The following is a 251,858-nucleotide window of genomic DNA, read 5'->3' as shown; positions in this document are numbered from 1 at the left end:
AAAAACAAGAAGCTGACCAAAAAAAAGAGACAAACTGATCCAGGATCAGGAAAAAAGAATTCGAGAGCTCAGCAATACGGTCAAACGCAACAATATCGGTATCATAGGAATCCCAGAAGGGGAAGAGAGAGGGGAAGGTGCTGAAGGAGTCCTGGAACAAATTATAGCAGAGAACTTCCCCGACCTGGGGAAGGAAGTAAATGTTGAAATACATGAGGCTCAGAGGACTCCCCTCAGACGTAACTTGAATCGATCTTCTGCACGGCATATCATAGTAAAAATGGCAAAATACAAGGACAGAGAGAATTTTGAAAGCAGCTAGGGAGAAAAGGGCCCTAACATACAAAGGGAAACCTATCAGAGTGGTGACAGACCTATCTACTGAAACTTGGCAGGCCAGAAAGGAATGGCAGCAAATCTTCAATGTGATGAACACTAAAAAAACCCAGCCAAGAATCCTCTATCCAGCAGGCCTGTCATTCAAAATAGAAGAGATAAAAACCTTTCCTTTTAAACAAAAATTGAAAGGATGTGTCACCATNTGTGGGGATGAGCACTGAGTGTTATGTGGAAACTAATTTGACAATAAACTATTTGTAAAAAAAAAAACAAAGAAAATTACATTTATTTTTTAATCATAGAATTTCCAAGGGATCTAGTAACATTACAAATTATACACTGCCATGTTTTGGAGATTTCTAGTTATTTATGCTTGAATACATATGCTATGTAATTGCAGTGAAAAGGCCATTTAGTCAGTACCATCTCATCATCTTCTCTTCCTAAAAATGCATCACTAATACACATAAATGATTTCACAAATGCATGGAGGCAGCAGAGGTGACTGGCTAATCATGAGAAGAAGACCACAGAAAGAGATAAGCAAAGTGGCACAAAATGAGAATCTTTAAAAAATTTGGAACCAAATAACATCAAATCAACAAATATTTATTGAAGCTCTATGTCTTTTCCATTCTAAATTCCCATATTAGTTTGTATTTTTGGCAGTCTGCTAATAGGCAATCTTCTCTCAAAAGTATTGTTAGGCTCTATCATGTCTAAAGTGCTGTCCTCAGACTTTCCTATTACTGACTGGTATCAATCACATAAAGTTATGCAAACCCCTACTCTATAGAGAAGCAAGAGGCAAAATCTTCATGTCTGGCATTTTAATGCAGTCAAACTCAGCCACAATAGCAATAGCTACCATGTCCATTTCTACTATACCAACCAATAAGGAGACCTTAAGTTTCTCTCAGAACCCATATAACACATAATAAATCTTCCATATCTTCACACATTTTTTAACAAAATACTTTCACTCTTATTCTAATTTTTAAAATATGCGTTATAATCAGAATACAAAGATTTAAATACAAAATAGTATCATCTTATGGCAATATCACTTCATTGCATGTAAGAAATTGAGTCCAAATTATAAAATTACAGATAAAAATTCAAGAAGTAGCATAGTGTAGTGGTTATCAGGCAACTTGAGTTCAAATTCTGCATTAAGCACTTACTAGATGTGTGGCTTCACATGTTTTTAAATACTCTATGCTTCATTTTCTTTGTATGTAAAAGGAGAATAATAGCAACTACTTTATAGGATAGTTGTATTATATGGATTCATACATGTAAAGACCAGTAGTTGCTAGCACACAGTAAGCACGATAAACTGTGTTTATTATTGTTACTATAATTATGAAATAATAAAAGAGACTGTCCATGAGCATTTAGGGAAAAAAAGTAATTGTTACCAGCAATCAAAATCTATTCATAATAAATTAACTTTTATTTTATACAACTACCTATTTAAAAGATATATATGCCTTGTTCATTCCTCTTTTTGAAATTTCAGTTTTTACCTGTGGAAAACAAGTTAAGAGAACGACTTTACTTCTATAATTTAAGAGGTTTTTTAAAAGAACCTAGGAAGATAAGGTATTAATTCAACAATTAAAAAGGCTAATGCCTTTAACCCTAAAGCACCTTGTTTCTTGCTTACTTATGACTGTCATACAAGTTATTAAAGCAGTCAGACTGTCAAGAAAATGTCTCCAGGATCTCACAGAGGAAAGACCCCTGTAGGGACTCTAAACTCTGAGTCAAGATTAAGAAAATACCAGCAATATTCCATGTAATAAATGGAAATTGTCATTAAGGAGAAAAAACAAAATGGAAAGTGATAGTATCTAAAAAATACTACCTATTTGCTTCATATGTGAAATCTTGTCTTAACCTTTCCTACAGGCTCTGAATTTATCTATATGCCAACCTTACATACTCAAAGCACTGAGGTTTGAATAAACAAGTCCTTCTGTGTGCTCATGTAGGTGTATATTTTAAAGAAAATTGTTTTTCTCTGATTTATTAATCCTTTCCTTTAGATCCTGAATCCTTAATAAGTAACTTTCTTTGAAAAATAATATAAAAACAAAGAGACAGGCAAACCATAAGAGACTCTTAAATACAGAGAACAACCTGAGGGTTGATTGGGCAGGCGTGTTTAAATGGGTGAAGGGCATTAAGGAGAGCACTTTTCAGGAGGAGCACCGGGTGTGATATGTAAGAGATGAATCAGTTGGTTCTATCCTGAAGCCAAGACTACACTAAGTTGAGAATTTAAAAATAAAATAAAATAAAATAAAATAAGTTTCTTTCTTTGAAACAGCTCTGCTCTCGCCAAATATGCAAGCACTGCCACCTACAGGGAGCTACCTATTTTGAAGCAGTCAAACCACAGATTGCTGTGACATTTGAATGCCTTTCTAAAGTAAAACAAGTAACACACAACTGAGCATTCTGGCTGAAGTTCTGAAACCATCCATCACCCTTATACTCTCTTGAGAAGTAACTGTTCACAAGAAAAACTTCCCTGAAAGTCTTCCATGAAACTTCCCTTCAGCTTTGCTTATAGGTTCCTTAACCTTTCTTCCTTCTCTTGTCAATGGCCTTCATCTTGGTTGCTATCCCCTTTTACAGCATGTTATCTGTAAAACTTATTTTAAATTATAACAAGCTCTATTTTTAAATATTTTAAATATTTTTAAAATTACAAAAAGAATTTAATTTGACACACTTCATCATCAGTTACTCTTTGGTCTTTAGATGATGAACTTCATATGAATTCTTTCTCATGGATTAAAAAAAAAACATTCAATTTTATTCTGTTTCTCTCATCAGTCTCCAGCCACCAAGTATCTATTAGCCTAGCAGGACTGGCAGGAGCCTTAGGTGGCACTGGATCCTAGAATCTTCTAAGCACACTAACAATCTTTCATAAAACAGTAAAATAACTCTAAAAGGCATTCACATTTGGCACCTTCTCTACCTAATCTTATTCTTTAATTTCTTCTCCCAAAACTACTAAAGCCCTATAAAAGTTTTACTATCTCTTCCCTATCTACAGAACCTATTTAAGCAGGCTTATTTGACTGTGGACTCACCAATTCAGCAAAAACAATTAATCACCTAAAAGCAACATGAGATCGTGTCTTATGATATTGCCTTCAACTTTCATTAAAGAAAATTGGAAATCCAACTTATTGGCTATCATTTTCCTGACTCTGCTGATAAAGTACAGGTTTTAAATCCAGTAAATGTTCTTGTGAGTAGAGCTGGCTACATAATTTGTAAAACAAAAGCATGGAGTCTCTTGTTCAAAATATTGGGGGGGGGATTGTTATTGAAGCTATTAAAATATAAAGGTTTTTCCTTTCTTCTATGGTCTCTCTCTTAACTTGTTGTGTTTTCTACTTGCTAATTAATGTCATTCTAAGTTTTAAAAAAATTAAAATTTTAAATTATTAGCCTGACTTTTACCATTCATGTTTGCCTTATGCAATAACAATTTTTAAGTACAAGAGCATTTAATCATATGCAGAATCATAGAAATTACACAATTGATATTTCATGTCATACATTCATATGTAGTTCATTCTTAGCAGAAGAATGGAAACTCTACACAAAACTAACTTAACTGTTTAAATTTTATTTCTTGGTACCAGTACATTCTACCAACACTTTCTACCTTTGGCTTACTATTAAGTATGGAAGGACTGAAAAGAAAAGGAATTGTGGGTTATTCTATCTTTCCTTTTCTTTATGATCTACCATAATTGGCTCACAAAGAGTTAACACAGTTTTCCATGGGCATTTGTGTTCCTAGAATGCCACTGCCTTCCTTCCACATTCAAAGCAAATTCTAGTTCAAGAAAAAGTGTGGCCTCTCAGAGCTGTCAGCACTCCTGCTTGGTCATAGGCATAACACTTAGCCTTGCACTTGTCTGAGTCTCACTGAAAACCCACACATTGTCCATTCACCAGTATTCTGTGTCATGGAGCATGTTAGCTCCATTAAGTGAATGGAGTGGGAAGGTAAGGTGGACACAACATGTTAAAAGTACCACTATGCATGTTCATGTTCCATTGTCCTACTGAATTTCACTTACATAAGACAAGATCAAAGATAAAATTATTAACAATTTCAACACAGTGACAATAAAGCATTAAAGCAAGCATTGGGCTCTTCTGAGCATTGGGCCCTGTCTGACTGCATAGGTCATAAAACTAGACCTACTTATAGGATTTATTAGGACAGAAAAGCTTCATTTATCTTTAATAAGAGGGAGGAACAGAAACTATATTTATTGAGTATTTACTATGTGCTGAGCACTAAGTTAAATCCTTCATATACAGTACCTCATTTAATCATCAAATAACACTTTGGGTATTTTTAATTCCTGTTTTACATAGGGGACATATTGGAGATTTTAGAGGCTAAATGATTTTCTCAACATCTCTTATAGAAAAGGTGGTAGAGAGGTACCTGGGTGCCTGAGGTGGTTGAATATCCAATTTGATTTCAGCTCAGGTCATGATCCCAGAGTCACGGGATCAAGCTCCCCATCAGGCTCCACACTGAGCCTGGAGACTACTTGGGATTCTCTCTTTATCCCCAGCTCTCTCTCTCTCTCACTATAACATAACATAACATAAAAATAAATAAAATAAAATAAAATAAATAAATAAATGGTGTTGGAGTAGAGAGTTTAACACAGTTTTGACTGATTTTAAATCCCATCACATCCCAGTAGCTCCTCAAAAGATTTAGTTCAAATTTTGAAACACAAAATATATTTTTTTAAATATTTATTTATTTTGAGAGGGGAGAGAGGCAGAGAGAGAGGAAAAGAGAAATCCTAAGCAGGCTCCATGCTCCGTAAAGAGTCCAAAATGAGGCTTGATCTCACATATGGCAAGATTCTGACCTGAGCCAAAATCAAGAGTCAGGTGCTTAACCAACTGAGTCACCCAGGTGCCCCCAAAATAATTTTAAATTGTTACTTTCATATTTCATATATATACATATATATCTTAATAAGACCAAGTATGAGTTAATAAAACAGCATGATTCACATACTACTAAAAAAGTATCTCAGGGACCTAGGGTGGTTCAGCCAGTTGAGCAACCAACTCTTGATTTTAGCTCAGGTCATGATCCCAGAGTTGTGGGATTCAGCTCCACACAGTGCTGCTTAAGATTTTCTCTCTCATTCTGCCCCTCTCCCCTGCTCAGTCTTTCTCTCTCTCTCTCTCTCTCTCTCTCGGACTCTCTCTCAAATAAAAAATAAAAGTATCTCATCTAGGCTTCTAGTTTAATATGACAAGCTAAGAACACACATTTACTTCCTCTCCCTCCTGAGCCATTATTAAAATGATAATGGCCTTTTTTTTCTTTAAGATACAAGCTGCCAACTACAAAGAACAGAGTGGAAGCTTTCAGTGAATAAGCAATTTCAAAAATCAAATAAAAATGCACAGAGAAACATGCAGTATGAATCCATTTATAGTGTTCAAAAGTAGCCAAAACTGAATAACTGGTGTTTAGGGATACATACATAGATGATGGAACTATTTTTAAAAGCAAAAGAATGATTAACACAGCCTTTAGTATAGGAGCTATCTCTGGACAGGGAGGGGAACTATGACAAAGAGAACACAGGAGCTTCTGTGGTGCTGCTGTTTCCTTTCCTACCTGGGGTGATAGGAACATGAGTATTCATTTTGTTATATACTTATTATATATAAGCCACAAAAAATACTATTTTGAATGTATGATGTATTTCCCCCAAAGGGTTAACTTCTTTAAAAGATACTCCATTTACAAAGTAACTACAAGACAGTATGTACAGGATGTACCAGAAAACAACAACAAATCAATGACAAAAACTTTTGGAAATTAAAATTGGATGGTCAAATAAAAATTCAATAGAAAAGTTAGACAATAAGTCTAAAGAAATGTCCCAGATTACAATACAAGGAGACTAAAACATGAGAGAAGAGATAACAGTGTCAAAGGATTATTCTAAGACATTTTATATCTGAATAAGAATATTCAGATATAAATATTCAGAAGGAGACATATAAAAGAAAGAAGAGGGGGAAATTACAGAAGTGCTAATAGATAATTTAAAGATGGGTCTAGTCTTCAGACTGAAAGGATTCACTCTGTGGCCAGGACTTAGAAATGTCCTGGCAAAATGTCCTACCTCTGAGGATAAAAAAACAACCCAAAAAGCTGCCAAGGAGGGGAAAAAAAAGACAGTTTATCTACAAGGAAATGAAAATCACAGATACTAACTTTCTCATCAGAACATGGGAGGTAGTAAGGCAATGCGGCAAAGCCTTCAAAATTCCAGGAAAGGGGCACCTGGGTGGCTCAGTCAGTTAGGCATCCAACTTCAGCTCAGGTCATGATCTCATGGTTTGTGGATTTGAGCCCCGAGTCAGTCTGTGCTGACAGCTTGGAGCCTGGAGCCTACTTCAGATTCTGTGTCTCCCTCTCTCTGCCCCTCCCCAACTCATACTCTTGCTCAAAAATAAATATTGAGGGGCGCCTGGGTGGCTTAGTCGGTTAAGCATCCGACTTTCGCTTAGGTCATGATCTCGCGGTTCGTGGGTTCGAGCCCCGCGTCGGGCCCTGTGCTGACTGCCAGCTCAGAGCCTGGAGCCTGTTTCAGTCTGTGACTCCCTCTCTCTCTGACCCTCCCCTGCTCGCGCTGTCTCTCTCTCTCTCTCCTAGAAATAAATAAAACATTTAAAATAAATAAATAAATAAATATTGATTTTTTTTAATTTTCAGGAAAAACTATTTTTTATCCCAGGTTTCAATAACTAACCTAATAATCACTCAAAACTCATTATAAAAGACTTTTGAATATGCAGGAAGTCAGAATTTTACCTTAAGTGTACCCTTTCTTATGAAAAAAAATGTATTTTAAGAGAATAGAAAAGTATTCCNAATAACAATTCCCACCCCAAGAAAGCAGTGAAGGGCAATTCCAGGATGATAGCCACATAGCTGTTTTTGCAAGACCTAGTAAAGACTGGAGCCAGAAGACAGAGGGTGAGAGGGGAATGATTTGGGAAGAAGATGAGAATAAATAGTATAGATACTATGAGTGGAGTCTGTAAAAACTTGAGGATGAAACAGAGATATTTGGTAAAGTGTAAAAAGGAGAATCTATTTGAACAGGAACATTCTCCATTGAGTGGCACGGGGGTAGTAACTGTATCCCACAGACAAGGAAATATAATACGAGTATATCACTTGGCTCTACAATGAACCATTTGCATGTGTGTCCATGTCAGTCTGGATCTTCAGGAAGCAGTGGTCAAGTCAGAGTTAGAAGTGCAAGAGATTTACTAGGTGGAGATGCCTACAAAAGATAAAGGGGAGAGGGAGTAGGAGTAAGCATGAAAAGCTTTCAATGTTCAGTATAAGTCTGTCACCTATAAAACGAAACGAAGAAAGGGGAAGGCTTGAATAGGAAGAGCCTAGACTATGGTACCACTCTAAAAAAATTCTCAAGCAGCCCAACAGGGAGCTAAAAAGCACAGGTTTCCCTCTGCATGAGTTTCATGTTGGGCAGCAATGGCCAGCATCTAGAACCTCCACCATGCTCAACCATTGGCTAGAGTTGCCCAGAGATAGTTAGGGAGAATGCATACTCTGCTTGAACACTTTAACAGCTCTCAAAGGCTCCACAGTTGACTGTATTCCTTGCTGCAGAAGCTCTCTTAAAAAGAGACCTGAGTGACACGTTTTCTCCCATATATACAACACTCTGACTCAGACCTCAAGGGACACCACATCAAGGCTGTATCCAATTACTGCATTAGTTCAAAAGCCAACTGTTTTCAATGATATCCACTCCTTTGTGTCAAGTCCAGATATGTCTAGTCATTTGCTACCCCCTCCAAAAAAAGCAGGGATTGGGGGCGGAGGGGAGAGTCAGCTTACCCAATTACCCAATATACCCAGTCATAGGGGGAGGTATAGGATAACCACAATAAAAGCTATCCAACTGTCAAGTATCTTCAGTGATATGAAATACACTTATTTGGAAAAACCTCATGAAGGTCACTCATATAGATTATTTTCTCATTTACATTTGAATAACACAGTCATGGTGCTGAGTGCCTCTCAGAATCAGCAGTGATAACTGAGACTGATCCCTCCATTATCCTTGGTTTCTTGCCTCTCCCCAAGGGGGCAGTTATATTCTGCGCCAAGCCTTAGGAGAGGATATAAAGCAGGTCCAAGGATCAAAAGGGTTCATGATAATGGATAAACCAGATTGAAAGCGTTATATATAAGTAATTGTGTATCTTTAAGATTATTTAATATGGGGCATATTTTTATGAGATAAAACTTTTATGTGATATGTGTAATTAAATTAAAAATTAATTTTAAGTTTGAAAAAAAATGGTCCTATATTGTAAAAATTCCCAGAGCTCATAAGCGTATCCATTAGCCAATCTAGAAGACATCAATCCTGCTGTCTGCTTGTCCATTATCCTCACAGGCCTTTGATTTTTCCCTCTAGGGGTTTCTTTCTTGTCCATTATCCTCCTTAGATACATCTGAAGCAAGGCTGCACAGCTCTCACAACCTACTTCTAACCAATGTAAGTTTGCAGACTTGAAAGTTGCTTTAGAGGTCAAAAAATCACAAGCTTCAGCAGCAAATAGAATGTGGACTATTTGGCAATAACATTCCCTCAATAACTTACTAGGGTTCTAGTCTTTTCATTTTGAAGGGATAAACACAGCCAAACACAATCAAGGTGGTTTCAAAACCTGAAGAATGACATTTATTTACTATCTCTGTGCTATGCCTACAACACTCTGGTACAACCAGCAGCTACTGGAAACCAGTTGAGACGTGGGTGGCAAGGCAACACCCTTAATCTCACCTCCTCAGCTAGAATGGCTCCCATAGTTCGACAGTGATGCTTGAAAAGGTTTGGGGCCCTCTTATCTTCTGCTAAAAATGACAGTTCCATAACTGCTTGAATCTGAATTACACAATCAGTTGACTTTTTCAGGTGGACAAGGCCCCAAATTACGAAGCCCCTAGTCATCTAAGATTGTCTCAGGCACAAAGTCTCTCAGCAGAGTTATATTCCTTTCCATTTTTACTTGCAGACTAGCTTGCTCTAGCCTGAGTTCTCCTCTCTGTTGTAGGGCCTTTTGAAAGAGGTAAGGAGCAGGCAACAGGCATTGGATTTTTCCCACCATTTTCCCTGGAGAGTTATTGGCTCACTTGGCCCATAATACGCCAGTCCAGGTATCAGAGGTATACTGGCCACCATTTTGCTACACCATTAAAAAAAAAAAAAAAAAAGTCACCCTTTTTACATTCTGCAATGTCAATATCCTTGAAGCCATCAAACAGATGCACCCATTTTTCTGTTATGTGCAGTACTCCATTGCACACACCAAATTTTAAATTAATTAGGAATATAGGTTTAGCTGCATGAAATAGAAACCTGAGTTAATGTACCTTTGAAAAAATAGATCATTTCTCTTTTACAAAACAGCAGGATAGAAGTATGGGGCACATATTTTCTAAGTGTTCAGGAAAAACATATTAACAGTGCAGACTTTTCATAATGAGGGAGGATCCTTTGCCTATCTTAAAATAACATGACTCAGTGCTTATTTTTTAAAAATGGATAATATAAATAACAAAAAGGAGTGAGCCGCTTTTTATGGGAACCCCAGAGTTTTATAGTTCTTAATCTAAATTTAAAATTTTATATTTCTCCCTTATGGCAAAAACTATAAGCCACCGTATGCACAGACTACACTGTGAGTTGGACTGGCAGAGACTTTGAGGTGTATTACAAGAGTCCCAGCTGTTATCACCTTTCTCTTATTATTTTGAAAGGTTTTTTTTCTTAAATACACTTTGGCTATAGTATCAGTAGTAGATTATACTATAATATGGATCATCTCTACTTCTGTATTTATTTATTTACTACTAGACCTCAACCACAGTCTTCTTTTTCCCTTTTTGCCTCTTTGCCTATAGGATGTACCATATGTAGTCATGCACTTTGTATTAACATATTAGAAATCTACAGATCTGTTTTGGACTTTTTATACTGTTGGATCCTTATAATCAAAACTGTTACTGGGGTATTGAATAAATATAGTGTTATTAGGGAAAAATAAGTAAGGGAGGCCACAGACAGTACAACCCCTTCCTTTAAGGACATATCTTTGGAAGTATCACATATCATTTTCCCTTACAACCCCTAGACCAGAACACACTGCATAGCCACAGTTAAGTAAAATGAAAGCTGGGAAATGGATAGCCATGTACCTCACTAAAAATCCCATGTTTTTCCTTCTGGAAAGTGAAGGAAAATCCCTGGGAGAGAGAAGGGAAGTCAGGGATAACCAGTCTCTTCTGGTACTTTTCCCCTGTCTTGTCCCCTATTCAACAGAGAACATCCAGATTAATTCTCCTAAATCAGAATTACCCCCAGAATTTGCTTCATCAAAACTAGTGGATCTCTATTGCTCAGCACATAAAAATCTAGTTTCTCAATGTCCTGACTTTCAAGACTCCTTAATCATATTTTTTTCAAAGCCATGATTAAATCATGTTTTTCATAAAATCTCAAGTGCTCCAGCTTGATCTCTCCATCCTCTGTACTCTCGGTGAGGCAGTTTAGCATTTGATTTTTCTCTAATTTTTAGTATGCATATGTTTTGTCTATTAAGAATGATGTGGTCATTATAAGAAAGTTCCATGACTTATTATCCTGTTTTGTTTCTGCCCCACAACACATATTAAAGTGTAATTAGTATAGAGATTGCTTAATAAACACACAAGAATTATAAGGGCAATAACTTAAATGTACACAAAGAATCTTTATTTTCTTTAATATCACAGTTCAGTAAACATACTATTTGAGTTATATTCTTCTTACAAGTAAATTTCTAAAAGCTCACAGAGACATGTATTTCTTCTCTTTCTTAATATTAAAGTATAAAAGTTAGCAAAAAAAAAAAAATACCAGAGATATAAGTAGGTAAATAAAATTATCTATTCTCTATAAGACTAGACTGGACCTAATAATATTTGAATATATATCTTCAGTGAAAGATATGATTTCAAACATTTAAATGAGAAATCCATGCACAGGGTCATGGAATTGAGTTGTCAGAAAAGTATTAGAATATTTTCTTAAGCAGCTTTATGATCTTTCTTACTTGTATCTAACAGGACTTCTTCAAGCCTGCTCTCTATACTACTTTTACTAAGGCATATACTTAAGCTGATTGCATTCTCTCAGGATTTGCTATAGATAAATTCATGGCTTTCAGAAGTATAGTGACAAATGACACCCACCAATAGTCATAAAAAAAGCATATCGTATTTTTATGTGTTTCATATTTCTAGTTTCTGTTATAAACACTGATAATATAAATTTTCAAGCAAAAAGGGATACTTACACTATATATGTTTTGATGTTTTATAGTCTTCACAATTCATGGGAAGGGAAAATGAAGTATATTTTCTGAACTTTCAAATAAAACTTCCAAAAGATATATTTTCACTTTAAAATGTTAATCATTACATTATATCTACTTCTTCTTATCTACATAACAGAGTTATGATGAAAATAAATGGAGAAATAAATTTGAAAAAAAAATGAGCTCTTGAAAGGAATAGAATTAATAACATTATATAAAGGTGAAGTACTATTTTATTTATAAATTCAAGATTTATTTCGAAATAGAAGTCACTCTACCACTGTATTGTGTATATATATATATATAGAGAGAGAGAGATTTCTCAGGATCATTACTTTTCATATCAGTAAAAATCAGATTATCGATTTCTTTTCTCTGTACAGAGTCCTCAGATCTGAAGCATTTCATGAAATAACCTCTTCTCTATATTGAGAAACAGTATATCTCCCTGAGAGTAAATGGCCATGCACTTATTTCAGAGGGAAATCACAAACATGAAGACTGCTCATGAAAAAACTTGGAAGGGAATGCACCCACAATGGGCAACAGAATTACAAAAATGAACACTACACAAAATATAAAATCAGGAGGCAGCACTGTCCTCATAATTGCTCCATTCCTTTATTTTTGACTTATCAAACTGTTATTACTAACTTAATATTTTCCATATTGGCATTTGACAGTATTAGAAAACCAGAGAAAGAAGACTCCTAGGCAAAATGTGAGTGATTATTAAACCCAGTGATAAGCATACGGGTATTTGTCTTATCACTCATTACTTTTCTGTAGTTTTCTTAAATTGGCATGCTAAACAGCTGCTTTATCCCAAGGTTTCAATCACTTCCATGTCATCAACTAATAGCTCTTACCTGGCCAGAACTAGGACCAGCAAAGGAATTCACTTTATCACTCTTACACCTATTAAAAGTGAATGGTCTGATGTGGTGTCTGATTTTAACAAAATAAGCCAACTAATAAATTTCCAGATAAGGAAAAGCCCTGCCTTCTTTATATCTTGCCTCTGTGCACTTTTTGTGATCTATTTCAAGAATACATCATTCATGTTTAGGGCATGTGGGTGGCTCAGTCAGTTAAGCATGTGTCTCTGGATTTCAGCTCAGGTCATGATCTCATGATAAGTGAGTTCAATCCCCACATTGGGCTCTCTCTCTCTATATATATATATAAAGAATGCATCACATATGTTCATTTGCCCAAGCAGTCTCTAATACTCTCTAGTGATATCATTTACATCCATTCTTCAAAAGGATTTCTTGGGTACTTCTGGATGTGGATTCATAGATTTCTATGTAAGAATAAATCGTTTTCAGAGTGCCTGGGTAGCTTAGTTGGTTAAGCGTCCAACTCTTGGTATCAGCTCAGGTCATAGTGTCACAGTTTGTAAGTTCAAGCCCCACGTTGAGCTCTGCACTGACAGTGAGGAGACTGCTTGGGCTTCTCTCTTCCACTCTTTCTGCGCCCTTCCCCTGCTCACACTATCTCTGTCTCTCTCAAAATAAGTAAATAAACTTAAAAAAAAAGAATATATCTTTGTCATTGATATATATTTCTTCTTGCCTCATAGTAAGACCTTTTCTTTCGATAGTCATATTGAAGAAAAAGGGGGGCAAAATAGAGGTTTTATTCAAATGACTTCAATTGGCCACCCAGGGAGTACCTTACACCTTAAACTGATCATGAAAATCATTGTAAATAGCAATAATTAGTAAACATTTATTGAGCACTATTTTGTTAGCTCTGGGCTAAGCACTTTAGTTGCATCTTTTCATTTAATTCTCATAATAATAATGACACTATGTTTACTATATGTGGAGAGAAAATTTATCTACTATCAGCCAGCATTTGAGTTATTACTGTCTTTTTACAAAATTTAGAAATTTACAGTGGTATCAGCCCTAGTCACTGTGTCTTATTTGAGGTGACTTTTTTGCACATTCAGAACCTCTGCATTTGCATTTCCCCTACGACCCCTCTGCAGTAGCCTCCGCCTCTCTATGAAACTGTTTAGGGCTGTCTACCCACATTTGTTTAGGTTGCATAATCACTTTCCACAGATTTCTGTTGTTTATCTTAGCCATTGTGTTCCTCCAACAGATCCTCTTACTGCCACCATGCACCCTGGGCTGCAGCCATCTACCTTTTATATATAAAGTGGGGGAACACAGACTTCAGTCCCCCAAGGATTTCTTCATGGAGTGTTACTGCTGTTGGGTCCTTGAATCCATTTCCCTCTCTTAATTCCACAGTTTCTCCAAGGTTGATTTGGGAGAGCAAGCCAACCACCCTGTCTCATTCATCTTCAGAAGAACCAGAAACCTTAATGTTGCTTGTTTGTCTATTATTAAAACCTACACTTATGGACGAAGCCACAGTTTTTGTGAAATTCTAAAGTCATGGTCAGTGATTATGTAATTAAACTCAGAGCCAACTGAGGTATCATGATGAGAGGAATATCCCTTACAAGCCTGTGGACAAGGCACAGACAACACAAGCAGTCAGTGTTTCCATATGAGTTTCCCCTGGACAAGATTGCATTTGAAAATAACACGAAAAGAACATACTGTCACCTGTCTTTTCTGCCTATCTCATGCTGCTGGAAAGACATACATCAATGTTCATGAGCCACTCATGAAACTTAGTTTTAGTTTTAAGTCCTGGCCTGTAAACTTTTGTAGAAAAAGCATCACATGATTTTGCTAGAGCTTAGGGGCACCTGGATGACTCAGTTGGTTAAGCATTAAACTCTTGATTTTGGCTCTGGCACTATCTCACGGGTTGTGAGATCAAGCCCCATGCTGGGCTCTGTGCTGCCAGGGTGGAGCCTGCTTGGTATTCTCTCTCTCTCTCTCTCTCTGCCTCTCTCTCTCTCTCCCACTTTCTCTAAAAATAAATAAACTTAAAAAATTTGCTAAGGCTTATTCTGAAAATCTTATATATTAAAAGGGGAAAACTCTCTTCCCCACTGTTTCAGCTATACATTCTTCCTAAGCCTCTGGGGTCCCACTTGAACCAAATACACTGCTAAAGCCAGAGCCTGTATAATTCAAGATTGAGCTGCAACAGCTGTGCATCATAGGCCTGGAATCTATTACTGTTACTGTGGTCAGAATTTAATGTGACACCCTCCATCCCTGCCACTTGTAGCTGTAGTCTTGCTAAGATTTGTACTGCATGCCCCCCATACTTGTGGAACCCAGGTTATTTCCCTAATATTTGCCAAAGATGCAACTTTCACTTTTACTGAACATCTCACTTTTGATTTAGACAAGGACTGAGGCAGTTACTTAAAGTTTGATCCATATTAAAATGACCAGTTATATAAAAATAGGCACTCACCAATGAACAAAGCTTCCATAAGCTGTACCACATCAGGATGATAGCTGCACCTATAAGGAGTGAAAGAAGAGACTTCATAATTAAAGCCATAGACATTAAAAGGATAAATAAATATTATGAGCAATTTCATGCCAATAGATACAAAAACTTACAAGAAACTAGATGAAAACTCTTCTAGAAAAACACAACACACACACACACACACACACACAGAGTCCAAATAACCACAGAAGGTAACTGAATTTGTAATTATTTCCCACAAAGAAAACTTCAGTCCAGAATTACTTCAGTAGTGAATTCTATCAAACATTAAAGAAGAAATAAAATCAGTATTATTCAATCTCTTACAAATAACCTGGAAGGAGGATTATTTCCCAACTGGTTTTATGAGGTTATAATAATCCTGAATCCAAAACTGGACAAGAACATTATGAGGGGAAAAAAAAATGCCTTGTAGTTCAAAATGCTTAAGAACAGGAAACAATCAGCAAAACTAAAAGGCAACCTGCACAATTGGAGAAATATTTGCAAGTGACATATTGATAAACGGTAATATCTAAAATATATAAAGAATTTATAAAATTCAACATAGAAAATTCAAATAATCCAGTAATCCAGTTTAAAAATTGACAGAATAAAATTAACAACACGAGAAACGACAGGTGTTGGGAAAGATGTAAAGAAAGGGAACCCTCTTACACTCTTGGTGGGAATGCAAACTGGTGCAACCACACTAGAAAAACTTTTTGAAGTTTCCTCAAAAAGTTAAAAATAGAACTACTCTACAATCCACCAATTGCATCAGTAGATATTTACCCCTAAAATACAAAAATACTAACTTGAAGGGATACATACACATCAATGTTTATAGCAGCATTATCAACAGTAGCCAAATTATGGAAAGACCCAAAATGTCCACTGACTAATGAATGGGTAAAGAAGATGTGGCACATATATACAATGGAATNAGAGTCTGTATCTCCCTCTCTCTCTGACCCTCCCCTGGTCACGCTGTCCCTCTCTCTCTCTCCTAGAAATAAAAATTTAAAAAAATATTAAAAAAAAAAAAAAAGAATGAAATTTTGCCAGGGGCACCTTGGTGGCTCAGCATGGAACCTGCTTAGGACTTACTTTCTCTCTCTGTCTCTGTCTCTGTCTCTCTCTCTTCACCCCTCCCTTGCTCTCTGTCTCAATATAAATACTTTTTTAAAAAAAAGTAGGGACATCTGCGTGGCTCAGTCAGTTGAGCACCTGACTCTTAGTTTTGGCTCAGGTCACGATCTCATGGTTTCATGGGTTCGAGCCCCATGTCGGCCCTCTATGCTGCTAGTGCAGAGCCTGCTTGAGATTCTCCCTCTCCCTCTCTCTCTGCTCCTTGGCCCATCATGTTCCCTCTCTCTCTGTCTCAAATGAATAAATAAACTTAAAAAAAAAGAATGAAATCTTGCCATTTGCAATGATGTGGATGGAGCTAGAGAGTATTATGCTAAGCAAAATAAGTCAGTCAAAGAAAGACAAATGCAATATAATTTCAGTCATATGTGGAATTTAAGAAACAAAACAAGCAAGCAAAGAGGGATAAAAGAGAAAGGGAGACAATCAAGGAACAGACTCATAACTATTGAGCACAAACGCATGGCTACCAGAGGGGAGACAGGTGGGGGGATGGATTAAATGAGTGATGGGCATTAAGTAGGGCACTTGTGATGAGCACTGGGTGTTTTATGTAGGCGTTGAATCACTAAGTTGTACACCTGAAACTGATATTATACTGTATGTTAACTAACTGGAATTCAAATAAAAAACAGGAAAAAAAGAAGAAAAAAATTTTATGAATATAGACATAGAAATCCCCAACAAAGTAGTAGCAAATTAAAGCCAGCAATATATAAAAAGGATAATAAGATGTAACTAAGAGATGTTTATGCCAGGAATGCAGGATTTAACATGGGTATATCTAATCAATGTAATCCGCTTTGCCATAGTAAAAGAGAAAAGTAGTGAACAATTCTCTTCTAAGATCAGGAACAAAGTGTATGCTTTCACCGCTTCTACTTCACAGTGTATGATGCTTGATAAGGGCTAAAACACAGTTAAAAAAAAAAAAACCCAGAATGTGTGAGAAACAAAGACAAAGACAAAGACAAGAAAAATATAAAACTGTTTATTCAAAGATAATATGATTGTATAGAGATTTCAAATTCCTAAGAGATCTATTTTTAATAAGACTTTATTGTTCAGAGCAGTGTTAGGTTTACAGAAAAACTGAACAGAAATATAAAAAGTTCCCATATGCCCTCTCACACTTTCACACATAGTTTACCCTATTATTAACCTCTTACATTTGTGTGGTCCATTTGTTATAACTTGTTGAACTGATATTGATACACTTCACCCTTTTTGTTGTACAATTCTATGGGTTTTCACAAATACATGATGTTGTGTATCCACCATCCCAATATCATATAAAATAATTTTACACTAAAAATACTCTGTGCTCCACTTATTTATCCTTCCCTCTCACAAACTCCTCCCACTAATTTTTTCTATCTCCATAATTTTGTTTTTTCCAGAATGTCACATACTTGTAATCATAGAATACAGCCTATTCAGATTGACTTCTTTCACTTAGTAATATGCATTTAAGTTTCCTCCACATCTTCTTGTGGCTTTCTTTTTACTGCTAAATAATACTCTATTGTATGGATGTGTCAAAGTTTGTCCATCCAGTAATCTATTGGAAAGTATCTTGGTTGCTTTCAGGTTTTGGTGATTCTGAATAAATCTGCTACAAACATTCACATGCAGGTTTGGGGGTAAACACCTAGAAACGTGATTTCTGTATCACATACTAAGCTTATATTTAGCTTTGTAAAGATATGTCAAACTGTCTTCTAAAGAGGCTGTACCATTTTGTCTTTCTACCAGCAATGAATGAGAATTGAGATTTACTGTTGTTCCACCTCCTTGCTTGTATTTAGTGCTGTCGGTGTTTTGGATTTTATCTAGGAACCTATTTTTAAGAATTAGAACTAACATGTGAAGTTAGCAAGATTGTTGGATTCAACAATCCAACAATAAAGGTCAGTATGTAAAAATAAATTATATTTATATACACTAACAACAAACAATTAGAGAAGAGTTTAAAATATGATTGATAATAGCCTTAAAATGCTTAAGAATAAAGTTAATGAAAAATGTATGAACCCTCTACATGGAAACTAGACATTCCCTGAGAGAATTTAAGGAAGACCCAAATAAATGGAGATATATATGCCATGTTCATAGATTGGAAAACTAACATTATTAAGATATCAATACTTTCCTATATTTATCTATATATCCAATTCAATCCACTTAATGTGGAGCCTGCTTAGGATTCCATCTCTCTCTCCCTCTGCCCCTCTCCCCTGCTCACATTCTCTTCTCTTTTTCTCTTTAAAATTAAAAAAAAAATCATGGACTTGAACTGAAAATATATAACATGAGAATTCTTTAAATAAATATTTTGCCCAAAGATATGCCAGCTATCTAACCAAAAATTTCAAAGTATTTAACTCAGGACCTAAAAGACATTAGAGCTTACCACATATATCAATAATTTTTTAAAAATTTAACCGATTAATGAGTCTCCCCTAACTTAATGCCAGAAGTCTCTGTTTGTAAGATACCAAATAAAGGAACTGACCTTTTTCAAGAATTGAAAAAATGGTTCAGAAAAGTAAAATGTTCTATTTGGACAGAAGATCAAGTGTCAAAGTTAATAAATCTTTTTGAGAAACTGACTTAACACATTAAATTATGAAGCAATCTAGACTATCCCCTAGGACTTCTTATTCTAAACAATATAAATAAGCTTAGAAGTAAATAAACATACAGGAGAACACAGCAGTTCTACATTTAAACTCCATGGGGTATCATTCACATGAAAGACATTTGAGGAGTGACCCTTAGAATTGTATAATGCAGTGTCCCTAAGGGTTCAAGGATAAAACAAAGATTTTTTTCAGACTGTATACTGTTCTGCCTGTCATACTCATCAACACTGTCCTTGTCTGTAGAGGGTAGTCAGTTAAGCACTGTGATTTATGGAAGGTAGAAGGGGAATTCAGAAAGTATGAAATTCTACCTCAAAGTTATTCCTTTGAATTGAGGCTCTTTTAACTTCAAATAACTTTTTATTACTTATATTATTATTAATACCTGTATAAGCACTACTGATTTATTGTAGAAAAACCTGAAACATAAAGGAAAAAATCCATAATTCTATCATTTATAGGGACCTCTTCCAGCCTTCCTTAGATAATACATACCATCACCCACACTAGATCTCTCCCTTAGTAGGTGTGGCCCCTGTAGTCACTGAGATAATGATGTCTAAGAGATGTTATTGTCCTCCTGATGTAACTAGGGCCTCATAAGGCAAGCAATGACATCACTAGTCAACCCCCAAGGTGTCTTTTTTGACCATGGCATATATGTAGATCATGAAATCACTTCTCAAAGGATAATATTTCCCATTTTCTAAAGCCCTCCCTACATAACCCCTGCTTCTATGACTCTATATATGATATTATATGATAGGGATAGAATCTTTATCAGAAGAAATTAAAGGAGTCAGGAAACTTTGTCCCCAGTTTGGACATGCTTGTGTTTGAACATCACCCTCCATCTTCTTGTGAACTCTTAGCATCTAGTGAGGTTTAGCATCTTCACCAAAACACTAAAGCCAACCTTTAGTGAAAACTCAATGCCAAGAGGCGATAGCTGGTATTCTACCGCCATAACCAGGATTAGTACAATGAATATAAACATATATTAAATAAAGACAGCATATTGAGTTAGAGAAGATGAAAAGCTTCTTAAGCATTAAGAAAAGGTGGGTTTTCATCAATGGCCCAGTAATAGAGGGTTTAAACAGGGAGCTTTAAAAATGTCTAAATCTGAAAAACTTAACAACAAAGGGAAAAAGACATCAAAATCTACCCAATCCTAACTGATAATTCTCTTTCAAACTTCCTAAAATATATTTTGTTACAAACACAAGAATAAAGATACAATTATAATTTTTTCCATGTTAATAAATATAATTCTCCAACACAAATGTAGAGTAATGTAATTTATGAATATGTGACAATTCAATTTAGTCAGTCAGTCTCAACTGTGGGACATTTAAAGCTTTCCCAGTTTTTGCTATTATAAACAGAACTACAATAAACATACCTATATGTAAGTCTTTACACATATTTCATTATTTTATAAATTTTTGAGCTAAGAATATGTGGAGGGATGCCTGGGTGACTCAGTCAGTTAGGCATCTGCCTCTTGGTATCAGCTGTAATCATCTCACAGTTCATGAGATTGAGCCCTGCATCAGGCTCCATGCTGAGTGTGGGGTCTGCTTGGGATTCCCTCTCCCTTTTTCTCTTTGCCCCTCCCCTACACTACCTCTCCCTCTCTCTCTTAAAAATAAATAAATAAATAAATAACTTTAAAAAGTATGTGTACAGGCGTTTTATTACACATTGAATATATAATTATATATTCCATATTGACTTCCCAAAAGTTAATATATTCATTCTATCATTGCATTAGAATATTTGCCTTCTCACAACTTTCCCATAATTAGGTATCATAATTCTAAACTGTTAGCTAATTTGATAAGTATGCAGTGGTAGTACCTTATTTTGGTTATAGATTACCAACCCCTGCTCTCAGGGTTCAGAAGTAGCACTTGCAGAAAAGCAACTACTAGGCTAAGAGGATGCATGCAGTGAAGAACAAAGGACTTCAAAATGGGCAGAACTACTACAAGACTATATAGTCAGAGGAGAAGAAACTTGCCAGAGGGCATTTGCCATCTGGTCTGTAAAAATGCCCCAGTCAGGTAGGGAGATAGCTACCAGAAGGTATTGCCAGAGCTGCCACTGAAACAGCTGTTAGGTGAGAGGCAGGGGCTAGTCCATGAAGGCCACTTAAGAGAGACCCATTGGGCTATCTGCACACTGATCTGTTGACTTCCACAATGAATAAAAAGAAATGAGTATTGGAACTTGGAAGGAAGTGCCTTTCTGCCACTACCACCTCGACAAGGTCACTGCAGCACCTTGTATTGACAAAGATTAACATCAAGCCAGCTGGCAAAGGAGAAATATTAACAGGGTTCAGTTCCAGTTTCACAAAGCAAGTTCCAGAATGGTGAATTGGGGCTGAGAGACAATAATTAACAACTGGTATATAGGTATAAAGATTTTCTGAGTGATTCAAAAGCTTAAACAATATAAAGTAACAGAAACTTAGTATGCCCTTTTAATCTAAATATCAATAGTCTTAGCAAGACTATTAGAATCACTTGTAAGTGTCCAATTTACCAACTGTCATAAATTGGCTGAATTATTCCAATTCTTCACCCTTTATCCTCATCTTTTGCCATGTATCTTTGCAGTTCTGCTCCCTAAAAGTCAGAATCCACTTTCTTATCCTTTAAATGTGGGCTGGTCTTGCAACTTGCTTGTGCCAATGAGATGTCAATAGATATGATGCAAACAGAAGCTTGAAAAAAGCATTTTTATGACTCTACCTGCCTCTTGCCCTCTGCCATTGCCATGAAAACATGTCCAGGCTAGCCTACCAGAGGACAATAGACATATGGAATATGGAAGTCAAGTCATCCAATGGAACAAGAATTGACCAACAGCCTGCTAATGCCCCATCATTGTAGCAAGCCTAACCAAGAACAAAAGTTGCCTAGCTGCCCTGTGTAGTCAACCACAGGCACTTGAGCAAGCCCTGCAAAACCCAGCCCAAGCCAGGGAACACCACAGATTTATGAGCTGAATAAATGCTTATTATAAATTACCAGAAAGGGTTGCTTGTTATACAGCATTATAGTGATAATAGATAACTGATACCCAGCCCTTCTCTATGTTAATAGAAGAAAGTAACATGATTTGTGCATCACACAGGGATATGGAAAGTTGGTATTTCACTATGAAAGTTTAGATTGTTCCCTGTTTTCCCACATTAAAAACATCCAACCTCTGCTTTGAAGTAATGAGCAGGTATAAGACAGGATGAAAACTTTTTTTCAGAAACCAGTTTTGAAGTTTCCAGGCATAAGAGTAAAATGCTGTAGGATCTGCTGAGGCATAAAAAAAGAACCTAGCATTTGCAGGCTAGAGGAGTGGTTCCTTTTATCATTAATGCCTTCAGTTTAACACTCCCTAGCACAAGTATACAGACACCCAAACTCATCAAGATCAGTTTAGTCCACCACCATCTTCTCAATCTGTAAGACTACCCTGATATAAATCTCATTTGAAACAGAGAAAAATAAAAACTTTTCTTCAACCCATTCCTAAATGCCATTTCAGGGCTACCACCTTCAATAGGGCACCTCTTTGCCACAGGAACTTAAGATCCTCATGCCATTCCTGGCAGCTTCATGGCCTCCCATACATCATCTCTCTCCCATCCCTGGTTTCTTTCCATCCTAGTATATATCAAATCTATTGTGAGCATCTACAACTCACAATGATGGAGATTACAGTGAGTGATAACTTAGGGGCAACTGTATCTCACCAGGGACAAGACATACTGTCAGACACCAGTAGCAGAATAGGAAGGAAGATGGGTAGATATCTGGAGGATTAGAATACCTCCTTGGCATTCTGAGCAAACATGGGTAAAGGAAGCGTTGGCTCCAAGTACATGAAACCTATTTGGTTACATAGTGCCCTACAGTTGGAAGAAGCCCACACCTAGTTTAATGCTGGGCTGTGACTCTTCCAATGGCCTCTGCAATTTCATTTTGCACTATGCCCTATGAATTATGTAGCTACATGCATCCAGAGGTTAACAGCTAGCTCTGCTCCTCATTAGATGTGTTCTGTCTTATACAAAAGAACAGGTTTCATGTCTGGAGATCATTTTAAGCATAGTCTTCTAGAGACTACTGACCTAATAAGCTATTGAACTTTAATCCTCTAGTTTTAAACCTCAGTTTTTTCTTCTTCTCCATAATCATCCATATACCAGTACATACACGCTTAAAGAGTTCAAAAGAAAATTGGTAAGAGTCTGAAAATTATCTCTGAGAATATTGTTCTGATTCCCCCCCCCCCCAAACAAAATACATTCACCATTAATACTTCAGCACCATGTTAAATGTACCGCTGGGACTGCTGTATAAATCCTTACCTCTCTTGCCTTAGTTTCACATTCTGTTCTGTGACAGGGCAAATGGAGATCTAAAATGTAATTTTTCCCTAGAGGTAACATTTTATGTACTATTTATTAAACCTACATTCTGTGTCAGGTATCTAAAAGAACACGTAAAAATGTCCTCTTTCTAAAATAGCCTTTTCAATTACCTCTCAGTGTCGTACCTTGTAGCTCTTCCAGAGGCCATAAAGCCCAAGGACTGGACTTTCCTAGAAGTGTCATTACTGCTGCTAGGCAACGAGGAACCTGCTCACTGGGTTTTTCCATAGTCTCTCCTTGTTGTACTTTATTTTATTCCTTCTCTTAGAGAACATTCCCCCACAGTCCATTGATACCCTGTCAATATAAGGAAGAAAACCCTAGCCCTTTGACTTTGGTACTGCCTACTTACATATGGATGAGGCTGACTACCTACTGACACACAAACTCCTTGGGGTATCTGAGTGGCTCAGTCAGTTAAGCGTCTGACTTCAGTTCAGGTCATGATCTTGCAGTTTGTGAGTTCAAGCCCGACATCGGGCTCTGTGCGGACAGCTCAGAACATGGAGCCTGCTTCAGATTCTGTGTCTCCCTCTCTCTCTGCCCCTCCCCTGCTTATGCTCCATCTCTCAACAATAAGTAAATGTTAAAAAAAAAAAATTTAATGACACACAAACTCTCGCCCTTCTCAAAATATTCCCACCACTAACCAGATAAAAAGTCTAAAATTCCAGCTTCTAGAATCCTTCTGGTATTGAGAAATTTCACCAGAATGATTCTGTTACAATGCAGTTGATACTTGAAAAAAGCAATATAATCTATATAATATTCAGCAGGAAATAGTTAGATATGAAAATATCTACTCTTCCCTGAGATTCTGTTAGATAGGCAGAAGAGGTCAATAATGTTTGGGGTCCAGCTTCTTGCTGCAAGTTGGAAGATCACATACTTATACACCAAGCAGAAAGTGACTTTCAACCAGGAGGGGCTTAAATAACCTCCCCTAAGGCCCAACTATAGCATAGAATGCAGATCATGGTACAACACAAAAATGCAGCCACCAGTGAGAGAAGGAAGAACCAAGACAAAGAGAACTTGGGCTACAATGAAAACTGAAGGGCCAAGAAAGTCATAAAATCTATTTCTACATTAACAGGGAATTTAGCTGCCTAAAATTTTCAGACCATAAAAGAGACAAAAGAAAAGCCTCTTTTTTTAGCATGAACTTTGAAATTACTGACAAAACCATAGTCTGTGGGCTGACGGAAAATAGTAAAGAATCTAAAAGAAAAAACAAAAACCCAGTGCAAAGCATCACAGAGCAAACTATTACGGAACACACAAAAGATACCAGAATAACAGACAACACAAGGCGTGGACAACAGACCAGACTGTTCCTTGGGCACATGTATCTATGATGAACTGAAACATGTCACAACTGAATGTTTGTGTTTTTAAAATTAATGTACGTCAAAATGAGCTTAAATTAATGTTTAGTACTTGTTCCAGAGACTAAGTGTAAACACTACACAAACTTTGGTAATCTTCATAAAGTTGTTAGTTTATAAATCCCAACAAATCTTCAGATAATAAAACATCAACCTAAAGACAGACCTGTTTACCACTGGAAGTCATTCCAATAAAGAGCAGGAAACAGAAATGCAAATCCCATCTCCAAATACAAAATGAGAAAAGGGCTGCTAAGTTCACCAAAAGGTTAACTTGGAATGTGGGAAACTTTCAAAAACAGACTTCTATGTTTGCAAATCTCAGATAAAATTGAAACATCTTAGTGTTCAAAGTTAGTGGCACGCCCATAGAAGAGGAAGAGAGAAGGGGATAACTGAGGAATCACATATTTAAACAAGCAGTATCATGATGAGGCCAAACGGAAGAAATATACTCTGTAACGTGAGCACATCTGAAGTTACTTGGCTCTGTTCGCTGAAGTGATATAAAGACTAATGAAAGGAATATACACTCAACCCTGTTTTACAAGGAAATTAAGTAGAGCATCCTGGTCTGGGGGATTTCAATTCATTCAAAGATGTGGAAGAATTAAATAAGAGCCAGCACAAGATTAAATGAATATGTTAATAGAAAAAGAGTAAAGGAGCATGAAAAACAAATGACAGATAAAAATATTCATATTAATGTTGCCATGGAATAGAAAAAATGCAAAATGTAACCAAATATAAACCATAAAAATAAAACATTTAGTGGAGTGCCTGGGTGGTTCAGTCAATTAAGCATCCAGCTTTGGCTCAGGTCATGATATCGTGGTTTGTGAGTTCAAGCCCCACGTCGGGCTCTACACTGACACCTCAGAACCTGGAGCCCGCTTTGGATGCTGTGTCTTCCTCTCTCTAACCATCCCCTATTCACACTCTCTCTCTCTCTCTCTCAAAAGTAAATAAACATTAAAAAATTTTTAAATATTTAGTAAAACAAATGCCTCTATAAAGTAGGACTTCAAAACAGAATTACGCAAGGTCAAGGAAGACACAATGAAACAACAGAATTAAAGATAAGTTTGCAAATGTACAAAAGGAATGAGAAAGAAATATAAAGCCATTCCTGAGATTAAAACTACAAAAGTCACTAAGGAAGGAAGGAAAGAAGGGAGGGAGGGAGGGAGGGGGGGAGAGAGAGAGAGAGAGAGAGAGAGAGAAAGAAAGAAAGAAAGAAGAAAGAAAGAAAACCTCAGGTACATGGAGAGCAGGATTTAAAGTGTTATTTTTTAAAAATAAAGTGAAAATGGTTAAAGATCAAAGAGAAAATGATGGCTATGGAAGGCAAAAGAAATCCAGCATACATATAATTTACATTCCTGAGAGAATGGAAATAAAGGGGAAGGAAAAATATTAAAAATGTCATTCAAAAGAACTTTACAAAAATAAAATATGATTCAATGGGGTGCCCGGGTGGCTTAGTTAGTTAAGTGTCCAACTCTTGATTTTGGCTCAGGTCATGAGAATCTTACAGTTCTTGAGATTAATCCCCACGTCAGGCTCCAAGCAAACAGTATGGAGAGGGATTCTCTCTCTCCCTCTCTCTCAAAATAAATAAACTTTTTTTTTAAAGACTCAAATCTATAAACTGAAAAAGCACATCATGTGTCTGGAAAAACTAGCACAGAATGGTCCACATCAAGACATATCTTAGTAAATGTATCAGATTCCATCAAAAGATAGAATCTAATTTGATCCGGGAAAGCTTAATATAGGACAGCTTATTAATTATAAGAGGGTTTGAGGTAATAAGCAATTGGTTAGTAAGAAGTAAAAACAATGAAAGAATACAAGAATAGCAGATATAAGGAGCAGACACTACCACTAGGGCTAAGATAAGCAGGACCCTCCCAACCCTGCACCAGAACTAAAACCAGACCTTCTTGGAAAATACATAACATAACTGCGACTCATTGGATATTGAAGAACTTGTTGAAAATCCACTCTTTTGTAAAACTGTCATTAGGAAGTTTAGATGCCTTAAAACTTACTGCAAAGCTTCTCAAGAGAGTGCCAGGAGAAGCCATTCAAGGAGAGGTGTCTTGCTGGTGGCATTCCACTGAGGAGTCACTGAAAGAATATTAGGGGAAGTTGCTGGCCACTGGGTGCTGCTTACTGACATGTTACAGGAGCCATGTATAGAGGAAGCAGGGGACCATGGGAGCCAGACACTGGAGCTGGGCAATGGAAAAACCATCCACCCTCTTGAAACCAAACACTAGAAAAGCTCCATGTTGGGAAATGCATGTGCTGGAGATGCTGCCCATGCTGCAACAGCCTGGCACTGAAGAAGCTACCCATGCTGAAGGCAATGGGTATCTGAAGAAGCTACTGGTGCTGAAGGAGCTGGCTAGGGAAGCTGTCCATCATGCATGAACCAGGCCAAGAGAAGCCACCCATGCAGCTGAGTGCTAAAGAATCCATTCATCCTTCAGAAGCCTGGCCAGAGAAACACACTTTCTCCTTCTGTTCCCCTCCCTCACCCTGAACAGACAAAATTCAGTATCATGCCATCTGGCAAAAGAGAAATATTTACAGTTCTCCTCAGGGTCCTGGAAACCTGCCAATGGGAATTGTATAGATACTTTAGGATGGGCTGCATTGTTTTCATGTCCAGTTTATCTTTTCCATATATGGAATAAATCACCCATATGAAAAATTATTTCTTCACATATTCTGTGGACTCTTCTTTCTTTAGAGGTAGAAGGAAATGGAAACTATGTAGGATAACAGAGTAGTAAAGGATGTTTTTGTTTAGTTAAATTGATAATAAACTTTCCTTCCTAAGTATCCAACTATCTTCCCAATGGCTAGTTGAGAAATGAAAATGCTTCTATGGCTGATTTCTCTGTATTACTGGCCTCTGGGGTGATATTACTGTAAAATTCCCTTTCACTTACTTGGTTTGTCTCTAAGGGCACTCAGAAAAGTTCACTTCCACTGAAAATAAAAAACCATAATCCAAGGAGAAGGTGCCAGGAGTGCTGGCACCTAGTATATTCAGAACATTCACAGAAGCAAAAATATAACACTAAATTTAAAACCAAAAAATCTTGCAAGAGTCAGTGATTTTATTAATTCTTTAACCAAGGGATTGAGAAGCCAACAAAGTCTGATAATGCTGCTTTTAAACAATACATTTTAAAACATATAGCTGGGCTATAATCCAAGTTTGAACACCGTTTCATATAAATTAATTAGTAGAGTTTACATATTGATAAAAGTCTTACTCAGACAATAGTGTTAAATTTTGGGAGTTTATTACAAGAAGTTTTGAGGAATGATACAGAAAGGTATTTTTTATGGTTGCCCAAAAAGGAACAAAATTAAAAGGTACAGCACCAATTTAAATCTGACAACCAGCTCCTTTCCTAAAACTGGGTTTGGATTTATTTTCAATCTAATGTTTTAAGAAATATTCTCAGCCTTCAGTTTTATCAAAGAGATTCTAATTGCTGTACCACTTAAAATGAAGCATTTGAGCAAATAAATATAAAGTATTATATCACAAAAAGCTTTTTCACTAAGCTTGCTAATTAGAGGTTTACAGTCCCTAGCTTTAGTCAGAACTTCTCAGCCAGCATTAAAATAAATAAATATCTTGCCATAAAGAAATAAGGCTAACAGATCAAAGTACAAACAAAGAACAGAATAAGAAATTGTAGTTTTTATACTGAGATCTTAAGGGGGCTATTATACTGTGCATCCACCTCTTTGACCTCCAGATAGTTAGAGACTTCCAGAGAGACCCCAAAGAGATTTCAGAGTAATTCTGAGTCCTATCATCATGTTTAATACTACTCTTACTCCCAATATCTATTTAGACTGTTGAGACATAGACATAACACATGATTTAACTGATATTTATAAAAATAGCTTGTATTTATTGTTTGTCTGCTTCGTAGCTGTGTTAGGTAGAACCTAGATATGAGCAGCAGAAGGGGCGTCCCAAGGCTGAGTCCCAAGTTCTTGAGAGGGGAATAATATAGTCATGAGCTGGAGGCAAGGATTATGATATATAGGTTACACACTGGAAGCCCATAGGCACAACATCTTGACCTTGTGGCTTCCAAGACCTTGGGGCTGACAGACCAAGAGCTACATGAGCATGCAGCTTTCCTCTTCTACCTTTGCCTCAGGGTAAACCCTACACTCATAATGCATTTGCCTTGTGGTTAAAACTCTCCCCCACTCCAATCAAAATTGCACCAGCATTCTTCTCAAAACTAAAACAAACTATCCTAAAGTTTGTATGGAACCACAAAAGACACCGAATAGCCAAAGTAATATAGAAGAAGAAAACCAAAACAGGAGGCATCACCATTCCAGACTTTAACCTCTACTACAAAGCTGTAGTCATGAAGACAGTATGGTATTGGCACAAAAACAGACACATAGACCAATGGAATAGAATAGAGATCTCCGATTTGGACCCAAAAGTGTACAGCCAACTAATCTTTGACAAATCAGGAGAGTATCCAATGGAAAAGAGACAGCCTCTTTAACAGATGGTGCTGGGAGAACTGGACAGCAACATGCAGAAGAATGAAACTAGATCATTTTCTCACACCGGACACAAAAATAAACTCAAAATGGATAAAGGACCTGAACGTGAGACAGGAAACCATCAAAACCCTAGAGGAGAAAGCAGGAAACAACCTCCTTGACCTCAACCGCACCAATTTCTTACTTGACACATCCTCAAAGGCAAGGAATCAAGAGCAAAAATGAACTATTGGGACCTCATCAAAATTAAAAGCTTCTGCACGGCAAAGGAAACAATCCATAAAACTAATAGGGAACTGATGGAATGGGAAAGATAGTTGCAAATGACATATCAGATAAAGGGCTAGTATCCAAAATCTATAAGGAACTCATCAAACTCCACACCCAAAACAAAAGAAAAAAAAAACAATCCAGTGAAGAAATGGGCAGAAGTTATGAATNGGAAATAATGGGGGAGAGGGAGGGAGGCAAACCATGAGAGACTCTTGAATGCTGAGACCAAACTGAGGACTAATGGGTATAAGGGGGGGGAGGGGAAAGGGCATGATGGGCATGGAGGAGGGCACTTGTGGGGATGAGCACTGGGTGTTATATGGAAACCAACTTGACAATAAAATATTTTTAAAAATACTGTATGTTAACTAACTGGTATTTAAATAAAAACTTTAAAACACTTTTTAAAAAGGAAATAAAAATACATATAACTCTGATTCTAATTCTACATTATTTCTGGTAGAATTTTTTTCCTTAGCTATAAATACATATATAGAACTACATATATACATATATACTACTAGTTCTTGCACCTAGCTCATCTTCTGGAATCTACAACTGAACATGTCCAAAGCTAAGTTTGTTATCTCCTCTAAAACCTACACTGCCACCTCTGTGTCTCAGCCAATGGCACCACCATTTGCTATTATGCCCATGTCAAAAATATGACATCTTCTTACTTTCAACATTTTCCTACTGTTCAAACCAATAAACACTTTATTACCAATATGCATCTTTAATACCATTGTTTTAGTCCTCTCCCCTCCACTTCCCACTCACCTGCCTTATTTCAGTACATTATTTTTGTTATGAAGAATTGCCATTAATGGCTCCCCTAACTCATCTCATTTTTCTACAATTTTTCTGGCCTACTGCTTTCATAGCCTTGTACAAGCCACACAAAGATCATCAGTTTTCTAGCTATATGGCCATAATTAAATTTAACCAGAAGCTGTTTCACACAGACTGATCACCCTTATTCTGAAAGAAGTGATTTAATATGTTCTTTTCTCAACAAAAATTTTGGTATTTTCCAAAAAGCAAAACTGTCCAGTTCTGGTATTATGAAAATTATGTGTGAATTCAGGCACAATTTCCCAAGGCTTCCATAGTGAGAAATCTATAGTAATAAAATGCCCTATGTGTCAAAAGCAAAAGATAATTGCTTTCGTGCTTAAAGAGGTCATGTTTGAAGAATCTACCCAATCTTTATGCCCTCCATAAGAACCTCTCTTTTTCCCATCAAAAGAGGAAAACTATCCAAGCCATGATCATATTATTGACTTTGGGCTGACTACTTTCTTCAGAGAAACTACTGCCATTGTTTGAAAATTCATTTAAGCTAGGCCAATCAGTTTCTCTCCCAGGAGTTTGAATTTGATATTGAAAGATGGTTGTCAGTCTCCATTGGGTACCACTAAGGACTCTGAAAGAGAGAAAAGCTAGGGCAGACACACAAAAAGAGCAGAGATGGCAGAATGTGGCCTCGATGAACCAAAGGAAATCTTTTTCTCCCTCTTTTCAGTTCCTGGATCCAGTCCATGTAGTTTAGAAATACTTCCTGCATTTGGATTTAAGAAACGGCCTGATTCCTTAAAATAAGTTCTTTACTGGGGGTGAATTTCCAATACCAATAAAAGATTATAGAGTAAACCAATGCTAAATTCTTCTAGTTATCCATCCTCAAAAAAATCCCCTTAAAAATAAACTATTTTCCATGAATACTGAGTATTTTCACATCTATTAATGCTTTAACCAAAGAATATATCCCATATCTTGTAAAAATAGATCAAACAGTCTAAAATGTCAAAATTTAAAATGAAAATATCGGCCATTTTGCTTTATAGAAATGCTCCCCACTTCTTCCATCCTCACCTAGAAAATGACACTGTTTGTATGGCATACTGAAATGAATGGAATGCATGAGCTCACAGGCCCAGGCTTCCTAAAGATGGAGAGGATCAATGTCTTACACACATACTTGTCTGTGGTATACCAGTATGCCCCAGTATACCAGTTAGAGATCTCTGAATAAAATATCTTGCATAATTGAAAACCATATCCCTATCTTCAAAGAGCTTAAGATTGTATTCTATGTATAGTACCAAACACTGATGGAATTTAAAAACAGGATAGAGAATCTTCTGGATGAGACTACTGAGGAAGAGCTTATAACCCAGAAATGGTACTAACCTTCGTTGTAATAAGTACTAGTAAGGAGGAGGGGGAAGTTCAGAGCTTTTGAAAAGAATCAAAGTCTAATTAAACAGAATGGAATAATCCAAAAAGCATCAGATGCCACCATAAAGAAAGCAAGGGAATAAAAAGAACAAATACCACTACACGGACAAGAAGAACAGCAGGAGATTCAGCAGCAGATGAGAGATTTAAGAAATATATCACAGATAGAAAGCACAAGGAGAATGATAATTGGCCTATCAGGGAAGGAGAAGCTTCAATCTAAAGTCTCTGCAGAGATGGCTATTGATGAAAGCTGAGTGAATTCATCTGTAGAACTCTTGAGTTGTTAAGGACTTGGAGATAACTTCATACTTCAGATACTGATACTTCTAGAGTATCAGAAGGTAGAAGTAATATGCAGGCTAAATACAGATACTGGTTGAGATCACATAATGGTCCCCTCCACTATCTTGCTTAACTAAGCAAACACTCCATTCCTACTACCACCACACCTCTAACCTAGGCAAGATAGGAAAAATTAATTCTTTGGAAAATATGAACCAGAAAGGCTGTAGGTTTTGGGGAAGTCAAATGGAAGAGAAAGCAGAGGATATGAACACACACACATACACACACATACACACACACACACACACACACACACCAGAGTTGTCTCTCCCGATCCATCTTTCCGAACACTTACAGCCAGATTAGTATTTCCCAAGCACCATATTGGAGGATCTTTCTCTGGAGAAGCCAATCAACCCAAAGAAAAGAACTACAGATACTGACTTTTAAGGATCTCTTCACAAAAAGCCTAAAGCACCACTCAGTCACCCAGCCCTACCTACTCACATACCATTTCTAATCAGTCCCTTACTCTTAAACATAAACAGACAGCAAAAGATCACTAAACATTTAAGAAAAGCCTCCACACTGAGAGAAAGAGATCAAAACACAGAAAGAAAGAAAGCTGTAGAAATCAGATAGAAAATTTAAAGAGAAAAGTGTATTATTAATATTATCAGAAAGATAAAAGAAATCATTCCATCCACAAAAACAAAACCACTGTGGAAAGAAGTGACCCAAAAATAAGAAAGAGCATTTGGAAATTAAAATATCAGAGTTGGAAAAAAATTCAATTAAAAATCTAGAAGATATAGTAAATGAAATCTCCCAAAAAATAAAAATGATTAGAGCTAAAGAGTTGGGAAATAATTGAGAAGAGAGACTTAAAGGATTAATCTATCAGATCTAAAGTCTGAATAATAAAAGTTACAGGAAGATGGAACAGAAACAACTGAAAGGGATAAATTCATCAAAAAATAATTGTATAAAGAATGTACAAGGACTCCAGGAGTTGAATTTACAAAACAAGCAGCTCCAGTGAATACCTAATACAATGAAGGAGAAAAGACCTAGTTATGGCACATCGTGATAACATTTCAGAATACCAGAAGCAAAGGGAATTTAAAATGTGCCAGAGTTGGGATGCCTGGGTGGCTCAGTCAGTCAAGGATCTGACCTGATCTTTGCTTCGCTGAGGCCATGATCTCACATTTAGTGAGACTGAGCCCTGCATTGGCCTCTGGGCTAGCTGCTTGGGATTCTTTCTCTCCTTCTTTGCCTGTCATCCACTCAGGTATGTGCTCTCCATTTCTCCCTCTCCCTCAAAATAAATGAATAAACTTTAAAATCTTCCCAAGTAAAATTCAAGTCATACACAAAAGACCTATATTCAGAATGGCATGAAATTCAGTATTTTCAAAATACTAAGGAAAAATTATTTTAACTCCAGATACAATATCCAGCCAAAGTATCAGTGAAGTGTGAGAGGAAAGTAAGTGAAATTTTGGATATGCAATAAATTTTAAAAGTTTGGAAGCCATGGGAGATGTGCCTCAGAAAAAGACGAAATACAAGAAAAAGAGATGAAGATACAGACAGAATCCAGCAAACAGTAAAGCCAACTCAGGATAGAGTGACTAGGATGACAGGAATTCACCAGGCCAAAGAAACAACTGATCCAGATAGAAAAAGTAAAATGGAAAGATCTCAGAGGAATGTAAAAAATTCATGAAATTGATAGGCTATCTGAAAAACAGAACCCTTAGAAATTAATATTGATAAGCATAAGATAGAGCCCTTAAAAACTGATGGTAGGTATGTTGAAAAGTAATCCAAGAGGGAAAAAAAAGGAAATGGTTATTTTCTATGAAGAAAAAACTTTTATGAGAAATAGTCATAGACTACTACTGGGCTTTGTAGTAAATAATATTTTCATAGTCATAAAAAAGTAAAAACTGAATATTGACATGTCCCGAAATTATTTTATTATTATATCAGAAGAATAGCTGGGCAGGAAAGTAAAGTGTGAGGAAAGAATACTAATTCAGAGAGCCTTACCTTGAGAGAAAATCAACAGATAATGTGGAGGAAAATACTAGAAGAAACACCTGAAAGAAATAAAAATGGTTGCCTCTGGGAAAGGGGACCAATTATTATTTAGAGGGGAGAGTCAGAGGACTGCAGTTTTTCATTATTTTTTAATTTTTCACAAGCATGATTATTTTGAAAAATAAGTGAGGATGAATGAAATAGCCTTAAATTCTATATGTTCAAAGAATATTTGTGCCATTTCCTCTTTTTTTCTTATATGAAGAACTTAAAGGAGGTTTTATTTTTTTTTCCAGGATGGGAATGTATGTTTTATTTTATTTTATTTTTTTTACNGAACATTAGGGTACATGTGCCCCTATGCATCAGCACTCCTGTATACCTCACTGAGATATTTTCATTGCTAATTTATCCATACATACATGAAAATGTTTACATTTGGATAATGACAGGCTTATTAACTGCTCTAAGCTAAATTTCTTGAACTACAAAAGATAAAATAAAATCTCAGGTCAGTGAAAAACATGAAACTGTTAAAGTGAGATTTCTTGGCACAGATTGCTAAGAAAGGAAAATCTGTAAAGACCATGATATATACAGAGAATTAGCATTTTATTTTATAAAACATTGATGTTATCTTTAAGTAATAGTGAGTAAACAATATAATAGTTACTTGAAAATTATTTTTTAAAACTGTGCAATAGTTTTTGGTCATATAACTTTCTTGACTGTTGGGTTTTTTTTTTTCCCAGAGAAAAATCTCATATATTTCATTGAGCTTATTTGTAAGCCAAGCACTCCATCCCTCTCTCCATTGTTCAAACAAATCCCCAATGGCCTCCCTGAGTTAAATTAGCAGAATAATAATATTTCATGGCTCATTAATGCATAGAATCAAGTAACGGATCCCAGCTCAGCAATGTAAAGAGAGAAGCAATGGGGTGTGTCCCATTGTGTTAACTCCACAGTGTGCCTATAGGCCTCAACCAAAAGATATAAATTAAGGATTAAATATAACTGTAAAGCAATTGCATGAAAGAAATTAATTAAAAAGATATATTTTAACAAAAAGAGCTAGTGCAATTTAAATTGTTCTCACTTGTTTGTAGATTAACAATACCTGTTTTTATTTGTAAGCCAAATTTCTGCTGCAACTCAACTGCACTTCATGTTTACAAGTCCTCCTTTGCCTCTCTGAGCAGTAACAATGTTCATATTTGTATTCTATTCATATTTTAATAGTTCAGGAGACTTCATATTTGAGTCATTACACTCAAGTGACTTCTTCAGTTGCATTTTAAGGGTTTTCTAACCAAGAGGAGGTGTGCATATCCCCAGGAGAAGCACAAGACAATCTTCTGGGCATATGTAAAGAAAAATATTGGGATTTCCATATCTTTTTTGTTCACTTTTCAATGTTTATTTACTTATTTTTTTTACAAATAGTTTATTGTCAAGTTGGTTTCCATATAACACCCAGTGCTCATCCCCACAAGTGCCCCTCTCCGTGCCCATCCCCCTCTCCCCCCTCCCACATCCATCAGTCCTCAGTTTTTGTCAGCATTCAAGAGTCTCTCATGGTTTACCTCTCCTCCCCCATATCTATCTATTTTTTCAAAAAATAAAAAATAACGTGAGAGTCTGTATTTAATATACAAATTATCACTGGCATCCTTGCTCAGTAAGTATATCAGAGATCCCACATCTCATACAGTGAGCAAAACATCCTGAAGAAAGTAAATAGTCCAGGCACAGAGGAATAAATTGTGGTGTTCTCATGCACTCATTCTCTTATTTCAGCAGGTTATATCTTACAGCCTTTTACAAGAGAACCAATTAGGATTTGCAGATTATATTGTCAAGGGTTATCTAAACTAATTTTCACAAGAACAAAAAATTAATTTAAAATATTCTGACAAAGACATCACATGTAGAAGATAATGCCAATGATGCAAACATGTAAGTGAACGAGAAAATAGCAGCATGGAAAGTTCTACTCCTGGCATAAGTTCCTTAATGTGTACATTATGAGATAAAAACAAAGATGATCTAATTATATCAAAGAGCTGTTCAAAATTTCAAAATTATCAGAACAACTATTTAAATTATTCTCTTGCATCCACGATCAGTCGAATATGAACATTCTCATGCATATATTCTTCATTGTGAATAACTAGTCAGGATAACATGCAACCCTTAAAATTAACCTGACATTTTAAAACATTGTCTAATTCACTTTTGCCTTATTCTTTTTAACTTTTGTATGCTTCTTGTAGCATATGAAATATTTTACCATTTATATTTCAGTTATTTTTTATTTATTAAAAAGGCAGGTTAGTGGATTAACAGCATGAACATAGAACCAGACTGCCAAATTCTGCTACTTACTACTGACATAAACAACTTATTTAATCTCTCTATGCCTCAGTGCTTGTGTTTTTGTTTTGTTTATTTATTTTGAGAGAGAGAAAGGAGCATAAGCAGGGGAGGGGGAGTGTGAGGGAGGGTGAGAATCCCAAGCAGGCTCCCACACTTTCAGAGCAGATCCCAGTGCAGGATTTGATCTCACAGACCATAAGATCATTACTTGAGATAAAATTAAGACTCAGATGCTTAACTGACTAACCCAAGTGCCCCTGCCTCTGTTTTTTCTTATGTAAAGTGGTAATAATTATAGTACCTATTTCACGGGACTGTTACAAAGAAAAATTAGCTAAAATTTATAGAGTTCTTACAACAGTGCCTTGAACACAGTAAATTCTACATAAGTATAATTAAACTAAATTAAAATATTAAAGAAATTAATGTATATGTATTGGGATATATCCTCAGTTTTTTTACAGACGTGTGTATGCAGTCAACAAAGTTTGAAGCCCACTGTTCTAGAGAAGCCTTGTCACATTTGTTACTTGAGAACTTAAAGTTGTAATAAAGGAAGAACAGAAATAATATGTTTAAAAGAAACAACAAGTTATATATCAGTTACACATGGCTAACAAAATACTGTGATTCCCAAAAGAATCACTCTATCAAGTGTACCTTATACTAATGTTTATATTGATTCATATCCTCTAAGCACCAAAAACTGAACATGGGAGACATGCAGGAGCCTTCCCAGATAATATAAAATCAGCATATATAACAATTTAAACAATTAATGGTTATTGATGGCCAAATATGCACAGTATGTGTGTGACTCCTACCTCAAGAGCCCAGTCATAGCTACGTATACAAATTATTACAATGCAATGAGAAAAACTGTTCATTAATGGAGCATAAAAATGACATTTGGAGCATTACTGGCTCTAACTGGGAAGCTGAGGGATGCCTTTTAGAAGATCTAGGTATCATTGTAGATGATTACCAGGATGATTTTATATTGGACTAAACCATACATATTAACATAGAGCATGAAGTTAACAAGACTGTAAGAATTAATATTGTTGAAGTGTCCATACTATCCAAAACTAGCTACAAATCCAATGTAATACCTGTCAAAATTCCAAAATCATTCATAGAAATAGAAAAACCAACCCTAAGATTTGTATGCAACCACATAAGGCCCCAAATAGCCAAAGCAATCTTGAAAAAGAGAAAGGGAGAAAATAAAGGGAGAAATTCTACTGCAAGGCAGGCTACAGAGTTGAAGTCAATAGCAAGCTATGTGAGGAGTTAGTTCTGCCTGAAAAACTATGGCTAGAACAGTGGGGAATGTAGCAGTAGAGTGGGGACAGAATCTTGTCCAGACAAGACTGAAAGCCGGGGAGAAAGATTCTATCCAATATAAACATAAACAATAAAAAATGAGGGAATAAACAGGGGCATTAGGAGCCAAGCCAGAAGAAATCAAAGCATCTGCGGAGCAAAAGTGTGATTCATCAAGAGAATCTCTGATAAAAGAGTAAAAGAAAGATATAGGAATAGGAGGGCAGTTCTGGACATGATTTACAGGGCTCCAGCCATGCCAAGACTGTCACTCAAAGGCAGAGTAAAACACAGTCCTTCAGTTACCAACTTCAAGCACCAACAGGAAGAAACTGAAGAAGAAAAAAAGAACAGCAAAAGTGCATACAGTAGAGAAGGCCTTTGAGTTGTTAGTGACTTTTGCTTGAGAGACACGTTTATTCTGAAGATCTAAAGGTCCCTTTAGGTCTCATTTATAGCTTCCCTCCAAGATCTCAGTCCCAATATTATCAACAAACCAGACAATTTGCCCAAATACAGGATGTTCTTTCAAATCTCCAGATTTTTCCCTAGGCTTCTTTCTGTGCCTGAAACACCTTCTCCTCCAAGGCCAGGTACCCAAATATGACCACTGAATTTTTAATGTCTATTGATTACACAAGTTTTCTTTTGGTGACACTCAATGTAGTGAGCCCACTGAGGTAGGTATAGCAAAGTAACCAGAAACTAGATAGAAAACTGTCTTCTAAGGAACAATATTCCCAGAAAGGGCTCCTGTGATCCTAATAAAGTGGTTCCCAAAGTTACTGCTAACTTGGGTCCCTCTCAAAAAAACTAAAATTCTCTTAGTAGGAAATTAAGAAAGCAAAGATATTCCCAATTCCTCTTAGTACCAAAAGCCTGAGGAATTTTCCACACATCAGGATGCATATCAAGGACTTGGCATTTAGCACCCTCTGTGCCATTTCCCAAAACCACCAAATTATCATTGCCCTTTTCAGATGGGGCATCCTAATGTTACTTACTTCCCAGGCAAACTGTGGAATGCCACATTCATCATTTCGCATATTTCAGGTTTGATTGTATTGGCTGAATTTGAGTTTCAAACCTTGAAAAACTGATTTTTAGATATTTTACAGTTGTATGAGAAATTTTCTTTTTTTTTTGAGAAATTGTTCTTTTTTAGGACTAGAAAGATGAAGGCATAATTAGTTTGCTTAAACAGTAGAATATCAGTGATTTACTCATACTGAGCTCAGCACTAAGATCATGCTGTTTCTTTAGCATTTTCTGACTGATAAGGTAGGAACCCCATGAGTCTAAAAATTCTATATTAACAACTAAAGGGAATGTAACTGGGCTTTGATGTTGAAGGTCCTAGACCACCTATGGGATTATAATGCCAACTGATCATGGGCCAATTTACTGTTTAATACTAACACAATGCCCAAGTCCATCACACAGCTCATTGGATTTTGTATGACACTGGTCTCTCACTGAAGTGTTGCCATTTTGCAATACTACGATCTATTCTGTAGGGCACTGCAGACCAAGTGCTTTCACATCAGTTCCAGCACTTATATTAACACATTTTAAAGTGGATATTTCCATTCTTATTTTGCCACTCTTGTCATTACTTGAAGCTCAAGGTGTGCCCTAAAAGCTACTTTTAAAATATGCGCCTATCAAATATGCCTCTGCCTGTGTTCTCTGAAACTAGGCCATTTTCGCTGTATCTTTGAATAATATAATAATCTGAGTTAATATTTACTTACTCAGTGGTAGGTACAACACTGAGTGCTTTTACTCAGATTAATCCATCCAATCCCCATGCTATTATTAGACCAGAGTACTTAAGGTTAGAGAAGCTAAATCATTTGCCATAGGTAACAGAGCTGGTGAGTGTCAGAACCAGTATGGTTTGGAGGGGGGTGGTTTCCTCTAATTTCAGAGGGTGGGGGGAGAGGCAGAGGGAGCGAGAGAGAGAGAGAGAGAGAGAGAGAGAAAGAGAGAATCTCAAACTTAGCATGGAGTCTAATGCAGGGCTTGATCCCATGATCATGACCTAAGCCAAAATCAAGAGTTGGGTGCTCAACCTACTGAGCCATCCAGGAACCTCAGAACCAATTTTTAAAAAAATTTTTTAATGTTTTATTTATTTCTGAGAGAGACAGAGACAGACAGTGTGAGCAGGGGAGGGTCAGTGAGAGAGGGAGATACAGAATCTGAAACAGGCTTTAGGCTCTGAGCTAGCTGTCAGCACAGAGCCCAATGTGGGGCTCGAACCCACGAACCGTGAGATCATGACCTGAGCTGAAGTCAGATGCTTAACCGACTGAGCAACCCAGGCGCCCCCAGAACCAATTTTTTAAGTGGAGAGAAAACTGGAGCTCACTCATACCATTTTTAATGTTTGAAAAATGATTATTTTTATTTATATTTGGAAAGACCTATCATTAATTTTGTTTGAATATCTTATCTGGACCCCACAAAAGGACTCCAGAATCACTCTGGAACATGTGAGAGATTTAGACTAGTTACTTTTTAAGGAGCATAGTTTTGAATATATCCCAAAGGATATTATGTGGTCAGTCAGATGCCTAGAAAGATCATTTCTACTCATTTGGCCATATTATTCATTCGTCCTTAGAAGAAGAAAACAAAAAAGATAGAGGTACAACTTTCAACAAGCACTGAAGATATTAACAATGTTAACACACTTAGGACCTGATATTTCCCTTAAACATTCTCTGAGCAAAATTTGATTCCTAGGGTATCAGGAAAGGTTTAGATTTCAGCTCCTCCACTGGACCTTGTGTGTGTGACCTTGGACATGCTACTTACCTTCTGAATCTCAGTTTCCTCCTCTGTAAAATGGAAATACTCTACCTTGCAGGGTAGATTAGATGATTAGAATAATGAAAACTGGATTTCAGATACTCAAAAAATTTTAGACATTTGTCATCATCATTATCATGATTCTCCTTATCAGAACTTCTTCTAATGGTCAGAAAGCTTCTTAAGATCATCTTTTCCCCATACATAACAGTAGGGATTACACTGAAGACAGCTCTGTAAGATCATAGATTCTTTCTTTAAATAATTGGACTCATATTATATTTATTCCTCTACATGATGACGTGTACAGCAAAACATAATTGTCCTCTTCCTGTCTTTTTTCCCCTCTGAAACTGGAATTAGAAACAATTCCCCACATGTTATCATAGATTCTTCTCTCAATAAGAGAAAACTTGGATCCCCATTGATGCATGGAATCCTATTCTTTAGTGTTTTTTAGTTTCCATTAGGTCTCAGCTTTTGTATTTTTGTTCTCATTATTTTTGAGGGTCAACTTTATACAAATGGAAGGGTATCAGGGCTATGGTGAGGGGTCATTCACCTTCCCTGAGACTGGGCTTCATGATAAAGATGTCTCTGCAACCCAGGGGAGACAGTATTCCAAAGTAAGAGAGAAGTTTCTCTGTCTCTCTATGAAAATTCTCTCGGTTGAACAATTAGTTGATAGGACAACATCCTGGGAAGGCACACAATCCCACTACACTGCTACCTCAGAATGATAGTTTATTACATAAACTGTGAACCCTGTTAAAAGATTGCTAGTCACTGGTCAGAGCTGAATAGGAACCCCAGTGCTTGCATAGTACGTACTATCTTAACTAAAACACTGCAGATAACTGTCTGTATGTCAGAGAATTACTTCAGAATTCAGGGAAATGGTTTAAGACCCTAAAGTAATGGACAGCAGATGACAGATTCCCCCACAATGCCCAGATGAGAACTATAGATGATGCTGATGTATACTCATTGTGGAAGTTTGTTGGGGAACTGTGCGTGGAACCATGTTGCTCATTGAGGCTGCATGGGTAAAGATTGGTATATGGTAGGTATGTTGAATATAAAAGACAGGGGTCTGATCATAAAACCTGTGGGACTAGGACCAGAGTAGAAATAATGCAGTGATTTTTAAAAAACTTTTATCCAAGACTATTTTATTGCTAACTCTTTAATAAAATCTAGTAAAGTATTAATATAATAACATTAAGTTAAAGATAAATTTCTGTTGTAACATTACAAAAGAAGCATTAAATGATAAGGAAGATAAAAGATCAAAAAATGTTTACACACTTGACGAAATAAACATATAATGGATAAAGAGTAAAAGTAGACTCTGTATTGTTTTTTAATTGGTTACTAATAAGGTTTAAATGATCAGAAAGCAATAAACATAAAATTTCATAATTCAAATTTTAAAAAGCAATAGCAATAATATCCTACAATTTCATCTTAAATTATGGCTTATAATACCGATTGACATGTTCTAAGATCTACCAATTTGCAAGTATGAAAGTTCAGTTTGAGCAATACATACCTGTTAGAACAGCAAAAAAAAAAAAAAAACAAAACAAAAACGCAAAGGAAAAAAACCACACAAAACAACACAAAAACAGAACACTGACAACACCAAATGCTGTAGAGAATGTTGAGCAACAGGGACTTTGCTTATTCATTATGGGTGGGAATACAGAATTGTATAGCTTCTTTGAAAGTCTGGTGATCTCTTACAAAATTAAACATACGCTTACTATGTAAGCCAGCAATCACAATGCTTGGTATCTACTGAAAAAACAAAACAAAACTGAAAACTGAAAACTTATGTTCACATGAAAACCTGCACATGGATGTTTAAAGAAGCTTTATTTATAATCACCCAAACTTGAAAGCAACCAAGATATCCTTCAATAAGTGAAAGGAAAAATAAATATCATGTACAATAGGTACATCAAGACAATGGAATATTACTCAGTGCTAACAAGAAACGAGCTATCAAGCCATGAAAAGACATGGAGAAACTTAAGTGCATATTACTAAGTGAGAGAAGGCAATCTGGAAAGTTTACACACTGTGTGATTCCAACTATATGACATTCTGGACAAGGCAAACTATGGAGATAGTGAAAAGATCAGTGATTGCCAGAGGTTGGGAAGGGGGGGTGGAATGAATATAGAGCACAGATGATTTTTACCACAATGAAATTAGTCTGTATGATATTATAATGGATAGATACATGGTAGATACATGTTATAATACATGTTACACTTTTTTCAAAACCCATAGAACAAGAACAAAACCCATACATCACCAAGTGTGAATTCTAACATAAACTATGGACTTTGGGTGATTGCAATGAATCAGTATAGGTTCATCATTGTAAGAAATATACTACTGTGGTACAGGATGTTGATAGTGGGGGAGGTTGTGTGTGTGAGGACAGAGAGTAATAGAAACTCTGTACTTTCTGCTCAATTTTTCTGCGAAATTACAACTACTATATTCTTCTTTCATAAAGTCTATTAAATTTTTTTCCAGTTTGTAATATACCTATAAATTCATATATATTTAATTGCATTTTGGATCAGTGCATAATATTGGGTTTGAGATACATAAAGTTGTAAAACAAAAGCTATACCCCTCTATCCCAAGAAAATGAGTTTTAAAAAAAACCACCAAATCTAAAATCTTTAGTGTCTATGTTTTTAGAATAAATGGCATGCCCCTTAAAATTCTAGAAAGGTACTATGAGAGAACTAAAATGCAGTTTCCTTAAACTAAAAGTAATAATTAAACAAGATCACATTTGTCATCTATAAATGTTTCTCCCATGGTAACTTACTCATTGGATTATGGATCTCAGTTCTCTGGGGCAAACAACAAATCCATATGAAAATTCTATATAGAGTTGATGTCTCCATTCCCAGTTTATCTGATAGATATGCATAATCGTCCATGTTCAAATGTTCAGATGGTTCCCTGGTACTTATGGACTAAACGATAGACAAGTTACTTCAGGAAAGATAAGTGTAAATTTAATATTAGAAATTTCCCTCCAATTTTTTTTCACTCTTTATCAGTATACAATCATTATGAGTCATCTTCATGTGTAGGTTTCACAAATACAGCGAGGCACAAAGCAATGTGTTCATCTCTTCTGGAAGCAACAAAGGACATAAAGCTTATTGTCAATATCTCATATCTGATCACATCTTGGAAAATGTAGTTTGTCTCAGATAAATTTTTTAAGATCTAAAATGATGATATATTCTAAAAATCTAATACAATCCATTAATCCTTGGGGGAAAGAACAAGGAAATGGTTCATTCTTAGAAATATACCCTTTAAAAGAGGATTATGGTGAACAATTTATATTTTTAAGATGCTAAAATATTCTAAGAAATCCTGATTTACTCTGTTAAGTCATAGCTCCACAAAATTAAGCAAAATTCATCTTTTAAACAGTCAGGCCAAGAAAAGTAAACTGAAATACAACGTTGTGGTTCCTTTAAAAATGTATGTAAGATCAAAAATATATATTTGTGAAATCAAAATTAGAAGCTTTATTCTTTCCATGAAAAAGGAGAATAGTCAAGGAAGATAATATGTGTGAGAAATCTAAAATAGCGATTATATAATTGTGTTTATTATACTTGGCTGGCCAATTTGTTGGAATGTATCACTCTGAGAGGGAACATTTATAATCTCCTACTGCCATCTTATGTAATGTTTTGTCATTGCACAACAAAAGGAGGAATATACATTAAGGAAAAGCAAGAATACTTTCTGGAAGTTACATATCAACTCACATTTCTCACATAAAAATTAAATACCTATTGTTCCATCCCCTATCTATTTACAATAAGATTTTTTAAGTTTGCTCATTGAGCAATTTCTTTTATTAATAATTCTTTTCTATTAATTTCTTAAACTTCCTATTCTGATTATACTTGTATTTCTTACATACAGTTTATTATAATGTAAAATGCTATGTACATGAGTGATAAATACAAAATCTGGAGAGTAAACTGTATCACAATAAAACAGAAACATAAAGGCACAGTTCTATTCATTTTGTAGTTGTTGCTTTTTTTGTTTTATTGTTTGTTTGTTTGATTTTCATAGTTCTATTCTTTAAAGCAACAGAATTCAACACACTTCTTATGGAAGTTTATCCTGAAATCAGCCAAGTCACAATTTTAAATAGCAGATTTTTAATTTAATGTGCCCATTGTAAATACATGCCAGCATTTAAATCTAAAAACCACACTGTAGGGGAGCCTAGGTAGCTCAGTTGGTTAAACATCTGACTCTTGATTTCTGCTCAGGTCATCTTGAACCTACTTGAATTCTGCTCTGGTCAACATCCCAGTTGTAAGATCAAGCTCTATGCTGAGGGTGGAGCCTGCTTGGGATTCTCTCTCTCCCTCTCCCTGTGCCCCTCTCCTGCTCATGCGCTCTCTCTCTCTCAAAATAAATAAAAAATAAACAAACATTTTTAAACAAAAATAAATAAAATAAAATCACAATGTAAGTCTACAAATTTGCATTTATTTTTCTATAAATTCTCACACAACTCATTTTTAATACATGACACTAATCAATGACTATCCCAAAGACCATAATATACAATGCAGTGTGGAAAGCTATTTGACTATTTAACACCAACATCCCAACTATTAGAGAAATATAACAAATAGGAAAATTAGGAATATGCTCATTCACGAATAACTAAAACAACAACAACATATCAACTACAATGGCTTAAACAAATAAGAAGTCATCTACACAAAGAGTATGTTGCCTTTGATTCTATTTCTCAACAATGTCATCAATTACTAAGGCTCTTTCCAGCATTCCATTCTGCCATCCTTAGGATATTGACCTTTGTCCTCATGCTTGTCACTTCATGGTCACAAAAATGGTTGTTATTATTCCAGACAATAAATCAATGTCAAGACTAGAACAAAATGAAAAAAGAGAAAGCACCAGATAAACACATCCCATATTATTGTTATTAATCTCATGGCCAGGACTATTCCATTTGCCCATTTCTAGCTGCAAAGGAAGCTGGGGAAAAAGTATTTACCTCAGCACAGGTTACTGTGGACAAAATTAGAAAGATTCAGGGAGGAATGGATAGTGAGAAGAAATAAACAATGCCACAAGGAATGAGATTAACATTGATCTATAATTAAGACTTTCTGTCCAAATGGTAGGTTAAGCTGTAGTAGAAAGCCTGTCTCTCTTTCCAAACACATACTAATCCTAGGTAACATGTTAGGGAAGATATACATTAGCTAATAAGCTTGAAGCAAATAATAGAAATGTTCCGGTGTCATACACAAAGAAAACCAATAATAATGGCTGAGAGCTGAAGTCCATATTCCACAGAGATAACTGCAATGCTTATACCCAAACGGCAGAAGCGGAGATGCCAGACCCAGTGTACATGTAAGAGCTGGCACTGACCTGGAAGGAGAGGTCTGGCCAGGAGAATACCTCCCACCAGTGTAAGTACCCACACACATATGGGCAGTGAACCCCAGACCTGGGCCAAACCAGAGTCTTCTGTAAGAAATCAGAGCACCTAGCCTGCATTGCATGCAGGTGTGGAGCCTGAATTCTGACACAACTCACCCAGAATAAAAACTCCAAGGAGTTAATGGAAATGGTCTAAAACAGATTAACCATATACTGGGGACCAGATAATCTCCTCAAAGGGACACCTTAATAACCCACAACACATAGAAGATAATTACTACAAAAAAATGAACTTGCTGGCAAATAAACAAAAGCATAAAGACATGCACGAGTGGCACAATCGTCCCCAGGAACCTACCTATAGTCTTTTCCGAGTCTTGTCAGACTCTTTTCAACTTTAACAAATAATAACCCTAAACATAATCCATATTAAGTCCTTGGGAGTTAGGGAAGGGAAACAAACAACCGAAAAATACTAAAAAAACAAGAAATTTGACTTGCCCCTTTCTTCCCACGACCCTGAAATGACCTTACGTGTCATTCATAGAAAACAAAAGGGCTAAAGGACATAGGGTCATTTACAAGAATAAATCAATATAAAACTAACTGAATTTTAGAGAGTTAAAGGATATAGGACAGAGATCATAAAATTGAAAACTGCAAATATATACTCTCTGGCCCTGTGAATCTCTACAACATTTTCACAAAGATGAATGTAGTAGACCTAATGAGGGAATCAGCTGAAAAAAGAACCTTAAAGGGGATGAATTTTCAGCTGAATTTGGAAAGATCTGTGGTATCACGAAAGAGACACAAATTATCAGAATACTGCTGACTCATCTTTCTATATTCACAGGCTTATGTCCAATCCTAATTATACAAATTTAAATGAGTTTTAGAGAAACTGGAAAAATCCACAGATGTTAACCTTTGTCCAGGAGATGGAACGTCAGTATCAGGAGCAAATATTAAATGGATTTGCTTCATTTCATATAGAAGATACATGAGTGCTCTGTTCAAATTCTTATTTCAGTGTAATTAGGTGTTTTAGGAGAAAACTAAGTTTTTGTTCTCAAGAAGAAGATCAAAATTGGAATGTGAATGATACACAAAAGAAGGAATATGTAACTTTCAAGAAAATAAACTGAAATAAGCTTTCACGTCAGGAATTAACTTTTGTTTCCAGATTTCAATCAAGAAAGAATCAATCATGATGGGATTATGGAAAATTTTCATTTTCTTATTTGTACTTTGCTGAACTGTCTAAGTGTGCATTATCTTTTATAATAAAGGAATATCAAAAATAAAAATTTAAATGTTAAATAACATGGTTCAAATCATCAGTTGCCTGAAAAAGGAGACTGGAGAAGATGTGGAAGTCTCTATAGGTCTTTTATTCAATAAAGAAAAAGCCATTCCACAAATTAGATTTTATTTCAATAAATTTTGATAGACTATTAATAATTCTTAATATGAAATCTATGACCATTAATAGATTCAATCAGTTCCTCAACATCTAAGTGATAATTATTAAGATCTTAACTGCTCAGTCACTTGATAGTTATTTAACTTCTTTACCAACATTATGGATAGTAGAGTGGGAGGTTCCTCCTTCAAAGTAAAAATATACAAAAGAGAAGTCTAACCAAGAAAAAAACACATTGTACTGATCTTTTCAGGGAAAAAATAAAAGAGTAAATGAAAAATAATAACAAATGCTCTAACTACTCACTTTCCAGATCTTTAAATAACTTCCTTTATATAGAGAAATAAATATGACAATGAACATACAGGAATAGATTCTCAACAATGACCACATTCTGCTTCATTATATAGAACTATAAAAATTGATCAATGAAGTTACAAAAGAACATAAATGAAATAATTCTTTCACAAATTGCAATAGGCCACATAAAAACTGGACAAAATCCAATTATAGTAATATATAGCACTTTCTTGCTAAGACAGTGACACACCCAGAAACACATATATGTAACAGATCAATTTTCAGCCTGGTTTCCTAAGATAAAAGTACCTATACAAATCACTGTTAAATCAAACTCAATTACCAAGTCAATTTAAACCAAATTAGGCCTAAAGCCACATAAGGCTCTTCTGATTTCCTAGAGCTAAAAAGATTCTTAACTAAATAACCTGAATCATTCTTCTAATTTTATTTTGCATATTTGGCCTGAGCTTCCTAAAATTATTTCAGAGGACTGAATTTAGATGACCGGGCTGAGGAAATTCTACTTTGATGCCATCCTGTTCAGAGTACTAAGGGGCAGAGAATCAGAATTCAGGGATGGAAAGTTAATAAAATGCTGGGCAGCTAGGCAGTAAATACATCCAGACAATCAGTGCCTCTTAACCTGGCTGCAAATTTGTATCTCCTGGGTAGTCTTTTTTAAAGTGCCAGATTAGGGGTGCCTGGGTGGCTCAGTTGGTTAAGCAGCCGACTTCAACTCAGGTCATGATCTCTCGGTTCATGAGTTCTAGCCCTGAGTCAGGCTCTGTGCTGACTGCTCAGAGCCTGGGGCCTGCTTCAGATTCTATGCCTCCTTCTCTCTCTGCCCTTCCCTTGCTCACTCTCTGTTTCTCAAAAATAAATAAACATTAAAAAAAAAAGTAAAGTACCAGATCAATTAAATCAGATGTTTTAGAAATTGAGCCCATGCGCTTCTTTTAAATACACCAGATGATTCTAATACAGAGAAAGGATTAAAAAGCATAGCAATAGATGATATCGAATAAATAATATTATTCAGGTTTAATGCATTCAAAACAGAGAATTATGTTCCAAACCAAGAATCTGCTCCAAAGGGAATTAAAACACAAATATAATAATTTTTATAACCCCAGAACACAAAGATGATAATTTATGGTAGCCAAGGCACAAGCAATTACCTGAGGGGCTGCTTACTGAAATACTGAAAGAAACTAAAGCAAAAATTCTCCCTGGAGCCTTTTCTCTTCAAGGGGCCATGAGAATAAATAGCTAATAAAATCAAGCGGTGCAGTATGAAGCTGTTGGTACTTCTCTTCTATGCTAATGAGACTCAGCAGGGAAAAAAAAGGGGATGGGAAGGTCCAGAATAAACACATCTGTTGTTATGTGGGTGTTATTACCAACCTCAAAGTAAAAAGCCTTGAAAACAACTATGTAAATCTTCTAAAGCAATCATCCAAATTCAGGTCCTATGAAAACCCCAAGTCCATTTACCAATAAGATTTATTTTTCACCCTGAACAATTTAGAGGAGAACTTTAGTGACATTGAACATTCACAGAAAGTTTTCTCAATTTTTTGATGACCCTTTTTAAAATGACCCAACTGAGACTGCATCAACAGTGAGAAATTGAAATTAACTATTATGGATGAAGATTAAAAAAAGAACGTTCCAGATAAATAAGAAAGTTTAGGATATAATAAACACCTGTATGCTCACTACCTAGCTTAAGGAATAAAACATTAAAAATGCAGTGAAGTCTTCTGTGTTCTTCCTCTCCCATTACCTCTCCCACCCTTACCAGCCCTCTCCAAATGAATGGAACAATCCTAATCTTAAATTTGGTGTTTATTATTTCTATGAATATTCTTATAATTTAATCATATATATTTAAATCTCCAAACAATATACAGTATGGCTTCTTTTATGATACAAATTTATAAAAATAGTGTATTATATGTACCTTCCTCATATATACAAATTTTTTTAAGAGATAGACAGAGTCAAGTGGGGGAGAGGCAGAGAGAGGGAAACAGAATCTGAAGCAGGCTCCCGGCTCTGAGCTGTCAGCACAGAGCCTGATGAGAGGCTCAAACTCATGAACCATGAGATCATGACCTAATCTGAAGTTAGAGTCAGCCAGGCACCCCTGTACACTTGCTTTTATATTCCATATTGTATCACCTATTTCTCCCATATTTATACACATAGATAATTCCTTTTAACAGCTATATAGTAGCTAGATCATACCACAATTTGTCAATTACCAATCTACTAACACATTGAAATACATATTCTCATACATGACTCCTGAATAGCAGCAGAAGTTTCTCCAGTGATTTTCAAACTTTAATGTGCACATAAATCCCTTGAGGATCTTATTAAAATGCAGGTTCTGATTTAACAGGTCTGAGATTGGGTCTAATATCCTGCATTTCTAACAAGTTCCTAGCATATGCTCTAGGCTATACTGTCCAATATGATAGTCACTAGCCACTTGTGGCTGTTTAAATTTAATTAAAATCAAGTAAAATTTAAGATGTAGCTCCTTACTTACACTAACCACATTTCAAGTGTTCAATAAGTTACTGGAGAGCACAGACATTTCCATCATCTCAGAAATTTGAACTATTGGACAGAATTACTCTAGGATCTTGCTACTCAAAGTGTTGTCAGGGGACCAGCAGCATCAGCATCACCTAACAGCTCTTTAGAAATAAAGAATCTTAGGCAGTATCTGATGAACCCCAACCTGCATTTTAGCAATGTCCCCAGATGATCTGTTTTTCAAAGGAGCACTCCTTTAGAATTACTACACCTAGAAGTAGAACTGTGGGTTGGAAAGGCATGTACATCTACAACTTTACTAGATATTGTCAAGTTACTCTCCAACATTGTTTTATCAATTTATAGTCCTCACAGCAATTTGGAAGAAACTCCACTGCATTATTCCATATCCTTACCTATACTGGATATTGTTAGACACATTTTTGTCAATATAATAGTATGAATGTATTTCTATATCATTTTAGTTTGCCATTCCCTGATCAGTATTGAGACTGAGTAACTTTTCATGTTTGTTAACCATTCAGATTTTCTCTTCTGTCATAGCTTGTTCATATTCACTGCCCACTTTTTCCACTTAACTTGCTCTTACTTAGTCTAAATACTACTCTATTGTTTATTTTATGCATAGCATTTATCTTCTTCCAGTCTGTGGCTTCACTTTCACTTCATTTTGGTGTCTCATGATACACGTAAGTTTTTAATTTTACTTCAGTCAGTATCACCAATCTTCTTCATTCACATTTTAGTGGTGGGACAACATTCAAACACTGCAGGATAACTACTTTAAAGCACTGTCTTTCATAAAGTCTTTCCCTTCCCCATTTTAGCTCAGGTAGAAGTAAGGATTTTAACACCCTTGTCTTCTACCAGTGAAATCTCATCTCTAAAAAAGCAGCTTTGGGCTCCTGTGAGCAACCAGATGATTTGATACTTGAATAAAACTGAGGAAACCTCCTGATACCTTTTCCATTAACAGATGTCAGTATTGACCACACTTTGAAATGGAGCTTCTAGATCAACTGGAGCATTTTCTATATGGAGAGAGACTTCATGAATTAAAGCATATTTGATTCACAAGAAGACGTGGTTTATCTATACCATGGAATACTACATGGCAATGAGAAACAATGAAATCTGGCCATGTGTAGCAACATGGATGGACCTTGAGGGTGTTATGCTGAGCGAAATAAGTCAGGCAGAGAAGGACAAATATCATATGTTTGCACGTATAGGAGGATTAGGAGGAACTTGACGGAGGAACAAGGGGGAGAAGAAGGGCAGAAATGGTGGGGGAAAGGGAGAGAGGCAAACCATGAGAGACTCTTGAATGCTGACAAAAACTGAGGACTGATGGATGTGGGGGGAGGGGGGGATGGGCATGGAGGAGGACACTTGTGGGGATGAGCACTGAGTGTTATGTGGAAACTAATTTGACAATAAACTATTAAAAAAAAATAAAGTGTTGGTAAAAATAAAAAAAAATAAAGCATATTTGATCCATAAATGCTTGCTTTATGTATTCTTTTTTTTTTCAGTAATTGAGGTGTAATTGACATACAATATTATATTAGTTTCAGGGGTACAACATAGTTATTCAACATTTGTGTACATTGTGAAAGGGTCACCACAGTAAGTCTAGGTACTATTTGTCACTCTAAAAAGCCAATACAATATTATTGACTATATTCTTCATGTTATACATTATATTTTCATGACTTATTGTCATAGATATTGGATAGATACATAGTAGTGGAATTGCCGGATCATATGGTAGCTCTATTTTTAATTGTTTGAGGAAGCTCCATAGCCTTTTCCAGAGCAGCTGCACCAATTTACATTCCTACCAATAGCATACCACAGTTCCTTTTCTCTACATTCTTGACAACACAATATTTCTTATCTTTTTGATAATAGCCATTCCAACTGATGTGGAATCTCCTCATTGTAGTTTTGACTTGCATTTCCCTGATTAGTGATGTTCACCATCTTTTCATGTGTCTGTTGGCCACCTGTATGTTATCCGAAAAAAATGTCTATTTAGGTCCTCTGCCTATTTTTAATTGGATTATTTAGTGTTTCGGTGTTAAGTTGTATAAGTTCTTCATATATATTGCGTATCAACCTTTTATCAGACAACCATTGGCAAATTATCTTTTCCTATTTGATAGGTTGCCTTTTCGTTTTGTTGATGGCTTCCTTCGCTGTGAAAAATCTTTTTATTTTAATGTAGTCCCAACAGTTTAATTTTGCTTTCGTTTCCCTTGCTAAAGGACCCATATCTAGAAAAACGTTTCTATGGCCAATGTCAAAGAAATTATTCTGTTTTCTTCTAGGGGTTCTACAATTTCATGTCTCACATTTAGGCCTTTAATCCATTTTGAGTTTATTTTTGTATATAGTGTAAGAAAGTGGTCCAGTTTCATTCTTTTGCATGTGGCTGTCTAGTTTTACCCATGCCATTTATTGAAGAGAATAGTGTGTATTTATTGCCTTTATTGTGTATTCTTGCCTCCTTTGTCATAAATTGATTATATATGTGTGGGCTTATTTCTCAGCTCTCTGTTCTTTGATCTATCTACCTGTTCTTATGCCAATACCACTGTTTTGATTACTATATCCAGGTTGTATAGTTGGAAATCAGAAAGCATGCCTCCAGTTTTGTTCTTTTTTCTCAAGATTGCTTTGACTATTTAAAAATTTTTGTGGTCCCATAAAAATCTTAATAGTATTATATCTTTGTTAAAAATGCCATTGGAATTTTGACAGGGACTGCACTCTATCTGTATATATATTTGGGTATTATGGACATGTTAACAATAATAACAATTCTTCCATCTATGAACATGGAATTTCTTTCCATTTATTTGTGTATTCCTCAATTACTTTCATCAATGTCTTTTGGTTTTCAGTGTAAAGTCTTTCACTTCCTTGGTTAAATTTATTCCTAGGCATTCCATTATTCTTGATATAATTACAATTGGATTGTATCTTGATTTCTCTAACAATTCATTATTAGTGTACAGAAACACAACAGATTTTTGTGTATTAGTTTTATGTCCTAAACTTTACTGAATTCTTTTAGTTCTAACAGTTTTTTGGTGGAGTCGTTAGGGTTTTCTATATCCTATTTATTTTCTATACATATGGAACCAGCAAATAGTGATGGCTTTACTTTTTCCTTTCCAATTTGGATGCCTTTTATGTGTGTGTGCCTAATTGCTGTGGCTAAAACTCCCAATAGTATATTGAATAAAAGCGAGGATAATGTACTTCTTTGTCTCGTTTCTGATCCTACGGAAAAATCTTTCAGCTATTCACCACCGGTATATGTTAGCTGTGGATTTGTCATATAGGCCTTTTATTATGTTGAGGTACATTTTTCTGTATATCTACTTTGTTGGAAGTTTTTACCACAAATGGTATGTTGAACTTTGGCAAATGATTTTTCTGCGTCTATTGAAGTGACCATATGATTTTTAACTTTCATTGTATTAATGTGATATATCACCTTGATTGATTTGTGAATGTTGAACCATCCTTCCATTCCTGGTATAAATCCCACTTGATCATGCAATATGATCTTTTTAATGTTTGCTAATATTTTGCTGAGGACTTCTGCATCTATGCTCATCAAAGATATTGACCTGTTTCTTTTCTTTCTTTCTTTTTTTCTTTTTTTCAGTGTCTTTGTCTGGTCTTGGTATTAGGGTAATGCTGACCTTGTAAAATAAGTTTGAAAACTTCCCCACCTCTTCAGTTTTTTTGAAAGAGTTTCAAACAATGAGTATTACATCTTCTTTGGATGTTTGGTCAAATTCCCCAGCAAAGCCATCTGGTCCTGGAGTTTTGTTTGTTGGGAGGTTTTTGATTATTGATGTGATCTCCTTACTAGTAAGTGACCTACTCAGATTTTTTATTTCTCCTTATTCAGTTTTGAAAAATTGTAAGTTTCTAGAAATTTATCCATTTCTTCTATGTGTTCCCTCTAAGATGGAAACCTCAGTTCCCTGTAGCAGTTTGGGATCCCCAAATATCAGCCTTGTGATTTCCCAAGACAGATATTTAGGGGCTCATCTCTCTGATGTAGATCCCAGGGGCTGAGGTGCACATTGTGGGGCACCAAGCCCTCACTCCTCCAGGACAATCACCTAATGAGATCCTTCCCTATTCTGTATCACCATGCCAGGGGTAGAATTTTTCGTGAGGCCATCTCTCTGCCTCTCCTACCCATTTTGAAGTGGTCCTTTTATTCCTTGTTGTGGAGAGTAAGTCATCAGCTAGTTTTCAGATCCTTCTCTGAGAGAAAAGTCTATATACAGCTGTAGACTTAGTGTATCTTCCTATGCTGCCATCTTGGACTAAGACCCACAGGCTCATTTTATCTTTTTTTCCTTGATACATCAAAATGGAAACAATATACTAAGTCAAAAGAAGTTTGCTATATTTTACCCATTGAATAATGCAACCCATAAAGAAAAGAAATAAGTATAAACAGTAAATAATCAGAAGTTACACATTTCAGATTATAATTTGTAAAACTTCTGAAATAATATAGGGAGAAATATATTCACTATAAAGAGATACCTGTTGTTATTTACAAATAATTTTATAAGGAAAAATATCAGACGTTTAGATCAGTATTGAAACATCTTCCTCTATTTTTATATAAAATTTGCTTGCTCCATAAAATCAGCTCCAATAGCAACCAGGGTACTCATTCATTTCATTCTTGCATTCATTTAGTAAAGATATTTATTAACTATGTTAAGTCATAAGCTAGATTTGTAAGGCTATGATGAGGAATCAGAACTGAATTCTGTCTTCCAGAATTTGATGGCTTTCTTAAATATTTATTCAGCACTATATAGTAGACATGGTGCTAAACTTCACATTCATTATCTCATTTTATCTTCTCAAAAAATCAACAATAATTTATGAAATGTTTATTGCGCACTTACTCTGCCAGTGACTATTCAAAACCCTAAGCACTCAGTGGTATAAAGATAGGAAACAGTTCCTGTTCTCACGGAATTTTAAAAAGGAAGACACACCACAAATACTTTTAAAAAATAGACTATTTCATATAAGGTATGTTCTGTAAGGAAAATATTAAAGGGTAATGGGATAAAGAGTGACTCTAAATAAGACACAGAGAAGCTAAGTAAATTATCCAAATCACATAGTTGGAAAGTAGCACTGCTCTGACTTTAATCCCATGCTTTTTCTACCACATCATCTATTTACATTTTGTTTACTTATCTCTACATCTCACTGAGCCCTGGATAGTGTACAGAAAAGAAAGGGAGCAACGAGTTCCTTCCTGATGTTCCTCAGATACACTGATACATATTAGCAGCCCCAGATTCTAGCACCAGCTCTGCTCAAACTCCCTCCTACTCAAACTGATACACTGGCCAAACTCTGAGCTATTCATCCCAGTTCAAAACGCCAAGTGCTGGGAAAGAAACAAGGTAACAAAGTTGTCAAGATCATAAGCATAAGTCATGGAGAGTAGCTTGACACCACAAAGGTATGGGTAACTACTAACAAGAAAAATTATTTAAGAAGAACCATTACAGGCTAAATGTGAAGACTTCATTAACTCAAATTTTCATTGGAATACTAAAAAAGAAAAGCATGAACATTTTACATGGATATTTGATCCTACAGACATTTAACATACTTTGGTGACTGCTTTTCCAAAAAAAATATCATTAACTCAGTAGTTCATATTACATACCATGGCTTCACATAATCTGAGAAATATGTATAATAATTCATTTATATATAAATATATAAAATAATACTATAAAATGGAAAATACAAAAAGTAAACATGTAAGTATCAAAAAAAGGTCTTTTTGAACTATGTCTATCTCTTCATTCAACTCATAGCTTTATTAGAAATTAAAGTAACCTTATTGCCATAAATATTTTGCAATAAATGTATGTATCAAATCATCACATTACATACCTTAAACTTACATAATGTTATATGTCAATTATACATCAACAAAGCTGGGAATAACAAAATTTAAACTGTGTAAATAATACTTTAAATACCTACTATGCTTTGGTAACAGCCTCAGTGTTTTTTTTTGTTTTGTTTTTTTTAATGTTTTTTTTTTTATTTATTTCCAGGAGAGAGAGAGAGAGAGAGACAGCGTGAGCAGGGGAGGGTCAGAGAGAGAGGGAGTCACAGACTGAAACAGGCTCCAGGCTCCGAGCTGGCAGTCAGCACAGAGCCCGACGCGGGGCTCGAACCCAGGAACCGCGACATCATGACCTAAGTGAAAGTCGGACGCTTAACCGACTAAGCCACCCAGGCGCCCCTAAGAGCTACAGTGTTTTAAATTCATCTAGTCTGATTCTTTAATGAGTTTTCAGAGCCAACAGACTGCCTTGACTTATTATTTCTTTCTGAGGTAGTGTTTGTTTTTGAGCTAATTCATCCATTTAAACTTCTTTTTATATTCTCTTCTGCTTTTTATACACAAAGAGATGATAAAGACAACAATGATGCTGATAATGATGATGACAACTTACAAACTGAAATATAGAAACTAGTATTACACAGTATGTTAACTAACTGTAATTTCAATAAAAACCTGGAAGAAAAAAGTATGTGTGGCAGGAAAAAAACTGATATATAAAATATAAGGTAATAAACTGTATTCAAACATCACGTTGTTGGCATAGTGTTGATAACTGTTTATATGAGGTTGGTGTGTCTCCTGAAGGACAAGGCAAATAGGAACTAATATTACTAATATATGAATTTTATCATTTCCAATGTTGTTAAGACTCAGAATAGTCAACATGGGGCAAAGTAATTACAATATTAAAGAGGAGATTTGTTAAGTTAAAAATCTGTATCCTGAATTTGAATTGGAAATATAATGTGACCATGGAATATATTTACCTTTAAAAAAATCCAGCTTTGTCCACTGAAAAGAACAGAAACCTAAATTTAGGTAACAATGAGCAGCCTTTGAACCCAGATTCTTGTCTTGAAATTTCATTTTCCACTATTAAGAATGAGAACTCACTGGAAAAAAGGCTGACCCAAAGTTGGGAGTAGGAAATATATATGATGAGTCTGGGACATTTTGTCATTAGACAGCAAGGGAGCTACCGAACACTAAAAAAAAAAAAATGACCTTAGAAACCAATCAAAAAGAACCATCTACTAGCCAATAATGAAAATATTTAAGCATCAATAAAGATGCTTATTGTAATGTTTAAAGACATCAAATATATTTAAATTTATGTCATCATTTTAAAAACTACTTTGTCACCACTGGAGGAAATATTTATTGATAAAACTACATTACATCTAGCTTTTGTCTCCAAATAACATGGCAGAGAAAGTCAGGGAGGGTAGAAACAAAATAATATTGGCATGAATTGGTAACTGATGAAACTGGGTGATGGTAGGTACTTGGTTATATACTATGATTTTTTTTTAAGTTTATTTATTTATTTTGAGAGAGAGACAGGGAGCATGTGATCAGGGGAGTCACAGAGAGAAAGAAAGAGAGAATCTCAAGCAGGCTATGCACTGTCAGCACAGAGCCTGATGCGGGACCTGAACTCGCAAACTGTGAGACTGTGATCTGAGCTGATGTCAGGAGTCAGATGCCCAACCAACTGAGCCACCCAGGTGCCCCTACACTATGATATGCTATCTATTTTTGTATATGTCTTAAATTTTCCAAAATGAATGTTAAAATTTTTTTAAAAACCTATTTTTAACTTTAAAAGTATTTTCAAACAGTTTCTGAAGAAAAATCTATTCTAATTAATATTGAAAGGGGGAAAAAAAAGCATGAATGATAAGAACCCTGGTTACAATGCTGTTAATCATAAACCAGAGCTAAATATTTGATCATAAATGCAATATACTGATTATTCAAAACAATAAGATAGCAGATGCAGATTAAACTATGCAGAGACACTAAACAGAATTCAAAATAATCAAAACTATATTTTAAAATATTCTTTCTGGGGGCGCCTGGATGGCTCAGTCGGTTGAGAGACAGACTTCAGCTCAGGTCATGATCTCACGGTCTGTGGGTTCAAGCCCCACGTCGGGCTCTGTGCTGACAGCTCAGAGCCTGGAACCTACTTCAGATTCTGTGTCTCCCTCTCTCTCTGCCCCTCTCCCACTTGCTCTCTGTCTCTCTTAAAATAAAATAAAGACATATAAATAAATAATTTTTTTATAAATTAATTAATTAATTTTATTAAATATTCTTTCTAGGAGAGCCTGGGTGGCTCAGTCAGTTAACCATCTGACTTTTGATTTCAGCTAAGGTCATGATCTCCCAGCTCATGAGATCAAGCCTCCTGTCAGGCTCTGCACTGACAGCACAGAGCCTGTTTAGGATTCTCTCTCTTTCTCTCTCACTTCCCCTCCTCCCCCTCCTCAAAAGTAAATAAATAAACATTTAAAATAACCTTTCTAAAATTCAGAACTTGTGAGTCATTTTGTTACCAAATGGCTTAAAGGCAGACTAAATCAAGACTCAACATTCTAGTACAGTGAGTCCAAACAAATTACAAAGGAAATCAAGCCTGTCTTCAGTTATAATCACCCACCTCTTCCACTATCTTCTATCCTTTAAAGATATCCAGGGTCATCTTCCACTTTCCCTTATAAAAATCATCTTTGAGGAAAGAATATGATCACATTCACACCAAACTGCAAATGATGCAAATGATTTACCACTGGACTCCTAAGTGTAATCTTATCCTTAGGCAACTAACCAAGCAGATTTTTCCAACAAATAGATATGAACAAGTGGCCAATTGCCAATAAACCATAAGAACTTAGAACAGTGTGTATCAGTTAAGACATTAGACCAGAAGAGTCACCTGACAAAAGAAATTAGTGAAAAAAAAGAAAAAATCTATTATACTATAAATTTATCTTTCTTATATGATATATATTTCATACATATTATTAAACCAGNAGATCATGACCTAAGGGAAAGTCAGACGCTTAACCGACTAAGCCACCCAGGCACCCCGTAATAGTTTTAGTTTTTGTTTTAATTTGTATTTATTTATTGGGGGGTGGGTAGCACAAGCAGGGGAGGGGCAGAGGAAGAGAGAGAATCCCAAGCAGGCTCCATACTATCAGTGCAGAGCCCAGTGTGGGGCTCAGTCTCATGAATGGTGAAATCAAGGCCTGAGCTGAAATCAAGGCCTGAGCCAAAATCAAGAGTCGGACACTTGACCAACTTAGCCACTCAGGGGCCCACAAAAGAAATTAGTTTAATAAGAATATATTACAGAGGACTTTTGGGAAAATGGTGGGAGAGGAGTAACGCATCAGTGTGAATAACCCAGAAAACTGGCAGAACAAACTGCACAACTAAATGTAGAGAAGAGGTCACATCAAAGAGGGTAGAAAAGCCAGATATGTGGCAAAGACCTAAATTGACCTATGCTGTCTGTCCACAGGCATGGGGAGGGGCAAGAAACAAATGGTCACCCTGGGGAGATTGCACAGAGAAGATGAATCCCTATAGTATTTGGTTTTGAACACCACCAGAAGGGCTGAATTCCATGAGTTCTTACAACCAGCAGAACTTAAAATCTGGAACTTTAAATATAAGCAGGCTCAGCTCTGGGAGAAGTGGGAGGGCAGAAAAAGTTGACTCTCTACCCTTAAAGAGACAGCACAACAAAGAGCCCTCAGATATAATATACAAGCAGTAGTTTGGAAAACATCTGGGGCATATCGAGAGAGTTATTTACTTATTTCAGAGTATCCAGAAGGAACAGGGTTCACTGAGGGACCTCTCCAAAAACAAAGGAGCTGGGAGGTGCCATTTCCCTTCCCCACCCTTCAGTAGGAACACAGGGACACCTATGGGAACTAGGACAGTGCCAGCATTCACTACATAACTTACTGAGACTGTGCCCTGCCCTCTCCGGCCACACTGGTATCAATCCCCACACTTCAGGTCCCCTCCCCTAGAAGACCTACACAAACCTTGCCAACATCATAACTCTCAGCTGTGTGCTTTATAGGTCCTCAGTCCTAGCAACAGGGGCAGCTGGTCACCTCTCTGTGAGAGGTGAGTGTATACCTCATTAAAAGTTTGTGCCTACCTGTGTATGCTTTGTGGCTCAAGCCCATGTTGCCCCAGTGTCAGCAGTGGGAGCATGTCACCCGTGGAAGAGGAATGATGCAAAACTTGTAAGTATCACGTGCCCTGCCCGTGCACAATTTCTGGAGGGGTCCTGGCTTCTCTGGTCTTAACAGTGGAGGTATGTCCCCTCTAGCAAAGAACTAACACCACCTTGTTAAAAGTGCACGCCCTATCCACTACTTACAAGAGCAGAAAATGTAGCTGACTTCCTAACACACAGAAACAAGACACAGAGAGTTGACAAAATGAGGATACAGAGGAATATGTCCCAAATGAAACATAGGACAAAACCACAGCAGAGAGCTAAGTGAAATGGCTATAAGTAATATGCTTGATAGAAAATTTAAAAATAATGACCGTAATATATTCACAAATGACATATTAAAGGGTTAGTATCCAAAATCTATAAAGAACCTACCAAACTCAACACCCAAGAAATAAATAATCCAGTGAAGAAATAGGCAGAAGACATGAATAGACACTTTTCCAAAAATGACATCCAGACAGCTAACAGACACATGAAAAGATGCTCAACATTGCTTGTCATCAGGGAAATACAAATCAAAACCACATTGAGATACCACCTCACACTGGTTAGAGTGGCTAAAATTAACAACTCAGGAAACAACAGATGTTGGTGAGGATGTGGAAAAAGGGGAACCCTCTTGCACTGCTGGTGGGAACGCAAACTGGTGAAGCTACTCTGGAAAATAGTGTGGAGGTTCCTCAAAAAAATAAAAGTAGATTATCCTATGACCCAGCAATAGCACTACTAGGAATGTATCCAAGGGATACAGCAGTGCTATTTCATAGGGGCACATGTACTATATATATGCAGTACTATAACAATAGCCAAATTATGGAAGAAGCCCAAATGTCCATCAACTTATGAGTGGATAAAGTAGATGTGGTATATATAAACAATGCAATACTACTCATACTACTCATAGATGAAAAACAATGAAATCTTGCCATATGCAACAATGTGTTGCATTCCAACAACTCATATGTGGAATTTGAGAAACTCAACAGAAGACCATAGGGAAAGGGAAGGAAAAATAAGTTACAAACAGAGAGGGGAGCAAACCATAAGACACCCTTAAATATAGAGAACTGAGGGCTTACGGGGTTGGGGGATTGGGGAGGCAAGGAAAATGAGTGATAGGCATTGAGGAGAACACTTGTTGGGAAGAGCACTGGGTTGTGTATGTAAGTGAAGAACCATGGAAATCTACTCCTGAAGCCAAAACTACACTGTATACACTGTATGTTAGCTACCTTGACAATAAATTATTTTTTTAATGTAAAAAATAAAGTAATGATCATAATGACCCCCACTGGACTTGAGAAAAGAGGGGAGGATATCATTGAGACCTTAACAAAGAGAGAACATAAAAAAGGATCAATCACAGAGGAAGAACACAATAAATGAAATTAAAAATATATCAGTCTACAGGAAGCAGAAGAATGATCAATGACCTGGAGGGCAGAGTAATGGAAAGTATTTAAGCCAAACAGGGTAGAGGAAAAAAAAAATATGGAAAATGAGAATAGAGGTAGGGAACTCAGTGACTCTATCAAGCAAAATAACATTTGTATTATAGGGATCCCAGAAGAAGAAAGAGAAAAAGAGGTAGGAAATTCATTTGAAGAAATAATAGCTGAAAACTTCCCTAGTCTGAGGAAGGAAACAGATATCCAGACCTGGAGGTGTAGAAATCCGCCCCCCAAATTCAACCCAAGGAAGTCTATATCTCTCTCAAAAATTTTTAAAAAATAAAATAAAATAAATAAAATTGGGACAGAGACCCTAACAGAGCTCAAACATACATGCATATGAAGAGCTGTTCAACATCGTAAGTTATCAGAGACATGCAAAATGAAACACACACCTATTAGAATAGGCAAAATCTGGCCACTGACAACATCAAATCAAATGCTGACAAGGATGTGGAGCAGTAGGAACTCTCATTCACTACTGACAGGAATGCAAAATGGTACAGCCACTTTAGAAGACAGTTTGACAGTTTCTTCTAAAACTGAACATACTCTCAAAATATGATCCAACAATCATGCTTCTTGGTATTTATCCAAGAAAGTTGAAAACTCATGTCCACACTAAAACCTGCGCATGGATATTTATAGAAATTTTATTTGCAAGTGCCAAATTTTGAAAGCAACCAAGTTGTCCTTCAGTAGAAAAATGGAAAAATAAACTGTGGTACATCTCAACAGTCAAATATTATTTAGCACTAAAATGAAATGAGCTATTGAGCCATGAAAAGACATGGGGAAAACTTAAATGCATACGACTAAGTGAAAGAAGCCAGTCTGAAAAGGCAACATAATCTATGATTCCAACTATATGACATTCTCAAAGAGGCAAAGTTGTGAAGAAGACAATAAAAGATTTGTGGCTGCCAGGGGTCAGGGAGAGGAAGGGATGAATATAGAGAGCACAGAGAATTTTTAAGGCAGTGATATTATTCTGTATGATACTACCATGGTGGATACATGCCATTATATATTTGCCCAAGCTTGTAGAGTATACAAAATCAAGAGGGAAGACCTAATGTAACATGTATGGACTTTGGGTAATAATGATATGCCAAAGTAGGTTCATCAGTGATAACAAATGTACCATTCTGGTGGGGGATGTTAATACTGGGGGAAGCTATACGTGTGTAGGGGCAGGGGAGTATATGGGAAATCTCTGTACCTTCCTCTCAATTTTGCTGTGAACACAAAATTAAAAGTTAAGTTTTTTTAAAAAGTATAGGATCATCTTTCACCTTCAGGAAACACCCTTTACAAATACGGCAGTTAATAGCTTGAATTCTGGAGTAGACAGAGTCAACTGGAATCCTGACTCCAATGTCATGTAACTGCACACAATACACTTAGCTCTCTATATCACAGTTTTCAAAGCTAGAAAACTGAGATCATAATGGAGCACCTGGGTGGCTCAGTTGGTTAAACATCTGACTGACTCAGGTCATGATTTCACAGTCTGTGGGTTTGAGCCCCACATCGGGCTCTGTGCTGACAGTTCAGACCCTGGAGCCTGCTTTGGATTCTGTTTCCTTCTCTCTCTGCCCCTCCCCCTGCTCATGCACGCTCTCTCTCTCTCTCTCTCTCAAAAATAAATACACATTAATTTTTTTTTAAATGGCTATGCCTGAGGACTATTTGAAAGGATTAAATGAGATAGTATCCATTCAACATTAGGTACAGCACTAGCCACAAGTGCTCAATGGATGTGGACTGTGATGCAACACCCTCATGTCCCCATCTAGGGAAAATAAAAGGCTCTTCTCAACTTTGTACACATATAAGTATAGAATGGGCTGTGGAATATTACCTCAAACTATTTTAATAAAGTTTTCATTTTTTTATCCTGATGATAATATTTGTATAGCTACCAAGAAAGTTAAGGTAAAAAAAGCTTATATATTCAAATGTTATAAAAGATGATCTGAGTCTCACAGCATCAGTTTTCACACACTCTGGGTCTTAAATAAGTGCTGAATTCATGAATAAATTGATTACTGAAAGAACATTAAATATAAACTTCCTTTTTTTTACTCTGGGAATATATATATATCATATATATACTTTCTGTTTTATACTTTTATACTTTTCTGAAGACACAGATGAACATGCTCTTTTACCAAGTGTTTGATGGAGTGGGAAACCTGTCAATCTAAATTGGAGAGAAAATTTGGAGTAATGGGAATCTTATGGTTTAAAACCTTTTGAAGTGTTAATGGGCTTTTGCTTCAGGAAGGAAAATAAGCACTTGTCAACTTGGGTCAGATCAAGCATTTCAAAAGCAGTGTTTATAGAATGCTTCATAACAAAAAAAAGCAAAAGCCAAAGCAGAACAGAATAGTTCTTACCAAAGCTACCTCCCTACAATGGAAAATAAACAAGATAGGTTAGGCTCTAAGGTAAATTAGAGGCATGCATAAGATACATGAAATGCAACAGAAGTTCTCAACACTGTTTCTTTGCTTTTTAAAATAAGTCTGACCATTGGAAGCACTGTCCCCTTTGATTTTTAAATACTGTGCTCAGAGAGAAGACCGTGCTGTAGAGGTATCAAAATTATGAAAGCTAAACATGCAGAGAATAAAGGGTAAATTAGGAATCTGAGATATAAGTAGGGTGAGTGACTTGACCAAGTCTATAGAGCTTGAGCCAGAAGAGGGAATGGAACAGGCCCAAGAATCCCAGTTTTCTCCCAGACTCCAAAGAATCCTAACACAAACAGGTCAGCTTTTAGACATAACCTCAGGATTAACATGATTTCAGAGACAAGAATTTTTATTTGTTTGGAAAAAGGTTTCCTGCTTGATAGTGCCTAAAATTTCCTCAATGGGAAACAGAGCCTTTAATTAACAGAGAAGACAAGATTAAAAGGCCAGAGTTAACACATTCGTGTGAGTGTTCTCACACACAAATGAAATATGAACTTTCTTGATAGAGATACATGACTAGAAATCAGGAAAAAAAACTACACACTTGAAGGGTACAAGACAGTTTTCTGAAAAAGCAGAAGTTCTTCAAAGGTGACAGTACAGAGGGCTCACATCTGTGACTTCTCAATTTTGTCCTGAACTAAAATCTATATAGGATACTGAATAAAAACTTAAACTTGGGATGCCTGGGTGGTTCAGTCGGTTAAGCGTCTGACTTCAGCTCAGGTCATGATCTCATGGGTTCATGAGTTCGAGCCCCACATCAGGTTCTGTGCTGACAGCTCAGAGCCTGGAGCCTGCTTCGAATTCTGTGACTCCCTCTCTCTCTGTCCCTCCCCTGTTCATGTGCTTGATCTCTCTCTCTCAAAAATAAATAAATATTTTAAAAACTTTTAAAAAAATAAATAATAAAAGCTTAAACTTGAGAATGAGACCTTCTCAAATCCTACATAGATAATATGACTATGGAATGTTACTTAACCTTTCTGAGCCTTGGTTTTCTCATCTTTAACATCTATTTTATATAGTTGTGTAAGGATAGAAAGAGCTAATGTATGGAAAGCATCTGGCACAATGCCTGGCATGTAATCAACAATTAATACATGCTGGTAATTAATATAACATTATATACCTCTTTTAGGAGTAAATATGCTTAAAAGTTTCATTCATCAGTGTTCAGCAAAGAATGCAAATTTCACCAATGTTATTGTAATCCTTTCACATTACATCATAATCTATTTTGATTTCTATAAAAATATGTTCCCCAAAAGTAAAATTGCACTATACTTCTTGGAAACTTGTTTCAGGTAACTATGTGAGGTAATAAATGTGTTAATTGTGGCCAGCATTTCACAATGCATAAATATATTAAATCACCGTATTGTACCCATTTTAGAAAGCATGTTGTACAACCTAAATAAATACAATTTTGTCAATAATTCTTCAATAAAGCTGAAAAAAATACTTTCAAATAGTTTCAATCATTGAATAAAAAAAGAAATTCTGTTTCAAATTGTTAAATCTAATTTTTCTTTTGTTTTCCACCCAAATATACTTCTGTTTAACTTTTATAATTACAAAATAAAAAAGCAGTCAGCACACAAATGAATGCCATTACTATATACTTTGGTTTGAGAGAAAATTCAATATAAGTCCTAATCAATAACTTTTATATGGTTCTGTCTGCCAAGCAAATATATCCATATCTGATATTATATTGGTTGATAAAATAATTCCTGAATGGCAAATTTCCTAGGAAGAGAAGACACAATTGAAATTTTTTTCTACAGTTTAATTTTTTAATGCTTTTTAGCAAAATCAGTTATGGGAAAATTTTGAGTACATGGACCAGCAACATTATATCCTGAGAAACTGTTAGAAAAGCAAATTTTCAAGCCCATCCAGAGCTAATGAATTAGAAATTCAGGAGACAAGGACCAACAATTATGTTTCAATCAGCCCTCTGGGTGATTCTGATGCACACTGAAGTTTGAAAATCATGGTCTAAACTCTAGTCAATATGGTTGCATGCTTTAGATACCCCTGGCTGAAACTTCCTAATCACTGAGAGGCTGCCCCTATGGGTAACAGAGAACCTAAAATACTTGGTTTATGCCATGCGATTACAGGAAGAAGTTCTGTACTCCACAACAAATTACCAACAGCCCATAAAGTGTGGTGGGGAAGGAGATGGCAAAACTCCAAGGCCTATAGCCTCAGGTCACAAAGCTTGAAGCCCTGAATTTTATCCTCTACAGGGAATCCCTAACCAGGATATGCAGCTACAGAGGAAGGAACTCCTTCTCACCTTGCCCCTGCCAGGAAACTGAGCAGTGTTCACCAGCGTGTGCGGTAACAAAAAGGAGGAGGCTTGACTTGGAAGATCCTTTCAATATTTCAACTCCCTTTTAAGAGAAAAAACAAAAATGATCTGAAAGGCCTAGTCCATTTTAATGGACTGAGATTCTGAGCTTTCTAAACTACTGGATTGGAAACTGTGGGTTTTCAAAGTTATTTCAAAGGATTAACAGTTGGTAAATACCCTAGGCACTGTATGAAGACAATAAATAACAAAGCAGCCACCATTTATTCATCACTGGTCCTGTGCCCAAAACTTGCATGCATTCACTCATTCAAGCTTCCCCATACCTTCCATAATATAGAGGTTAATGTTTTTAAGCATTATGAATCTGCCTAAAAGGCAAGATTTTATCCAACATGACCCATGGCTGTAGTGCTTAAGGCCTAAGTTTACTTAACAAAAAAAAAACATTTTTTTTAACTTTCTTACCTAAAACCTTGTTTTCCTGGCTGCTTCACACACACAGAGACAGAGAGAAGAGAGAGAGGAAGAGAAAGAGAGAGATTGTATACCAATTTTAAAAGCAAACAATTCTAAGATATAAAAGCAAGGCTATGATAAATACAATCAGGCATTATATTACTTAACACCCACTTTGGACTTTAAAATATCATAACAACTATAGAATATTTTAATTTTGTTAATGTTTATTTATTTTTGAGAGAGACAGTCAGGCAAAGAATGAACAGGAAGGGGCAGAGAGAGGGAGACACAGAAACCAAAACAGGAAGCAGGCTCAAGGCTCTGAGCTGTCAGCAGAGAGCCTGATGCGGGGCTCGCACTCACAAACTGTGAGATCATTACCTGAACTAAAGTGGAGACTCAACTGTTTGAGCCACCCAGGCATCCCGATAGAATATTAATGTTTTAAGGTCTCAGATCCACTTCTTTTCTTTTTTTTACACTGAAGTATAGTTGACACATATTGTTACATTAGTTTCAGGTGTACAACATAGTGATCCCACAAGTTTAAACACTGTGCTATGCTCACCACATGTGTAACTACAATCTTGTTACCATACAATGCTATTACAATGCCATTAACTATCTTCCCTATGCTTTGTCTTTTTTTTTTTAATTTTTAAAAATGTTTTATTTATTTCTGAGAGAGAGACAGCATGAACAGGGGAGGGTCAGAGAGAGAGGGAGACACAGAATCTGAAGCAGGCTCCAGGCTCTGAGCTGGCTGTCAGCACACAGCCCGATGCGGGGCTCGAACCCATGAACGGTGAGATCATGACCTGAGCTGAAGTCGGATGCTTAACCGACTGAGCCACCCAGGCGCCCCTATGCTATGCCTTTTATACCTATGACTTATTCATTCCATAACTGGAAGCCTATATCATCTACTCCCCTTCATCCATTTTGCCCATCCCCCCACCCTTTCCCCTCTGGCAACCATCAGTTTGTTCTCTGCATTTATGGGTCTGCTTCTGCTGTTTGTTTCATTTTTTAGATTCCACATATAAGTGAAATCATATGATATTGGTCTTTCTCTGTCTGACTTATGTCATTTAGCATAATACCCTCTAGGTCCATCCATGTTGAGGTAGAACATTTAATTTTAATTAATATGATTTCCTGTTAAGTCTTCCAAGACTAAAACATTACAAATTGTTTACATATAAGTCACCTAATGAGTCAATTGCTAAATAAATTGATAGGCATAGCAAGGTAAAGGTTGGAGAACATCTCCTAAAAATGATGTCTTTGCTTTTGAATAGTTAATCTAAAGCTCATCTCTCTTATACCAAAAATAAAAGTTGGGCCAGTCCTTTATTCCTAATTTGTGACTGTGAAGCCAGGCCTTTTACATTAGGAGCAAGATTAGTTTTCAGTTCTCTGCAATGTGGTGGAGAAATGAGAGTGGAAAAATGGGATTGCTGTATCAAATGGTAGTTCCATTTTTAATTTCTTGAGGAAATTCCATAATGGCTATACCAATTTACATTCTCACCAACAGTGCACTCTAATTTTAACATGAAGTTATGTTTATAGGATAAATAAGTACTGGGATTTAATGTACATGACTATAGTTTTTTTTTTAATGCAATTATGTTAAAAATGACTTGTCCTCATTACCAATTTAGCTTTATTAATTTTTCCTTATATGATTTGTATATGCAACTTTTCCCCTGAATTCCCCCTGATTTGCCTCATATATCTATAATCTCCTTTCTGTGATGCAAGAAAAACACAAGGTAATTTATTTTTTTCTTAAAACTCTATCTTTTCTGTGGAGCCCGAGTGGCTCAGTCAGTTGAGCATCTGGCTTCGGCTCAGGTCATGACCTCACAGTTTGTCGGTTTGAGCCTCGCATTGGGCTCTGTGCTGACAGCTAGCTCAGAGCCTGGAGCCTGCTTCAGATTCTGTATCACCTTCTCTCTCTGTGCCCTCCCCTGCTCTCTCTCTCTCTCTCAGAAATTTAAAAAAAAAATTTTTTTAACTCTATCTTTTCTAACCATTAAATATATCTCTGGTTTCTTTAGCAAAGACATTAAATTATCTTTTGGTGCTGGGGATATCAAAGACATTATTTCTTTCTCATGAAATGACATTCTGAATAATCCATTTTCTTTCAAAGTTCCAACAAGTTATTTCTCTCCTGGGAGTGACTGACTGTCATTTTTAAAGTAACCATACTATTCAAACATTGTTTACTATGGTAAATCCAATGTCTTTGAACTAAACTCTGTTTTTCATTTTATGTTGGAAAGTGACTTATTTCTATGCTTTCATTGAAGCAAGGATAGATGTGCATTTCAATATGCAGCAATGGATGTCTAAAGTCTGTATTTTACACAAAGAACTTAAATTTACTCTATAAACTAAGACTAGGAGTAATTAACTTTTCCTTAAGAAAAATAAACTTTTTATTATGATCTTAAGACCTTGGGGCCACTGTATTTCAGACTTTTGCATGCTTCCCTTAGCATATGAACTGAAAATATTCATTTTTTTATAAGAATTATAAATATTTGTAATATAAACTTATTAATATTGAATACATGATTTTATGAACACTGATCATCCCCATTGATGACTCTCAACAAGAACCTTCCAGATACAAAGCACTACAGAAGGTGGAGCTGCAAAGGAGGTTCCAGACTTATACGTCCAGGTAAATAACATAAATAAAGTGTTCATCTCCTGAACGTGGTGATGTGAATGTTTGCCTTGCCATGTTTATTTTCTGAGAACAATAAGAATAATGCTATCCTCCATCTGCAAAGATTTTTTTCTCAAAATCTAAAAGGTGTTTTCTGCTTTGTCCATTTCCGAACTAATATGGTAGACTCTATACAAATGCGGCTATTGAACACTTGGACTTAGGCCATCCTAAACTAAATGTGCTGTCAGTATAAAATATACACTGATTNTAAATAAATAAATAAAAGCAACCATTTTAAGGGTTTTGTTATGAAAAAAATATACACTGATTTCAAAGAGTCATCATTTAAAAAAAGAATGCAAGTAATACTAATACATGTTGAAAATATATTTTGGATACCAGGTTAAGTAATAANCTGATTTCAAAGAGTCATCATTTAAAAAAAGAATGCAAGTAATACTAATACATGTTGAAAATATATTTAGGATATACCAGGTTAAGTAATAAATTAATATTAATTTCACCTAGGTTTTTTAAACACTTTTTAATGTAACCACTAGAATTTAAAAGTATGTCCATGCCTCACATTATATTTCTATCGAACAGCACTGGTCTGGTCTCTCTTTCCTGGATCCTAAATGGTACACATTTATAGGTATAAAACATATGATCTAAGCTAGGGGTATCCCATGTTACAATGATAGAGAATAAAAGTTAGCAGGTCAACAAAAGAATTAAATCCATGATGTCAAAATCAATAACTGAATGGGGCGCCTGAGTGGCTCAGTCGGTTGAGCACATGACTTCGGTTCAGGTCACGATCTCATGGTTCGTGGGTTCAAGCCCCGCATCGGGCTCTGTGCTGACAGCTAGCTCAGAGCCTGGAGCCTGCTTCAGATTCTGTGTCTCCCTCTTTCTCTGACCCTCCCCTGCTCATGTTGTCTGTCTGTCTCTCTCTCTCTCTCAGAAATAAATAAAACATTAAGAAAATTTTTTTAATCTATAACTGGATGTTAACTTTACAAATTGTGGTGACTGTTTTGCATTGCACACCTAATGTTATATGTCAAATACACCGCAATAAAAATAAATCTATAACTAAATGAATTAACCATCTTCATTTGGTTAATGAAATTAACCAAATTTCAAGGAATTTGTAAATTAACAATGGGTATAAGTATAAAAGAGCAGCAAGAAGTCAGTCCTATCAACTCAGACCTTATCAGTCTGTTTACTTGGGGAAATCTCTCATACCTGAATGCTCACATCCTTATACATGTAAAGGATAATGGTAATGATAACTGTCATGTACTAAACACTCAATTTATGTTAGATGCTTTACAAAGATTCCTCCTGTAGTCTTTATATCAATCCTAGAGTTGTATTAATCAGGGCAGGCTAACCGCTGAAACAAACATCCTCCAAATTTCAGTGGCTTATCAAAATACATGTTACTTCTTCCTTATACCTAATGGGCGTGGTAAGAGTGTCAGCTGACTCTGCCCCAAACTTCTTATGTCTCATAGCTCTTATCTCTAACAGGTCTCTATGGTTGTCTCCAGTCAACCAGCAGATGGAGAAAATGAGAGAAGAGTCCACCTGGGGGATTTTTATGGGCCAAACCAGGAAGTTTATTTCTTGGCACTTTATTTCCACAAGCATTCCATTGCCAGAACTCAACCATGGACAGACTAATCTGCAAGAAAGCCTGAAAATACAGAGTTTAACTATGCTCAAGAATAAAAGGAGAACATGGATACTGCGAACATTATCAGTCTTTTCAATAGGTCTTATTTCTATATTCTATACTATACATAGAATAATATTCTACATTATTTAGATATAAATAACAATATAATGTAGAATAGTATCTCTATTTTACAGAATAGGAAACTGAGTCTTAGAAACATTAAAGTAGGGGCACCTGGATGGCTTAGTCAATTAAGTGTCCAACTTCAGCTCAAGTCATAATTTCACAGTTGGTGAGTTTGAATCCCACATCGGGCTCGCTGCTGTCAGCCTGTCAGTGCAGAGCTGGCTTCAGATACTCTGTTCCCCTCTTGCATTCTTGTTTCCAGCTTGCATTCTTCCCTCCACCCTGCCAAAATAAAGAAACATTATAAAGTAAATTCCCCAAGGCCACACCTAGAAAATGACATTCAGCCACAGGTCTGTAGGCCCCCAGACCCATGTTTTTTCTACGTAACACTGCAGAACTCACAGAAATTGCCACCATCTCAGTATACTTATTACAGTAGAAAGATTTAGCAAAGGGTCAGGAGATGTTAGGGGACTGAACTATTTATCTTCCCCTGCCATTACAAAAGAGCAAGTTTGGGAAAATCTACTTAGGCAATCAAACTCTCGCTTTGCATCGCTAAAGAATATGTCTGCATGACTTGAGGAAAATCTTCAACAAACAAAAAACAGAACTGAAGAGGTGGGTATTTCATTGCCAAAATGCCATAGCCAAATACGTAAGTTCCCAGGCTATTCCATAAATGATTATAGTCTAACAGGATTAATATGAGAAGACCAAAGAATACTTATGTCTTGAAGGCTAGAATAATCTACTATTTTATCCAGAATCCAAAAACACCCAGAACATCTTAATAATCTGATTTATTTTGCAGAGCTACTCAATAACAATTCTTGCTTGTATTGGTGAGCCTACACCACACCAAGATTCTAAAGTTTCTTCTGAATTATCAAAGAACCACTTTATCATATTTAATCTTATCACTAAGAATTCTATTACAAAATAACTCATTCGAGGTTGATAATTCATGTAGACTATGTATGTTAACTCAGCCACACTGTTCAAATATTCAGGATTATTTTGTTCTTTGATATTTCTGGACAAACAGAAATCAATTACATTTAGGGGAAGGACAGAACATGAAGTGATTAAGATGAAAGTGGAGCATTTTCTTCATAGGCAAATGACTAGTGAGCTGGCAACATAGTGTAGATAAGATTGTTAGGTATACGGAAAAATCATTAAGCAAATGTGGCTATAAATCAGATAGAAGTCAAGGCACACCAAAAGATTAGTTTGGTAAAAAGTGCTTGAAAAAATCATAAAAATCCTTGAAGCTCATAGACTTAAAATCTAATTTGATATGAAAGACCACCTTAGGCTCTAAATTGCTGATGGAAATAATTACATTTTTTCTAAGCAGCCATGGAATTATGTTTTTGGTTCTGGTGGGAAGGTCTGGAAGCAGACAGGAAAGCTGTTTAGAAGGATAACCACTATGAAAGTGAAAAAGAGTAGATCCAATGATGCTAGTCATTTGCTATTTTTCCCCTCTCTATTTTTTTATTCATTGCATCTCAGGAGCACTTCCATATTTTGTTACTCAGTATTTCTGATCCTACTGAATTTTACAAACATGTTTCTGAGAGAATACAGTTTGTTTTCTTGTTCAGTTTTGTCATTCTTAGAATGTTATTTATCTAACTTAAGCCTCTATGGGATAATCTTTTACTGTTCTCACAATGTATATTTTCTAAGCTTAATGCCACTTAAGCATGTTTTCTACAAGTCTGAAAAAAAATCATATGTCTTAACTCCATCCTCACAGAGACATGACTTGAGTTAAACCTATTCTAACAGGTACTGTCCTTTATTTTAGCTGGGTGAGTGGTATTTTCAGAGAAGCAGTTTTCCTCCACACTCTGTCAGGTGCCATGTAAGTGAATTTTGTTCTATCAGAGCTTCCCTACCTTACTCAGGAATATTCCTCAAAGCCAAAGCTATCTAAGCTCCAAAACTGATATAGGACCATACAAGACAATTGGAAGTCAAGTGCTTAAGTTTTTACCACTATGTGTCAAGCACTGTACTGCCCACCTTAATACATCCCCAAAATTGTCCTGTAAATCCAGTCATCTGATCTGTCAGCCTGAACCCCATTCTCTCTTTGAGAAAGGTTCCTGTGAGAAATTCCAGTGCCCTTAATCCTGGGCACTTTCATTCTCATGGTCAACTGTGGCTCCCACTTCTACTGAACTCTTGATCTCACACATGTCTTGTAGAGGTCTTGCAGATGCTTGCTTCTTTGTTCTAAACAGAGCTGCTTTCCTTGACTTCCCCCAAACCACACAGACAATGCAATGCTCTGACTTGTTACACTACTGAAAAGGTAACAACTAAATGCTGTAAATTAGATATCTATGGTTTTTAAAGTTCTTGGCCACAAAGCCACCAGGGAATTTTATATCCTTCTCCAGAGGATCTAACCTCCTATCTATATTGTATGGCCTTTTCTTCAACTCCACCCTTCCTTGTCTTTCTTCCTGGCATTCTTCCTCCCACATCTTTATTCACTTCTTTATGCAGGACTGCTTAGTTCTCTCTTTGTACTGCAGTCTCCTAGACTACACTTGCAAGGCCTCACTTTCCACACTCACGGAAGTTTATCAAAGCATTTTCCTAAATACAGACAGTTCTGTAAGTAGAACTGTAGTACCGGTGTTTAATAATATTTTCTAACACACACACACACACACACACACACACACACACACGCACACACACACATTTCATTTAACAAATAAAGCAACTAAGCATCAGAAGGGATATTTCACAGCTTACATAGCTTGGTAACGCAAGTCATTTTACCCTAAATAGTTTTGTCTTTTTAAAATACAATGTTACAATAATTCTTTAAAAATATCTAATAAAGTATTATGAGCAAAGAAACAATTTCTGTAAGCAGTCCTCTCATTCATTACAATTTCACCTAATGTACAGTATAAACTCGACCATTTCATCTGCGTAAACTCAAGAAATTAAATAAGATTTTCTCCCTAAGTTATTTATATATCTGCAAAACAATTTTTTTAATTTAATTAATAAATAGAGGTTCCACCTCCTACACTGTTGGTGGGAATGTAAACTGGTGCAGCCCCTCTGGAAAACAGTGTGGAGCTTCCTCAAAAAATTCACAACAGAACTCCCCTATGACCCAGCAGNGCTCAGTTGGTTAAGTGACCAACTTCTGCTCAGGTCATAATCTCACAGCTCATGAGTTCAAGCCCCCCCGCTGGCTCTGTGCTGACAGCTCAGAGCTCAGAGCCTGCTTCAGATTCTGTGTCTCCCTTTCTTTCTGCCCTTCCCTGCTCAGGCTCTGTCTCTCTCTCCTTCAGAAATAAATAAACATTAAAAATTTTTAATTAATAAAATTAATAAAAATATTTTAGAGTAGTTTTAGGCTCATAGCAAAATCAAAGTACAGAGAGTTCCCATATACCCCCATCCGCCCACACACACACCCTCCCCCACTATCTATACTCTGTACCTGTAGTACCTTTGTTACAATTGATCAACCTACACTGACACATCATAATCACTTAAAGTATACAGTTTATGTTAGGGTCCACTCTTGGTTTTGTATGTTCTATGAGTTTTGACAAATGTATAACATGCATCTATCATACAGAATAGTTTCACTGCCTTAGAATTCCTCTGTGCTTCACCTATTCATCTGTTCCTGCCTTCTAACCACTGACAACCACTGATCCTTTAACTGTCTCCATAGTTTTGCCTTCCCCAGAATATGTACAGTTGGTATTATACAGTATGTGTTTTTTTCAGATTGGCTTCTTTCACTTAGTAATGTGCATTTTAGGTTTCTCCATATCTTTTCATGGCTTAATAGCTCATTTCTTCTTTTTTTTAAGATTTTATTTTTAAGTAATCTCTACACCCAGCATGGGGCTCAAACCTGCAACCCCAAGATCAAGAGCCTCACATTCCACTGACTGAGACATCAGGTGCCCTGATAACTCATTTCCTCTTAGCATTGAATAATATTCCATTTTCTGGAGGTACCACAGTTCATGTTTTCTTTCACTTACTGATGAACATCTTGAATGCTTCCAAATTTTGGCAATTAGAAATAAAACTGCTGTAAACATCCATGAACAGGCTTCTGGTGAACGTAAGTTTTCAGCTCTTTTGAGTAAATACCAACGAGTACAACTGCTGGAATATGTTTAGTTTTGGTAAGAAACTGCCCATCTGTCTTCCAAAGTGACTGTACCATTTTGTACTCCCAACCATGACTGAGCGTTCCTGCTGTTCATACCCTCATCAGCATTTGGTGTTATCAGTTTGGGATCTGGGTCATTCTAACAGGTGTACAGTAGTACTTCATTGTTGCTTAATTTGCAATCCTTAAGGACATATGATGTGGAACATCTTTTCATACATTTACTTAATATCTGTATATCTTCCTTGGTGAGGTATCTGTTCAGATAATACTGGTTTTTTAAATAAAACTTTTATAATATCCATCATCTTGCATTGTCACGGACCCTGCTTTTATTCTTTTAAGTTTCTTTATTTTGAAGAGAGAGAGAGCGGGGAGGGGCAGAGAGGGAGAGAGAAAGAATCTCAAGCAGTCTCTGTGCTGTTAGCACGAAGCCCTACACATGGCTCAATCTCACAATCTGATCTGTGAGATGGTAACCTGAGCTGACATCACAGGTCAGATGCTTAACTGACTGAACCACCCAGGTGCCCTGACCCTGCTTTTAAAAATTAAAATAAATTTACTCCAGGTCTCTCATCTTACAAATAAGAAAATTGTGTCAGTAGAAGTGAAAGTTGAATCCATGAAAGTAGCTACAAATTTAGGTACAGACAGAAGTGGGCTGAGGACTGAGCTTGTCAGAGGAAAGAAATCAATGAAACACGAAGTAAAGAGATGGCCAGAGAAAAGGAAGTGGAACAAGAAGAATAGAGTGTTATAGGAGTCAAGGGAGGCTAGAGATGAAGCAAATGTTGTTTGTTCATTTGCTTTGACAAAGAGCATAGCCAGCAGCAACTAGCCTTTATGTGCTGCCAATGATCATTCCTCCTTAGGAGGCAGCATGGCACAGTGGAAAGAACATTAGACTGCCCCTGTTCCATAAACTGGGGCACTTAACTTTAAAAACTTTCTGGTTTGTTCTAGTTTGTTTATCTGTAACATGAGTCTATGTTTCTTCTAGCTTCCAAAGTCCCATGTTTTCTTTCCTATGGTCTTTCCTCTTTTGCTATTTCTATTTTTTGGATATCATCTTTTTTCTCTGATAATTTTGATCATTTATTTAGCAACCATTTCGCTGCGGCCAGTTATATCCCTGTGACTACCATCTAACCAAGGTGTTAAAAGTAATTCGTTAAAAATATCTAATAAAGTATCATGATCAGAGAAACAACTTCTATAAGTAGCCCTCTCTTATTCATTACAATTTCACCTGATGTGCAGTATAAATTGAAATTGACCATTGCACCTGCATAAACTCAAGAAATTTAATTAAGATTTTCTCCCTAAGTTATTTACATATCTGCAATGTCCTACTGCCTTGGATACAACTAGAATTTGGAATTAAATAATTTTTGGAGTTTAAAGCATCTATTGGCAAAGTTATCTCTAATCCATGGTTTTCAAAGGGAATTAATACCAAGAAGAAGCAGTCTCTACCCAAGTGAGAATTTCACAGCTTAAATTTACAAACAAGCTATCAAATATTTTTATTCTCTTGAATAAAAACAGTATAAGTCAGCTAAGATATAATTACAACTAGTAATTGTTACTGTTACTACATTAGTTTCATTTATAAAATATTACTTCTCCCCTCCTTAAGACAGCCACTGTTTTACGTAAACAAAATGTTATGTGGTTATATTATGCAGCCAAACACATGAATACAAAGAATAAGCCAGATATATCAACCAAGGCCAGTGATATGAAATGGATTAAAGAAAAATTGAGTGCAGTGAGAGAACATTTAAACCAAAAGCTTACCTGAAAAATTGAAGCATCCAAGATGTCAGTCAAGTGTGTATACAGGGTCAGATGGTTTCCAGTTCAACAGCAAAATATAGGACAGTCCAGCCTAACAAGATGAAATAGTAGGGAGAAAGTTGCACATTTATTTTCCCTTAGAGAGTAGAGATGTACTAGCGAAAACTTTTTCTGTACTAATTTGTAACTTTTGAGATAAAGATATATTTATTAGACTCTGGAACTCTGTGTAAGATAGGCAGAGGAGACAAGTAAATAAACCTGACTGGCTGAAGTCCTCATGGACACTATTTTGTTCTACCTGTATCATTTAAGGTACCAGAAGATAAACATCTTTAACCTGTAAGGAAACAAAAACACAAACCTGGAAATAATAAGAAAAGATAGGAGACTATTTCCAGTGTCTGGGGTATTTATAAGATAAGGTAGGATATTATCTTCATTTCTGGAAAGCCTGAATCCAATTACTTTTTCTAAAATGAAAGAAAGAAAGAAAAAAACCCTTCACATACTATTAGATACTTCTCTGTCTTTCCTTTATCTAGTCACTCATTGATCTCTTAACACTTTTGTCAACCAGTTCCCATTGAATCAATTTTTTGAAGGTCATTAGTAACCCTCTAAATATTATATTCAATAGATATCTATACCCCCAATTTTTTTACAGATCTGTGTTATATGGAACTACTAATCACCTTTCCCTTTTTGAAAGTTTGATATCCTGTGTTTCACAATATTGTGCTATCTTAATCTTCCTGCTACCTCTTTGAGCCTTTTCTGCCTCCTTTGAACTCTTCATTTATTTCCATATATTTTCCATAGGTAATTAACTACAAAGTATTACAACCAAGTACAATATAATTCAGTATCCTCAGTGTCTTTTTGAATAACCCAAGGACCTTAAGATGCTTTAACCAAATGCAATGGAATGTCACTCCTCTTTTGTTTGTCTAGAGTATTTTTTAGTTTCAATTTTTGTTTAACCACACACACACAAACAAAAAATCATTTTCAATAAATAAATTTCTCAACATGTTACCAATTTCTGTAATTTAGTTTTGTTTCTTCTATGCCATGCTTTCCTTTTGGACTTAGTAATATCACAGAGGCATATTCTATGATCATAGTTTAGTGAGAAATCTATAGGTAGTAAACTCCTTTAAATCTTTATATGTCGTGAGTAGGGGCACCTGAGTGCCTCAGTTGGTTACGCAACCGACTTCAGCTCAGGTCATGATCTCACTGTTCGTGGGTTCAAGCCCTGCATCAAGGCTCTGTGCTGACAGCTCAGAGCCTAGAGCCTGCTTTGGTTTCTGTGTCTCCCTCGCTCTCTGCCCCACCCTCGCCTGTGCTCTGTCTCTCTCTCTCTCAAAAATGAATAAACATTTAAAAAATAATAACAAATAAAATTTTGTGTAAATATAGATTCCCATGTTAAAAACAAAAACAAACAAAGCCCCAAAACACCTCTAACTGGCACAACTTGAATGTAGTGCCTATTCCATATCCAAACAAATTATGTAGAGAGTCATCTTATTCAGAATGGTTGCCAAAAGCTTTGCTTTGACTCTGAGCAAGAACTGGGTAATTATAAGCTGAACAAATAGATAAACTCATCCTCATTTATTCTCCCAGTTATCCTGGCTGAAAACCTCAAAGTCAGCTTTGGTTTATCCTTCTCTCTTGTTTACTATATAGTTCTGTCACCAAGAACAATTTCATTCTTTTTTCAAAACTCCTCTTTACTATTCTATCTTCATTTCCACTGCTTTATTATTTGCCAAAATGATAGATTCAAAAAAAGTTAGTTCACTGAAGTTACATTTACATTTCTTTACTGGTGGAAATAAATATTTTTCATTTTCCCCTTATGTTATGAACTATCAGTATTTCTGCTTCATTGGTTTGTGTTATATAAATTGTGTGTCTCTGTCTTCTCATTCATATGATGAAGTACTAATCCCGTCCCCCCCACCCACCTCCGCAATATGACTATACTTAGAGATAGGGCCTTTACAGAAGAAATTAAGGTTAATTTGAGTTATAAGTGTGGAGCTCTAATCAATAGGACCAATGTTCTTATAAGAAAAGGAAGAAATGCCAGGAATGCTTGTCCACATAAGAAAGGCCATGGAAAGACTCAGTGAGAAGGCTGTCTGCAAACCAAGGAGACACTAAAAGCCTCAGGAGACACTAAAACTGTCAACATCTTCATCTTGGACTTCTAGCCTCCAGAATTGTGACAAAATAAATTTCTGCTAAGCCACCTAGTCTGTGGTATGTTGTTAGAGCAGGCCTAGCTGACTAATACCGTTTGCCTGTGTTCATATTCCATTTTTCTTTTATTTTCTTCCGATGAAAGCTCTCTTAATATTAAGACTATTCACCTTTCATACAAAATAAATGTTACAGATATTTCTTCCAATTTATTTTGTACCCCCTCACTTTTCTGTTTTGTTTTATATACTGAAAATTTTTTTTAGTGTAGTAAAATTTTTCAAGCCTTTCCTTATGATTGCTACATTTGAAATTGTGCTTAGAAAGTTGTTCCATTGTTACAGCATACTTTTGGTCACCTATATTTTTTTCCAATTCTTTTTTGTCTCAACTGAATTTTGTTTTCAATGTATGATGTAAGATACAGATCAATTCTTTTTTCATACAGCTAACCAATTATCCCTGTACCACTTACTCATTTTCCCATTTATTTTAGATCTATTTTTCTCATATCATAAATACTTATATGCAATTAAAACTCCTGTTGCTTTTTATTTATGATATTCACTTGTTCGATAACTCATTTTGGAAATTATATTGTTCCACATTTATCATTAAGGAAAACGAGTTTTTCACCAAATTAAAGGAACATTATTCTGGGTGTCTCAAATGATAAAAATTATAAAAACATTAAGTAGGAAAAGTTTTTAAATTAAGATACTATATCACATAATTGTTTAGTTATAAATAAACATCAAGATAGCTACAAAATTATTTTAACCCAAATGAAAGAGGAAAGGGGGTACCTACCATCTGATTTAGTTGCATTTTTTGATCTAACTAAATGATAAGAAAAGAAAAATGATAGAGAAGAAACTTAATGAGGATTGCCAATTGGCCTTTTCAGGTTCCTTTCAAGAGAATCCTTGTCTTTTTATTTAGTTATTTTTAAAATTTTTTTCCCCCTCACGGGACAGGAGGGGTAATATATCTATGTAAAAATATATTTTACATACTTAGTGGTAAGAATAAAACCTGCCTAATGGGAATCACTGGGCTGAAGCTTGTGTTGTTCTCTCAAAGGGTACAGATAAGATGTAAGTTGCCTAGGCCCAGCAATGCTCATGTTGAACGTGCTCTGACACCGGCTGAGTCTCTCCTGTCCATATTCAAAGCCAGAACCATTCCAGGGATTTTAAAGAAAATTCAAAAGATGAAAATCATTTCAAATCTATCACTATAAGCTATTATTTTCTCTTTGCTTTCCATATGGCGAGCACTTAAAACCGCACTGCAAATGTGAAATGTATTACCAACATGACTTTAGAAACAATGCAACTGAAACTCTCCCCACGATGAAACTAGCAGAAAGCGGTTCACTGCAGCCGAATTCTCTCGCGTACCACGGCGCTGTGCAGCCTCAAAGAGCTGTGCCCAAGACGAACTGCTACAGTCAAACTAGACAGGGCTGGGGACAATCGCAGACCGGCGCCAGAGGAATAGAAAAGCACCCTCACTCTACCCAGCCTGGCCTCTCCGGAGCTTCTTTGGAAGTATGGAAGATAGGGGGACAGACACGGACGGTGGCCATGGAAAGGCGGCGCTCTCTAAGAGGGAGGACGCAGAGAAAACTCACTAAGATTTCTGAAAGCCATATCGTAAACACGTTTAAAAAACAAACAAACAAAAAACTATAATAACGCGCCCGGCCAACACCTTGTAAAGGAGATACTGCAAACTCCTCACAGCTCGCATCAACTCTGGGACCTCCAAGCCCATCCCAGCATCCTTTGCGCCGCGCACTGAAAGCCCTGGCGCGGTTTGGCTCCTTCGGCCGCCGTAGGCTCTAAGTTGCTATGGAAACCCAGCTACCTTCGCTATGTCGTTGCAGCAGGCCCCTCAGTCACGGGTGTTCGTGGAACTGGTTCCCTGGGCTGACCGGGCCCGGGAGAACAATGTGGGCTCGGGGGGTGAGTTGCTGCCCGCACTCCGACGCCCCGTCCACTCAGCACAGGCCCAAACTGTGACCCGCGAAGTGCACGTAAGTGGCACCGCTGAGGTGTCTGCGAGCCCCGACCGGGCGCAGGTGGCGGTGCTAGTGAGCAGCACGAAGGAGGCGAAGGCCGAGGCCAAGAAGAGCGTTTGCCGCCGCCTGGACTACATCACGCAGAGCCTCCAGCAGCAAGGTCTGCAGGTGAGAGTTTTGTTGGGGAGGAACCTCGGGCCGGACCGCAAAAACCGGAGGTAGAGTTCCCGGCCCCGACGGTCCCTGGTGTGAGTTGAGGTGTCGAGGGTCTTGACCTTTATCTCATCGGTATTACGGAGCGACAGGACCTGGCGGAGTAAAACTTTCGGTCCATCTTCTAGATGAAAGTACTTATTGGCCCCAGTGGCTTATGAAATAAAAGAATATAAATCGAGTGGGTTTTTATTTGGCGATATTTGCGGCAGTCATTTTGTATTTTACCTTGACAGGGTTAACTGTTAGACTTGACACATTAGATGAAAGTGCTTGCCTAAGTATACTAGACACTAATAGTTTTTTGTTTTTATTCTGAACCATGCAGTTAGCGAGTGAAAAGCATGCTTCCTCCCAACCATGTAAAGCGTTGCATGGAGTGGTTCTTCAGTATTTTTCACAAACAGTAACTTAAGGAAAGTTGTATACATCATCGTTTAATAAAGACTCAAAAATTTCTGCTAAGTTTTTTAGTTTTAACTTTAAAAATAATTAAGCCAGTATATTGTAGATGCCACATAAATGAAATACCTCTATTTACCAGAGATATCCATGGAACAAATCACTAAGTAAATCTCACCTTAACTGTACTTCTAAGAAAAGAAGAAAAAAATGAACTAGCTTTTTATTTAATCTCAACAACAGCTCTGTTACTCGGGTTTTAATAGCCCCATTTAGATTTAAGGAGGTTACATAATAGCTCTAAACTTTAGCCAGGATGGTGTTTGAACTCTTGTCTTCCCGAAACTAAACTCTTCGTTGCTTCCAACCAGCGCTGGCCCCTGAAAATTGTAATACAAAGAAAATGAAGAAGCCGCAGAATGAGTTAACTATCTCATTTCCTTCATTTCACACAGTAGGACTCAAAAGGCCGGAGTTGGGATTTACCCAAAGTAACACTGAGTTCATAAAAGTGCTTCCAGTCTGTCGTTAGAAATGGCACACCCCCAAAAAGCAAGTCTTTATTTTAAGGAAAAAATATATTTGTATTGCATTTACAGAGTTATTTTAAAAGTCATTTGTAAGAGAACCCCAATGATTTAACAGTTTAGAAGAATTCAAATGCTAATTATAGACAATGTGATTTAAGTGGTTTAATATGTGGAAAAAATTTCCTCATAAAAACTATTGCCAGTGCTGCAGTCCTGTTTGAATAATATAACTAATAATCTTAAGTAAACCAACTTCACATGGCTGTAACTTCTAACATGTAAAGCCATAAATTGCTACATCTAACTTAATAATTACATTAAAGTTCAGTATTCAAGGCAAGACAGAGAATGTCTGTAATCTCCCAGTTATCTCTACTAATGGAAGAAAGCAGTCATGTAGAGAATTTGTTCAGTAGATAATGCAAAAAATCATTTATATTACTTTTCAGGTGGAATTATAATGGGTTTTCACAAAGTTATTCATTTTACACTTTGGAATTTGGGGTTTAAAAACATCACTCCCCTGCTTTAGGGTCTCCTCATATTCCAGATTCCTTTGCTTTATAGATGGGACCTAACTCTCTATTGATTCATCTCATCTATCTCCCCTCCTTGACTAGCTCACTCCCATTTTTTTCCTTTAAGAACTAGCCCTGGGGCGCCTGGGTGGCTCAGTTGGTTAAGCATCCGACTTCGGCTCAGGTCATGATCTCACGGTTCGTGGGTTTGAGCCCTGCGTTGGGCTCTGTGCTGACAGCTCAGAGCCTGGAGCCTGTTTCAGATTCTATGTCTCCCTCTCTCTCTGACCCTCCCCTGCTCGCTCGCTCGCTCGCTCGCTCTCAGAAATAAATAAAACATTTAAAAAATTTTTTTTAAAGAACTAGCCCAAGAGGTACCTGGCTGGCTCAGCCAGTGGAGCATGCAACTCTTGATCTCAGGGTTGTGAATTCAAGCTCATGTTGGGTGTGGAGATTACTTAAAAATAAAATCTTAAAAAAAAAAAAAGAATCAGCCCAAGCTTACCTTCTTCTTGGCATTCCTTTTCTAACATAACACTAGTCTCTGCCATACCACACTCTATTCCCTACTTGTAATAAAACTTACCCTCTGTATTTTAAATTGTTGCTTTACTGGTGTCTCCTTCATATTCTAAACCTCTCTAGCACAGACCATTTTATATCTCTTGCTCTGCATCCAAGGGTTACACTTCATACACATCACATATTGTATACTCAAAAAATGGATTTTGAGGGGCACCTGGGTGGCTCAGTCAGTTAAGTGTCCCACTTCGGCTCAGGTCATGATCTTGCAGTTTGTGAGTTCAAGCCCCGCGTCAGGTTCTGTGCTGACAGTGTGGAGCCTGGAGCCTTCTTTGGATTCTGTGTCTCCCTATCTCTTTATTCCTTCACTCACAGTCTATCTCTCACACTCTGTCACTCTCTCTCAAAAATAAATAAACTTGAAAAAATGGTTTTTGAATGACTAAAAAAATGAAGCACTAAATAAACTATTCATCTATATTACAGATCAACTATGTTATAGATTATTTCATGACCATATATAGTTTCACATGCAAGGCATACCCTCATTGTCAGTGTTGTGGTTTTTTTTTTAATGTTTGTTTATTTTTGAGAGAGACAGACTACAAGCAGGGGAGGGGCAGAGAGAGAGGGAGACACAGAATCTGAAGCAGGCTCCAGCCTCTGAGCTGTCAAGAGTTGGACACAGGGCTTGAGCCCATTGTCCATGAGATCATGACCTGAGCCAAAGTCAGAGACTCAACCAACTGAGCCAGCCAGGCGCCCCGTCAGTGTTGTTTTCATGGAGAAATGTTTTAAAGATCTAAGCAGTATTTATTGAACCATCAAACATTTTTTAAGCATTTCCTATCACTGTTTACTTTTAAATAGCATTTAACATGATAGTAATTATTTTTTTTTCCAGTGTGTATGTTCCCTTCGTAGGCTATAAAGTCCAGTATTTGACTACTCACAATTATTTTTTTTTTATAAATGTGTAATAGATTCATGTTGCTAGGCACCAGAAATGGAAGTGACGGTCAGATCTTGAATAGTGACCGAAAGGAAAGCATTGCAGTCCCACACTGGAATGCAACAAGTGTGTTCAGAGCACTGTGTACAATTCATTATGGCGAGGACACAGGAATACCTGGGGAAAATGGATGAGAATTGCAATAAGACTGAAGAAGAAAGCTGTAGGCAGAACATGGAAGAAGGTCTTGTTTGTTACATTGAGGAGTCTGAATGTTATTGGTGATAAAAAAAAAAACCTGCTTATTACTACTAGACCTTTTACAAATGTCTCATTTGATACTCATTCCCACCATATGAGACTGGCATTTCAGTTGCTCTTTATAGATGAGAACTCTTGGGATCAGAGTGATTACTGGCAGATAGCTTGCTCAAGGTAACACAGCTAGGAAGTGGCAGTGTTTCGACCTCAGTCAAGAATTTTGACCTTAAAACTCTTGCTCTTAACCACTGTAGTATGTTGCTACTTTATTGTCTTGGCAGTAGGTGATTGAGTTTTAAGTAGGGGATGTAGCAGATGCTATTGATACCCCACACTGTATCCCTTGGCACTTCACATTTGTGTGCATACAGGCCCAACTTCCATCTGCCAACACGGAGAATCCTTTGCCAGTTTTTCCTGGCTGCAGCTTTCCCTGGCTCCACCTACAAGTGGGCCAGCCAATAGTGCCAGAGAATTAACAGCCCCTCCCCGAGCTCTAACAGTTTTCAGTTGACAAGTGAGGGAAGTGAGTGGAAAGAGACCTTACCTCTTGGGCAGGATAGTTCTGAGGCATATGTTCTGCCCTGGCTCTCAGAGTTCCTCTGCAGGATTAAGTTCCAGTTGCCCACAGTGGTGACTACTCCACATTGCACACTTTAATGGCTTGCTTTCCTTCTGTTTCACTTCCCATTCCCCTGTGGCTTTTCCAAGGATTATCTTTTTTTTTTTTTTTTTTTGAGGAGAAGGCAAAGAGAGAGGGAGGTAGAGGATATGAAGCAGGCTCCATGCTGACAGCAGAGAGCCCAGTGGGGGCTGGAACTCACAAACTATGAGATCATGATCTGAGGTGAGGTGAGCTGAGCCACCCAGGCGCCCCTCTTGGGATTACCTTAAAAACTAACTGCTTGTACTCACATCCATGTTTCAGAGTCAGTTTCTAGGTACATTCAAATTAAGATAGGGAGTAGTAGCAATAGACTGAGCATATCATATGAGTTGGCTTCAGTTTTTCATTATTAAAAATGGTGACACAGGGGCGGCTGGGTGGCTTAGTCGGTTAAGCGTCCGACTTTCACTTAGGTCATGATCTCGCGGTTCGTGGGTTCGAGCCCCGCGTCGGGCTCTGTGCTGACTGCCAGCTCAGAGCCTGGAGCCTGTTTCAGAGTCTGTGTCTCCCTCTCTCTCTGACCCTCCCCTGCTCACGCTGTCTCTCTCTCTCTCCTAGAAATAAATAAAAATATTTAAAAAAAAATGGTGACACAATGAATATCCTTGTTGCTAGGTATTTATACATGTTTTTAATTATGTTTTTGTACATTAATTTCTGGCTTATGCATATTTTAAGGCTTATGAAAAAATTAGTGTAGGACAATAAGTACAACTTCACTATAAATATATCCTTGGAATAGTGGGCATTATTTTCTTTTTTAACTTTGCCAAGTCAGTAGTCAAAAAATTGTTACTGTCATTTCCTGTGTTTCATTTTGTTTTTTTACATTCAAGGTTAAACTTTTCTCAAGTAAGTTGCCAGTTCATAGTACTTCATCCACTTTTTCTATTCTTAATTAATTTATAGGAACTTTTTAAAAATTAGTTTCAGCTGTACAGTATAATGATTCAGCAATTCTGTACATTTCTCAGTGCTCATCAATGTGATACTCTTAGTCCCCTTTATCGATCTGTGTATATTCCACCCCCCCACTTCTCCTCTGGCAATCACCAGTTTACTCTCTATTGTTAAAAGTCTTTTTTGGTCTCTTTTTTTTCGTATTTGTTCATTTGCTTTGTTTCTTAAATTCCACATATGAGTGATAACTATATGGTACTTATCTTTTTCTGTCTGAGTTACTCTATTTATCATTAAATTCTCTAGACCCATCCATATTGTTGGAAATGACAAGATTTTATTCTTTTTTATGGCTGTGTGTGTGTGTGTGTGTGTGTGTGCGCGCGCACCCATGCATGTCTCACATCTTTATCCATTCATCTATGAATGAACACTTAAATACAGGGGTGCAGGTATCTTTCTCAATTAGTGTTTTTGTCTTCTTTGGGTAAATATCCAGTAGTGGAATTACTGATCATTTAATTCTATTTTTAACTTTTGAGGCACCTCCATACTGTTTTCCACAATGGCTACCCCAGTTTCCATTCCCACCAACAGTGTATGAGGGCTCCTTTTTCTCCCTGTCCTCACCAACATTTGTTATTTCTTGTGTTTTTTATTTTAGCCATTTTGACAGATACAAGGGGTTGTCTATCACATTGTGGTTTCAATTTGTATTTCCCTAATGATGAGCAATGTTGAGCATCTTTTCATGTGGTTGTTGGCTATCTGGAGGTCTTCTTTGGAAAAATGTATGTTCAGGTCTTCTGCTCATTTTTTTATTTGGGTTATTTGTGTGTGTGTGTGTGTGTGTGTGTGTGGTGTGGAGTTGTATAAGTTCTTTATTTTGGATATTAACCCCTTATCAGATATATCATTTGCAATTTATCTTCTCTCATTCAGTAGATTGCCTTTTTGTTTGGTTGATGGTTTCCTTCACTGGGCAAAAGCTTTTTTTTAGTGTAGTCCCAGTAGTTTAATTTTGCTTCTGTTTCCCTTACCAAAGGATACATATATAGAAAAATTATTCTATGACTAATATCAAAGAAATTATTTCCTGTGTTTTCTTCTAGGAACTTTATGGCTTCAGGTCTCACATTTAGGTCTTTAATCCATTTTGAGTTTATTTTTGTGTATGGTATAAGAAAGTGGTCCAGTTTCATCCTTTTGCATGTAGCTATCCAGTTTTCCCAATCCGTTTGTTGAAGAGACTGCCTTTTTCCCATTGTATATTCATACCACTTTGTTGTAGATTAATTAATTGTCATAGGCCATATAAATGTGGGCTTATTTCTGGGCCCTCTATTCTGTTCCATTGATCTATGTGTCTGCTTTTGTGCCAACATCTACTGTTTTGATTATTGTAGCTTTGTAGCATATCTTGAAATCTGGGATTGTGATACCTCTAGCTTTTTCAAGATTATTTTAAGTGAACCTTAAGATTATCAATAACTCTCTCATTATTGCAAAAATTTTCCCAATTTCGTATTTGCCATATAATTTTGTTTACAGTACTGAACATTCAAAATTTTTAAATTTAGCCCAAATCACTAATCTTTTCTGTATGTTTCTTGCCTTTGGTATAATGCTTATTGGGTCCTTTCCAAGCCTAAGGCTATATAACTGTTAACTAATATTTCCTGGAACCTTTAGGGACCATTTATACTACATTAAATATTTGCTGTGTTGGAATTTATTTTGGTGTGAGGAAGAGGGCTTTGTTTTCTCTTAAATGGGTAAGTGGCTGTACTGAAATCATTTTTTAAATATATTTTTTATTTTTGAGAGAGAGAGATAGAGACAGCATGAGCAGGGGAGGATCAGAGAGAGAGGGAGGCACAGAATCTGAAACAGGCTTGAGGCTCTGAGCTAGCTGTCATCACAGAGCCCGATGCGGGGCTCGAACCCATGAACCGCGAGATCATGACCTGAGCCAAAGTCAGACGCTCAACTGACTGAGCCACCCAGGCGCCCCCTGAAATCATTTATTGAAGTCTATCTTTCCCTTACTGCATATGCAAGAACCTCACTCAAATTGCCTTTAAAAATAAAAGGTATTGCTTTATATAACCTTAAATGGGTAATAAAGGTTTTAAGTATGCAATGTCAAGGCTCAAATTTGATACAGTTTTCTTGGAATTTTCCTGAACCTTCTTTCATGATAACAAAATGGCTGCAACATTCCCAAGCCTTACACTGCATACTGTACCATAACAAGAAAGACAGTAGTTCTTATTTCCTGCAATAACATAAAAACAAATATTCCTGTAATTCACTGTAAATGGATGACCTAAATCTGTCTTTGTGGCTGGAGAAATGCCATATACTAATTAGTTTGGATTTGGATTTCTGCCTATTTTTAACCTAATCTTGTAGCAAGTTAGATATGATCATTCTGAATGGTTTAGACCTATCAGGATTTACCTTGAACCACATAGTTGCTGCTCAGAGAGAGTAGGGGCAAAATATGTGACATGAGGATTCCATATTCCTTGTGCCTATTGGTTTAAAATGTTATGGGGCACCTGGGTAACTCAGTCCGTTAGGCCTTTGACTTCAGCTCAGGTCATGAACTTGCAGTCTGTGGGTCTGGGCCCCATGTCCAGCTCTGTGCTGACAGCTCAAAGCCTGGAGCCTGCCTCAGATTGTGTGTCCCCCTTATTCTCTGTCCCTCCCCCACTTAGGCTCTCTCTCAGAACTAAATAATAAAACATTAAAAAGTTTTTTGAAACATTACTAGTATTATATTTGCAATATTCAGACATTCTTGAATTGGTTTCAGAATACTAGTTTTTTGATCCTGGTTATGTTCCTACATTACTACCACATTATTTAAACTATTATATCTTAGTCAAACATTTGTAGGGCAAATTCTCCCCTCATTACTTTCCTAATGAAAAGACTTCTTGTCTGCAAAGGACATGTTAAATGACACCAAGAGGATACAATCAGAAAATCCAGACAGTGTAAAATTCTAGAATCCAAATAAAACTTCTGTTCATATTTTGTATTGTTTATATATTAATTTGAGGAGAATTACTGATTTTAAAGTGTTTTGTCCTGGTCCATTTATTCAATCTTNACTTGTTTTTTTTTTTTTTTTTTTTTTTGTATCTATTGAGAATATTACCTGGCTGCCTTCATAGATTTAAGTTGCTATTCTTATACTGACCATTTTGTCATTTCAAATTTGCCCTTTGCAGAGTGCCTGGGTGGTTATTGGTAGGTGTGATTCTGAATTGTGCCTCAGGTCGAGATCCTGGGGTCATAGGATGGAGCCCTGCTTCGGGCTCTGCGCTGAGCATTATTGGGGTTCTCTCTCACTCCCCCTGCACCTCTCCCATTTGCATGCAGTCATACGTATGCTCTCTCTCTTAAAAAAAAGTAAAATAAAAAATTTAAAAAATAAAATCTGTCCTTTGTATTTAGATATAAAATAGCTTCCAAGTAGCTTAATTGGGAAAACTTAGTGGACTTGGCTGGTATATTTTAATATTTTTTACTTTGTACGCAATATTCCAGGATTTCCCAATCTCAAAACTAGTTTTTAACATCCCGGACTAGATAATTCTTTGTTATGGCAAGCTGTCCTATGCACTGTAGAATATTTAGCTATATTCCTGGCCCCTACCCATTAAGGTGACCAACTTGCCTTGATTTACCTGGGACTGTTCCAGTTTTGCAACTGATAGTCCCATGTCTCAGGAACCTCCTCAATTTCTGGTAAACAAGAGCATTTATTCACCCTGTCTACTTACTACATCACAATAGTGTACTCCCCTATCCCATTTTAGCAATCAAATATGTCTCCAGACATTAGCAAATGTTCCCAGGGAGCAAAACTGCCCTCTGGTTAAAAACCATTATCCTACAGATAAGCAGAAAATCTCATGTTGTGTGTGGGAGCCCACCAGCCAAACATTACAAGGAAAATATTAATGGTGAAACAATTTTAGGTTCATTCAAACTGCTTTACGTACAAATAATTTTTCATATGTATACCACTCAAGTTCATATTTTTTGTACAAGCTAATGTAAAAATTACTACAAATGGAGTGACAATTATGCAGTTTTCAGCAAATATTTGTAGGCTTTGAATTTATGTAACTTTTAGGGAAGGTTTAAGACATCAGGCAAACCAGTTCTTTCTGCATTCTCTGTTATTCTGAGTTTAATAAATTCAGGTTTCTACTTTATGTTTTAGAGTAATTGCATTTGGTAGCCAAATATTTAGTAATCATACTCTTGTACTTTCTGCTTCAGGCAGAAAATGTAACTGTGACAAAGGATTTTAGAAGAGTGGAAAATGCTTATCACATGGAAGCAGAGGTATGTACTTATGAAAAATAATTGGAAACAGCATGACTTTGTGGGGACAATTTGCATTTATTTTTATTCTTGAGCTGAAATGTATAGGAGGAGTGCTTCTCATGATGTATCTATAGATATAGATAGATATAGATATAGATAGATAGATAGATAGATATAGATACCCAGCATGGAGCTTGAACTCACAATCCAGAGATCAAGAGTCACATGCTTTTCCAACTGAGCCAGCCAGGTGCCTCTGTATGAGGTTTTAAAATAAATTTTAATGAGGTATATATAAGAGAAATTGTTTTGAAATGGAATAAAAACAGCTAGAAGGAAATAGTTAATTGCCACTTGAATAAAATTTTAGTAAAGTTATCACCTAGTGAGCAGGAAAACCCTATAGGAAATTTCTTCTCAGTTAAAAAGCAAATTAATAGAGTCCTAAAATAAGGATTGAAACATTCTTTTCTTTCGTAATGCAGTTTTACTGTGTTATAAGTTATCACTTGGGTTTTGGTTTTTTTTTTTTTTATAAAAATCACTTGGAACACCTGGCTAGTTCAGTCAGTAGAATGTGTGACACAGTATCTCGGGGTTGTTAAAGTTTGATCCCACATTGGGTGCAAAGATTATTTAAAAATAAAAATTAATCAACTATGACCCTAACCAACAATGTTGCCATAAAGACTCTGTCAGTATATCCTAAGATAAGTAAAAAATAAATTCTTTATTGCTACAGTATTTCTCTGGTAACTTGCCAGCTAGGAAGACAAGTTTAGTACATCATGATTTGTTCTTAATAATCTCAAATCTACATGCTCGATAGATTGGCCTTTGGATAAAAATAATTTGGCAGTGGTTGAGAAAGGTAGGAATTAGAAGAAAAGCTTAGAGCTGGTGAACTTCACTCAGATGAGTTTTTACCTAATGTCTTATCAAGAAACTCAATACTTAAAAGATTTTACTCTTAAATTCTTGTGTCCTTATTTTTTCTTCCCTGAATGCTTTCTTGGAGAACCATTAAAATGAGAAAGCCCTGTATTCTTTTCTTCAGCAATGGGACTAAAAACAAAATCTGGAGATTTAAAAAAGAAGAAAATAATAGGTTGCAGCAATACCAAAAAAAAAAAAAGAGAGAAAACATATAAAGTACTTGAGGCCTGTGGCAAAGTAACAAAATGAATCATAAGGCCCTATCTTGTTTCTCAGAGAAACCTTTTTTTTTCCTTTCCTATTTCCTTACAAACTATTGCTTATAAGTATTTATTTTGAGAGAGAGGGAGCGTTTGGGGGTGGGAGGGGAGCAGCAGAGAGAGAGAGAATCCCAAGCAGTCTCTGCACTGTTAGCACAGAACCCGACAAGGGGCTAGAACTCACAAATAGTGAGATCATGACCTGAGCCAAAACCAAGAGTCAGATGCTAAACCAACTGAGCCATCCAGGCACCCCACAAACTAATTTTTAAAGTAATCTGCTAGAATCTTGCCCTGAATTGAAAGGTGTCTAGACTACTACATGTAATTTGTTGAGTTTTATAAACTTGCCCTTTTTGGAAATTAGAACTATAAATATTTTTAAAGAGGCATACGGCCTGTTTCTCTATGGTAATTGAGATTAGCAATAATTTAGAAGTCACATTTGCAGAAATTTTTAATAAACTGAGATTTGATTTATCCAAGAGACAAATTCATTAAAAGCAATTAAAAGCTCACCTTTGGGGGTGCTTGGCTGGCTCAGTCATTAAAGCATGAGACTTTAATGACTTGATCTTGGGGTCATGATTGAGTTCCACGTTGGGGATAAGTTTACTTAAAACTGGCCTATTTTGGAATTCAGTGTCTTTTTCAGTACTGAAATTTCTAAACTAATGAGGATTCTTCTTGACCATAGAGATGGGAAGCTTTATGTATCAATCTGTTTTGTAATTTAATATAGGTACTGTGTAAATGTGTGTATGTGTATACATTTGTAATCACATTATTTTACTGCAATGAAACATATAATGAGGATTCTGAATATATGGATTTATCTTTATCTTCAATGTATTAGATACTTAAAATATTTTTATCCTAAATACCTCTCTAAAAATTGTGATGCAGTGTCTCTATTCTTCAGCAAAGTGACTCTACTTCATTAACTTGGATTTCTATCTAGCTACATTTTGATTATATACCACATTGCTGGATTTAAAAGCAGAAGTTCAGGGAATTGGAAGACTTAAAACAGTCCTTGAACAGTTAGAAAAAGAGAAAACAGTTTTTTTCTGCAAAATTTACTTGTTAATCATTTAACACAAATACTCCTAAACTATATTTTGTTCATGGTCTGTTTATCAATATAGATGTACTTAAAAAAGCTACATCTGCTAACTTTTTAAGTCATGGTAATGGTAAGAGGATGAAAGGCAGAGAAAATCTTGTTTGAGCAGCTAGGAGCTGAACTGATCTCAACAGACACATTTTCCTGTTATTTATAGAAATAGAACAAGTAAATACCACATATTAAACCTGATTCTGTGGGATTAGATTTGCCTCAAGTGAATAGGGGTGAAGGGGAATTGAAGAAGGAAGAATTAGTATCTTTTCTGCAACCTGCTTAGGAATTTTCACTGTCCTTCCTTCCAGATAACTTTTTTTTTTAAGCAAAAAAGAATACCATGCATGCATACAAAAGATTCAGCAGGTTTCATAGGAAAGCGGGTATATTTGTAAAAATTATTTTTAAGCTGACAAAGTAGAAATTGGAATAATTTTTAAAAATAAAATTGATTTCAAGGGCACTTGTATAGCAAAGAATTGCTTTTGTTGACACTTGGAACCTCTTATATTCAATCCCTTCAATCTGAATGCAGAGAAACCCTTTGAACTCTCATATTTGGTTACCTTCCAACTTCCAGAATCACTGTAAATCTTGCTGTTTCATTACATGTAATGAAATGTATGTACAGTGCCTCTGTGGCACTTTTATGGATTAAATATAGCAACAAAAGATAGAGGATTTTTTTCCATATTTAAACTATGCAAATGCAGAAAGTATTACATTGTTTGTATTTCTTATTAAAGACAGCCTGTAGGCATTTTGGAGCTGTGATTTTCACCCAGGAAGGAAATATAAATTTGGAAACTACCCAGAGGTTAAAAACTAGCAACCTGGGTATGACTGGGGAAATTGATTTTGACTAACAGAAAAGTTTATTAGCCCATATAGTATTTAAAAATGTGCACGCGCGCGCACACACACACACAGACACACACACACACACACACACACACACACACACACACACACACACACACACACACACACACACACACACACACACACACACACACACACACAGAGTTCTCTTCAAAAGACAGACAAGACTTCTGCTTGTAAGGTAGAATAATATGGACCAGATTAACCTTCCCACCTGAAACAGCCAAAAAATGGAAAAAGTATATGAAACAATGGTTTTCAAAAGAGTGGACATAAGGCAATGAAATACAGTGATCCCTGAGAAAAAGGAAACCAACAAAAGTCCTACAGTTGTCCTAGCTCAGTGTCTTAATGTGTCCAGGCAGCTTCACAGGGAAGGGAACCCAGACAGAGCCTAGCAAACTCCTTGTATTGAGGAACTAGAATTGAAAGTCCAAACAAGACAGCTAGAGTTAAGAGTAGAGGGCTGCACAGAGAGAGGTCTTCGGCGAACCACGGAGGGGCACCCCCGCCACCGCCCCCTGCCAAGTACTCAGCACACATATATGTGAAAATTATCTGAGGCTAGAAAAAGAATCACACCAAGATTTACAGGGAACAGTGTTTGGGGTTCATACAGGGCTGTACAGCACCAGTCAGACTAGAAAATGTTACAAATCATAGGGCATGAGGTGGAGTATATGAAACTATCTTGCCTCATCAGGGGGAAATAATTAGAGTCAGGCTGAACATACTCCAGTCCCACGTAACAGATCTTAAAAGCAAACCCAAAGGGATCAGTTTCCAAGTAAGTTGACAGTTCTAGAACAAATAAAGAATTATTTATGGAGATACAAGAATATCCAATACTTCCCCTAAAGTTAATTCACAAGGATTACCTGGTATGCAAAATAGCATGGAAATAAAGCTCACAATAAGAGGAAAGTCAAACCAACCAACAACCAATACAGATGTTAAAATTAACAGACAAGGTTATTAGTTATTACTATTTCATATGTTCAAAAGGAGAGACACTATTAAAAATTAATAAAATTTAATAATTTAGTTATAAGTATCAAATAGGCTACATAAAATGACCTTGTTTTCTGGCTTTAATTTTTTTACTCATATTTAGAGAAAACTTTTATTTTTATAAGTTTTACTGAAGTAATCTTTATGCACAATATGGGGCCCAAATCTATGACCCCAAGATCAAGAGTCACACGCTGCTCCAAATGAGCCAGCCAGGCACTCCTAGAGAAAATTTTAAAAGAATCCATCAGGCATGAAAATAATTTCAAGTGTTATTTCATTTACAGGTCTGCATTACATTTACTGAATTTGGAAAAATGCAAAATATTTGTAACTTTCTTGTTGAAAAGCTAGATAGCTCTGTCGTCGTCAGCCAACCTCAGTTCTATCATACTCCAGGATCTGTTGAGAATCTTCGGTAAGTTAAGCACATCTTTAACTAAGTTATCAATTAAACAAAACTATTCAGTACTAAAGTTCATTGAATGTCATATTAATAATCTCTGCATTTAATTCCTAAGACGGCAAGCCTGTCTTGTTGCTGTTGAGAATGCATGGCGCAAAGCTCAAGAAGTCTGTAACCTTGTAGGCCAAACTCTAGGAAAACCTTTATTAATCAAAGAAGAAGAAACAAAAGAATGGGAAGGCCAAATAGATGATCTCCAGTCATCCAGACTATCAAGTTCATTAACTGTACAACAAAAAATCAAAAGTGCAACAATACATGCTGCGTCAAAAGTTTTTATAACTTTTGAAGTAAAGGGGAAAGAGAAGAAAAGAAAAAATCTCTGAAATTCCAACTAAAATATATTGTATTTTTTTTATTTTTATACTTTTTATGTTTGTTTTTATCCTGAATATATATATTGTATAGTATATATATAAAGTACTTCTCCCCCAAATCTGTCAGCCCTTGAATCTAGTCAATACCTAAGCTTACTTTCTATTTTTAAAAACTATGAAAAATACTCTGAAAATTATGTGTTCTATGTGCGTACTTTTATACTGACAATATAAGTGATGTGTAACAAATTTTTCTATTTCTACTACAGGAATAAACATTGGCAGTTATTAGCATGATTCTTAACAATAGAAAGTATGAGCAGGAATACATAACTTTTGATAAAAGCAGAGTGAGGTATACTAAGAAAGTATTTTGATGCCAGAAATAAAATATATGGACCAGATCCTCTTCACCAGGCTCCTGTGATTGATTATACCAGCACTCTGTAATTTAAAATTAGTAGACACATATAAAAAAAAGTAAAAAGTAAAATAGAAAGCAATTGAAACTAAGTTTAATAATATTAAACTGTTTAATTTAGTATGTCCAAAATATCATTTCAGCATGTAGTCAATATTTTAAAAATAACTAATGGATCTTTATATAGTATACATTTTATGTTATAACAAACCTTAATTCAGATGCTAAATTTTCATCAGAAATATTGATTTGTATTTATTTCCTAAAATGTAGTTGAAAAAATAGATTCACACACATGTTGTTACAGACATGCTTAAAAGATCTAGTAACTGCATTAAGTAGCAATTTCAAGTAGCAATTTTCAAATTAACATTTTTAAAAATTTAAAATTCAGTTCTTTGTACTAGCCACATTTTATACTTGAAAGTGGTTTATGGCTACTGTGTTGGACAGTGAAGGGTTATACACTGAGATAGTACTGATTGTAAGGCTGTCTCAGATGTATAACAGCAAGTACATGGCATTGCTATTACATTGCACATTATCTACAGGTGATCATAAAGCAAGACTGTTACGTAGCACAGGCTTTCCATTCCCCACCATAGAGTTATATAGGTCCTAGGGTTCTTCCTTTGATATATCTTGCTACTCATATACCAGTATTTCTTTCCTACAGCACACTCAGGAATGTAGTTTACATCCCCACCTACTTTCTTAAATGGTACTAAAACAAATTTATTCATCTCCTGAGCAGTGTGTCCTTGGCAGGAGGGAGTGTGAAAACTAAGAAAAAAGTTTTAGAATCTAACACCCTGTGTTCAAATCCAGACTTTATTACTAGAATATAAGCTCCTTTAGAATGAAGATCTTGTCTTGTTCACAACTGCACTGTCAGACCCAGCATAGTGTCAGGGCCAACACAGAGTAGGCTCTCCAATACCTGCTGTGCAAATTTACCAGTGGTGTAAACTTAGTAAGACATTTTAATCTCTTTCTTTAAGCTTCTCTTTCCTCACCAATGAAATGAGGCTAAAAATCTATGTTGCAGTGTTTCTATAAGGATTAAAGCTGATAAATACAAGACCACAAGAATAATACCTAGCACCATAGCTATCACTCACTAAATGGTTGCTATTATAGCAACTGCATTCTTTGATTACTATCAACCCAATTAAAAGTTTGAATTTAAAGTCATATTAAAAACAAAGTTATCACAAAAACAGTTTAAGATAGGTTTATATTTCCAAAAAACGAAGCTAAATAAATTCAATTGTAGCTTTCATTTATCCAGTTGGATAGGAAAATATTATTGGGGCTGAACATCAAGAAAAAATTGTTTTTATTCAATAAAAATTTAATTATGTTCATAGATTTTTCTTAGCTGTATCTTTATTACACTTTGGTTCCATTATATTTGGTAAAGCTTTTCTACTTAGCATGAAATACCTAAAAACAAATTTAAATTACCAAGTTTTTTTTTAGAATTTACAGGAATTTTTTAAGGTTTTGCTTTAAAAAAAAAAAAGCCTATAAAAAGGGCAGTCCTACAATTCTGTAGAGCAGCTAAGAGAAAAAAAATCCTTCAAAGATCAGACTGCCTTATGTATAACATCCTATGTTCTTAAGACCAATGGCATCAAATTTAGTTGTCAGTTGATGGAGTTGAATTTCTGACACGTGGCATATACTAGAATCTCAATGAATTATTCAGGGGACCTGTGCCACAAAGCCTGCTAGAATAAGCCTACCCCAAACTTAATCCTGACCATTTTGTCTAAACCTCTTTAAAAAAAATCTTTCTAGAAAGCAGCAAATTATAATTGCTGTTTTCTGAAAGAAAAAAAGAATCTTCCAATTAGGATAGCTGAAACAGACCCAGTATATCCCAAGCGCCTCTATAAAATGAACTACTATTAAATACGTTTTCTGAATATTATCAACAAAATTTAGGATTCTATTCAGTTACATGGTAAAGAGTACATTTTTTTGTAGTAGCAATTTACCTTATTTTTAAGTATCAGCGTTCTTACTTGACAGTTAATTTTTAGGTCAATGTAAATAAGACCTGGAAAAGTAGTTTATAATTTAAGATGCTGTACTTCATATCCCATAATTATTGTTATGTCTTCCTCAGGAATGTAGGTCAATGATATCCCAATTCTGTCTGATATGTTGAGGAGAACTTGATAGCGAGAAATTCTTTTCACTGGCCTAAAAATATAAAAACATGAATTAAGAGGTCAAAAATGGGAGTTAATATATCATTATTTACATTACAAAACTGTGTAGGAGACAAATGCTTTACTATTCATTCCTCAAAAAACCCACTATATAAATTAGTTTAAAATAACATTTAATATTTTTATGCATATTGTGTTTACAGTCAAATAGCTTCTACTGATAATCCAATGTGGCCTAAATTACTTTAACATGTTCAGTTTTGTTTAAAAGACTAGAATTCACAGTGGCTAATCCAAGTCAAACACTGTTCTCGGGGTGAGGTAATAGACATTTTTCAAGAGAGATGATTTGTGCTATTTTATTAAAAGAATAATACCCTTTCTTGTTTATCAGGATGGTATTTATGTTTCAGCCACTCTTCTGGAGATCTGGCTTCAACATCCTAACCAACAATTACTCCCAGATAGCCATGGTGATTGTGGATGATCACCAACCTCACCTCAAAATAGTGTCCAGCCTATCTTAGTTTCCACACTAGGGATGAAAATCCCAGATTGCAGGAGAAAGTGCTAGCCTAAATGATCCTGAAACAAGTAAGTGATCCCTAAATTAAAAAAAAAAAATCATCCAACTACCATATTACTTACCATCTGGTGTGGCGGGTGGGTGGTGGAATGTGTGTATATATTTTTTTTAAATATAAAGATTGTATCACTTGTCCTCTGCTTGCCTTCTGCAAACAACTTTGGGCAAAGAGTTAAAAACAGATAAGTAGTGCCAACACTTCATACATACATCAGGTTTACACTGATCACATTAATTATACACTAATTACATAGTCTACACAAGACTATGAATTCCTTAAGAGCCTGGCTATATCTTAAACATTTCTTTTCCTACTATCTGAGTAATAAAAGGCTAAGAAGAAGAAAAGCTGGCTGCCAGATATTTTCTTTTATCCCCTATAGAGGAATAGCGTTTATAGCAGAGTATAATGCTGGTACATATAGGAGTAGAGAAGGAAAATGCAAAGCACTGGTTCCAGAATGTACATTCAAAATGCCCATTTTATCACTAAATGGGTATGCTTTTATTTCTCCAAAGCTTAGCTCTCTCAGAAAGTAAGTCTGTGGCTATGCAATAACATATTTTGTTGTTTAAATTAATCGCTTAAATTATTTCAGAACCTATATTCACTTTAAGCTTATAGATCAGCTCTAAGTGTCCATCTCTGCTCTTTACCTGCCTGCAAAACTGAGTCATTGTCACTTGTGTAATATCACAAATGCCTCACCGATAGGAGGCACTGCTCAGGGAAAGCTGCTTTTGAAATTCTGACTGCAACCACTATAAAACTGCATCTAATAAATTAAGTTAACTTTTAATAAACAGATGCTTAAATCTGTTTCCATTAGCATTAATTTTATTTTCAAAGCTTATTTTATAAAACCATATTTGTATTTGATAGCAATAATGCATTTGTAGCTCATACAAAAAGTTTTTTCTCTTTATTGAATCAGTAACATTTACTGTAGTTCCAATTTAAAAAAATTGGTACGATTCAAATATATCAACTCTAGCCCAAGTAAGTAAATAGCATCAAAAGAAAATTTTTCTTAGTTTATGCTAAATTAATCATGGGAAGTCTAAGATATCATATTCTATATTGGAATGGGGGTAAAGTGTAATTAATGCTGAATGTCAACCAAATAAATACAAAACTATTTTTAATGTGTCAAGTGTTTCACCAGCTCAATACTAAAGCATGGATTTCTTTTTCATCATCATTGTACCTATTTCTAAAATAATAAAGATGCAGTGATTACAAATTGAGGTGTCTCTGCAAAGAAGCCAATATGAATATGCAGCAGAAACCTTTAAAATATGTATTTGCAAACCACAGAGGTCAGCATGTATTTGAGGGATGACTATATTGGTTTCATTCTGTAGGAATGTTGAGATTTCAGAGTATCCCAAAATGTTACTGCTCTTAAACATTGCATTCATTTAAAATACTCAATTGTTTACGACTTCATTTGAATAAGAGAGAAATATCTCATGAATATTAAATTCAACACATTGGAAATGTTTTATGTAAATGTTTAGACATTTCATTAACCAATATTAACTAATGATTTTTCATGTTATTTGGTAATAACTCTGGAAACCTAACACTGCAACAACCACACAACTGAATAACTATGAGAACACCTGCAGCTCTGAGATTTGTACAGATTCCAGCCACTTACCCCACCACAGCAGCCCTGATGGCAGGAATAGTAGAAACCCTAGCAGTATCCACAGAGCCACCCAACTACTGCTTTGCTATGTGTGAACTAGCGTGTTCAGAAAGAGAACACAGGAGTTGGGAGAATAATGAACTTTTTGAAAGCCAGCATGGCATGACAGGAGTAATATCACTTCCAGAGGTAAAAATGGAGGTTGCACTTCCAATGCTTAGTTTTCAGTNAGACACAGAGAGACAGAGTGTGAGTGGGGGAAGGGCAGAGAGAGAGGGAGACACAGGATCAGAAGCAGGCTCCAGGCTCTGAGCTGTCAATACAGAGCCTAACGTGGGGTTTGAACCCACAGACTGCGAATCATAAACTGAGCCTAAGTTGGATGCTTAACTGACTAAGCCACCCAGGCATCCCATATTCACGCTTTTTGAACACCTATAGATAAATGCAATGCACCTATACCTAAGTGTGTATGCAGACGTGAAAGAAAATGTAAATCTAAAGAATTTTTAAAATCATGATCAAGAGTATGGAATGTAGTGTCACTGTAATACTACACTTGCAACATATTTATGATAAAGGGGCAAAAACTGAAAATGCCTGAAATAAATAAAGAGAAATCACTAAAATTTTAAGTATCTGCTTTAAAAAAAAAAATCTGAATACCCTCCTCCCCTTCCTACTCTGTCTCACCAAGTGTTATTTCCCATGAATGTTCCCCGTCTAGTCATAGAAAAAATAAACTGCCCAAAGCTTGTTATAAATCCCCTTAAATGGATCAGCCATATCACAAATAAGGCCAGACATCTTTTAGTTTTTGCCACTGAGAACTCAAATGAATTATGATGCAGATGTTTCATGGCTGATTTGGGAAAAAAGTAGATTATGTGTTCTAAACTGTTTATCAAGTCTTTAAAAATAATGACGGAAACTAAGGAATATTGTTTTACCTACAGCATAGTTACTTTTTCATAATCTATCCCCCTTTCCAGCCAAGCCTAAAATAATCTGGGACAAATGTAATAAATGTCAGGTTACCTAATTCTTAGTTTTTCTAGTTCTTAAATCAGAATCAAATCAGCACAAAAATGTCAAAAATATTTTTGTTTTCAGGGTTTGCAATGGACTTTGGATAATCTTACATTTGTAGTGCCTATTAAAGTATGCTGCTAGACGCCTGTGGTCAGTGACATCCCTTGGCCAATAATTTTTAGACCACTTTTCATTCCCTAGCGGTCGTGATACTTTTAAATTCATGGATTTACACTATTATCTGAAAAGTTACATAAACATTTATCTGTACGTATAGAGCTAGATAGATATATAAATCTTCAAAGTATAAGGAATTACTCCTTTGCCATGTCTCCATTACTACTAAACCTACAGTTTACAGAAAATGAATCTTCTTCTTCTTTAAAAAGGAAGTAATTATCCTTACTCTTAGCTCTCTGCCCTTTAAAATATTTATGCAGAAGTAATATGGATTTAATAAGTATTAATAGACTACTAGAAACTAGGTACATCTTCCAAATGGTCAGAAAAAACCCTTCCTAACTTCCTTTATTTTATACATAATATCTTCATTCAAAATATATCTTGCAAAGGTTATGTGCAAGTCAGGAATCAGATTAGGACTCAAAGGTAAATTGTAAATGCAGATTTATATCACATAAATGTATACTACCTTGTCTTTAGTAACCAATCTTTCATGAGTCATCCATGCTTTCATTCTTTGGTATGACCATCTAAAACCATTCCAAAAATCAGACAGCATTAAAAATAAATAAAATGCTTAAAATAACAAGTGGCATTGTGCATATTAATATATAGCAAATGCTGCTGCTTGTTACATAATGTTCAGCTGTCATCTGAGCAAAGGACTTCTTTTTTTTTTTTCTTCTTCTTCTAGAGAGACAGAGCGAGCGGGGAAAAGGGACAAACAGCCAGAGGGAGTGAGAGAAAATCTTAAGCAACCTCCACACTCAGTGCAGAGCCCAATACATGGCTCAATCCCACAACCCTGGGATCAGGACCTGAGTCAAAATCAAGAGTCAGATGCTCAACTGACTGAGCCACCCAGGCATTCTGAGAGGGGACTTGCCTTTTATCCAGCCACACTGTGTTGATCTGTGCAAAAGTAAGAGAAGATAGATCTCTCTCTTGTAAAACAAGAATATTAAAGTACATAAACACACACATTTCATATCATGACCAGTAAATTTTCTCTTGTTTATGAAATAAGGTGTCAGAACTTCAGGTTATTTTATCTCAAGAATATAATCTTTCAATGAGATAACATTTTTCTGCACTTCTATAATAATTTTATTTTTCCTTACAGCCAATTTCCTTTTTCCACAGAGGCTCTTTTTCTCGTTTTGTACACGTTCATTTTTTTGTTACATGGTTAAAAGGAATATAAATCAGATAAAATTTATTGTTTGGAAAAAAAACTTTTTGGCGCATATTGTTTTTCAGTCACCTCTGGAATACTTTGGAGCGTTTCTCCCTGTGGGGTCAAAATTGGTCTATTCTAATGGTAAAAAGAATTCTAAAGCCTTATATACCAATATTTAGCATTGATATGTGATTTTATAACAATATTTTGCTACAGTCTCTAATGTCCCAAGAACTTATAAAACTACAAACAAAATAATGGAGGCTGAGAGTAAAATCCAGATTTGGGGAAGCCAAGAAACTTACCACATCCTCTACCTTAGCCCTCAATGACATGACACATGATGCCTATCTGAAATAGCAAGAGAAACTTGGGTACTTCTCTCCCGCAACGGATAAGTTGAATATACACCAATAAAGTGCTGAAAGTAAGGCTTTTGAGTATTGCAGAATAAACCTCTCAGGTATATGGAAGGATGAATATTCTCTTTTTCTGAATATGGTTTCTTTTCCAACTATATAGGGAAATGACAGATGAAATAGATAAAGAAAAACTAAGATCACTTTTCCATTATCCTCATAGTCTTGCTTCATTTTCCTGGAGATAAAACTAAAAAGTAAGTATTTTTCAGAAATTACACTTTGTCAACTAAGGTTACTAAGTGACCTTATTTCTCTCCAAAACTGTCTGAATCCCCATTTCCCCATCAGTGCTCAAGCTAGGTTTTTTTTTTTTTCCAAGCTAGGTTTTAAGAGATTTGAAGAAGAGTTCCGCTTTGTTCTTAAAGCCAACTGAAATTTTTAAGTAGTCAAATCACTCAAATATTGTTAAAAAGTATTCTACTAATTGGACAAATGGATTTAGTGTTACAGTTTATTAAGTCACCCTCTCCTGCTTCTCATGTAAAAGGATGGAAGATTTAATTACAAAGCTTCCACTACAAAAGGACAATGCTTCCTGATCTTGGACTAGTTTACTTTTGTTTTCAAATACTTACAGTAGGATGATTATATCAGTGTGTTAGGAGGTTTCTGTTCCTGAACTTTTTCAACATAAATAGTAAAATGTGCACTTTTTTATTTAGAGAGAGAGCACACAGTGCACAAGGAGGGAAGGGGCAGAGAGGGAAGAAGAGAATCCCAAGCAGGCTCTGCACTCTGCACTGAGCCTGACATGGGGCTTGATCTCATGGACCATGAGATCATGACCTGAGCCAAAATCAAGAGTCAGACATTTAACCAACCAAGCCACCCAAGCACCCAACATATGTTGTTTTAAATACTTTATTTGCCAAAAGCCACCAAATTGATTAATCATTATTTTCAGCCCTGAAATCCCAAAATATTATATTAAATAATGTAAAGATCTCCTCTGAGGAATGTTACCAATTTTTTTAAGGATGAAAGAAAATACAAGAATTACAATACAACTTTTTCCCCTGAAGACTGTGAGCAGAATTGCTGACATACCCCCGAGACAAAACACTGTAAGGGGAAAGCTGTCTATAGAAAACAGAGCTACAAAACCCTCAGGACACTATTTGCAACAATATCCACAGTCTTCCAAGATGTTTCTCGATGTAGTATTATCAAACAAAAAGGAGAAAAACTTGGTGGTTCACCTTTAATGTGAAAATTCCTTTAGCAACATTTGCATGTGAAACAATAGATGTTTTTCCCAATTGCTACTGCCAAACTCAGTAAGTCACTAATTTTTCGTTTTTGGCACTTTTACATTTTGGATCGAAAGCTATTATAAGTGTTACCAGGTCATTAGGTTTCTTCCCAGCTATTACTCGATTTAAAATAAATGATAAATAGCATAACTTGGTTCCGCTGATTCAAGCACCCAATTTTCCACAAACCTTGGGTTCACTTAACAGGTGTCTCACATTTGTGAACCCAGATGAAAGCTCACTTCATCTATGTAGCAAAAACAGTTAAAAGAGAAATCTTAAGACTGCAAGAAAAGCTTCCTTCGCCAGGATTAGAAAGTACTTTCTTAAGAGGGGATTAAAATTCCTGAGACCCATTTAATCGATAGTTCCTGTATTAAAACAATAAAAGGTTAGAACTTGGCACAGAACAAAAAATTGAGAGAACCTAATTACATCGGACTTCTCTGCTGAGTTCTCTGGTTACGGAGATGGCCCTCGTTGGCCAGTGTAGCATAGTTGCCTATGTTATCCCTGCGGTGTGTACATCCGCTCAAACAAGTGCTGGTTTGAGATGTGGTGGGGCAGAAAAGCAATGTGCTATAATTTTTTAAACCACCTTCAGCTGACTCTTCACCACCAGTAGCCTGAGAGGTTTCTCTCCTGCCTTTCAGCTTCCTTCCCAGCATCAGGTTTCTTTCTTGACTTACATGCAATCCTGGAGTGGAAGGACCACAGAGGTCAACTCTGGGCACACCTTCTACTTAATTCCAAACCTCTTCTACAGTGTCTTTGATGAGTGGTCTTTGGCATTACAGAATTGGTAGAAAACTATAAAGAGTAACAAACAGCATAAGAAGCCAGTCCTGAGACTACGGAGAAAATATGAAATAAGAGGGGGAGAGTGTATATTGAGGAGGAGGAAAACTACTAATTTACTAAAAACCACTAAAGCAGACAAGTAAGATTGGCCTGAAGGCCAGCACATCCTTCTCTTTCCCTGAATTGTAAAGATTGTAACCTCACTTCTCTCAGCAAACTCACCGCGTGTACATGTATGAAGAGTGTCTGTATGTTTTATAAAGTACATCAAGGATCTCCGTGAATGAAAGCATAATTTAAGAGACTTGTATCTGTAAGCCAAAGTGCTGGCTTTAAGTGCGTGAAAAATGCGCAAGAATTCCACAACTGTGCATCTGAACGTCAGTGGTGAGTCCCACATTTCACTATCCACATTCACCCTTAAACTTAGGGGTGCCTGGGTGGCTCAATCAGTTAGGTACCCTATTCTTGATTTTGACTCCGGTCACGATCTTGCAGCTAGCTCTGTGCTGACAGCAGGGAGCCTGCTGGGATTCTCCCTCTCCCTCCCTCTCTTCCTCTCCCCCACTCAGGCACACACGGACCATCTTCCCTCTCTCTCTGAAAATAAATAAACTTAAAAAAAAAATAACTTACTCCAGTAACAATAAAAAGGTACAGAGGTTGAGATGAAGTCCAGACAGAGGGGGAACGTATGGCTTACTTAAAATATATTAACCAATTACAACTTGTGGAACTTATTTGGGTCCTGATTGAAACAAACTAAAAAAATATTTATAGCAGGAGATATTTGGAAATTTAGTGACTAAATGTTTTTCGTTATTTCTATAGGTTTGCTATTTTCCATAATATGGTTGTTAAAATGGCATCTTTCCATTCAGTATGCTGTATCTGACAGGAATATAGGGAGGGAAGAAAAAGCATGAGAAGACTTGGGTCTTTGTGTCCTTGGGTCACAAAGGACAGACATGCAGAGTGCGAAAGGCAGGCTGAAGCCAGATGACCAAGTCTGGTCATGTGTCCGAGTACAGGCTACGGTGGAGGGAACCTGGAGTCGCTCTTGGATGAAGTGCAGGTCTATGACACGGATGAAGACAAGAGGGGGGGGGGTGTGATCAGGTCACAAGAACAATGAGAAGAGGATACTCGTTTCTCTCTGCATAAGACGTGATAGCTTATCAAGAATGTACTGAAAGTCCGACCACAGTCCTGGGCATTACGGAATATTCCAGAGAGATACACGCCCCAGAACTTTGGCTCTGGAATCAGCATCACTAGAAAATCACCGAGTAGACTATTCACAAAAAAGTAGTAGTGACCTTGGTGTTAACATGCGACAGAAAAAATCTATGTCTGGTAGAGGCCATAGTCAGTGTTGTAAGAACTCTACTGAAGTAGGCCCAAGCCGCTAAATAGGGGTACCTGGGTTAAGCAACGGGCCTCCTGGTTTGGGCTCAAGTCATGCTCTCCCAGCTTCAAGAGTTCGAGCGTCACGTGGCGCTCTGCTCTGGCGACGGGGTGCCTGCTTGGGATTCTCTTTCTCTCTCTCTCCCTCTCTCCCCCCGCAAATAAATTAATCAAAGTAATTAAATACAAGTTTTTTTTTTAAGCCACAAAGTACCTGAAGAAACTGAGCAGTGGGATATTAACAAAGGGAAGAAACCTGACATCAACCGGAAGAGAGAAAGGTGCGGACCACAAAGCACACACCGAGCTTTAAGGGGCCAAGATAAACCCTTGTCCTGCCAGAGGCCGACAAAGGAGCCCTGAAATATGCACGTCGCCTCAAAATACCTGCAATGACGCAACAGAGGCCGAGGGCGCCGCCATCGTCCAGGCTCCCCGACAATCCCGTTCAGGGGTCCCGAACACAAGGCGCCTCGCTGGCCGCGCGCTCAAACCGCACGCAGCCCCGCGGCCGGGTTCCCCAAGGAAACAAGCGGACGCNCCCTCCCCTGCTCACGCTGTCTCTCTCTCTCTCTCTCCTAGAGATGAATAAAACATTTAAAAAAATTTTAAAAAAAAGTTTGTTCAATGTCACATGACCCGGACACAGGGAACTCAGGCTTCCATATTTTTACAAATCACCCTCCAGGTGCTTCCCATATACAGCCCAGGAACCACTGCTCTAGCCTGCTGTGTCCTTTTAGGACAAGGGGCCTTGTGCTTCAACTGTGGACCTAGTGCAGTGACTGGCACATGGTAGGTGTCGTGGAATAAATGGAGGTTTGATCTGATCTTCTTTACCACACTAAAAGGTAGGCCATTCAGGAATCATAACTGCCTTTTTGTTGTGGAAAGACACTCAGAAAGCCAAGTGAGTTGACAGTTCATAAACAGCAGTAACATGGTTGAAGATGAGGGACATCTGACTCTTCCCATGCTCTTCATCATAGTAGCCTTTTCTGGGACAGCCTCCCAAAGGAAGACTTTTTTTTTTAATTCTTCCTAGAAAAACTTGGTAATAAGAGATTCATTTTTTTATAAATTATATTCAAGTTAGTTAACATATAATGTAATAATGGTTTCAGGAATAGAATTTAGTGATTCGTCACTTACATACAATAGCCAATGTTCATCCCAGCAAGTGGCCTCCTTAATGTCCATCACCCTTTTAGCCCATCCCCGCCACCCAACATCCCTCAGCAACCCTCACTTTGTTCTCTGTGTTTAAGAGTCTCTTATGGTTTGTCTCCTTGATTTTTTCTTATTTTTCCTTCCCTTCCCCTTTGTTCATCTGTTTTGTTTCTTAATTTCCACATATAAATGAAATCATATGTGTCTTTCTCTGACCGACTTATTTTGCTTTGCATAATGCATTCTAGTTCCATGTTGCTGCAAATGGCAAGATTTCATTCTTTTTGATCACTGAGTAATATTCCATTATGTATATAAATGTATTATGTATATATAAGATGTATATACCACATCTTCCTTATCCATCAGTTGAAGGAAATTTGGGCTCTTTCCATAATTTGGCTGTTATTCATAGTGCCACCGTAATCACCGGGATGCATGTGCCCCTTAACGTAAGCATTTTTGTATTCTTTGGATAAACAGTTCGTAGTGCAATTGCTGGGTTGTAGAGTAGCTCTATTTTTAATTTTTTGAACAACCTCCATACTGTTCCCCAGGGTGGCTACACTAGTTTGCATTCCCAAAGACAATGCAAAAGTGTTCCCCGTTTCTCCACATCCTCACCAACATCTGCTGTTTCCTGAGTTGCTCATTTCAGTCTGACAGGTAGAGGTGGTATCGCATTATGATTTTGATTTGTATTTCCCTGATGATGAGTGATATTGAGCATCTTTTCATGTGTCTGTTAGCCATTTAGTTGTCTTTGGAAAAGTATCTATTCATGTCTTTTGCCCATTTCTTTGCTGGATTATTTGTTTTTTAGGTGTTCAGTTCGGTAAATTCTTTATAGATTTCGGATACTAACCCTTTATCTGAGATGTCATTTGCAAATACCTCCCATGTTGTCAGTTGCCTTTTAGTTTTATTGATTGTTTCCTTCACAGAAGATTTGTATCTTGATGAACTCCCAGTAGTTCATTTTTGCTTTTGTTTCCCATGCCTGATTCAGAGACATACCTAGTAAGAAGTTGCTGCGGCCAAGATCAAAGAGGTCGTTGCTTGTTTTCTTCTATAAGATTTTGATGGTCTCTTGTCTTTTATTTAGGTCTTTAATTCATTTTGAGCCCTGACTTGATGATCACAGCTTTGTAATACAACTTAAAGTCCAGAATTGTGATTCCTCTACATTAGGTTTTCTTTTTCAACATTACTTTGGCTATTCTGGGTCTTCTATACCACAATGGTTTTGTTGATCTGTTCTACTGTTTTTTGATTTCGATATCATTGATTTCTGCTCTAATCTGTATTATTTCCGTTCCTCTGCTGGTTTGGGGCTTATTTGCTGTTCTTTTTCTAGCTTCTTTAGGTGTTAAGTTAGGTTGTGTATTTGAGACTTTTCTTCCTTCTTTAGGAAGGCCTGGATTACTATATACTTCCTTCTTATGACCATCTTTGCTGCATCCCAGTGTTTCTGGAGTGTTCTGTTTTCATTTTCATTGGCTTCCATGTAATTTTTTATTTCCTCTTTAACTTCTTGGTTGACCTATTCATTTTTTAGGAACATGTCCTTTAATCTCCAAGTATTGGCAGTCTTTCCAAATTTTTTCTTGTGGTTGATTTCAAGTTTCATAGTGTTGTGGTTTGAAAATATGCATGGGATGATATTGATCTTTTTGTACTTGTTGAGAGCTAATTTGTGACCCAGTATGTGATCTATTCTGGAGAATACTCCATGCGCACTGGAGAAGAATGTGTATTCTGCTGCTTTAGAATTAAATGTTCTGAATATATCTGTTAAGTCCTTTGGTCCAGTGTGTCATTCAAAGCCATTGTTTCCTGGCTGATTTTCCACTTAGATGATCTGTACATTGCTGTAAGTGTATTGTTAAAGTCCCCTACTATTATCGTATTATTATCAGTGAATTTCTTTTTGTTTGCGATTAATTGATTTATATCAATTTTGTGTGCTTTCATGTTGGGGGAATAAATATTTACAATTGTTAGATCTTCTTGGTGGATAGACCACTTAATTATGATATAATGGCCTTCTTCATCTCTTGTTACAATCTTTGTTTTAAAATCTAGTTTGTGGGGCGCTTGGGTGGCTTAGTCCGTTAAGCGTCCAACTTCAGCTCAGGTCATGATCTCACGCTTTGTAGGTTTGAGCCCTGCGTGGGGCTCTGTGCTGACAGCTAGCTCAGAGCCTGGAGCCTGTCTTCGGATTCTGTATCTCCCTCTTTCTCTGACCCTCCCCTGCTCACACTGTCTCGATCTCTCTCTCAAAAATAAATTTAAAGAAAAAGAATAAAATCTAGTTTGTGTGATATAAGTATGGCTACTCAGGTTTTCTTTTGATTTCCATTAGCATGACAGATGGTTCTCCATCCCCTTACTTTTGATCTACAAGTGTCTCTAGGTCAAAAATGAGTCTCTACTAGGCAGCATATAGATAGGTCTTGTTTTCTTATCCATTCTGATATCCCATGTCTTTTGATTGGAGCATTTAGTCCATTTACAGAGTAATTATTGAGAGAAATGAATTTAGTGCCATTGTGTTGCCTGTAGAGTTGGTGTTTCTGGTGATGTTTTTTGGTCCTTTCTAGTCATTGTTGCTTTTGGTCCTTTTTTTTTTGTTTTGGTTTGTTTGTTTATTTATTTATTTTGACACTCAAAGAGTCCCTCTCAAATTTTCTTGCAGGGATGGTTTAGTGGTCACCAACTCCTTTAGGTTTTGTTTGTCTGGGAAACTTTTTCTCTCTCCTTCTGTTCTTAATGACAACCTTGCTGGATAAAGAATTCTTGGTTGCTTATTTTTTCAATGATGAGAGATTCATATCTGACCGGATTTGAAGCATCTGTAATGCCAGAGTACACAATAGAGAGGGACAGGATGGATTTGTCAAAACCTGTGTTCTGGAGCTGAAACATAACACAAAGACAGAGTTTGGAGAAAAGACACACAATTGTTTTATTATTTTGTCAGTAAAAGGAGGCTGCAGAAGGCTAATGCCTTCAAAAACTGCAGACCCACCCAGGGGAAAAGGCTGAGTGGGTTTATAGGAAAATACAGGATGGTGGCTGTATCAACAGTGCAGCCAGCTGCGTTCATCGTGTCTTCCAAGGTGACTAGCACTAGCAGGGGCCATCCAAGTCTGGTTACATTGAGGTCAGCAAGATATCCATATCAATGCCAAGTTCCTGGAACAAAGAATTCTACAGAAAAACAATTGAAGGGGAGGGAGAGGCTTCAAGATCGAGAAAGAGAAAAAAGTTTTAGTTAAAAGTCAAGCCTTGCTGAAGCATCAGTGTATCCATCTTAATTTCTATCCATCTTTACGTTTCTGTAGTGGTTTCAGCTTCTGGTGACAAAAAGAAAGAGAAGTAGCAAACTCACTGTGCAGCATTGCTATTTTGATGTATATCCTCAAAAGGAATGTCTTGAGTTAACCGCAGTTATCTCGATATCATTCCAGGCCATCTGAAATATTATTCCAGGTGGTTATGCCAAGCCACTAGATTGAAGGATTTTTAAGTAAAAAAGTAATATCAGAATTGTATTTACTGAACACACGCACATAAGCACACGGACACACTCACTGCCAGCAAGAATGCAGGGGATGTGGGGTGCCTCAGTAGCTCGGTCAGTTAAGTGTCCGACTTTGGGTCAGGTCATGATTTCATGGTCCATGGGTTCAAGCCCCACATCAGGCTCTGTGGGAACCTGGAGCCTGCTTCACATTCTGTCTCTCTTTCTCTTTCTGCTCCTCCCCCACTCATGCTCTGTCTCTCTCTTTCAAAAATAAATAAACTTTAAGAAAAGAATTAAAAAAAAAAAGAGTGCAGAGGATGAGTTGTTGTGGGACAAAAGCAGACACAGGAAATGATGTCCACAGCAGGGTTGTTCAGAATAACAAAAGTCTGGAAAGAATCACTATGTCTAGTGGCAACAAAATGATTAGATTTTGAAAAGTTCACATGGTAAGTATGATATACAGCAATGAAAATGACTGAATTATACCTTGAGTAAAAACAGAAATACATTTTGAAAATATTACAAAATTATGGTCATATAAAGGGACAAAGAATATGCCACCAAAAATGTAGGAAAGAGATATAAGAGGGCCACCTGGCCAGCTCAGTAGGTAGAGCTTACGGCTCTTGATCTCAGGGTTGTGAGTTCAAGCCCCCCACATTGGGCGTGGAGCCTACTAAATAAAAAAGATCTAAAAGGGTGCTTTGGCTCTCTATTTGTTAAAGGGAAGTGTGATAGTCATATTTACACTTACTATATTTGCAACTGATTTCACAAATATTTGAGTGTTTATAACTTACAAGGCATCTATAAGCACAAGAAGAACATGTTGTATAAGCACATAATACATCTGGTATAAAATGGATTGTGAAAGCATGATCGGTGGCACAGATATTACTGAGGAGACGATCTCATTTGTATGTGGAATCTAAAAAAGTGGAACTCATGCAATGAGACAGTAGAGCAGTGGTTTCCAGGGGCTGAGAAGGGCATAGGGGATTGGAAGAGGCTGGTCAAAAGGTATATGCTTTGTTATGAATAAGTTCTGGAGATCTAATTTACACAGCATGGTGATTATAGTTAATAATTTTGTATCGTGTGATCTTTAGTTGTGTCCGCCACAACGGATGTAACCATGTGAAGTGATAGATATATGAATTAACTTGACTGTGGTAATCATTTCACAATGTATATATCAAACCATCACATTACACACCTTAAATATATGCAATTTACATTATACATTATACATTAATTAGTATAGAAAAATGAGTTTAATCTAAAAAGTGATGAGAACAAACTAATTAGCACATATTTAAAATGAAATTCCCCCTTTTTTTCTTTAGCAATATTTCAACCATTTTTGTGAAAGGAGTTAAAAATGGTTATTTCATAGATTTCTTGGAAAAATACCAATAGTAGGTAAAAATAGTAAGTAAAATGGGGAGAGGTAAACAGAAATGAGCCGATGATACACTCATGTCTTTTGACACTTTCTAGCAATGACAAGATGACAGAATGAAGAATCAGTATTTGTAATCATCACCATATTATACTATGCCAAAATACTTGAGTGATATGCACTGTTCCAAAATAAAATTTCATTTGTAATATAGACCATTTTAACCATTCCTCTAAATTAAAAGAAACTTGCTTTAACTAGGGACCAAGATGTTAATACATTTATTAGCTAACTCCTGGATGATTTTAATAACTTGTAAGAGAACACTGGGAAATTTTCTCAAAACTCAGGAAAAAGTGTGTCTCTTGACTTGCTCCTCACCTAACAAGAATTATGAAAAGGTTAACTCGAGGGTAACTTCTTTTAAAGTCTTGACTGAAATGAATCTTAATTTTGAAGATGAGCCATTTTCTAAATTTTGGTAACATAAAATCCAGCACATTACAATTATTTGTACAATACTTTAATGTTTCTAAAATAAAAAGTCTAGCTTTTGCACACCAAGGCTATTGGTAGGCAGGCATAGAAGCTGAGAAAATAAATTGTCAGGCTGCAAAGGTCTATTTATGCAGTTAAAATCTGACATTTCTGTATTATGTCTAGAGTGTATTAGATTGTGTTGCCTAAGTTCCATTTCTGCAAGTGTCCTGGTTGATGGCCTCTATCGTGTAAAAAGTTCATGCAAGGTTGGGGTGCCTGGGTGGCTCAGTCAGTGGCATCCAGCTTCAGCTCAGGTCATGATCTTACAGTTGGTGGGTTTGAGTCCCACATTGGGCTTCCTGCTGTCAGTGTGGAGTCTGCTTCAGATCCTCTGTCTCCCTCTTTTCCTGCTCATCCCCCACATCCTTATGTTCTCTCTCTCTCTCAAAGATAATAAGTAAACATTAAAAAAATTAATGGGGCACCTGGGTGGCTCAGTCGGTTGGGTGTCCAACTTCGGCTTAGGTCATGATCTCACAGTTTATGAGTTTGAGCCCCGTGTTGGGCTCTGTGCTGGCAGCTCAGAGCCTGGAGCCTGTTTCGGATTCTGTCTCTCTCTCTCTCTGCCCCTCCCCCACTTATACTCTGTCTTTGCCTCTCTCGAAAATAAATAAACGCATAAAAAAGTTTTTCTTAAAAGTTTTTCTTAAAAGTTAATTCAAGGCAACACTCCTAAACAGTTTCAAAGCTTGCTGTGAAATACGGCACATGTAGAATCGCTCTCAAGATTTCTAGTGAATCACCCATTGCCCATATATAATGATGGAACAACTCCCTTGTTTGGTGATTATGACATTTGACTTAATAGGTTGAATAAATTTTACTGATACTAATAATATTAACAATTAAGTTATAGTTTTTATATCCTAGGTATTATAGACAGAACTGTTATCATGTTTCACATACGAACTTCTGGCCACATCATATGGGTCATTGGATGCTGGGTTGCATATCATGAATTAAATTATGAACAACTGAGATTAGCAGAAAAACATATTCAAGGACTGTGAGTCTGCATTCCTAACAATGTAATACATCAAGAGGTTAGGAGTGATGGAAATAATGCAGCAAAAATGTTACACTGACCTTATGACTAAAATAAAGCCATAGCTCTTCAGGTGCTTAAGTATGTTGTACTGGCCTTAAGAATGTGCCTTGAAGAATTCCAACTACAGGGAATTTAATAGGCCAGGGGCCCCCACAGCCACACTCTGAGCTCCATCACTGCATTTGTGCCATAGACCCACCTTCCTGGGGCTGCTTCCATCCACTTTGGGCATGCAGGGATGCTAAAGCAGGAGCAAACATACCTGGGAGATGGGGGACTCCTCTGGTGGTCAACTTTGGTTCAGGACTTGTCCTGCTGAACTTCCTTAGACTACAGAGCAAAGATAATTTTTTAAGGTTATTTATTTATTTTGAGAGAGTGAGAGTGCACACATGCACATGCAAGTGAGAGAGGGGCAAAGAGGGAGTAAGAGATAATCCCAAACAAACTCTATGCTGTCAGCACAGAGCCCAATGAGGGACTCAAACTCACAAACTGTGAGATTATGACCTAAGCAGAGATCAAGAGTCTGACAACTTAACCTCATGAGCCACTGAGGCATCCCAATCAAAGATACTTTCATCCAAACCTACTTCCCTCTCCTTCATCTGGGGTCACACTTAAATTGCATCTGATGGGCCTCAGCTTTTCCTAGTTCCCTCCCAATTTTCTTTCAGAGGCATTTCCTTTATTCAAATCCTTACATGTTTAATCTCATCTTGGTGTGTACTTTAAAATTTTTTTTAAATGTTTATGTATTATTGAGAGACAGAGAGAGACAGAGCATGAGCAGGGGCATGGAAGGGACAAAGGGAGAGGGAGACACAGAATCCAAAGCGGGCTCCAGGCTCCGAGCTGTCAGCACAGAGCCTGACACTGGGCTTAACCCCACAAACTGCAAGATCATGACCCGAGCCGAAGTCACACACTTTACCAACTGAGCTACCAGGTGCCCCTTGGTGTGTACTTCTTAGAAGACTTGGACTAACATATGTCCAGAAATACAATGCTGGGGATTCAGTTAACAGTAATGTGATCCATGACAGATTGGTGATTTTTTTAAAATCCAAGATATCAGAAAATGATTATGGGTAGTACAAGCAGGACCTTTCGGTCGTCTGTATACTGGCCTTTTGTAATAAGACCCAATCTTAGAAAAAATTGCCTTTAGAGCCAATATTATAAGTCATAAATACAAATCACTCATTAATCCAGTCAACTCATTTGGGAGTAGAGAGTAAGTTACTTAATCTCGTATGTTTTAGTTTCCCTAATGTAACATGGGAATGATAATTGTACCTAACTCATAAAATTATTCTGTAGTCTAAAAGATCCACTACATGGAGGCACCTGGCTGGTTCGGTTGGTAGAGCCTGCTACTCTTGATATTGGGGTTGTAAATTTGAGCCTCATGTTGGGCGTTGAGATTACTTAAAAATAAAATCTTTAAAAAAAAAGCTGCTATATGTAAAGAATATAGAACAGTGCTTGGCACATAGTGTTAATTAGCGCATTAGTGATCATTATTACTATCAGTATGAATTTGGTATTTGAAAACATGTAGTTTGCAAAAACAGCTAAGATAGAAAATCTACATTTAAGTGAAAAAAAGAAAAGGTATGGTCAGAGTGGTTAGAAAAAAGCTAGAGTTTGTTCATTCAGTGGTATGTCTGAAAAGGGCAAGAACTTCTTTCATTTGCTTCAAGTTTTGCACTGTTTTCATATAGCAAGCTTATTTATTAATTGTAGTTTGATACCTGGTGAAATAATGCCAGTCACTTTATTTTATAAAATGTGGCTACTCTACTATGATAATTTAATTAGCATTAAACTGGTTTCCTAATAGTAATAATAGAAAAATATATTCTAGATCAACCTTTCAAGTGGAAAGGAAGGCTGGCTAAAGTAAATGAGGAAATAGGTCATCATGGGGATTAGCAAAATTTAGTGAATCATGAAAAAACAAAACTGGGACCTGAGAGTCTTTAGGATACAGCTCTAGAAGCAAAGTGGTTATATATGTTTATTATTTCTCTGAGATAAATATGGCCTACACAGGCTTAATAGGATTGTCCTTATATCATGAGAGCAGCAGAAAGCTTGATGACATGATCTGTTTCTGAAGTCTGGATATATTGTTTTAGCTGAGTATATGAAGTCCTTTACAAAGACTTAAATTTTTGGTTAAAGGTCCCACCCAGATCAAGTAAAGTTACATGTTTACTTGTCGATTTTGTCTAGTAGAATTAAAAATCACTTCTGTTTATTGGAAAAGATAACTACAAAGTTATTGTATTGGTCTGTAAAACATTAACCAGGTTTTTAATCTAATCCAGCAATCTTACCTTCCTGTGAATGAGCCATACTTTTTTCTTTGCATGCAATTTTTTGTTAAAAATTGGATATTTAAAATATCATAATATGGTAACTGGAAACTACATTCACCTCCCCCGCCAACCCAGTATTTTTCTAGTACTTGTAGGAGACATTAAAAGCAATCTTTCTGTGGCACATGAGTGTCTCAGTAAGTCAGGCAACCCAGTCTAGCTCAGGACATGATCTCACACTTGGTGAGATTAAGCCCCGAGTTTGGGATTCTCTCTCCTTTTTTCTGTCCCTCCCCCAGTCACATGCATGCCCCTATGTGCACTTGCACTCTCTCAAAATAAGCTTTAAACATTTTTTAAAAAGTTTATTTATTTTTGAGAAAGAGAGAGTGACAGAGAGACAGAATTCAAAGCAGGCTCCTGGCTCTGAGCGGTCAGCCCTGAGCCCAATATGGGGCCTGAACCCATGAACTGTGAGATCATGACCTGAGTTGAAATTGGACACCCGCAAAATAAGTAACATTTCAAAACAATCTTTCTTAAAAAACCACTGGCTCACAAACATCTTAATATGAGTCCTGGTTCATATAATTAAGGTGAATCTTTGGGAAAATTAAGCTGATTCAGTAATTTTGTTTTAAACATTTTTTAATGTTTATTTTTGAGAAAGAGAGATAAGGGGGTGAGTGAGCTGAAGTGTCAGCACAGAATCTGTTATGGGGCTTGAGCCCACAAACCATGAGATTATGCCCTGAGCCGAAATCAGACGCTTAACTGACTGAGCTGCCCAGGTGTCCCAGTAACTTTGGTTTTAAAAGATAAATAATGGCTGCATCTTTTCTATGGAAGTACACTGTATAATACAAGAATACATTTTATTTAAAAAAAAATGAAGATTGGGTTTGCTTTCTCAAGAGACAAGTTAATCTGAAGTCCTTAAATTTATGGTCTACTGACAGATAAGCTAACATTACTTACATAATATTTGGAAGAAAAACATTAAGTGTGTTCAAACAAATTCAATTATGCTTCTGACATATATTATTTATTTTTTAAGATTTTATTTTTACCTAATTTCTATACCCAGCATGGGGCTCGAATTCACAACCCCATGATCAAGAGTTGTATGCTTTACCAACAGCACCAGTCAGGTGCCCTATGACAAATGTTTTAATTAACAGTAATAATGTTTCATATTATGTCAGGTTGAACATAATTTCCAAGATCCTCAGGTAACTTAAAACTTTGAACTAATATTAAATTAGTCAACAGTGCCTGTTGAAATAATGTACTGAGAGCTTTATGTGTTACCGCCCTCCACCCCCCAAAAAAGAGCAATAAGAAATCAGGAGGCTCTACAAAATAGCTTAGAAAAACAAGTTTTCTATTTATTTTAAAAATAAGTTTGTAGTTACTACATTGCAGGGACAGGAATTCTTACACATACATTCTAGTTTGTATAAAAGGATTCAAAGAATTATGCATCAAAACTAACATAGAAAGTGTCCACATAACAGTAAAGAAAGGTCCAATCAGTATGTACAAAAAGAAAGGGCACTGCTATTCTGGTGTGAGACTGCCGTTTATAACATGATACTTCCAGGTTTCTGGAAGGAAAAAAACAAAAACCTCAATAAAGCTAAATAATTTGTCTTTAAACTCTGTTACTTATTACATACAACAGATTTGCTTGTGTTTAACATTGTTTTCTGTACAAAATAAGTATAATTTTAATTTGAAAATGTGTCAGTTTCAACTTTAACCCTCTAGGTCAGTTACTTTTAAAAAATTGAGCTACATTCTACATGTCTAAATATGATGTGACAGGATTTAGCAGTTTTCTAAAAGATCTTTAGTAAGACCTCTCATCTTCTTGCAGTTTTAATATGGTCCAAAAATGTAACTTTGTATTTTGTCTCAATTTATAGTTTATCATTGTGATTAATCAACACAATCTTTTTTTTTCCCAATCAACACACACAATCTTAAAAGTCATGAGTATGTGTGTGCCTCTGCATCCTATCGTGTGTACTATATATCATTTCAAACCTATTCTCTTAGCTCCTTAAATGTAGAAACTCATAGCCACCCACTATTACGTATTTGGTTTGTGCCATATAAAGGTTAATTTCCTGATGATCTTATCTGCATTAAAAAAGTACTTCAACAGAGAGCTATCAAAACTAAAAAGAATATATACTTATAGCTCATAATGTTTTCTAATTGCTTTACTGCAGTGTGTACAAGATTTATCTCTGGAGCATCAAAGTGGTACTTACAGTCTTCTGACTCAGTTTGACCTCTTCTTGGTTAGTGTACATAGTACAAAGCATCATTTGGAGTGCTTAGCTTAGTATAATTAAGAACATAAGTAGTTTCTTAGTAAATGTAATATTTAGTTCAAATCACTTGGAAATTTGGGGAATTTGGGGGAAGTGCAAGGACGAAAGTAAGGAAAAGGTGTATTTTTCTAATTTTAATAGGAAGATAAATTCTTACCTAAATATAACTAAACCACATCACCATCTGTTATGTAAGAAATACTTTCTTACTATGGGGGTAATTCACAGAACGTAGAAGTACTTCCCCTTTTATGACTCTACAACCATGTATTTCCTGCATATAAGAACGCTTATAGCCCTTTAAACACTCAAGTATCTTGATCCTTTCAACCTACTCAAAAATTAACTTCAGGTGGACAGAAACATTCAGAATAAAAATTTGCTCTTAGTTGACATTTGAGATACACAGGTATATTTGCATGTATAAAAATGGAATGCTAGAATTAAACACTCTTAACTAGAGGAACTAATTTATATTATCAAATTTTAAAACATGTAAATGTTGTGAATACAACATAAGCAAAAATATGATTTGAATACATCTAATTAACATACTACACTCCAGATGAGGGACAGTTCTAGATGTTAACACACATGCTGCACGACTGGTCTTTTTGCAGACCAGTCTCTCTTCTGCAATTCATTTCCAAGTGATACTAAATTCAGCCAAACTCTTATTTCAGATGTGACATGATCAAGCCCACAATTATTCTATATAGTTATTCTAATTAAATTTGAGGAAGATAGTTTCAGGATAATGTTAACAGTCTTCAAATTTGTGAAGTTGTGCCAATAATAAAACAATGGAAACAAGATCAACAAATCTTTAGTATATCAATTTATGCAGAAAAGTCTAATGACAGAGTAGACTGCAAAGGATAAAATTTTAAGAAAGTATTTATCTATTGCCCAGAGTTGTTGAGACTGTAATTAGACTGAATGATTTACACTGCTCATTTGCAACATTTTATAATTTTATAAGATTTGATTGGGACTGGAGACTACCAGGGTGGAGGGAAAGATTATTAGGTACTTAAAAATTTATAAATTGATTTATATTTTCCATGTATGCAACAAGTTAGATTTCTGAAACTTTCAATAAACTTGAGGTTTTTATTGCTCACCTAAGACAACTGCCAACATTTCTTTTGGCCTACAAAGAGTACATATACATGGTGTCATTGTCTAAAATAGGATTATTTTTTCAATATTTTTGATATTTGGTCAAACAGAACAAAATATGGCGATGACTTAAATTTCTCAATTCAACTTTTGCAATGTATAGAAGCTAAATTGTAAAAATATAAAATCTAAATATATGATATTACTAATACATTTTTAAGTGTTTTAATTACAAAGAATCTGGATCCAAGTCATTTTTGCTTTACTAAGAAACCAATGTCTAATAATGTCCAAATAAGGCCATAAATATACAGTATCTTTAGAACAGGAATAATAACATTTACTTGTTGCATGTATGATGGTAATTACTCATTTCTTTGCTCAAGAGTTAGAACTACTCCATACATCGTACTAGAGGTATATTCCACTCTAAGACTGTGTATGCTCTTCCTTTTTCTGTACACACCTTTAAACTGTACACTTATTTTTTACAAAAATGGATTTATAGCCTATTTTTTCCCAACACAATGCAGATGACATCAGGAAATTACATGTTTCAAATAGATTGCCTTCAAAAGCAACAAATTACTTTAATGACTTAAATTTCAAACATACACATTATTCTCAATAATGGTGTAACTGACAGACTCATTTTACTATACAACCAAGCCATCCATTTCTGCATTATGAAGAGTTTAACTACTGAATTTTAATTATATAGTTAAATATATTTGTTAGAAAAAAATAAATATACAAAAAACCTGAAAAATTTGAAATTATTTTTCAACTGCAAAATCACAGCAATCCAGTTAAGATCTGGAAAATGGTTTACTTAATTTCACAGGAGGTTTTCTGTACAAATTTAGTTACAAATGATCTAAAAAGCCCAAATGCATCACTTTCCATTTTTTTTCAAGACAATTAAATGACGGCTAACATTTATCCCTACCAGAAATAAGTAAAGAAATAATTATGTAATGTATTTTGCCAAGGTTCAATTAAAGACTTTATTTTTCTACATCAGGGTCATGCTGATACATATTTTCCCATCCTCACTTTTTAAAAATGTAGTATCTGAAAATTTTGGTTACATTTTTGTACCATACCAGTCCTCAGAAAATACTACATTCTTTAAACTTTTTAAAAAATGGACAATAATTTTTAAACAATAGAAATGGTATTTATGTTGGATTTTAAGGTATAAAATAACTACTGTACCATAAACAAATAAATAACTGCTTTCCTTTTCCATAGCAGTACATATAGCAATACATTCTCCTAAGTCATATAGTTATCATTTACAATAGACAACTCAATTTTACTAATGATGCAAAAAATAATAGAATACAAGGCACAATCATTAAATGGAATTTTTCTTTAGGGTGTATATTGACATACCAGCGTGATAAGGATACCATAAAAAGTGCAGAAAAAACACAATGTGCAATGAGACCACTGTATAAAACATGATTGCATAAAAAGTGATTTGGCCTATTTTAACTTTTAATAATTGAAAATAACCAATCTTCCCCTTAAAATTAAACTATAAAGTATGACATTTTAAAATTATTTTTATTCTACCACTATCTAAAAAATCCTGAAAAAAGAATTTATACCTGGGTAATAGTATAGAAGTATGTGTTTGTATATATATTTAATTATACCCATTTATCAATATATACACATACACACACAGACACATTTCTTTGTAAGTCATTTTAGCCTATTAGATATGTCTAAAGTTTAGAAACGACATTAATCCAGATCAACAAGTAAACATCAAATCCCATACCTTTTTCCTGTATTTTCCTTGAATCCTTTAACCACTTAAACATTTTCTCTAAAACATCTCTGTCAAAGGACCCACCAGTGCATTATTTTCTACTATTAAGTACCAAAAAAAGATACATCTCAGCATAACTCTTTTTAATAACGTGCTCTTTAGAATAATATATAGCCTTTCCAATATTGAAAAGTGTATGCTGTCCTGACTGTCAAAAACAGGCTTTCCACTGCACTGATTCTCAGTCTTTGGCACAATAAACAGAGATTGAGTGATTGATATAAGAATCAAGGTCTGAAAAATTAGACAGTCAAATGTTTTCCAATGTGGATATGTTTCCTTTCCATCAGTACATTTTCTCTTGTGTTTGGCAGAAATGGAATACAGCAAAAGCCTCATCTAGATTCTTTGCAGATGAACATTCTATAATTAAAATTAAACTTTTTAGGGTTATCAAATGGTGGGAATTTTTATATGTATCTAGAGGAAACACACTTCTTAATTTACTGCTACTCTGGCAACATCTGTCTTCCTAGGGGCAAGACTTCTGTATCAATAGAAATGTACCTGGCTTGGTCAAAAATAATTCATTTTAACATGAAATGCTCTATCACTAGGAATACTATGTTCCTTAAGAGTGTAGCAGAACTGTCTTTTCCAGAAATAAACTTGGAATTCATTATAGGTCAATTTCTTTTGTTTCAAACAGTGAATGAAATGAATGTTGAAATGCATAACCTATCTAAAGGCAATAAATAGCAAACATTTAAAATATATACGTATATATTTATATATATATATTCATTTNTCAAATCGTAACATTCCCTAATCCACCATAGCAGCAAGGAAGCAGAAGCCTTAGTTCTACGTATTCCTTAACTGTACCTGCTTTATGATTTTGAAGTAAAATATTTTGGTACAAGTTACCAACCAATTAAATTAGCTTTTGCTTTTTCAGTCAACTTTCGGACTCGTCCTCTACTAGAAGTTCCAAAAGTCAAAGAGGTGTCTTCGAACAACAGCTGCCTTTGCTCCTCTTCAGAATCATCCTCATTGTAGAAAGCTGTCCTTCGACCTTGGTTTCTAGTTCTCATGTGGGGTTCAGAGCCTTTAAGTTCCTCAAACTCTTCTTCTTCATCCATAGGATCATCTGTCTTTTTTCGGTTACTTCTCCTTAGCATTTTAACACTTGTAGGAACTATGAGATCTGAATCTAGTTTTTGTGTCTTCATCTTCCTTTTTGGTTTTCTGCCTCCACGACTTTTCTTCTGTAACAAATCCTCCTTTACAGTATTAGTTTCAGAAAGAAAACTGCATGTTGAAGAAGGAACTACTTCATCTCTGATTGAATGCACATTATTTTGCTCTGAATTTTCTGGCTTTGCATACTGTAGTTTTTTGGGCTTTCTACCCCTTTTCTTGTGTATAACTTCACCACTACTGGTATTCACTTCTACCTTAGGCTTCCTCCCAGGTCCTCTCTTCACAAGTTTAGATGGCTGCCCTCCATGGCCATTTACTTGAATGCTTCCTGGTACAAGAGCATTGTTCCTGCAATCTGCTAAAAAGGAACAGTAGTACACTTAACATACAGAATTGCTCTTTCTATTTGACTCTCAAACTAGTCGGTAAGGACACTGCTATACTTATGTAAGAATGCAATTCTAATTTTTGTTTTTACTAAAATGAGAAAAGGAATCAATAAAAGGCTAATAGTTTAATGATACCATTTTCTACTTAAAACTCAGAGAAAGAAAGATCCTTAATGAAGTCATTAATGACCTTACATGAGGGAAATGACACTCAGCAAATAACCTGTTAACATTGTAAATTATGATACAGCTGAGATCAGCCAAGGTTTCTTAGCATCACTACCTTTCCTACATGTTCTAATACATGAACATTGTTTCTATTACACAAAATGACCATATTCACTTGTATGGAGCTTAACAACCACAAAGAACTTTACTGCTTACCTCATTAACAAGTTTTCAGTATTCCTACCTTTAAGCATCTCAATCATGGAAAATGATATTAGTATAAAATCCATGACCTTCTAACTTGGTAATCTGAATAAGTAGTAAACATATTTATCCCCTTCTACTTACCTCTAATCACGTTTTCTACGAGGGATGAAAGAAAAAGAGATAACAAGACCGTAATGATTCTAACTCTTATTTGATCCCTTTTTCGATATGATTATCATACCCTCTCTGATATCAGAGAATAGTTTACAATCTAAATATCTGCTTATGTTCCTCAGAAGAAGAATCTCCTCTCCTAATCCTACTACAAATGAGGTTTCTGAGTACATCTACTAGAATAATTTATATTATTCTACATAAAAACTGCCATGACTTTGACATTCTTCATCTATCCTAAGTGCAACAGTAGAAATAAGTTACTCTTAGTTATGAACTATGTTCTCAGAAATGTTTAAAAAGGATGAAGTAGGGGCCCCTGGGTGGCTCAGTCTGTTACGCATCCAACTTCGGCTCAGGTCATGATATCACAGTTTGTGGGTTCAAGCCCCGCATCAGGCTCTGTGCTGACAGCTAGCTCAGAGCCTGGAGCCTGCTTCAGATTCTGTGTCTCCCTCTCCCTGACCCTACCCTGCTCATGCTCTTCTCTCTCAGAAATAAAACATTTCTGAGATAAATAAATGTTTTAAATAAAACATTTAAAAAACATTTAAAACAAATTAAAAAAAAAAAGGATGAAGTAAACAACTAAACAGCAGTTTTCTTCACAGGCTCTTTGAAACAGTCCTATATCCTTATGTAATTGAATGGCAAACAATTGATGTAGTATCATGAGCAGTACTGACTGCATGTATCAATCAAATCTATTATGTATGCCACCAGTATAATGGTAACAAACTCCATCATTAAGGCCATTATGCTTTATAAAAAAATATAAAATTCTAGAGATCAAATTCTAAATCTATCTAGAGAACATGGTGAACTGCCTTTTTGTGTGAAAAATTAATGCTAATAATACTCCTTTAGAGGAAAGAAAAATATGACAAACATGTATTGCTTTTTCATAACAGTACCTGTCATAGGTTTGAATTATACTTCATATATCTCAAGAATAAAATCAAGAGATCACAAGAGGTCAGAGCCAGAAGCAGAGGAAAAAGGCAAAGCCCTCATTTCTTGACCACAAGAGTACAAATAATTTTCTTCAGTGGTTTTCTGGCATAATGAGGGGAGTGGGAAGAGGGGAGAAGTGTGTGTGTGAATAAAGTAATTATTGTGTAACACACAATTACACTTAACCTGTCTGAGGATTCTGTGTATCTTATATGTTTTACATTAAGATTACTGACAAGGTTCTAAATAACCAGTCCACATACTCACTATAGAAATTCTATAGCTTGGCTTCAAGAACTCCACGAATTACTTGAAATGGTCCAAATTTTGTGTGAATATGCCTATGTGCATTTTCCGGGGAAAGAACTAGAGGTTTCTTCAACTTTGCAAAGCAATACATATACTAAAAAGGTTAAGAAGGAATGTAGCACTCTTTATGTGGGTCTATGTTCAGTAAGGTAGTTATTAACCATGTGGCTACTGAGCACTTGGAACATAGCTATGCAACTGAGGAACTGAATTTTTAATTAATTTAAATGTGAATACTAAAGCACTGTACATTTTGAAATACTGATTACATGCTGAAATAATATTTTTGATAATGGAATAAATTATTAAAATTAGTACCTTCACCTGTTTTTGTTAGATGTAGTAGCTACTAGAAAACTTAAAATTATATACGTGATTTGTGGTGCTTTATATTTTATTTCCCCTGGACAGAATTGCCTCTTGATTCTAATAGTTAATCCAGGTGTCAATGTTTATGTAATAAGTCACAATTAATGACTTATTAGCTAACTGTATTTCTATACTGCACTGGTAACTCATATATTTGTGATATTCAAAACTTTTATCAAATTGGTTACTGGATCCCCTATTTTAATGCTAGAACCAGTTCACTATGTTCATTTGATTTTTGTAGGATTCAAAGTGACAGAATCAAGATCAATATAGTATACAAAAAGCTTTGAATTCAGTTCAGAAAGGAAGCAAATAATAAAAATGTAAAACACTGATATACAAAGTCATTTGCTTCTTTATTCACTTACTGTCCACTATACCATTCTAAGTATAGGTGACTGAAAAAGTAATTAAATCCAAAAGTTCAGATTCCACTGGATATAGACACATGTAAAAAAGAATACTCTAAGTGCCACAAAAAGCAATCAACAGGGTGTTCTGGAAACTGTCAAAGAACCCAAGAAGAGGCTTCCTGGAGTAGATAATATTTCAAAGTGGGAACTGAAAGGTAATAGGAAACCATTAAATTGGAAGGGGAAAAAAGGCATTCCAGAGAAGGAAGAAAAGGACAATGATATTTCGGAGATTTCAAGTGGTATAGGATAGCTCAGACATAAAAATGAAAAGGAAAAGTAAAGAAAGCTGGAATGTTAGGCAGCAGCCAAGTAATGAAGAGTCTTATGTAGGCAAAAACATTAAAATCTGACTCCACAGACGATTTGAAAGCAGGGAAGGATTTCAACTGTGTGTGTGTATGGGCATGCATGTACTTGTGCTAGAGATAAATATCAGAAAGATCATCTTCATGAAATGTGGAAGATATACTGGGTAAGGAACAGGTGAGAACCAAGACGGCAAGACCAGTTAGGAAACTAGAACAGTCCAGGTGAGAAATTATGTAGGCCTGAATTAAGAACATGGAAATCAAAGGAACCGATTTTAGAGAGATTAAGGGGGCAGAAATAACAGAAACTAAGGACTGTGAAGTAGATCTGGAAAAGGCTAGAAGACTCCCTGTACTTAAGCTTACACCGGAGGGGTGGAGGGGTGGTGTGTGTGTGTGTGTGTGTGTGTGTGTGTGTGTACCCCAATGCCATGACATATATAATAGGATGTTTCAGTAGAAAAGTTAAATTTTGAGAGGTTTCTGAGGAGAAACTGAAGAGGATACTGTTTAGGCATACTTTGGAAGTTGTAATACAAAATGCTTCTTCTTGAACTGTTCACTGACAACAAGCCATAATTGTTTTAACATATCATAGGGTGTACCATATCAGTCACTTTCTTCATCACTCAAACATAAAGTCTTTATAATGAAAAACTGCAGATAAAAGAACCTGGAAGCATAACTGTAAAGGGTTAAAAGTTGTATGACAGAACAAAGGTGGGGCTGTGGACAACCCCGATGAGTTAACATATAGTGAAGGGGAGTGTGCTGAATTTTGTGATGTAAGAACAACTTAATTTTTCTAGAAAAGTAAAGACTTTTACATTTGGTTAAGTAAATCCAATTTAATTTAAACTTCTTGAAAATACTCCTTAAGGTTTTGTAATAATGAAGTTAGGAACTAGTTAACTTACATCAGTAAAAGCCTTTGATTCTAGAATTTGTTTTTATTTCTATATACCAAGTTTTTCTTGGCTCTTAGAACTTAATGACATACAGTTTGCTTTGGACACAAAACTGCAAATCAAAAGATGTCTCAGTGAATGTGTCAACTAATACAGAATGTGACTTTTAAATGAGCAACCTAACAAAAAGTTGATATAAATGCTACCTTCAACAAAAAGCATCACTCTTAAGAAAGATCTACTTTATCTTAGAAGATACAAATTATACCTTACCTTGTTCAATGATGGGTGATGACTTTGAAAGAGTGGATGTTTTTGAGAGTACAGAAGATTTCACTTTACGTTTGACTGGCTTTTCCTTTTCTGTGTTTTCTTTTGCAGAATTATTCCTAGTTCCATGACTAATACTGGACTGACCAGGACTTGAAAGAGTATTCATGGTTTTGGAATGCTTTACAGAATTCTCTAGAACTGAAACACATACACACAAGATTAAAAGCCAAGTTATTTAACCTAAAAACAAGCAAGGAGGTTAGGATTACTTTTAACTTGAACTGCTTAAATTAGCCAAAAGGATAAAACCTAGGAGTTGCTTAATGTTTCCTTAGGAAATCTACTTTCAAACAGGAAAAAGGAACACACAAACTCTTTTAACGGTTTCAGGCCTTTGATGATGTCCAGTCACTTCAAGATTATGAAGGCAAGCCTTAGCAAACTGTTAGCAAGTCTGGGTACTAGGATTTTAATCCCCGCAGTGTGGATCAGAGTTGCCATTTTTAAGTATTATTCTATACTGACATTCCTAAACCTCATTTTTCTCCTATTAAAAGCAAAAACAACTAAGCCAAAAAGAGCAGAAACAATCCAGAAAGCAAAACCAACATTTTCTGCTGGAATTTACAAAAATCCAATATATTTCATTTGGCAAAAAAAAAAGCTAAATTTAAAAATCATATATACTCCAATTTAGAAACTGTAACTGATTCTTACTTGTTTTCCCTGGTACTGCAGATGTATTAGCTTTTGAAATTAAAGCCTTTGCTGCTGAAGAAGTAGATGGCTGCTCAGTGGGAACTGGATCTACAACCACTCGATTGCTTCTGGTTCGAACTACAGAATTGGATTCTGTTTTACCATTTATCTGAGTGGCATTATGCCTCGGTGGTATTGATCGTGTAGGTGTAGAGAATGGAGAGGTAGACATATCTGACTTTAGCTGGGGTTTTAAGGTCCTTTTTTTCCTTTCAGGGCTGTAAATAAAGTAATATCATTAGTCATTCCTATGGCTCTATTTGGATAAATAAAATAGTTTTATAATACTGCTGGATTCAATATTTGTAATATTATGAAATATGTTAAAATATGAGATTTGTAGTGGATTTCATATGGTTGTGAGCCTTTGAAAGTGAATATTTAGTGAAGGATTGCCATAAATGCTACAGTTATATGACAGAAAGCATGATGCCACCACTATCCTAAAAATGCTGTTTTACTGTATAGATTTAGCAGTTTGAATTTTAGCACTTACACTAGTATAGCTTTAGTTAAAAGATTAAAAATCCTCCACATCATAGGAACTTGCATGTCAAATATATCATTCTGCAATATAGGGAATAGTAAAGGAAGTATTAAAAAACACCGAGTTCTATCATTTAGAAGACAAAGTTATAGATCAGTTGATGTTTTTTAAAATAAATAATGTACCTTGATGCAGCACTACTGGAAACAGAGCTGCTTCTGTTTCTTTTCTTCCTCCTTTTGGTTATTGTATTTCTTTTATGAAAACGAAGAGCAGATTTATAATCTGATAAAACCGAACTAATGTGTTCTTCAAAGAAAGCAGACAGGCGCAAACTCATGCTGTAAATCTATGATAAGAAAACAAGTGTTTATACATGGAAAGGAAAATGCCTACTCAGTAAATATTAATATATAATTTAAGTATTTTTCTAGCAAAAAGTTTCAACAATTTAAACATTATTTTCCCCCCAATCTCTTTAGATGAAAAGTAAAACTAAATAAAGCCTTTTTATATTTAAACTGTATTTTTAAAATAAATTTTATTTTTTAATTCTTGACAGAGAGAGAGAGAGAGGGAGGGAGGGAGGGAGGGAAAGAATGTGAATGAGAATCTTAAGTAGGCTCCATGTTCAGCACAGAGCCCTTCATAGCACTCAATCCCATGACCCTGGAATCATGATCTGAGCTGAAATCAAGAGTCAGACACTCAACTGATTGAACCACCAGGTGCCCTGACAATTAAACTATTTTTATATTTAGATTAGGGATCTTTCAATGTTTCAGATTCCTTTTTAAAATTTTAATTTTGGGGGGGTTGAGGAGCAGAGAGAGAGACAGAATCTTAGTAAGCAGGCTCCACGCTCAGCACTGAGCCTAATGCAGGGCTCAATCCTACAAACCTGGGATCATGACCTGAGCCAAAATGGAGTTGAACGCTCAATCAAATGAACCACCCAAGGGCCCTAGATTTCAGATTCTTAAATAAGAGCCTTAGTATCAATTCATGGCTCATACAGACATCACATTGAAACTATTCCTGAAGTGTTGAACCTGTTTTCCACTGCTACCTAGAACTACCATCTATACTTGTTCTTTTTTTAAAAATTCTTTAACATTTATTTGAGAGACAGAGAGAGAGAACATGAGTGGGTGAGGAGCAGAGAGAGAGGAAGACACAGAATCTGAAGCAGACTCCAGGCTCTGAGCTGTCAGCATAAAGCCTGATATGGTACTCCAACTCATAAATCAGGAGATCATGAGCTGAAGTCAGACTTTTAACCAACTGAGCCACCCAGGCATCCCTATTCTTTTTCATTTCATTTCCATATATCACCCTTCTGTGATGTCTTGTCTGCCCAAAGAGAGATAAATGGTATTTATAATTTTACTCATTTTTATAAATCATTCACAAAAATGCCTTTCCATTAATGCAAAACTAACTGGAAAAGTCCACATTGTCCTAATATATACTAGGACAATAAGTATGTGATATGTGTTAAGGAAAAGTAACCATTCCTGGACATTAGTGTCATCGCTGTTATTTTACAGAAGGAAAGCAACAGAAAGATGTAAATTCTTTTTTCCACTAGGATACCATTAAGAACAGAAAGTAAATTTTGCTCTATATTTAATTAAAGGAACTTCAGTTACTTAACATATTTTTCTACTAATTTCATTTAAATTAAACATAAATGAAAACAATGTAACTATATACCCTTGATCTTTTGCTTGGTGTATAGGCTTTGGAATTGCTAAAAATAAGTCTGACATCTTTACATAATTCCATTGGTGACTCATAATTCCCAGCCTCTAAAGTTTCTCTAACAGTAGCAAAATCCATTGGAGTGTCAATGATGTCTCTATAGTCCTAAGAGAAGAAAAACAGGTGGTATTATTATTAACATCACTACCAACAAAGCGTTACTACTTACCACAGGGATTCACACACAATTCCTGTAATGAATACTAGTCCCAGAACTATTAATAATCCCATATTTTCCTCATCAAGGCTCTTTTTTCCCTAATAATTTTTAGTTTTTTCATGTCCTCTCCCTTTTATTGCAGTCAACACAGGATTCTTCTCATTCAAGAAGCTATTAAGTTCTGCTACCCTTTATTGAGGAAGAGGTAAAGGGTAGAGCTGTTCTGGAAAAGTAAGATTAAGAGTACTGGAAAAAACCTCAGATCCATAACTAACAAATTTGTTTCATGTAATAAACTCAAAATTTTATACTAGCTATGCACTCTAAAGGCTTTGACTCACTGAAATATAACTGTAACTTTAAAATAAGGAGGTAAAAGATAAAAAAAATAAAATAAGGAGATTAAACCATGGAAATATGCTAATATCCCATTTGTGTGAAAGTCTGAGTTCTAGTAATCTCAACTTTAGTACTACAATTGGGAACTCTGCATTAATCAGGAATGGTGAATGTAAATAGTTGTCACAAAGCCTATGCACTTCATTAGACAAAGGAGAAGTGGAATCACCTAAAGTATCCACCTAGTCAATTGTGTATAAAATAAGGCAATAGATTAGAAGCAATAAAAACAGACAAGTGAAAGCAGAAACAGAAGGGTATAAAATTATTTGAATATGGTATCTTTTAAAAGAGAAAGAGTAATACATCTTTTCCATAGCCTAGAAGTATGTAACTATATTTTTCAAAATACAGCTTGAGTTTGCAGCATCAATTTAAATCTATGATCAAATATGTTTGGTCATATGGCAAATAGCATTATCTTTTACAAATATGGGCAGTTTTATTTCTTCTGTAACAATCTATATGCCTTTTATTTCTTTTTCTTGCCTTATTGCATTGGCTAGAGTTTGCATTACTATGTTGAAAAGCAGTGGTGAGAACAGGCATCTTTGCCTCATTCCCAATCTTAGGGGGAAGGCATTTGGTTTTTCATGATTAAGTATAATTTAGCTGTAGGTCTGTAAACAGATGTTCTTTATCATGTTTTTAGAGTTCCACTTTATTCCTAGTTTTCTTAAGAGTTTTTTCTTTTTAATTATCACTAATGGTGGTGTTTTCTTACATTATGTATTTGTCTATCTGGCATCCATTCATCACAGGGGTAATTATGTTAATTATTTTCATGTCTTTTGTTATTCCTGATGCTCTGGCATTTTGGGATCCTTACATACCTGACTAGAGACTGCCCCTTCCAGGGCTAACCAATTCTTAGAGACAGCAAAAGACTGCACTTAAAACACATCTTTCACATGTAAACCAATTATCTCCTTAGTCTCCTTATCTAATTCACATATACCAAACAAGCCAGTATTTCCTCTGCCCTGAATTGTCATAAGGCCAGGTACCAGACAACTAGAGACCATCCCCATCCCTCAAAGCCCACTGGAATTGTTCAAATTAGCCAGTCCTAAAGTGTTTACCCTGCTCTGCCTTGCCTTTCTCATAAAAACCCCATTAAAGGCTCTGGCTTAAGCATTTCCTTGCTCCTGCCTTCTGCCATCTGAGCAAAACCTGATGTTTCCCTTGTTGCTCTAAGTGGCATTCAGTGACACCATCTCTGGGACTTGTGAGTGTAATAAATTTCCTTTTAAGCCCCACTCTCGCTTCCTCTTATGGGAATGCTGACTCTACCATTTAACCCCATATCCAATATGTACGTTCTTACAACAAATATGTATTGTATTTTGTCAAATACTTTTTCATATGCATTAACTGATATGACTATATGACTTCTTTACTACGATGAATTACATGGACTCTTTTTTGAATACTGAATGAGCCTTACATCCCTGGATTAAAGCCCACTTGGTCATGGTATAAAATCATTTGTACATATCACTGAATTCTATCTGCTGGTATTTTATTAAGAATTTTTGCATTTTCTTCTTTTGTATTTTTTTGGGTCCAGTTTTAATGTCAGGATAATACTGGTTTCACAGAATGAGTGGAGAAGTAGTCTCTTCTCTGTCTTGTGAAAGAAACTATGTAGAATTTGTGTTAATTCTTTAAACTTTGGTAGAATTGTTCAGTGAAGACCTCTGGACCTAAGACATTTATTTCTTTTTTGAAAGCTTTTAATTACAAATTAAATTTCCTTACTAGTTATAGGGCTATTCAAATGATCTACTTTCTATTGGGTGAGTTGTGGTAGTCTGTACTTTGAGAAATGGTTCATTTTATCTAAGATGTCAAATCTGTATGTGTAGAGTTGCCTACAGTGTTCCTTTATTATCTTTTTGGTATCTGCTCAGTCTGTAGTGATATCCTCTACTCATTCCTGATATTAGTAATTTGTGTCTTTTTTCTTAATAGAGATTTGTCACTTTCATAGATCTTTTCAAAGAACCAGATTTTTGGTTTCATGGATATTCTCTATTGCTTTTCTGTTTTTCAGTTGCATTGATATCTTTTTATTATTTCCTTTCTTCTGCTCACTGTGGGTTAATTTTATTTTTATTTTTCTTGGTTCTTGAGGAGAGAGCTTGGATGACTGATTTGAGACTTCTAACCTGATGTACTATTTAGTACTGTACTTTCCTGCATTTTCAAGCTTCATCCCACAATTTTAATATATTGTATTCATTTTCATTTACTAGTTCAGTGTGTTTTATTTCCCAAAAGATTTCTTTGATCTCACAGATTATTCAGAAGTAGATTTATCTGGTCACCAATCAAGGGATTAGAGATTTTTCCTGTTATTTTATTTCTGGTTTGATTACACTCTGGCTGGAAAACACTGTATGCTTTCAGTTACATTTGTCATTTTATTGTTTTGTTTGTTGTTTTTTACTTTTTTCCCCAATCTTCCTTGGTCACTTGAACAGATTCCATTTGATTTATGTACCGTGTTTATGATTGTAACTCTACATATACATTTTTTTAAGCAGCTGCTCTAGTATTTTTAATATCTAAAAAATTATCAAAATATACTGGTGTCATACACAAAATAGAACCCATGAAATGGGAGAAGGTATTTGCAAATGACATACCCAATAAAGGGACAGTACCCAAAATATAAAAAGGACTTATAAAACACTCAAAAAACAATCTGACTTTAAAAATGGGCCAAACACGTAAGCACTTTTCCAAAGAAGACATATAGATGGCCAATGGATACACAAAAAGATATTCATCAATGAGATATCACCTCACACCTGTCGAAATGGCTAAGATGAAAAATACAGGAAAGATAGGTTTTGATGAAGATGTAGAGAACCAGGAACACTCATGCACTGTTGGTAGGAATGCAAACTGGTGCAACTACTCTGGGAAACAGTATGGAGGTTCCTCAAAAAGTTAAAAATAGAACTACTCTACAATCTAGCAATCACACTACTGGGTATTTACCCAAAGAATACAAGAACACTAATTCTAAAAGTTTTTTAATGTTTTATTTATTTCTGAGAGAGAGAGAGAGAGAGAGACAGAGAAAGAGAGAGAGAGCGCACAAGCATGAGCAGGGGAGGGTCAGAGAGAGAGGGAGACATAGAATCTGAAGCAGGCTCCAGGCTCTAAGCTAGCTGTCAGCACAGAGCCCAATGCGGGGGCTCGAACCCATGAACCGTGACACCATGACCTGAGCTGAAGTCAGACACTTAACCGACTGAGCCAACCAGGCGCACCCAAGAACACTAATTCCAAAGGATACATGTACCCTTATGTTTATAGCAGTATTACTGATGAATGGATGAAGAAGATGTGGTCTAAGTATACAGTGGAATATCGTTTATCCATAAAGAAGAATGAAATCTTGCCATTTGAAATGACATGAATGGAGCTAGAGTATAATGTTAAGCAAAATGAGTCAGAAAAAGACAAATACCATTTAATTTCCCTCATATGTGGAATTTCAGAAATAAAACAAGCAACAGGAAAAAAGAGAGTCATAGTAAGAAACAGACTCTTATAGAGAGCTGACGGTTACCAAAAGGGATTAAGGAATGCACTTGTGATAAGCACATGGTGATGTACGGACGTGTTGATTCACTATATTGTACAGCTGAAACTGAATGTTAACTAACTGGAATTAAAACAGTTTTAAAAAGATAGTGAAATAGAAAAGAATAACATATCCAAAGTGAAAACAGCATTTTCAGATTTTCCTGTGTAATAAAACCATATAAATGATCTTTAAAAAAATAAAGACATTCCAAAGACTGAAACCCTGACTCTTAAGATAGTTTTTGGGGAGATGGGGCCGGGGGGCAGCATAGTTAAAGGAGTTATAAAACTGCTTTATGCAATGGTAACGTCATTTGAACAGTGTCCATCCAACCTCTCTCACTCCTTAAGGGTAACTAACCACTTCAACAGTAACTATAATTAGACGGATATTGAATATTATGACATACTGGCTTTACAAACTTTGCAGATTTTATGAAAATGTTAAATATATTTATATAAAACACTTCTTGGTTCGTATCTTTGGTTTCTATTACTCAGTACAGTATATGATAACCATTCAATACATCTCTGCTGAATAAATGAATGGGGTAGAGTATTCATTTAGCACGATAACTTCCATCAAAAATTTTTAATTTTTAAAATCTTGCTTTAATTTTTTGATTAAACTCAAAATGTGAACTAACATTTTCATAGAAACACTGAAATATGAAGACTATGACTGCTGTAAATATTTTGCTACAGTTAACTAACTTATAATTAATTCTGAAGTATAAACAGCAGATAAATCTAGTAGTCTCTTCTCGGTGATAATAATAAAAAACAGTAAATAGTCCTAAGTCTTCATACCTCCCTCCATCAAGGAGTACCATTAAGAGACAAGTGATCAAATTAAAATTTTTTCTTGCTTCTTCTAATTGTCTGCTAATACTTTTGGCTGGTGGAAGGAGAACCTCTAAATTATTTTGAATGCATATACATTCTTATATAGTTATTCCATAAGAACACTGCATGTAGCTCTGGTCACCAGATATAAGAAATAGCAGCTCCTGTCCTCACTTTTGTCAACAAACAGCTGTGTATCTTGGAGAGCTGCTTAATGTGAGCCTCAGTTCAACAATGAGTCAGCTATACCTGTATTCAGAGTTGGATACATAAAGCAACTTATATATATATAAGTTTGTGTATATATATATACACACATACACATGTTTTACTCTCCTTTGTATATACATGTTTATATATATGTTATATACATATATGTTTTACTCTCCTTCTCTGCAGGTATTTGTATTCTGGACTCGTCCCCATTAAGGGAGAGAAAGATATAAGCTTTAATGTTTAGATTCTAGATGCACAAGTATACTACTATGCATAGTCATGAGAATAGGTGTCTTCTATATATTTTCTGTATGGCTGTTTTAACATTTTTCTTTTGTCCTTAGTTTTGATTTTTCACTATTATTCCAGGTAAAGATATTTTTTTTTCCATCTCCATCCAGCTCAGGAGTCATGCTTGTCAAATGTTTATCAAACCTAAAAAACGTCAGCCATTAACTCCTCAAAGATTGCCCCTCTCCCATTCTGAAACTCCTGTAAGTCATGTTTTCAATTTTTTCATCACATCTACTGCATCTCCTAATTTTCTTTCATAGAGTTTTAATTTCAATGATTTAACATTTCATTTTCAGAAATTCTATTTAGTTTAAAAAATTTTTTAATTTATTTATTTTGAGAGAGAGAATGAGAACACCAAGTGGGAGAGGGACAGAGAGAGAGAATGAACCCCAAGCACACTGCGTGCTGTCAATTCAGAGACTGGCACAGAGCTTGAATTTCAACAACTGTGAAATCATGACCTGAGCTGAAATCAATAGTCAGACGCTCAACCAACTGAGCCACCCAGGTGCTCTTAGTTTAAATTTTTAAAAATATCTGTCTCACTGCTTTCCCCCCCACAAATAACATTTTTTTTCCTTATGCTTCTTTTCCCTCCATCTATTAAACCAAAATGACAAAACCAAGTTTAATTGGCAGCATTTTTTCCTTTCTTGGTGGTGCATAAAGTAAGTCATTGGTGTTTTATATCTGATGAAGCATATACAGTATTTCAGAAGTAATCTATTATGTCAAGTTTTGGGGAAAAGGGTACTATTTCCATATGTCATTTCTATCATATTTATGATGAATTGTTCCCTCATAGTTAGTGATTTCTTTTCATCATTGATTCATCTTTGGTTAGGGATTGGTTTTTTTCTCCCTCTGATGAATTTCTACATAAATGGGTACTATAAATTTGGGCTCTAAATCCATGCATAGGGCCAGCTTAAAGACATTTCTCTCCTGACATCAGAACACCACAGATAATTTTTCCTTGTGGAGGGAATTGTACTATTATTTTCACTGAGGGTAAAGTCTTTCAACAGTCCTACTGGGGTCTCAGTTCTAATTTCCTTCCTCAACTTGGATCACATGGCTTTTTCTGTCACGTTATTATTGTGCCTCTAGAATCTAAATATTAAAGCTTACACCTATCTCGTCTTTTCTGGGGAAAAGTCTAGAATACAAATACCTGCAAGCACTAGGTAAACTATGATGTTCTCTAAAATACATGGTTAGGCTTGCAAAAAACAAAGGGAAATCCAGTTTCCAAAAACAAAGAGAATTGAAAGCCAGAGTACTGTAGCATTTGAGTTTTTTTGGGATGTAGGGTTCAAATTAGCCCAGTTTATCACATTGCTGGAATTAAAAATCTTGTACAATCAAAATTCCAGGTTTCCTGATTTTTAAATTACAATAAAAGGCATTTTATGGTATTTATCCACTGATGTAATTTCTCTATTTTCACTCATCACTTCAAATTAGAACACACACATAAAAAACAGATAATGAAGTCAGATGATACTACATCTGGGTCATGATCTCTTATAAAATATTTCATTTATATTTTCATTTGAAATCATGGATGTTACCTGAACTGTACAACCTCTAATAACAGAATAAAAGAATAAAAAAAAAAAATCACTTTAAACTATATTTAAGTTGCTAACTGCATGCAAAAATAAATACTCAGATTAGGTTTGTATATAGTGCTACAAGCGAAAAATTATTTTAATGTGTTCTTGCTTCATCCATAACCCTGTAGGGAAGGTTGGGTATTATAAATCGTGCTTCCTAAATAACTGCCATAATATATTCTTGGAATTAGTGTGAAAAGAAAATAGTAAAAAATAATATTCAGATGAAAAAACTAAATGACTTGCTCAAAGTTGCACAACTGGTTAGTGGGAGGGCCAGAACCGTAATCTAATACTTTAGAGTCTTAGATTGGGGTTCTTTCTGTTTTAAGTACCACACTACTCAACTTAAATGCTCCATTTAACCAAACAGATGAGAACATGTATTTAATAATGAAGAAAGAAACCATAACCGTAAGAAATAACTTAAATAATTAACTGTCATGTGTGAGATATATGGCAAGCTGAGAGGTAAGGAAAATATTTTCAAAAATACTTACGGGATATTCAAGGAGATCTACTGGCTGGCGGAAAGGCTCAGAATCTTCACACTGAAATATGAGATTTAATAATTCTTGACATTGTTTCTTCCATGCTTGAATATCATAAGATTGAGCTCTGTTGCGTAATCTTCTTCTAGGTTGATGGTCCTAAAATGAAAATTTTCAAGTGTATTAATAAAATTTATAAAAGCTTCAAATAAAAAATTAATAGAATAACATTTATATAGTAAAATTGTATTCTTAATGCAAACTCAAATAATTAGGTAATATACAGTAATTCAATTAGAAAATATTATTCACCTAGTTCTGAAAACCATGTATTTTGTAATGGAAACTGATTTAGAACACTGAGTCTATCTTCAGAAATACTAAGAGTTAAAAAATTGCTTTTAATACATTTTAATTCATATAAAGTACTTCTGCTGAAACAAAAAATCTTACCTTTCTTTTTCGGGTAGAAGTTCCTGGCACATCGGCATCTTTCTCTTCTTCCTTTGAAATAAGAGTTTATCAGATTCATTAAATATTCAAGACTTCATTGTATGTTTTAGGGTTAATATAATTTACCATAGTTGTTCATATACCAATTATCACTTTTACACTTTGGAAAACCCGTAACGTATATGCTGGAATACTTTATGGACTCATTAGAAAGTCCTCCACAATATTTTTAATAACTGTAACAAGAAAATGCTGGACCAGTTTTTGGAAACTACAGCATTAGCCAAAAATAATTTTTATTACAGCATTTATCTGAAAACTACTATGTGTAAATTTCTTTATATACATACATAGAAAAAGACCAATATGGTGATCATAATGAAACGTTAAATACCTCAGAATCGGACAAAACTTTCTTCTTCATTGAATTGTACAGTGGAATTAAGTTGTAACAAGTCTGATCCCTAAACAGCAAGGAAATGTTAGTATGTAAGATAAGAGTCATGAGTTGTTTTTTTTTTTAACCCTCAATGTCTGTTACCAAAGTCAGATTTTAAGATAAACCTGAAATGGAAGGCTTTTTTCATTGGTTGACTCCAAAACCCTATACTCACACACCTGCCTGTGCCCCTCCACCCTGTGGAGCTTCCATTCTGGCCTATTTCAATACACCAAACCCAATTTTCTTACCTCCCGCTCTTTGCTCAGTTGCTGCTGTGTTTGGGACGTCCTCCTTCATTCCTCAATACACAACGGAAAGCTAAGATGACTCCTGTCTTCTAATTTCTTCTTCCTTTCATTCTTAAGTATTTATAGTTATTCCCTAAAATTTTGTCCTTTAGTCATCTTTTCGTGATACTACAGCTTTTGCCCTGATTAACTTATACATCTGCAGTTTACTTGTGTAAATGAATTCCAAATTCCTATAATTTGGTCTGACTCTTCTCTTGAGATTCTTATCAGAACTTAGAATTCCACATGTCTAATCCTAATTTTCACTGCCCACTCTTCCTCCTCCTATTTTTAACAGCATTACCACTCTCATAGTAATGCATGATCTTTCACTATTCCTTCCTTTTTCTCCTTATAAATCTAGTCACTGGCCAAGTTCTGCGATTCTACCTTCAAAATCTCTTGGCCTCTGCTTCTTTCTCATCTCCATAAATTAAATCCTCATCACCTCTTAGTTGGTCAGTATAGCAATCAATCTGCTATTTATGCTTTCTGTCTCTTCCCTATCAATTAATATTAGAAATGCATTCAAGGCCTCTATGATCTGGCTCCAACTCATGCTTATAGCATTGTATCCTTATCACTTCTGCTCATGTACTTTCTAATTCACCTGGTTTAAATGGCTTAATTCCCTTAATAACTCTTTACACTTTCCTACCCCTTATGCCACTCCTTGTCCCTAGAATGTCTTTCCTTTCATCTCACTTCTGAGTCTATCAAGATCTACTATGTCCATAACATCCTAGCCTACCTTTCCCCATACATAAAACCCCACTGTCATAAGCTAGAAGTAATCTCCATCTAAACTTTCATATTCTTAGTTTTTTCCTTATAGTTACTTAAAATTTATCTATAAAATTGTATTAAGAGAATAAATATACATTTCTATCTCACATATCTTTTACATCACATCATTATATACCCTACTGCCTGAAATTTGGCCCAATAATGTATAAACAAATTATATACCTCTAAAAAATACAGAGATTTATTTTTCGATACATGTAAATCCTTTAAATACTAATACATTCTTACAAGGCATTTCAAAGTAACAATTTGAAAGAAATATTTTATAGACTATTCTAAATATAAAAATAATTGTTTCATCTAAATTGTTTCACCTAACTGTGAATTTACTGTATCATGCTATTGATTCCTTTTTGGAAAACAGAAATGTACATACATACATAATTATAGACTATAAATATTATTGGAAAAATATTACAAGCCATTATAACTAAGTTATATAAACAATCTTCCAGGAATAACTAATTCTTAATTAGTCTTAGTTTTCCCCAATAACATTAGGGGGAAATAAAAAGGGCATAGTAAAAATAACTCCCAAACCACTTGAAAGGCAACAGATTTCTTTATAGAGTTAAGGTAGAGGGTAGGGCATAACATTTATTTTACTAATTTTCTTTGGTGTTTTCTTATATTGAAATTAGCTATATTCTTTCCCAAAAACAAAACAAAACAAACCCTAACTAATAACCACAAAAAGGGACCCTATATTTACACTGAGTAATGAGAATGAAGTTGGAGATGTTTTTTAAAAAAGTCTCAATAATCCCTTCATGGAAAAATGAAAGCTGTCAGCAACTGAGTATTTAAATTTAAGTTATAAAATACATTCTTTTTTCTTAACCAGAAAAAGTTATCCAATATAAATAACTTCAGTCTGAACTCAAGAGTGGTATGTTATACAAAACCTGAGTCATTCCTCTGACTTCAGTTTAGAAGGCTCAATTCATTCTATGGCTATATAAAATTCATTAAGATAAAAAAATAAAAGAGCTGCTCCCTTTTAAAGAGCTGTAGTTATCATTCTTGGTATGAGATAAATGAATGAGGAAGTAAACCTGACTTTTAAGAAGAATCTTGAGGCTAAATTTAGTAACTTGCTAGACTACTTAAATATTTGTTTACAAACTTGTCTGGGGCATACAATGTTAAGATAAAAAATTCTTAGATGGCAGACACTCCATTAGTATGCAAATTAAACATGCAAACCTCTACAACTATGTCCTTAACTGTTAATTCCAGATAATGATATCTCCCACCTATATTATTATTATTTGGCTTAGAACTATTTTAGGTAAAATATTACATATTCTATATATGCTTAAGACTTACTATTATCTAACAGATGGATTTAGATCCATATTTTTAAATGTTAACTACAGAATACAACTATAACAACTTTTATGACTTCAAAATTAAAAAAAAATTTTTTTTTAATTTCATTTCTGAGAGAGAGACAGCGTGAACAGAGAAGGGTCAAAGAGCGGGAGACACAGAGTCTGAAGCAGGCTCCAGGCTCTGAGCTAGCTGTCAGCACAGAGCCCAACATGGGGCTCAAATCCACAAACCATGAGATCGTGACCTGAGCCGAAGTCGGACGCTTCACCGACCAAGCCATCCAGGTGCCCCTATGATTTCATAATTAACATTAGCCAATAAACTAAATGTTTAGACAGACATTGTATGCTTCCTATTTTGAGTGAAACTAGTTTATAGCACAACATGTAACATCATACAAATTAAAAATAAATGCAATTTATATTTTGACATTTTTAAATCTTAAAATTTTGACATTAATTAATCATAATTAAGTGTAGGAAAACTACTCACTTTATAAAATGTAGAAGAAGATCAGTCACAAACTTAGCAGATTTCACAATAGGGCTTCCAGGCTCATTAAATGTTCGTGTATTATGCTCTATATATCGCACTTCCCACATTAGGGAAGAAACCCGCCTTAAACAAACAAAATACAGAAATCTTAACCTCATTTTATTTAGAAATATTTCCACACGATTTAAAACCAAGACATTCCAACATTTCAACTGCAGTCTCAATTCAATTACAAAACTCACCACTGAAGTTATTTTGAAAAACTATATAATCTCATTTGGGTAGGGGAAAAACAAAAGTAGCAGCATTGGCTGTGTATTTGCATAGAAAATGTCACCCTAGATTAGACATGCAACAGTGCCTTCTTTTCTTTCTGAAAGTAAAGAAAAACCTAAAGATGACTTCTGGAATATCAACCAATATTCCACTTAAAATAACAAAGAAGAAAATGCTCAGAAAATATTGCTGATATTGATGTGTGAACAGAAACACAATTATATGTAATTTTACAAAAATTATATACAACTGTGGATACAGAAAGCTCTGTGCATTTCGTACAGCATCGCAAGACTGATTTTAGTAACAGAAATCACAGGCATATTCAGGATACTCTTATTGAAAACTCTGTGTAAAGTATTAAATTGATGTCCAGCAGGGCAAACTAACAGTAGTAGTTTAACAAGAGACTGAACCAGAAGTATCAGAGAGGAAAATTGTGAACTGCAAGAAATCTTAAGCCGACAAGTAAAGGAAAAACAAAAAACCTGAAGCAGAAAGAGCACATGAAGGCATCATTTTATTAAATAACATTAACTCCGGTCTATAACTCTGGTTCAAAAACAGGCAGTTTTTTCTAATCTATGTAAGGACTGTGTTCCAAGATTTTTTTCTTAAAGTGACTAAGCTAAGCTAATGCCAAAAAAGCCTATATAAGCTATAATGTACCCTGAAAAACACTACATGTTAGCAATTACCATATTGAGCAGTATTTCTATGAGAAAGTACATTCACAACAATAGTGGGAGATGTCAGGAGGTTTTCTTTTTAGCTATAGTCCAACAATTAGTGTACAGGAACAACTCTTTTTGTTTTCCTCCTCTATCTTGTTCCATCTCTGAAACACTAAGTGCAATTCCTAAGGCTTAGCAATTTTAGGTGTCTAGGGACAAGGAAAGGTTATGGTTAAAAATTTCTTCTCCCTTTTCTCTTAAACTTCTAACATGTGATGTTAAAAAAGATTTAAGGAAGTGTACTTTGAAGGTAAGATCACTGGGAGGCACCCATCACTGGTACTTCCTCATCTCTATGCTTTTGACAAATACCAATAGAGAAACAGCAAAAGCACCTAACAAGATCAGAAGAATCTTTAGAACCTAAAATCTTAACATCTTAGTTGGCAATGTTTAAAGACATTTTTCCTTTTTACAATGAGGGGTTACTATTAGCACCCAAAAGGCAGATGTATGGACAGCCCCTCACAATAAAAATTTTTCTAGCTCCCAAATGTCAATAATGCTTTTGTTGAAAACTTTGCTTTAGTGAGTTAAGGAATAATAAATGGTGTTTTCAGTGCAGGTACAGAAAGTACCAAATCAGAACTAAAATTTAAGGAATAAAAAGAACCAAAGGCACATTTTATATTACAAAATACAAAATTTGAATAAATATTCCCCTAAGTTAAAATGAAAAGTAATGTAAAGAACTGCAGTAATATAAAAATGCTCACAAAAGTAAATGTTTTTTTTTTTAAAGCAATGTTCATGCCTAGAGCGGAGCCCAACATGGGGACTTAAGCTGAGATCAAGAGTCAAATGCTTAACTAACTGAGCCACCCAGGGACTCCAAAAAGAAATTTTTTAATGAAGTGATTTAAATTAAAATGTCTTTTGAGCAGAAGTCATGAAAACCGGAAATATGATTTCATTATGTGAAAACTAAAGACTTAAATTCACTTTTCTTAAAAGGTATTCTAGGCAATAAACCTACAATGCCTGTCTCAGATTATAACTCAATGTTCACTGAAACTGCTAACTAGAAGATGCAAATTAACTGAAATTAGACATCTTTTTAAAACGGTATTTCAACCTAAACTACAAGTATGAAAAATATCCTGAATTTTCCTAACTTTGTTTTTCTCAGGTATTTATAAGCAAAATAAGAAAAAAAACCTCCACAACTTTTTAATATTGTTCTATGAAAAATCCATGAACAAACATTTCAATGTGATGCCTGGGGGAAATGAAATACTCTGGCTTGCATTATAAAATACAGTATGAAGACAGTGAGGACCAACTCATTAGCAACTAGAAAAAACTATCTATGAATCATATTCCAAGTCTACAGACCAGGAGCAGTGGCATCCCAGGAACTTAGAAATGCAGAACCTCATGTCCTACTATAACTACTGAACCAGATTCTGCATTTTAACAAAATCCCTAGGTGATATATATGCACATTACAGTTTGAGAAATACCCAAGGATCATTTAGTCTTCTTTTGGTAGTAGCTACAGCAAATGGGTTCTAACCTGTAAAACCTGTTTTCCAGTCTTTGTTTAATTGTACTTAAATCCGTTGGATATGCCACTACAGTGCAATACATGGGATAGGCTTGCAGATCCACAGGGGCCACAAATGCTGAAGCAATATCTAGAATAAAAAAATCAGTTTATAGGTTTATTTTTCATGGTTTAACAAGACTTCACAATTCTGCTTGAATTAAAACAAGTTCTAATTCATATAACCATCAGACTGTCATTGTCTTTTCATAGAAAATGCATACAGTTTAGTTAGTGTAATAGTCTCACTTATTATGTCTACATTTACACTGCAAAATTCTAGAGATATTTGTTATTCAGATTTCTTAGAAGAAAAGAGATGACAGATAATATATAAATCTGATCTATTAAGTACACATATATTTCTATACTTAAAACCTGGCCAGTCCTGAATCTGTAGGTTTTTTACAATCATTCTGTAATACTATAACACATTCCATTCAAATGTAACCTGACCTTCTCAAAACTTATCATCTTAACAACATAATTCTGTGAAATATCAGGCAAGTACAGAGGAAGAAACAGATCCAGAAGTCTGTGACTCAATGTCACTGACCAAATGGCACACAGTAAACTGGCAAAATCTAAAACCTGATAAAGATCACTCTCGACTTTTTGCTCATGCACAAAAGTATAAGACAACTTCTTAAGCTAAAATACTACCTACTAAAATTATTTAACATTATAATTATACACTCTTTAAATGAAGTGTTGCCATATTTAAAAAGACTTCAAATGAAAATATCATCCAACATGTGTCTCCAGAGTATTTTCTTCTTCTTATTTATCAATTTCCCCTCTTTTAAGTTTGATTCCTTACTGAAAGAGGAGGTTGCTACCAACCACCACATCAGTTAAGAGTTGTTTTGGAAGCCCTTAATTCAGGTAACCAAATATTCTGTGGTCATTGTTTTTTCTTTCTTTCTTTCAAATAAGACAAAGAATTTCAGTATTCTCTTATCACCTTTCAAGTATTCCCTTGTGTATATAATCCCAAAGGTAAGGGGAAAACTGGTACAGCTATCCATATAATTATAATTAAGCATTCAGCCCTACTCTCCCAATTCACATCATGTCAGCTTAAGTACGTGGAGGGATTTCAAGTTGGGTTCTGAATGATCCAGATGTTCAGAGGTACCCCTGGCATTTCTGGGGGCCCTCACTCTAAAATTCACCTAGAGTAACAGCCCCCCCCCTTTTTTTTTTTTACTGTTCTAGATATCTGAGTTCTATGTAAGATCTCATTAAAAAAATATTCCACTTAATATTTGAAAATCAGTGACATGACACTGTGGAAAAAATTTTTATTCAAATAATAACACTTTTCCTTTCCTTTTTGCTAGCTTTTTATACACTATGTTATTATTATTATTTACCTAGTGTCATCAACTGGTTTATTCCTGCAACAATTCTTTCACATTCTTCATCCCTGGGATTGGAACCCCATTCTCCATCAAGAGGTTTATAGATCAACGATCTGCATTCAATATCAGTTAAAGGAACACTGGTACCTAGTTCTTCAGGAAATACAGCTGAAATATACGAAAGAAAGCAGATTTAGTGAAAATAGGTCCTTTTTTAAATATTTAGGTTGTTTGCTAACATTTAGGTTATCTTTAGAAAGAGTTGAGGTTGTCAAAAAAACATAAAGTCTAATTTTGTAAAGATCTATTAAGTATACTCCTTATTTGCATTAAAGAAAAGTATGTTTCAAGAGCCAAAAAATTTATGTTTTAAAACACTAGTTTTATAAATAATTCTCTAGATGGGCATAAAATTACTTTCCCAAAATTATACAACTTGCTCTCCTATCGGTTTCAGGCAAAGGACAAGCATATTTCCATAAGATGACAGAAATTAAAAGTTTTCTGAATCATTTTATAATGGAATCTTCATATTTATTTTGATAAAACCTACACAAGGTGAAACTTAACTAAAGTGGTGTTTCTCACAAATACTGCAAAGTCTTAACTTTTTAAAATATAGAAACTGAATTATTAATACTAACAGATGATTCTTATGCTTCTTGCTTTTAAATGATGAAGGTCTGCCTTCACATATCTGGATCTTTAACAGAATCTTTAGGCCGTGATGGGGACCTAAGATTTACAAATATCCCAAGTACTTTTTCCTTTGAACTAGACTTCATCAGAGAACACTGGAAGGAAAATATGCTACTATTTGTATACAAAATTCTTCCTCTTACAAAATGTAATTAAACTCCATAGGTTTATGGTGTATATGTATCAGGACAGAACAAAACCAACAAAAGTCACCCCTTCACCCACAGATAAATTTAGGTAGGAAACAAATACTGTGTTAATGCCACTAATTCAGTATATGTGCTGCCGAAGCAAGCACTTAATGCCACTAATTCATTTCAAGAAATGCCTCAGCATTACAACACTGACTAGCTTCACTTTCTCATATATAGTAGTCCAATGTGACTTCAAACTCAAGCTTACAAAAAGATAAACAAAATCATAAACCATGTAACATCTTTACAAGTTGTGTATTTTATACACAACTCTAACATAGTTTCAAACAGCTCTAATATAGCAAGGAGATGAAAAATGTTATTGGTATTAAATTTTCAAAGTAATAGTTTCTAGAAAGAATTAGTTTTAGATAATTATGAGCATGACTTTTTTTTCTCATTTCTAAGGTTTACCAACTGGGTTTAAATTTCCAAATTATCTTTTCTCTGACTTTCGAGGATACAATAACTAGTGAACAACTCTTTATAAATGATTATTTCTATTGTGTAACAGATCTTTTTCCTTTTTCAAGTCTTTCTTTATTCTTACCTAACAGGAAAAGTGATTTCATTGTGAAAAATTCCCAACCTTTATAAACAATCATTCTTAATATTCTGGAATATACAGCTTTTAAAATCCTTTTATGCAGATACATGTATGTGTGCTTTATTTTTTAAAAAACAGAAACAAAAATGGGTACTGAGATAGAAAGAAAATGCAACCTCCAGGAAGGGAGTCTGCTTACTGCCCAAGTCTAATTCCCAAATCCTAAGGCAATGTGTATGTATCAGGCCATATGCAAGAAGACAGTTAGCATTATTAGTAAACTACCTACTCTTGGAGGCCCTTAAATATGTCAGGCTCTATAATAAGCTCTTTATACACATGATGGCATTTAATTCTCAAAAGAGCCCTATAAGGCATTAGTTTACATAATTTCAAAGGTTGAAGTCTTAAAAATCTGAATCTTCAAAAAATCTGAAGTTTTGAATCTTTTAAGAAGCTTGTCACGGGGTGCCAGGGAGGCTCAGTTGGTTAAGCGTCTGACTTCAGCTCAGGTCATGATCTCGCAGTACGTGGGTTCAAGCCCCGAGTCAGGCTCTGTGCTGACAGTGCAGAGCCTGGAGCCTGCTTCGAATTCTGTCTCCTTCTCTTTCTGTCCCTCCCTTGCTCATGCTTTGTCTTTCTCAAATATAAATATTAAAAGAAAACAAAGATGACCTCAGATAGAAGATGGTGAGACAGGGTATGACTCTATGTCTCACTAAAAAGCCTGAATCTTAACATTATGTTATAGTTTTAAGTGTTCTGTTGGAGTCACAAAAAAATCTTTGCTCCCAAATGCTCACCTTTTAGAAGTGAACAATAATTAGCAAAACATTTCTGTACTTTGCTGTAATTAACTAATTTCAACCTTCACTGTAAGACTATAAATTCCAAGTGGACAAAGATTATGTCTATTATGTTCAATGCTATGCCATCCCTACCTTCAATCCAAAGTCACAGTAGGTGTACAATAAATATAATTACTGAATGTTTTGTTTGATCTTCGTAACAACCCTAAGCAGTAGCAAGTCAGCACATCAGATTCTTTAGTTAAGAAATTAATTTTGTAATACAGGCACAAAAAGCCTCACATACACTTACCATTATTAGGAATAAGCTCCATATCCCAAGGACTCATCTTTTCTGTATCTCCATTGTCCCAGCTTAAAGGAAGGAAAATCCTTATATTAAAAAGTCTAAATATTGTGTTGTAAGTTTTATAAAATCACATTATTTTAAAAAAATGCTTTAAGTGTTTAAAACAAGTGTCTTTGTCATTTTATTAACAGACTGGGGAAAAAATTAAAAGTAACTAAAATTAAACTAAAATACAACAAACACTCCCTTACCAAACGTTATAGCACTGAAACAAACTATCAGGGTACTCAGGCTGAAGAGGTTCCTGGCTTTCAATTGTTCCAAACCACCAGGCATCATCTATGACTGATCTGAAACGGTCACCTGGACAAGAATAAAAGCCATCTCATTACTCTGAAATGTACTGCTATTGTTCTTACTCCTTTTTCCTCCCAAATCTAAACTGCCTCTATAATTTCAGAAAACATATAAAAAGTGACCTACACTCTCCAAAATAAACAAATAATAAATAAAATAGTAATATTGAAGAAAAAAGTTATTTAATAAACACACAGTATGACTTACCAGTTTCCATTACCATTTCTTACATTTTAGTAGGGTCAGGAGAAATTCATTCTTAAGCATTTTTACCATTCTAGAATTTTAAATTCATTGTTAGGACTATGCCCAAACTTTTCATTCAAATAAAAGCATAGTTTAGATAATTTCTACCCAACAAGTATTTAGAGTCTATCTTTAATTTCTTGTTTCCTATAGGCAAGTTCCTCCAGTCTAGAAACAAAAACAAAACATCCAATCTGTTCCCCTTCATGTCAATCACCCTAAAGTTGCAACACTCATACACACACACACACACACACACACACACACACACACACACACACACACTCATTTTCCCTTTCCTATAAAAACAAGGAACAAAAACAACTAATCTTTGTAAAATAGCATTCCTTGTATCTCTTTCCTTACCCAACTGCATTCAGCTACTGTCATGTTACTAAAACTGTTTTCCCAAAAGACCCAATAAATTATCTTCTCAGCTTCCTTCTGTGTCATATGAAAACTGTAAATCACTCTTCCCACTCTTTCTCTTCCTGGGCTTTCACATTACAGAGTGGTTTTCTCCTGGTGAGCACAGGTTAGGGTCTGAAGGACTTACGTTCAAATATCTGTGTGATTCTGAACAAATTAGTTATTTTAGAACTCATCTGAATAAGTTTCATTTTCAAACCCATAAAGAGAAAGTATTTGTTTACATTCTCATTTTTTTTTTTTTACCAAAAAACGATTTAGAAGTTTAGAGACATAGAGGATAAAATTAAAAATTAAAAAAATAAAAAACAAAAAAACAAGATAAAAGAAATTTAAAAAAATTTTAACTTTATTTTTGAGAAAGAGAGACAGAGAGAGAGAGAGAGAGAGAGAGAGAGAGAGAGAGAGAGAGAGTGTGTGTGTGTGTGTGTGTGAGAGAGAGAGAGAGAGAGAGCGAGAGAGAGAGCACGCGCGTGCGAGCAGGAAAGGGACAGAGAGGAGGGTGGTACAGACGCTCTTAAGCAGGCTCCAGGCTGTGAGCTGACAGCGGAGAGCCTGATGTGGAGCTTGAAGTGACAAGCTGTAAGATCATGACTTGAGCTAAAGTTGGATGCTTAACTGACTGAGTGTCTTTTAACTCATTAAAAGACAAAAGAAATTTAATGACAAAAAGGGAAGTTGGAGCCAGGAGTAAGTTAACAGAACACAAGTGCATGCTGTTGAATTATATCTAACTTTGAATGCGTATGATGCGGGACCCAAATGCAGATTCAAGCATTCTAACAGACAATGTTAGGCAGGAAACCGTATCTACTACCAGATCAAGTCTCTATTTGCTTTTCAGATGCATTTAGTGACACTGAGCTTAGTGAGAAGCTACCATGTAATTAATATACAGCATTCTTGGTACCACCACAACCTTACAGTAAACATAAGGATGAGTTTCAAAGAGCCATTTTTTATAATCTTACATATACTGATGACATTATGCTAAAGAAGAGGAAGTGAATAATATATGCCCAACCACAACGAACAATACTACAGAATAACAATGAAATTAAGCAAGGAATAGAGTACACCATTCAGAGTAAACTTTAAACTTTTCTGAAACCACAGGTTGTTATCAGCTCATTTCTGGAATATTCCTGAATTCTGATGGTTAATTTTTATTCTCCAATTTACTGGCAGATGCAGGTCTGGGTGGAGATGCAGGTCAGAATTTAAATTTTATTTAAAAAAATATAATTTAGGGGTGTCTGGGAGGCTCAGTTGGTTGAATGTCTGATTCCTGATTTCAGTTCAGCTCATGATCCCAAGGCCATGGATCAGGCCCCGTATGGAGCCTGCTTAAGATTCTTCTCTCCCTCTGCCCCACTCCCCTACTCATGCTCTCTAAAATAAAAAAAATATATATAAAATAAAATCTACCAGTAACACATGCAAATAATTTAAAAAAACAAGTGTACCAAAGGCTTGTAACTAAAACCAAGAAAAACATCTTTAACTCTTTCTTCTTGACTTTAGATTTCTAAATGAGTACAGAGCTATGGCTTCACTCATTAATTTTAGACATTAAGTACTGACCTCTCCATATACTTATATAAAAAATTATGTGTCTTTTATTTAATCTATTTTGTTTTATCATGACTATATAAGTATTGTTTGCTACAGAGCCAAACTGTATACAATTCCCTTCTTCTCTAATAAGCAGCAGCTTCACTAGTTTTGTGGTTTATTTTCTCTAAATTTACAATAAAGTCCACATTCTCTAAAAGCTTAAATTATAAAACATTCAACTTAATTTCCAACAAAGTCAAACACATTAGATAATTCATCAGTTCCATTTTCTTTTTTTCCTCAAGACTGCTCTTAGAGGACAACATCTTCTGAACTGGTCATTTTATAAACTTGCTAGACAGGTGCTATCCTGAGACTTCTACTGACTATTACTGGGAATTCATTTTGGCTCTTTACTGTTCTGGATTTCTGGTTTCCTGGTGGTGGTGGTGTGTGTGTGTGGGGTTCCATGTCTTTCCCTTCCTTAGTTCATTTCTTTATTTGATAGAACGTATCTTTCAAAGCTTCCAGAAAAATGCTGTAATGGAATTTACATGAATGTAAATTTTTTGAGAATTCCCACGTCTCTAATTTTGGTAACTTGTATTTCTCTAATTTTTATTTTTAGAGCACACATTAAAAAATTTCTAAGTTTACCATGACCAAACAAGACAAATCACCATGCCAATGCCTTCCAATGGCACTGGAAGAGAGATGGATTGGCGTATCAACTGATGTGGTTTTCTCAAACCAAATAAGCCACTCCAAAGAGTGCCCCTGTTTGAAAATTTAAAAAACAAACAAACAACTAATGAATTACACATCCATGTGTACATATATGAATGCATCTTAAATGTCTGGAACCTTTTAAGAATTTTAAAGTTTCACTGAGTCTTGATTACAATATTAAGTTTATTTATTTATTAAATAATTTTTTTAAATGTTTTATTTATTTGAGAGAGAGACACAAGCATGAGCAGGGGAGGGTCAGAGAGAGAGGGAGACACAGAATCTGAAGCAGGCTCCAGGCTCTGAGTTAGCTGTCAGCACAAAGCCCGATGCGGGGCTCAAACCCACGAACCATGAGATCATGACCTGAGCTGAAGTCGGACTCTTCACCGATGGAGCCATCCAGGTGCCCCACAATATTAAGTTTAAAGATCATAACAGATTAAACAAATGAAAGGAAAATGTCAGTTTAGCTTTGGCCCCAGTCCAAATCATTAAACATTTTGAACTGGAAGACCTCTTTTGCTTCAACTTTGAATTCTGTTACATTTTTAAAAGAAAATTTAATTCAACACATAAAATAGCTAAAGAAATAGCTATAAACAATCTAATGAGTTACCAAATCTGAGATACAATGTTTAGAATTTCAGCATGACTTAGATTAAAAGGAGAATTGAGCCCTGAACAACACAGATTTGAACTGTGTAGGTCCATTCACACATGGATTTTTTTTTCCTTATATATACAGTACAGTACTATAAATGCATTTTTTCTTCCTTACAATTTCCTAATAACATTTTTCTATAGCTTACTCTATTTTAAGAATACAGTATATAATACATGTATAAAATATGTATTAATTGTTTATGTCATCAGTAAGGCTTCTGGTCAATAGTAAGCTATTAGTAGTTAACTCTTTGGGTAATTAAAAGTTATACACAGATTTCTGATTATGTAAGTGGTCAAGTACTACTAATCCTTGCATTGCTGAAGGGTCACTGTATTTTAAATACCTGACACCATAACTGACTTTGCTATCAACATTCCCATAAACGGCAAGAAGATTTCTCTGATTATCTTTCTCTAAATTATTAAAAATAGTAAATAACTTATTAGATTAAAAAATAACAAACATGTATGGCTTCTAAATAAATTACCCACCTATATTCCATCGTCTGTATTTTGCGTCATCAAATTGTTGTCTCAAGACTAGGAAATCTATAACATCAGGCATATCATGGTATCTAATTACAAACAGAAACAAGTTGATTAGGTCACATACATAAAAATACCTAAATGTTCAAATTTATCTGAATCTTGATAAACAATCTACAATACTGAGAAACCACTGCCTCTTTCTATAGTTCTTACTTCATGGTAAATGATCCACCAGTCAGTTTACCAGTATCAGGATCAAGAAAAGCAAGTTTAAGGCAGCAAAGGGTAGGCAATCCCACTTCATACTTTATGCCAACTATTTTCATCAGTTCTTGTTCCTGAAAAAGAGATAAAAAATAAGAAACCATCTTCACAAAATAAACACAAAATAAACTGATACATGTAATTAAAACATTTATTCATTTCAAGCTTGATCTTGGTGGTGACTACCCTGTGCATGTAAAAATTTGTTACCTGTGTACTGAAGATCTGTGCATTTTATAGTACACAAATTGTATCTCAATAAAAAATTTTAAAAAAGAGGAGTGGTGCCTGGGTGGCTCAGTAGGTTGAGCTTCAGATTTCGGTTTGGTCATGATGTCACCGTTTGTGGGTTTGAGCCCTACATTGGGCTCACTACAGTCAGGGCAGTCAGATCCTCTGTGCCGCCCCCCACCCCCACTCACACACACCCTCAAAATGAAACATTAAATAAATAAATAACTTAAAAAGAGAAAAACTTCAATGAAATAAAAGTTTTCTAATACAGTTCCAAAGACCTCTACATAATTTTGAACTCTGGCTGATAAATCTAGAAATACTTACTCACAAATATGAAGTTTACCTTAGATGTTAGGTACTAATTTTCTCTGTAATTACACTTTGTACCCAACTTATAAACTACAGGAGTATGTAAATTCAATCTTGTGTCTTTCTGAAAATTAAATATCTTCTACTCTCCAGGACTGCTTCAACTAAAAACGGTATCTTCATGAAACAGTTTCCTACAGTGAAAAGAGTATACAATTTTCTACATAATCTAGAACTGCAACTTTTAAATAATAAACACCATACCCGTAGTTCCATTTTATGCCACGGCTGTTTTTTGGGATTGATACTATAAATCTTATTTTTCCGGGCCATTTCAACATACGCTTCATGTCCTTGCCGGAAATAATAAACCTAAAAAGTAAATAAAGTCACAATTTAAAAACATGAATTTTTCTTTTAACCCAAGATACAAGGTATCAGCTAAAACTGCAAAGAGAGATTTAATGTTCTTTGAACAAAAAGAAATTCTAGTATTTTATTTTTTCCCCTTCTTTTCCTAAAGTGGTCCTAATGTCACATAGTCATAAACAAAGTCTTCTAAATAACATTGCTTTGGTTATACATTAAGAGGATAAAATGAGAAGTTTGTTTGTTTCACTGTTTTAGTTTTGGATTCAAAATAAGTTGACCTATGTTGTATAACAAAGTAAGTTGTAAGGAGTCATGATCAGTTTATTATTCACTTATTTTGGTAGCAAGTGGTATGTACATATGCAGAAAACTTTAAGATGAAAAATGTACTTATATATTTTATTGTTAAGAAGAGAGCAAGGCACATATTTGTTTCTATTTTATGAAGGTCAAATTTGCCACTTGACCTCCATCCTGTAAAACTGGTTTTTGACATAGTAATCTGACACCATCTATTCTTCCCACTACAAAAAAAATTAGAGACTGTTAAGAAATGCTATTAAAAATTTTTTAAATGTTATTAAGTTCATAGTAACATTTGGGGATATCCATTACTCTACATACTTTTATTGTATTCATTAATATCACTACTGGTCCAGTTGTTTGAAATTTCATACGAAGGAATAGTGCTTGCTGACTAATGAGAACTTACCTGCTTAAGCACCAACAATTAAAAAGACAAACATTTTGAAAAAATTATTCTACAAGGACTTACACATTTTCTAGTAACAGTAAATATAATTATCTGGAAATAAAAAATATAACTTAATTAAGCATCATCTTGATGCTCAAAGATCTGTGAGGATCTATCACTGGAAATAATACATATAATTTAACCAAGCATCTTCTTGATGCTCAAGGGTCTGTTAGGATCTATCACTGTGTAAGTTAGAACAATATGGGAATGTTCTGTGCATTTCAAATCTTCTTAAGTAGGGTCTTTGAATTTTTTCAGACTGCTCTTTAGAGTTACTCTTGCATTATTTGTTTTCTTTTCTTTTTTTTTAATGTTTATTTTTGAGAAAGAGAGACAGAGCCTGAACGGGGGAGGGGTGGAATGTTACGGAGAGACAGAACCAAAGCAGGCTCCAGGCTCAAGCTGTCAGCAGAGTCCAATGCGAGGCTCCAACCCATAAACCATGAGATCATGATCTGGGCTGAAGTCAAGATGCTTAACTGACTAAGCCACCCAGGTGCCTTTGTTTTCTTTTTTTCTTTCTTTTTTCTTTTCTTTTCTTTCTTTTTATTTTCTTTTCTTTTTCCTTTCTTTCTTTCTTTCTTTTCTTTCTTTCTTTCCTTTTCTTTCTTTTCTTTCTTTCTTTCAGCCATCATTTTCCACTTTCTACTGCTCCTTAGTGTGGTTTGCTAAAGAAGCTCATATTGTACTTCCTAATTTATTACTGCCTATCTAATGGATATCAGAGGACTCTGCTTCTTAACATTTATGCATAAAATAATAAGACATGAACCCTGGAGTGGGAAATTTTGACCTAAGATCTTATATTCTCATTTCAAATTCCTAAGTGTTATGATGGCCAATCACATTTTCTTAAAAATGAAATATTTCTTATTCTAAGATAATAAATACTTTAAATGATCCAATAAATAAATAATAAACATTGTATTTAAATGAAAACTTATGATATAAAGTTAAATAGAAATAAAATACTAAATTTCATTTTTCCTTTAACATGCTATATATTTAAGCCTTAATCTAAGAAAAAAATATACTTTTAGAAAGAAAAAGAAACTGGCAATAGAATCCTCCTATTAAAAAGAATACTAGATTTTAAAATGTTAATAAAATCCCCATTCTCTTACAATATTTAGTTTTTACTACTGGAATATTTAAAGTGGCAAGTGGCCTCAAAAAAGATTAGAGCTTTCCTAATTATAGTTTTTCTGTACATAGCTTACAAGCACCTAAAAATGAGATACTTCATGAGATTGCTGCCGTTTTCTACAGTTCTGTTTCAAGAGCTATAAAAAAAGTTTAAAGATAAGATTGTTCTTAAAAATTTCAAAGTACCTCATCACCCATCTGTGGCACAAATGGACATCTTCGGGGAAGAGTATCTGTAATCCATGTTGAAGGTAACCATTCTTCTAATGTCAAACCATTTTCCGTTAGTTCTCCTACAGCCAATCTCTAAGAGTTTAGAACATTATAAAGTAATATTATCACAAAAGCATTCATCTCTCAATCTGCTCTTTAAAATAACTATAAAGGTAATTAAATAAAAAGGGGAAGAGATCTTTGAACAAAAATATATATTCAGCATTAAAAAATCTTATTCTGGGAAGATGGCAGCAGTGGCAGTATACTTATTCAATCTCTCCAAATCACCACATAAAAAAAGAACCAGATGAACTAAAACCTACAGACAACATTCAGAACAAAAGGAGGTGAACAACTGGTACAGCCACTCTGGAAAAGATTACGAAAGTTCTTCAAAAGTTAAAAACAGAACTATCCTATGACCTAGCAATTGCACTACTAGGTATTTTATCTAAAGGATACAAATACTGACTGGAAGAGGTCCATGCACCCTGATGTTTACAGCAGCATTACCAACAACAGTGAAACTGTGGGAAGACCCCAAGTGTCCACTGACTGATGAATGGATAAAGAAGATGTGGTGTATATATACAATGGAATATTAGCCACCAAGAAAGTATAAAATCTTGCCATTTGCAGCAACATAGATGGTGCTAGAATGTACTATGCTAAGTGAAATACAAAAAGACAAATAGCATATGATTTCACTCATGTAGAATTTAAGAAACAAAACAGATGAACGTAGGGAAGAGGGGAAATAAAAGAAGAGAGGGAATGCTGGAGGTGGGTGGGTGGGGCATAGGCTAAATGGATAAAAGGTATTAAGGAGGGCATTTGTTGGGATAAAGCACCCTGGGTGTTAAGTGTAAGTGATAAATCACTAAATCACTAAATTCTACTCTTGAAATCATAAACTATATGTTAACTAAGTTAAATAAAACTTGAAAAAGAAAAAAAATTAGAGCCACAGATTTCAGTTTTATACATTGAGGTTTTAAGTTAAAATGTGTGAAAACAGTTTCCTTTGACTTAAAAAAAAAGGTAGGAAAGGTCTGAAATTTGGTAATTCCAGCCTCAATATGGGCTATTAATTACAGCAGACAAATATTTCTCCCTGTAAGGAAAATACCTGTAATGACTGACATAGTGAACGCTTACAAGAAACCAAGTTAAGTTGGCTATTAAATATTAATAATATTTATAACTGTAAGACTTTGGTATGGCACAGCCAAAAATCATTATGATGATATATCTTATTCTCCTGGGAAGCCTAGAATTTTTAAAGTAGAATTCTATCACTTAGTTCCTAAAACCACTTAGGAAATAAAATGCACTGAATATTCCTCAAATTTCCAGTCTCATCATTTGTATTTTTTTTTAAATTTTGGAGATACACATAATTGATACCTTTCCTTCCTATTCATGGAAATTCTTCCAGGTCTACCTCACATCTTACTTCTGGAAGCCTTACGTACTCTAAGAAAAGGTATCCTTATTTGATTTGAGCTATCATCTTTAAAATTAATCTGGCAATTAAACATTAGACAATGTGATATTCTATTTTTATCTTGGGGGGGTTCAAGGAACTTGTTAATCACACATTGTTTTCAGAGTAAGTACTATATCTTATATTTCTTTTTATCCATTGTTATTGCTTTATAAACTGTAAGCCTTCAATAAAAATTTATTGATCTGGTTTCCAGAGTTCCTGACAGTGTTAACAGACTTATATCAGATACATCTGAGATGACTTTACTGCGTCTCTGGAGAACTCTATTAATAAGCATTTTCTTTATCTGCATTACTGGTTTTTGCTTAATTTGAATACAATTAGTCATAGGGAAAATATCTTCATCTGTTTATACTTGGAGTAAATATTACTTAATGATCTCTATTACTTTCTAGCTCTAGGACTCCACATTAGAAGGGAAATATTGTGTTTATTTGGGATAACAAGGAGACTAAAGAATAAGATCAATTCTATCTATTGTTAGATCCATAGGCAGGCTAATACTAAAACATGTGCAAAAACCAAATTAAAGAGAACAGTCTGTAATAGCCTTACTTCATGATATTTAAAGTCTGTCCCACATAAATTTAGTAGCACACAGATCCTGTTGTAATACTTTAAGAAAAATGGTGAAATTAAAATATGCCAAATAATAACAGTGGGTCCAAATGTGGCATTGCATGAAAAAGCCCTAGGTGCTAGTTTACATACAATTGTCAAATCAAAAGGAACCAGGTGAGGTAAACTGCACTCTTGGGACAAAAAAATTATGTTCTCACAGTGACTGAACACTGATCTTGAGATAAGAAAAAAAAAAAAAGTTCATTACTCAGATAGAAAGCTAAATCAGTTTTCTTCAACCAATCTGTGTACCACATAAAATAACGGGTCAGCCTACATTTATCATCACTGGCAACACACAAGAGAAAATATAGCACATATGTGTGATACTCTCTTTGGTACATCATGCCCAGACAAAAGCAAAGTAAGTGATAAGAATAGTAGGCTGTGGAATTCAAATTAATAATTATAAAGCTGAAACAAGCAAGACCTCATATGATGCAGATAAAATAAACACTAAAAACAGAAGTATTCTTAAAATTTTCAAAGCCCTCCTGAGATAGACAGTCCCCCTAGTATTTAAATCTATAATTAACAATTCTAAAAATGAAACAGGTTAAAAAAATCTTCCTTGTTGTTTATTTAACCAAATATACTTTCTATTTATAGTCTTTTGGGGAATAGAAAACATGTCCCTTATATTTCATTTACTTTAGAGCAAAAGTTAAACAGCTCTTATTTTTCTTAAAAGAATTTCATTTCCATAAGAGCTGACAGATCTTATTTCCATAACATTTATCTCTTACTTTCTCTGATTTGTCTCAAATTACCTACACTAAAGATAAGGTGATCAAATCAATACTGCTACTGACCTAAGGAGCATCTAATCATGGTTCATACTCTCTGAAAATTAATGAAAGCTTGTTAACAACAGGAGTATCCTAACTTTAGATTCATATTTGCCTTGTGGTCAACTATAACAAGTTCTGTCATTATTATTCCAGGTCATGTGTGCTCTACTCTTTCTGGTTATTTTCAGCAATAACAGTCAATAAGGATGGTCAAAAAGCATTAAAAGACTAATAAAACTGTATGTTTTAAAATTTTTTTACATACACTAATGAATAAATCCCAAAAGATTACCAAACAAAACCTGATAAGATTAAATGCTCAGTATAGATAATATAATTCTACAAGTAAATACTCACAGGTACTAATCATTTAAAACTTGAGAAAATTAAATGTTTTGACATACTATATTTTACTACTGTATACTTCTGAGTTTTTTCCAACACTACTTGCTGGTACACTTCAACAATATTTGCTAATCAACGGCACTTTTAAAATGTGTGCTTTGTTTTCAGAGAAAACATTAATTTATATTAAAAAAGAAACCTTTTGTTTTCTTTCTTTGGGTTTCTTTTTCTTTGGTGATATTTGTCCATCTTTTTCTTCATTTACTTTCTTCCTTTCCTTTTTAATCTGTTTTTGTTTCTGTTTTTCAGATTCTTCTTCTTCATCTGAACTGCTTTCTGCTTTCTTGGTTTTATGCTTAGGAAGTTTCTTTGGTGGCTGCAGATTAATTCCTGCATCTGCTGTCCAGTCAGAATAATCACTAGAGTAGTCACTAGAAGGCAAAAAGGGATTTAAAAAATAGAAAAAGATACACTGTAAGACTGTTTTATCGGAATAAAGAATGACAGAATAACATACTAAATAAACTAAAAATATTTCCTTAACTTTCAACTCTTGTTCTAAACCGTTTCTTAAAATTCTGTAGGCTTAACTTACTTAAACATCTGAAAAAATTTTTTAAGATAAATAAGGCTTTAGTTTTAATCGAAATAATGAATTTAAGTGCCTTCTATGATTTTAACAAAAATATTAATTTCTGAGGCACTTGGGTGGCTCTGCCATTTGAGCATTCAACTCATGATTTCAGCCTAGGTCATGGTCTCAGTTTGTGAGTTTGAGCCCTATGTTGGCTCCTCGTTGTAGGTGGGGGGCATGCTTGGGATTCTCTCTCTCTCAAATTAAATAAACTTAAAAAATTAATTTCTGGGGCGCCCGGGTGGCTTAGTCGGTTAACCATCCGACTTTCGCTCAGGTCATGATCTCGCAGTTCGTGGGTTCGAGCCCCGCGTCGGGCTCTGTGCTGACTGCCAGCTCAGAGCCTGGAGCCCGTTTCGGAGTCTGTGACTCTCTCTCTCTCTCTCTCTGACCCTCCCCTGCTCACACTGTCTCTCTCTCTTAGAAATAAGTAAAAAAAAAAAAACATTAAAAAAAATTAATTTCTGAGGAGTACTGCATATGTTCAAAATATTGTGGGCCATACAAAAATAAAAAGCAGAGGGTCACTTTCCTCAATCCTAGCAACAGCAGAAAGACAGTTTTGGATACCACAGAGATATCAACGTTGGGGAAGAGCATTCGACTGCTTTTTTGAGAGGAGCAGGGAACTCTTCACCACTGGAATTCTGACGGCAGAATATTGGTACCTTCATGATAGCTGGGTATTAAGTGAGGGTGAGGTGGGGTTTGTCCGAAGTGCTCCAGCCTAGTAGGAAGGTTGTGCTTGCAAATTTTACTCATCATCTACATATACTTTAGATATATCTTATGCTTCAAAGAATGCCATAATTCTGAAAACTACAGGCCTTAGTGTTTTATGTATCACTACTACTCATGTTTGCCGTTTCTTTTCAGTGTACCTTCAAAAGATCCACGTTTACTGAACGGATGTTGGTGCAAAACAAAGAATGCAGTTATGTCATCTTCTAATTTTAGTACATGAGAATGTTACTTGATTTTGTACAAGTTTAAAATAAATGCCTTAAAGAAATCTAAGTTATACTATGTTAAAATCAATAATTAGTTTACTTATATTTAGTGATAATGTATAACCTTACTTCTCTAAGATTAACATGGAAGGGAGAGATTTTTCTGGAGTTTTATTCTACTACCACCACTTTTTACTCCTGTACTCAATATCCCTAATAAGCATCTACCTATATCTCGCCAAGAATAATCATTACAGATAAGAATCAAATAATTAAGGTGCTTTCTAGTATGACTTCATGACTTTATTTTAATTTGAAAATGATTTAAAAGAATATAAAAACTATTTTCAGATTCTATACTGGATGCATGAGAATGCATCTGCAGAGCAAACATCTATCCAAGAATAAGCTGTCCTCAACTTACGAGCATTTATTTATACTAACTCCAGCCCATGGTCACTATAAATGGCACCTACCAAATACTCACAGCTGCTACTCTCCGGAGCACTCAGCACTTACAGAAAATCTGATGCCAACACAGATCAAATACAAACTGCAGAGCCTATGATCTTTACAACTGCCCCTAACTGCTGAAGCCACTATTGCTTTTTCAATACATGAACCTCTATGTTTTCTCATGGTCGAGATACTCTATTTTCTATTGCTGAGCCAAAAGAGAGTGTTTCTTTAATTGCCCTGTTTCAAATATAGAAATCTTCCAGATACAACCACGGGCACGTACATATCATTACTAGGAGTCATTGCTGTAGGAATAGGAAAGCCCTTGATTCTAACACTGATATTAGGAATTCTTATAACCTCCACCTTTTGGTTTCCTTGGCAATTTTAAGAGCTACTGCTGATAGGGATTAAGTATAAGGAGCTAAATATAATCAAAGGCTAAACTTTCTTGGTACTAAGACCTTATAGGGTCAGCATAGATCAGCCCTGTAACAATGTAGATCACCAGTATAAGGAGATAAAGAATCCTCACTTACATGGTCAAATGGGATAGGAATAACAAAAGAGGAAAGTTTATTCTCATTGCTGGAAGAAATAATTATCATTTAACAAAGTATACTATATAAAATAGACAATTCTACAAGATCTCATTAGTTTAATAATTTAATGCTTAAATATTTCTCAAAACAAGTAATGAAAATAATTTGTAGTTATTACATATAATAGGATTCATAAGATGAAAGATCAACTAAGAAGGTAAATTAAAAGCATCATTTTGCAAATCTAATTGCAATAACCACAATTTTTTTTCTGCTAAGATAAAATGTCTCAAAAGGAAAATCGCCTAAATTTTGGCCAACCACAAAAAGACCTCTGAAGAAGAGCCAATTTTATTTTTTTTAAGTTTATTTATTTACGGGGGGGGGGGGGGAACCAGAGAGAAAGGGAGAGAGAGGATCCCAAGCAGGCTCCATGCTCAGTCTGGAGCCTGATGCAGGGCTCGATCTTACAACAGTGAGATCATGACCTGAGGTGATATCAAGTGTCAGACGCTTAACCAACAGAACCACCTCGGTGCCCCCAAAACCAACCCAAACCCAAAGAAATTTTGAAATGTGTTGCTGATAAAAAGAATCTTCAGCTTTCTACTTCTTCAGAAATAGAAATTTGATGATTACCTAGAACTGCCATCACTGTGCCATGCTCTCTCATCCTCTTCAGATGTTCCACCACTGACAGCAACAACTTCACCTTCCTAAGAAATATTTAATATATATTTTATTGTGTAATTTTACAATAACATTCTATGATTATAGAAAATATCAGTCACTAAATTCTCCTGAAATCAGTACATTATCTGTTAACTAACTTGGATTTAACTTAAAAATAATAACTTTTAAAAATGCACGCTAACATGAATGAGGTAGTTCGAAGGAAATATACCTAACAAATATTTGCTTTATGCATCCCTGCTAAACAGTTACGCATGTGTGATTATATAGAACAAACATAATGGGAAATAATATATTTTAAAGCATCTTGAATGTCCAAAAATTTTTTAAATCTCATTTGTTCTATGTTATTACATAACAATAAAAAAAAAGTATCAGTGATATCGGAGAGTACCAATCATACAGTATCAGTGATATCTGAGAGTACCAATCATATCGTACATTTACAACCATTAAAACCATTAGTGAGCTGTGAAACACAGGCCTTATATTTTTATCCAACGAAATTATTAAATGTAGCCAACAAAATAATACCTATTAATAATGGATTCAGAGCAATCTCTCAGGTGATTAACACATTCTGTTTGCTGTTGTTTTTAAGCCTCAATGTATCTTCCAGATTGGATATTAACAAATTCTATAGATTAACAATGGGAATCAACTTTTACTTCCTGGGTCTTTTTAAAAATTAAGGTTTTTCTACAGATGTTTTGAGAAGCTTATACCAGGAGTTTACATTTTATTTATTACTCTATACAAATCGCAGAGGATTAAAAACTACCCACTGTTTCTCTTCAGTAACTATATTCTGTTCAACGTAGGATATTCTGGTGAAGCCATTTTCTTCATAAAAATTGTTTTCCAGGTCACAAAATCTTATACAATTTCTCCCTTGTTCAAATAAAACTTTATGGTCCAATAAAAATAACAGCTCACCTTAATTAAGCTTTTAGCATTATTTCAGAAATTATTCAAAGCATGTTGTATATACTATCCCATTTGACTTAGACAAAACACTGCTGGTGATAGGGAGCAGTTATTTAAGTAAAAGAAATTAGAGTTTAAAAAGGTTAAGAAATGTACCGTAGGCAGCACCATTAATAAGCAACTAAGCTACTCCAAAGCTTAGACTATTCTCCACAAGAATGGTTTAGTATTTACACTTGCTGGGTATATTCACACAATTCTTCAAGATGATAATGGGATGTATTCCTTTATTAATTAAATAAAATAGCATATTTTGGGAGGAAATTTTTCTTTTTGATGTCTTAATAATGAAAACTGTGTCTTATGCAACTATTCCACAAAGTTTTGAGAACTAAGCAAATATGAAAAGATCAAAACCAATAGTAAGTTTAATCTCTGCTCAATATAACAGAAAAAAATAATTTAAACAAATGATCTCATTATTCCCATCTTACTATATATATAACTTCTTTAGAGAGAGAGAAATGTACTTCTATACTCTTAGTAGAAAATTAAGAAGTACTATACAGAAGTACAAAATATTTGAACTAAAAGAAACAGGATTCTTTCTGTTAATTAATATATTGTACCCAAGGTGATACTCTGCTCTCAATGTATTCCTCTAGAAATTTATTCAGTTGCTCTGGATGTATGTTAAAGTATAAGCAAATTAGTTTTGAAGACAAATGAAGAATTTAGTGAACTTTTTCAATTGTAATGGATGTATGCAGAAATGTTTCTAATAAGTTTAATCATATTTAGAATATTTTATAGAAACATATTACTAAAAGAATCATACTAAGTCTTTCAAAAATAAATATTTTATAAAGGCAAATAATTAACTCACATATATTTTCTCTTATGTGAATATCTAAATTGTCATGTATCAAAATTATGTTATTAGTATATTTGGTCTTTTTACTAGATTGGACATTTTGACCTGGCCATACTAGGACCTGAAGCCACTGGAGATTAACTTCTCAATTCCGGTTAGCATACTTTCACAGTTTGAGTTTTACTGCCATGTCTACAGAGTAGAATATACTCAGAGAATTCTTGTATATGTCTAATGTTGCTTCTTAAATGTGTAGTAGTCAACAGGATCATAGTTTTTCACCTTACTGGGGGAGGGGATGATTAGGATGGTGGGGAGGGGAAGGGAAATGTTGTAAATACTTAAGATTAATTTATGATCATAAATTGCCTTTGTTGGGAGAACATAGAATTTAACAGGGACAATGGTATTATAGAAATAATTATACACAAGGAAAATGTGAAAGATTGAGAAAGTCATAAACTGGTACAGAGATAAAAAACTAGCCAAAATTGCCAAGTGTCTATTAATTAGTTATTATAATTACAGACTAGAGCTTTATGGTATTAAAGGTTGGCTTTAGTGTAAAAAGGAACTTGGGTTTAGTTTTTGCTCTACCATTTAATAATTAGGTACATAGGTAATCTAAACATCTCTGAACTTCAGATCCCTTATACATAAAATAGAAATAATTCATTCATATGTATTTGTTTTATGGGTTTGGGATTATGAATATAATCCCATGCCTAAAACATACATAATAAGTCTTTGGTAAATGGAAGCTATCACTATCATTGTAAGACCTAGGAAACATCATTTTTGAGCTACATCTATAAATACATCAATGCATACAAAAAAAGTCATTATAAAAAAAGTAAAACTGGCAACAAATTTATGAATGTGCTGAGATCTTACATCTGAAGAACTAGTGCCATTTTCTAGCTCTTCTGAAGGTCTAGGAGTCTCCTCCAATGCAGATCTTGTACGATAATTGTGTTGATTTGTCTGCTGCCGTTTGGATTCTCCAAGATCCAGGAAATGCTCATGAGCATGATTCTGGAAAAAAGTAATTAAATTTCTTTATTTGAAGTGTGATTAAAGAGCATGCTTTTTCCTTTAAAAGTTATATATTTTTTCATTTAAAAAAATCCATTCATATTTAAGATAATCACATAAGTGGACTACAGTAACAGTTCACATATTTTAATACTAAATCATTAGTAAATATTTAAGTTAAATTACAGGTTTGAGAAATGCTGAAAATTCACCTGCTGATAAGTTAGCTTAGAAAAATTTTTTTCTGATTAAGCGATACAGACTAACAAATTCTCCTATACCCAAACTAAAACTACAGAACAGCTGTAACAAAGAGGACCATGGGCTGTGAGACATATGTCATTAGGCAGGGGCAAACTGGAAAGCATAATGTTTATCACAAACTACCCTGCCACTGTGGACCTAGGACACCAGGTAGCTGGCTATCTTTCTTCAGCTGTAGACTGAATGCAGCAGATGAGAACAGAATTAACAATGATTAAAAAAAAAAAACTGAGAAAATCCAACATGGTGACAAACCCAACAAATCTAAGAATCCACACCTGAAAAAATAAGACTACTTGTAAATATAAAAACTAGAATAAAGATTACTTTAAAAAAAAAGATTGACATCAGATTCATTTATGTAATACATCATAAATGAATATATACCATACAATAAGAAAATCTTAAAAGTGACAGAAAATAACTTTGAAACTAAAACTATTTCCTTTTTTTTTTTTTTTTTTTGCCCCTTCTCATCAAACTTTGTTTTAATGGGTCTCAAAATTCTGTGACAGTTTTCTGGCCAAGTTGTTTCCAATAAAAATACAGATTTAAAAACTAATTTCCTTAAAATTGTCCCCCCCACCCACACACTCCAAATGACCACAAAAGGTTCTTTCAAGAGTTTACAATGCATTACTATCATTAAGCAGTTTCTTAAACTTAAAATGGCCAACTGAGGCAAACAGTTTTGAGATATCTCTTCCACTACTAATTAAGACAGAGTGGCCAGTACTAGGGATAATATTCATTTAACTTTCTGGGCAGAGTTGGTGACCTTGCCAACTCTAGCAGCTTTCTTGTCCACTGGTTTGATTATACCCACAGCAACTGTCTTATGTCACAGAAGGCCAAATGACCCCGAGGAGGACAGTCAGAGAAGCTCTCAACACACATAGGCCTGCCAGGAACTGTATCAACTCTCGCAACATCAACAGATTTCAAAAATTCAGATTTATCTTTTAGCTTCCTCCCAGGACACTGCAATCAATCTTCTCCTTTGGCTCAGCAAACTTGTAAGCAATGGGAGCTGTGTAACAATTCAGCACAGGTGTATAGCGAGCACTGATTTGGCCTGGATGACTCAAGATAATAATCTGCACTGTGAAGCCAGCTGCTTGCACTGGTGGGTTATTTTTGTTGTCAGCAGCTATAGTGCCATGGGCAAGCATTGTTTATAAACACACTCTTGACACTAAAGCCCACATTAGCCCCAGGGAGAGCTTCACTCAAAGCTTCATGGTACACACATTTCAACAAACTTTACTAAAATTGTAATGGTGACTGATGCAAGGGCGACCACCATGCTGGGTCTGAGAATACTAGGGTCCACTAGGCCTGTGGGGACAGCACCAATACCACCCAATTTTATAGACAACATGGAGGGGCAGGCACAAAAGTCTGTCAGCTGGATGAGTTGGTGGAAGGATGTCAAAACTGTCCAGAACTACAAGCAGCATGGTTCCACTGGCACTGTCATCTTTACAGGTGATTTTCCATCCCCTGAACCAATGTACGTTAGCATTTGGTTCTAACAACCGAATTTTCCAACCGAAATTGGAACAAATGCTATGTTGTAGAGGTTACAGCCAATCTTTTTTCTTAAAATTTTTAAGGTTTATTTTTGAGAGAAAAACAGAGCGCGAGCAAGGGAGGGGCAGAGAGAGAGGGAAACACAGAATCTGAGGCGGGGCTAAGCTATGAGCTGCCAGCACAGAGACCGATTTCGGGCTTAAGCTCACAAATGGTGAGCCACCCAGGTACCCGACCCAATTTTCTTAATGCAGGTGCTGGTTTCATAACAATTTCTTCCTATCTTCTATGAGGTGTTCAATGGAATTCATATTATTAACACCGAATGAGAAGTTACGTAACATTAATCAAGTTTATGTTCATTTTCAGGGAATTCTGGGTCTCTCAGGAAACTTTCAGAACATTGTTTTACATGTTTTCAAATCTATCATGTGCTTAGTTGAGGTTTAAAATTTTTCAATTCTCTATCATTTTTATCTTGTTTATCCTGTCTGGCACATAGCCAGAAGTTAATTTTAAGAAAATTCAGATTCATTGTTTTTTCAACTCCTTCCTTCCTCTATTATCTTTTCTTCAGAGACTCATTAAATAATACTTACACCACTATTTCTAATATTACATGCTCTCTTTACATATACCTATATACATATCACATAAATATGTATGTTGCTTTTTACACTTTCGTCATTCTTCCCGTTATTTCATTTTCTGTTGATAAATTCTGGGAGAGTTCTTCAACTTGACTTTCCAGCCAACTAACTCATTTTTCAGTGTCTTATATTCTTCTAGTCAGGTCATCCACTGAGTTCTCTGTTTCAACAATGATGTGTTTCATCACAATATATCTAATAGGATCCTCTCCAAAACTGCTGACGGTTATATGTTTCCAATATCCTCTCCGAACTCTCTGAGAATATGCTATTTCAAATATCTGTTCTGTGCATGCCATTAGTTTCCCTATGTAAGTCATGTAAGTCCATCTGTAGTGTGGTTTTGTTCTCCCCATCATGCTTTGACTTCACAAGCATGTTGGGTGCTAATATTGCACTGAGAAGGAGGAGAGAAAAGAGCAAAAATCTAGGTATTGCATTTTACTCCTAAAACAGATTCTGAATGTGCATAGGTGAAGGAGATGTGTACTTCAAGACCCATCATACTGCAATCTGAGTTCAACCATTCCCTGTTCCTTCATCCACTTCAACTCTCCAGTTCTTTCTCCACAACCACTCATCACTAGAACCCTGCCCTACACTTCAGCCTTACTCTTGTCCAAATGGCTACGAGTAACAGCTATATGAAGTAAAAGACATTTTCACATACAAGGACACAAGATTCACTCTACCTGGATTGTCTCTAAAAGGATTACTGAAGGGTTTTGTAATTCTAGGATATTTAAAAGGGTATAAAAAGGAAAATAGGGGTCAACTAAAATAATAAACTGTGAGTAATGCACGAAGAATGTAATGTACCCTACTTCTTTCATTTAACATTTTCACTTACAATTCAAATTCATTTAAAAATTGCTATTTGTTCCATTTTGTAAAGCTTTCTCCACAATTTTCTATTTCTTTAAGATAAATTCCAAATCAAAGAACATTAACATTTTTAATGCCATAATAAATAATGCAGTGGGAGGGAAAGCTGGTTGTCAACCAACACGTGTTCTCCCTTTTTTTGCACAAAAAAGTTTTTTTTCCTTGTCAGAATTTCACATTACTAAATTCTGGTCAATTGGCTATTTAGCACAATGCTGCAGAGCAACTTCAAGGAGAGTTCCTCAGGAGAGCAGATGTGCTCTCTACACTTTCCTCAGTGACCTGATCCTTCATCTTGCATCTTTAAATGAGAATGCTGATATCTGGAGGCAGGAGTTCAAATTCACACATAAGAATCAGAAAAATGAAAGAGCTTCAGTTCTCAACACCCAGGTCATCATACTTGGGCCAGGACCACCGACTGAGGCTTTTACATCAGAGAAAATATTATTTCTATTTACTTAAGCCAAGTATTTTTTTTTTTTTGGATGAAACTTACTGCTAAAAATCCTGTTGTTATCATCATTATTGCTTTCTATACAGTTTTTTTGTATTAATTTATACTTCCTACCTGCATACTACCTTTTATTATTAGAAGAAAAAAACACTGCAACTCTGAGATGAAAGATGGCCATCTCCTAATTTGTACACCTGCAGGTATGCTTTCAAACCTTTATGTTTATAAAATTTGAAAAACAAAAAACATTTGTTGTACTTGTTTTTTCACTTAATCATAAACATTTCTCCAAGGCAACAGAGTTCTAACTCATTTTGTTAAAAAGCTGTGTAATATTCCATGGATATACAGATATAATGACAGCCTACCTTTCTTCCACCAATGGACACTAAAGTCATTCTAGGTTGCCACCAAAGAAACCATAAATGCCTGAGCACACAGACACATATATATATGTACATACATTTATATCAGTACTTTTCTATTAAAAAAATAAACCCATCTTCTAAATTTTTTTAATGTTTATTTTTGCGAGAAAGAGAGAGAAAGAGAGAGACGGCACAAGTGGGGGAAGAGCAGAGAGAGGGAGACACAGATCTGAAGCAGGCTCTAGGCTCTGAGCTGTCAGTGTAGAGCCTGACGGAGGGCTTGGACTCATGAAACGTGATCATGACCTGAGCCAAAGTCAAACACTTAACCAACTGAGCCACCCAGGTGCTGCCCCAAAAACCCATTCTTAAAGTAACCCAACTACCACTGGATTAAAAGTAAGCATGTTCTTTTAATTTTAATAGATATTTCCATATCCCATCCAAGAAACTGGTAGCAATACAAACTTTCACCATCATTACATGAGTTTATATCACCACATCCTTGGATTCTGAACAAAGGATCCAGAAAAGGGTATGCTTTTTAGCCACCATGAAAACTAACCAACCAACCAACCAACCAACCAACCAAAAAGAGCCCCGGAAAACAAAAGATTACTTCATATACTAACATGAACCTTTGTGGGGACCTACTGATCCCAGAGTATGATACTCCTAAAAAAGGGAAAATATAAAATAGCAAAGGACCACTTGAGTCCTTTAAAATGAAGAGTCACAAAATAAAAATAAAGAAAAGATAGTTCTTGCAAGGGAGACTAATATACAATAGTTTTAAGGAACTCAAATAGAAAGAGAAAGGAGAACAAAGCAGGATCAAGAAACTATTTTTTGTTTAGATCGCTGCTTAGATGTTGACTTGTAAGTAAAAAAAAAAAAAAGCTCCACAGTTTACTTCAATTTCTAATTTTAAGGCTCTGAAGCTTCCAAGTCAAGATGGTTTGAAAAAGAATGGAAGAATAGATCATTGTGATTCTTTGACACTCAAGAAGATAAGTACACATCTTTTTCAGATTAGGGAATGACCAAGTGAAATCTACCAGAGCCAAAAGTTTTTCCAGAGTAGGAAGACAGAGAAACCAACAAGGCAAACTAATAGAAACAATTTCTTTTAATGGAGATAATAAGAACTATTATTTATAGTAGCATAGCTGACTTACCTATAAGAACAGGTACAAAACAGAAAAAAAGCATAGGACAAAACAAAACCAAAAAAACTTTTAGAGTGTGCAATCAATGGCAGAACTGAAAAAAGATCTTGCTTATTAGGTTTGTGATAGAATTTGTTACATTTAATGGGCAAGTAATAATTGGCAGCTGGGGAAAAGGTATGCTTGAAGGCAGTAAAATAAAATTAAAGTGGTAATTGATCATCCAAAGAGGTAATCAGAATTAACTATATGAACTTTATTTCATTAATGAAATATCCTTTTTAAAATGTTAACATTTTTAATTACAAAAGGGCCTTAAAATAGTCATTATACTTATGAAGCAAAATAACATCAAACTAATCATTATTTACCTTTGCAACAGTAGGCATTTTATTTTCTTTTGGAACAGTGAAGTGTTTTCTTTTCTCTTCTGACCTGTAAGTTTTTATTTCTTCTTCTCCCTTTGCAGTTCTCCATTCTTCCTGCCTACTGAAAGAGAATTAAAAGCCACACATTAATCTAGAATTTTTATAACTGATTTCACTCTGAAAGGCATGTTCAGTGTCACAGAAGGAACGTGACCCCTGATGTTTATTTTTCAGGTAGAGGATGTGATAACAATTTCTGAGTTTAAATGCATAGGCTATGAGCTCTGGACATTTGGTATTAAATGACTGGAATACTGGAAAAAGAGAATGTCTACTTGAACTTGATCCTATGCTCCTATTCATGGTCTCTAGCAAATCAAGTACTCCGTTCTGAGAACATGATTATCCTAAGGTAACTGCTTCAAGGGTTAGAAATTGGATTTATTTTTTAAAGTTATGTCAGTGTAGGGCTGAGATGATATCTTGTGCCCATGGATGGTTAGAATCTTAAAAAAAGAGGCGTAAGAGAACCTTGAGACTGATATAACTCCTAATGCCCTAAAAGAACTATGTTCTCTCCAATGAAAAGCAGGTATAGCTTCAGCTATTGAAAAAAATTTCAACTCATTCCAGGCATCAAGCTGAAAGTGAGCAACAGAAAAAAAGTTGAAGAACATTAATTGTGAACTTTAATTTCATGGAACCTAACTTATAAGGGCAAGAGAATTTTAGTTTTTACTTTAATTCCTTACAACTTTAAAGTTTTGACCTGCAGGGCTATTTAATGTTTGAATGTTAATTTTTCCCTGGAGATTTCAGTTGGATGGGAGTTAATGTTCAAACCTGGAATAGATCTATAATGTGGAGATTTTATTACTAGAGTATATTAATGTTGTCATTTTACTTAACTGCAGAATCTCTAATGCAACTGGTCATAATTCTAAGTGGAAAATAAAATGAGTAAATTTAAATCTTGTGAAAATAATGGCCTTGATTTAATTTTTGTTTGATCTTAATTTTTTTTTAGTTTATTCACTTACTTNGGGGGGGGGAGGGTGGGAGAGGGAGAAGGCACGCAAGCACATGCCCAAGTTGGGGAGAGGCAGAGAGAATCCCAGGCAAGGTCTGCACTGTCAGTGCAAAGCCCGACATGGGGCCTGAATCCATGAACCATGAGATCATGACCCGAGACGAAGTCAGATGTTTAACCAACTAAGCCATCCAGGTGCTCCATTATTTATTCTTTTTAAATTAAATTTATTGGAATAACCATAGATTCACATATAGTTTTTAGAAATAATACAGAAACTTCTTGTCTCCTTTTCTTAATAACATTTTCTTTTCTCTAGCTTACTTTATTATAAGAATACCATATATAATACATACAATATACAAAATATGTGTTAGCTAACTGTTATCTGTAAGGTTTCCATTCAATAGGAGGCTATTAGTAGTTAGTTGAGTATCTGGGTAGTCAAAAGTTATATGCAAGTTTTCATTTGTACAGGAGTCAACATCCCAACTCCCATGTTTTTCCAGAGTCAACTGTAGTCAGTATTAGTTGTGTTCATATGAACCACATTCATGAATAATGCATTACTAAATCAAAAGAAATCAAAAGTTACTAGACATAAAGTTCCTTAACAAAATGGACCTTGAAAACAGATTTATATCAAATCAAAATTTATGTATGTATACAAATATAAAAATAATCATTAAACAACCATTTTAGGGGCGCCTGGGTGGCTTAGTCGGTTAAACGTCCGACTTTCGCTTAGGTCATGGTCTCGCGGTTCGTGGGTTCGAGCCCCGCGTCGGGCTCTGTGCTGATTGCCAGCTCAGAGCCTGGAGCCTATTTCAGAGTCTGTGTCTCCCTCTCTCTCTGACCCTTCCCTGCTCATGCTGTCTCTCTCTCTCTCTCTCCTAGAAATAAAATAAAAATATTAAAAAAAAAAAACAACCATTTTAATATATAAAAAATGTTTATATAATGTATTACCAGTAAATACCATGTAATTTCACTATAATTATCTGCATATGGTGTGCACACCAAAATCCATAAAATATTATAACAAACTTCATGAAATAGGTTTTAAAATATAGTTAAACAAGATAAACTAAGATTATTAAATATGCTACTCATCTTAACTCATTCCCCCCCATATCTTTCACATGAATCACTCACATGAATCATTCTAGAAAATGATACAATTGAAACTTAACTTTCCTTCAGAGTCGTAACTAGTTTAAAATACTAACCCCTCAGAAAAATTTAAAATAAATTAGAAACTTGAAAAGATATTTTGAAGGTTATAATTCAAAATGAAGATAAACAACTGCAGTACATAAAACTTCATAACTCCCCTTACCTGGCTACACCGGCTGACAGCTCAGGTACCACAACCCTCCGACTCCAAGCTACCAGATCCCGCTCTGTGGCTATTTCACTTCTTGGTGCATTGCTATGCATCTGCCGTACACCTTCAATTTGTCCACTACGTCTTAGTCCTACATTTGGTGGTGAATGAACCTCTGAGGTAGAACTTACAGAGCCTAATTGAAAAAATTAATATAGTAAGTTCTATTTAGAAACATAAGCTTATAACAGAAAACAAAATCTATACTATCTTCCACATGAAACTTCCTATTAATGAAAACAATTAAATTACCTAATCAGGAATCAAACCACAGGCAAAAGTTTAATGAAAACAAAACATAGTTATTCAGTTAATTAGATAAACTAATGAATCATGACTACTGACTATAAACATGTAAAATCATTAATTTTTAAAATATGCTTTGTACTCTGGAAAAATTATAGAAGAAGCAAAACCAGTTAAACCCAAGAATATATATACAGTTCATAAATCTTTTAACTTTTCTCTTAAAATAATGTTACAATAGGGTGATGAGATATTTGAGAATGTGGAGTGTATTTCATACATTATTGAATAAATTTTTTTTTAAAGTTTTTCCAGGTTCTACATGTTTACTATAGCAAATTTGGAAGAATATATCTATTTAAAGACTCATTATCTACATACAGTTTGAAACCTTATATTATGAACATTTTCTTAGCTATTATGTTTCTAAAAACACGATCATTCTGGCAGCCTAATGTTTCATTTGATGGATGTGCCATATTTTTGTTTAATTGCCTCTTTACTGTTTAAACTATTACAATTTTAAAAATATTTTACTTAAAGCAAACACTGCTTACCTCTACTTAAACGGCTGGTATTACTGACACCTGCTTCACTAGAACGTCTCAGGTCTTGCTCCTGTTGTAGTCTCTGAATCATGCTGTCCAGTGGGCTGATCTCCTGGTTTGCTTGCTGACTTAAAACTTGATTCAGTCCTATTTAATACCACACAAAATGCTGAGGACACTTCAGTCCACTAGTCAAACCATTTTACTAATTGATTTACTAACTAAGCTCACTCTGAGTCCAGAATTAAACATAAATTTTGCTTAAGTAAAAGACCTCAAATGATTAACCTGAAATAATGGCAGTAAAATACACATACATATACACACACACACACCCAGGAACATGCCAACACAAACCTAATTTACGACAAATAACAACGATACAGATAACTTACTGTTTACCACGATTCAGGCACTCATAATCCTCACAATAATTCAGTAAGATACATAATATTAACTCCAGTTACAAATGAGAAAATCAAAATAATTACTCAGAGGCACATATATGGTAAATGGCAAAAGTAGGACTTCATCCTAGACCAGTTTCTTTTTAAAAAGGCAAATCTGATTACCCAACTTTCTCAAAAAAATTTTACTGCTTCATATATTCACCAAATTCCTGAGTGTCTATTACTTGTTTGGAACTATACCAAAGAAGTGAGGATGCAGTGGTGAGTAGGATTCAAGGTTCTTGGCTTTAGGCAGCTAACATCCTAATGGGAAAATTGGAACAATAAATCCATATATAAATGCAGACTGTGAAAAACGTTAAAGATGATAATGAGAAAAAGAAAATGGGAAAGAGAGCTAGGAACTACTTATGGTGAGTCAGAAAGTCAAAGAAGCCCTCTTTGAGAAGGCAGAATTTAAGCTAAGACTTGAAGAAAAAGAATTAGTCATCCAGGTGAAGAACAAGAAAACGAACACTCCAGACAGAAGGGAAGAGTTGGAACAAGCCTCTGAGGTAGGTAGGAACTTGGTGTGTTTTAACCCACCATAATTTTCCAGCATCAACTTTCACCTGTATCCGTCATATGGGACTACTTGACTCTTCTGCTCTCCTAAAAGGATAAACACCTTTATGCTTTGGAGATTTTAACTACAATACTCCCAATTCAAGTATAAACCTGATAAACATTAACTTATCCTTCAAACATCAACCAAAATGGCAACTCTATATTTCTTCTGTGAAATCTTTCCAGACTACCCCTGAAAGAATTAGCTGCTGTCCTCTTTAATTTCCCCAAGCCCAATATAAAAAGGAAGCCCACTAGTTAGTTCCTCAAAAGCATGGATTGCCTTATTTACCTTAATAGCCTAATTTTAAACCTAGCATAATGCTAGGCATATAAGAATGTTCAATCCTGCTGAATAGATAAAAAAAAAAATGTGTTGAGATATATGAAAGAGCTGCCATGAGAAAAGGGAGCAATTAGTATCGGGTGTGTGGGTATATTAAGAGATGATGTGATGAGATCAGGCTTCTAGAGTGGGCTGGGAAGAGAAGACACAAGGACATTCTGAAACAAATTAGTAGTAAGGAAGATCTAAGGAAAGGGAAAATAACATGTATTAATAAGCATATAATGTTATTTCATTTTATCAGAGAAAACTAAAATTCAATGGGATAAAATGAACTTGTACAAGGTCACAGAGCTAGAAAGTGGTAAAAGAAGAGGTAGAAGTTAAAATGCCTGTTGATATTCCCTTTCCTCTTATGTTGCTGGGAAAATATGTCTGAACATCAATGACTAATCTGATATCTCAAGTTACAACTGAAGAAGCATATTTAAAGTATATGGTTCAAATATAAATGTAACAATATAAATATAAACTGCACTGAAGCCAACATATCATAGCAGCCATCTATTTTTACCTAATACTAAGAGATTTCCCAGAATTTTATTGCAGATCTAGATTTACAAAAAAAATATAGTTACAAGAGATGCTAAAGACATTTTCCATCTGTTCTATATTGCACTAGGTTAAGTCTAAAATGGAAAAAATGAAGTTTACCTTGAATTCTGTGACCTAGAATACTTAATTCTATGACTCATGTAGAAGCCATAATTATTGCTATGGGTTCTCTTGTGGTCCTGTACTAATAACTGACATCTAACTTACTGTCAAGATCAGGTACACTCTTTCACTACTGTAAGGGCAGCTTAGTATGGAAGAATGAACTAAGAGTCACAGCTGGATCTGAGTACCAGTGGTTCCATATACTTTAACTTGAACAAGACATATGTTATTAAATTTTCACTTTCTCAACTTTTAGAATAAGGATGATATTTATGAAAATCCTTTAAAAACTGTTAAATGGAAGAAAAAAGTAATAAACATGATAATTAAGTAGCACTGATATTTTAATATTTTTCTGTCCCTGAAATCCCAGCCTAGCTACCTATTTTGAGACCTAGGTAAGATCGGATTCTTGTCAGTTCCCCTCCAAGAGACTGAAGACATTTATCTTAATTTCAGCCCCATGATCAAGACTTCTCTAATAACTGAGACTCCTCTAATCTGAATATTTGCCAAATTCCTCGAATACTACCTGTTCTGAGATTCTCTGAGATCATGCTATGTCCATGTATGAGACATTTTAGTTTCACACATTCCAGACATTCAGGTCTGCTGGACTGTACTACTCTCTACAAGTAGCAGGAGGGACTATTCTTCTAATGCTTCTCCTCACTCTCAATCCTGAGTGGGCATGTCTACTTTCAAGAGTAGCTCTTCCTATCCAAAAGGTTCACCTTCATTTCAATTTCGTGCCAAATTCTTAAAGGAAAAGAAGAGGTGTGGTGTCTGTAATACAGTGAGATTGGTTTTTTGATGCAGCTTTAAGAGACTCAATTCATTATTTCAAAGTTACTCATTATATATTACATCTCAAATGTGTCCTTTACATCTACTTAGAAGTTTTGTCCATTATGCTAACATTCAGAATATTTAAAATATTTTCATAAGCTTTTTTCTAATCTAAAAAATAAGAGATGCATGTATTACAAAACTGGTTTAATCTTCTTTATAGGGTCTATTACTTTCACTTAATTAATTAGTCCTACATTTTTTGTCAAAAGGAAAGGTCTGTAGACCTTGTTTCCATTTCAACTTCCTTTCAATTCTTCAACTAATTTGACTTTCATTCTCCATTACTTCACTAATAAGCTCTCAACACGTTCATCCCTATCTTAAAAATTTTTTAAGTTGATCATTTCTTAAAAGAGTCTTCGATATGAATGGGCTATCTAGTCTTAATCTCTCTCACCTCATACTATTATTCCTTTCAATAACATTTATCACAAGTTTCAACTATTTGTTTATAACTGTGTTTATTAATTTTACTCCATGAGAACAAGGATTGTGTCTATTCAATTCACTACTGAATACCAGTTTAGAGGCATCACAGAGAAGATTCTCAATATATGCTGCTGAATGAATAAATAAATGACCAAGATTATCGCTCTCCAGTGTTCTTTAATTATCTTATAGCATATACTTAAGCGTTATTTAAGGGACTTTAGAGAAATTTTTAATAACCACTTTACTTCTCATTTGTTCAAAACAGTAACAACATTTTACCCAATTAGCAGTTTTATAAGACATCAACAGAAATGGAAAATTTGGCAGTCTATGAAAATGAACATTTACCTGAGGAAGTTACTCCCATTTGAGGGATGAGTTGCTCCTCCCTACAATTTTCACGACCAGGAACTAATCTCTGATATCTTGATGGATGAGGGTTACCATCAACATCAACCAAAAAAGGGGGAGGCATGAGATGAGGTGCTTGCTGAGTCTGTTCATCTAATACAAAGTTGTTAGCATCACGAATAAGGGGCCGATAATCACTATGAAAGAACATCTGATCTGCTATCTGTAAAGAAGCACATAAAAGATGGAAAAATAAAAATTAATCATTTATAAATTTCTGATGGAAAGCAATGTTTTAATGTAAATCAAGGTATTAAGCAACAACATAATATAATATTCTTGAGTTAATGGTAAAGAAGTCTTACTTTATTTTTACATTAAATTTTATGATCAGAAAAACAGCTGCTCTAAATTTTCTCTGGAACAAGGAAAAGACTATATATATAAAACACTAACATAATTAAATTTGTGTAATTTCAAATTAAATGGTAAAATAAAATCTAGGTATAAATCATTCAGGGGTACTATTACTTTCCTAGAGCTACCATGTATTATCTTACTGTTTTAATAAACAGTAATTTTTTATTAGCATTTTGCAGGGGGAATCACTCAATGAATACATTATTTGAATTAAACTCTAATGTAATCGCTTATACAATTTAAGAAAATTCTTAAGTATACTGTACAGGTGACTTGTAATTAACCTAAAAATCAACATGACATGATTTTCCAAGACTTAATAAACATTTCGCTGAAGTTTTACTGAAATTAACACAAAATTTTTAACATGAACTCATGCGTGACACAGCTGTAACTTCAAAATTTTATTGATCTGGTATTTCTTAAACTATGAATTATTCAATTTTTAAGGCATTGATCTTAGACAGACTATTTCATATTTAAAAACATTAGTTATATCAGTAGGCCATACACTTTTGGGAATCCCATGAAAGTCACAGATTTTTACCCCAGGTAAATGCATTTTATCCATATGAATAAAACATTTTACATAAATTCAGAGTCTCTCCATGGACAACCTCTCCCATGCCCAGCTTTAGAATTACAAGCTAGACTGCTCTAGCAGCTTAAGTAAAAAGTTATTCTTTCTGAAATACAAAGATGACTGAATAAAATTTTATTATCTAATGTCTATTACAGAGAAGAGTAATTTAACAACTCTTATGTTCACTGAAACTTAAGTCTCTAGAGTACTTAAAATATAATTTTTCAAGCTTTAGGCTGAAAGCATAAATGATGCTTACCCACCCCTGAAGAAGAAAATACAACCCCTAAGCATCCATGGATTTAAACAAAACAACGAAGAAAAAAAGAAGAAGAAGAAGATATAGAGTCATCATACTCTACCTTGTCATATTTGCTACTGGAGCCAAAACCAAAAATTAGAAGATGTCCATGAGAGTCTGTGCATGCAAAATGCTGACCGTCAGGAGAGCATTTGCAGTCAAATACTGCACCATGTCCTTGGCCTTCAATCTGAAACATATTTAACCAACAGTCAGAAAGTTGCCATTAAAATATAAAGAACTGGTCATTACTGTTACTAAAATTTTATGATAAAAGATATGGAAAAATATACATCCCAATAAAGTGAAGATTAAGGATAACACAGTACAATAACAAATTTTGTGAATGTTCATGAAAAGTGCCAGATTAATAGCCTTGAAAAACAAAGTGTTCTCTTTATGCACACACAGATCAAACACAATTCAGGAAATAAAACATCAATCTCCCCCACCCATAGAATTCTGCTTCATGTCTTTAAGCCACATTTAAAATGCAACTGCACCTTACATCCATCTTATCTGCATTTAATCAAGCCCTTTCAGCAAAGGCTGACAACGTGTAGTAACGGTAGCGAATTTTTGTCAACTCTTGGAAGTAGTAGCCAGAGATTATTGCTCACAAGACACTAAATTTTTTTTTTTTGGTAATAAATTCCCTTGATGGTCTGACTCATCTTTTAAATGGTGAATTTCAAAGGTTAAAGAAAAGGTTTTTTTTACCTGATAATTGTTTTCTGTTTTCCAGTTCCATTAATCCAGAACGAATGGGTTTCTCCCTGCAACCTGTCAATCAAACAGAGGTGGCCAATCACCACTCTGAATTTTTTTTGCTCTCAGTGCTTCTTCAGACTATGTTCCAGTTGAAAACTTCTTTAGCAGTGTTCTGAAAGAGGTAAAAGTTCTACCCTATCTAAAGCACATCTAGGGACTGAATTTCAGAAAACAACTAAAATAGGGAGTTGACTCCCTAACAAATAACAACTAAGGATGATTTTCAACAAATGCGATTGGATTTCTGGATTAGCAGAATCGGAACACACACACATTATCAGGTAAGAAATACCTCCTCTCTGTTCCGGTATCCACTGATCTAGAACTGAATTGTACTAATACTATCCCAATATTCCAGGAAATGCTTAGAAAAGACAGAAGTGGTATTTTTCTCTCTTTAGTGTTAAAAATATGACATTTTCACCAAAAATGGAAGTTAAATTAAAATTCCGAAGAATAGTTAATTTCTCAAGGGAAGTTTGCTCTGTGGTCAAAAGAGAAACTATCACTCTAAAAGAAAGGGCTCTGCCTAAGAAGTATATAATATCACAAATGGACTGATATAAAAAGAAAACTAGTTTTTCTTCAGCTTTTTGAAAAGAAGGAAAGAGAGCACTGGTGTTTATTAATGTGTTTTGGATAGTGATAATAACAGGAAAGAGGAATAATTTTCTTAAAATTAATCATATGAAAGAAGATTGGTAAACTTACCTAATGACTAATACACTTAAAGATTTACGATACAAGCAAGAAAATGGTTGTGAAGAAAGTTGGAGGATAAGACATTAGAGAAAGGGAAATGATTCCAAGTCTAGCTTAAAACTATTCAAAAAGAGAAAGAATAGAATGATTTCTCCAAAGTAACATACAGGCATTAGTAGATACATATCTTAGTTTGTGCCAAAAATGAAAGACTACAAAACAAGAAACGTCAGGATGAAAGTCTTTTCCGATGTTTTCTGAGCAAAAAAAGTTATATGAACTGTTTATAAGTAACCACTTGAAAAAGTTTACCTCTAGATAGAATTCCGTATCAAAAATTCAAGACTTCATTCAAACTGCCTTGGCAATTTGTCAGAGGTTTTATCTCAGTTCATTTCAAATTTAACAAAAAAGGAACTACTTTATAAATCTACTCCATTATAATAAATGCTTCAAAAAATGTAATACTATTGTAAGTCTAAGTTTATAATTCTAAGTACACAGTAGAACAGAGGAAGAGATCTGAAAGAAGTCTGATCAGCAATGACAAAGGATATTTAAAAGATGTTCATAACCATAGTACCCTTCACATGATGTTTAGGCAACCCTGCTCTATACTTTTCTTTCTTCTTTTCTTCCTTCCTTCCTTCCTTCCTTCGTGGAGTGGGCTCCATGGTGACTAATCAACCCTATTTCCATTTAATCTACTAATGTTGCCATATTTGCAATTAGTAGATCTGTAAAAGAATACTTGGGAGATGTGGAACTTATAAAATTCTAAAAAAGCAAAGAAAAATTATATCAGTCCTACTGAGGGTCACTCACTGTCTTTCCTATATAACACATGATGTTTGAATATGTCAGTACAATACCAATTTTCTTGGTATAAGACATCCATATAACTTCCATGTGACTTTTATATGGACAAAATAAAAGTGTATTTCCGGAACATCAGAAAAAAAGTAAAAGCACATTATTTGGCTTACCCATTATTCATTAAAGACACTGAAAGAATCTAGTCATGAATCAATTAGAAAAGGAGTCCATAACATCTTGGTAATTAAAACACCAAATTTATCTTTAGGTAACTGCTCCTCAGCTAATAAACATCACCTAACTATAAAATGCAGACTAGGCTTTCTAGCTGATACAAAGCAGAAAAATATTTTACTTTTCCTATATACTAAATACACTGTAACTGTTTTTTATGCTATGATTAAGCCAACCAAAAAAGAAAGTTAAGTATTTCTCTATGAAAAATGATTTCACCTTCTTAAATCACGCTGAAAGTACTTCTAAGAATTCCCAAAGGAAAAAAAAATTAATAATGAAGGCACTATCTGAATATTCATGTGTAACCAGAAAACAAAGCTTATATTCAAAAACCAAAAGGATGAAAATATCTTCTCTATCCTTATTGAAGTTATATGGGCCTATCATAAAACTAAATGTACTGACCAAGAATAAGTCAACATAAAATTTAATACTGTATATAACTTAAGCTAGTATTCAATGCATGTTGTAGAAAGTTTAAAAACAGAATAAAAATAAAATTTTCAAAGTGAATTTTGGATGAACTACTCCTAATAAAATTAAGCATGCTTAAGAACATTTGGAACATATGTAAATACAGACCACACATTAAATCACAATAAGGAGAGCTGAGAAAATCTAGGAGATGGTATTTACCAGTAAGTGCAAAAATTTCAAAAGAACAGGAGTTAAAATAAAAAATTTACTATGCAATTATAATACAGAAATTATTCTGTTTTATTTTTAAAGCAAGAGATAAAAGGATTAGATGAGTTAAAATAATAATTCCTTTGTAGGGAAATTCTCATTCATATTGACTAAGGAATTCTAAAAATATTTCCAAGAAATGAGTAGTACTAGTTAGAGGTTTACACTGAACTTGAAATAATACAAAAACTTAAGGGCAAAGAGCTCTGATTATAACAGAACTGTCATATTGAATGAAGAATACTAGTATCTTTCTCAAGGCAGAATATTATCCACAACTACCAATATAATTTTTGTTAAGCAGAAAGACGAATAATTAAAGTAGACAGAGAAATGAGGCCTAAGACCTAAGAGACGGCTCTGGTTACTAGCAAATCATGTAATCTCTTTGAAATGATAGAGATAATTTAAATGATCACCAGAGTCCTACCCAGTTCTAAAATTCTAATATCTGATATTCAGGTATTCTTTTTGGAAGAATTAGACAAATCTGGAAATGAGGTATAGTGAAAGCACTACAATACACACTAAAATTACAGAGTCTAAATTACATCAATCGCAGAGAAACTCAACATAATTCAAGGAGGTTAATAATATGGGCTATCTTAAGCAGAGTTGTCCTGTGAAGGAATTATTCCAGCTTTATGACCTGGGCCAGTGGGTTTTTTTTTTTTTTTGTCTCATTCATTTTTAAAACTATACTACTGTTTGGAAGGGAGCATCTTACCTAGAAATACTCCAGAATTTAAAATTCTGAACCTTTAAACACCCTAATGATTTTGTGACACAGACTTATCCCAGGAATAAAATAGCTGGGAAACGGAACTTTTGCTAAGATTTATCCTTAGAAAGTCATTATCTATAAAGAACTTTTAAAATTTTTCTACTGGGGGAGAAATAAACTTAAGAAAGTACACTAAATACTGAAGACAGACACTGTCATTATATGATTAAAATATGCTTTGGCCATTTTAGTCATTATGATAGCTAGAGTGCAAACAAAAAACAGACCTTCAGGGAAGTTACCCACACTCTAATAGTCTGGGTGTCATCATATTACTTTAAAGACCGTGAGCAAATTAATGTTTCCTTTAATACTGAAAATTCTTTAATGTGTAGTGAAACATTATTAAATATGAATTAAAGATAACTGTAGGTAGGGACAAAATAAATAAATTTATATAAAAAAGGAACTGCTAATAACTGGCTTGATAGAACCAGTAGATTCATAAAAGTGATTCTGAAGAATGAGCTCTAATTTTCATCAAAAGAACATTTCTTATCAAAATAAATAATCTTCAAATGTAACAGCATTCTGTTTACCCATATTCTGATTTCACAGAGGGCTGTAATATTATTAATCAGCTTCTTGTAATGTTTTCCTCCTTAGGCCTCTGACATAATATTAACATGCTAGCTTTCTAACACACTCTTTAGGGATTGTGATCTCTTCTCCACTGCTAAATATGACTGTATTTTAAAAGTTTAGCTTTAGGCCCTCTACACTGTTCTATCTCCACGAGGTAAACAGCATTCTACATAGAAGACTTCAACATCTCTTTCCACTCATAGCCCTTCTAAATATTCGATATCCATTGTCAGCCGGCCATTTCCACATAGGTCTCCAACACTACGTTACGTAAAACATATCAAGATGAGCTTTAAAAATATCAGTTTTTCTTCACATCATTCATATTTCCTTTAATATCATTTTTTCAATGCAACCTAGGGCTAATACTCCCAACATATTTATTAAATTTTCTGTCACTCTCCAGCCCTAATCCTTCTACCAGCCACAAAATCCCAAGTCCTATACACATGTAGTTTTCTTTCACAATTTTTCTACTACCTAACTCCTATAAATTTTCATTATGATTTCACTGATAAAAGTAGTTATCCCCCAACCTATTCAACTTCACCCCTGAAATACTACTACTGGCAATCAAACCTTTTCCCTTGTTTCTTAAGTATAATTTATCAAAGTCCCACTATGTTAACTATTTTTTTATGCTTACAAGGTAATATGAGGCCATCAACAATCTACCTCAACGTATACTTTTCAGCTTATCATCCATTTTTCAAAAGCTATTCCAGATAACCATTCTAAATTACACACATCTTAACATATCATTCTTGGTTATTTGTAATATTCCTTTTATTTATAAAATTAAGTATCTTTCTTAATTTCTCAATTTTTATTTTTCAAGACATAATTCCAATTCTTCTAAAAAAAAAAAAACTTTCTGACCATCCACTCTGAAGTGATCCTTACACATCTTTAGATACAGCAATTCTCTTTCCTCAAATGCCACAGACATGCCATATTACCACTGCTGGCTAAAAACAAAAACAATGTCTTATTCTTTGTGGTCCCCATATTTTGTGCATAGCAAAAATGTTTGCTAATCAAAGTGTGTTTCATACGTATGTATACATGCTATGTAACTTTAGATACTTCCTTGTTTAACTATCAAATCTCTAAAACCCTTGTGACAGTAACTCACAGACCAAAACAAAGAATTACATAAAAGTAATTCACTAACTGTAATACAGTATGACAAGCTAGAGAGACAAACTCACATTCATGGCAACAAATTTTAAGATATGTTTTTGATACTGAAGATGAGAAAGAGACAGAATCTAGAGAACTGGAGAAACCTGAAAAAAAGTGACAATAAAGTTTATACTCAGAAGATTGAAGGTAATTCCTTACCCAGGGAGGCTGAAACAAGGACTGGAAGCATCAAAGAATCCTTTTAACATAGAGTGCAGATATATGGCATCTTGTTAGATGATGATAGATAGGTAATGAAAGAGATGGAAGGATGAAAGCAAAAAAGGAAGGAGAAGAGAGAAGGAGAAAAAGAGAGAAAGATTTATCTTGAAATCTTGATTCACAAGAGAACACAATATGAGATTACCTATTTTGAGCTTCTCTTCCTTTCCTAGATACATGCAGCTACAACCATCTAAAACTAAATTAGAGGTCACACTGAGAACATATTGTCAGAAGTATGCATGTGCAAAAATTCTGAGTGGTGGATTGGCAGCCTCTGCTTGTTTGGAACGTTGCAAGGAGAAATACATTGTTCTGGATTAGTGGACACTGGAACATTTTTTAAAAATCTCAAGTAAAAGAAAAGGTTAATTATAAAAATAAGGAAAATTTTAATAAAACAAATAAAAATTGTTATTTAGAATTTACTCATGAAACAACAAAAGTAAAGCAAAACTCAAATTCAGTAAATTGCTTTCTAGAAAGAGACATTGTACTCTTCAATTAAAATCAAAACCAGACAAGAGACAAACTACAGCTTTGAGTAACATGACAGAAACAGAAAGATATGAAAAGAGAGTCATAGACATAGCTAGAATAATACAGAGAAAAGGAAGGGAACAGTAAAGATAAAAGCACCAGAAACATGAGGAAAGCTACGATTGTGGGGTCTACAATCCCACTTCAAACATCTTTTATTTACTATCTAATAATAAAACCAAGCTTCATTTAAGCTTGTAGTTAAAACATAGTTATACTGTGTTAATTTAAGGGGAAAAGGGCTATAAAGCAACTCTGCATTTAGGATGCCCATCTATGGTTATATTAAACTCTCAAATTTGCCTACTTCTTTCAGGAAATGGAAATATTAAAAAATCCTTTAAATTCAGTTCAGTTTCCACACATTTTCAAGTTATTTCTGGGAATAATTTATCTGACTTTTAACATTTAATTGAAATTTCAGAGCCTTTAAACTAGAGTTTAGAACAACTCTCATCAAAACAAAGCTTTATTAGGCTTGCTAAACAATGCCCGAATAGTTTGGAATATTCTTAATATGTACTATCTGCCTTCAACAAAATAATTTTTATCCTGAATATGTATATAAATATATAAGTATATAAAGGGCTGTTCAACTATAACATGAATAATTGACAGGTTTTAAAAGAATGTAGATAAGTAAAGCTTAAGGGCTAAAATTTATATATATTTTTAATTAGAATAAAGTTGTTTTAATCTTTGCTACAATANGGTTTCTACCTTACATACTTCTCCAACAAATGCTATTAAAAGCTTAAGATTATTTTATTTTTAAAGATAAGACAATGGTGGTGGGCAGTGCAAGGAACATGTATTGTCTATTCCACTTCATGCCCTCTTGTATATTCCCTCTTGTCATATACTTCTTGTATGTAACAAAAGCAAACCCAACACCCACCCCCCAACTGCTTTTCCATTCAGATCTTCCATTAAGAGAAAAGCTAGTAGTAAAAATAAGCAAAGTAACTCCATCACTTTTTCTAGACAATACCACTAGCAAGTTTAGAACCTTTTTATTAGATTTTGAAATGAAATAAATTAGAGGACTTTATAGGTAAACAAGTTAAATCTTTATCTCAATTCTTAATCTCAAACCTTGTTTATATATTTAGATGGTCCTATAAAGTGTCAGATTTTTAAAAGTGTAAGTCAAGCCTTGATACAAGGGGAAAACACAGTAATTATTTATCAGAATAAGTATCAGTGCAATATTAATACATCAGGGCTTCACATTTTAAATTTATTAAATGTACATATAATTCTTTATTAAAATGTAATTACTCCGTGCCAAAAATAGGCATTTGCAAAACTCAATTTCTTACCTGTGAAAGGCATTTTTGATGATACAAGTTTAATTTTTGTCATAGGTAAGAAAAGGACAGTAAAATGCTGATTAACACAAAATAATTATTTGTTACATGATTTCAAAACTTCTTACAAAGGTATTATGAATTTCAAGTAGAAAATCCAATTATTATAAAAAAGAAAAACCAGTATTAAAGCAGTATTCCCAAAATATAATTGATAAAAACCTGTATCTTAAAGAATTTATATATACATTTTTTGTTCTTTTAAAGGCAGTTTACATGCTTTATTTTCAGGCTGTGTATCTGTTCAATGGTGAATTTTTCTTCATGTTATAAGGCTTTGATTGTAAACTCACATGAAATATTACTTAGTCCTAATAATACTACTTCTAAACTTCTACCATTTCTAGTCTAAACAGGGAGTATTCCACTAGAATTATTCATCCTTAAATCTTCCAAGGCACTATATAACTACTTCCTCTACTCAAAAATTATTTACTAAGTTGAACATATGATTACTAATAAAATTTAATATTAGGGTTTGAATTTGTACTTCTTCAACTTTTATGGTATTTTAGTACTGAAAAAATGACTGACTTGATACACAGAGCTAAATAGTTATGACTACTACAACCAAAATGCTACATTCATGAGAGTGGGCAATGAACACAAGCTTCTACTTTCCCCTCAAATTGTTTTTATTTCCTTAATAGCAATGCTGGATGCTTTATCTTCCATCTGTCCACAGATAAAACAATCAATGAAATGGACAAAAACAAAGCAAAGAGCAAAAACTAGGGCACTTACAGAACTTATAAATGAAGAGACAGAAAAAAATCATCAAGCTAAATTATAAGATCTCAAAAGATATTTAGAGTTAATACCATTATAAAAATACATTTTCTCTTGGTGACATATCACTAACTAGGTAGAGTTGGAAGTTAGCTGTGCAATGGCCAACCATTAATTAGAGTCAGCATTAAGAACACAGTAACAATGGATTAAAAAACATGGGCTTAAACCCCAAGATCCCCTGTAACAGCTGTGTGACCTAGATAAACCTGGGCAAAGCAATTCATCTCTATACAGTTTCTCCATTCATAAAACCAGTAAAAATAAATATGCCCTTGACTTCATTACAAAGTTTTCGTGAAAACCAAATGAGGGAATATATAGAGTATTTTAAGTCATTAAAAATCATGCAAAAAATTAAAAGGAGTACCCTTATTTTAATTAGAGAAAAGTGTAGTTCATTTTCTAAGTGCAGGCTGTATTTTTAATCCTTTTCAGTCTGTTTTGTCTTTCTCAGTTTGAGTATTCTATGGATACCATCCAATCTATATATTATATAAAGTTGTCTTTCTCAGTTTGAGTATTCTATGGATACCATCCAATCTATATATTATATAAAGTTGTTTCTTCTGCCCTTTAAAGGCTTTTCTATCTCTTATTCTTGGAACAGGAAAAATATCCTTATCTAAAGCTCTGATTAAAACAATTTTTAGGCAGTAATATTAACTAAATCCCTTAGTTAATTTCAATGACTATGCAATGTAATATGTCTGACTTTAATTGCCGGCTACATCACTAATTTGTAATGGTTTAAGAGCAAATCATTTCAGTCTCAACGTATTCCAATTTTTATAACACAAGGTGGAATATTAGTGTGATCAACTTACCTGAACAGAAAAAATTCACCTTTGTAGCTTAAAGGTGAAAGCAGTATTCAAGTACGAGATAAAACATCCCTCCAAACACTCTACTAACCCACCAATGCCTTTTGAAAATATGAAATTACTTAAAAAAGTCACTAAAATATATGTATAGGCCACAAATTGTTTTCTTTAGAAGCTATAAAAACAAATTGAGGAACTAATATTTTTATTTAAACAGAGACGCCTCACAAAGGAGCAAACCAGAAACACAAGGATAGAAAAGAATTCTTTACCAGCATATTTAAGGATTTGCTTTTAAAAAAAATCTCTATACACATATCACTAAGGAAATCCATCTGTCATTAAAAATTGTGCTCCAAATAATTAGCAGTATTTTTAGAAAAATAAGAATTTGACAAATCTTAAGTTTTATTGCATATACACTAAGGCATATGTATAAACACAGCTAGCCGAATTTCTTCACTAACATTTATCTTCTTATTCCTTCCTCTGATTTTACTAATTACTTATTATGTAGAACCTTACTATGATTATCAATGAAGTATAGTAACACCTTCATGAAATTCTTTCACAAACCATGGCATTTCAAAAAAGACACTGTGAGTTTCTTTGTTTGTTTTTGCAAAATAACTGACTACACTCACTATTAATTGTACCTTTTCATGACACATTACAAGAGGCTTCCATAATTGATTTTAAAAAGTCTAAAGATGATGAAATAATAGAAATAAATGTTTCTTTCTTTTGTTGAAAGGTATCCCAGATCTCTCTCTCTCTCTATATATATAGGAAATAGACTTTTTAAAAAAGTGACTGATAAACAGCAATATTTGAGAACTTCATATTTCATACAGTGGTTAGAAAGAAGTGGAAAAACACTTCACAGTAGGCTGTATGTGATATTAAACCATTGGGTTTAATATCAAAACTCAGCAAAATATACTAAAAATTTATATAAAAAGCAAAATTTGGAGGGGAAGGGAGCTTAAACACAATAAATATTTAACATACTACAATTCCATGATAAAAGACAAGAAAGCCTTTAATTTGGCTTTAATTTTAAAATGGGGGTGTATTGGGGAGGTGCCCACTTGACTCACTAGGAAGAGCATGAGACCTTAACATCAGGGTCATCAGTCTGAGCCCCATGTGGGGTGTAGAGATTAACTAAATAAAACTTCATAAAATAAAATGGGTGTACTGGAATAAAAGTCTGCTGCACAAGAGGACTACTGAAGTACAACACAATATATTTATAATTTCTCCACATGGTTTTCCAAAATTTTTCCTTATCTATATTATATTATTTTGTATCTTTGTATTTGTGAGTTTCTCAAAGTATCACTGTTAACACTATTTTAGAAACCAAATTAGTTATCACCACTATAACATGTACTGTTAATATGCACAATTTTCTTTTAAATTTAACATCTAAATATAAGTGTACAATACATAATTCTTTTTTGAAACTTAAAGACAAAATATATCTAAATAAACTCCTAAATGGATTTCCTTTGTGATATGCAGAGTTCCTGCATGAAGTCCCCAAATCTTTAACAACTATAAAATGAAGAGAATGATAATTACCATATTGAAGTAAGATCGAATTTTGACTCCTCTTGCCAGATCCCACACTATCACGTTTCCATCGTGACCAGCAGAAAAGAGAACTCTCGGATCGAATGGATGTGGCTCAAGGACAAATACCTCATCTTCATGACCCTGAAATATTTTTGAAGTTGAAAAGAATTATAAATTTAAGAAATAAAATTCAATCAAACATCAATATGGCAACATTTCTAGAATGTGAATTCTAAGAATTATTAACATAGCAAAAATCTTCGAATTTATCAATGTATCATAATGAAGCTGAGCTAACACCACTGTTCAGGGCTTTGCTATCATTTGGTCAAACCTTAAACTACTACTGATGCAGCCCTATATATTAACGATCTAGATTTCCAAGTCAACCTTGTGTAACTACACTTTAAAATTATTCCTAATCTCCCAAAAACACGTGTTATCCACCTAGCAAGATGTTTTGGCTATCTTTATAAAAGACTTTATTCTTTATTCCTCAAAGAAAATATTCCATTCTATAATCAGCTTCATTATACCAAATAAAAATGAGCTTTTTTCCTCACCATCAGGACATGAATTAGTTGACCGGTGTAAGAATTCCAAACTTTCAGAGTCATGTTATTAACTGCAGTTATAACTGTATTGTCATGTCGATCCCATGCTACCATAGTTACTTTCATTTTTGTGATTTTATCTTCTATTCCTTGAAGGTTTTGGCTGAAAGTGATGGAGGCAGTATTTGTTTACACCAATATTACTATTAAAATACTAGTATGACAAAAACCTAAATATGTCTTCTTATAATCTATATTCATTACATGGATAACTACCATTTGACAGTAATTAAGAATAATCTGAAGCAACAAAGAATGAGGGCAAATACACTGTAGAGTCAGCAAATACCCAGGATTTCAGCACTCCTAAGCCCTTAGTAATAGATGACCTTGAGTATGTTATCAATGCTCTAACTCTACCTGGATCCAAGAATTCTGTGCCACACTGCTCATTCTCCATCTTCTACTGCTGCTATCATGCTCCACTAATTGCTTTCCTCTCCCATCCACCTGAGACCACTACATACAGAGTTATTTATTAAATATTAAAGCCAAAATAACAGTTACAAGGTGTAATATAACTTCTCTTGGCTATCAATTGTCTGTAACAGATAAACACTATAGTATGTTCTACTTTTTAAAGAAAACTAGTATTCCTATAGTACTATCATCATCTTAATAAATCAAACTGAAAAAAGTCATTAAAGCAGACCTTATGGCATTAAATAATTTTGGATATATTTACTTATTTATCTCTGGTATATATATGGCAATAAATAATTTCAGAAATATTTATCTCCAGTAATACCTCTAGCTACTATGAAAGTAATCATTTTAACCTGGATTATGACATATGTTTCTATAGGCTGAGAGTCACACCAACTTTAAATGGTCTACCTATATTATGCAGTATTTCAAATGTGAACTCTTACCCTGCGGGACGAGTAGCCATATCCAACAAAATGCTCTTCCATTCTCTTCGTTTAAATTGCCAAATACGTGCTGTCCCATCACGGCTCCCACTCACAAACCTAAATTAAAGGAAGCCCATACCCCCCGCCAAAAAAACCACATGTACTTTACTAAAATGCATTTTTCCAGAGCGGTTTTTCAAAATACTGAAAGACAGCACTCATCTTTATTTACACAAGATTCTGACACAATAGATTACTCTGTCAAATATTCTCTACAAAATTAACAACTTCTGCAACTTTATGGGCTTTTCAAACTTTATGTACATATTCTAAAGTGTATGGCTAGATTTCAAAAGGACATTCAAAAGTGGTTCAAGGCCACTATTTACTACCTTACAAATAAAGTTAATATTTTTCAATGGAAAAATACTGATTTTCCTCTCAATGTCAAAGAATTTGACTTCTTTTACTCAAGGTAAAAGATACTTAGAAATAGCTTTCTTTCATTTTGAAATAAAAACCTGGGAAAATTTACGAAACATCATTTAAGTTTATCATCAATAGTTTGCCTCAAATATTACATTAGGATACATTTCTAAACTCTTCTCAGATTCCCTACACTTTGATATGTATAGAAAATATATAGAGTGGATAAAAGTCCCTATTATTAAAAGTGACCAAATACACCAACATTAATAGAAATAAAACATAAGACATGGTCACATGCATATGAAGGCTACAGTCACTCTTGAGTGTAACTGCTCAAGATTCTTATATTAGGTAGTTAATATGTATACAGTTATAATTAAAATCTGACTACAAGAAATGTCTGTATTTGATAACTTTAAAATTGGAATTAAATTTACAAAAATAATTATTTTACCTGTTACTAGTGTTGGAAAACTGGATACTGTCAACCTTGTCCTACATATAAACAGATAACAAAGAGAATCCTGAATATAAACTGTTAAACTCATTTAAGTTGTACCTATCTTATTCTTATCAGTACTTACAGTATGGAACTCCAATTCTGATATTTTCTCTGGCTGACCAGATCCAAAAAAATAAACCCGAATAATATGATCTGTGCTTCCTGTGGCCAGAAACATGCCACCTGAGGAATAAGAGCAAACACTTGCAAGTAAAACACAATTTCAAAATCTCTGAAAATAAAATGCAAAAACATTACCATAATATACACTGATGATTAACATTTTACTCTAAAACTATGCATATTTATCCTAAGCATATAAAATTACATCTAAAACTGAACTTAATGAACTTAAAATACATTTAACTAACACAGCTTTAACAAGGATGCATTTTCAATATTTACAGATTTCCACTATAAATCATTTCACTAAGTGATTACATAATTTTATGTTAAAATTTGTCACCCTCCCTAGAAAACATGCCCTTTAACTCCACTGAAGTCTCTCTCCTGCCACATGTCCTAGCTGTTAAAATCTATCAAACTTTTAGGGCCCAATTTCTTCAATAGGCTGTCTTTGCCACCCTGCAATCAAATGAGCCTGCTATCCTCTGAACTCTTATTAAGACTTTGTCCTGTAGCACATACATTCTATTTTGCATTACAGTTATTTATAAATGCAATAACTCAGAATTAATATTCTTACAGTGCAGAACACAGTGCTCTATATAACTCCTTAGAGTACTCTGCAATCATGTATAATGCCCATAATTGTGTTATTACTAAACTAAAAGAAAAACTGTCTTCATGGCAATAGAAGTGGAAATCTAGACATTAGAAATCAAACATGTCTGGATATTAATATGGAAAAACAGATTTATGTCATTAGTGTGCTATCACTTATCTGAGGAACTACTGCAGTTCACAATTATAAGTTGAAAAGAGAAGTTAAAACTTGAAGTAAATGTGAAAGGAACTGCTACTAGGTACATTTAACAGGTATTAAATCTATTAATATTTCATTTCATTTTCTCATCAATTCATTTCAAATCTTCAAATTACAGTTTGTTTAAAGACATAGCCAATCAAAATGCTACTGCATAAACTCAAAACATAATTGAGGTTATCAGCATTGCTATAAGCTACTTTTTATAGAGCAAAGAAGAAGAATTTGGAGCAAAGTAATTAATGTTTACAAACAGCAATCAAATTTATTTTACTTCCCAAATGCCTTGAAAATATAAACTATATTTAAAATACCTTTCTTCCAATGAGATAACTATTCAAAGATCTATTCTTTAATAGAGTCAATTCTGAAACTCTTATTCTCCAGAGCAGAGCATTATGGTCTCAAAGAAAATTCTTAGTCATGTGAGTACATAAAACACTCTAGCAAAGTTCAAATATTTCTAAATTAACTTATGACCATCCCCTGGTACATGTATGTGAATAAGATTTATATCACAACAGTAAATATTTTCCAAAATTTTATGTGTTCCACTAGAAAGTTTCTAATGTACAACTTCAAATGGAAAATTAGGGAGAAAAAAATTCTTACCAGCACTAAAAGAAGAACAGATCATTTGAACTCCAGGCCGAGGGCGCTCTGTAAATTTAGCAGGTCTTGGACTGTAATATAAAAAATAAACAATTAAAAATATCCCTGAAGGGAACAGCAACACCAGAAATGAGCTGTTTCAAAAACTAAATACAGAAAGACAAAATTAAATAAGAAGCAACAGATGGCTCCCTTCCTAAAAACAAGTTGGAAATCATTATGTGTCGTGATCAGCAGATCTTATGGAAACTGCAGATTTTGTAGGAGCCCAGATTATACAACAATCAACATATGAAACACTCTCAAAGCCACTGTCACACAGACATGTAGTTATTAATTACACTTACTTCTAATCAAACAGGCTTCAGTTTTTCATACAGTAGCATGGCAATGCACAAATACATAAAAAAGTAAGTCTTTTGAAAACATAAACACACTAGCAAAATAGGTACTGATTCCTGTGGCATATGTATACTATCAGTTAACTAAACTTTTTCAATATTAGACACTGTTAATTAAACATTTCCCTCTATTTATCTTCTAATGTGACAAAATATGCTTTTTAAGACTCTAAAAAGAAAAACACTTATCCTAGTGAAAATCTGAAGACCGTCTGAATCTTATGTCAACTATAATGTTCATTCAAAATAGTTATCTACAGAAAATTCATCTTCCTTGAAATATATGTACATTCACTGTATAACTTTATATTACAGATTATGCCTTATATTTACACTATTAATATTACATGTTTGTTACAATCAACAGTACTGAAGAAAGAAAAATTATAAATTTTATACCATACCAACTCCAATAAATATATATTTATAATGCTCTAATACAGGGATTTTATTTAAAGCACTATTTAACATACATTTTGATCTAGTTTTTTCAAGATATCAGGGGAGAAAATTCAAAAAAATAAACAGAGCCTTCAATCAAAGTGCACTGCATAACTTCTACAATCCACAGCAATTAAATACAAAGTGGTTTCAGTTCTGTGATTAAATAGGGAGGAAAAAGGATAAAATATTTATGATCTATCAGTTATATATTTAGGAAAAAAGAATCTTTGTCACTGATACAGAACACAAAAGTATTTGTTAAAAATTTTAATTGATAAATTTATAAATAAATATCTTAAAGTGACATTTATAATAACTTTTCCTACTAGTCACAAGCCCTGACATAACTGAGCATGAATAGTTTAGAGAAACAGAAAGTTATTACAACATTGCTAAGACCTAAACAATTATTAAGAGTAGAATTAAAGCAACCATAATTTAAGTAAATTAATCAACTGAAATTATAAAGACAACTAAATGCACTACTTTCATTAATATCTTATGGATTCTAGCTCTCCATTTTTGTTAATTTTTGGCACAATCCTTCATATAAGTGTTACACAACTATTTAGCTGGAATTTACAATCAGAACACACAGTCATATAGATTGCCATTTTAAATGGACTTTAATATTTTTAAAGGGAAAAAACAGATAAACAAGCACAAATAACTTATTTTTTAAATGTCTGTTTGTTTATTTTGGGGGGGGGGAACAGGGAGAGAGGAAAAGAGAGAATCCCAAGCAGGTTCCGTGCTGTCAGCAGTGGGGCTTGAACTGTGAGATCATGACCAGAGCCAAAATCAAGAGTCAGATGCCTAACCAACTAAGCCACCCAGGACTCCCACAAATAATTTATTTTTAAATGCACTTTTGAGGAAATAATTTTAAGATAAGGCTTTGGTATCAGACTCTGTGAGTTCAGTTTCCAGTTCTGCCACATATCAGGTGTTATGACCTTAGGCAAGTTAACATTTCTGTACCTCAGTCTCATCTATAAAATAAGGAGTAAAAACAAAGTATATCTTAAGAGTTACTGAGATAATTAAATAAATTTAACCCACGTAAAGTGTTTAGTACTGCACACTCAATAAGTGTTAGTATTATTAGTATTTTAATTAGTTTAATTCAACCAGTTCTAAATAGTCTATCAATAGGGTGCCTGGGTGGCTCAGTCGGTTGGGCGTCTGAGTTCAGCTTGGGTCATGATCTCGCATTTCACGAGTTCGAGCCCCACCATCAGGCTTGCTGCTGTCAGCACAGACCCTGTTTTGGATCCTCCGTCCCTTTCTCTCTGTCTCTGCCCCACTTGAGATCTCAAAAGTAAATAAACATTAAAAAAAAAAAAACAAAAAAAAGATAATCTTCCCTAAACATCAATTAAAAAAATAATAATAAAATAAATATAGTCTATCAATGAATAACAGCTTTTAGTTTGGCACTGTGCTTGAGAGGTGGTTGACGGTATACTTCCCGTATCGCCTCTATTTTCTCTCCTATCCGTCCTAAAGAAACTAATTGTGCCTTCTTCAGAGGGTTGTCATAAAGATTAATGAGATGACAAATGTAAAGTGCTTATTAGTACAAGCTTGGGAGACTAAGTGCTTACATTTGTAATCATTATTATCATCTATATATTTTAGGATTCCCATTCTCCTAAATTTATATATTTATATCTAAATATGCGTGGACAGCCTTTCTCCTACTCAGAGATCTCCTCAGCCAGCTTCCAAGTCACCCAGCCACTCCTATTTCTCATCTAAAAAGCAGCATCTTTATTAGTAAGAGTTGTTACCATATACATAAACTCTGCATAAAACCAAATTTACCAAGAGGCTTGGGTTTCCAAAGTAGGTTTCATTTACTAGAAGAACTGATTTTCTCAATTAATGCAGATTGGGTTGCTGAAGGCACCTCCTCATCCGATTACACAAGCGTATTACAGCTCAATACAATTTTTGCCTTTGATCAGTAATTAAAACCGTGACAGTAACAATCTACATCCTGCCAAAGTTTTTGGCAGGTTTTAGCCATGAGTAAATATGGAAAAGAAATTAGGTGTCCCCAAGTCTATAATTAGAAAAATTACTCCTTTTTGTCTGACTGTAGGTTAAAAGCTTTTAAGGGACAATTACAAGAATAGAAAAGAATACTACCTTTAATAACTAGAAAAAAATCTGTTATGTCCAAAACTAGGAAAATCATGAAGCAAAGTATAGCATAACAACTCAGTGGAACATAATGCAGCTATTAAAATTATTATAAATACCTATGATAAAATGTTAAGAAAAAACAAAATTATATACATTTCTCTACTTACATCTACATTAAAAATACACATTTATGTGAAAAAAGTTGTTAGGGTAGTTGGTTAATGTGTGAATCTTTGCAAAGGTTCTGATAAAAATATCATTTATGTGGAATAACTCACTTCTCAAGATTCCAGATAAATATTATTGTACTTAGCAATGTAATCCTCAAGAAGCACAACTTGAGTTTAATTTTGTGAAAACATTTTTGTTCCTATGCTAACTTGAAGACTGTTAGTCATATTTTTCTTCTCTTTTATAAAAACAAAACATGAAAAGACAATGGTATCCTAATCTGGTCCATAAGAAGGTAAAAAATACTCAAAAGGAAAACAATTACCTATTGCTACTGTCCATACACATCAGTATTTAAACTTTTATCTAAACATTTATAAAAAATCTTTAATATTCTAAATATTAACAATGCAACTAAACTGAAATCAATTTGCTTTCTCCAAAGAACCGTGTCTTTAATCAGAATCCTTTTTTTCAAGTAAAGTATATCTTATTATGTTATTCTACTTGCCATGGCCTCCTAATGCTTTCCCATAAGCAGCACTCTCCAGGAATGTTAATGAACATGAAGCTTATATAAATGCTACTGTTTTAAAATTATAAAGACATTCTCAAATTACTCAACTTGAGTTGATATTTTTAAACAAAAGTCAGAATTATTGAGATATACCTTCTAATCTGAATAACGTTCTACCATTAGAGCACAGAGATGACCATTTTGACACTGCAGAATCACTGAATATAATTTCCCATTCATAGACTGTCTCTGGGGCAAAATGCAGCACTTCCTCTCCCTACTATACCCACTTGAGAGGTGAAAAGGCACAGACAGCATAGGACCAAAAAGCAGAGAAGTGTTGTTCTAAGTTCTGGCCATGGCAATTCTTAGAAACTGTTTTGCCTCATTGTCCTTAATAAAAAGAGAACACTGTCTCGTCAACTTGTTTTACTAAACCAAGATATTAGAACAAGAGAAAGCACAAGTGCAAAATGCTATTATGGGATGAGGTGAGGATGCATTTATCTACCTTGATACAGTTTAGTAAAAATTTAATCAATCTGTTTTCCTACGTTTCCTGAGATCTTCAATAAAATCTAAAGTTTGTAGATGCAGTGACACAAACAAACTACAATTCTTCTGAAGAACAGCCTTAGGAATTCTTAAGATTAGGTTCTCAACACAGAAGCAGCAACTGAGATGAAAGTATGCCATATACAAAAAGGAGTGGTAATGAAACAGGTATGTTCTGAAGGCAATGGCTAAGGCTAAGGAAGAGAAAAAAAAAAACCCAAACACATTAACATAAGAAAGCATGCTTTTTCTGTGAAGCATGAAAAAAAAAAGGGGGGGGGTGAGAAACATGAAAATCAAAGAGGTCAGTGAATGCATTTCTGTTATTTACTCAAGGAGAATGAATAAATTTATACTTATTGTTGACTACTTTATATTATTGCTATTTTAACCACTGAATTAATTTATTCTGTGAAAATAAAAGAGCAACTGACTTTATTTTAAGGGTTCCAGCATCCCACAGCCAAAAACAAATAGTGCCATCTGCCCCTGTAGAAGATAGATATCTCTTTGAGCCACTGCACAATGGTGAGAACTGAAAAACAATTGAAGAAAAAATATATAAGAAGAGTGACACAATCCAAATAACCCATTTTTTACCATATAAATAGCAGCTAATAAACAGAGTTAGAAAGCATCCACAACAGATGAAGGTCACCACTACCATGTATTTGAAGTCCACATATTTATAAAGAAAAAAGAAATATTCCTTTCTTCATTTTAGTTGGCTTTATACAATGGATTATAACAATGACTTAAAATTTATATTATAATCTAAAGGATTTTATAGGGATTAAAACAATTACCTGTAGTGACGTTATAGATGCACTGTGGCCCTGAAGAACAGCCAAAGGTGCACATGTTCGAAGACACCAGACTCGGATCATTTTATCACAACTTCCAGCTGCTATCATGGTATTCTCATAGTTCACAGCCATGTCTGATATTTCAGCAGCATGTCCTCTTAAAGTAGCTAATAATCTTCCATCATCTGTTGCCCAGATTTTCACAAGACAGTCATCAGAACCCTTAAAACAAAAATGAGTATTAATGGAATTAACTATAACTTTTAATTCAAATTCTAAACAGAGATAAAAAAAATTGTATGTTATGTTCACTTCCCAACACTTATATTCTTAAGTACTAAAGTGTTAAACACTTGTTTTAGGAATTCTCTTCTATAAAGGTTATTTTTATTAAATTATTCACTTATAAACAATGCCTGTGCCTGCCAATCTACCAGGAGAAGTAAGATGTGAGTAATAACGTTTACCTATGATCTCCTACCCACCACCCCTGGTAACCTCTATCTGGAATCTTGTGAAAGAATTTGAACTTCTTAACAAAACAAAACTGTAATAGTAGAATAAATGTAACACACAATACTGATCAATCCTATCTTATTATGTTATACAGAAATAAAAAGAAAGTAAGCTTATCTGGGACTTTTTCTCCTAGGAAGCTAAAAACGTAATACATAAATGAGTTTCCCATCAGGGATCTTCAGCTAGATACGTTACATATAAAATTACCAAAGCTAGTTACCAAAAAAATTTCATTTTATCTCTATGAAGTCAATAAAAATACATAAATTACATTTATTCTCCTATACCAGCATAAGCTCAGAAAGAAACTGTAAAAGAGAGACGTCTTCCAGGAACACCTATGTTTACAAATAAACATTTCAATCTCACACAATCAAAAACAGAGATTAGAATTTTTAGGCTTTATTATTTTTTCTTTTCTAAGTTTCTTAATTCATTTTATAGCTGTATATTTATAGTTTTTTTACAATCTCTCCCTATTTCCTATTTTTCATTATTTGAAAGTTTTAAATATACAAAAAAGTAGAGAATATTGTCATTAGCCTTATATATCCATTTCCCAAATTCAAACTTAATAGGTTTCAATGGTGGCATGTTACAACCATCCTATCTAATTCTTAAAAACAAAAACAACACCCCCTTATATCTGACTTTAGAAAGTAGTTTGAAGATCCACAGAAGTGAATGTACAGATGTATTATCACCTTCATACTGATATGATATATAAATGACCAAAAACATAGTATTAACAGAGCACTTTTAAGTAAATGTTTACTGAGAGAGAGAGAATGAGGAGGGAGAGAGAATGAGCAGGGTTTTCAGGGGGAGGAAAGAAGAGGAAAAGGAAGAAAGAGAGAGACAGAGAATCCCAAAAAGGTTCCGCACTGTCAGTGCTGACCTCACAACTATGAGATTGTGACCTGAGCTGAATTCAAGAGTCTAATACTCAACCAAATGAGCCACCCAGGGGCCCTAACAGAACATTTTAAATGCTGTATCCTAAACCAGAGTCTGCCAATACTACCTAGAATACTTTCAATTAACTCCTATTCTTCTGAGCTTTGAAGCAAATTAAGTGGATAACCAACCACTAAAGACCAGTGATAAAACTTAACTTTGGTAAATTAGCTACATTAAAATCTGGTATTCTTATCCCATTCACTTATCTCAGGCTCTTTATCTATAAAATAAGGTGTATAAACTGGATGATTCCTAAGGTTCCATCTACTTTAAAATTCAGTGATTCATCCACTGATTTATACATATGCCTGGAGATTAAGTATGTGAAAAACACTAGAGATACAAAGACACAGCATTCCTGTCCTTAATAAGCAAGGCAAAAGAGTGTAAATGCAAGAACATGTCTAAAGTGCTATACTGTTGATCAGAAGAGATTCAAACAAGGGAACAAGGTGTTTTTCCTGAGAGGTAAAGAAACAGGATCTGGAAAAGAATCCAGCAATGGTGATGCCTGGACAGAGCCTTCTGCATGAAGACGCAATGTAACGTAGTAGCTTTGAGCACAGACTCCAGGGTCAAACGTCTCAGCTCATGACCTGGCATGGCCACTTTCTATATGTTTAACCCTGGGTAAGTCCCAGGTTTTCTATGCCTAAGTTTTCTTTTCTGTACCTACCTCATAGTGCTGTTGCAAAAACTAAATAAGTAAATGAGGATGGAGTACCTGGCGCACAGTAAGAGCTATGGACTATTACCACTGCTTCTGTTTGAGCAGTATTATTCCTTTTACTTCAGGTATTCTTTTAAAGTTTACTTATTTAGAGAGCAATGGAGGGAGAGGAGGGGAGAGATCATAACCTGAGCCGATATCAAGAGTTGGAGGCTTAACCCATTGAGCCACCCAAATACCCTTATTTGGTAATATCCTTACACCTTTAAAAAGAACAAAAACATTCGATATGGCAACAAGAGAGAAAAGTCTGATCAAAGGCATGAAAATATAAATGTGAGAACTCCAAGTAGTCTGAACGCTAACTTTTGAGGTAAAGGCATGAGGATGAAGTTAGGGAAAAATTGCAAAGGACCTTTTATAGTATACTATGAAGTATGTTTTGTACTGGGGATCACTGAAGATTATCAAACAGGTCAGTATCAGCAAAGATCCTGTTGGCATCAGTGTGAATTAGGATAGAAAACTGGAGGCCAGGTGAAAGTTGTTAAAGTAGTACAAGCAGGAGAGAGGAGTGATAAAACTGAAATTATGATTGAACAGAAAGCTCAAAAGAGATAGATACAGAGCTCTTTGGAGAATTAAAGGAATGAAGATTATATCGCTGCTATCAGTGAAAAGTGAAAAAGGGATGGTAGTAGATAGACTATGACTTCCAGAAAGCTGGTCTATATACCACTTGGCAAACGGGAACCGTACTAAGCATTTGTTGAATAAAAAACAGCAATAAAGCATTTATTCAACTCTTAAACTTATTTATTCAACTCTTTTAATTTCACAAATTAAGTCAATTTACTCACTGTTTATCTCCTAAAAATTGAGATAATATTTGGCTCTGACCTAAGTTCACAACAAAAATAAAATTACTTTTAAGTATGTTAATACTGGCAGAAGATATGAAAAAGTAAAATCACGATATCTCATTATGCTTCATAATACTGACAGAATTCATTTTGTTCTTATGTATTTGAATAAGAGTTTCCTTTACATTCTACTATAGTGTTTCATGTATCTTCACATTAACAAATAGAGAAAAACAAAAACCAAACACCTTCTTGACCAAAATGCCAGCTTTTAATGAAAATAGTAGCAACCTGTGATCTAACATCAGCATTCAGTGACTTTTCACCAATTAAAAGAAAGTCCCATTATATTCATATTGACTTTATTATTAATAATATCAATTTGATATTTTAATAATTTTGTTCTACATAGATAGGTACTAAAATAAAACAACATTATGCACATTTTCCCCAAGTATGTATTATTCCATTTGCCCTGTCTTTTCTTCCATTCAGTTGCAGGAGAGCAATCTTTTGACTTTTAGGGAAATCTCTCTTCACTATCCTCTTCCATGACCTATACAATAGTGTGGTGTCCCCATCCTCACCTCTATTCCCGAAACTCCTGGCAGAATTTCAAACAGAACTCTAAAGCATCCTTAAACAATTTCTATTTAATTAATCATTACTTGTGATCATTAATTTATTTTTATAGGAATGTAAAACTAAAGACGATCTGACAAATTCACCGAAGTTCTTTTAAAATGATTATCAGAAACATAAATGCACATAAATGGACTGAAAACGACTGTGTAAGAAAAATTAAATGGGAAAATGTTTTTATTTTTAATGTTTATTTTTGAGAGGGGGGAGGAGCAAAGAGAGGGGGCATAACAGAGGATCCAAAGCAGGCTCTGTAGTGACAGCAGAGAGCCCAATGCAGGGCTCAAACCCACAAACCATGAGATCATGACCTGAGCCAAAGTCAAACGCTTAACTGACTGAGCCACCCAGGTGCCCCTGGGAAAACATTTTAAAAGCACTATACAGGTGTTTAAATTGAAAGTGGAAAGAAAAATTAAAACTGATTAAATTATTCTTAAAAAAAAATGTAGAGCAGAATTAGTATAGAAGAACTTTCCTTTCCTAAGCCTACCTCAAATGTTAGTTGGGTCAACAACAGACCAAAGAGTAGGACATTACAGTCTTTAAATCAAAATGTTAAAAAAGTGTTATGGATATTAAAGTAAGACCAATGTTATGTAATGGTGAAAGGAACAAGATGAACAACACAGTCATCATAGTTGGCCTTGGCTAGGAAGAATACATAGGTTTCTAAGATGTATGGAGAAGAAAGAGGTATGGTATAAATAGCAAATTTAAGGTAAACTGGAAAGAAATTAGATGAACAATTATCTGAGGATAATTTCCTAAAATGGGAGAAGGGAGAAACAAAAGAAGGAACCAAAAAAAGTAATAATGCTTGGAAATAAAGTGGAAAAGCAATAAGTAAAAAGGAAAAAATCTGTAAGCAAAAGTGGAAAGTCCTGCTAAAATTAGATAGCATGATTTTAGAAAAACTTCAACTGACAGGTTTTGTTTTGTTTTATTTTTTAGCAAAGCTCCAATGCCTAGGGGAAAACAGACTAGTCATTATTTTTATTATTATTATTTTTTTAACATGTATTCATTCTTGAGAGACAGAGCACGTGTGGGAGAGGAGCAGAGAGAGAGGCAGACACAGAATCCGAAGTAAGGTCTAGGCTCTGAGCTGTCAGCACAGAACCTGATGCGGAGCTCAAACTCACAGACCGTGAGATCATGACCTGAGCTGAAGACGGACAGCTAACCAACTGAACTACCCAGGCGCCCCCAGAGTAGTCATTTCTTTTCAATTAACATCTAGATGTTGCTCTTAGGACAGGGGATTGGCAAAGTGAGAAAAGCTGGGAGTACAAAGTTAGAAGTGGAAATAACAAGAAACTAAGCTGGAAAGGTTTTATCTGAGGAAGATAATAGGTTTTAAACACCTGTTAAGGAGTAACCCAGTGAGGTAGCTACTGAAGAATTTTAAGCAGACAAGACTTGGTTACCATAGTAGTTTTAGCCACAATAAGTTTTAAGAAATCTATGAGCTGGCTGCAAAACAGAAAATGCTTTTTTAGGAATCCATTTTTAAATCAAATTTAAATATTAAGCTAGTGTTTAATGCCATGCAAACATAAGACAGCACAGTTTATCACTAGTTTCATTCTTCAATAATGTAAAATTGTCAAAGTTATTGTGAAAGTGGACTCATTAATGTTATCATTTGCTTATGTCAAACACAGCATTAAAAATATCTGAAAAAAATTACAATGAAAAGAATGTGTAGCTTCACCTTATTTAAATCCTCAAATAAGATATGACACCAAATTTTCAGTGATTTTTTTTAAAGATATCATTGCCAAAGCAAAAACAAAGCCAAAGAAGCAAAAAAATAATAATAAAAATAAAATGACCTTATCTCTATTCTGAAAAATAGCAGTGTAGGTATTATTTATGAAAAGGCCTGGTAAGACCCTACCCGACCCTACCCTACTCACACTCTGTCTCTTGAAAAGGCCTGGGAAGAAAGAGTGGAACTTAAATAACACTTAGATTTGCCTGAACACAGGATTTAGCTTGAAGAACCCAATTAACTTGTATATTCCACTGCCACACCCAAAGAAGCCATACTCACAATAAAACCGTGTGCCTTTAAAATAATCAATATGTTCTGTACCTTAGGATAGAGGAAGAAAACTGAATCAGGCTTCACTTAGGAATCATGTTTCTTTCTCTCTCTCTGTTTTTCTTAAACTTTTAAGTAGACTATGGAGACAGTAGCTGCAAAGATCTTTCCTTCCAGTATGCAACTGTATCTCTTACAGTGTGGGTAATTCCTATTTTTTTTTTTATTCTATAACAACAACAAATTCCATTTTGGGAATGCCTCTTAGAAACTTCAAAGTTTCATGAAAAAAAGTTTGAGAGGTAAAATTCAGATAAACAAAAACAAATACTGACATTCCCCATAAATGAAGCTTCGGCAATGTCTGGTACACATCCGACTTTGCTATTCTGGTAAAGAAAAACTCCACAGGTCTCTGTGGCATGGCTTTCACTTTGTCATGGCCTCGGGTATTAAAATTCTCCTTAAAATCTAGAAAAGAAAGTCCTACCTAATGCTATGAAAATTTTATGAAACAACTTCAGTAACAAGGCTTTGAATCACTTAAATTCTTTTTTTTTTTTTTAATGTTTTATTTATTTCTAGGAGAGAGAGAGAGAGACAGCGTGAGCAGGGGAGGGTCAGAGAGAGAGGGAGTCACAGACTGAAACAGGCTCCAGGCTCTGAGCTGGCAGTCAGCACAGAGCCCGACGCGGGGCTCGAACCCACGAAACGCGAGATCGTGACCTAAGCGAAAGTCGGACGCTTAACCGACTAAGCCACCCAGGCGCCCCTGAATCACTTAAATTCTATGCAGAAACTAAAGCAGAATCTAAAGTCTGTCCTCCCAAAATTTAAATTTCTGGAAGGCAAGTTTGAAAGGCTTAATTGGATTTGTATTAATATATTTACTTACTTAAACTAAAAGCTAGAAGATTAGAAATGACAATTATGGGGGCGCCTGGGTGGCTTAGTCGGTTAAGCGTCCGACTTTCGCTTAGGTCACGATCTCGCGGTTCGTGGGTTCGAGCCCCGCGTCGGGCTCTGTGCTGACTGCCAGCTCAGAGCCTGGAGCCTCTTTCGGTCTGTGACTCCCTCTCTCTCTGACCCTCCCCTGCTCACGCTGCCTCTCTCTCTCTCTCCTAGAAATTCAAAAAAAAAAAAAAGAAATGACAATTATGCGAACTAGTCAGTGATAAAGAAAATACAGGATGGAAGAATAAGTGCCAAAGAACGGCTGACTTCTGCAAGCAGAAAACCACATACATTTGGAAACTTTACAGCAGGTTACATATACATAGATGATCTTAAAAGGAACAAGAAGATCTAATAAACTTTTCCCTGCTAAGAGGAGCATCAACTGTGCAGACCAACCAAAGACTACTACTTTGAAACAAAAAAAGAGAATTATGTGATATTTAAACCTTTAATATCTTGGAAAATCTAGCATTCCTTGGCAGAAATCAAGAGAATTCTAATTTTTCTTGCTACTACTACACAGATTTGAATCAGATTTCACTCTTGATGTCTTTAGAACAAACAGAATTAAATGTTAAAAACATCACATATATTGTCATGTATACTATAGTGTCATTTTCTTATTCAAGCTAAAAAGTAGCTTGTTCTTCAGGCAGCTTGTAATTTAAAATTTGCTTGTAATTTAAACGTAGTTCAATGTTTTTTCAAAAAGATGCCACTGATTTTCTCTTACCAATCTATCAGACCTGTTTCATTTCCCTTACAAATTATCCCAAACTTCAGTGTCAATCATTTCAACACATGCCCAATTTTCTCACTCTCTTATCCACATAAACCACCAATGACTAACCTGTATCAATGTAATTATCACTTCTTTGGATACTGCTCCCAGGATACTAAGTACTATTATGGAAAAAGAAGATATACATACTAAATCTGCAACATTGCAAAGATTATGAACCCTCTATTTATTTGGGAGGCTAAAGCTAACTGGTCCCTATTTGTCACTCTTTTCCCATTACGCAGCTTTATCACGCACCTCGAGTATCCAGTTCTATTTTCTAACATAAAATATTTCACAATGACTAGGTTCATTGTGAACCTAATAAACTATCTTTTGAAATAGACCAAAATAAAGTGCTCTTTAATACATCCCATCTTCATCTATTTATTCTATCTATCCCCCTTAAAGACCTTTGTATATCAAAAGTCTACTGTTCTACTTCTATCCCCTTGACCAACGGTTTTTCACAAATTTATCTTCTATAAATTACTATGCTCTTGATTTCCTTTCCATTACTGCCAAACTTACTGAATACTCGCTATACTTCTAATGCACTTTTAAAAATAATAATTTTTAATTTCAAGCTTATGGAGTTTCAAGAACAGTACCAATGTCTTCCATATCTCCATAACCCCGATCAATCCACACACCCATTACCATTAGTTTTTTTCTGCACCATTTAAGAGCAGGCAGCAGACTTTATGTTCCACCACTTCTAAATATCCCAGTCTATATTTCTCCAAAACAGGGATACTCATCTACATAAGCTGGTAAATCCATATTTATTTAACTGCCATCCAATCCACAGACCCCATTCAAATTTGTTAACTACCATGAAAATGTTTCCTTTTCCTTTTTGTTCCAGGATCCCATATAGCAACACACGTTCCATTTTAGTTATATTGTCTCTGCAATTTCCTATAATGTAGAATATTTCCTCAGGCTTTCTCTGTTTTGTGTCCTCAGAAATTTATAAAGAATACAGACCTTTAAGTTCTGTAGGATGACCCCAAGCCTCAGGCTACTTAATGTTTCTTCACGACCAAACCTAGGTAATACTGTCTTGATGGGAATCCCACAAACAAAATGCTGGATTTTTCAGTGTACCACATGAGAGAACACATCATGTCAATTCATCTCGCACCAGTGAAGTTAATTTTATCATGTGTTTTCAAAGTTTCTCCCCTGTAAAGTTGCGATTTCCCCCTTTTAATTAGTATGTTGTGGGAACATATTGCAAGATTAGGCCAAGATCTTCAAACCAAGATCCTCTACTAGTCTTAGTTAGCTTCCACTGATTACACACAAATGAATCAACTACCATTTTGATAGTTGCCAAATCATCATTCTTTCTACAATTATCAGCTGACATTTGTCCATAAATAAGAGTTTTTCTTCCTTTCTCATTTATTCATTTATTTAGTTACATCAGTATAGACTCATGGGTTCCTATTTTAGTCAATGTTAATAAGATAGTCAAGGTCCTGACTACCCTAATGGAGCTTACTAAGAAAATACAACAGAACCCCAATTCTACTTTCCTTTTTTTAATTAAAAGATTATATTTACTTAGAAGCATCACAATGTCAACAAAACAGCTGTAATTTTTTTTTTGCAATTAGAGTGGTATTCCATTAACAAAACAATTATTCACAATGTCAACAAACAGCTTTTTTTTTTTTGCAATTAGAGTGGTATTCCATTAACAAAACAATTATTTCCTATAAGCTGTACCAGAGACCACTGAAGATGAAAAAAAGCTACTGTTCCTATGCATAACTAGTTTCTGCTGTGTACCAACAAGAACCTACTTTAAATTTTTAAAAAGTTTATTTATTTTGAGAGAGTAAGAGCATGAGTGGGGGCGGGGTGGGGTAGAGAGTGAGGGGGAGGAGAGGGGGAGAGGAAGAAAGGGGGAGAGGGGGACAGGGGGAGAGGGGGAGGGGAGAGAGAGCGAGCGAGAATCCCAAGCAGCCTCCATATTATCAGCGCAGAGCCCAGTGCAGGGCTTGAACTTGAAACATGAGATCATGACCTGAGTCAAAACCAAGAATCAGATACTTAACTGAGCCACCCAGGTGGCCCAAACCTGCTTGAAATTTCTACATCAATTTACAACCTTTATACTGTATCAGGCAAGGTTAGGTGAAAATACCACCAGGAAAGGGCTAAAGACACACTTGGTATTGTGTTAACTATATAAAATACAACAACCTACAGTTTAGAAACACATTTTTATGCAGCCTTACATTTCAGTTTTTTTTCTTTAAAAGGAGTTGTATACAGGGGGCATTAAATGTTTTATAGATCAGGGGAAAAAAACCTGCCCTACTCCTCATTCTTTTCATCCTCCTCCTCTTCTCTGCTTTTCTCAGCCTTGATTTTTTTCCCCCTGCATCAGGCTTTTCTTTAACTCACTCTGCAGCAATATCCTCTTTATATTTTTCCTTCAGCTTAACAGCCTTCTTTTCATGAGGTTCCTTGTCATCTGCAGCAATGTTATTCCACCTCTCTTCAGTTTTTCTGCAACATCACCAATGGATAGGCTGGGATGTTCTCCTTTGATTTTTGGGCGATACTCAGAACAAAACAAGAAAAAGGCCAAAGGAGGCCTCTGGGGTGTACTGAGATCCTTGAACTTTGTTTCTCCTTTAGGAGGGATATTAAGTTTTCATTTCTCTTTCATAATGGGCTTTGTCCATCTGTGTCATATCTTTTAATTTTTCTATTTAGCAGACAGTCTTCATCTCTCTGAGCACTTCTTAGAAACTCTGAGAAGCTGGGTGCTTCTTCTTGTGCTCCTCCCATAGTTTGCATAAAGAATGCACATGATGACATCTGCCTCTTGGCTTCTAAGAATGCCCTCTGTCCATGTTTAATTATTTTCCTCAGCAAGGCATAGTCATCCAATGCCTGTCTGACTCTCACTTGCCCCAGTGTGGTCTCTCATAAAACCCAAATTTTAAAAATAAGAATTTCAGACAGTGATACAGATTTTAAGAATAATACAGTAAAGTGTCTAAATGGAATAGACCATGGTGAAGTACAGTAGGAAAGATAGGGAAAAGTCTGTAAAAAAGTGGTTGCTGTACTAATACAGGAGTCAGCCATGGGAATATTTTGGGAAAGACAATTCAATGCAAAGGGAATAGCTACTACAAAGGCTCTAAGCCAAAAACAGGCTTTGCAAGTACTAAGTACAGAAAAAGACCAGTGTAAAAGAAGCATACAAGAAAGGACTCTATCTTACAGACATCTGTCTATAACTCCCTTAACAGATTCTAAGTTTTTTGTATGAAAAAACATTATTCATTTTTATATCTCTAATTGACTGGTTGATTCATTCATCATTTGTTCTATCCTAATGTATGCACTAGATACTCTGAGGCATTACAGATCTAAAAAGGTTCAAGAAAAAAAAGCCTTTGTATTAAGTTCACAACTTAAAAGAGACATCTAAACAAATAGCAACATAATAGAAAAATACAATAGAAGTAAGCAGTTCAGTGATCGTACTCCACATTCAGAAAACAGACTTTTTCTTTTTTTAATGGTCAAGCATTTTGAAAGAGTAGTCTGCATTAAATCTCTTCCATCCTTCAATTTCCAATCCCTCCTCAGTGCACTGCAATCTTACTTCTAATCCTAATACTAAAATAAAACTGTTTTTTGTCGAGGACATTAACGGCCTTGACAACCAAAAAATGCCTTTCAGTTCTAATTTACTTTAGGTTTCCATCTTTCATAAAATACAAATCCTTTGGCTTTTAAGACACCACTTCTTTTCATTTTCTCTGGCCTCTTAAGCAGCTCTCAGTCTGAATTATTGACTCCTCTCCTTTTCCTTCACCTGTTTTAGAAGTTAAAGTTTCAGCTTTAGGTTACACACATGAGGTAATACAATCAATTTCCGTATTCAATGATTCCCAAGGTGAATCTTCTGGCCTTTAAATCTTTTTTCCTGAGCTCCCAATGTCTCTTGAACATTTCTATTTGGCTATATGCATAAGTATCTCAAATTCAACATGTCCACCTTCACAAACTTCTCCACTTAAATCCCTACCACAAAAAATGATAAGACTTTTCTAACCAGTCACATAAGTTAAAATCATGCAATCCCATACTCTTCCCACTCAATTCTTCCCTACATTCAAATGAAGCTCTTGAATCCTACAGATTATATTTTTATCTGTTAATTCCATCCCTACTTCCACTGTGACTCTATTCAAGCCTGATGATTTCTTTCATGGATCAATGCCAGTACCTTTTCACCAATCTCTCTATATACAGATTCCATTTCTTCCATCATCCTTACAATTCCCAAGAAATTGTTAAAGAGAAATTATACACCCTCTTCTGTCTAAATCTGTCATTTTCTCTCCATTGCCTTCAGGAAAGAAACCCACTCCCCTTCATACATCATCAAAAGGCTTGATGACTTTGTCCTCCACGAATATCTCTAGCTCTTGCTTAAATGATTATCTATATTTATTCTTTGCCATATCTAATAATACACAAATGCATGTTACATTCTTCTAAGGTTTATAAATGCCTTTCCCTAAGTCTGCAATATCCAGCTAAACTCAGCTGAGTAGTGTTAATGCCTCATGTTTCCCTTAGCATCTTCTACAACACACTGCATTAGATACCTATCTTCCTATGACACTTCAGTATCTTATAGAATAGCCCCTCTTTCAAGTTTTCTTATCAACTGTATCAATATTGTCTGTTGACTATTAATGAATTTTCCAGGGCCAGATCCTCTTTCATTTCTAGATCCTACGTGTCTAGAAGAGTATCTGGCTGTAACTTACAGAATTTATGGAAATATTTTATGCTCTTCTGCCTTGATTTGAAGAGAGAGATAAACTTTCCTTCAATGAAAGGGAGGGAGAGAATATTTTTATATGGTTCTCAACATACTTTGTATATTATGAGTGAATAGTTTACTCCTGAGAAAATTCATTACTCTGCTTTTCTTTGGTAAATATTATTTGAGGAAATGATTCTAAAACCAAGTAAAACAATTTAAAAACTAAGAATTAGGAAGCAAGTCCGACTTTGTAGTATGCTGTCTCCCTTCCTGTGTTCTTACCACTGTTCTACTGGGAAATATCCATTACAATATTCCAGTACAAAATATTTGTAAATTGTCCTATTACAGAATTTTTCTTATCAATTACAGGGATTTCATTTTGGATATTGTATAGTATTTACAAATAAGATTTTAGTAAGAAAATGAAATGGATAAAATTTATTTAAATCTATCTATAAAATCAACAGCAGCAGGTAAAACTTAATGACTGCTTACTGTAGATCTTGTTCCACACAGATGACATGCATTATTTCATGTAATCATATAAAAATCTTATGGGGTTGGTATTATCTATTCCCCTCCCTCCTTTTTTTTAGAGATGAGAAAACTAGAGATTAAAGTGGTGAGGTAATATGTCCAAATTACACTGCTAGGAACTGGTAAAGCTGTGAGGTAAACAAAACACCCCCTTATGCCAAAGTTGATGCTCTTAAACAAACACAGTGCTATCTATTTTGTCTCTAGCTAAGTCTACTCAGAAAGGACTCAAGAAAATTAGTCCCTTGGACAAAAACTTTCAAATACATCTACACAAGAACTTTAGGAATACATATGTAATCTCTTAGATACCAAATACACAAAAAGAAAAAACCTGAGTTGATCTATTACTGAACTGTTATTCCAATAAATAACATGAGTGTGCTCTCTCACAGGAATCTCTCATTGGTCAATCATGATCTACTATCCTAAAGGTTTATCCCATCAGTTTTCAAGACTGATTTTCAAATGTCAGTCAGTGGCTAGTGTGTTTCCAGTGGAATGAGGGAACACTCAGTAGCCATTCTACTTTATGAAGTTAATATGAACAGTGAACACTTATGTACCATATTGCCACTTGAGGTGATAATCATAAAAATATAAGGAAATTTTAAGTAAATGTAGTCTCATATCTTTTTATTTCTTATCACAGGGTAACATTTTGGACTCTATAACTCCAAATCACCAGTACAAAATGACAATACTCTGAGTTTGGCCCAATGAGCAAATTATATCACATCCATAAAACATCAACAATTTTAGGCTCTGACAAAACCATATAAAATAATATAGAGATTATTTCCTTCCGTTTAAGCATGTGTCTTCAACTAAAGAAAAATAATCAAAAAATAGCTTTTTAAAAAATGTTTATTTTTGAGTGAGTGAGAGAGAGAGAGAGAGAGAGAGAGAGACAGAGCGCAAGCGGGGAAGGGCAGAGAAAGAGGGAGACAGAGAATCCGAAGCAGGGTCCAGGCTCTAAGCTGTCAGGACAGTGCCCGACGCAGAGTTTGAATTCACCAACTGTGAGAACATGACCTGAGCCGAAGTCAGAAGCATAACTGACTTAGCCACTCAGGAGCCCCAAAAAACAACTTCTTCTTCACATATCATTCCTTCTCCTTAAATCTAGAACAGGGACTACATGCAGATTTTTTTCCATATGGGGCCACTAATTATCTTAGGGTTTGCAACCATAAATATGCAGAAGTGCCAGTCTGTCGTAACTACTCAATTCTGCCATTTGGTAGTGAAAAAGCAATCAGAAGCAACATGTAAACAACTAAGCATGCCTGTGTTGGAATAAAATTTTATTTACAAAAACTGGTAGAAGGCTGGATTTGACCCACAGGAGTAGTGTTACCCCTTAGTTCAAAGAGCTGCTCTTCCAGCAAAAATAAACTACTGGGACCTCATCAAGATTAAAAGCTTCTGCACAGCAAAGGAAACAATCCATAAAACTAATAGGCAACCGACAGAATGGGAAAAGATAGTTGCAAATGACATATCAGATAAAGGGTTAATATCCAAAATCTATAAGGAACTCACCAAACTCCACACCCAAAAAACAAACAATCCAGTGAAGAAATGGGCAGAAGATATGAACAGACACTTCTCCAAAGAGGACATCCAGATGGCCAACAGACACATGAAACAATGCTCAGCATCCCCCCTCATCAGGGAAATACAAATCAAAACCACACTGAGATACCACCTCACGCCAGTCAGAGTGGCTAAAATGAGCAAATCAGAGAACTCTAGATGCTGGCGAGGATGTGGAGAAACGGGCACCCTCCTACACTGTTGGTGGGAATGTAAACTGGTACAGCCCCTCTGGAAAACCTTGTGGAGGTTCCTCAAAAAATTAACAGAACTCCCCTGTGACCCAGCAATTGCACTACTAGGAATTTACCCGAGGGATATAGGAGTGCTGATGCATAGGAGCAAATGGACCCCAATGTTCATAGCAGCACTCTCAACAATAGCCAAATCATGGAAAGAACCTAAGTGTCCATGAACGGATGAATGGATCAAGAAGATGTGGTTTATCTATACAATGGAATACTACACGGCCATGAGAAAGAATGAAATCTGGCCACGTGTAGCAACATGGATGGACCTTGAGGGTGTTATGCTGAGCGAAATAAGTCAGGCTGAGAAGGACAAATACCATATGTTTGCAAGAATAGGAGGATGAGGAGGAACTTGACGGAGGAACAAGGGGGAGAAGAAGAAGGGAAATAGTGGGGGAGAGGGAGAGAGGCAAACCATGAGAGACTCTTGAATGCTGAGAACAAACTGAAAACTGATGGGTATAAGGGGGAGTGGGGTTGGGGGGGAGATGGGCATGGAGGAGGGCACTTGTGGGGATGAGCACTGGGTGCTATATGGAAACCAACTTGACAATAAACAATTCGTAAAAAAATTTAATTAATTAATAAATTAGTCACAGAAATGGAAAAAAAAATTTATAACTGAAAAACCTAGGGGGAAAAAAAAAAACCAAAAAAAAAAAAAACCCAAGGCTGCTCTTCCAAACTCCTTACCATCCTACCAAACTCATGAGATAGCATCAGCACGTTATTTCACTGCATTTTCCCACAAAAAAATTCTAGATTATGTATCTAATTCAAATTAAAATACACATAATATGTCATAAACTACAACTAACAAATGCTTACTACTCTATCATTTTTAAAGAAAGAATCCTACCAAGGTATTTTACTAACATTAAAATTAAGCAAGTTATATATTTTTATAACCTCAGTGCAATGGCATTAACTTTATACTTACCAAAATGAAGTACAAACACAATGTAAAGCTTCTTTCTCATTATTTCACTTTATTACTATTTTTGAAAGAATCCTTTTAAACATTACAAATGTGAAATTTACTTTGAGAACTGAATTTAAATATTTAGTATACTGAACCTGAAAAAGCTAAATGTGATTTTACATTACCATTTGAAAACAAATTACTGTTGTAGGTATATCAAGCACTTTTTGCGAATTTATAGATACCTGTTCTCCACTTTGAAAATAATGACCTGTCAGAAAATTTAGAATTATTTCTTCAAGGGGAACAGTGGAGAAAGGTGAAAAAGAAGGTGAAAGAGTATACTAATCTAAGAAATGATCTGCAAATGCCTGAGTAGATTAGAAGCAGGGAAAAGATATGTACGGAAATCCTTTCCCACATCCTGCTATTTAAGCAAACATTTTACAGGTGACTGGGTATATGGGTAGGATAGAGAAGCAGCAGATATAAATAAGTCTTAGTTTACAGGCACATTTACTTAAGAGAGGAATCTGGGGGTGCCTGGGTGGCTCAGTTGGCTAAGTGTCTGACTTTGGCTTAGGTCATGATCTCGAGGTCCTTGAGTTCAAGCCCTATGCTGGGCTCTGTGCTGACAGCTCAGGGCCTGGAGACTGCTTTGGATTCTGTGTCTCCCTCTCTCTCTGCCCCTCCCCCTGCTGTGCTCTCTCGCTCTCTCAAAAATAAATAAACATTAAAAAAAGAAGAATCTGAAATTGTCCCAAACTGTGTAAAATTCACAGCTGCTCTCCAAACGCAAAGATAGGAATTTCCATTTTACCTTCCATTTCTCATTTTCTTACTTCAAAGAAAATTAAGGACTTTGGGAATGAATGCATACCTTTAGCCCACAGGGTAGTATTTAATTATAAGAACAGTGTAGTAACTACTACCCTTAGTGGATATAATACTTAAAGCAATTAAAAATAAAACTATTTTCAAAAGAAATTTTCTCAGTTAAAGCTGAAAAGTTGCTTTTCTCCACTTAACAAGCTAAAAGAAACTATAGCAAATAAACCCAAAGAGCTTTTTATCACAAAATCAGATATACTAAAAAATGAAGTGCTAAGAATAATATAAAAAGATACATTTAATAGTCTCCTCTAGTTTGCTTAACACACTTTAGAAAGAAATGCCCTTGGTATAGAATTTAGATTATTATATGACATTTTATAAAATGTCAAACTGCGTATTTAATATAATGTCCAGAATTATATTTATCCATAATGTATCATATAGCTATCTGTATCATATAGCTGTGCCTGTATGACAACATGTCCTTTAGGAACTTTCCAAGCCTGGATCAAGTTCAACTTCAAGTAAAATCTATTACAGTAAGCTAAGTTACCTGAATATCCAGTTTTACATTAAAAGAAAAAAATAAAAGTTCTAGTTCAAGTTCAACTATAAGCAGTGTTTCTTCAATGACATATATGAATTAAGATAATACTTCAAACATTACTTACAGTAAATATCCGTCTGCCAGTTCTATCAAAAGTTACACAGTATACAGATGACAAGTGTCCAAGAATTCGTTTATGCATTTTCATGTGCTGATAGACTGCCGTTGGAACAAGTCGCTCAAGTCTGTATTTCCCATTCAGCTTCCGTGAAAACAAAGTATCCGCTACCAAAAAAGGGGGAAATAGAAGTGTAACTCAGAAATTAATTTTCTCAATTACCATCTTTTAAGAATTTACATACTCCAACTTCTCATATGTGGTAAAAACAAAAGATGCTTTCTAGTGCATATGGTTCCTAGGTAAAAGTCCCCAAGACAGTCAATAAACACATATTTCACCAGAAGTGAAATATGAGGACTATTGTCCTCATTTTTTACAAACAAGCACAGTCAGTTTATGACTGTCTGAACTCACAAAATAAGAAAGACATGAAGCTAGGATTTAATATTTAGACTTATTTTCTGGCTAGTACTCAAACTTTGCACAAATGAAGAGTGAGGAATAATTTATTGCATTATTTTAAAAAATAATTAAACTGGGGATCCTGCCAAATACCTGCATAATGATTCCTTCTCTAGAACCTATTAGCTCTATTTTTTCAACTCATCCATTTTAACCATCTTTCATGGTATGTCTGAAATTTATCTTCTGCCCAGAGCCTGATGTGCTGACTCCAGCCCAAAATGTTCTCTTCTACCTAAATCACTACTGTATGTATTTTCTATTCTGGTAATTATGGACAAAGAAGGTGCACAATAAAATATATTCTAAGTGATCTATAGGGACATTATTCATCAATAGATTCCTTTTAATACACTTCAAATTACTTTAATGTATGGCTTTTTTTCTATGACTGCCATCTACTTTGGATAGTTAAGCACTGCAGCTTTCTCACTTGAGTTTGGTCCCAAAGAAAATTTAAATATACATACAAATACTATTTAACCTAGATTCAGAGCCCAGCAATTATGTCCTAAAGTTGATGAAATAAAAGTATATTGGTATATCATTAAAAAAAATCAATTATTATTTTATTCACGTACAATAAATGACTCACACTCCATTTAAAAGCAAAAATAAATCTTGGGGACTCTTGAAGAGAAATGTAGGAAAATGCTTTGTATTATATTTCAAGGAATAATTACATATTTACATATTCTTTTACTGCATCAATTATTTTATATTCTAAGAGCAAACCTTTTACATAAGCTCTATTCTACTATCTGTTTTAACATCTGGGATATCTGGGATAAGCTTTGACAGCTGTGAATTAGCATATACATAACAGTGATTCATTAATTTTCTAATAAACCTGATACATTTTTCCTTATGCACAGAAATAGCCTGGTAAAAGACATTCTCTAGTGCTTTGTTCCAAACTGATTTACAGCAAAATCCATACATCAACTGTTCTGACAAAGGAGAATTCAAATAATCTTACGCAAACACTAAGGATCACTGACATCCCAAACTCATCTATCTATTCTATAAGAAAATAAGTGAAGACAAAAGCACAAATGTTGACAGTGTTACCAAGATGTAGTTTAATTCCCTCCAACCAAAATTTACAAAATTTTCAAAATGACAGATTTTATTAAGATATTTAACACTGTTCAGATATAAAAGTAGGATTATTGGAGATAATTACAATATCATAACTATTATTTTAATAATGATCAAGCATATGCGTATGTCAAAGTTTTTAAAAATAAATTTGTTATAAAGACCATTTAAAAATTATAATAAAGTATTTTCTAAGCAAAAAATCCTTGCCCTAAGTAAAGAGAAAGGGAAAATGTTATTGCTCTCTTAAACTTATTTTTACTGAATCTTTCTAAACTGGGATTAAACCTTTATTTTCATTGTAGGAGGCAACTGAAAAAAATAATATCCCTTTCAAAAAGCTACTTTATAGCTAACTTTTAGAGTAAAACTTATCAGAAACAATATATTCAAGTAAAATATACTTACAGTTAAAACTATATTTTACATTACCTTTTGTTATGCTTGGCTATCGATTAACTATCGATATTGTAGAAAATTTTTACAAAAGTAAGATGTTCTAGGACTCCCATTCAATGAATTCAACATTTTCTTTTACTCTATCATTTGCATAATGTTTACCTTCCTTATCTGATCTTAAGTACCCTAAGGAAAGAAATTCTCTTTTTCATATTTCTCACAACTGAGTATAGAGCCTTTAAATAAAGTATATAAATTAATCTTCGTTAATAACATACACAAGATGGTCAATGTAATCTATAGTTTTATGACAGAAAGGCAAATGGCAATTATTCACTTTCTAAAGAAACTGTTAATAGACTAATTGGATTTCTGAGTAAAAAGGAAATGTCTGTTGGATTATAGAAACTCCTTAAATTTTATGAAACTAGAACATCAATTTTTAAAATGAGCATGGTTAAACAGATATAAGGGGTCACAAAGGAGTAAGTTCCTTATATGACATTATTATAAATCAGGTAACATTTCAGACTTGGTTTGAATGTACATTTATTTTCGTAAGTATGGTGATGGGAAATAAATTAAACCTGCCAAAGCAAATTTCTACCTTTCTTTACTTGGCAAATTCTTTCTTACCCTTTAAGGCCAATTAAAATGTCACCTCTTCTAATAAGACAGTAGTGAATTTCAAAAGCACCCTAACTGGTCACCTTATAATATTACTCCAGTTCAAAAGTGCAACAATGCTCATTTCATTCAGAACAAACATCAAATTCCTAAACATCAAGCCTATCAAGGCCATGCATGATCTTGTCTCTCATTACCTCTCTGACTTCACTTGCTACTCGAAACCCTTAACTGGTCTACTCCAGACACTCCATTCTCCCCCATTCTCCCAACACAGGAGGCATGCCCTTAATGTAGGGTTTCTGCACTGGCTGTTCCCTTTGGCTAGAATACTCTCCTGAGATACAGCTAACTCCCTGACCTTCTCCAACCAAGTCTTTTCTCAGATTTCTGTCACTTCTCAATGAAGCCTAACCTGATCAGTCCATTGAAAATTGCAATTCATTCCCTAACACCACCCACAACTCCTGGTCCTCCTTTATGTAGTTCTATATTTATTCTTTTTCCATCACTTATCAGCTGATGGCATACATTTATTTCTCATTATGTTCACTGTTTATTTCTTGCCTTCCCAAACTACAGCTTATATATAATAAGCTCTATATGTGACAGATTTTTGTCTTTTTTGTTCTTGTATTACCTAAAAGCTGACAATGATGGCTGGCACTTAGTAGATGATAAGGATATATTTGGTAAATTCAATGAATAAATTACATATTTAATAAGACAATTAGGTTTAAGGAATAAAACAAAAATGGAGGATTTCTTTGTCAAACTGATTATATACCCAAAATATCTCTAAATAGTTCTTCATTTCATCTGCTCTGCAAAATGGATTTAATTTGGAGGGAAAGAGAAAAGTAAACATATATTACTCAAAAGTCTAAGTAAATAGACCAGTAAATAAACATTCCAGAAATCACTGTTAAACATTTGAAATATCAGTCTCTTAAAGTTTGAAAAAGAGAAAATAAACAAACTGGTGAAAACCACCACCTGTGCCAATTCATTCAGAACAGTCTTTGAAACAAAGTCTATGTGCACAAGCCTACAGAACTATTAGAGATAAACAAAAGGCCCACAAATTTTTAATGTTAGATATAAATACATACATTATCTAACCTGTGGGCTCATGTTCATTACTTCTATAAGTATAAGGATGATAAATCAAATCTCCCCACAGGTCACTTTTCCCCAGTTTATACATAGGTATTTTTCAAGAACTGACTCATTTCTCTAATCCAAATACTATGTGTACTCAGTGCAGAAAATAAGAACATAAGTGAAAGATCCATATGGATCTTTGGAAAAATCCATAGTTCTAACATCTAATGCAGTCACTTTTAAAATTGTGCAAAGATTCCCCTCATTTTTTGTTATCCCCACAGTATTTTAACAGCTATGCTATATTCCCTTTTTTTTTAACTTTTTTAAAATTTTTTTTTTTTTTTTAATTTTTGAGAGAGAGAAAGAGAGAGAGAGAGAGACAACGTGATCAGGGGAGGGTCAGAGAGAGAGGGAGATACAGAATCCGAAGACGGGCTCCAGGCTCTGAGCTAGCTGTCAGCACAGAGCCTGACGCGGGGCTCAAACCCACGAACTGTGAGATCATGACCTGAGCTGAAGTTGGACACTTAACCGACTGAGCCACCCAGGCGCCCCTATGCTATATTCCTTAATGAAGTAAGATTAGCCTTTAAGTTCGACAGATTCGCGTTCAAACTTCATACTGTGGGAGCTTTAAGCAAGTGATTTTATCTCATTTTCAATTTCTCCAGTTATATTCCTAGAAACATTTTCCACAATATACTTGACTTTCATGTTATGTTGTTCTTTAACACCTCACAATTTCACAATCAATTTTATCAGTATATTTTCCTTTTTAAAATAATTTCTCCTACTGATTTAATATGAAGAGTCCTCCAAACTAGCCAATAACACAATAAACATCTACTTACATTTTCTTTTACTTCTCCGTGGTTTAAATTTCTCACTTAACTCCTTAATTTACCTGAAATTTTCACGTATTTGAGTCTGTAAAGACATTTTTTCTCCTCCAAATAATCATTTGTTCCAGACTTTTCATTCATGAATCCTTCTCTATTAAAAATTGTGATTAAACTATCTTACATATGTATTTCTGTGCCAGATCACTGACCACATATCTATTTACATGCCAGTACCAGAAAATTAATTTTGTAACTAATAATGTTTTGGTATTTATCTAGCTATTCATCATTATGCATCCATTTTTAAAGGTCTTAGTCTTGATTACTATTCAATTTGAGGATCACTGGTAAGTTCAAAAAAATCAATTTGTTGGAAATGGAAGGATAATTTCATCCACTTATAAAACAACGGACATTTTTCTATCTAGGAACAGGATGCTTTCCTCCTATACCTGGGATCAAGTTTTCAATACAGATGTTTTTAAGAAGAAATTAACATTGGAGTGCCTGGGTGGCTCAGTCGGTTAAGTGTCCAACTTTGGCTCAGGTCATGATCTCACAGTTTGTGGGTTTGAGGTCCGCGTCAGGCTCTGTGCTGACAGCCAGCTCAGAGCCTGGAGCCTGTTTCAGAATCTTTGTCTCCTTCTCTCTCTGACCCTCCCCTGCTCATGCGGTCGCGGTCTCTCTCTCTCTCTCTCAGAAATAAAATGTTAAAAAAAAATTAAAAAAAGAAAAGATTAACATAATCAAAGTTACCTTATAGTTTTCCTCACTATGCAAATTTGAACCATCTGAACCAACTTCATGGGAAATCTGTATACAAATATGTACTATTTGAACCAAGTTTTGTAAGGAAACACTGGGTAATGGCCAGGAAAGCGCATCTGCAATAACATTAGTAGCTATGATTTTGAGGACACTGGAAAAATACATGGTAAAAATTCTGCAAACAAAAAAGAACTGAATCAAGAATACTATCATTTCCCTCCAAAATGTTTAGATTTTTTTTCTCCTTCTGCTAAGTACTTTTAAAATGGTAGGACTGCAATAAACTATCCAAGATCAAAAGTAATAATTGCTGGGTGCCTCAGTCCATTAGGTGTCCAACTCTTAATTTTGGCTCACTTCATAATCTCAGTTTGCAAGATCGAGCCCTACCTGCATTAAGTCTGCACTGACAGAATGGAGCCTGCTTGGGATTCTCTCTTTCTCTCTCTCTCTCTCTCTGCACCTCCCCTGCTTGTGCTGGTTCTTCCTCTCCCTCCCTCTCTCTCTCAAAATAAATGATAAAAACTTCTTGAAAAAGTAAAATTGCTTAAAAAAATGGGTTGGGAAAAAATTCTTTAATTACTATGAATTAACAAAACTGCAGAGGTTGGTTTTTCTGGGTTTTGTTGTTTTAACAAAGAATAATATAACATGCTATACAATATCTACTCCAGTGAAGGAAAGCTGTTTTCTCTTAACAATCTAAACTAGTATAACTATTGTTTGCTGGTGCCATAATGAATGCAAGGAGAAGCATGTGGCTGTATATTCCAAAACCCAGAGAAATTTTATGACAAGAGAAAAAGTAGACGAAGCAAAGGAAAGATAGAATATGTAATTCAGCAGGTATCTGAATATAATCTGGGTTCTTTTCTTATATAGAGAAGGGGTACTCAGATAAAAAACCTCATAGTACTTAATAAGACTACTTTAACTGATTTTTATGAAATTTATTTTTGTACTATATTTTGACTAATTTTATTCTGTGATTCTGGTTAAAAAAAAACACTTGGGGGCTTCTGGGTGCTCAACTGATTGAGCATCCAATTCCTGATTTCAACTCAGATTGTGGTCTTGCAGTTTATGGGGTTGAGCACCGTGCTGGGATCCATGCTGACAGTATAATGTCTGCTTGGGATTCTCTTTTCCTCTCTCTCTCTCAGAATAAACAAACTTAAAAAAATAAACAACCTTGGAAAGCTCCCAAAGTATCTGTAAATAAAATGCAAACTAGTTATAATTTATAATTAATAACCACATAAACAATTCCTAAATTAAAGTAGAAAAGAATTCTGAATTCTGGACAATCAATACCAAGGTTTCATTTCAACCTCCATGATCTGTGTTAATAAAGGCTTTCTAAATGTAAAATTAGTAATTCATAACTATAAAACAAGAGTGTGGAAACATATAAAACTAAACTTGAGTGAACTACAAAACTGGTAATAATCATGTAAGCAAGACCACATGAAAACAAATTCCAAACTGCTTTATTGCTAGATGATAACTAGTTTTCCCAACAAAATAATGCTATATCCATGACCAGGCACTTATAGAATAATTACTATAGAAATGACCTTGCAAGTCCAAAAAGTTGCCTATAATGTAGTGTTGGTGATTTCAAAGTTTCCATTAGATATATCCAAAGGTATTTAATAAGGCATAAAATTACATCAAGTTTTATTCATTTCAAAGAGCCACAAAAATGTTCTAATGAAAAAGAGATATGACTATGGGTCACAAAAAAATAGCTATGTGCATTTCTAAAAGAGAAGCTATGCTAAAGCCAGGAATCAAATACCTTGAGAAAATAGCTATGTAGAGAAAAAAGTAATCAGGGGTTAGAGCTAGAGAGGTTCAAGGACTTCAAGAATCTAATGACAGGGGCGCCTGGGTGGCTTAGTCGGTTGAGCTTCCGGCTTTCGCTTAGGTCATGATCTCGCGGTTTGTGGGTTCGAGCCCCGTGTCGGGCTCTGTGCTGACTGCAGCTCAGAGCCTGGAGCCTGCTTCAGAGTCTGTCTCCCTCTCTCTCTGACCCTCCCCTGCTCACGCTGTCTCTCTCTCTCTCCTAGAAATAAATAAAAATATTTAAAAAAAAAAAAAAAAAAGAATCTAATGACAGGAGTGCCTGGGTGGCTCAGTCGGTTAAGTGTCCTACTTCAGCTCAGGTCATAATCTCGTGGTTCATCATGAGTTCGAGCCCCACATAAGACTCTGTGCTGATAGCTTAGAGCCTGGAGCCTGCTTCAGATTCCATGTCTTCCCCTCTCTCTGCCTCTCCCCCAGTTGCACTCTGTCTCTCTCTCAAAAATAAACAAACATTAAAAAACATTTAAAAAAATCTAATTGATAGAAGAAGCTTATCTGCTTCAAGTAACAATGTGGGTAAATGTCAAAATACAATACTATTACGAGTATGGGGAGAAAAATAGCTATAGAACACTATTATGAAATAATAGTTTGGAAAATAATGGCTAATATTTACTGAGTGCTTAAGTACATGCCAGGCATTTTACATTTACATGTCACCCATGTCATTTAATATCTCACCGATCTTTTAAGGCAGGTACTCCTTTATCCCTAATAACGGAGTAATATTCCTTACCAATAAGGAAACTGAAAGACAAAATTTAACTTTTCTAGAATTGAAGCCGAGGATAAAATTCAGGCATCTACTCTCAAGAGCACACTCTTACCATGGTAGTTAGGTAGACAATTGTTAGGAAAAAAAGACTGAAAGGAAATACGCCAGAGCAGTAATAGCAGTTAACCAGTGAGACTGACTGCTTTTTAAGCTGTTCTGTTTTCCAAGTTTTCTCTACTGATCACCTATTCATTCTGATTAATTTTTTTTAAATGTTTTTTTATTTATTTCTAGGAGAGAGAGAGAGACAGCGTGAGCAGGGGAGGGTCAGAGAGAGAGGGAGTCACAGACCGAAACAGGCTCCAGGCTCTGAGCTGGCAGTCAGCACAGAGCCCGACGCGGGGCTCGAACCCACGAACCACGAGATCATGACCTAAGCGAAAGTCGGATGCTTAACCGACTAAGCCACCCAGGTGCCCCTCATTCTGATTAATTTTTAATTAAAGTATAGCTCAGTCTATCTGAAGAAACTCAAAAAGAGCAATATGAAACATCTAAACTGTCTAAAGAGATTAACTTAAATTCAAAAACTGAGAAAAAAGGCCCAAGGATAAAGATGCAATGAATTTAAATTTATTTAATCATAAAAAAAGAAACCCTCAAGACAAAGTATACTTAAGTACCAGAATTGTATACTATAAAACAGACAATAATCACAGCCAATCTGACAATGGATTGAATGATAAGACTACAAAGAATTTACATGTGTTTTGATTCAAAAGCCATAAAATAATACAAAGCACTATTAATTTTGTTTATAAGTTTTGTTTCTAAAATCTTTCCCCTTAAAATTTTATGGTAAAAGAGAAATATATCAAAGACAGTGCAGGTTCAATTTTATTTGGGAAGGAATCATATAAGGAGTTTTTAACATTTAATTCACTATAGAGCAACAACTGACAAGCTTGCCACAATTCTCCTGAGGTTACTAACACAGACGTCAGTAGGGAATAACAACCAAATTTTCGTAACTTGAGGGCCAGAGATAATCTGGGAAATAATTCAACACAGACTGGCTTATTTCTACATCATCATCTGATCTTTATATCATCCTGCACCAGTAACTAGCAACTAACCAACACAAGAACAAGGCAAATAAATCACCGTTAACTATAATGAACAAAATTCCCAACTTTAGTTTTGTAGTATAAGGGGTTTGCAACATTAGAAGGATAATCCTGTAAACAACTTTTTGTCAACAAAAAAGGCAAGAGAAAATAGAAATAGAAAAAGAAAAAGAAATCACCTGGGCAACACAGCACCCAGGAGAGCTTCTCTATTTTACTACTGTAACTACAATAATTAGTATGCACAGCAGATACCCTCCAAGTCTCTACATAGTCAATTTGGTGTTTAGCTGTACCTCCCATATGAAAGACATCATGTTTTTAAGATTTAGCAGATACCACAAAGATAAATAAGCTCTAAAGAGAACATAAATACTAAAATAAAATACAGAAAGTAAAGAGATTCCAAGAGTTAAGCAAAAAATTCTCTTGAAACACGTATATAATAACCACAAATAAACCCCCAAAACAGACACTGTAATTACAAGGATTCAAATTTAATAGAATTATAGTGGTGCCTGGGTGGCTCAGTCAGTTGAGCGTCCGACTTCGGCTCAGGTCATGAAATCACGGTTTTTGGGTTCAAGCCCCGCATTGGGCTCTGTGCTGACAGCTCAGAGCCTGGAGCCTGCCTTCGGATTCTGTGTCTCCCTCTTTCTCTGACCCTCCCCTGCTCACGCTGTCTCTCTTTCTCTCTCTCAAAAATAAATAAAACATTAAAAAAAATAAAAACAAATAAAATACAACAAATTTACTAGAATTGTAAAATTATTTGATTTATATTATTCTTCCTCTTTTTCTTTCTTAGAAACTAGTCTGATGCTACTTCAATCATAAAATTTTAAATGTTTTCATAGTAATTTTAATAAAAATTCATTTTTTAATGGGGCACCTAGGTGGCTCAGTTGGTTAAGCGTCCAACTTCAGCTCAGGTCACGATCTCACAGTTCATGGGTTTCAAGCCCCACACTGGGCTTGTGTTGACAGCTAGCTCCGAGCCTGGAGCCTGTTTCAGATTCTGTATCTCCCTCTCTCTCTGACCCACCCCTGCTCATGCTGTCTCTCTCTCAGAAATAAATAAAACCTTAAAAAAATAATGATAAATAACAAAAATAAAAATTCATTTTTTTAAAAGCTTTATCGTTTTATGCCAAACACGGTAATCATTTAATTTTAAATTAACATTTATACAGCACCTATATGAGCCAAATATAGACAAAGGGATGTAACAGAGAAAGAAAAAGCACAGTACTTATCCTCATGAAGGTCTAGCAGGGAACACAGACATGAAACAAGGACTTACAAGTGTCAGCAAAAAAAAAAAAAAAAAGCTTCAGAAAAACCTTAAAATATACAGCAGAAGGCCTTAAATATATGGCAGGGGAGGGAAAGGCTGGATATCAGTGAGTCAGGCTTTTCTGAAAAACGGACATTTAAACTAAGACCTCAAAAATGGAACAAAAAATGTTGGTGGGAAGGAAGCATATTCTAGGTTGAGGCAAGAGCATATACAATGGTCTGAGGCTGAAAAGAACAAGGAACTCAAGCGACATAAGAAAGTAGGTATGGCTAGCACACAGAGCACAGAGGGGCAAGTGTCAAGAGAAGAGATGGGAAGGTAGGAGGCAGACTCCAAACTGCTTTGTAAACTATGGTAAGGCATTCTGGATTATTTTCTGAAAATAGTAAGTTGAAAGTTTTTAAGAAGAAAGAAGTGAGAATAACCTAAGATTTGCTTTGGGATAACCAAAGCAGTTTCATCGCCTGACCACAATGAAGTTGATTTTGCAAAAGAAATCAAAGGGTTCAAAAAAACGAAATTTCATTTTAGAATAAAAATTAATCAGTTTGCCAGCAAGACTGTTAAGTCTTTTTCAAGGACTTGAATTATTTTCTCTCAAATTAAGTATTTATATGGTAAATGATAAACTTTAAAGAATATACCATATTTTAATCTTTCTAAAGTTCACATTCTGAGGCATAATTCAAAGGCTCCCATACCCAAATCAATAAATGGACACAAGTAGTACAAGTCTAATGCATTAAGAATTTCACTTAGAAGGCAAAAAGGTGCTAAATAAATATGTGACAGAAACAACACAACCAGGGATAACAGAGTTGGTCACTACCTCTTCTTAAGTTTCAGTTTCTTCAATAAAGTTGGGTCTTGCAATGTTATGAAAATCAAATGAGACAACCTGTTCTGTAAACTCAAAGGTATTAATTATATACTAACACAATACTGACTGTCCTTGAACAATCAATTCTTCAAGTTATAAAACTAAATCTTACTGAACACAGCTTTTCTCTTACTTTTTAAAAGACTTTTGTGAGACATCATTTTTCCCCCTTCATCTTCCTTAAGAAGCTGAACAAACTGCTGCTCTGTTCATATATCTATTCAGCCTGATCATGGACTTCTTATTTCAAGATGTCTAGGAAGATATTCAATTCCTCTTTTTCTTTTAGTTTAAAAATTTTTATTTTACCTTTTTAAATGTTTATTTTTGAGAGAGAGAGAGAGTGAGCGAGAGAGCAAGCAAGGGTGCGGAGGGGCAGAGAGAGAGAGGGAGACACAGAATCTGAAGCAGCCTCCAGGCTCTCAGCTGTCACCACAGAGCCTGATATAGGGCTCAAACTCACGAGCCGTGAGATCATGAGCTGTGGGATCATGACCTGAGCCGAAGTCAGACACTTAAGCAGCAACTGAGCCACGTAGGCGGCCCTAAAAATATTTTTTATGGTATTTATTTCTGCGACAGAAAGAGACAAGAGCACAAGTAGGGAAGGGGCAGGAGGGGACGGGGCGGGGGGTGGGGGGAAGACACAGAATCCGAAGCAGGCTCCAGGCTCTGAGCTGTCAGCTCAGACACTCAACCAACTGAGCCACCCACGTACCCCAGAAGATGTTCAATTCTTAACTTCAAAATTCAAAATGAAAAGACAAAGACTTTATGAAGAAACTAAGATAATTTGCTTCACTTAAACAGATATGAAATTCAACACCAATAAGGCATTTGGAAAAATACAGAACACAAACTAAAAGGGGTTTGTGCTAGTGCTTCCTAATTACTATGGAAACTACTTGCCAGACATAGTGCAACAAGGCATCAGGGGGCACAGATGATAGCACTCACATCTATGACCTTAAAATGAATTTCTTCTCATTATTTACAAAAAGAAAATAAAACACAGCTACAAGAGTAATAATTTGAACTCACCTAAGTAAACTGGCATTCTTCAAAGTGTTTCCCCTTTTTTGGTCAACCATAAATTTGAAAAGAAATTTAAGCAAAAGAAAAAATAAATAATAATGTCTGTTTTATATATTTGGCACTTTGGCATAATGAACATTAGCTTTATTTCCCTTAAAACAAAAATGCAAAACATCTTAGGAGTCTCTCACAGTTACCTATTCTTAGAAGGCAAAACAAGGAAGTAGGGAGGCTGAGGGAGGAAGGGGAACAAGGAAGAGAATTAAAAAAACAAAAAACCTGTGCCAAATGGAAATATGAGTATCATTCTGAACTTTTCTTGTCCCACCTCATTCATTAATTACACCAATTACCTACTGCCTCTTCATTTAATATTACTAATGCTGAGGAGTTGGGTCCATAAGGAGCAATGAAATACAATCCTTATCCTCCAGGCCCTAACAGTATAGTAGAAAAAAAAAAGGTGCATAAATATCATTCAAGGGACAGACGAAAAGACAGAAGCCAAGACCAAAAAATAAAAATCCAAAAATACAGCTAAGTCAGAAATGATTAAGCAACACAAGTTATAAAACTATTAAGATTAGAAAAATAGAAGAAAATGCGTTCTAAAAGAGAAAATGGTTACTGAGAAAAATGGTCAAAATGAATGTTTTTAAATAAGTGATGAATAGATGGCCTAACAAAGGAGAAAGTTTGGACTGAGGGGGAAAAAGGTACAAGACTTAAGAGAATATGAGACAAAGAATAAGTGAACACAAAAGAAACTACAGATTATCTTATAAATTACTGAATTATATGTCAATTGTTATATGTTAAATCTTATAGATTCACAGTATACGATATTACTAATAGTTATGTAAGAAATATAGTTACATGAGGAAATAATTTAACTCTAACTTCCAGATCTCAGGCCAGTGTCAAATTATGTTAAAAAACTACCAATTGCAGAATAAGTCAAATATTGGAAATGTGGCAAAACATAGCAGTGAAAATAAAAGGGGAAAAGACCCTTTTCTTTAAAAGTACTCAAGATTTACTAGCAAAATAATGCATTTAATGAGAATTATAGGAAGAAAGGGCAAAAAGTAACATTTAGTGTAGTCTACATTGTGCCTCACTTTGCTATCTCATTTAAGTTTCCAAATTACCATATACGGTAAGTATTACCCTTATTTTACAAATGAGGAAGTTGAAACTCTAAAAAATTAATTTGCCTAAGGCCACACATCTAGACTAAAGCCAAGCCAAGATTTATAATCTAATTTTAAGCAAATCTTTGCTGCCTTTGTTCAAAACTAGTTTTCTCAGAAAAAACGGTAAATGTAGAGGAGATCTAAAACTCCTTTTCATGCAAAAGCTCCTTAGTGTTAACCGGGTGTTTGTATAGTAAGGCTATTTTCCAAGGTAAAACTTTCCTTACACACACATTTTTAAGAATCAGGTTTCCCAATACTCCTTATCCTCACCCACAAGAACTGCAACCTTGCAGCAGAAGCAACAAATAAAATGACAGAAGCAACAAGGAGAACAGAGATATGAACTACATAGGCAAAACAACATGTAAGATGAGATATGGAAAACCTAAACATTAGTTTACTTTGCTAATATGGTAAATGTCAAATAATGTAAACAGTCAATAAGCAAATGACTGCTTTAATGTATTAGAACTTTTTTCACAAGATAAACCTGTATTAAAGGAATCTCCAAATTTAAGATTAAAAACAGCTTTAATGTACCTAAGTCTTTTCTTTCCTGGTCTCCCTCCACTAATGTCATTTATTACTGAATTATGCCTATTGAACATAGGCAAATACAGAGTAAATTATATCTGAAAACAGGCATAATATGGGTAAGGAGATTGGAGAAAGCACAATACCTGAGATCATTAGTATTTCTGAAAGTGAATCTGTTATGCCTAATACACATTCATGCATCTCTTCCATAGAAAATTAATTAGAAGCTAGTGATAACAGATCAGTATGATCTTTCTTTTCTTTTCTTTCTCCCCCATTTAAAGAGGTTCTAGAGGACCAGAAAGGAGATGAATGCTTTGGTTCTCCTGCCCGGAGAATGAATTCCAGTCCAATTTTCACAATTTACATCAAGGGCTAGAAGACACAAAGCTGAGATAAGCTCAACACCTGGGTCTTAAATTATACAGGTATAATTTTGATGTCCCAAGTGTAATGAAACCGATAGATCAGTTCATTAATAAACGTTTACTTGTTAAAAACCAGCTTCTGTGGCTTTCCCTTAATTCAATGCTATCCTTGGACCAACTCTTGCTCTTCTTCCAACCATCTATTCCAATTTTTACCCCCTATACACTGCTGAACTTTTTGAGTCCCACTCCAGTTCATCAAATACTGACTGTCTCTTCATCTAATGTTTACTAATGCTGAGGAGTTGGGTCTATAAAAAGCAATTAAACATAATCTCTATCCTCCATGTCCTAACAATATTACAGAAAAAGCAAAGAAAAAAACAGACACAACTATGTGACAAAAGCTATAGGAGACGTAAGCATAGGCAGACATTTAAAGTTTAAAGGATGAATAGATATTCATAGAACTGACAAAAAGAGATATTGCAGACAGAAATAAAATATGTACAGAGACAAAAGGATAAGAATTTAGCTGACTGTGAAGAACTGCCAAGAAGTTACACAAAGCTAGAGCACAGGTAGAGGTGAGGAAAAGGCGGGAAGATAGGAAAAGGTCGATTTTGTGAGAGACATTACACAGTTAAGACTATTCAAAGTCAATGAGGGAAAGGAGGCATGACAGGATCACACATGTCTTTTAGAACTTTTAATTAGCGTTCTCAACTGGAGACAATTTTGCCCCAGGAACATTTGAGAATACCTGGAGATGTTTTTTGGTTGTCACAATTCCAGGGGGCAAGAGGTGGAAAATGTTTTAGCATTTACTGGGCACAGGCAGAGATGCTGATAAAACACCCGACAATGCACAAGACAGTAGCCTACAACAAATAGTTCTCTAGCCCAAAATATAAATAGTGCCAAAGTTACAAAACCTTGATTAAGAGCTAAATCCTAGAGCACAGGAATAAGACTAGAGGCAAGGGATCAAGTGGTCTGGTAAGTTCAAGGAGAGCAGAGGGCAAGCATGTTTTACTTATCCTACAACTCCAGATCCGAACCCAAAGCCAGAAATAATGCAGAGAGATTCAGTAATTATTTAGTAAGTGAATGAAAGATGTTAGAGCTTCAGGCAAGAAGTACCAAGGCCTCAAATGTGCCTGTTGGCAATGGTAATGAAAAACAAATTCAAGAGACTAGAATAAAATACACATGCCTTATTTACTAAATGAATTAGGAAGTCTAACTCCCAGGCTTGGAATAACAAGTTTCACAGGGTCAGAAGTTCTATTTTACGCATTTTAAAGTTTCAGACAAATGTGAAATACTCAAATTGAGAAGTACAACAGTTTGCATATAGTCTGCAAAAATCTAAGAAAGGAAAACCCAATTTATCACCACACTCATCTTATGTGATCCTCTGAGTTACAAGAGAAAGTTCACTTAAAAAAAAAAAAAAAAAAACCCACGANACCAAATCTTAAATGCAGTGTAGTAACCTGGAACAAGAAAAGGTAATTAGCAGAAAAACTTGGTGAGATATGAATAAGGTCTGGTGTTTAGTTAATAATATCATCCCAATGCTGGTTCTGTAGTTTTGAGAAATGTACCAGGTAATAAGATTAGAACATTAGGAAAATCTGAACAGAGTGTATAAAGAACTGTGAACTATCTGTGCAACTCTTCGGCGAGGAACTTCTTATTCCAAAGTTAAAAGTTTATTTTTAAAAATCTCAAATGTTTCAAAATGTAAACATCTGGATCTATGTTAAACATTTAAATCCATAGTTTATGAAAAGCTAAAATGTTAAGGTTTTTTTCTTATGTCCATTTATACTTGGTACTGCTACATTGACCGAGGAAAGAGCAAAGAAAATGTTTAAAGGTAGCTAGATAGAACAGCAAAGAGGACATGGAGGGGGGGCACTTGTTGGGATGAGCACTGGTTGCTATATGGAAACCAATGTGACAATAAATTATAAAAGAAAAAATAGCATAGAGGAATCAACAAAAAAATTAAGTCAGTACTACAAATTTTCATTATTAAAAAAAAAAAATCTTCTAACCCATACTCTGTTCTAACGTAAAATGATACACTGTGTCACCATGCAGGCCCAAAGCTTGATGAACATTTTTTCCCATTACCATCCTATTCCCAATTTGTAGCAATCACAAAACATTCAGGACTGTCACCAAGGTGAACTGATAAGACATGATAGTAAACTATTACTAGAGTAGGTAGACTCATTTTTAGTTCAGCTTTTTTTTCTTCAGTAACTTAAGAAACTATATGCAAATATGAAAAAGCAGGTAAAATTAGCATTATAATAGTTTTTTCTAAATACAAAGAACTAGTATTTGCCTGAAAATACGAATGGAAGAAAAAAACATTTATCTTAAACCCTAAAAATGAAATAAGTCTTTCATAAAGGTACAAAATTTACCTGCTTGGTAATTAATTCTGATACCTGAATATACCAGTTGTATTTCTATGATGTGACAAAAAACAAGACGTTTTTGGTCATATTCCCTATATCCATGTCAACAAATTTACTGATTTGACCATGAGACTTAATACCAATTGTCTTGAGTAACCAAATGCTAATACTTAAGTTTAGCTGATTGAAAATAAGACATAGCATAATGGAGTCAGCCTGGTTTCATGACTCACTAAATAACCTTGGTCGAGATGCCAAAGTTTTCCATGCCTCAATTTCCTTCTCTATAAAGTAAGAACAGTTCCTCCTATTGACTGTTTAGGGTTTAAAAGAGAAAATAAATGAAAAATGCTTTGAGTACTGCCTGGCACATAATAATTACTCACAGAGGAAAGTTATTTACTGTCCATCATTCTTGCACTTGCACTGCCTACCACAGGGCTACATGACAATGTGTTTAAAGAATAACGTAACACATTCTTACTATACAGACCTGTAGTTTTTCAAAGAGAGGATAAACTTCTCCTTATCAATGAAACTCCTTTAATATTTTACCTTCCCCTTCTTTCAAGAACACCATTCTGCTCCCAGTGTAATTTTCTAAGCACAAATACACTCCAGTGTCTCAAATCCTTTCTTTTTTAAAAGCTTCTCTTTATATATAGATTATATACAAATATCATTATGTAAAGATTATGTATAAATATCATTATGTAACCAAGATAATCATATGCTGAAAAAAAAAATCATCAATGGTTGCCCACCATACACCTAGGATACCTTTAGAAATTAGGTCAGTGAAAACCAGAATACATCAGAGACAAAAAGATACAAAAAGAGAGTGACAGAGAAGATAAAGGGAGAATAGCATGTGTTCAAATGAAGTCCAAGAGGAGAGAGAATGGAGCAAATATGATATTTTGAAATATAATATCTGAGAATTTTCCAATGCCAGTAAAAAGAGATGACAGATTCAAGTAACCTTATGGATCTCAAACAAGATAAATAAACCCCACAGACGCCAAGGCATATCACAAACTGTAGAAAACCAGCAAGAGAGATCACCTTCCAAGTAGCAAGTATTAGGAGATTTAAACCCACATTTATCAGTAATCATACATACAGAACAAAATGCTCTACATAAAACATAAAGATTACCATACTGTATTTTTAAAAAGCCACTTCCTATTTTTAAGAGACATGGGAAATAAAAGGACACAAAAAGGTTAAGAGTAAAACAATGAAAAAAAGATACACTACACTAGATAAATATTAAGCAAAAGGCAGAATTGCAATGTTGTTTTTTTAATATTTATTTATTTTTGACAGAGAGACAGAACATGAGCAGGGCAAAGGCAGAAAGAGAAGGAGACACAGAATTGAAAGCAGGCTCCAGGCTCTGAGGTATCAGCATACAGCCCGACGCGGGGCTTGAACTCACAGACCACGAGATCATGACCTGACCTGAAGTTGGACACTTAACCGACTGAGCCACTCAGGCGCCCCCAGAATTGCAATGCTGATGATCATCAGTATTATAAGGATTCAGAAAAGGAAGATGTATGACTTGGATAGGTGGAAGAGGGAGAAAACACTCCTGGAAAGGCAAAAGGGTGGGTGGGAGAATAGGCTATGACTAAAATATAAAAGTCTCTGAAAATCAGAACTTTAAATTGGTGCTAGAGAAGTTATGACACCATTAAAATATCTTAATCTCTTTATGCTACCTTGAGCAGAAGGACAACACACCAAGGGTAGAATTAAGTTAAGATTAACATTGCAGTGTTCTAAGTATGACTGGGAAGGAAAAGAGGGAGAAGACACTGAAAGCAAGATTAGTCTGGAAGATGCTACAGTAATCTAGGTTTAGACAAGTGCCTAGTAGTAAAAGATACAAAGGAATGGATCTAGGAGCCTTTTCATAAAAGGAAGACCTATCTGTATCAGTTTCTCTTTGAAATTTTAAAGGCAAAAAAATGCACTATACTTTATAAAACAAGTAACCAAACTATTTATTTTTCCATCATCATAACTAATCTGTATTGTGTTATAGGCCCCCACAAAGTCGATGTAATACATTTTAGGAAAACAGTTTTTTTCCTGTAGACTATCAATGAGCTAGCTAGCCTATATTAGGTGCAATAAATACAATCCATAATTACATATTATGACTTCACTATTAAGATTACTGACTTATTAAAAAATGACAGCTTTTTTTCATTGAATACTAATGCACATACTATGAAATTCTCTTGAAGTACTAAAACATTTTTTATATTCAAAAGCTCTTTACCAAGAGGATATCAACTTATTAATGAATTCAAACAACTCACCAATGCTGGGTGGGCTACCATAGTTAATTGGTGACTCAGGTGGTCTTCCACAATGCAATGCAGCCAGAGCAGATCCTTTCCATACAACATGCTTGCAGCCTATTAAACACACATAATTTTATGGATCCAAAGATAGGACACATACACAAAAAAGAATATCTAAATCCTATTAGAAATTGTTCATACTTTTATTTGTGCGTAGCAAGGACTGTCTTCCAGCTCCTAATAAAGTTTGTACTCCAGGAACGCTTTGTGGAATTTCTTGTTCAAGAAGAGGTCCTAGACGATGACATATTTGCAGCAAGTGATCAGGTGCTAAATGTCTGTAATACTTCACCTATTATGTGAAAGACATATAAAATACTTGCTAAATAAAGTGATATGGTTCTTTATAGTAAATAAAATTTAAAAAACAGAATACTTTGTTCTGACTAGTCCACATTTCATTTTATTTGGGGTAAAAGTCCATGTTTGTTATGTTCAACCACTTGACTCACAGAATAAAATAGTTACCCCAACCATCATTTAATTCACCTAGAAGAAAAACTGCTAAATTAATGTAACCTAAATATAGCAACTTATAAATTAGCAGATTCTAGTCAATGCAAATACTGAGAAGAAAAAATATACAGCATTATAACCTAAAATGTTTCAGTTTAACATTTTAACTTTCAAAACGTTACAAGTCATCCAACTATTAAATATAATAAATGTTTTGGATCTTTCATATAAGGAATATCTCCAGAATAATTAAGGATAAAACAAACAAAACCCCTGATAATTCATGTACTCATCACAAAATTTAAAAACACTTATAGAGCCTCTATGATGAATTTTGTAATTTACAAAAAAACCTTAGTGAGAAAGGCCTAAGTCCAACTACTGATTTAACTAAGCTTCAACTATAAAATAAATCTACCTACCACAAAAAGTTTGGGCACTTTTGGAACAACTTCAAAACACTGCTTAATTTACACTAGCATTTGAAGCCAAGACATGAAATTCTATATTTTTATTATCCATCCTGAAAGTCTTTAAGAAGACTCTAAAGAGAATTACAGGAAAAAAAAGTATACTATTTTATCACTTCAGAGTTAGGTTATCAAGTTACAAAAAATTTGTCAATGTACCACCTAAATATTATAGTTCAGCTGTTTTCAAAGTGAGTTCTGAGAACCCCTGATGGTTCCTGAAGTAAAAATCACAAATAATACTAATACGTTATTTTGCTTTTTCACTTTCTCATGAATGTATGATGGATTTTTCCAAAGGCCAAGTGGCATGTGATATTGCAATAGACTAAATGAGGCAGCAGATAGAAGAAATCGATTAAGCCAGATGTTAAACATTCCCGAAAGTATAAAACAATGCCACTCTTCAACAATTTGTTTTAGAAAACTGTTATTAAAAAGTTATTTCTATTAACGTGAAATGAATTTATTATATTTAAATGAATAAAATACTTTATAATTTATCTTAATTTTTAAATCATGTGAACAAATAATTCCATGTAAACAAAGAAAATTCAGTAATTTTTATTAATATAAAGGGGTTCTGAGGCCAAGTATTTGAGAAATGCTACTCAAGTACACATGGTAATGACAATTTTATTATGAATTCCTTATAAGATCGATTTGGGGAGGGAACTGATGGGTTGAATCATTTCATTACATCTTGCAGTATCTGTTATACCCGAACTGTAGAAGAACATGAATGGTATTTTTAAAAAGTTAGCTACTATTCATCCTTCTAAGCTGAAGCCAATTAAGAGAAACCAACCTACTTTTTATCATAATACATTCCTATCATGGAGACAACATGGAGGCACACTGTTACACAATTTTAAATAATACAGAGTGTGGCATATAGTAGATGGTCAGTAAGTACTAGTGGAATGAAGACTTCTCGAAAAGAGGTTCTAACTTATAACAAATTATATATACTATATTATGTACCTCTGAAAAATCTTGAGATAAATCTGTTTGATTCTGTTTAATACAATTTCCTAAACTTATCTTATGAAGCTATGATTCTTGGGGTGCCTGGGTGGCTCAGTCAGTTAAGCATCTGACTTTGGCTCAAGTCATGATCTCACGTTTCGTGGGTTCGAGCCCCGTGTTGGGCTCTGTGCTGACAGCTAGCTCAGAGCCTGGAGCTTGCTCCAGATTCTGTATCTCCCTCTCTCTGACCCTCCCCTGCTCATGCTTTCTCTTTCTCTCAGAAATAAATAAAACATTAAGAAAATTTTTTTTTAATTAAGCTATGATTCTTTTTCTCTATGATCACTTTCCTGACTCAAAACATACTTTTCCAAACCTTAGTGTGACTAGCTAAGCAAAACAAATTTTGAAGAAATTATCAAAACATGAATTTTTAAAATTATACTTGAATCTTCCCTAATTTACTTAAAAATAAAATTTAAAGGAAAAAGCCTAGAATATTTAGAGTACCTTCTAGTTCTAAATTGTATATTTCTCATGTGCTTTCTTTAAACTGATCAAAATTTCCTTTAAAAATTTATTTTAATCATAAAGTTCATTATTTACGAACTTTAGTTCTGTGATTATCCTGTTTTAGAGTCATTTTGCAAGACACACTGCAGGTATGAACTTGAAAATCCTTATTGCAGAATTGTGTCTTTGAATAAAATATTATGAATCCATATTCTCAGACTTAGTCTTTCCTTGGTGATTTAGTATATTTCAATTTTTCAAAATCAACTTTCACTTTAAAAGTTAGATACTTTAAGTTCTTAAAATCCTCAGGGACTTTCTGGCTTTTGAAACTTTATACAAGCTGTACCCTCTGCCCATCCACATTCCCCACCTCATTCTCCTTCATGTCTCAGTCTATGCCTCACTGCCTTCTATGACTTACTACAATACCTCTGCCCCTTCTTTTTGGACTTTCTATCTTTGTGTTTCCATAGCACATTATACTCTTTCCCAAAATATTCTTTTACCCCACTCATCAGCACTCTGTAGTACTTTATCATATTAACTGTTCTTCATATATTTTGATATCTACACTTCAGTGGTAATCTAATCATAGTTATGATCTTCCCCCCCAAAACAACTCTATCTTGCCCTGTTTTGAAGGTTCCCTGCAGTATCCTAAGATTGCTGACTTGTCCATGACCTACATAAGTAGACATGGGCTTAGATCTCGTTTACCTGTCTACTCAGTACGTAACATCATACTTGTATTTAAGTGCTTGTTAGGTAAACAAACATTTGACAATATGCAGTAACTACTGACTTTTCCTATTCTAAGGTCCAGGATCCCAGAGCCCAGTTCCAGACCCTATTTCTTCTCACTCAATACTCTCTCCTTGGACAATTATTATACCAATGATTCCCAAATTTGTATCTGTAATCTAGACTTAAATTTCAAACTTCCTTAAAAGATACTTCTCTTTGGAGTCCCAAATCCTCCTCAGCTCAACATATGAAAAAATGAACTCATAATCCTCATGTCAACACTCCTCTCCCAAAATGTTCCCTACCCTGACAAACGGCAACACTATCTATCCAGCCTCAAACGAAAAAGTCATGTTTTTCACATTGCCCATTCCTCCATCTCATTCCCAATATCCAAGTAGTCACCAAGTCCAACTGATTTGCCCTTCTTATTCTTCACAACAGTCCAATTCAAAATCATCTTTGCAATAAACCCCTATCTCTCCCACATCCACTCATGCCTCCTACCTCACTGGAATCTATAACCTCTTCTATTCCAGAGGTACTCTTTATATTGCAATCATTATCATCTTTCCAAAAGCTTTATCTGGTCAAATCACCCTTATTTAAAACACTTCAGAGGGATACCTGAATGACTCAGTCAGTTGAGTGTCTGACTTTAGCTCAGGTAATGATCCCGAGGTTCCTGGGTTCAGGTCCCCATGGGCCTCTGTGTTGATTGCTCAGAGCCTGGAGCCTGCTTCAGATTCTGTGTCTCCCTCTTGCTCCATCCCTCCTCAGCGCACAGTCTGTCTCTCTCTCTCAAAAATAAACATATAAAAATTTTTTAAAAACACTTCAGAGATGGGGCACCTGAGTGGCTCAGCTGGTTGTGCGTCTGACTTTGACTTGGGTCATGATCTCACAGGTCATGAGTTTGAGCCCCACATGGGGCTCTGTGCTGACAGACAGCTCAGAGCCTGTAGCCTGCTTCAGATTCTGTCTCCCTCTCTCTCTGCCCCTGCTCCACTCACACCTGGTCTTTCAAAAATGAATAAACATTTTTTAAAAATTAGAAAACAAAAAAACACTTCAGAGACTTTCCTTGCTCTTCAGACATCCAACTCCTTAACATGGTCTACAAATCCTGAAAGGCATGTATAGTCCATTCATACTTCTCTGCTTTATCTTGCACATTCCTAGTCCTACACAGTCCCACCCCCATTTACCATATTTAGATATACTGGCCTTTTTTCATGTTCTTTACCTGTGATCTCTGCTGTCAGGCTTTTCCCATGTGGCACACTCTCTACCTACATTTCCCTGCCCAAACAACTCTTCAATGTGCTTCAAATCTTCTCTCCAATATAACGTCCTTTGTTTTCCTTTACCTTACCATTCTAAATGTGTTACCTTGGGTGCATACTCTTGGTGACTGTTTCTTAACTCATGTATCAGTTTATAATTATACATTTCGAAGTTTAATAATTCAGTGTTTTTCTTCTCAACTTCACCATTAACTACAAGAGAATAAGAATCAAGTCTCTTTTTGGTCCTAACTGCATCTCTCTCTCTCTCTCTCTCTCTCTCACACACACACACACTACATACTTTTAAAGATAAATGAAAACTTTCTTTTGCTACCTTCTTAAATCATTATTCTTAATAAATATTACTCCATGTCATTATGGTCAATAAAATGTAAAGACAAACACAAATTTTAAAAAATTAAAATGGCTCAAAAAAATTAAAATGGTTCCTATATAGCATATAGGCATATTTAATTTTCAAATTAGCAAGACACTGTATCTTTAATATTAACTTAAGCTTTTTAGTTTGAATAAATGTTTATTTATTTATTTATACTAGTAAGTAGCTAAAAGGAAATTGAAATCAAAAGGGAAATCGGAAATGATATCATAATTAAATCCCTTAGACAAAACACATATATTTGGATTCTCAGTAATAATTTGTACATTATTATTTGGGAAAAACAAAATATCATCCTCAATTCTAATATACTGATCACTTTCCATGACCCATGCTGCTTTCAAATTCTTAAGACATTAACGTATAAAAAGCATGACCAAATTATAAAGTTAATGGTGATAAATATTAACACTAACACATACTGACTGCACTCTCAATGCTAGGCCTTGTGGTGAGTATGGTAAATTTTACATGTAAAAGTTCAGTTAGTTATTTTAACAACCATAAGAGATATAACTATTATTCCCATTAATGAAGAAATTATTATACAATAATATAAAGCAAGGTTCCCAAGATCACACACATTTAGTGGATGGCAGAGAATCAAACCAAGCCAGTGTAATTCCAGCCCTCATTTACACTGCCTATAGTACCTACTGCCTCAGATACATATATAACAATATAGAAGAAAGCTTAAAATTGGACAGTTTGAATAGTTTTCAACAGACATTGAACTGTGCCAGAAAAAGAAACATTCTAAAGTTCATTTTTAGTACTAAACAAACTAGCACAAATTCCTATAGGTAAAGGGAGACACAACAACTAAGGATAGAGGGGCGCCTGGCTGGTTTAGCCCAAAGAGTATGTGACTCTTGGTCTCAGGTTTTTGAGTTCAAGCCCCACGCTGGGTGTAAAGATTACTTAAATAAATAAAACTCTTTAAAAAAGACAAACTAAGGATAGAAAATAAAATTACAAAGAGAGTAGTACTCTCTCCTACTGTGGCTAAAGGAAATCAATGTGATCAACCTTACTTTTCTCGATATTTCTAAGATTAAAATTTTAAACTCATAAAGTTACAAGGCACAAACAGATTAAACAACCGTAAAATTTATGATTACTATCCTTAAAAGAAAATTTTAAAAAATGCATATTTATCAGCTGTGCTCCCCTTTTAAATTCTCAAACATCTCATCTCTCCTACTAGATGCAACAGCCTGCTTTACAGATGCAAACTCTGGTGTCATTCCACTGAGATTCACTCCTACACCAGGGGGCTCAGAGCTTTTTCAAACTTCTCATATCCCCACCCCTACCTCCAATCCCAATAGAGAATCACGTGATACAGTAACAATAATCTTTGGATTAATGGTCTATAATTAATGGTTAAAACCTGAATTAAAGGTATCCCTTTGTAAATATGTTATGATGTCTAGAGCAGAGGTCAGCAGACATTTTATGTGAAGGGTCGGATGATAAATATTTTAAGTTTTGAGGGCGACTATCTGTTGTACGTGTGTGTGTGTGTGTGTGTGTGTGTATATATATATATTTTTTTTTTACCAGCTCTAAAAATGTAGTAACTTTAGCTTTGAGGCCTTATAAAAAACAGGTTTCCTACACAATTTATCTGCAACCAACATAGTTTACCACCCCTGATCTAAATAATTCTTGTTCTATCTATGTTTCTACTATCAGGGATAGCAGAATTCTGTGAAAGAGACAACTCTGCTCAAGCCTCAACCCAAATCATAAACCTTTACTACTCCTTTTTCGAGTTGCATATATAAAAAATTTCTAGAACTGTCTATCACAATTGGAACAACAGGATTCTCTTCTGAAAATGTGAACTGTAGCAAGGAAGGAGCAAGAAAAGACTGAGTAGTTTACCTTCCTGCCTTTCTGGCTAAAACTATCTGCTTCTGTTTGCTATACTACTTCATATAAACAGCCATTCTTCCCAGCCAAGAAAATTTTGCCATTGTCAATGGAAATTATCATTAAAATATAAATTTTATCAGTGGGAATAAAATATTAAAAAACCTGGAAACCACTGGATTCCACCAGACATAATGTCATTAAGAATTGTACTCAGTTTTTAAAGAAAGGTCAAAAGTTTGATTAAAAGCTCTAAAGTCCAACAGTCTAGGTTTAAACTTGCTGAATGAGGAGGAAAACATTTACTCCACGTCTCAATGTCGTCATCTACAAGACTGAGATTGCCTTGGTAGCTGATGTGGAGGTGACTATCATTTTAATTATACTCCATTTTACATGCTCCACATTGATCTTTCATGTTGAGAATCTATCTAGACCTACACAGGGAAAAAACATTTTGGAAATCTTTTCAGACCTTCCAAAATGAGGCAGATCAATATAATTAATTAAACTACTTGATTTGCCTGTGAGATCTAGAAATGCCAGTCCTTCCCCTAGCATATAATTTAAGAAGTCCCTATGAAAAGAAGATCCACAAATATTCAGTACTACTATGTCCTGAACACCTGATTTGTTCTAAAAATGCCAGTTTTTCACAATTGTTTTCTCAATTTTTTTTCAAATTTGGAAGACTAGTTACTTCTCCTCTCCACAATAGTTCTAAGTTCTAAAAGGTCAGCTTAATAAAATACAATCCTTATTTTTAGAACTATTCTAACATATAAACAAAATCATAAATTTAAAAACCCTATTTGCTATCAATCATTCTCTAAGGCCTATTTTTAAAGCCAGATCTCAAATTCTCAAAACTTTAAACTTATAATTATAAATCTATTACCATCTTTACAAAATAAAGGCTAAAATTACATCTACAACCTTTAAAGCAAGTTTACATTTTCTGAGCATTATTTTAGAAAACTGTGTGATAGCCTTCCATGTAGAAAAATACACGGAATACTTACTTTGTGTCAAGGATTCTCAAAATTTATCTTCACAAGCAAGTAAGATTAAGTATTTTTCCCATTTCACAGATATAGAAAACTAAAGTCCAAAGGTTACAGCTTCTTCAAAGTCATACATTTAGAAAGTTAGTAATCAAACCCAAGGTCTCCTGATTCCAAGATTAATTATTTTCATTCATTACAGTTTCCTGCTTAAAACTTAAGTTCCTGCTCCACTGTCACACAGCTCTTATGATTATGCGCTTAATAGAACCAACATAAACATTTTTCGAGTCAAATTCTCTAATCTGGGTAACTATTCTCAGAAGGACTCTCTACATGCCTATGATTTCTTTGTAATTAGAAGTATAATAAAATTAATACAGAATCTTATTAAGTGTCAAAATTAATCTTGGTGGTCTATTTACTCTTAATTAACGGTCAATAAACATGCTTGAAAGACTATCTTCTATTCACAATTTAATCAACCACCTAAGAATTAATTTAGATAATTCAGCTAGTATTATCAATACATATCTGTCTTTTAAAGAATATGCATAGTGCTCTTCCAAATTTTATTCATCACAATCTGACCAAATTTTACTAAAAAAAACAAAAAAAACTTCATCAAGAATTTAGGTTTCCACAAACCACAAAAGATGCTTTATAAAAATTAATTTAAAACACTACATGATAAAATTTAACTTTTTGAAATAACACATTCTGAAGTTTTGGTTTTTAAATCAAATCATGTTCTCTGAGCAAAATTTGTACAGTTAAGAAATCCTCTTTAAAATATTTACTAAACTAGAATTTAAATTTCAAATTTGGGATTCTGCTGGAAAAGTTATCGTCTATTAATTTAAGACGAAAAATTCTTAAACTATTCTTAAAGTGCCAATATAAATACTCTTAAGAGAACGACCAGTTTCATTTTTAGTAACGTTTCAGTTTCAAACAGTATACTCGAAATACCACCACACATACAATGGCAGAGAAGTTGTTTTAAAATAAAAATGCATGTTTCTCCCAGTTGCCTAGAATTTACTATTTCCTCACCCCAAATCTAAACCAGAATCAAATGACCCAAGGTAAATATTTCTTGCATTTATACTATAACCTCTGCCAAGACAGGCTATGTGCCTGTTCTCTATCCCTGATAGAGATCAAATGGGTCATGCCACCATGATCATAGGCCACTTGGGAGTCCAGAATACACGGATTCTTTATGTGCCTCCTTGGCAGGAGGCTGCCATCATCCATGCTACTACGAATAACCTAAGCTTTGTATTACAAATCTCATTCTATTTATAATTTAGTTTTAACTTAAGCAGAAGGTGCATCAGATCATGTTGTTAACTACATTTTCTTAATATAAAAATCTCATTCAACCAACCATCCATCCTCTTCCTTATCTGTGATCCCTGAGCTCAAATAGGCTGCTTCTGTGTGTATAAGGCAAAAAAAGGTAGACCAACTTCACATCTGAAGATTGGCTTCTCACATATTTCACTTTCCTACATCATAATTTTGATCTTTTAGTACACTGAATTCTCAAATTCCAGAGAAAAAAGCTATCATTTTCTCCAATCTGTTCTAAAATACACTCTTCTATATTCCATATGCTCAGTAACATATACTTACCTATTCTAAAATAATTTATTAGTTTTCACAAATTACTCATAAAGGTACCTATAACATAGCTTCTCACAAGCAAAATAGAAATTGATCATTTACACATTTTAAATTTATTTCTAAAATGCTAAGTTTGGTTCGTATTATAGAACAGCTTTCATTACTTTTAGATAGAATTACAAAAGCAACTTAAATATCCTTAAAAAAATGCACTTATTTTAATGCCTAACTTTCCTGAATTTAATTAAAAGTCCATTAAAATGGATAGACTTGTACTGTTAACTAATGTCCACTTTGCTATTAGTATTACATATACTTTTCTATGAATTCAGAAGCTTAAATAGGGAAACTCAAGAATGAAATTAACCTGTCTAGTATTACTTGTGTAGAACAAGTTGTATAGGATACAATTTTATCTGTTATAATGCTGCAGTGACAATGACAGGTAACTATACAATTTGGGAAAAAGAAAAATGACTACAGTAGACTAGAGAAAGTGCGTCTACATAAAAGAAAAACTTATGGTCTGACATACAAATTTTGAGTGGGTTAAAAAATTGGCATTCACAGGATTTATTTAACCTAGTGCTCACTTAAAGATTAATTCAAGTCTGTTTTAAACTCTGTTTAAGCAGAGTTTAAAACATGTATCTTTAAACCCGACTGACAAAACATCCTGACAATTTCAAAAATAAAAACTATTGTGAGGAGCTTAAATTATATAAATCTTTTAACAGAAGGAGACAGAAGCAACAGCCAAGTTCCCTTCACATATCCCTAAATGTCATCTGACTACCAAAAGATAAAAAGCTTCATATATTCTCTAATCAATTTTGGACACTTCAAACATCCAAACATTTCTTAATTAGTTCACCAAAAAAAAGTCATAAAATCACTATACAGACCACCAAAATTTTTCTAGAATTCTAGCCACAATGCGTTAAAAATTCTTTACTTTTGGTATTTATTATACTTTTTTTTTAAATATCTTAGACTTAATTATTTCATCTTTGGATCTACAACATAATTATACCAATGGTATCTTCTGAAGTTCTAAAGCGATCTTTCTTACACTGCCGCTGCTATGTTCAGAAAATTATGCATAATTCTGAAATAAAGATGTTTTTCTTAAACTTTAATGCATTATAAAGCTATAATTGGAAACTTTACTACCATGACTAAAGTTCTGATAATAGCAAACACTAATCTTTACATAGTACTTGATTGGTGCAAGTCAGTTATCACTCACTGAATTCTACAAAATATGGCTATTTTTAGCCCATTTTACAGACTGGAAACAAACTCCTGCAGTACTATTCTGCCTCATTACTCATGTAAAATACCATTATGTAGTTGGGGACGGGATAATCCAACTTCTCCTTATGTTCAGGCCGCTTTACAATCATTCAGGAGTATAAAGAATTTAACAGATACTTTGTTCCATTTAAAAGTATTTGTAAATGCCTCAGGCTTCTTAAAATAATGGTATATATACCAACAGAATAACTGCATAGGTTAAGAACGGATGAAGTTTTGCCCATTTCAGCCTTTCAGCATGTTGTTTCCCTATGTAGTCTTCATTAAAAGGATTACGACATTTACTTATTTATTTATTGGGGGGGGGGGTAGGGGGAAAGAGAATCCTAAGCAGGCTCTGTGCTGTAAGCGCAGAGCCCAATGAGGGACTCGAAGCCATGAATCATGAGATGGTGACCTGAGCCAAAATCAAGAATCGGACACTTAGCCAACTAAACTACCCAGGCACCCCAAGGATTATGAGACATAAAAACTGTGTTTTAGAGACTACCAAGCAAAGCTTCCTCTTTCACTGATACTCCATTGGAAAATGAAATATAACTCTACTCTACACATTCACTTCATTACTCGTCATCCCTCTCCCCCAAAATCGTACTGGTTAAGTTTTAAAAGCACCATATTATCTTTAATATAGAACAGAAATACCTCATTCAAAAACATGTTTTTTTTTCCCAAAACTTGTCTCCTAGGTTTTGTATCTTAACTTTCACATTAATCAGCACACTCTAAATACATGTACACTTAAGATCTACCCTTAAGTATATCTTATTCATGGTTCTTATTCTTCTCTGAATTTAAGACCAGCAATAATTTATGAAAACTAGCACTTAAACCACGTAGAGAAACCTACTAATTACAGACTAAAGAGGAAGTCTAAAATGTGGTTAGGGTATCAAAAATATTCGTCTATCTCTAAGAAGAAATATACTACAACCTAAGAACGGCACTATAAAAAGCATTTATACAATTTTCTAATCTGCAGGTTTTCTCCGTATCTACTTTTTTGTTTTGGATAACCATCAACAAAATGAAGAGTTTAGCTTTTAGAAACAATGTATTGCTAGTTCTAGTTCAAAACTAATTTTCAGATTACAAAAATTTCAATTCACTTATTTTACAAATGAGGTCACTGGGACCCAAAGAATTCCATGACTTGTTTGAAGTAACCTGCAGGCTAACTGTGGACAGGACTAAAATTACAATCCATATCTAACTCCCAATCCTTCCACTTGATTAGAAAGATTTCTAATGAGTGGAATGGTTTTAAGAAAAGTAGGGCCGCCTGGGTGGCTTGGTCGGTTAAGTGTCCTACTTCGGCTCACAGTTCGTGAGTTTGAGCCCCACATCAGGCTCTGTGCTGCCAGCTCAGAGCCTGGATCCTGCTTTTTAGGTTGTGTCTCCCTCTCTCCCCAGCTCATGCTCTGTGTTTCTCTCAAAAATAAACAAACATTTAAAAAAAAATTTTTTTAAGTAAATACTACTACATAAAATAAGAATTGCATCATCTTAACAGAGTAACAAAACATGAACCCAGTTATATAGCAAACAAAAATAAACCCAGCCTTGTAAACAAGAAATGTAATCAGAATCTCAAACTTGGTAAAAAACATTTAAAGATTCTGCCTCAAGATCCCTTAAGTATGCAATCACCACTAATTAAGGTGACAACTAGATAGCGAAACTTAATAAACCAACTAATTTCACTGTTCAAATTAAGAAATAAATGACAAAGCTTTCCCCTTGTCCAAAAATTAGCTGAGTTTTCCAGTTCTATAAAAGGCTGCCACCTATGCTTGGTTCCATTGAAAAAATAACAATTCTGATGAAAGCTTATGATATGCCCTTTTTCTTTAAAATCAACCTATTTTTAAAAATATAAGCTCTGTTTAAACATATACCATGAGACAAAAAAAAATTCACTTTCTATCAAATTCCATTCAATGTTAAAAATGTTTTTAATCTATCAAATTCCATTCAATGTTAAAAATGTTTTTAATCTAATGGTAGATGGTAATACAATCATGTTTTACAATAACTTACCAATCACACAATAAGGGCATCATTTTTTAAAAAACCTTAAACCTTTAAAAGTGTTCTTAAAACTCCACTTTCCTCTTGGTCAAAACTCAATCACTGTGATTTATATGTAGGCTGACTACAGATGCTGATCTATGCTTGTTTTTAAATCTCTCAAGTACAAATATACATCAGACTAAACAGCTGTAATTTGAGATTTTCTAGAAATTTCTATGTGACATATATAAATTCTTCCATTTAACATATTACTCAATTTATCCGTTAACATAGCAACCAATTTCCAGGTAGAGATAGACACTACTGAAACCATAAACAATAGTTATTATTTTGGTTTCATTCATCAGGGTAGACTTAAAACCAATGTTAAGTAAATTCAACTTGAAGACAACAAAGTCAAGATTTTTTAAGTCTTAAGAATAAATTAAGACATTATTCAAGAACATTAAGAACATTACTGAAGAGATTTTGCACGTGCTCACCTACACATATGGTGTTCCAAAATGTTTGAGAACTAAACTGAATCTCAAAAAGCCGAATAAAGTTAAACTAAATACCCACACACCTAGTTATGCAGTTTGATGGATATAAAAGCACTTCAAAAGGTGTCTTATATCCATCCAGTAGATATGGAGTGAACAATATGCTGAATGAATTAAGAGAGAAAAACGAACCAGAGAACTCTTAAATTTTAAGGAGAATTCTTAACTGCCTCATAAGTATGCCAACATGACTGTTCAGGTAAAAAGGTGACAACACTCCAAGCAAAAAACCCCACTTCCATGCAAAATTGGTGGATTTTGAAAAATAACACACTAATGAGGACAGCACTTATTATCCTAAGTCTGACAAAGAGTCAAGAAATATAAATTCATTTTATTAATGAGATGAGAAACCCTCTCAAAAAATTAAAAATGAACGTTAATATCCCTGTTTTTACTGGAGAAAACAAGATGATACTCCTGGAAGTATTAGACAGTCCCATAATTTAGCAAGAATCCATCAGCTGCTTTATTTTAAAAATGTAATACTACATTACAATATTACAAAACAGAGCAATCTTCAGTGACTGAGGTTTTAACGAGATGCAACGATGAGTTGTGTAAAATCTGCCCAATTCTTAAAAAACGGATTATAAGCTCTATAATTTTTTCAAATAACAAGACAAGGAATCCACTTAGGATTTTGTCAAATATTTACACCCCCACCCCATACCAAATTAAAATATTGCAGGCACTGAATCTTGGAGTTTGCTTCAAACTCCATTCACTGTAGCAAAGTACTGAACAAAAGTAGCCTCAATCACTACTTTAAAACAGTGTAGAAATAAACATACCGTTATGGTTCCATAAGTTTCCTAACCCTAATGAACACTTAACAATCTATATTAAATCATAAAGGTTTCGATTCAACAGTCAGATGTTCTATAACCGAATGAAACAAATGCCATCAAAATGTTGCCATGCCTTCACCTCACAGAAGACCTTCAGTTCTGGGGTGAAACTTCCTAATCGTTTCAGAAGCCCTTATGAAATAACGTTACTCGTTACAACCACTTCAAAACATCAGTTTCAAGTCAGTCGCCCTGCACAGATTAAGCGCCCCACCACCCCGCCGTGTGACTGCTTTTACTGCCCCAGACGCACATATTCATACCAACCACCTAAATCGGTTTAGGAGACAGTATGAAAAAACAGAACTACCGAACACAAATCCGTTACTCGTCCGGCCACAACAGGTCCAATTTCACAAGATCACTATCAGAAATTACTAACACATTCACTTAGAAACCCCGCAAAATTAAAAAATAGCTATTAAGATATATGCCAACATAAACGGAGAAACTTTTACTTGCCAAGTTCCAGACCACAATAAATATATGCGTAAAAAATCAAAACTCCTCAGTGACCTCCAATAAGTGGTTTTAACTGAAGTCGCAGAACAGCACGAGAATTAGCAAAAATTAGAAAAAGCCTGTTAAACTTCAGGCTTTCAGGGCGTTTTACAGGCTTTTTACACGTCTGCGAATGTGTTTTGGCAAAAGCACGATGAGCCTCTGGCCGACTCGCATCATATATCTGAACCCCTCCAACAAAAAACCTAGCTCTGAATTTAAGGAAAGCAAAAGAATCGAGAGAGGCGGAAAAAAAAAAAAAATAACGCCTTGCTACGGTTCCGCTGCGGCTGAATAGCCTGCTTGTGAAATGCTAATGCCACTTCGGAGCAGTTAGTCACCAGCTATTGTGTGGGGCAGGAGAAAGCCGAGC

General features: G+C 34.9%; 2 protein-coding genes and 2 long non-coding RNA genes across 7 annotated transcripts; 1 reads left to right on the top strand and 3 right to left on the bottom strand.

Moving 5' to 3' along the window:
- Nucleotides 1-71,800: 71,800 nt before the first annotated feature.
- LOC144220109 (uncharacterized) lies at nucleotides 71,801-81,996 on the bottom strand. Its single transcript, XR_013331624.1, has 3 exons — nucleotides 81,932-81,996; nucleotides 77,999-78,089; nucleotides 71,801-72,294 (listed from the first exon to the last, which is right to left on the bottom strand). It is a non-coding gene; the product is annotated as an uncharacterized LOC144220109 (long non-coding RNA).
- Nucleotides 81,997-82,075: 79 nt separating this feature from the next.
- IRAK1BP1 (interleukin 1 receptor associated kinase 1 binding protein 1) lies at nucleotides 82,076-108,187 on the top strand. Of its 4 annotated transcripts, none has more exons than XM_077750245.1 (4): nucleotides 82,076-82,409; nucleotides 91,509-91,574; nucleotides 96,056-96,186; nucleotides 107,875-108,187. In XM_077750245.1, exons 1-4 carry the CDS (start codon nucleotides 82,095-82,097, stop codon nucleotides 108,032-108,034), a joined length of 672 nt encoding a protein of 223 aa, XP_077606371.1. In that variant the 5' UTR covers nucleotides 82,076-82,094; the 3' UTR covers nucleotides 108,035-108,187. The 4 variants fall into 4 exon arrangements, with proteins under 4 accessions (XP_077606371.1, XP_077606369.1, XP_077606368.1 ...); XM_077750243.1 differs by lacking the exon at nucleotides 107,875-108,187 and adding an exon at nucleotides 103,303-103,596; XM_077750242.1 differs by lacking the exon at nucleotides 107,875-108,187 and adding an exon at nucleotides 96,290-96,955.
- Nucleotides 108,188-111,816: 3,629 nt separating this feature from the next.
- On the bottom strand, nucleotides 111,817-115,736 carry LOC144220195 (uncharacterized). The gene is made up of 3 exons (XR_013331656.1): nucleotides 115,626-115,736; nucleotides 112,236-112,319; nucleotides 111,817-112,054 (listed from the first exon to the last, which is right to left on the bottom strand). It is a non-coding gene; the product is annotated as an uncharacterized LOC144220195 (long non-coding RNA).
- An 8,015-nt stretch (nucleotides 115,737-123,751) lies between these two features.
- Nucleotides 123,752-240,497, bottom strand: PHIP (PHIP subunit of CUL4-Ring ligase complex). The gene is made up of 37 exons (XM_077750355.1): nucleotides 240,405-240,497; nucleotides 237,024-237,174; nucleotides 236,838-236,936; nucleotides 217,734-217,894; nucleotides 200,659-200,880; nucleotides 200,287-200,387; nucleotides 195,614-195,684; nucleotides 194,138-194,238; nucleotides 194,008-194,048; nucleotides 193,143-193,241; nucleotides 192,220-192,373; nucleotides 191,663-191,797; nucleotides 180,625-180,753; nucleotides 179,257-179,482; nucleotides 175,612-175,749; nucleotides 174,761-174,944; nucleotides 172,395-172,512; nucleotides 166,557-166,697; nucleotides 163,808-163,884; nucleotides 160,783-161,014; nucleotides 157,287-157,406; nucleotides 155,090-155,197; nucleotides 154,229-154,353; nucleotides 154,019-154,101; nucleotides 149,791-149,902; nucleotides 149,543-149,604; nucleotides 147,014-147,169; nucleotides 145,608-145,728; nucleotides 143,079-143,204; nucleotides 140,107-140,176; nucleotides 139,713-139,763; nucleotides 139,269-139,418; nucleotides 131,581-131,733; nucleotides 130,050-130,213; nucleotides 129,336-129,595; nucleotides 128,619-128,816; nucleotides 123,752-124,498 (listed from the first exon to the last, which is right to left on the bottom strand). Exons 1-37 carry the CDS (start codon nucleotides 240,495-240,497, stop codon nucleotides 123,861-123,863), a joined length of 5,370 nt encoding a protein of 1,789 aa, XP_077606481.1. The 3' UTR covers nucleotides 123,752-123,860.
- Between the last annotated feature and the right edge of the window lie 11,361 nt (nucleotides 240,498-251,858).

This window comes from Crocuta crocuta, unplaced genomic scaffold (genome assembly GCF_008692635.1).
Source record: "Crocuta crocuta isolate KB4526 unplaced genomic scaffold, BGI_CrCroc_1.0 scaffold9, whole genome shotgun sequence".
Taxonomy (NCBI): domain Eukaryota; kingdom Metazoa; phylum Chordata; class Mammalia; order Carnivora; family Hyaenidae; genus Crocuta; species Crocuta crocuta.
The sequence above is the reverse complement of the archived record's forward strand: the minus strand, read 5'-3'. Positions and strand labels throughout refer to the sequence as shown.

Coding starts and splice junctions, on each gene's coding strand:
- IRAK1BP1 (XM_077750242.1), top strand. CDS start 82,095: ATGTCGTTGCAGCAGGCCCCTCAGTCACGGGTGTTCGTGGAACTGGTT. Junction 91,575..96,055: donor CTTATCACATGGAAGCAGAG/GTATGTACTTAT, acceptor TTTCATTTACAG/GTCTGCATTACATTTACTGA. Junction 96,187..96,289: donor GGATCTGTTGAGAATCTTCG/GTAAGTTAAGCA, acceptor TTAATTCCTAAG/ACGGCAAGCCTGTCTTGTTG.
- PHIP (XM_077750355.1), bottom strand. CDS start 240,497: ATGATTTTGAATTGGACTGTTGTGAAGAATAAGAAGGGCAAATCAGTT. Junction 191,798..192,219: donor AACTAATTCATGTCCTGATG/GTGAGGAAAAAA, acceptor AAAATATTTCAG/GGTCATGAAGATGAGGTATT. Junction 128,817..129,335: donor TGCAGTACCAGGGAAAACAA/GTAAGAATCAGT, acceptor TATGTGTTTCAG/TTCTAGAGAATTCTGTAAAG.